This window comes from Dermacentor albipictus, chromosome 1, assembly GCF_038994185.2.
Source record: "Dermacentor albipictus isolate Rhodes 1998 colony chromosome 1, USDA_Dalb.pri_finalv2, whole genome shotgun sequence".
In the NCBI taxonomy this organism is placed as follows: domain Eukaryota; kingdom Metazoa; phylum Arthropoda; class Arachnida; order Ixodida; family Ixodidae; genus Dermacentor; species Dermacentor albipictus.
The window spans coordinates 492,696,959-492,927,257 of NC_091821.1; the positions used below are offsets into that span (position 1 = coordinate 492,696,959).

A 230,299-nucleotide genomic window follows, 5' to 3' on the forward strand; every position below is an offset into this window, starting at 1 on the left:
ATGCAAGCCCTACCGAAAATCTGTCCAATACTGCAGAACCTGCGGCGCCATCGGTCACCGACAGGATATCTGTCCTCAGCCGAGAGCCAACTTCTGCTACACATGCGGGCACGATGGAGTCACGGAACAACACGACTGCCACCCGAAGTGCAAGATTTGCGGCGGAGACTACGAAACGGCAGGCAAGGAATGTAAGAAGAAGCTCCGTAACAACCCGCCTCCCTACCAAGTAAGAAGACAGCAGCTTGACAACGCTCGCTCCCGAGAGAATCAATGGATTTCGAGCACCGAAGACTTCCCCGCGCTGGTTACCACCTCGGACAGCTCACGGGGGCCCTCGCATCGACAAAAACCTGGCCGGAGCCGCTCTCGCTCTATCCTAAGATCGGGCTCTACATCCCGCTCTCGGTCACGGTCTCGCTCCGTTATCACTTACGTCGCCGCGGCGAACGGAAGCAGCGCCTCGAATTCCTCACGCAACCCGAGCAGTTCGGGCGAGACAGCGACGATACGGACTCTCGAACATAAAGTACAGGATCTACAGAGGACGATACGACAACAACCGGTAGCCGAGTGCAACACGCCAGCACTCGAGGAAAAAGTAGCGAAGAGAGTAGAAGAAAGCGTACTAAAACAGGTAGAAGCTAGAATAATGAAGCGGGTAGACGAACGGCTGCAAGCACATGAAGCGAAGATTCTTGACCTTGTTGAACGACGCCTTCAAGTCTTCGAGGAAACCCTCACTACAAAACTTCTCGCATCAGCAGACAGAACCATACAGACAGTGGTAACTAAAATCATGGAAAAGCTAGGTAGAGCCACTAACCCGTACGGTCACCACATTCGACGCCAAACTGGATGGCTTCATGGCACAACAACACAACTTCATGACATATGCTTACAAGAATTTCGTGACTCATGAACATCTGGCGGAGAAGTTAGGAACCAAACGCAAAGGACGAAAGACAGCACGAGTGGAATCCGCGGAGGATTCTAGCTCGACAACACCAAACCACCTACTCCAGGTGGAGGACAACCACCAACATGGCGGCTCCGAAACGTAGACATACAGAGCAGCTTCCCATCCTGCGCATTTGGCACTGGAATTGCAGATCCTATAGACCCCGCTCAGCCAACCTGCAAGAATATCTCAAAGCAAACAATCCGGACATGATCGCGCTACAGGAAACCAACACCATGAAAATAAAGCTCCCCGGCTACAACACTATGGCACAGACTGCCTGCACCGCAATTCTTGTCAAGAAGACACTAACCGCACAGCCTCACGAAATTGAAGACACTGAAATCGAACACACCATAGTGGAGGTGTTGCCGACTCGCAAGAATCAACCGAGCCTATACCTGGCCAATCTCTACAGCCCGCCGCGGGAGCGGCTACTCCACTACGACCACTTCGTCCGGGATCTTCACAAGAACGTAAACGGCAACCGGCTGGTTGTAGTAGGGGACTCCAACGCCCCACACGTGGCCTGGGGCTACCCCAATACCACCAAGAAAGGGGCACGAGTTCACGACGCCGCACAGCAGCACGGTCTTACGTTATGGAATGACCTGCTCCAACCCACCCGAGTGGGCAACGGCGTGTCGAGGGACACCAATCCTGATCTCACGTTCACTCGAGACGTGCGAAAGGGCACGTGGACCCGACTCCCGGACACGCTAGGGGGTGATCACCACATAATTCAAATCGAGGTTGAACAATCTCACCGCGCGCTCAAGACAGGAAAGGCACGACTCACTGACTGGAACGCGTATAGGAATGAGCTTGACAACGATTCGGACATCAAAGACATTGAAGCATGGCTGAACGGTATCGTAGGGGAGGCTGACGGCCACACCAGGACGATTCAACTAGACGAGGACAATCCGGCGGTCGATAATCACTTACTGCACTTATGGGAGGCTCGGCGATCGCTCCTCAAACGATGGCGACGCCGAAACCTCAACCGCAAGCTCCAGCGCCGAATTGCCCTATTACGCATGAAGGCACAGGAGTACGCTGAACAGCTAGCGAGCCATAACTGGCGATCCTTCTGCGACCAACTTCAAGGGACCCTCAGCACAAAGAAGACTTGGCATATACTTCGAGCCCTGGTCGACGACACCCACACCAAAACCCAACAAAGACATACAATTCACCGACTAATCCACAACTATGGCGGCACAGAAGATCAGCTAACCCACAAACCACTGCCACCAACCTTTTCACCCCCAGGGAGTACCAAGGAGCGCCGAACGAAGAGCTAGATCGGCCTTTCACACAGGCAGAGTTACAGGCAGCCCTCTCTAGGCTAACACGCAATACGAGCCCGGGCAAAGACAGAGTCACCAACAAGCACCTTCGACAGCTACCCCCTCGGGCGCTGACGGCTCTCCTTCGGTACTATAACGACTGCTGAATAAAGGGCGAGCTACCAACAGCCTGGAAACACTCGGAGGTAACCATGGTACCCAAGCCAAACAAACCCATCTCCATCGCAAATCTCCGCCCCATCTCACTTACATCCTGCGCCGGGAAACTGCTTGAACACATGGTCAACGAGCGGCTCACCACACATCTCGAGGAAAACGATCGCTATCCGCACACCATGTGCGGCTTCCGCCAGATGCTCTCCACACAGGACGTCCTCTTCAAGCTAAAGGAAGATATTCTTGACCATTTGAGCAAACAAAGCAAGTCTTCCATTCTAGCTCTAGACGTAAAGGGCGCCTTTGATAACGTGAGCCATGAAGCCATTCTCCGTAACCTAGAAGATATCGGCTGCAGTGCTAAAACATACGCCTACATGCGCGCTTTCCTCACCAACCGTACGGCCACAGTGGGGATTGCCAACCTCCGGAGCAAGGCATTTCACCTACCTAACAGGGGTGCGCCACAAGGTTCGGTAGTTTCGCCACTCCTCTTCAACGTGGCCCTCCTCAACCTTCCCCGCCTCCTAGACACCGTCCCAGGGATATTCCATGCTCTATATGCAGATGACATCACACTGTGGACGAGAGGCGCGAGCACGGGCGAACAGGAGGCCCGTCTTCAGGAAGCGGTCAACATCATCGAACGGTACCTCAACACCTGCGGCCTCCACTGTGCCCCAGATAAATCCGAGCTGTTAGTACTCGGGGCACGCACCCGGGGCCGGCCCCCAAGCCACGACGCACCGGACCCACAAGTCCTTCTTCAGGGAGTCCCGATACCGAAGGTCGACTCACTTCGAATTCTCCGAGTCCATATACACAAGGACGGGTCCGGCTGCGCCACACTCCCTAGGCTACACAACACCGTGGCACAGCTTACTCATCTGATACGACGGGTGGCCAATCGCCGCAATGGCCTCAAAGAGCACGACACCTTGCAAATGGTACAAGCCCTCCTTTACAGCCGCATTACATCCGGAACTCCTTACCTCAACCTGAAGACAGCCGAGAAACAAAAGCTAAACCTCCTAATACGAAATGCCACGAAGCTCGCCCTAGGACTGCCGACAACCGCCTCCACTGACCGATTGCTTCGCATGGGAGTTCACAACTCCTGGGAAGAACTCGCGGAAGCGCACCTCATCAACCAGATCGAGAGACTCAAGCTAACAACCACAGGCCGAGCAGTCCTCCGACGCACAGGATACGTAACCAACCCAGAACACGATTGCGAATGTAAGGAAAAGGTCACGTCGAAGATCCGAGAATGTCTACAAGTTCTTCAGATACCTCGAAACATGCATCCAGAACACCATCAGAACGCCATCAGACGCAAGCATCATAACGACCCGCAGGTGCGCTACGTGGACGCAGCCAAGTATCCGGGCCGAAACGCCTTCGCCATCAGCGTCACAGACCACAAGGGTACGACACTGGCGTTGGCGACCATTCTCGCCAAACGAGCCGACACAGATGAGGAGGCCGCTATAGCACTAGCCACCCATACAAGCTAGCATGCCATAGTGGTCTTCACCGACTCTCAAACAGCGGCACGTAACTACATGAAGGGCAGGATCTCTACAAAAGCAATCAAGATACTGAAACGTTGCGACACTCCTCCCCCCTACACCTGCATCATGTGGGTTCCGGGACACGAGAGGAATGAAGCGGCACACGTCGCGGCCCGCGCAAGCGTCCACCGGGCCTCCCCGCACGAGATTCTAGGCTTGTCCCACCCACCCAAATCAGCGGAGGAAACGGAAACAAAACCGCTAACTTATCAAGCACTACTGCAGCACTATCGCCTTGGACGCAGTGTATACCCTCCACCACATCCAAAACTAACGAGAAACGAAGGCACTCACTACAGGCGACTCCCGAGCAATACCTTTACCCATGGAAGCTTACTGCATCATTTCCACCCGACGCTATGCAGCTACACCTGTCCACACTGCAACGTGCCAGACAGCCTGGCGCACCTCCTACTGCAATGCAAGAAAACCCGAGAAACCATCACAGCGGCACAACTAGTAGCCCCAGCAGACGCAGACCCAAACCTCCTCGCTGAAAGGTGGGAGGCTGCGATCTCCAAGCCTGACCAGCGCGAACTCGTCGCCCGGGCCCGGAGGGCGATCCAAGCCAGAGGGTTCCTGGAATAAGGGACCCTCCCACCTCGACTGACGAGTCACCGATTCAAATAAAGGTTTCGTTCTCTCTCTTCCTGCAATCTCGGAGGCCATGAGCAGACTACGGACAAGCCTTATAAGTCTTATAGTCGCTGAACTTTTCTTCCCATTTTGTATTTCTCGCATTCGTGATTGCTACAGATACAGGTGTACCAACACCCACTGTACAAAGCACGACCTACTGTATGAGTAGGTCGTGGTACAAAGGTACTGGGGCGATTCTACACTACAGGATTAGCCAGAAAAATTGGCCATTTACCGGATAGATCTGGCCACCATGGTAAATCTGTCAGTCACGTGCACGTTTCTTTATTGGCGGGTAGCTTTGTTTTCGCGGAACGACGCATTGTCGGTGTTCGTTGACAATAATACCATGTTCATCTATGTGGAGTACGAACATTCCCTCAAGGCCATCGTAGTCGAACACACGCGTGTTCGTTGCTCTCCTACGGAGTCTTTTAGTCCGGAGGACACGAATGACTTCAATCGGGCCAGGACCTACTACGTTCGATCGTGCCACAAGGACAGGATCTATGAAGCAGTCAAAATCATCCACATGACCGGTAAGCCGTCGGATGTACCTTCTGCCGTAGATGCCTCCCTTATAATCGGTTCAGCGAGCTAGAGCGGTAAGAGCTGGAGCGTTGGCGTCTCGACCGCAGCGGTACCAGTAGCAGTTGAAAAAGCAGACAGTTCGCAGAAGCACAACTTGACGGCTGGTGTCAGATTGCGGGTGTTTTGAATGAACGGTGTGATGGAGCCACCGTATGTTTTCCAAAGCTGAATGAGAAGGGCAGTCATAGTCGTCCGTGCCACGTTACGTGTGACAGAGAGGTCAACATTGTGTACAAAGAGATCTTTGTCCGAGCTGTCGGCGCTGGCAGCACGTTGTCATGTCGATGCAAAGAATGGAAATAAAAACAATATAGATTTACAAGAATGAAAAGAAAGAAATTAGGAGGGAAAATCTGTACGATAACACGAAGGGAAGTGCCTTGCTATTGAGGCTCGAGCTGGTTGCCTAAGGACAAAAACACACCGGAGCAAATATTCGCAACTAGATGAGGTATGTGTATGCTGCAGCAAAAGTCCGGAAACCATTCAGCACATCGTAATGTAATACGAAGGGATTCACCCAGTGAAACCCATGGGTAACGTACAACTTCCAGAGGAGCTTTGATTTAAAGTGGATGGAAGCATCCACCGGTCAGCAGTCGAGATAAGCAATATACGTTTAGAATTTTGCTGGAGGAAAAGTAGGGCAGGGATTTATTTTATTTTTTTTATTTATTTAGAACATACTGCAGGCCTACAGTAGGCCCAAGCAGGAGGGGCGAATACATAATATATGCAAAAAGAACAGGATTAGCAAAATTGAAAAATGTTAAATACAAGTTGTAACACAAAGTACAGCAACGATTGAAACGACCTGATCTTTTACAGGCATATGTAGCAGCACAAGGTAGACAGAGACAGGGAGAGGAAAACGATTGAAGAGATGTGTACAAAAATGCTAGAATGAAAAGCATGTATAGCGTACCTGAGTAGCTCAAGCAGACCAGGTGATTATTTTTCACAGTCCCGTTTCAAAGAAGATATCAGTTGTAAAGGTTTGGCCAGATGCTTTGCTTCCAAGTCAATGCTTTCACAGAGAAATTTGGGGCCTTAATGCCAATATTTTTTTAACACTGGAACTTTTTCATCCCCGGCAGTTGGGAAGTACTATTTCCTAGTTGTGCTGCATGAATTGTTGCCAGATCGTGGGGTTGAAGTGTTCTGGTGCAGTGGTTCATTTCACCCTTAAGTGGAGAAGGGATTAGCACGCAAAGGAGGGATGCCAAACAGTTCAGAGTGCTACTCTCTGGGTGGCGATTCAGCAGAATCAGCTTTGCCCTACAGTCAATTGATCAGCTGACTGGCAGCATCAAGTACATCTACTCATGGTTACCGGCAATGATTACTTTCTAGGGCTGTACCATATGTACATGAACATGCACAATATGTATGTGTGCTGTAAGAATCAGAATGAGTCTTGAGAAATGTAGCCAGAGCGCCCTCCGGTGGCAAACTGGTGGTACCAGTTCACAATGTTGCGAAAGCAAAACAATGACTGTTTTCTTTTCTTTCCCCCAATTAGAATTGCAATGATTCCTTGAATATACAGTTGCATCCTCTTCATTTTTCAAGCCCATTACCAATTGTGAGACGTGACATTTAGTTTGCCACAATTAAGCCAGCGGCAAAGCTCGGGAAATGCCATGCTGTGTGTTGCTGACTCCTGTTGAAGTAGTCGCATGTTAATGTAGCTTGTATGTAGCTACATGCATGTCATGGAGGTATCATTAATTTCGCATCATTTGCAGTGCAAGTTAATTACTGTGTTGTCCCACCCAGTTTACCAGGAGCACACCTAGTGTGGCAGTACTTTGTGGTGCACACAAACATGCATTTAGTATTTTTTCCATGTAATAATGTTGTCATGATTACAGCAGTTTCAACAGATCTGATATCTTCATTGAACTCAAACTTGCCGTTATCAAAGTCAAGGTATCTTGTTTCAGTTATGTGTTCATAATGTCTGGTGGGTACCGTCATTATAAGCATGAGAATTGTGCACAATGAAAGTGCGTAGCCATGAAAACATATGCCTGCACAGTAATATCATTGACATAAACACATTCCAGTTGAGGCAAAATTGAAACACAACTGTCTAGGTCTACATGTGCAAACTAGATCATCACTACAAAACATGTACAGAAAATTTAGTTAATGCACTTCAGAATGATAAATGCCTGATATGCATCATCAGTGTTGCAGACATTGTCTGAAAATGTGAAAATAAGTGCTCTAGTGGACCACTCATTATGAAAAGGACAGCAATGCATTAGATTCATCAACACTGGTGTGTACAAACTTTTTTTTTATTTAGCGGTAATAGGCACTCTGCATTTTGTGGGTCTGCTTTTTATGCACAGAATCAAAATTGCTTTTTTTTATATAGCTGACATGCACAGTGTGCACTCTGCTTATGCACACCTGTTAAAAAAAGAGGTTTATGTGAAAAGAGCCAGTGTAGTGCACAAAATCTAGCTTCGATGCTTATAATCTGTGTTATGTTTTCTTGTACACGCGATGCTGTATCAAGAGTTTTGTCTGCCATGTGAACTTAAACTTCCAGCGCAGTTGCAGGGCATTTTCACTGCCATTCACCTCAATGTACGTTCCGCCGCCACTAAGCTCAATGAGTTAAGCACATTCCTTAATGAATTCAACTTCCTCTTCGACGTCATAATGTTGACTGAAACGTGGTATCATGAAGGAAGCGTCATGTTAAATATGATTGACTACAATCACTATTTTATCAATCGAAGTGACCGCCGTGGTAGCGGAGTGGCAATGCACGTAAAAAAACACATGCTCTGCGACATAATCCCGAAATTTATGCGCATTACAGCTGACTAGGAAGTGCTTTGCATAAAGAGCAATATCAACATGTACGTGGCGTTTTACTGCCCACCGTCTGGTGATACGACTGTATTCCTGGAATTTATTGAAGAAACTTTAGAATACTCAACATTTCCTCAGTATAACACTCTAATAGGTGGCGACTTTAACATAAACCTTCTCAAGGATAATTTGACCTCCCGGGAATCCCTTAACAAACTTTATGCTTGTGGCTACAATAATGTAATTACTACGTCAACACGCGTAACGACAACTTGCCAGTGCATACTAGACTTGTTTATTGTCAGCACAGACATTGATGTAAGCGCAGCTGGCACGGTTTGCGTCGGCGTAAGTGACCACTGTCCTGTCTTTATTGCTTTTCCTAAAACTACTGAAAATGAAATAACTTGCCATGATATTGTTAAACATAGATATATGTCTAGCAAAAGTATGACCTCATTCCGCATGCGTATGCTGAGGGAAGATTGGTCTTCTGTTTACTATAAGCTAGACCCAAATGAGAGCTATCGTGAATTCTTATCTATATTCACTAGTCATTACAACACATCTTTTCCTTACGTAAGCACCAAAGCTAACAGAAAAAGAAGAAAACCTTGGGTAGGGCGCGAGCATATCAAAATGATCGAGGAAAAAAGTCGCCTTTTTAAGAAGTTTTTGGACACGCGATATTAAGGGATTTGAGGCCTTTAAAACTTACAGAAGCAAACTAACTGCCGCACTAAAAAAGGCCAAAGGCCTCCTACTATAACCACATGTTTTCTGACATCTGTCGACGGCGCCCAAACCAAGTTTGGAAAGCCATCGATCAGGCACTGAACCGCAAAGCGGGTCAGAATACTTTAGCAGAAATAACCATTAGCGGGAACAAACTTTCTGGTGTTCATTTAGCCGAGCACTTCAGTGAGCACTTTGCTAATGTGGTGCAACCACTGGTAAGCATTGCTCATACTCACATTACTTACCATAATACTAATACAATTTGTCTTGCACCTACAGGTGAAGCAGAAATAGTATGCACATTTCTTTCTCTAAAAAACAGTAAAGCTGCCGATGTCGAGGGATTTCAGGTAGAGGCAATTAAGCATGTAATTGCCCTCCTTGCTCCTTGTCCAGCCTAGGTGTTCAATCTACGCGTTCAGTCTGGCTGTTTCCAAAATATCGTGAAAATCTTAAAAGTATGTTATATTTAAAGTGGAGATAATAATAATGCTAATAATTACCGACCAATTTCTATAATTCGTGTATTCTCCAAGGGATTAGAGAAGATAATATTCTGCCGCGTAAATAGCTTCTTTAACAAACACAATATACTTTCGGAGTATCAGCACAGTTTTCAACGTGGTGAATTTACACAGACTGCACTGTTAGCTTAAAAAGAACTGATAATAATAACATCGAAGAAAAAAAGCTTACGCTGGGTGTTTTCATTTACTAGAGCAAAGCCTTCGATACCCTAAACCATTACATTTTACTCTGGAAATTAAGTGCTTATGGGGTACGTGGTGTAGCTAATTCATTGTTTAGTTCGTATCTGTCTGAGAGAAAACAATGCGTCTTAACTGCTAACTGTTTTTCGTCTTCTAAAACCATTTCTTGTGGCATGCCTCAAGGAAGCATTTTTGGACCAATGCTCTTCAATATCTACATAAATGATATTGTTAAGATACACAATGACGTCTCATTCCTGCTCTATGCGTATGACACTAGTATTTTTGTTGCTGGACAAAATCCAACTGAAATTGTTACCAGAACTGAAAGTGTACTTTCAGATGTGCTGCAATGGTCCACTGCTAATGGCCTACGAATAAATGTGAAAAAAACAAAAGCTGTCTTTTTCAGATCCCGAGGCACTGAAGTCAACGTGAACCAATCATTAACGCTTGAGGGAATACCCGTCGAAATAGTGGAGAAACATAAAGTTCTGGCCGTGACTATTTCTGCTCATATGACATGGACATGTCATATTGAATCACTGACTAAATCGTTATCGTGTGCTGCTGGTGTTCTGTCACGATGTGGGCACTTCCTTCCAGAAAAAGCTAAACTTCAGATTTATCACGCTCTGTTTTCTTCCCGTATAAATTACTGTCTGCTAGTCTGGGGCACCACAACCCTTCGTAACATAAATACAATTCACCCATTACAGAAAAGAGCACTTCGGTATATTTCAAACGTACCGCGCAATATTATAAGATATTCAGTGTGAAATGCATGCTTGATTTTCGCTTAATGTATGCATATTTCTTCCCAAAGGAACAATTCAAAATGTTTATTAAAGATTTGTCTAATATAAGCATGCATTACACTGATTCACGTACCCACAGCGTCGACAAGTGGCTTGTTCCTCGTTCTCACACGACCTATTTTTCGCAGTCTCTTAGATTCACACTGCCGTCCCTACTTCATAGATATGAAGAGAAAGACGCCAACTTTTCTACGTTTACAAAAAAAGAAATGCGTGAATTTTTTCTAACTCTTGTCTAATGTCTTTTATACAGCCCGAACATCATCAAGTATGTTTCATTACTCTTTGTAACACGTTTATTTTTGTCATCTTATGATGTGTGTTCACGTGAACATTGAATATTTTAACTGTAATGTACAACCGTTCTGGAGTGTACTTATATATCGACCTTATTTGTTCTATTTTTCTGTTGTTGTATTTGCACAACCTCATTTTAATTTTTTTTAAACTGCATTTTTTACTTGATTATTGTAAGTTTGTTTTTGAACGTATGAATCGTAATAGCGCTGTCATGTACGTGGGCCTTTAGGTATTCTCAAGTGGTGTTACTGCCGCTTTTTGCCTAAGAGACCCCCAACTGTCGTTGCAAATAAAGATTTGATTGATTGGTTGATTGATTGATTGATTGATTGATTGATTGATTGATTGATTGATTGATTGATTGATTGATTGATTGAAGATCATCAGAGGGTCACAGAATTGAGTTGCCCATGGCATGGATGAGATGTCAATCTGTGTGCTTGCATGTATAGTGACTCCTATATTTTCCAAAAGAACCCACCTATGCCTTGGTCGGAGCAAGATGGTTTTTCTTTTTCTTATCTCTCTCTCTCTCTTTTTTTGTGACGAACAAGAAAACAGCAATGAATGCTCACTTCTTGCAAACAGCACTTTTCTCGGCATCTCTTTCCTCCTGATTTTGATAAGTCTTTCCGAGATGGATGCACTTATGGCAGTTGCACAGGATGAACCCACCTCCCAGACTGCACAACTTTAAGTTCTGGGAAGCTAGCCGGGCTTCGAGTGAGACAAGCTTTGAGGTCTAGTAGCCTAGGAAGCTACTTCAACAAAGCACTGGGTTTGTGCATCCACCTTTACTTGCCCTGTGGTAATAAGTAGTCAGCTGCTTGCCTTAAACCGAATTTTCGTTTATTGCAGTTTTGCCATTATTTCTTGATTTAAAAAATACATATTACCTACTATTTGCTGCATGTGCTTTGCAATATTCGTATATTTTACCTTCAGTAGTCTCCTGGAGGTTTTAAAGGCGAAGCTTTTGTTTGCAAACTTCGCTCAGTTTCATGACTGTGGGCGCTACGGCCTGGCTGTTTCCTTGTTGAATGGGCCAACCAGTCGCAGTGGAGCACGTGCGCTGATGGGTTCCTTGCAGCACCATCAGATGGCGTTTGCCTCCACACCAGCTGTGGCCATGCGGGGCAAGGAAAAAGAAGGAACTAGAGAGCTCGCTGCATCCGCGACTGCACAGTAATCAGGAAGCAAACACTTCTTGAGGATAGAATGGATTCAAAATGCCCTACATACATATGCTGCCCCTGAAACCATGATGCGTTCAATGCGTCCATTGTACTTGCTAGTAGTCGGCAACTCTACTTAAAGGGCCCCTCACCAGGCCCCACAGCAAATTTCGGTTATACACTGGAAGTTGTTACGTGTCCTATAGGGAGCGTTCTGCTGCAAAAATTTTTCAAATCGGCTCATTAATCGCCGAAATAGAAATATTTCAGTGCCGTGAACTCATGGTTTCAGCAGGCAGGCTCCACTGCCAAACAACACGCTCTCTCCACTTGCCCCGTCTAGCCTCCGCAAGCAAAATTCCTTCCCTGGGTTCTTCCATACCAGACTTCGAGGATCGCGTGACGCATACGGCACAGTGAAGGCATACGCCTTAGTTTTTTTTTTTCTCCTCGCTTTCTTTTTTTTTTTCTTTTTTTGTCGGTGCTACGCACTTCCGCTGACGGCGTCGCGCGCAAGCTGTTGTCTCCTTTGTGCAGTGCACGATTTTGTGCGTTGTGCACAAGGAAACATGACTAGCTGCATAATTCAGTGCTACGCAAATACTGAGGCAGAACAAGCAGATCGCAGAGCATCTTCATGCGCTGGAACACGGTAGAAAATGGCAGAGTTTTGGCACCTGCGCACATGACTGCACGACCTGTGGAACAAGCAGACGTAGCGGAAGTACTTCTCTCGTGCTTTGGTGCGAAGTAAAACAAAAAACACGCAGACGTTCTGTTTGTGTGTTTTAATTCGTCAATTCAAGCAACAGATCACACAGATAACAGATGTTTTCTTGAATAATTCTCGCCACATGTCACATGTCACCACGAGCAATGTTTCACTGCGGGCACCAGTACATAGGTGCAGGCACATGAGTATGTCATTCTCCGACTTGGAGCGCAGCGGCCACGAGGAGAAGGGAAAACAGCGTTCGGTTTGAAATTTCCGCGGCACGTAGCGATGTAATACATTGCAGACATGATCGCTATCGCGCAATGTATGCTCTTCGCTTGTCAACTTAAAAAGGCCAGACCTGGTGAGGGGCCCTTTAACAAAAGCCTCGGTATAATTTGTGTGTACCCGTGGATGTGTGTGCATGTGTGCATTCGTGTTTTAACTCTTTATGCACTCTCACAAAGCTTTGCTGTACATAGGTTCCAACTCATTGGACCTGCTGCAATTTTTTTCTTACTTTAAAACTGTGAAATTACCTAATGACATGCATTGGGCGGGGCTACATTTATTGCAGTTCATCAAGATCAAACTACTATGCAGCATTTAATAAGTACGGAGCTGTATATAGAGCATGTTAATGCGAATACCCATTAAAATAGCAAGAACTGTCAGATCTTTCTGTTATTTGTGTGCCCTAACCTTAGTGTAATGTAACCCATATCTATTGTGATGCTCGGTTATTTAAGGGGCATGGCCTAGCCTTTCACTCAGAAAAACTTAACATATTGTCACGTGGTAGTGACTTTGATGAACACAGTGGCAAAACTGTAAATGGCAAAACTAAATCTTTATTGGGCGAACTTGTGCCCTCATAAGCAAGTTACACTTAAAGCACAGCGATAGTGGTGAAAGTTCAGCACAATGCGTTGGCGGGCTAGTTGGTGCGAATTCATAAATACTTTGTTTTGCGCTAAGCAAAGTATTCATGGATAGTGGTGAACGCAGTCGGCGAGTGGCAGAAATCTGATCAGTGGGTCAAGCGCGTCGGCTTTTACACATCACTCGTCGAATGTTCCAAAGTAATCGCTGGGACCCGCATGTCTTCCACAAAGCTGTACAATATTCGCGTTGCGCATACATGCACTCAGATTACACAAGCTTCAGTGACAACATACAGTGGATAGAACCATCGATAACTTTCCAGAAACTTCCAATACATGCAGGTGCGTCCTGCGCTGTGCGATAACATTTGTGATGCTGTGAAACGTGGTCATCCGATAAAAATAAACAGGTACATGTGCCAATATCTAGATGTTTGTAAATGTGACTTGATGATTTGTCATTTGTATGGTCACTGATGAGTATGCTGCACACAGCACCAGTAAGCAACAGTGCATGTTGGTGAGTTAGTTGGTACATAGACGGCCACTACGTGGGGGGGGGAGTCTCCGGGGCCCGAGCTTCCTCCGCCGTTTTCCAGGAAGGGCTGAGCCCCTTCCCGAGTGATGCCGAAGCAACCCCCCCCCCCCTACAGCTTTGTCATCCACATCATTCGAGGTTTCTTCTGATTTTCCTCGACCTTGTCACTTTAAATTTTACTGGAGCTAATATCTTACTGCATCATTGTTGCCGCCAATGTGCACGGCTTTTAATTCATGCTTTTGCTTTATTTCTGCAAATCCTGATCATAGGAGGACACACGCATTGAAGCACTAGTGGCAGTGGCCTCATCTGTATTTTCTCACTTCAAGATTGTTTTAAATTTCCACTGTAAACACCATGCACATACACAATATATTTAAATATACACACAGGACAAATTTTATTATATTTTGAAGGAGATGGAGGTAGCCAATTAAAAATTATTTCTAAATGTTTGGATAGCCTATGCCTAGGAATGAATATGTTGCTGTGTGTTCACCACGCTTCAAATTGCTTTGCATGCTTTTTTGACCATGAAAAAAACCTACAGACTTTACTGACCCCTACAGCAGAGTCTTTTATCAATGGCATGGGAAATGCACGTAAATGTTGTGTGTCTCAGTATTGCTTTACTTTTCAGTAAGCAGTGCCAACGACTCATGAGTAAAAAATAACACTTCTAATCATTTACAACATTTACTAAGGATGGAAACATCGTCACTAGCATGTAAAGGTCATAAATATATAAAGGGTGTTTCAATTAACTATCATGCACCAAAATTTATAAAAAAGAGCAAGGCATTACTTGAAGAAAACCTAGCGCATATTTTTTTACTGTACAGTAGAGTAGCTGGCAGTAATTATTTCGTAACTGATATTTAATGAGGTAATTGTAAATAATTATCTAACTTGAGACATACTATCCTAATTATGAAAGTGTCAATGAGGCATTTGAAGGCACAGCCAAGGGACATCTAACTGCGGTATTTTCAGTGACATACTAATTGCATACAATTTTTTTTCCGACTGATAAATAAACCCAGCGAAATATAGAGATACCATGTGACTGCGCTCCCACCGGGGTCATAAAGCAGCTCCCTTGAGCAGGCTCCCTCTGAGTTATCCAGAACGAAATAAAAGAAATAAGGAAAATTATTGTGATCAAGCTAGTACCTTATTCGCCACGCTCTGACTGAAGTAACTCATCGCGTTTGGTGTTAGTTGGAAACAAGCTGGGATAGCTGTTGTCTTAGCATAGATAAAGTGCATAGATGTTTTTTTTTTCCCCCAAAACCTATCACCACAAAAGCAAATTGACAACTTCAATGCAAAGGTTTAAACTTGCGTTTTGTTTCATCCCAATCACCATGTCTTTCTCTAATGAGCAGAAGGTAAACATGATCCTTGCCTTGGGATCTGCAATTGGCAACAAGAGGAAAGCCGCAAATACATATCAGTCATGGAAGTGTAGCAGTAGACGAAACGCATCGACTATCATCAGAAATTCTGAAAACTGAGACAAACTGGCAGCTTCAAGAAACAGGGGCAGAGGTCCCCATCTTTGAGTTCTAGCCTACGCACGCATGTTCTAGCATTTACAGCCTCAAACCCTCATGCTAGCGTGTGGGACATGGCCGCCCAGGCACCAGTTTCCAAGTCATCATTTTGGAGGATTTTAAATGATGGCCTTTCACTCGTACCACCTTAACCAGCACCAGTGCTTGGAAGATATTGATTTGTAGAATCGTCTAGATTTCTCTAATTGGGTCCTCACAAAAGCTGATGAGTCACTGACTTTTTGAGCAACCTCATGTGAACAGATGAAGCCAATTTTCACAGAAACGCCTAGGTAAATTTGTGTAATGCATACTATTGGACAGACTTCAATCCCCACTGGGTAAACGCAATCGGCACCAGTACTAGTGGTCGCTCAATGTGTGGTTCAGAATTTACACCGATGCTATAATGGGTCCCATTTTCTTCGATCATACACAGAATGGACAGCTTTGCGTGAACGAAATCCTTGAAAGAGGGGTGGATGAGTTTCTCAGCGAAGTCCTGCTGTCACGCCTTCCACTTCTGTGGCATCAGCAAGATGGGGCACCTGCACGCAGCAGCAGTCGAGCACGAAACGAGCTGGATGCGACTTTTCATGCACAGTAGATTGGAAGGCACAGGCCTGTAAATTGAAGTAAGGTAGTTGTTGGGCTAGTCGGTTTATGGATTCAGCAAAATTTTAAACTGCATGAAGAAGACGGGACATGAACAGAAACATAGACGCACACACTGAGCGCTTAGTGTGTGCATCTGTGTTTCTGTTCATGTCCCACCTTCTTTGCGCAGTTTGAGTTTGCTGAACCTCTCAATTGGCTGTCTTGGTCACCTGACCTCTCTCCACTTTATTTCTTTCGTTGGGGTTATGTGAAAGATCATGCTTACATGATCGAGATGGATGTCAGATTAGTTCAAGGCAAGGATAACGGATGTCAGCCGTAGAATTCCAGCGTCGGTCATCAAGAAAGCCACTGAATATGTGTTAAAGCAGATACAGTACTGCATAGATGCAAATAAAGACCTATTCGAACACATCCTTTAGGCAGCAGCTGGTGTTCAACGGAGCTTGTGAATTCATACATGATAAGGGCACACTGAAATCTAATGGTTCCTTTTTTTTTGTGCAGACATCTTGAAAGCCAATTTGGCACAATTAGAAGTGGGTTTCTTGAACGCATTGGCTTTGCCTTTTCTCTACACGTCGGTCGCTTTACGGTCTGTTTATTTCGCTTTTATCTTTTGACGGAAACCTGTTTTTGCAGCTCATATACACTTTCATGAAAAATAAAACGGTCACTTTAATTTGGCTTTGGTCTGAAGCAAGTTTCTGGTGCAAGATACAGCTTGGCACGTGCTGTTTCATTTCATTTCATCTCATTTATTTTCACCTTAAAGGCCCGGAGGCTTTAATTTTTGCAACAATGTTAGAACAAATGTAAGTCTGCTGGCACCGCTTTTGATGCGGTGCGAGCAGAGCCGGGGTTTTGAAACATTCTATGCCGATTACATCACTTTTCACATTTCGTGCGTAGTCAGAGTGGCACTTTGGCTGCATTATCAAAGCGCTTTTGTTATTACTGTAGTCAGTTGGCCTTCAGAGATGGATCATAAGTGTAATGTAGAAATGAGAGGAAGGAATAGCTGCGAAGCCGAGAGACCTGCTGTTGGCGCTCCTTTTGTACCTTATCAAGGTGATGCACTGTTACTTCGGGTTTGTGACAGGCAATGCAGTTGCTTTCAATCAGCTTATTTGAAGGCACTGCTTTATGATATGGGTGGGAGCGCACTCACATGTTATTTTTCATACTTCGTAAGGTTTCTATGCCAGTCGGAAAAAATTTTACGCAGTCATTTGATGTCATCAGATGTCATTTCGGGTGTCTACAAATGCCTGTTGGCACTTTGAAAATTAGGACAGTACCTCTCGAGTTAGATCATCATCAGCCTACTTTATGTCCACGGCAGGAATAAGGCCTCTCCCTGCTATCTCCAATTACCCTTATCCTGCGCCAGCCAATTCCAGCTGGCACCTGCGAATTTCTTAATTTCATCACACCACCTAGTCTTCTGCCGTCCTCGACTGCGCTTCCCCTCTCTTGGCACCCATTCTGTAACCCTAATGGCCCACTGTTTATCTAACCTACGCATTACATGACCTGCCCAGTTCCATTTCTTTCTCTTAATGTCAATTAGAATATCAGCTATCGCTGTTTGCTCTCTGATCCACACCGCTCTCTTCCTGTTTTGTAACGTTACGCCTAACATTCTTGGTTCCATTGCTCTTTGCGCGGTCCTTAACGTGTTTTTGAGCTTCTTTGTTGGTCTCCAAGTTTCTGCTCCATATGTTAGCACCGATACAATGCATTGATGGTACACTTTTCTCTTCAATGATAGTGTTATGCTTCCATTCAGCATTTAACAATATCTACCCTATGCACTCCAACACATTTTTATTCTTCTGTAAATTTCCTTCTCAGGATCAGGGCCCCCTGTGAGCAATTGATCGAGGTAAACACACTCCTTTACAGACTCTAGAGGCTGACTAGCAATCTTGAAATCTTGTTCCCTTGCCAGGCTATTGATCAATATATTCGTCTTCTGCATATTAATCTTCAACCCCACTCTTATACTCTCTCGATGAAGGTCCTCAACCATTTGTTGTAACTCATCTACAGTGTTGCTAAAGAGGACAATGCCATGATCTGTAAATCGAAGGTTGCTGAGATATTTGCCATTGATCCTTACTCCTAAGCTTTCCCAGTTTGATGGCTTGAATACTTCTTCCAAGCATGCAGTGAATAGTATTGGAGAGATTGTGTCTCCCTGTCTGACCCCTTTCTTTATAGGTATCTTCTGCTTTCCTTATGTAGGATTAAGGTAGCTGTAGAACCTCTGTAGATATTTTCCAAGGTAGTTATGTAAGCGTTCTGTACTCCTTGATTGTGCAATGCCTCTATGACTGCTGGTATCTCTACTGAGTCAAACGCCTTTTCGTTGTCTATGAAAGCCATATAGAAAGGCTTATTGTACTCTGCATAATTCTTGATAACCTAATTGATGACATGGATGTGATCCATCGTAGAGTATCCCTTCCTGAAGCCAGCCTGCTCCCTTGGTTGACTAAAGTCCAGTGTTGCCCTTATTTTATTGGAAATTACTTTGGTAAATATTTTATATAATATGTTTACTTAGTTCAATTTATAAATTTATGGAATCGATGAGATGGCAATGATAAAGTGGTGGATGACGTTGACAGCCCGCTAACAGCATTTAATACAATCTAGGGTTTGTGAATACTTTTTTAATGAGAAACAAAGGCCGTGAAATAAATAAAAAAATAAAAAAACAGCTGTGACCTTAACCATGCTTCTGCTCACCAAAAATTGCAGCAATAATTTGCATACCTCATCAAATAGAGGTACTGAGAATTAGCAGCCACACTTTTTTCTTGCGGTGTCAGCAGTTATTGGCACGCATCTTCAATCCTCATCAAACGCAAAGTAGCGCGATCTTGTAACCGTTACACAAGACCGTGACCCATGTTTGCATGTTCGTAATGTGCAAAATGCACTGACGATGATGTTTACGTCTGAGATTACTTATATTACTGGTGTAAGGACGCATGATCATGTTGATTATGACTGTTGATTATGAAATGAATATGCAGGCATTTTCTTGTTTTTCTTTGTTGGAATAAAAAACCACACGTGACCTAGGTCGCTAATATGCTGCTATCAGTCATTTATCTACGTGTTCCACAACCTCTGCATTAGCACGTTATTGAATAAGTTAATAGGAGTTAGTTCATTAAAATTAAATATTAGTTGCTTGTTCACAATGAAGAAAAAAAAACTTAACTAGCATTAACAAAAGCTTATCAACAGAAAGTGGGTGCTGTCCATGAAAAACCCTCGGCTATGTTTTTCTCGCCCAAATATTCTATATCTGGCACATCCGATATGTATTTTAATGGTGGTTTCTTGGGAACCTTTATCGTGGTAGCTCCATGTCACAGTCGGGTGGATGAGAATATTTCCCAGTCACGAATTATGCTCGCTTTGAGGGCTTCCGCAGAACTGATCTGCCGTAATCTAATAGTGTTCTGCGAAGTGAAATAAAGAACACCTTTACTTCATATGCCTCTATTTCACTTACTTTACTAAGCTGCTCAAAAACGTGTCTTTACTGATCCAAAACAAACAATTCCTGCTCCGAACCAGCTGCAAAGTGACAAATTTGCTGCTCCCAGAGCTTCTACGACACTTCCTTGGCCACTTCCGTCCCTGTGTTGACGAGAAATATCTCGAAAGTCGTCTGTCTTCACTTAAGGCGCTCCTAGTGAGCGCACAAGAACTCATAAGTAGTAGTGTGGCAGCTAAGGACATCAACAATGTCGAGATTGGAAATTAAGGATGTGAACTCAAATCTGCCAGTTGTATTTGAGCGCCTCTATGCAGTTGACTCTCAGCTTCAATCCACAAAGGCAAAGTGAGACCTTTTTTGCTGTTTCGTATCAGGAATGTTATGAGTGTAGTTAGTTACCTAAGTTCTTTTTGTACGACATGCTCAACCTAATGCTTAATTTGTCTTTTGCTTACTCTAGATAGAGAATATTTAATGAAAACCACTGAGTCCAATCTATAGCCATTCTTGAGCTGTACACTGGTATTTTAAGCATGGGAAAACCAAGAAGTCCATTCTACACATTCTTGAGTAGTGATATTTTAAGGAAAAGAGTTAACGTATGAAAATAGAAAAATCTTTAGCACTTACAAAGGTGACAAGTCTGGTTGTCATTAGCACACAGAATCTGTGCGAATTCGCTGGCTTCCTAAACAACTGCATAGTACATCCGAGTGTGTCTAGTAGTTATTAAAAGTGCTCTTGACTTGAATGATGCTTTGTTAACATCATGTTGTTTTAATTAAATGGTTCTATCCTATGCACTGATGTTTAAAATGCATCAGTCATGTTCTTTCCCTGCTTTGTTTAGGTGCCCCAGCATCAATGTAGGTTGAGCTTTCAGTTTAGACTAGTTCTAAAGACCTTTTGCTTTCTCAAAATTCAAGATGTTTGCTTCCAGGATAGGTTTATATTTATGTTTCGGTTACTTACTAAAGTTCTAGTGTTGAACAATGTAGGATTTTTCACCTCTATGTCTTGTCCTAATGTGTTTTGATTATGTTATGCTTTACCAAGCTGCTCCAAAATGCAATTCTTCTGCTCCAAAGTAGAAGATTCTTGCTTCAAAGCTGTTCCAAAGTTGCAATTTTGCTGCTCCCTGATGTGCTCCAAAGCACTCAAGGCCGCTTCCACCGCTGTTGAGTGCGTCAGCTGCTGCAATACATTTTCTAGACCACATGCAAGGAGCACACAGATGCAACCAGTGCGCAATGCATTGTAACTCGTGTCACTTTCTGAAGGCACCTTTTTGGTGAGTGTGATTGCTCGTATGGAAGGCACAGAATTTCAGACACGTTTATTGAGGTTATGCCGCTCTATGTGTCTTGCTATGGGTGCCATGAGGTCTAGTCTGCTTGACGAGAAGCCCGGGAGCGGGTCGTTGAGAAGGGATTGTGCCACGGTGTAATGGTGCCATCTGGAGAATGCTCATGTAACATCCTCCTGTAGTTGAAATTTGGCATTATAGACTATAGTCATTGAACCTCTTTGGCAGAGTGGCGATCCGCCTTGGACGCACTAAAGTTGATGCTGAGTCTGCCTGCCGCTGCAACTTGTGCGTTCCCATAAACGGTGTGGTCACCTTAGTAGCTTGCTCCGCGCAATCTCTGGCCTCGGGTGATTCAGGTGTCTTGGGCTGTTGACTGCGGTTGTCTAGACTAGCAGGTGCATTACCACCAAGGCACGGTTGAGGCACTTCCCTAATGAGCTTTCTGTTGCATCTTAGAGCACTGTCGCCTACTTACACCTTGTATGATCGCATACCACACTGTTCCATCATGGAACCCTCTGACCATGTTCTATTAGCATGGGCAGAGACTGTTACATTTTTTCCTTTTCTCAATGGGTGGAGATCTTTTGCATGCCTGTTATGGTGGAGCGTCATGGCATTTCTTGCTATCCAAGAGAGGCTTTGCATTTGTTACCATTGGCTCCAGCAGCACGGCTGTCGTGGGAAGGAGTGTCCGCGTTGTTCTACCCATGAGAAGTTGCTCTGTACTGGTATTGATATGTGGCAGGGGTGTGTTGTGGTGGTTGAGAACTGCAAGTTGCACATCACTGCCACTCTCCTTAGCATTCTTGAGAAGCATCTTGACAGTCTTCACTGCGGATTCAGCCATGCTGTTTGATCTTCAGTAGCCTGGACTTGAGGTCGAGTGTTCAACGTTCCACTCTATGGCAAAGTTATTCAAAGCTTCACAGAAGAACTGAGGGCCATTGTTCATGACAAGAACTGCTGGCACACCGTGTCTTGCAAAAAGTGCCTTCAACTTGCAGATAGCACAAGCAGCTGTCAACCTCCCAGAAGTTGCTATGATAGTCTACAGTCACCAGAAAGTTCCTCCTTGTCACGACCCGAGCACTCCAAAAGGAAATTTGGTCGTGGATGAGGCTTTAATGACTCTCTTTGTTGTACTAGTGCATGCTTTTGACACACTTCACATGACCCAATATGATCTTTGATTTCAGCATTCACAACGAGCCAGTATATGCACTCTTGTGCACGTTGCAGCGTGCTCTCAATGTCCATGTGTGTTGCATGTAGCTTCCCCTTCAAGTCATGTCGGAGAGCTTTGGGGATCACCAGACGCCCTTTGTATATGAGGTTGTCGTGCACTACAAGATCATCTCTGAAGGGAAAGTAGGCTTTGGCTTCCGGAGGCACTTGATGTTTGGTTTGTGCCCATCCTGACAGAATAACAGTCTTAACTATCTGCAGTCATCCATGAATGTTGTCATCATCTCTGTCATCCACCAGGGTTGCAGCATGTATCCTTTCAACTGTATCTTTACAAATTGGTAAGCTCTGCACAATATTTATGTCCTCTGCTTGTTCTTGGCATTGTTAATTCGGTAGGAACGCTCGAGACACGGGGTTGGTCAGAAGAAGCTCCTTGCCTGGTCAATACTGTACATCAATGTTGTAACATTGTGTTTGCAAAATCATCCCTTGTAACCTTTCCGGCACTTGATCAAACTGTTTCCTCGTGGATGTTTGCAGTGGTTTGTGGTCAGTAAGCACAGTTGTGTGTTTGCCATAAGTATACTGATGGAATTTGCATAGTGAGAGTACAATTACAAGCACCTGTTTTTCTATCTGTGCATATAATGAGTGCTCTGCTTGCAAATGCTACTGGCTGATCCTCTTGTAGGATTACAGCTCCTAAACTGCGTTCACTGGCATTGCACTGTACTACAAGTGGTTTCTGGGGATCATAGTATGCCAGTACTGGTGCTTTAGCAACAAGTTTCTTGGCCTCTTGAAATGCCTTGGCTTGTTCATCTTTCCAGTCCCACAGTTGACGTTTGACTGCTAGCTTCCCAAGCAGCTCGGTTAATTCTGAGATTCTTGGTAGGAAGTGTGCGGGGTAGTTGATTGATTGAAAGAGTGAATGCAATAGACATTGGGCAGCATTTCTCGTATGGTTTTGGCCTTTTTAGGGTCAACACTTAGTCCATCAATTGTGAGCAAGTGTCTAAGAAACGTCATACTTGTACGGTGAAGTTAAGTTTTTTCCTTGTTCAAACATCCACCAATCTCGTGACACCTGTCGAGCAAGGTGTCGAGCTTCAGGTCATGATCACGTCGCGCTTCCCTTTCAGTTTCACCGACACCAAAAACGAGTATGTCGTCCGATACGCACTGCACACTTTTGAAACCCTCGAGGGCTGTTTGAAGCTTTTTCTCAAAGATTTCACTACTCGCTGCCAAACCAAATTGAAGGCAGTCACTTGAAACATCCCATTGGTGTCTGGAATATAGTTAGGAGACAAGGTTCTTCATCCAGGACGCACTGCCAGCATTCGTCGCGTAGGTAAAACTGAGTTCTTAGCCTTTGCAACCTCTGGCAAAACATCATCCAGGACAGGTAGCAGGTGTTGTTTGTGTTACAGAGCATTGTTCAGGGCTTGTGGATCAATGCAGATCCTCATTTCACCGCTTTTCTTTGTGGCGACGACCGTTTGGCTGACCCACGGAGTAGGTTCATTGACGCTCTCAATTATTCCACACTGCTCTATGTGTCCGAGTATTTTTTTTAGTTATGGCTTGATGCTGACAGGGATGCGGAAGTTTGTGACTGCTTTTGGACAAACTGGCGGCTTGATTTACTTTCCCTGGCAGCAAGCCTAAGGATTGTTCAAAGATGGCTGGGTGCTTGTGGAAGATGTGATTCATCCATCCTTTTGTGTGTTCCTCAGACACTGGCAACAAGATTTTAATGAGTTCAGTAATGAGTCCCATGGCCTCAACTGTCTGCCATCCTATAAGTGGTCTGAGGTCATCTCGCACAATGGTGAACTCTACAGCATGCTCGTATCCATATGGAGCAATCACGCTCAAGTTTTTCCTGCCTATCGGTATCACCTTTGCACCTTTCCACATGCGCAGACTTGTTGATGTCGGCTTTATCTGATGTGATGTGACACTCTTCTGTATGATGATAACGGCAGCTGCACTGTCAACCTGAAACTTTACTTTCCTTCCATTGACATCTAACATCGTGAACAATGGGCTTGCTGTGCCATTTCGAACCATAAGTATATCATCAGAATAGTCATCCTGAGGTTTCAAGCTGGTGACAGTCTTACTGCTCCTGCACATACTTGCAAAGTGGTTGAGCTTTTTGCAGTTGTTGCATGTTTGCTTCCACGCAGGACATACGTTCCTTGAGCTTTCGTGACTTCCTCCACAATAATTGCATGTTTGCACAGTTCTCCTTGCTGCTGGGTGCTTCCCTTTGTTGACTTCTGCGTTTGTGATGCGGCATTTATTCTTTGTCACGGCATGCACATCTTCGGCCGGTGTGGCTGCCTCTTTGAAAACCTTCATCTGTTGCTTTGTTATTTCATGCGTGAGGCACACCTTGATAAATTTCTCCAGCGAGGGATCTTCCAGCTTCAAAATGTCAGCATGAGCTCTTCCGTCTTTTGTTCCGCAGACAATCTGGTCGTGTATTATCTTCTCCTTTTCTACCCCGAAGCTGCAGTCTCTAGTTTTCAGTTCCAGATCCGTCAGGAAACTGTCGAAGCTTTCATCGGAAAGTTGTACTCGGGTGCGGAAGATGTAACAGGAGTAGACTTCATTTTGCCTTGGCGAGAAATGCACTTCAAACAGTTCTACTACATGCTTGAAGTTGAATTCTGGGTGCGGTTGCACCAGAGTTGGTTCTCCGAAGCTGAGTGTGTTGTACACATCAAGGAGATTTGATCTTCCGACCGTGAGAACTGCAACTTGCCTTTCTGAGGATGCGTCAGCAGCATCGGTCGCTTTCAGGTAGAGCATGAAGACTTGTTTGAACGTACGCCATTGTTATGCAGTGTTGCTATCAGCTTCGAATTTCGGTTGTGGCGGTAGCATGTCCATGCTGCTTGGTTGCTTTGCTCACTTTTCACATCAGCGGTTTCAGTCCTCCACTTCTGACACCATGCTGTTTGTTTGTATGGAAGACGCAGGGTTTCAGAGAGACACATTTATTAAGGCTACACCGCCTTAAGTGTCATGCTTTGGGGGCCGTGAGGCCTAGTCTGCTTGACAAGAATTCCTGGGTGCGGGTTGTTAAGAAGGGATTGTGCCATGGTGTGGTGGCACCATCTGGAGGCTGCTCATGTAATAGTGAGTAAGCATTTTCTTTTATGACCTGATTTTAAAAGGCAGGCGTAAAACACAGACAAAATAAGGAACAAAAAAAAAGCAAAAATGCTGTGTTGTCCTTTTCATAGAAATAGTCCTTTTCATCTCTTGTCCATATTTTTCATGCCTATACTTTAATATTATGAGTCCTTTACCAACTCTGACACCCTTTTATCGTTATGTTCTTTGTTTATTTAAAAGAAATGAACCCCATGTTCATTTACCATCAGGAATTCTTTACAGGCTGTGATTAAAATGGCAACCGTGAACTGTTCACTGAAATGTGCATTGTGTCTAATATACTAATTCTGGCAAATGGCAGTATATAAGTGTGTGTGTTCTATATATATATAGAACACACACACTCAGGCAGGCCTCACACACATATATATATATATATATATATATATATGTATGTATAGAACACCTGTTCCAACAACCCCATCCATTCTCTGTTTACATGCAGCATGTTTACAACAAAGGGTGCGCACAGGTCCTTGAAGAAGGGTTGCAATCTGGGCCAGTTGGTACATACTTGAACAAAAAAACCAGGAGAGGTTCACACCACCCAGTCGTTGTGGTGTGAACCTCTCCTCTTGCCCTTTGTATTTTTGACTGTTTTTTTCTTTTCAAGGTCCTTGAAACCCTTGAAAACCCTTGAATTTGAAAATCGCACTTTCAAGGACCTTGAAAGTGCTGAACTGTTTTTTTAACCCTTGAAAGTCCTTGAAAAATCTTGTGCGAGATGGAAATCGTGATATACACAAAGAAAAATTAGTGTGAAACCTGTGCATAAAATGGAAAATTGTTTATTTTCTCAGCACATAGTTTTCTACAGACCGTTCAAAAGTTTCTTTAAAGTTTCACAAGTTTGGTGGAGCCCGTTAGATATGTGGCCACATTGAAGTGACGTGATCGCCCCTTCAAAAGTGTACGGCCGTATCGGCATCGACATCGCTGGCCGTTAGTTGGGCGTCTCGTGGTTTTGCGTTGCACGTGCGTACGTTGACGTTCCGTGGGTTCAGACAGTTCTCTGCGTGTGACTGCAGGAATCCCGCAATGCACTGAAATGCCTGGAAAGTGTACATTTCAAAGTGCGTGGCTCAGTAACAGCACCTACAAGGATTGAGTGGAACCGGATGCAACGAATCCACATCAAGCAAAATTTCTATCATCGCTGCAACGATATATAGAGCGGTGCGAAAACTATGTCGTACCATTTGATGAGTCTGCTCATGAGTGCCTACAAGAGAAGCAAATGGATGTGCACATAAGATTTTGGGACTCGTCCAAAAAGGTGATGACTAAGTACTACACATCTGTTTTCATGGCGCATGCAACGGCTGAGGACATTCAAGACCAACTTTTGAGTGCACTAGAATGGTTGCCACTGGCAAAGATTCTTCAAATCTCAATGGATGGACCCAATGTGAACCTCAAGTTCTTCAAGATGTTGCAATCTCACCTGCAGGAAAACTTTTAAGTCTACTGTCTTGATTTGGGTACTTGTAGCCTCCACACTGTGCACAATGCCTACAAGGGAGCCGTCATAGCGAGCAAGTGGGGACTCGACACCCTTTTCTCCAGTCTGAGTGCACTGTTTGAGGATGTCCCAGCAAGGAGGCATGATTTTTCAGCAGTCACTGGGAAGGCAGTATTTCCTCTGAAATATGTTGCTTATTGCTGGGTTGAGAGTGTGGCTGTCATCGAAAGAGCTCTGGAACTCTGGAGTGATGTGTAGAAGCTTGTAGGATCCACAAGGAAGGAGCAAGTAAGTCTGCCGAAGTGTGCGTCTTTGCAGAACATTGTTGAATGCATTCGGGACACATTAGTAGTGGCAAAGCTGAACTTTGCTCTTACTGTTGCTGCCACACTGAGGCCATTCCTAATGGAATACCAAACAGACAAACCGATGTTATTTCTTCTGGCGAGAGACTTGGAGATGATAGTCAGAAAGTTAAGGACAAAATTTATCAAGTGTTCAACATTGTCTTCAGCGACGGGGATCACTGGCCTGCTGCAAATTGATATAGAGTACCCAAAGAATCATACACCACTGGAAAAAGTGGACGTTGGTCGCACAGTCGAACAAATTGGGAAGAAGTGCAATGCAAGTGCAAAAGATATATTTCAGTTCAATATGGAGTGTAAGCAGTTCCTAGTCGCACTGACGAAGAAGGTCCTTGAGAAGAGCCCCTTGAGGTTCCCAGTGGTTAGAGGCCTTTCTTCACTTGACCCTCGGCAAATGTGCTGCAGGCCTAATGAGTGCCTGGCAGGCCTCAAGAAAGTGTTGGAAGCACTCATTGTGGCAGGGAGGCTGACAGATCAGCATCGAGACTCTACTTGCAGAGTAAACGGAGCTGTTACAAGAAAAACATAAACTGCGACTTTTCGAGAAAGCCACCAGTCTGGATGCCTTTTTTAGTGAACTTTTGCAGTTCAGTGCTTCTTATGCAGAGCTGTGGAAAGTTGTAAAAGCTTTGCTTGTGCTAAGCCATGGTCAGGCCACTATTGAGAGAGGCTTTAGTATAAACCGACAGATCTCTGTAGAAAACTTGAAAGGCCTCTCTTACATCTCACAATGAATTGTGTGCAATGCAGTGGAAGAAGCAGGTGGTATCTTTAACGTTGTCATCATAAAAGATTTGAGGACGGCCGTATCAGCTGCAAGGCATCGTTATAGTGCTTACTTGAAAGCCCAGAAAAGGCAGGAACAAGAACGTGTCAAGCAGTAGAAAAAGCACTGTGCTGAGGACCAGCTTGACAGTATCAACAAAGAAAGGAAGATACTGGAAGCAGCTGTTAGCGACCTGACTGCATCAGCAGATGACTACGCTGAAAAGGTGGAAGCAGCAATGACCTCACTTACATAAATCAAATTCCATGAGAAAAGTGGCAAAGGCTAAGGCTGAGCAATTGTTAAACCTTAACAAAAAGACTGAGGCAAAGTTTCAGGAGGACATTTGAACTTTCCTTGGTGCGTTTTGACAGATATGTTATTCCACATTGGGGGGGGGGGGGGGGGAGTGCAATAAAAATATTAATTTAAAAAAATATATTTTTGTGTTGTAAAACTACGAAATACAGCTTTGTAGTAGGTCCTTGAAAACCTCCTAGAAGGACCTGAAAAGTCCTTGAATATCCTTGAATTTTTTTTTTTTGTATAGCTAGTACGAACCCTGCCTGATGCACACCTCTTCATGAGAAGAATTCCTGGCCATGCCACTGTCTGTCGCCCATTATTGTGAATATGGTCAGGAATGAAAAAGATTTTCTGACCAACAGAGTACCTTTTATCAATTCCTTATTATATTTTGCTGGTACATGTGCAAAGTGCAAGTGTTTTAAATGTTAAATGAAACTGTTAAAGGATGTGCATCATGTTTTTTTGGCTAGCATGCCTTCAAACTAATGAGTGTTATACAAAGGCATTCACTTTCTCAGAAGAACTAAACACTAAGTTAACTTGTAAATAATCCAGGTGTAAGAGGTGCCTGAAGTAAGCACATAAGGAATAAAGAAAGATGTATGAAAGTGTATGACTGCAAAGGCATAGGAAAATACTACTGCTGCTCTTTGTTCTACACTTTCACTTTTCATTCGCGAGCTTTCCTAAACCTTCTTTCTTTCTTATGCGCTTTCCTTGGGCACTTCCTTTTCCAGCTGGATTATTTATCAGTTAACTTAGAGCTTAATTTTTCTGTAACAATGAATGTTCTATGTACCACTCAGTTGTTTAAAGGCATGCCAGGCAGTTGGCACGCACTTTTAAGTTAGCTATATTTCACAGTTTACTTAAGGTGCTTGCCTTTCGTATGTATATTAGAGTAAATGGTTAAACAGTTACCTAGTCGTCACTTCTCTTGTGGTGTCTCTGCAGTTGGCAAATAAATGTTTACGGACTATGGGATCTGTGAAAATATTGAGTTTCTGAGAAGTTTGTTACTGTAGTCAGTAAAAACATATGCTATATTGTTCACATATTCTAGGAGAGGCTGCAAATCTGAATACCAGGCTATGGGAAGATTCATGCTTTTCTCAGGTGCTGCAGTCCATAAACTTTTGATGTCGACTGTACGTTCGTCTCGTTTCCCTGAGGCTGTGCCACAGAACTAGGTTCCTGACACAGCTACTGTAGTTGCTTTGAGCCTGCAGGGAGATGTTTTTCTTTCTTCTTTAAAGGGACACCAAGGACAATAAGATCTCGCAATGACTGTCAACAGTAGTGCACTTAGCACTGAAACAATCTAGTGACACAATGTATTGCCCCTGTTAAAATCCCTTGTATATGAGGCTTGTACTGCAGTTGTACTCCTGACCCGCCATGGTAGCTTAGTGGCTATGGCATCGCGTTGCTAAGCTTGAAGTTGCAGGACCGAATCCCTACCGCTGCGGCCGCATTTTGATGGGGGCAGAACGCAAAGACACCCGTGTCCAGTGCATTGGGGGCGTGTAAAAGGTCGAAATTAATCCGGAGTGCCTTACTACGGCATGCCTCATAATCAAGTTATAATTTTGGCACGTAAAGTTCCAGAATTCAGCTATACTCCTCTCTCACACCTTCTTGTACACCATGTAGTGCTGTGTGCGTGAAGCCTGCACATTGCTTTTGAAGTGCATGGCGTGCCGGTAAATGCGCTGAGAAATGCATCACACTGCAGCCAGGCTCCTCTCTCACGCTTCTTTCTGGATATGCTGCACCATCTAGTAGCACTGCCAAGAAGCCTGCACATGGCCTCCTAGATGCGTAGCGCATTGTTGTGTGCATACGCTGGGATTGGTTCTCTCTATGGTCACATCCAAATGAACATACTCGGTGACCCAAGTTGCCGAGAGGTTCATTGAAGAGTGGCCCACACTCAGTGCATTTGTGGCACAGCTTGCCAAAGCATCACGCTGCTGTCGTTAAAGAACATGAAGTGGGTTATTCTGCCGAGCAGGAAAGAAATTTTAAAGGTTTTATAATGGTATATTTGTCTGGTTGAAATCTCTCATTGCAAAATTGGCTGATCAAAATGCACCCAGGTGCCTCACCCACTGCTACTGTGTGCTGCTTTCCACTGCAGATGTTGCGCTGTTGATCTACTGGCACTTACCCCGTGACCCAAGTTGGCATCAAAGAGATTTGTTTAACAGCAGTACATAGCCAGTCCCACAACCACAGTAGCCCATGTCAGCATCAAAGGCATGTGGCACATAAATACACAGTGCCACCTGATCATTGGCCCAAGTTTTAAACCCTGTTCCCTTGGCAGAGCAGCTCGATGCGCTACCCATTTGACCATGGACTACAGGGAGACCCACGTTTGCATTAGAGACATAGATAGGCACAGACAGGCAGACAGACATACCCGATCGACCGACTGACCCTGAAATGTGTGTGAAGTGCCCTAAGAATGCTAATTGTGTTAATAAGTTTAGACAGGTAAAACCTCAGTTTTAAACTCTATTTTAATAAATTTCATCGTAAGACGATTACTAGAAGAGAAAATGAAGGCTAAACTGCAATTTTTTTAGTTCATTCCAAAGCTCCAGTGACTGGAATATCAGAAATTCAAAGCCTTTTTTATTTCTTTTACTTATTTCAGCGGTAGTGGCTCTGTAAATTTTCTTAAAACTTGCTAAGTTGAGCTTCTGGCTCATTTCTACAAAAAGTTAACTAGGCCTGAGCAGACGCTGTCAAAACCAATGATGTCAGGGCAAGCTGGTGTGGGAACTTCAAGGCACCATTTCCGCCCATCTTTCCATTCTAGTATCTGTACTGGCTTGCAAACCTATTGTCGTGGTAAGGGTTTCTTTTTTTTTTTGTATTGTAGAAGCATAATTTACTAAAGCAGGCCTACTTATTGTTGTTGTTAGTGTTGCTTTACATGGCTAAACAAAAAGAAATGTGGTTGTTTAACTGCTAGTACAACTTACATGGGCTGGTCAAGAAATCCATAAGGGCAAAAATTTGCCAGTTTTTGTTCCTAATCAATATGTAGGTTGCACTGAAATACCTGGAAAACTGTCTCCATGTTCAATCTGGAGCAAAGGAAAGCATGTGCTCAATGTTCAGCTGTTTTCTTTGCTGGCTTTCTATCTACAGAATAAATTGCTTGTCTTTCTAAATATTTAGCCTATGTGAACACTTCACTGTGTGTGTGCCTGTGCAAAGTGCGCACTTTTCCTCCTCATCTGTCTCCTTCCCCAATGCAGTGTGGCCTGCTGGTCTCCTGCCTGGTTAACCTCACTGCCTTTCCCTTATCACTTCTGTCTCTCTCTAGTGTGTCAGTAAGTTTCCTTGGGCTATGCAGAAACACTGGAGGAAATGGCCACATTCAGGGGAACGAGGCCCCGAAGGCCAGTAGAGGCTGAACAAAATGACTGTGAAATGGTAAGTGCCCCATTTAACTGAATCACTAATATGGAGGTAATGCAAACCTGCAAAGCAAGGAAAGTGCAGACTGTCTCACACTGAGTGGATTGCTCATACCATCTTGTTTCAGATTTAACAAACAATGGCCCAGGAGCTTTTGTAAGTGGTGTGCTCATATTAGTGGGTCACTCCACCCACCACAGTAGCTTAGTTGCTTTGGCATCGCATTGCTGAGCACAAGGTCATGGGTTCGATGCCCTGCTGTGGTGACCGCATTTCAATGGAGACTAAATACAAAAGCACTTGTGTTCGTAATTTAGGTGGACTACTTACCGAATTCAAGGAGTCAAGATTAACCCATTAACCTCCAATACAGAGTCTCTCGTAACTTTATGCATATTTTCGGGACACTGAATCCCACAACCACAACACAACTTTTCTCGTAATTTTTATGGTTGTCTGTCACGACATATTCGGTCAGGATACTCAACCATTGTTGCAGACAGAACACCATTAGCAAGGTGCGCTATCAAAAATGTGTCATGTAATTTGTAACATAGAGTGTCATACTTCTAAGTACAAAAATATGATCTAATTATATTGTGTTGGAGCTGTCACAGATGTGAACCTAGTCTTCACCACAAACAAGTGGAATGACTGATGTATGCTGCCAGCAGTCACAGGGCAACACTTGCACTCATGACCAAAACTTACTGGAACTACTGAGGTGCGCAAATAAATGTGATTTGAAGTAACCTTATGTCTAGGAGTTGTAATAAGTTGTAATATATGGAGCACTTATTCAATGGAAAGCATCGCAGATCAAAAACATTTCACTTGATTCTTTTTTTACATTAAACCTGGGCCAAAATCTTCTCTTATGAATTTCAATCCAAGCAACTCGTACATGAAGCAAAGCTGTGAAATGGAGTTTTAAGACCATTCGGCAGGTCCTATGGGTTGATTCTGGCACAGCCCAAAATATACCCAAGGCCTTGAAAACTTGTTATATGTATTGTGAGATTCCTTCACTATATGCAAGCCTTTTCAAATGCTTCACTGTATCTAAGGTTAGTACTTCTATGCTTTCCATTATATCCAATGTGTGTTCATGTATGCTACACGGACCCTACCGGTGCCAGCATTCAGCTGCACAATCTCACCAATGCCCTGGTTGTCTGGCTGCTGCGGGGCTCTGATGCAGGCTGTGTTGCTGGCTGTTCTCTGGACTAGTGTTTGATACTGATGATTTGGACTTTGCCACTGCTGCACGAGAATTGTTGTGGAATTCTCCTTAATGGCTTTGCTGCAAAACCACAGCACTGTGAAATGCTTGGAGCAAGGGTTCTATGTATGCACCACTTGCATAGCTTCCACAGCATTACCTGCTAGGTATGAAACAGAGTTATGAGAAACAATTCATTCAGATCTGAGCAACTTTCTGTGTCTGATCGTCATAGTTTCATAGTCATAATCGCCAAGAAAGGAGGATGAGGTTCGAACAGGCCCTCAGTGTTCGAGTCAATCTCACATGTTTTTAATATAGACGGCGAGCAGTTGACACACACACTGAACTTCTTTAACCTCGCTGCTGGTTTATACTTTCTTGTGCAGTGGGACCGGTGCAAGTGCTAGTGTGGGAGGGGCTTCAAGGTGAAGCAGAGAGGTTTTGGCACCAAGTGTATCAAATAAATCTGTTCAAGAAAGGAGGAAGTCATTCACTGGCAGAGTACACCATGCATCTCTCCTCAACATTCAGTTCGAGGTTTCCTCAAGTCTGTACTCGGTCTCATGTTTAGCAGGCAATGCTGTGGTAGTTACTCAAGTACTGCAGTCATAGAAGTCTCACTCTGCATGTTTCACAGTACACTTGTTTGTGACATGCAACTTTTTCTGTGGAATAACTACTTCATGTATTACAACTATAACATGTGGATGTGTGGATGTGAACTTAGGTCAAATCACCTATCTTTTGTCCAACTTTGTGCTTCATTCAACATTCTGCATTTTGGTTGCAAACACGAGGTGTGCTGCAGCCACTGGTTGCAGTAATGTGTCAATCCGTGCTCATTTGGCAGCAAATAAATTCAGATCTGCAATGCCTTCAATGTAATGAATACATCATATTTTCAGACATAAAAGTGCAGGACTGCATCAAACTACATGATGCATGCTTGTAACTTTCTTTTATGTGTGACACTATTTTTTGTATGTTGATTCGAGCAGTAATGGAAGTCTCTTTAGCCTTCGTACCTTTGCCTGTTATGTACGAAACACAGTAGAACTGCAGCAGAAAAGTGGTGATAGCTACAGGCATCATGCTACTGACAGTACTGCACAGGCACTGCGAGCCTGGCTAATTGGGTCTATTGAAACTGGCATCGGCAGTGTTCCCTCCATCTTTGATGAGTTCTTGACTCGGTGCATGGGGTGCATTGAATAAGCCTGCAGAGCTTCATTTCTGTCCAAGAGGGTATGCTATAAAGAAGCACCATACATTTTTAAAATATGTTGGATGATTTAAAGGTGCGAGATTAGTACAGATGCGTTGCGAGTAACCGTTAGGCTTGTCTCACAAGCACTTTTGATAAGTCAGCCGGTGTGCTGAGCAGTCGTGTGCCGCAATTGTGAAAGGTTATGTTCCAGAGGTTTCTCATTTTAAATATTTTACGTCGAGTAGCCACAGTTCTTTCAACTAGCAAGGGTGTGCTTGCTCTGACAGTGTGACTTCATGTATGACACTGCTTGTTCACTGCTATTGGCTGGATGGTAAAATAATTGCATCAAGTTTGAAACAGACAGCAACTGTCTTCGAGGACTAGTTTTTGTTATTCCTATAGTTTATCAGTATGGCTAATTCGGAATGTGAACTACAGTGAAATCTAGTTAATGAGAACATGCTTAATTCGAACTTCCGGTTTATTCGACCTGCCACTGTGATACCCTCAAAGTTATGTGTATTCCAGTGGGTGAAAATGCCCAGTAATTCAAACGTGCAAGCATTAGTGATAGTTAATTAGAACATACCGCACTCCGAGAATGCCCTCAGCAGCGCGCCAAATCGCTTGGCAGCATCCCCGACCAGCATTGCTCTGACCCTGCCATGGAGGAAAGGCTTGGGAGAGACCCCTCAGCGCTTCATGCAAGGGTCTGTTTAAAGTCCAAGGGTGATAACACCGTCGCCGCACGCCCTACGCTGTATGTACAAGTGAAAGTGTGCGAGGGGAGCCATTGATCGCATCTCAATCTCGCTCATGTGAAAGAGATGGAGGAGGGAAAAAGTGCGCCATCTTTTGTCATGCGCAAGGCACCCAACTGTAATAAGCATGTGGTGCCCCTTCGGGCATAATCCTCATTGGCTCGCCAGGCTCGGTGGAAAACATTGGTCACCGCACTAAATAAACGCCAACGAGCACAGCTGCTTGGTGATCAGTCATCGTTCACCACCACGCTGCAGAGCGTCACTCTAACGGAGGGTGTCTCGAGCCCCCCTTCATTCACGAACCAGGGCGGATCGTGACACTGGCGACGAGTACCCACGTATCGACCTATGCTGCTGCGAGCAGTGGAACACCACCCCCTGTAGGTGCCACCATGCCTCTGTACAGAAGGCTCGAACCGTTCGACGGAGATGGGTCTGCCTGGCCAGTCTACGAGAAGCAAGTCCACGTGTTCTTCGGGCAAATGACACACCCGAGGCCAAACAGCAGGACATTTTCCTGGCCAGCTGCGGGACCCGCGTCTTCAGTCTCCTGCTCGACCTTCTCAAGCAGCCACGCTGCCTGTTAAAATGCTGAGTGAGCTGCTCACCTTTGTGCGCTCGCATTTCGATCCGGTACCATCCACACTAGTGGAGTGTTTTCACTTTAATAACCAGAGTCGCCGGGAAGGAGACCCTCGGGCAGTTCGTTGCTGCACTATAAGGGTTAGCGAGTGCCTGCGCCTTCGTTGCTCGTTTTGGCAATTCCGCTGTCATGAATGAGACACGGAATAAGATCACAAGAAATTTGGCTAGAATTTGAGCATATCGGTTGAGAAATACTTTAGGAATTTCGTCCAGACCACATGAGCTCTTGGTTTTCAAGTTTAGTAGCATATTAAATACACCAGCATAAGGTATGAAATTTACATCTGTTAAATGGACATCAGTGTGACAATTTACATCAGCATGCAGTGTGATATCGCATGCGTTCACCGTAGAACAAGAGAACACACTCTGAAAATAATTGTTGAAGTGCTGAGAAATGGCACTCCGATCTGTAATTGCCTTCCCGTCAACTGATATTTGCGAAACTGGCTTCTTTTCTTTTATGTACTGCCAGAACTTAGCAGGATCATTTTTTATGAAGTTAGGAAGTGATATCTCGAAATAATAATCTTTTGCGATGTGAACTGCACTTGCAAGATTGTCTTGCATTTCTCGTAATTTGTTGCACTGCCCCGCATGCTTCTTTTTAAACCTTTTTATTCTGCGTTTCAAATGGATGATTTTCCGATTCATCCAAGGCGTTTGTTTGCTAATTTTCTTCAGTTTGTTTGGGACGAAGTTAACCAGACAATAATGACACATTTCCTTGAACCTGTTCCAAAGTAACTGAATATTGCTGCTGTCGAAATCAACCAAACAGGTTTCCATGTATTCGACAACGCCTGCGTCATTGGCATTAGAAAAATCTTTAAACTAGCGCGCAGACACGTGTTTATGCTTATCTAGAGGTACTGGCAGTAGCGATATGTTTACGAGATGGTGATCGGAGAGCCCTTGCTCCACTTTCACATTATGATCAGAGAAATCTCGACTGAGAAATACCAAGTCTAACACCGAGCTGGATGCATTTTCTACACGAGTTGGTTCATGGACTACTTGCATCAAGTTGTATCGTAACATAATATCAAACATAATGTTCACATGTTTGTTATGTTGATTACTGGCAATAAGGCGTTCCCACTCTACTTCCGGCAGGTTAAATCACCAAGCAGAACAATTTTGTTTCTTTCATGCATGGACATTTCTATATTCAGTCTCTCTAATATATCTGCTGAGGAATCCGTAGGTCTATAGAAAGCGTATAACGTCAAACTGTGACCCCAGTAAGAGACTTTGACACGCAGGCATTCGAGGTCGATAATGTAGTCCAGCAAAACAGCCTGAACGCTATCTTTAATTAAAATTGCTACACCACCACCCCTAGAGTGCCGGTCCTTACGATAAACGTTATAAGAAGGAGGAAAATTGTTGTTATCGCATATCGCCTCGTTCAGCCAGGTTTCTGTTAAAACAGTTACATGAGGATCGTATTGTAGTAGCAAGATCTCTAAGGCCTCGGTTTTGTTTTTGACACTGCGAGCGTTTATATTCAACATTCGGAGACGTTTATGAGCTTTACAGGCATCGTCTCAATCTCGAGATAATACGGATGCATTACCTTCATCACCTTCCACAGGCGTGGACGATGTGTTTTTTATAGTTTTAACACGTTTGTTAAGCGATTCATCCCAAAAGAATTCCTTGTCAATTCTTAATCTGTCTTGAATAAGCGAGACCCTTTTTCCCAGCTGCTTCTCATTTTTTGCACTTTCCCACAGCAGTTTCCATTTTCTTAACGTTGATGCCGAATAGTCATTTTGGATAAACGTTGTGCTGCCTTTTAACTTTTTGACATTGGCGAAGATTGCCTTCATTTCATTGTAATCTTGGAGGTGAATGATTACTGGGCGTTTGCCTTTCCGCTGTCCAATCGATGGATGCGGCCAACAGATATACACTTCACGCCGAGCGTATCTTCGAAGATCTCTTTGACTACTTTGTGTTTAAGTGAAGTTTCTGTTTCATCGGATGACTCGGAAATTTCGTGAATTATCAGATTAGGCCGTCTACTTCGGTCTTCCAGATCTGTTATGTTTTTTTGCTTGAAAGTTTATGATATTCTCTAGCGATCGTAGCGCCGCCTGCACTTTATCAGCTTGTCCTGAAGGGAGGGAGGACTGAGAGCTGTTTTCGTACATTTTATCGTGCAGCTTCTCTACTGTTTTTTTCGTGCCTGTTATTTCTGCTTTTAATTCACTTATGTCACATCGCATGGCCTTCTGGCCCTCAAGTAGCTCTTCAAAAAGTTATTTTTGTGTAGGTCCGGGGTTTAGTTCCACATCGCCACTTAAAAATAATCTGATCATCAAAAAACAATTATAGGCAATGCTATAACACCGTTTGGGGCACGGCAGGACTACAATGCCAGGACAGTTACTTCGAAATGTACAGGAATGGCAACTAACCTGCAATACGAAAAACAGTTTCCTGTTTAGCGTCATGGCATTGCCAGGTCCGCCGTGCCCACTGAAGTTGTAGTCATGAGGTATCTCTTTTATATGCTCGGCTGTTGATGACGTTACGCTGCGTTGTTCGATAGGTGTCGCTAGTAGATCCGCACCATCATGAGATGACGCTTGTTGATTTGCTAATGGGACGAAATTTGAAAGCTGGTATGCATCGTTGATGTGGCGTGCCTCGTGGCGCACGTGACCAGTGGTTGATAAACCGGCAGCAATTCCCAGCAAACCCTGCAGTACGAAAAACAGTTTCCTGTTTAGCGTCATGGCATTGCCAGGTCCGCCGTGCCCATGCCGTGGAGGTTGTGCAGAGGAACTATGCATTCTCAGTGGCGCGTCACTTCTAGCTGGTAGTTATGGCGGCATTTGTGGTATTTTTTTTCTGTTTCGATATAAAAAATGTTTTTGTAGGAGTTTTTGGTGACGCATCCACTCATACTTCAAATGCAAACTTTTGCATGAAGGATGCTTTCATGTACACTATATGAAACTAGGTTTTACGTGCAGTCCAAAATTTTGTAATTTGCCATTAATGTTGCTTTGTTTGAATTTAATGACTCTGCTTGACAGACATTCTCGTTGAACTTCAGAACACTTGGGCAACAGCATGCAGAGATGGAGAGCACATTCAGGAACAGCAGAGGCAGCGGCAGATTGACGACGCCCTTCTAGAGTATGGACTCTCGCCACTGCCCACGAGTGATCCCACAGAGTTCCCGCGGAAACTGCAGGCTGTGATGGAAGAAGTGGACAGACTCAAACGACAAAGACGGTGCAGTTGTGCTTGTACAGCAGCCAGGAGTGATGACTTAATGTCCAAAAGTGCTTACACGCAACTGAAACGGAAGTATGAAGCACTGCTAGAAAAAGTCGGACAGCTAGAGAAGCGTAACATGGATCACCAGGAATGCCAGAGGCTCAAAATTTCACGCTCTGGTGAGTATGGTTTTGCATAACTGGCACCTGTTCTTCCTATTATAAAATTCCCAACCCTTAGAGCTTGTTTACGATGGTTGTACAGGCCTAAGCAATTTTAAGATTTTTCGCTTAGGGTTAAGGTAAAACTACCGTAGACTTGAAAGGATGAAAATAAGATCACTGTCTGATTTTGGCAGCCCTATTTTTTGGGCCCGATAGATCATTTAGTCGCATGCCCATAGCACTTTCCAGAACCCTCCCCAGTTCCCAACTACTTCTCGGAATCTGTGGGATAAGGCAGCTAAAATCTACATGGAAGATGCACATCCTTCTTTGTTAACGTCAGTTATCTGTCAAAAGCATAGTCTGTATGGTGCAGACTATGCTTTTCAGATGGAAACACCCTTATTGTCGGTTCTTTCTACAGACCACCAAATTTGAACACTGTTGAACCATTTATCAGCCTTTCAAGGTCACTCTCAGTCCTGTCATCTGAAACGATAATTCTTGGTGGTGATTTTAACATGCCAGATGTTGAATGGCGTTACCTATGTCCTGTACAGAGTAATAGGTCATTACTTCAGTCTGCATTTTGCGAGCTAATAATGACATATGGGCTCTTCCAGTTCGTTGATTTTCCTACTCGTTTTGGATGTACAGACGGAAATGTGTTGGACTTGGTCTTTAGTAACCATAAAGATATCATAGACTTCATTGCACCAGTACCAGGGATTAGTGATCATGAAGTAGTTGCAGGTGCTATTCGTTGCAGAAAAATAGAATTTACCAAAATGCGGCCGAAAAAGGTATTCTTTTATGAAAAGGGTAATTACGAGGCTATTTCTAATGAGTTAAATGATTTCCTGTCTACATTTGCGCATTACAGTTCATTTAGCAGCATCGACAGTCTGTGGGTCACATTTAGGGATAAACTGCTTTCATTGACCTCAGATTTCGTTCCGTCTAAGGTGGTTTCGACTAAGCGCCGCAAGGATAAACCCTGGATTAATAAGGATTTACGTTCATCAATTAAGAAAAAATCCCGAACTTACAAAATATATTGCAAAACTAAAAACCAAAGCATGTACAAAAAGCTAAGGGATATCAGCACAAAACTTAAAAGCGAATTGAAGGTTGCGAAGGATGCATATCTACAAGCCTTAGCAGATAAACTAAAAACAAATCCCAAAGAGGTCTGGCGGTATATCAAGAGCAACAAGAAGGATAACACTGGCATCCCGGCCATCACAAATGAGGGTAACCTAATTAAAGAGGACAAAGAAAAAGCAGAAGTATTCAATAAGTATTTTCATTCAGTTTTTACAAAGCCATGTAGCATTGCTATTTCTTACACACCCACACCATTACTGGAAATGGAAAACGTTTCAGTGAGCAAGGAAGGAGTGGAGGCTTTGTTGTTTAACCTAAACCTGCATTCAGCTCATGGACCCGATGGAATTTCTAATCATGTGTTGAAACAATGTTCGAGACAGATAGCGCCTTTCTTAGTATTATTATTCAACAAGTCACTAGATAATCAAAAACTGCCCGAAGATTGGAAGACAGCTAACGTGACTCCGATATTTAAAGAGGGCGATCGTACACACGTAGGCAATTACAGGCCGATATCTTTAACTTCCGTTTGCTGTAAGACTCTCGAACATGTCCTGTACTCTAATCTGATGAAACATTTGCAAACAAATAACTTTTTCACTTCGGCTCAGCATGGGTTCCGCTCTGGTTTTTCGTGCGTAACACAACTAGCCGAATTCACTCATGACATTGCACTCGGCCTGGACCATGGTGAACAGATAGATGCACTCTTTCTTGATCTGCGGAAAGCATTTGACGTCGTCCCCCACAATCTACTTTGCTTAAAATTATCATTCCTAGGCCTTCCTGAACGTATTTTTGGCTGGATAAAGGATTATTTACACCTGCGCAAACAGCAAGTTGTTCTTAATGGGGTAAACTCGGCTCCAATGCACGTGCTATCGGGAGTGCCTCAAGGCTCTGTGCTTGGGCCTCTTTTGTTCCTAATTTATATTAATGATTTAGTAGTAGGCCTTAAATCAACAGTTAGACTGTATGCCGACGACTGCGTCATGTATCGTGCAGTGAAATGTTATGCCGACATGTCTGTCTTACAGGACGACCTTGAAAAAGTATCTATTTGGTGCAAGCGGTGGCAGATGACTCTGAATACTGGTAAATGCTACCATGTGCAGTTCACAAAGAAAAAGAAAAAATTCCCCAGTTCCTATTGCGTAAATAATGTTGCACTCAGTACCGCTAATGATGTTCAGTACCTCGGAGTTACGTTTTCTGAAACGCTTGACTGGACTAATCATGTTAACTTAATTAGCGCGAAAGCTTACCGTCTTCTTCACTTTTTCCGACGAAATTTTAAGCATTCTCCTTCATCACTGAAAGCAACCTTGTATTTAACAAATATCAGGCCTATTCTAGAATATGCATGCGTTATCTGGGATCCATACACTAAAAACCTCACAGAGAAAATAGAACGCGTCCAAAAGCACGCAGCACGCTTCGTAACAGGAAATTATAATTTTACTACCAGAGGATCCAGAATACGGGAAGGGTTGGGTTGGAAAACTCTTTCTTCACGCAGGAAAATCCTAAGATTGAAATTCCTTTATAATATATATAAAAGTAAAACTGGTATCAACAAAACACTGTTCATCAAGGAGCCGCATTACGTTTCATCTAGGAGAGACCACGCTAACAAAATTAGAGCTTACCAGTGCTGTACCAATGTGTTTAAGTATTCATTTTTTCCTAACACGATTAGCGATTGGAATGAGCTCCCTAATGAAGTGATGGCAGCTTCTAGTTTTGAAAATGCTATTGAGAGCCATATTCTTTGATTGTTCTGTTATTCAATTCTGTACATACGCAACTTTTTTTTCTGTTTTGTTAGTTAGTTACTTTGTCACTCACTTTGTTTTGTACTTTCGTAGTTTCTATTCCGCTTTTGCGAATTTCAGTGCTTAAACTATGTTGTATTTACTGATGTATTCTTTTGATGTTGCTAAATATGTTTCCATTGTGACAACCTGTATTTTAACCCCCCTACGATAATGCCGTACAGGCGATGTAGGTATACCGAATAAATAAAAAATAAAAAATTCGTGTACCATAGGAGCATTTTGCCAGGTCCACTGGTTCATGTCTGCACATTGTCTCCAGGTTTCCTGGCTGGCTGCAGGTTTGGTGTGCAGTAAAGTATAAGGCCGTATTACAATGCAGGGAACTTTCCATCTGCTTCAAGGCACTCTGTGCAGTTTTTGTTTTATTGGCTGTGGCAGTGGATTAGCATCTTACCATTGTTGTTAATATCGCAGCAGTAATGCTCTCTAACACATGGAAGTTTCCAAGTTTCGAATACAGATTACACATCAACCATTCATATTCTAAAAGTAACCCTAATAGGTATTTTTTAAAGTAACCAAGTATTTCTCAACAACCGAACGTTAAAGTCTAGATACTATTCTCTGTCGGCTAAACAAAGCACCAAAAATGATCAGAAGTGTAACAACGACAAATGTTTTCGAAGCAATGCAGAAGCAAACTGGGTAGTGCAAGTTTTGTTTTCGGTTTTATGGTAGAAACCAACCTGACAACCTGTGATTTTTGCTTGTAGCCTGATTAAGGGCCAAACAATGAAATCTTCCTTACCTCAGTAAGAAAGCCTTCATTACGGTGAGGCTACCTTATGTCACTCTGAAAGCTTCCTTACTGAGGGGTCCTCGGTGAAGGATTCCTTGGTGCTTCCTCAGCATAAGGTAGCCCCAAAGCTACCTTCATGCGTCCTTATGCCACTCCTGGCCCTGAATGAGCGCTTCACCTCACTGCTTTACCACGTGACGTTTGCTTGCGCATGCGCGCTCTAGCCCACCTGCGGAGAAGCGCGAGCACGGTACGTCTTGCCAGGCACGTTCGTTTCAGTCACGTGTGCGGCACGAAAGCGTTGCTAGGCGTTGCACGTCGCCGTCGTGCCAACGTTGATGAATCACATCAAGTTTTGCACTGCAATGCTCTACTTTTTTTAACTTTAGTAAACAAAACTAGAAGAAAGCGTCCACGCTTCTCCATATTAGCTCTTCAATTTAAGGATTGTGCGACGATACATTTATTATAGAATAATGGTGTTCACATAAAGATTTCAAGAGATAATCTCGAACCCAGGCATGCGGCAACCGCTCCTTACGTGAGGACGGGTGAAGGGAGCTTTCAGAGTATGCTAGCTTCCTCCATCGGTCCTTCGCTGTAAGGAGGCCTCACGTAAGGTTAGGCAGCGCTCGAAGGAAAGGAACATTTCATTGTTTGGGCCTAAGTGTTTTTGGCAGTCTAGTCATGTACTATGATAATTCCATTTTTGCACTACAACCTGCAATATTTTTTTTGCAATGCGCCGTTGTACATGTGCCTATGACTACTGCCGCCGCCGCCGCCGCCGCTGCTGCTGCTGCTGCTGCTGCTGCTGCTTCGTCTTCTTCTTGGCAATAAAACCTTGTTTTCAGAATGTGCACAATGCCCTCTTTGACACGTTAAAGAATAACACGGTGTCAAAATTAATCCGGAGTCTGCCACTATGGCTTGCCTCATAATCTGAGTGTGTGTCATATGTAAAAGGCATGCGGCGCACAAAGAAAGGAAGAGGACGATGTGCGTGGATTGGTTCGAACGGCACAAGCCTTCGAGGCGTGTGACCCAAGCTGTGATTGGGAGAGAAGCGGCGCTGAGCTGGCATTATTGACGCAGCTCTGGGCCAAGAAAGTTGGAGCATCAGCATCGCACTGGCGGCAGGAGCCATAGAGTTTCGGTCAAGCCCATGACGCTGGCAATCCAGGGTGTGGCTGTCAATCACGGCGACATTCGAGCGAGGCTCCTTGGACCTGCTACAGCCTCTCACAGCAGTGCCGGGCACTCCAGAAAGGATCTCCCTTCAGAGGCAGACCAGCACGTACAATAGTCCCCGGGAGGTCACGTCAGCACTCGAAGAAGTAGTGGCAGAACCTGCCGTTAGGGAAATTCACGACAGTGTGGTTTTGGAACGTACAGCCCCATAATCCAATTCAAGTTTAATTCTTACGGCACAATGTAATGTGCTATATGAGGAAGCGACAATGCTCATCCCTCTCAGAAGTTATAAAATATGGAGCACAACAATGCCTCAAGCAAACACCTCTCCCTGTGTGCAAGTGAGGCCGGAGTGAAACGTCACCGACGGAGTTTGGGACACCGGCTTCAAAGATGGACGGGTCGACTGGCTGACATCAAGGCAGCAACGTCTGTGGCATCGGCGATGAAGAAGATCCAACAGGCATTGGACTCGGAGATACGTGAGATGACAGACGTTTGTAAGAACACTCCTTTCTGATGGCATCACAACCATAGGCTAGGGCTGCCTGACTCGCTTTGGAACCGTTGAGGACGAACGTAGACGGGGATAAGGACATATTTAGACTATGCAAGTGTTACTATTCCTTAATGGAGTTTTATATTTAGTCATTTGAGCTTTGAGTTTTTCATTTCGAGTTTGCGTTAATTAAAATCTGTTTGCTGTGCTGCCCTGCATCTCCCGGCTCCATCTCTCCTAACATCTGTATGCCCCCGAGATCAGTGACATGCGACAAATGCACGACAGTGTGGTTTTGGAACGTACAGCCCCATAATCCAATTCAAGTTTAATACTTATGGCACAATGTGATGTGCTGTATGAGGAAGTGACAATGCTGAACCCTCTCAGAAGTTATAAAATATGGAGCACAACAATGCCTCAAGCAAACACCTTTCCCTGTGTGTTCTGCGTACTACACAGACAAACAGCAGTGGTGCAGGCAAGGTAACATCAACTCATCACTCTCGTGTTAACTGAAACATTGGAAAAATTGAGCTTTAGCTGTAAACATCACTGCTAATTATCATCAGTCAAAGCATCCAGCACGGAAAGCTTCGCTTACATCGAATCCAACAGTGTGTGGGATCTGCATAATTTTTTAATGTGAAATCATTATAGTATGTCCTATGAGGCAGAAAATCTGACGTCATCAAGCGATGGTACCAAAAATGGCCAACGGTGCAAAGAGTAAGAACACATAAAAAATGCTTGCAGTTATGTCATATTTATTGGGGAGGTTCGTGTACACAGAATAAATTAGTGGCTTTGAAAATAAAATTTGGTACATCTGCGTTTGGGTGGGAATGCAACCTGGGCCTCCGAGGTGTGAGACGAGCACACTTCCCCAATACCACGGTGGTTCCACGATTCTGGCTGACTGAGGGTGTGCCTAGTGCGCAGGTCACGTATCTGGCTGTGACGTGACCTGTGCAATGTAAGGTGACTTAAGGTGGAGTAAGTGAATAAAGGGGAATTAAAATGTTTCAAGGTTGACTAAAATGAATGAATGTGGATTAAGGTTTGTATGAATTAGAGCAAAGTGGATTAAGGTATAGTTGTGAAGGACACTTGACAGTGTATTTATTTATTGATGTCACATATATACATAACCAACCAATTAGAGAACTCAAGATGCTTTTGCATTCTCATTGCGTAAGGATACTTAACTGTCAACTTGTGTTTTGGCGACCACTTATTTAGCGTTTTTGAGAAGTTGGTCGTACAGCAGCCATTCATTCTTGGAAAGCTTGTTTGCAACCAGGCTCTAAAGTTGTTGAAAGGCTGTTCGCACAGTTCTTTTTATTAGTGATCCGGTGTTCAAAACTGATCCTCTGTCTGTGAGAGTTCACTCTTTTTTTTTAACTAGTTAGTACAGGTGAGATACATAATCATACCAAAAGAACTATTCCTGGTGAAAGTATATGCATCTGCATTTTGACTATTTAATATTGAATTCAATATTTGACACTTACTATTTGTATACGTTTCGCATTAGAAAATGTTGATGTTTGCCCACCTCTTCTAATAAGCATAAAGAAGCTTTCAAAGTGTCCTCAGTTGCGATTTGCAAAACTTATCTTGCATAAGCGCATCATAATTCAGTGTTAATTAAGTGCCAGACAGTAAGGCTGCTGCTAGTCTCAGGATTGCTGCTTAGAGTGCTATGGGGCTTAGCTACCGTGCCTTGAACATTGACCTACTTAAGTACCGTATTGCAACATCTGTGCTGAGGTTGCTATTAATACATTATTTACTATATGAATTACCTTACTGGTGACTATCGCCTCCTACAAACCTTAGGCAGCAAAAACTGCTATTTTGTATGGTATCCCTCATTTTAATACATTTAGACTGGTGTAACTTAAACTCATTATATTGGTTTGAATCTAAGCACGCTTGGCCACTTTGCTGAGCTCAGGTGTGAGGAAAAGGGTTTAACTAGAGTAAATGAGGTAGAGAGTGAAATTGTCTTCCGAATAAGGTATTGTCAAGCAGTGCTTGTGTAGCATTGTGTTTCCGTGTCCTTCACCTGTGTTGACCTGTGTTCAGAGTGCAAAAATCTGCTAATTCTCAAGTTTGTCTTTTTCAGACTTTTGTGAAATTAGAAAGCTTTGGCTTGTTCGTATACATACCTTTATGTAATACTGTGCTACGGAAGCATGGACGATAGCAACGACACTGGTAGCGACAGATTGTGCTGCTTTCTCTAACCACAGTGCGTTAGACATGTTTTAGCGTTACATGGTATGAGTGTTATTCTAAGAAAAACTTTGAAAATGGTTGCATCTTAACAATTATGCTGCTGCCAATACTTAACCCAGTGGCTAAATAAAGTGTGGTTGGTCACTACAATAATAACTCTGTGTCCTTTACCCGTTTCAGTGCCAGTTTTTTTTTCTTGGATATTCTGAAACGAACACAATTTATTTTCGGTTACCCAGAAGAGAACAATGACACGGATAATGGCAAATGTACTCATCGTATGGTCCTCACATTCCTATCTTCATTTCCATCTCGTACGTAGTTTCGTTTTGACGCTCCGGCGACAGTGCCGCCATGGCCGTTGCAAAAAAAACAACAAAAAAACTGAGAACTGTCGTAGTCATACGACAGATGACAGAAACACACAAGAGTCATTCTTATGAAATCGTATAGACATTTGAATGGAGAACTGCTGCAGTACTAGCACACAAAGTCCAGTAGCCACCCCTCTGATTGGTGAATGCGCTCTTTGTATGGCTTAACAACACCCATGAAGGGGCGTGTTCTGCACTGTGCTTATAAAAATGCTGACTGAGTAAGCCTAGAGAGATGAGAAAATATGCTTTTAGAAATATAAAATATATGGCGGAACTATTTTGGAGTTCACAGCTTTGTGTTAAACCATTAAAAGCCCAAGAAAAATCTACCAGTTACATTTTGTTGATTTTTCGTGTTGGACGATATTTTCAGACTGTAAATACATTGTGAAAGTTTTGTGAGTGGCGCTTTATTCTTTGAAATGCTACGATAGTGTACTCTATATAATATGCTGGGTCTTTATAGGAGCAGAACCTGACATAGGTCATGAAATGTATATGCTATATCTTGGAGCTTCCAAAAACAAAAAGGCTTGCAGTGAAGAGTTAAACGAGATTTTGCACAGGCCCGCATAAGCTTCTGTAGCAAAATTAGCATTTTAGTGGGAAATATTGTTTGTTATGGAGGTGTTTTTACTTATCAAATGTGTAACATGACTTTATCAAGTGACAAGGAAGAGCTTTGCTGTTGCTTTCAGAAATGCACGCAACGTAAGTATGTTATTGATGGAAATCTAGATGCGATAATTGGCGATGAATACAGGCATTCAAAACTAAAACATTCGGTTCAGTGGTAATTGAAACATTCAAAACACTGGTGACACCTCCTCCAATGACACTTGGTTCTTGCATTACAATCCTGTTGTATGATTGCTAGGTGTCATTTTCGTTAGAATTTTCTGTCATTTCAAAAGTTGTGGTCTACGTTTGGTTCACCAATCTGGGTTGCCCTACTTTTATTACACAATCCTGTTGTATGATTGCTAGGTGTCATTTTCATTAGAATTTTCTGTCATTTCAAAAGTTGTGGTCTACGTTTGGTTCACCAATCTGGGTTGCCCTACTTTTATTACATAGCTCTTTTTGATTGACGTAGGAATATACATAGTCTTTGTTGTTTTCTGTTCCCTCCCACTTATTTTCTAATTTGTAATAAAGGATGCAGCATCATCTTTCTTTTTAAATATTATTCATATATCTAAATGGTTTCTATGTGCCTAATTTACTCTAACACTGCTTGCTATTTTATTTACTGAGAAGACAAGAGGATTGTCACCTTTGTCAGCAGCAAGAAAGGAATAGGGAGGAATAATAGCAAGGTTGATGTAATTCTAAATACATTTCTTTCCTGCAACAGTCTCTGAAGTTCTTGTAGCCAGCAAAAAATATTTTGATGAAATACAGGTAAAAAAAACATTGTGTGTGCTTCGAGGTCAAGCACACCCCTCTAGCATACACATAGGCCCAGCGTACATTACAAAGTACAACTGCAATCATTTTCTTGAGATGGTATAGATATGTATTGTATTGTATATTGCATATGTATTGTATATATAATATGCACTGTAGACCAAGAGGGCAGTCGAAGCCAGAGGGTTCCTCGACTAAGGAGCCTTCCCACCTTAGGATGATACCATGCCTCGCTCGGGACATTGTTTTGAATAATAAACGTTTCTTTCTTACTCTCTATATAGAATGTCATGCATTCAATGTTTACAGCATTCTTTTCTAAAATTTACCCAAAACCTTCAACTTCAAGAAGCGTATGCTATGTGTGACAAAAAATAAAGAAGCTGCATGCAGAGCAGCACCTGCTATGTTCAGCCACTTTTCCAAGTTTGGCGATGAATAGATCAAACACATCATACAGTTGACAAAAACTACAATGTGGTTGTCTTCACAGGACCCTTAGCAAAATGGCATACCAAGGAACACTGTGTGTTTTGTCTTTAATTATTTCCAAATTAAAATGGTACTGTGCTTTTAAAAGTATGCTGGGCACTAATGGGTTAATGCGCACATGCAACTAGAGAGTAGAGAATGTACTGGTACGTCAGTGGCACTGAAAATTTTAAACTCTTCGCCACCAGATGTCATTACCAGTGTTGCTACTGCTGTTCATGTCACTTGGACACTAGTACATATGCAGACACGCTAAGCTCCCCATAAGTGACAGACCCGGGGCCCAGTGTGAAATGAAATGCACTATTTCAGAGGGGAGCTTGGCCTCTGCCACCGCAAGAGATGTCCCAGCAGCTGCCATTCAAGCAGAGGCATGGGCTGCACAGCATGTGCCAAATGGCAAGTTGCCTTTGATTTCATGCCAAATTATAAATGGTAGCTGACTGATCTCCTTCGAAATAAACATATACAGTAGAACCTCCTTATGCATTTTGGAAAAAAACCGTGAGAAAAAACAAACATACTAACTGGGAAAATGTACGATCCAATACGAAAATGTACGACTCAGCTATTCTTGACACCTACGTAATGCGAAGCGTTGCACAGATCGTTGCGGCACGATACGGAGACATTGACGCGCATCAAGCTGGTGGTGCTCCTGCAGCCCAAGATGCGTTTTGTTGCTTTCCTATTACGCGTTGTTTTAAGAGGGCAATGGGAAACCAAAACGAAATTGAGCTGGTGAGCGACGCCAGATGACACCGAAGCGAAACGTGATGCCCACATCGCACTGCCTGCAGCAGAGAACGGCGGTGGGTTTGAATTCTCACCTGCTAAAAGCGTGCAGATGCACCATAGGCGCCGACTACGGAGGGGGTGTCTCAATGCTTATGCCTACCTCCCCCTTAAAGCATCATTACCAAAGTGTTCTGTTAACTGTATCATTTCAGGTTTCTTTCGAGTTGTCTCCGCTTTTTCACTTAAAATTTTATTGCAGCTGTAAGCTTACTGCATCATCGTGGGTGCAGACGTGCACGGCTGTTAATTCATGTTTTCACTTTATTTCTGCAAATCCTGGCATTAGGAGCAAGCGCATTAAAGCAACTGCGGTGGCTACCTCATCCGTATTTTTCACTTCAGCATTTTTCTTTAAATTTCAATTGTGAAAACCATGTACACGCACAATATATCTAAATATGCAGGGTGTCCCAGCTGTCCCGCACCAAGATTTAAAAATTGCACATTTCACATAGCTGGGCAGAACCAAGGTACTGTTGCTTGCCGTCGCCTGGAGGTACGCAGATTATATCTATTTTTTTTGCGTTTCACCTAATTTCATAATTAATCTTAATTATTCAACTTTTCAAATATTATAATTAGATGAGAAGTGTTAAGAGAAAATTGTAGAGCAACATGAAGAACTCCTGATACAACTTTCTGTTGCTCAATACACGCTATATAAACGTGTTTCTCAGAGCATGAAAGTAGCCCGCGAATACACGCAAAGTGCCTTGAGTGGCCAGTTGCATGGCAATCTTGCCTGTATGGGCTGACTTCTTTAACGTCAGAAAAACTCTTTTGTGTAGCACGTTCTGAGCAACAAGAAGCTGTATCGGGAGTTTTTCATGTTGCTTAATTTTCATGTTACTTAATTATTCAATTTTAGTTAGTTGGGCTGCTGACAGCGATAATTATCATCTCTCTTTGTGACACTTGGCCAGATAACTTATTTGCACAGGTAGTCTTTATGTGCCTCCCAGTCCCTAATTTTAAGAAAACCATAAAGCTTAATTTTGAACACCCTGTATAATTCATTCACTAATGGAAATGAGGCCAAGACAGACTCACTCAAAATCGGGATCAAGAGCAGTCATGCTCAGCAGCACTATACGCAGACTCAAAGTAAAAAAAAATAATAATAACAATAAAAAATGATTCGCCATCTTGGCCCAGACCTGCGAAAGTGGATGTCCAGCGAAGCTGTGGAAAATCACCACTACAGCTCCTGCGGGGGGTATGCTTTTTGCATTAGAGTAATCACAATAATGGTAATTTAGAGTGATAGGAGTAATGGTAATTTTGACAGCACGCTGCTGCTGGTCGCATTGCCGCTCCTCATATTCGCGCCGCTCCTCTGGAGCCCTAACTATGCGTTGCCTACCCATAGCGGTGCTGCAACAACAATGAAATCAGTTGCTATGCTGGTTCTTTTATATGCGAAAGGCCAGTGACATCACCACCACCCCATGTCGCGAGCAGCCATCACCGCGGCAGCTTGTGCAACAGTAATCTTTACTTAGAAACGTATGCGGGCAGCGCTACGTGCTTCACCTTGTTATGAGGAGCGCTTTATCATCAATTATGTGGTGCAAATGCTTGTTTTGTGCTTGTTTTTATTGAAACAAATGCTGTTCTTTATGTTGTATATGTGATTCCAAAGAATGTATGTACTTTTTGCTTTACTTTTCTGAGTTCTTGAAACCTGCCTCACTTCCGCAGCGGATCAGCCAGTATTGCACAACCTCCGAGATAGGCCCACTTTATTGCTAATGACGTGGACACGAAAAAGTCGCAGTTTCACCGTAAAGGCATAGCACCGATTGCGATAGCAAATTAGCAGACAACCATACGAAGTAAAAATTGCACTTTTATTGGCCGTATCAACTTATAAACATTCGCTTGCCAACATTGAAGAAGCATGGCATCAGCGTGCACAGAAAACATGAACATATACACGATGACCCCGGACTCTTGCTGCCAAAACGCTGATGTGGCAGCAGCATACCTGCCAACTCTTCCGAATTTTCCGTAAAATGTACGAATTTCGAGCTGTCTTACGATTTTACGCATCTTGCTTGAAATTTTACAGAAAACATTTTATTTTTGAAAAAAAAAAACAATGCAAAAATGTAAAACTATACCCTGGTACCTTGACCGCCATGAGAGGGCAATACATATGCATGATATCATCATCAGCAACTGCAAGGTTACAGTGACTTCTGTCGTCTACTAGGGGTCACGAATCCATATCCAAACTTGATAGCGTCTCTAGCGCCTCTGCAAATGTGTTGCCATGCTGTTGCCTTTGTTCACTAGGCACGTGGGTTTAGACTTCAGTCAGTTTTAGTCACTGCAGTGTTGGCCTCACCTTTTGTGTGACTAGCTGCTGCGTTGGACGCAGTGCAATGGCGGGCTCAAAGCCTCAACAGTACTTCCAAGTATTTTTGAAATCGAACATGGCAGAATTTCCGTGCTTCGTGTCGTCTAAGAAAGGGGAGAAGTTCAGATTCTGCACCACGTGTGCTTGTGATGTGAACATCTTGCGCGGTGACAAGTCTGACATCAAAGTCCACATCGCTTCGAAAAAGCATCAGGGATACGTGCGAGCCGTGGACAGCCAGCCAAGCCTAGCAAGTTTTGTACGCAGCGACAATGACCCCCGGTGTGATTCGTGCAGAATGCCTCTTCACGGTGTTTTTAGTTGAACACATCATCCCGCTGAGTGTCAGTGGTCATGCTGGACCACTTTTCTGGAAAATGTTCCCCAAGTGCAAAGAAGCGAAATGCTGCGCCTGTGGACGAACAAAGATGACATCAATTGTTCAGGAAATGGCCACCAACGCGGAGACTCCTTTGCTGGATGCCCTCAAACAGCAAATATTTTTGATAGCTGTGCATGGCAGTAACAATAGGGATACGCAGCTTTACCCTATTGTTGCAAAATATTTCGTTAAAGAAACAACTAGAGTCTAAAGCCGCCTTCCTCGCCTCTGGACAATCCAAGGGGAAGCGACAAGTCACAAGATTGCAAATCTGGTTCTGGACGAGATGAAGTCTCGGAATTTGCCTGTTGGAAACCTGTTGGCTATGTGTTCGGACAATGCCAATGTCATGATTGGCAAGAAAAACAGCGTTTCTACTGTATTGAGAGAGGCTCAACCAGGTTTGATAGGGGTTGGTTGTCCGTGCCATCTCATCAACTTGGCCGCCCAAAAAGGAGCTTTATGTCTTACTGTAAAGGTTATGAGGCTTTGGTCGACATTTTTTTTTTTTTACCTACAGGAAAGCTCGAAACAGAAAGATAGACTTAAAGATTTCCAAAAAATGCATGACACCAAGGTCAGAAAGATGATGAAGCATTCTCCAACACGTTGGCTGTTGTTGGGAAAGTGTTTGAAGAGGCTGCTCGACCGATGGAAACCACTACTCAGCTTTCTTTTTATCTGAAACAAAGCAATGCAACAAGCAGAGCTTGTTTTTCAAGTTATACCAAATTCCAAAGACTTCCTCACAAACCACCAAGAACCCTGCAATGACCCCAAGGTCTGCTGCAAATCTTCACAAGACTGCTGGAGGCCTCGGGAAAAAAAGCACCGCCGGCGATGAACTCTCGCTAAAGAAGAAAGGAGCTCATTCTGAACCTCAAGCAAAAAAATAAACTTCATACCAAGGATTCTGGGGAAGCTAGCCACGTGACCCGTGAGGAGCGCCTGTTTTATTTTTTGTCATCGGAGCTAAACAGGGCATGTTGTCTTCTCCAAAATGTTATAGCGCTTTTTGAGAAGGCAAACAGCCTCCTTCAGGCGCAGGCTCCTCAGATTCTTATACTGAGGAGCCTCTTGAACCGCCTTTTTGAGGGTCCCCTGACCAGATTTCTGCGCCCAGGCGTTGTCAAGGCATGTCTTTCCTTGCTGGAAGTCGTTGGCAGCACAAGCTACTCTGTGGTTGAGACACTGAACTGCATTGAGAGAGAGCAGTTCTTCTCTCTTGTACGTCTCTACTTAACGGCAGGACGTGATTACATTCGCCAAGAATTCCCGCAAGAAGACGTCAATCTCAATATGGCTGAATTTTCTCACGTACAAGCTCTGGAAACTGCTTCATTCAACAGCGAATGTCATTTTATTATGGCGTCCCCGGCTATCCTACCCCAGCAGAGTGGCGAATCAAAAGAAGAAGCAATCGATGCACTTTAAATTAAGCTTACCAACTTGCAAGCATATCAGGTTCCAGCCGACATATTGAATGAGCCGAGGTGTGGTGTGCAGTGGTTGCAATTAGGAAGCCTTCAAAGTGTAAACGGATCGCTCAGGTTCCGCAGAATTTCAATGGTTATACTCGGTATTGTTCCCATTCCCCACAGCAATGCTGAACGTGAGAGAATATTCAGCACTGTGAACAAAATTCGAACGGAGTTTCGCTCATCTGTGTGTGAGAAAACACTTGAAAGTCTGCTGATGGTCAAGGGGCACCACAGTAGTACTTGCTTTGAGCAAACATACACGGAGAAGTTTATGAAGCAGGCAAAATCGACAACAGCAAAATCATTGCAAAAATCAATTGCGCCCCTGTGGAGTTCTCGCTCTTTACTCTCCAAGACACGGATTTCACTTGTGGTTGTGAGAACGGGAGTAAGCTTGTTGCAAAAGGTAAATTCCTTTAGAAAAAATGCTGCTGCACATCCCCCCTCCCCCCGCCATGATAGTTTTACGAATTTCCAAATCTTCAGATTGGCAGTTATGGAGCAGCAGTGAGCGAAGTGATGTTCATGCTGCCTATCACTTCAACGCAAAGTGAGTGCCAAGAAGACACAGCATGCACAAAGCTACAAGCCACTGACGCGTGTTTCTATTTACACCCATGCCCAGTGCTTGACCGCTGCTTCGCCATGCGCCGCCCGCACGTGCTACGTTTCTAGGTACTGTATCACCGAAGCGCCACGGCACACGCCCTAGATCCTTCTAGGTATTTGGTTTTGCGTCCCTGCCTGTGCCTGGGCGTGCAGTCTGCTCAGCCCAGCTTGCATTCACAGAGTTTAGGCAGTGTAGGTGAGTTTGAATTGTAAATGCACGAGCATTTGTATGCTTACCCCATGCTTCCTTTACTAGATGCCCGTCGCGTTGCTCGCTTTCCCATTGTAGCGGAAGTTCCCTTAGTTCAGCATAAATTCCATGATGTGGCGCTCATTGCCTTTTCAACTTCCGGCAGATGTGGCAGCGGCGGCTGAATGCTTCTGCTGGAGGGTTATATGCACGGGCATCTGTTAGCGAGCATTATCACCGGCCTCCGAGATGGTGACAGATGCCATGGTAATCTCAGAGGCCGCAGCACGTGATCTAAATTGCAGATGTTTGCCATGAGAGGCACTCGTTGCCTTTTCGCGGAGACGAGAAAAGGGAGATGGCATGGAACCGAGTTTACCAGACAATGCAGCAGGCATCCAGTAAAGAAGGCATTGGCTTACCCAACGAGAAAACCGCTTTCGACATAGCGCCTGCAGCAGCGAGCAAATTTGCCTTTGTACTGCCTCTCGCTTCAACGCCAACGAAGTGGCGAGAACACAGTGCTAACGGTGCTCTCAGCAAAAGCCCCGCTGTGCCACTTTCGCAGATCGCTTTCAAGTTAAGGGTGCGCATGTCTCTTCAACACTAAGTAAGCGGCGAGAACACAGCGCGCAAAGCTATGAGCAGTGGGCACTCTGTGTAGGCATTGCAGATCACTTTCAAGGTGCGGCCCTCATGGCAGTGCCATACGAAGCCGCCGACTGTGTACGTTCACAGTTCATAATGGTTTGATGCGGATGGAAGCGCACCTGGTGCCTCCACCCTTTGGCCTCCACCTGCAGTACTTTGCTTGCATCGTCAGTGCCCCTTGCACCGCCGTCGGCAGCAATTCGTGTGGCCACTGCGCTATTGTTAGTGCTGGCCTAATCAACTTACATAACATTGCTAATGACACCTGGCTGCATGGAGATGGGCAAGTGGCACAGTGCTTCTGCTGCTTACGCATACCAAGTCTAACTCCCAGAGGAGTTCCTGCACGATTTTTTTGGTTCTTGTTGTTGCTGGATGTGTGTAGTGCGTGGTGCCTGTGCCTTGCTATTGTTTTGGCTGGAAGAGAGATAGTGATGTAAAGGACAGGACGCTTAATTGCAGCAATGATATGGCTCGTAGTGCGATGAACCCTCCATGCCCCACGATTATCCCAGCTTATGTACATCGAAGCGCTTCGCATACCACAACCAATTTCTTATCAGATCCCTTTATCCCCTTAGCCAGACTGAAAAATTTTGTCCAGTGTTACTTCAGCTTCAGCACGCAACTTTTATTTGGAAATAGCTTAGGCAGCGTGTTTAAAACCTATTTGCTCTTCGCTGGCTAAGCAGATTGTGTGCCCAGGCATAACATCTCCCTAGTCCCACCAAGTACCTAGAAGGATCTAAGGCGCTCGTCGTGGTGCTTCAGGGGAAAAAGTACCTAAAAATGGGGTACAGGTGAGCAGCGCATGGCGGCGCAGCGGTCGGGCACTGAGCTTGGACGTAAATAGAGACACATGCCGCTGATGCACCTAGACTGTGCCCCTAAAGCACAGTGCTCTTGAGATACGGCTGCGCGACCGTGTGCATCCGCCACATGTGCAGTTGCAACTGGAATAGAATGCCACCCCACAGTGCCTCGCGCACCACGAAAGATGGCACCACTTCCTCCCCGCTATTCCTCCTTTTCGCACGGATGAGATTGAGCTTCCATCGTCATCTCCCCTCGCACGCTTTCATTTGCACATACAGTGTAGGGTGCGCGGCGACAGTGTTCTCGACCTCCGACTTTATACGCAACCTCACGGCAATGGCAACACCGACGGCAGTAATAAGCTTGGAGTATCCATGTAATTGCTATCTCAATAGAATGCCAACCAACGAGCGGCTAACAGCTTCGCTGTAAAAAAATAGGCTGCTGTCTCACCGGAAAGGCGAAGCATTGTTAGTAACAGTTCCATTTGAAGAAATTTCGTGTGAGCATGAGGAATTGTTCTCTGAAATGACGGCCTTACATAAGTATATACAAGACTTCATAGTAGGAGCTCTTTCAATTTTACAGCCAGAGTCCCCTCGCACCACCAAAAGATTGGCATCTCCCGATGGTGTGATCTGTCTTCGTGTGGCTGTCTTATACCTTGCTATCATGAGAGAGTTTTAGAAGAGGGCCCCAAACATTTGGGGCCCCAAAGAAATAGCGTCGAAGCCATCGCGCATGCGTGAGACACACACTTAGGTTATTGCGTTGGGCACAGTATTTCACTGATTTAGCGGGAGCCCCAAAAGCTGCCCCAGAAGCTTCACATCAACAAACATGGCGGCACCCATCGATGTGATGGCTCTAACCTAACACCAAACTAGGTTCTATTCACGGTAATGCATGAAGTTCACAAGCTAGGAGAATATACCACGGTTATCGCTTTCTCTCAACCAAATTGGATTGTCGATTTCATGGCTCGTAGGCCTAGCGCAACTTAACTTGGCTGGTAAAGGCACATAAAGTTGGTTACTATGCGCAACTAATTGCTTGCTGCTAATAAAATAACCTCTAAATTGCAATAAAATGCAGAAATACGAATGTCAAAATTACTCTTATCATAAAATTGTATATTCTATTTTGTTGTTTATAATACCTTTTCTTTGACACCGCATTGGTGCTGCAAGTGCAAGACGGTATCTGCAAACGCAAAGCCCTATTCTAAAACTCCTCACTCCTGTGTGCCCCAACGCTAACACCTGCAAAGCTTTTTGGCACTCCGTACTTATAGGGCCTGTTTTCTAAAACTCATTATTATATCAGACCCAGATGCTAGCAAGTAAAGAATGTTATGCCTCCTTTAAGCTACAGCAAACGCGTCTGCGATCAGTCAGACATGGCTTGTACACTTCGTGTGGAAGAGCACTTGACACCCCTGTTTGCAAATACACGCTCGAGATCCACGGGAGCAAAAAGGAAACATGCAAAAGTGAATATATGTGAAAGTGCAGAAGAAATAAATGAACACAAGTTCGACCATTTTCATGGGATGAAAATCTGTATGTGAACTTTACAACTGCTGTCACTACATGATTTTTTCTCATTGTTTGTGTGAATACTGCAGAGTCTTGTCATCGCTTTTCGCTCTTCCTTTTGCGAAAAAAATTTGCATCATCTAAGCAAGCACGTATAGGCAGCGTGCTGTGGATAAATTCTTGTACATTTATTAGGTTATGAGGTGTACCTATATATAATCATATCATAAGAAGCCAACAAAGAAAGATGCCAAGGGCAGCATCGCACGCGTACGCGTGAGGACTTGGGCTCGTGCCCCAACTGTGAGTAATAAAAATTGGGGCCTCGGTTTCCTTTCTCCTCAAACACACACACTCGCACGCACACACACACGTTTAGAGAGAGAGAGAGAGATGAGTGGGATCAGGAAAGCAGGTCGGGCCCCAGCCCCCTCTTCCAGAAAAATGAAAACTTTCTGCCTATGCTACGCACCATGCACTGTAAAACAGATATGAGAAGATGCTTATCGCAATAGGCTTGGCGGTGATAGCTATGAATGCAGTGTGTGATGACCCTGGTAGAGATTTGCTGGTAGTGGAATAAGGAACTGCACACGCCGTTATTTTCACGTGAGATGGGCGGCTATACAAGGTTCTCCTTCATGCACGCCTCACACCTTTTCTTGCTCATATGGGATCTAGCGGTTGGAAAACAGATGCGATCGCAGTCTGCAGCAGGGAAATGCGGCACGTTTCGGTTATCACCTATAAAAAGGATTCGTTACGCTTCCAACGGCACTGTACGTTGTGAAACAGGCAGGCGAAGCTGCTTATTGCAATGTGATAGGCAGTGATTGCTGTCAATGCTGTGTGCGATGACCCTGGAGAGAATTCGGTGATACCGAAATGAGAAACTGGATATGTGCCGGCATTTTCACGCGAGACGGGTGGGCAAGTGTTGCAGTGAAGCTGCCGCGGCGGGCAGCTACATACTGTTCTCGATAGCATGCTTCGCGCATTTTTCTTGTTTACAGGGGATCTAGCGGCTGGAAAAAGTATGATATGGTTGTAGTTTGGTGATGTACTGAACGTTAGTGCCGAAAAATCGTGCTTTCTGGTAAAAAATGAGCGTAACTCTATTGGGTCATTTTTGTGTTCTCGAATGCAAACATTGGCGTCGGGAAAACGTATGTCGGGAAAACGTCGGGAAAACGTAGCCAAATATTGAGAAGGCTTCTCCGTGGTCGGCAAAATCGAGAGCTGTCGCGCGACCTCCTCACGCACAAATTCTTTTATTTGCGTCAGCAAAGTTGTGTGGTTGTCCCCAATAACCAATGCTGCTAACGAATCTTCCGTAGGCGGTGGGCGCCGAGCTAAGATGCGTTGTTTCCGTAGCTCGTCAAAACTTTGGCACAAGTTGATAACTTCGGCCACGGTACGCGGATCCTTCGCTAGCAACATTTGAAATGCGTCCTCATCAATGCCTTTCATAATGTGTTTTATCTTGTCCTGTTCCGCCATTGACGGATTCACGCGCTTACACAGGTCAATGACATCTTCGATGTAACTTGTGAACGTTTCACCGTGATGTTGCGCGTGCCCCCGTAAGCGTTGTTCTGCGCGAAGCTTGCGCACAGCGGGGCGCCCGAACACTTCTGTGAAACTTGTCTCGAATCTGCTCCACGTTGTGAAATCGTGTTCGTGGTTTCGGAACCAGAGGTTCGCGACGCCGGTTAAGTAAAACAGCACATTGTGCAACTTTGTGACGTCGTCCCACTTGTTATGCTGGCTCACCCTTTCGTAAGATGACAACCAATCCTCCACGTCATTATCATCGGCACCGCTAAAGATGGCAGGATCACGCTGGCGCAATGCACCGGAAACGATGACCGTCGGAGGCTGTGGTGCATCTTCCTGGGTGGTTTCGTCAGGCATGGTCACAGCAGTCGGTAGCGTCCGGCTTCGGAGTTCCAGCTTTCGAGGTTACCCCGCACCTCCACCAAATGAAATGGGGTTTATGTAGCTCGTTCGAGGGATCGCAGGTAGCTCTAGATCACGAGTCCTAGAGCTTTGCATCAACAACCCGCGTTCGTGTCTCGCGCCGCAGCGGTGGCAGTCAGCACAGTGCCACATGCATATTACCCACTACAACTACAGTGCCACATGCATATTACCCGCTACAACAGGAAGGTCAGATGTGGAAACAAACTATTTCATGCCTAGCTTGCTTGAAAAATACTTGAAAAATATGCCTGATGCAAAATAATTGCAAAAAACAATAAAAGCAGTGAACCTGCTACGTGATAACATGTGGACAACCAGAGCAAACACCCAGCCATCTGCCTTAAAACTCGCTTTACTAAATCACTTCACAGATACAGTATTTGTAGTACAGTTCTAGCCATAGTGTATGCAACATGTCTGCAACATGTTTGAAATGCCATTAGGTCCATCAATGCTATTGCTCTTGATGCACTATCTTGGCATTGCAAACAGTGCCTGAAGTGGCTAAATAAATTAATGCTATACAACTAGTGGCTGTGCAAACAATTGTGCTTACTTTCATCCTATGCTACATGTGATCTTATGCAATTGTTACGTTTATGCACCAGGTGTGCAATTGCGCCACCTGCGCACCCTATTCTTTCACGGTGTGTCTGCGTGTTGTTATCAGTGACGAGCGAGTGCGCAATCACAGTGGCGCTCATGGCCTCTCCTTCTTGCTGCATGCACATTCCCTCGGTGCTGCCCTCTCACCTTGTTCTTTTTGATTGGGGTGTTCATGCTGTGCAGCATGCCATTCGTGGTGATCGCCGGATCTATGGTCACCGTGATCGTGGGGCTGTGTGTCGCCATAAAGAGCAACTCTCATGGCGCCAGCGCAGGTAAAAAAAAAAGTATAACAAAAGGTGCAGCTGGCAGAGTGTGCAAACACAACCATGCGACTCCGCTCCACCAACTGAGAGACGAAGATAAGCCCTGGACCCCTTTACCAGCTCTCGCTTGGTCAGCCAGATAAAAGAGTGTCACTGCCTTTTGTTTTATTGAGGGGGCTTATTTGCACCGAGCGAGCAACCCTCTTCGTCAACATACCTTTTTTCTCCGTGTTGCACCTGCACGCTATTGGCAGCGAGCGGTGGCTGCGGCACTGTGGAAGTAGTGTGCAACAGAACAGACAAACGTTACTACTAATGGGTTATACCTACTATGGCTGAGTAAACTCTCAAATGCAACCACACCCGCTCGGATCAACAAACATACTGCCGAGCTGCACCTCTGGAAATGCCAAGTGAGGGGTTTGATTTAGCCCCGACTGCATCATGTGTGGTGCGATAACAGTGTCATCCGTGCTTACGACACACGCGTGATCGAGTAATGGGTTCTTCCTTCTACACAACGATACTAATGTCAAGTGCATGGGTATTATGGTTGCAAAGATATGAGTGACATTAGTGTTATATGGGTGAAATAAGGTAAAACTATTTCAATCTGTTTTTGTTTCAAATCTGCCATTAGCTCTCCGTGATGGGTCAAAATTGCTCGTGCCTCTGCCCATGTCCCAGCCCATGTTTTCATTACATTTTATGTGCAGTTTTTTGCAAGCGGCCCCTACGCTGACTGAAATGAGAGACATTTCACGCAAAGAGAAAACGGGGCTAAATTTGCAATAGCTTACCAAAGTATCAGCTTTGTTCTGGTTTTTGGTTATGTGGTTACCCAACCGTTTAGTTGTCACATAACAAGGATCTGTTGACAAGGGCAGACTGAAGCTGTGCATTACTGAAAGGACTGCTTACTGTCTTGAATAGCCAATAGTGAAATTGCTATTCAACTTTTCTTGTGATCCACCCAGAATTTAATAACAGGATGAGTTGGAACGACAGTGGCTGTAATTGTGGATGGCATTGTTCTAAAAACGTCATCCACCACTAAGAAGAGATAATTATCTTGAGATTGAGAAGAAATGGAGCAGTGCAGGCCATGTAATCTGTAGGGCAGATAACTAGTGGTCTATTAGAGTTGCACAGTGGATACCAAGACAAAAAGGTGCAGTCGAGGACGGCAAAGAATTTGGTGGTGTGATGAAATTTGGGAGTTTGCAGGCATAAGGTGGGGACGTTTGGCTCAAGACAAATGTAATTGAAGATCGCTGGGAGAGGCTGTTGTCGTGCAGTGTAGTGCATAAATAGGCTGGCTATGATAATTGAGAATGTGCGTAAAATTTATCTTTTCATTTTAATTGATGTTCACTTCTGAGGCATTTTCATGATGTCACTAGTATAAAAAATTACTGCAGCCCTGTGAAATTAGACTTACAGACTGTTCTGCATTCTTTCCTTTAATAATATTAATAATAACGTATTGCCAGTCAACATTAGCACTTTTGTCTTGTGAATGCTATTGTATCCCTTTCACACATGAACATGTATATCAAAAATTTTGTGCCGTTATAATTTCTTTTACTTTTATGTGCAGGCAGTACACCTACACAAGAAGATAATCCTGAACCAGATGCTTCTTCTGAAAGTGAGTACAGTGGCAATTAATTTTTCTTGTTGAAATAAAATGAAACAAGGATTTTCTTACAGTTTCAGTGGTGCTACTGCTGCGCCAATTGTGCCTAACAGCTCCATGAGGCAAACTCTGCTACATTCTACTACATTTCAGCAAAATATCAAACAAAATATGAAAAATCTTCCCCCCACCCCCTGCACCGAAAGGGCTGCTCGGGCTTTCGGAAACGGTACTTAGTCCTCAAGCACCCTTTCTCCACACCATCGAAAGTGGCATGGTGTGGACTACCAGCTGCGATAACTTTGAGGTGGACTGAGCCAAGTCTCCTTAATTAATCCTGGATCATACCACTCTTTTATCCTTGAGCAGTTGTCTATTTTAAATACCTTCCGCTCCCCTGCGTGCGGGTTGTTTAGGCAATGAGCCAGCATCGCTTTTCAGGCAGCAGCAAGCCATCGTGCTGGTGCTGAGCCAGAGCCTGCCTTTCTCTCTTCTATGACCAATGTAAAATGGTGATCAAAGTTTCGGATGCTGTATGCTGTCTCATGTGATTTCTTGAGCACAATGCGCTCATTGTCGCAGACATGGTGGCCGTGAACAGTTTTTCCATTATTAAATTTGTTGCCAATCCCTCCCTTTTGCTGGCGAGGCGATTTCACGGCTTTAAAAATGATGAACAGTAGCTACTAATATTGTGGTCGACTTTATACCAAACTGCAACTTTCGTCCCTGGATGCTGCAAAGTGCCACTGGTTAGGCTATAGCTGCTTCATACGGCCATAACAAAAATTCTCTGCCAATTGACATGGTAGCGACTGTGCAGTAGGTTGTCGCGGCTAGGTAGCCTGTGTATATATGTTCAGACCAATAAACCGCCTCTCTGATTGGGCATCAGGCAATTGGCTAGACTAGTGGCCGGTGGCCAATATTGGGTCTGCGGGCAACGTGTTGGCAACTACCGTGAATGCTTTCACCAAAATGAATTTGTGCATCACAGCCTAATTGGGCAGTCTTGCAGAGTCAAAGGTCGCATGCACTCCACGATGGCACTTCACGATGGCACGCAGTGTACACATTGAGCTGCGGGACGAACGAAAGTTAACCGTGCTGCAATGTCGACCATTGCGGCATTATGCTGTATATCAGTCATCCACGACACAGGATCCAAATTAGGTAAATTTTGCATACCACTGGCATTGTAAAAAGTGATTAAATTATTTTTCCTGCTAAAGTTGGCATTTCAGTGTTTGGATTGAGGTTATGAACCAGCGACCACTTACTGCTTTCACATAGCTTGTCCACTTAAAAGCTCCTTACAATATAGTTTGCAATCACTTTCTTAAACCTGCCCCAAAGGTCCATTCTACTGCTGCAAAATGCATTTTACCTGCTCTGAAATGGCGTACACCAGTAGGATCACTGCAGTTTCAAAATGCAGTTGAACTCTGGTATAGGAAACCTATAGCGACAGATAAAAAATTATCATATTGAGGGCTTTGCTGTAAACGAGTCACTTCGTATAGTTAGTTGTTCAAATTGACAAACTTAAATAAATGTATTGGCCTGTTAAGAAAGAAATGTTGCAGTTTCGCCTGAAAAGTGAAGCATTGACAGTGATAGCAATGTATTTGATAACTACACGAAGTAAAGTTCATCGTTTTATCAGCCACATAAATTGCAGTAAGCATTTGCTAACTAATCAAATTAACAAGCATGGTGTCACGTGTGCACAGGCAAACATGAACAGATCTCTCTATGACCACGTGATGAATGCCAGCAGCTTGGAGCAAATGCTTCTTGCTGCCTGTCATTTCACTGCATCTTGGAAACTTCTGATTACGTTAGCTCCGACACTAGCCGCACAGAAACGCAGTGCGCATTAAACCAGCAGCCATTTCAAGTCACCCTTATCTTTGCACCTGTCGCACATTACATCGAAGACATGGCCTGCAAGCCTTGTATGTGCTCAGTCGTGTCATGTAGTGCCACGGCCAGGCTAGAGGAGGGGATGTGTACTCGCCTGCCCACCCTAGTGCATACTTGATCATGTGGCCTTTGTTGCGGCTCGAGGTGGCGTTTGGGCCAGGAATCCACCAAGCGCATTGGAGCATATTCGAGCAGGAGCGTATTAATTGTCTGAGTTCACATCAGGACATGTCAGCCCTCACTGCACTAAAGGTCGTGGCTTTTAATACCGTCATCCGATGACTGTATCGTGGCCAATCACAATAGTCGGATCGGTTGCGAAATTCCGCCCATGATATCATACCATTTCGTCAAACTCTGCCTCTGATGTTGCACCTTCATCCCTGCATATTTAGCAATCTGGGAATCTGAGGTTGTAGCCGTTCCTACAGTAGCATTCAACATTGGCCCTTTTCATCATTAGTTCAGGTTGTCAGTTTTAGGTAATGGGGTCTTTTGTTGACCCATCAGCAGTTGGTGTCAATGCTGCGTTGACTTCTGCATAAGTGCTGATGAATGGGGAGGTTGCCTCATGGTAAACGTCTAAGGAATTTTCATCCCCGTATTGAGACGTAACAGACCCCTCCACTACCAGGAGATTCGACCTGAGGCTTGAACAGCTGTCGGGTTGCCCGGAGAGACGATGTTCGGTTGCAACCTCGGGGATTGTTCTAGAAGTGACGGCTGATGACTCACTGCAACTTGAGGTCTCAGCCTTCACTTTGTTTTGGCCTTCTACATGGGAATGCACTAGCACACATACACTCTGGTCGGCATGCTCGAGCAGCATGCCCACCGGATGCTATGATTCTCGCATCGCTTTACAATGTTCTACCCCTCTCTCTCCCTTTTTTTTTTGTGTGTGTGTGTGGTCAATTTTTGGCAAGACAGAATTAAGTTGCCTATCTCAATAACATTGCTAGCGATATGCACAAAGCATGTTCATAAAATAAGATACCCTGAGTTCGTTGCTTAAAATTCCCAGCTCAGACAATCTGTGTTCTTATTCTGGCTCCCTCTCCTATACTTCACCTCAAACCTGTGTTGCTGCAGTCACGAGTTTTTTTTTTTTTGTGACATTTGCTTCAGCCATGCAAGGCTGCAATAATTGCTCTCGACCGTGGATTTCCTGCCTTGAATATAGTGTCCTAGCTTTTGGATGGCCCTTTCTATGATCAAACACTCTCAGGTGCTGAATGCCTCTTCTCGTGGCGTCAGTTTTTGATTGAGGTACAGCACGAAATGCTCTTCACCACTTTTGTTAAGTTGAGCAGAGACGACACCTAGGCCACGGTAGCTGGCATCACACCAGAGAATGAATTCTCTGCAAGAGTATGGCAAGACAAGCACAAGTTGTGAAGACAAGGCTTTCCTCGTATAACAATACACATATTCTGAATAAGGCTCTGCAGATCTTCCACTTTCGTGCGACTCACGCACTAACATTTTCTTTCTCTTGTCCACACTAGACCCGCACTAAAGAAATAACCACACACAAAAAAATGTTGCATAATTTACGCACTTGAAGCTACACGAAGATTTGAGCTTATTTCTAAATACTTCCATGTACTCTGTAAGTGATATTCAAGATGTTGTCGTCCTACGAATACACGTGCAAGACACGCACCAGTGCTTTGCTTCTGTGGCTGAGCAAGACATGCCTTAAAGGAACGGTACACTTTCTAAAATTGTATGCTTAAACAATGGATACGCCAAATAACACATCTTACTTTCAAAGAAAATCTCGTGAACACTTCCGAAAAGTGAACTGATATTCAAGCACGGCACTACAGGCTTCTAGAAAACAAATAACCTGTACTTGACGTTGCTAGCATATCTTACTCAAAAAGAATCCTATCTGCTTATAAAAAAAGAATGAAATATCGAGATAACAAAGTTTCATTATGTATGCACAAGCAAACCATTTCTTTCAGCATATTGATGAGCTTCTAAAATAAACAATCTAACCAAAGCTCAAAGGTTGCTTGTCGAAACAATCTTTAGTCCCAGAGATCTCAAAACGTCTAACCAAACACTAGAAACAAGGAAACAAACTGTTTCTACCAAACTTGTATCGCCATTGTTCATTCCGAATAGCCGACCGTTTCGGCATCTCTTTAAACTGTAATCGAGGCGGATGTAGTCCGAAAGCTCGTGTCAACCTTGTTAACCAGGGATTGCAAAGGGCACATAGGCCATTCTTCTCGCTCTAGATCCCCAACACTTTAAATGCTGGCAACATGCCTTCTGGGCATTGCATTATGAATTCGCTGCCTGGTATGACAACTTTGCATTGTGTTACCGTCGTGCTGTTCTGTGTCATACGGGTTATCCATCGAAAAGAACTCAAGGAGGGGGAACATAATTGCCCCCTGTCTTTTGCCCTCCTTCGCACCGACCATATCTTTCTTTTCTTTTTCGTTTGGTGGCTCGGACGCGCTCTAAGTGGAAACATGTCGAACGACAAACGCACCTTTTTAATTCTTTCACTGTGCTCCTCACGGGATTTAGTGGCTTTTGCTTTATTCGGCCGTGTTGCCTTCTCTGCCACATTCCTGACTCTGCAAACTTTCTTTCTCTTAGCATGCATTCTGGTGCTCACTTTCGAGTGGCTTTTCTTCCCATTGACGGCTCCTCAGCCTGACCCTCTTTCTGAATTTCTGTCGGGGAAATTGAAAAGATTTCCTCCTCTGCCTTAGCCACATCTCAAGAGCTAGCTGCTTCATCCTTCTTTTTTTTTTTGCAATTTGTTCAGCATCGTAACTCAGCGCCTGACCTTCTTCCTGAATTTCGGTCAGGGAAATAAAGGTTTTCTCTTCCGGCATAACTGTCTCCAGAGCTAGCTGCTTCATCCTCTTTTATTGTGGTTTGCTGCCCCTGAGGGCAAGATTGTAGCCATGGGGAAGGCTTTTGATAGTGTAGCACAGTCCACTTATAACGATATCAAGAAGAACGAAAAATCTAATCGTTATAACCAATCATCGCTATATCTGGACTGTCGAAAAAAAAAGAACTATCGAACATACCTTCGTAGCTCTGAAACCAAATTTGCCACTTACGATAAAAAATTGGCAAGTAGGCTGTGAAAAATGAAACGTTTATCTATACCTCTAAACAGTGTGTCAAGCGTCAGGCACGCAGAAATAGTCAGAAATCTGCAGTTGCTTTCGCAGAAATTTCGAATTCACACCCGCAGGGTGCATCGCATCCAGCAGCTGTGCGAATACTGGTGGCTATAATTTAGCATGCATGAAATTAGTTAGCGACTCTATCGACGACAGTACACTTTGTACGAAAGTTGGGGTCGGCTTCAAAGATGGGCCACTGTGAATCTCGTCATCAGTGCTGTTACTGTCGTTGCCTTTTCGCAAATTTGACGATTATTCTGCATGGAAAATGCTGCCCAAGAGGCAGAATTTCGATCGTTATCCGATATGCGGTGAATAACATATCGTTATGTGTGGTTGTTGTTTTCTGGTAGCCCTAATGCATAAGTTGATACTCTGAAGTCGACTCATCATTGTAACTGATTTATCGTTACATGTGGTATCATTATAAGTGGACTGCACTGTACTGGGTGCTACTGCTCTGTGACTTGAAGTGACTGCTTGCCGCATACTCATCGGCCATCTGTGCTGCACTTTTTACAGACATCCCTCCCTGCCTGTCCTTAACCGTAAGGCGCATGTTATCTGCAAGGGTCTTGTGAAATTGTTCTATGCAGATTAAATCTGCCAGTTTGCTGACGTTCTCCGCCGCTGCTCCTTTCACCCACTCTGCAAAATTATACTTTAGGCGACGTGCAAACTCAACAAAGCTTTCATTAGGCTTGTTTCTTTCCTGTCTAAATCTCCTCCGAAATTTCTCTGTGAAAAGCTTGTATTCTGTTAGTAAACTTGACTTCACTGAACTGTACATACCTGTTTTGGCTGCGCTCAGTCGGCCTACGACCTGCGAGACTTCTCCCGGCAGCACTTCAAGCAACTGCTCTGGCTATATATCCTGCTGAAATGATTGCTTCTCACAAATCCGTTCAAAATTAATCAGATAGAGGCTGATGTCATTGCCTGTTTTGTAGGACTGAAGCAAAAATGTCATTTCCATGCTTTCCGTTTGTGGCGGTACCGCATCTGCCCTGCACGCTAATCTCACTTGCTCTAGTCTTATTTTTGCAAGCTCAAGTTCTGCCTTTGTTCCCTCTTTTCCTGCCACTCTCTCTCCCACCTTTACTTTTCTCTCACGCTCCTTCTCTTCCCTCTCGTGACATACTTTTTCTCAGGCATCCGTGAGCTCATCCTCATCGAAACCCACTTCGTCAATTGCCGTATGAATTTCAAGCTTCCTCAACTTATAGTTAAAGGGCCCCTGAAACGGTTCGAACAAATTTTGTAGACACGTAGGGTACAGCTTAAGTAGAACATTCGCACCACAATTTAAGTGAAGCATTACGTATCAATAGAGCTACAAGCGATTACAAGTTACCCTCCTCCCTAGCCATGCTTTTCCTCCTCAACTCGTTCGCCAAGTGATCGGAGCTAACCACCACCTTCACTAGTTTGCGTCGTGATGCGACAACACATCGTCCACTTCCGGTTGTGTTGGAGCTCGCCCCCGCCCACGAGAAACCTCTCCGCTAGCTTGGCCATCAACCCCAAGCGAGAGCTATCGAAGCAGCATGTCTTGCGAGCATTCTGTCATAGCGCCGAACGTGTCTGGTATTCTGATAATCACACACTACCTCAATAATTCGACGGAATGGTGGAGGCATAAGGTCAAGCTGATGAAGGAACTTTAGCGTAGATGTACGTGAGCTGCCTGATCGGTCTCCATGATCCAGCCACCCGTTGGTGCAGAGCTTAACCAGCCAAAGAAAGAGCTCATATTGCTCTAACCAAGTGTAAAACATTTTAAGCATTTACAAAAACAATGTGTTAACAATTACACTCTTGCAAAAAATGTACACCAGCAGCATAGAATACGTTTTGTTACTGCTACTGTGTGTGGTTGAGCTCTGTGCCACCAGGTGGCTGCACCGTGCAGACCATTCACATTTGCGCTTCTGTTCATCCCCTGAAACTACACGCAAGGGGACACGGCCAGGCCCTGTCCCCTTGCACTTGCATTTACCCTAAGACCGGACTCGCGAAACGCTATTGTGTTAGTAATCTTCCGGTGTAAAGTGACAGCTGCAATTGCACAAATCATGGCGCCAATCGGATAGCGGCAGTCCGATGCACTGTAGCCAGTCCGCTTGTCTACTGGCTTGCAGAGGGACACGATGTCGCAGCTTGACATATTGCCAGTTGCTACATTTGCAGTCCACAACGCAACAAAATCGAATCATAGCGCTCGCGAAAAGACAAACCTACACTGACGGCGGAGCTCTCATCAAAGACGGAGCACGTTGTAACACAAGCAGACGACACTTGCTGTGTGCCGGAAGTGCCTAAGTGTACTGAAAAATTGTTCTTCTGCATTCTCTTTATGTTACTTTCTTTTTATAAAAACAAATTAACTAACATTCAAACTATTACGAAATCGTTTGTTTACCATAAAGTTGGAAAAATTATCGATCACGCGCCCTGGTCAGCCAATCGGATAGCTCGCCCCACTGACGTCATATGGTTGATTTCGGTCATATGGGTAGGGGCGGCTTAAAATTCCGCCGAGCAGTGTGCTGCGATCGGCAGCGGTGTGCATTTTTAAAACCTTATAATAAATTACACACTTTACGCGGAGCACTTAGATGTGTCATTTAATGATTAGAAGGACCTACTCTAACGACTCAGTACGTTTGTAGAAAATCGTCAAAATCGTTTCAGGGTCCCTTTAATATCCATACCGAGCTCTGCTGCCAACAGCAGCAGCTCCTCTTTCTTTAGCGCTGTGATATCCATGCTTTTCCGAGAGCTGACTACAACTTCTCCTGTATTGACCGCACACTCAGTGGCGACGAATCATAGCTGATTGCCTGACAGTACCCTGTCCCTATTGTTTGGCGAAATGTAGTCTCTGTAGCATTCACCCAACCTCGAGCTTGCGAAGGTCGTGTCTTCCATAGCCAAGTTGCTAGGTCTGCTGATCCCAGATCTTAAGGACTGCCCTTTCTGCTGCTCTTCCTTTCAGTTTCACAGAGTGTCTAAGACTTCATGCCGTTACTGTGTGGGTTGTGCCTCCCTGAGCCACAAAGAGGAGGTCTGCTGATCTCAGATCCACAGTAGTTGCTCTTCCGTTCGCGGTTTACCTCGATCTTGCCAGTTCTACCAATCCCAGATCATGAGGACTGCCTTCTTTATCTCACTGTTGCAACGAGCTTGTTGTGACTGAAGGTGTCGTTTGGGCCAAGAATCCACTGGCTCGACGAGTATGTCCGGTAGTAGGATTCGAGCAACGTTCTTAGACATACTTCAGTTTCGCAGCTCCCTATGCGAGCCCATTGGCCGACGTGGCCGAAACGGGCGTCACTGAAACTACCGGCGCTGCAGTCGCGTCTTTCGTCATGCGCCGCGCGTCGTCTGCTCCTGCTGCGACGCGTCGTTTGCACCAACAGGCCTGTAAACGCTTATCCGTCGGTAAATGTAGTTTAGATACGCAGTCTGAGTTTTGTGACAAACCTGCCGCGCGTAAGTAACGGTGACTTCACGGTGTCTGTGCACTATCGGCGCTGCAGTGACACATCTCTCACGCAGCGCGCATCGTCTACTCCTGCGATGTCATCTCTGCGGTGGGTCGTTTTCCCCAACTGGCCTGTGCCGTTTGCTCTTTGACGACTGTGTTTTGGCTGCCCTAACAATATTTTATGCCAAGGACCTTTGAATGACATGTCTAGCTAGTCTTTAGAAGCTGCAACTACACCGCAAATGAGAGGTCGTGCACTGCGATTCCGCTTTTCAACCAACTTTTTCCCTATAAAAGCGCCACGGTGCTCCCTTCAGCGGGGACTTTGTTTTTTGCTGCTTATTCTTAAGATGTGTACTCATTAAAGACGGCGAGCGCCTGTGCAGACGTAGGGACATTAACGCATCACGCCCAGCAGTTGCTTGAGACAACGCTGTGGTGAATTGATCCACCCCCGTCAACGCTTCGCCTAATAAATTTAATTGACACATGTATTTTTTATAGTTGTCCGCGGATATTATGGGACGTGCAAATGAGTTGGAAGTGATCTGTGAGCAGTGACAAGGACGAAGTTAAATACTACGATTCTAACATATTTATGTCAAAGCTTAATTCATTTTCTTTTTGACGAACAAAACAAACAACAAAAACAGTTACACTTTTTATTTACTTTGTGCACAAAAAAGTAATTTTGAGCTACTTTTGCTCAAAGCAATCTTGCCCTCTTTCTGGCTGCTTGCACCTGCTCTGTCAGCGAGTTATCGACGCCAATCAGCACAGGTTATATATGAAATAAACTACGCTAGCTCACCTGTCCATATTTGTGCTTGAGCAAATGGTTGCGTACACACTTCAGTGCATGTGGCACATCACACAGGAAATAAAGGTACGCCCTCTCAGGCAGGCATGGATGTGGAATCTTATGAGAAGGTGAGGTTACGCTGCCGCTGATTCCCATCTGCTGCCACATCGAGCGATTGTTCCCAGTCCCGTCACTGACTATGGCGATCACCATAGCACCATGTTTATGCAATTGCATTACTGCTTGCAACACCAGCTCTGCTAAAATCTTGCCAGGCGCAGCACCTTTCGTGGCAAAGGTGGCAATCGGTTGCACCCAGCTCTCCAGAAGTGGTACGAACATCAGCACGAGCGCATGATCTGCAAGTTGGTCAGTTCCTTCATTTGAAATACCGCTGTAGTCCACAAAACCATCAAGTTTGAAGGTTGACTTGTTGAAATCGTACGCCTGGCGTAACTTAATTTCATCCAGAATCAGTGTGCCGAATTTCTTCCCATCTGCTCTGTTGCCCAGCTGTTTTCCAATAGCTTCCATACAGAGAGGATTGAAGCATGGTATTCCTTTCAGTATTTGTGTGAGACGGCTCAGGGAGGGCAAGGGCAGCATCTTCATGTCAGACAGAAGCTTATATGCTCGAGGGCTCGCTATCCTCAGCATTAAACAATTCAGAAGCCAGTCCGCATTGTACTGCGCGCCACACGGAGACTTTGCTTTCAACTGTTTAAACGATGTCATAAATGCAAGTCGCTGCAAAGGCGGAAGTTCGGCCAACGCTTCCTCGATTCTGTTATCGGGCATTTCAGAAAGCCTTTTCTTCAGAGCCAAAATTTCCTTCTTTTGCTTTTGATGCGCAGCAGCCGCCCTAAGCAGCCTCTTCTTCACATTGCGTAGTTTCTGATATCTCTTGAGCGTTGCGCTCGGAGCCTTAATGCTCAGTCGAAGTTTCCTCTGTAGACGAAGACAACGCGCGCAGACTAGTTGCTTTGTAAGTACATTGCACTGCTTGTGATGCATATTATCTGATGTCGCCGTGTCACGCTGGGCTGCTTTCACGCCCGCACACATGTTCAAGCTCTCTGCTTCTCTCAGGATTCTTTCCACACTTGCAATGCTAGTCGCAGCTCGAAATAGCCTCTTGTGAATTTTGCTGTAGCCGTTTAAGCACCATCCTCTTCAAGCACAACATTTTCATTACTTGCAGATGCGCGGCTACCAGTTGCCTCATATAAAATACTCCACATCGCTTCTGTGTTGCGTCGTCCTCAACAATTTCGAACTTCCAGAGCGCAGAAGGCAGTGTCACGTACGTGAGATCGTTGAGCGCAAAGTGTGTAGCGCATATTTCTGAAGTTCCTTCTTCCAAGCCCAATAGCAGGTTTGAAGTTGAAGCGCTGTCACTACAAGCTTCGCCCGATGTAGTTGCCGGCACTTGCGCTCGTTCTTTTGGTGGACGTCGCTTTCGCTTCACATTTTTTGGCTTTGAGATGTGCTCAGGCAGCCCAGGAAAGAGCCGAGGAAGTGCGCCGGGAGCAAGCATCCATTTCCCGCGAGGAATCATTATTTCTTTGTTACCCACAACATGCTTGTAGTATTTCAAAATGTCGTCGTCCTCAAAGTGGTGTTCACACACTTTTGATTTGTTTGTGAGGCGTTTGTCTTTTCGGTGTAGCATGCGCTCCCAACTTTTAAACTCTCCAGCGTCTTGCGGCGGTGCGAAAAAATGGTGACCAGCGGCATCGTGTCTAAGGCCGCTCGTGCAGCCGGGGGCAAAACAGCACGGCATAGGGAACTTCTTGCTGTCATGAGATGCGGAAACGCTTCTTCAAGAAGCTTTTCAAGAGAGCAAATCGCGACACATCACACAACACCTACAAAACGGAGAAGGATAGCGACTGACGATGCAGCACAACAAATATGAAACCAGAAGTGAAAGCAGAAGTCAAGTTTCAAGTTCCTTACCAGAAACGCACTTACAATACATAACTCAGATATCACAATATTTCACAAAGAGGTTCAAAACTAATAACTGTGAAATAACTACTTCTCAAAATATAAAACAGAAACTACCAGAAATGACGCAACTTCTATCAGAAACGAAACAAAAAGTGACGAAAGACGCGATCGCAGCGCCGCTAGTTCGCGTGACCACCACTTCGGCCATCTCCCGAGCGGAGCTGCGAAACTGAAGTATGTCTAAGAACGTTGGATTCGAGGACAAAGGGTTTATTTTAATGTACACTGGCTCTAGGTACGGAAGCCCACCCCATGCAGGAGCATATTAAACGTCTCAGTTCACATCAGGAAACATCGGCCCTCACTGCACCAAAGGTCTCCGCTTCTAATATATTAATATTTTTTTAATGTTGTTGTCTTCCCTAAGTGAATAGACTAGGGAATCTAATGACTGTGTCACAGCCAATCACCATCGTCAAATCAGTCGCAAGAGCTTGCCCATGTTATCGCACCATTCCGTCGAACTCTGCCTCCGATGTTGCATCTTCACCTCCACATATTTAACAATCTGGGAATCCAAGGTCACAGCCGTTCCCATGGTAGCATTTGATGTTGGCCCTTTCCATCATTAGTTCAGGTTGTCAGGTTCAGATAGAGGATCAATACTGCATTGACTTCTGAATAGGTGATGATGAATGGGGGAGTTGCCTCATGGTAAATGTCTAAAGAATGCTCATTCCTATGTTGAGATGTTGCACATCGAGCCACCATCTTCTTGGCTTACACGAGTGCTGAGTTGCTCACACAAACACAAGCACTGAGCTCAGCATTTGTCTGTGTGTGATGTAGTGTTTGTCTATGTCTCAATAAGTGCACTGCCTTCACTTCACCCACCACGACAGCTAATTGGCTATGATATTCTGCGCCTAAGCACAAGGTCATAGGTTCGATGCCCAGAGGTTGCATTCTTATGGGGACTCTAGGTATGGGCTCGTGGTCGGAATGTCGCTGTGGTCGTAGCATTGCCGTCATTCGAGCTTTGCCATCAAACACTCATTATGCTGTCATTGTCATGCCATCAATGTCATACCATCATCATGCATTCACACCATTATAGTGATGCTGTAATGGTCATTCAATGATTGTTGGTGTCGGTGGTGTCAATGGTCCAGCTTCGTGATCTGACTCGTCGTGCCTTCTACTCCGACCCAGTAGTCCAAGTCATCTAATAGCTTGGGCCACTAGGCATGTGTTTGGGGCCCTGACGCTGTCGTGGTCATTACACCGTCCTCATTCCAGCTTTGTCATGCAACTCTCGTCATGCTGCCGTCGTCACGCTGTCATTTTATCATTGTCATCACCTCAATAATTTCATCCCATTGTCATCATGCCGACGTCGATGGAGCAACGAAGGTACTACGACGGTGATGTCAATCTTTCTTCGTCATTGTATTGTAATCATACTGTACTCATTCAGTCGTGATTACGCCACCCTTATCATGCCGTCATTGTCAGACAGTCACTATCACGGCTCCATTGTCATAATGCCATAATGTTGTCATAATGCCATCATGGTCGCGGCATCATTGTGCCTCCAGCTTCGTCATGCTGTCATCGTCACCGCATCGTCGTCATACAGGTATTGTGATATAGTCATCATCACGAGATTGTGATTATACACTCACCGTCATCTCATTGTACTCACGCCATCGTCGTCATACAGCCATGCATTCGTTACCATACCGCTGTCTGGATGCCATCGTCATCATGTGGCTGTTTCATCATTGTCATTACTTAAGTATCGTCATCCCATTGCCATTTTCTCGTCGACATACCACCTTCGTTGATCCATCATCGTCATTCCTTGTCCATCATTTCTATCATAATCATGCTGTCGTAATTAAATCATGATTGTTGTCACGCTATCGTCATACAGATGCTATCATGCATCCATTGTCATACCATTGTCATCATGCCATCTTGGTTGTGCCATCTTAGTCATTCCCGCTTCTTCATCTGGTTGTCATCATACCATCACCGTCATGCAATCGTCATCATACTGTCGTCATCTCATTGTCCTCATGTCGTCGTCATTACATGCCTTTTTCGTTTGGTCCATATCACTCCTTCTTTATTTGATCATGACTGCTTTGGCGTCATATAGTCGTCTTACGTTATGCTACATGCTCCTCGCCGACCTTAGCAAGCGAGTGCCATAGCAAATGGGATGATATCAGAGTATTGGGAAACAAAGGGGAATGCGGTGCGGGAGATGGAAATTCAAGATAGTGAGCAACACAAGAACAAGGCCAGAGCGGGAACCAACGTTTCAACAAGTGGACTTGTCCTTTTCAAGGCAAGTCCACTTGTCGAAATGGTGGCTCCTACTCTCACCTTGTTCTCATGTTGGATATTGGAGTATGTGGCATATAGCCGAAGCTACGAAGGTCTCATAATTACCACTACATGTGTTAAATAAAGGTCACTTAAATAATATGGTCTGCGGATCACTGCTCCATTACTTTTCACATTACCATCGACAGTCGTTGTGAGATGAGTTCTGCCATAATTTAAGTAAGACATCAGAAGAGCAGAATTTTGGGTTAGTTGGTGATGAACATTTGACTACTGTGAAGGGCAATAGAATGGACCAAAGGAAGGTGAGATAGATGGGACAAACGCTACTAACAGCTGTAAATGTTTATTAGAATGTTTTTGCTGCAGCAGGAACTGTCAGTGCACACGTGCACCCAAGGTACAGCACCCAAGTTCCAACCCAAGGCGCACCCAAGATACAGCAACAAAAAGAGGAGGTACAAAAGTAGTTGGCTTATTATATGAAGATCCAAGAAAGCCATTTTGCCCTTTGATTCCTTACATTCAAGACTGATTACGTAAAAGGGCAGTCACTAAATCATGTTTCAGGTCGGCAATTATGAAGTCCTGCTCACACAGGATAACGGAAAGCTTTGGTCACCAAGTAGCAAAGTTGCAGCAGGAGGTTTCCTGCATCTGTTTCTTCAAGCTATCAGGGAAACACTGCTTGATCAGCTGTGCAAAGAATCCACAGAAGTTGTAGGTACTCCATGAAGAGCTGTTTGTTCAAGGCTGTGCCATAAGTGCATAAGTTTTCGTGCAGCTTACAGAAACTCTCAGGGAAGCATGAAGTGGATCTTGTTTTCTGCTCCATGCAAATTGGCACAGCTGTGCAAACACGTCATGGGATATCAAGTAAGGAAATACTGTACACACGAGTAATAGTGTGTTCCATGCGCTACTTATGTCATGTACAGAATTCTTTTAAGCGGTTGTTGGGTTTACTTGGGACAAACAGACCAGCGCCTGACCGACAGGCTGTGATAGCACTTTAGGTATTCGAAATTAGGAGAAGGCTTGAATTTTGCTTTGCATTGCAAAAGTTGTGGTCCGTCTGCGGTTAAAGAATACGGATGTTGTCAGCCATCGAAAAACTAAATTAGAATGTGAACTTTTGGAAGCAGTGTTTATAGGAAATTCTGTATTTGATATGTGTGTGACTTCTGTGGCACTTCTAAACAAGGAATCACAATTCATAGGTAGCCACAGCTAAGCAGGTTCGTTCATATCTGTTTTGTATTTAGTGCCTCCTGTGCTAGTTGTGTGCAGTTGAATTACTATATGTACACAGGCTTCCCAAATATCACGTGCCATGATGAGATTGTGCACGCATTGTATGCAATTTTTTGTCGTCTCGCCTTGTCTTTTTTGTCTGTGTGTGTGTGTCTGCTCTTGTGGTTGCTGGTTTCAGGGTGTCTTGGGTGCATGCTTTCCGATAAATATTCACAGTTAATAGCACTTGTTCCGTCTGTCTCTTCTTCCTTTAGTTCCATCGTGCGCTTCACTGTAGTCAAATAACACATTAGCGGGCTTTAATTTCAAATGCCATTTATTTCCGATAGTATGTTGCCGAACACTTAAAGATTAATAAATCTTATAGTTCAAACAAAAATTTATGATTTCGTTATATTAAATAGGGTAATTAGTGTTTCTTGAGCATCATGGCCTCTTTGCTTCCATCATTGTCCCTTCGAGACACCTCATAATAAATATCGAAATCCTCTGAATCATAGTCCACAAGAAATGCTTTAGTTTCTGTGTCATTAAAAAAAAATTTTTGCTTTTTGCGCCAGTCTACCATCTTGTAAAAAGAAAGGCATGAGCAACACCAGCACAGTAAGATTTGTCGCACCATCTGTCATGTAAAATTCTATACAGGCTTCGTTTTTACACGAAGCCTGTACATAGTTTACGCTTAGTTTTGTGATGTTTAGCTTTGTAATTCAAATTTGAACTTTTGGGACTACACTTCCATCAGACACCATGTGTCCATAAAAGGTAGTATTCATAGCTCTAAAGCAGGCTCTATAATAAGTGCATACAACGCTTTCACAAAACAGTGGCCAAGCATGTCAATCCGATTGCCAGTTAAATTCTCAGGTGCATTTTTTGTGGACTGCTTGCTCCTCTGAACCCTCACACCTTTGTTTTTTTAATCACTGTATGTAGCAGATGCTGCAGGAAATATGCATCTCAAAGTGGCTGTTGTATGACACCACCAATTTCAACTTCACCGATAGCTGCATTAATTGCGAGATGCAAACACTGTGAGATGCCTGTGTCTTAGACAGATTAACTGGCCTAAATTAGTTGTATGATATCTTATGGAGCATCGTCTCAGCCGCAGTGCAGAGCTGCTCTCAGAAGGGTTGAAAAGGATTTTCTTTATATGAGTAGTCATGAAAATTACTGTTAATCTATTCTTAAGCTTAGTGTTTTTCCTCTGTACCTCTGTTAGTAGTATAGTGAGCTGTCTTCTTCTGTTTCAACATCTGGCAACCTTTGCTGCTTGTTGACGTAACACACAACCATGGCAGACATTTTGCTGCTAAACCTCTAGCGATGCCTCTTAGGGCTTACCATATTTTCCAGCACATCACAGGTTGCATCGGAGGCTTTCCCACATATCGAAAGTTAGACGCCACCCCATGTAACCTGTACTCCCAGTTATACAGCCCATAAAGAAAAGAAAAGTCTGTGCATATAATCCATGGTAACGCCGTAAATGCATACCAGAGTGCTCAAATCTTTTCAAAATGTCTCCTTTCGTAAATGCATGACTGCCTCTACCATTTTGTATCTTCAGTGAGTGGAGCAGCTCTATTCCCTCCCCTGTCCAGCTATGCTGATGCAGCTGGATTCACACAATGGATGTGATGTCGGACAAATCAGTCACATTGCATGTGACATGAATTGGATCATTTTGCAGCTGGAATTCCTAAGTCTGTGGATGACAGCATGAATGGAGCAGTCCTTGCATGTGCGCTCTGTCAATTACCAGAAATACCAATGGTGATTTGACTCTGCCGTATGGCAATGCGCTTCGCGCAGACTGAGAGACCATCGTGGGAATGGGTGACGTATGAGTTTGCTGGGACCAGGTGCACTATTCGCTGACTACTAAAAGCGAAAATGGTGACCCGTAAAGAGGAGGAGAATGGCCGACCATGAAGATGGGGAGAAGGGTCCTCAAGATAGAGTGGTGAGGATAGGGTGGGGTTTTTTTATGAGATAACGAAACGTTTAATGGCAGAGAACCTTGCCCTTCACCACACCTCAAGGCAAGGTGCTCCTCCCACCCGCCGTGGTTGCTCAGTGGCTATAGTGTTGGGCTGCTGAGCACGAGGTCGCAGGATCGAATCCTGGCCGTGGCGGCCCCATATGAAGGGGATGAAATGCGAAACACCCATGTACTTAGATTTAGGTGCACGTTAAAGAACCCCAGGGGTTCGAAATTTCCGGAGTCCTCCACTACGGCGTGCCTCATAATGAGAAAGTGGTTTTGGCACGTAAGACCCCATAATTTAATTTTAAGATGCTCCTCCATTCGTAGGGGTGTGGTGAAGCTGCACCCCCATGTTGCCCTGAAACCACTTCTCATGGCATATAACCTGCACCCCGACCTTACTGCTAAATAAAAAAAAATTCTTGGTGTGGCTTATATACGCAGCAACACGGTATATGACTCATAGGAAGCAATTTTACAAGAGTAGCAGCAGCATGCTTTTGGGATAGGAGTGTTTTCCTTCATTCTTGACTTACCTTAATATCATCTCACGATTAAACATTCATTTTGGCTTTGTGTTTCCAGATGTGGCTGAATCAGCTGATGATGACAGTGTCCATCAGCAGAGAACGGACCACAGACCCCCAGAAAATGATTACATGGAAGATGGCATCAAAACTCTCAAGATAGGATCTGCCAGAGAGGATGGAAAGGTAACTAGTTGGGATCTTGTAGAGCTCATTCCAATCTGGGAGCCCATTAGAAACGAAACAGCAAAATATGTATGTAGTCGAGCCAGATGATGTAAGTTTGCCTGTAAAAAAGTGCAAAAGCAACTAGGAGAAAAAAAGAAACTTATGTTGGGACGTGCACTTTACAGTGTGCCAAGGAGCTTCAACAGGAAATAATGTACGTCTAATCAAATCGCTTTATTTGGCGATTATTCATGCAAGAAAATAAACTAATGCTGGGACAAGAGGTATACTACATTTCATACTTAGCCGGTGACGCTGTGGAAGTTACGTAAGTATTTCCTAGGTATACTTTGTGGCGCAAAATACATTTCTGGAAAAGGGACAGAAGAAAGGGAGACAGTGAAGCGCCAAACTACCAACTGTTTAATGACAGCCTGAACAAACGTAAAGAAGAAAATACAACTTCCGCTCATGCGCAGGGAGCCAAGGTGTGGCAGAACAACGTGGTCATGATAACATGCTTTGGATGAAGCACATTTCTGCTGAATATAATACGATAGATGTATCGCTGACACAATCAGACCCTTTCTTTTTAATATAAAACGCTTCCAACAACTCCCTTGCAGTTTGGTCCCTACTTCTGCCAAGAATCAATACTCTTTCAAAGCATGGCCTACAACGACAGGCTTTACAGTGCGCAGGAAGATGCGCATTCTCATTCTTGCCGATGCTATTAGCGTGCTCCCTCAGTCTGTCATTAATACAACGTCCCGTTTGCCCGACGTATGACTTGCCGCAATCTAGGGGTATTTCGTAGACCACCCCTTCAATGCAGTCCCTGAAATGTTTGGCGTGCTGCTTCTGGCAGCCCCGCGGCCCCTCGCGTGTGATCCGGGGGCACAATTGAGCTAACTTGTTGGGAGCTGAAAAGACAACCGGAATGCCATATCTGGTAGCAACCTTCTTGAGGTTATGGCTCACACGGTGCACATAAGGTACTACTTCTGGCTTTTACTCGCTCCATTTCCTTCGAGTGCGTTTTCCCATTCGCAGCGGTAGTTTTCAGCTTCTGTAGGAGGGACTCGACCACGGCATTTAAGACAGACTGAGGGTAGCCTGCTTTTTGAAGTCTTTCAAGTTGATGGAAAAAACTCGCCTGCATTACATGCACGCATGACTTGCGCAGAGCCAATTCGAGGCAAAGTAAGGCGATTCCACGCTTCACAGTCTTAGAGTGCGCTGAGTCATATTGTAGCAATTCTTTTTTACCTCGAGGGAGGTACGCACAGCAAACGTGATCACTCTTAAGTGTTAGGTTAAGGTCTAAAAACTGCAACGAACTGTCCTTCGGAAGCTCGTTAGTAAAAGTAAGTCCTTTTGCGTTTGCTCTAAAAAGATCTAAAAGCTGCTCAACCATCTCATGGCATGGCAAGGGGCATCTATTGTCGATAACAACTAAAAAATCGTCAACGTATCTAAAAACTTTAAGAACATTAGGATGAGATGAAGTAAAAACACATTGTAGTGCGTGGTCAAAGTAGGATAAAAAGATGTCACATAAAATGGGTGCTACACGTGAACCAATGCAGATGCCCTCTTTCTGCAAAAATATGCCATGTTCAAAGGTTACAAAGGTGCGGTTGAGATAAGCTTCCAAGAGGGAAACAAAATTCGAAGCCGACATCTCCATTTTAGATACAAAATTAGCTTCACCACTTTCGTTCGTTGCGGACAGTTCTTTCGGACAGTTCGTTGCAGTTTTTAGACCTTAACCTAACACTTAAGAGTGATCACGTTTGCTGTGCGTACCTCCCTCGAGGTAAAAAAGAATTACTACAATATGACTCAGCGCACTCTAAGACTGTGAAGCGTGGAATCGCCTTACTTTGCCTCGAATCGGCTCTGCGCAAGTCATGCGTGCATGTAATGCAGGCGAGTTTTTTCCATCAACTTGAAAGACTTCAAAAAGCAGGCTACCCTCAGTCTGTCTTAAATGCCGCGGTCGAGTCCCTCCTACAGAAGCTGAAAACTACCGCTGCGAATGGGAAAACGCACTCGAAGGAAATGGAGCGAGTAAAAGCCAGAAGTAGTACCTTATGTGCACCGTGTGAGCCATAACCTCAAGAAGGTTGCTACCAGATATGGCATTCCGGTTGTCTTTTCAGCTCCCAACAAGTTAGCTCAATTGTGCCCCCGGATCACACGTGAGGGGCCGCGGGGCTGCCAGAAGCAGCACGCCAAACATTTCAGGGACTGCGTTGAAGGGGTGGTCTACGAAATACACCTAGATTGCGGCAAGTCATACGTCGGGCAAACGGGACGTTGTATTAATGACAGACTGAGGGAGCACGCTAATAGCATCGGCAAGAATGAGAATGCGCATCTTCCTGCGCACTGTAAAGCCTGTCGTTGTAGGCCATGCTTTGAAAGAGTATTGATTCTTGGCAGAAGTAGGGACCAAACTGCAAGGGAGTTGTTGGAAGCGTTTTATATTAAAAAGAAAGGGTCTGATTGTGTCAGCGATACATCTATCGTATTATATTCAGCAGAAATGTGCTTCATCCAAAGCATGTTATCATGACCACGTTGTTCTGCCACACCTTGGCTCCCTGCGCATGAGCGGAAGTTGTATTTTCTTCTTTACGTTTGTTCAGGCTGTCATTAAACAGTTGGTAGTTTGGCGCTTCACTGTCTCCCTTTCTTCTGTCCCTTTTCCAGAAATGTATTTTGTGCCACAAAGTATACCTAGGAAATCTAAGCACCAACTTGCCCAAGAAGAAGTCCTTTTGTTACGTAAGTAGTCCAGCCATAAAAGTCACATTCTGCGCGTGTTGCAGTGCTGTTGTTTTGGAAATATGACACTTTCTATGGAATAACTATACGTAATATACTATTTGTACAAATTGTGGATGTAAGATTGCATCCACTGTCTCACTACTTGGGCACCTTTGTTCTTCCAGTACGCGACTAACAATGTTTTGGTTGCTTGTGTAAGTAGTACATTGCAGCCACTGGTCACAGAATTGTGTTGTTGTGCCCATTTGGGAGTAAATAGGTTCAAATCTCTAATACCTTTCATATAAAAACTGTGTCATATGTTGTGAGATATAAGTACAAGATTAGTGTTGCATCAGATTGCATGTTGCTTACCTATAGTATACCTGCCAACGTTTACAATTGGATAGTAAAATGCACGATTTTTAAAGCTAGATTACAACTCTGTGTATAGACATTAATAAATTTATTAATGTTTATTAGTTTAGGGCAAACATTTTTTTTAATTAAAACAAAATCCTAGGCCAATTTCTCAGCCTCATTTTTTGGACTTGCAGGATTAATCAGACCGTCCTTCATTAGCACTATCCACTTAGTGATATAATGGGAACCAAAATATCAGTTGGCTTTGTGCGAATACTTTATGAATAGACATCATGAACATTTTTCTTTATCAGTGGCACAGATCATTCTTGCTTTGATTACAGACCAGAATACTGTTCACAGAGTCTCTGCAAAATACACTTCCTGAATTTCTTAAGTGAACAGTTGACATCATGAGTAATGAAACAAATTTTAGTATTTTTGCCAAATACAGTTAAACCTTGATATAACGAAGCAGGTAAAGTCGGCAATTTGCTTGGTTATATTGAAATTTCATTGTATTGAAATTTGATCTTTTATGCAAATAAGTACAGTTGCAGTTTGTTTCGTACGTGGAAATGGTCCGCAGAATTTTTCGAATGATTGGGCAATTGAAAAAAAAATTTGAATGAGAAAACAATTCATTTTGATGAATTTGAGAGCTGGCAACGAATTATACGGTTTCATGCCATCTTGATGATATAGTTACGTAGGTAGTACGAATTAAGCGAAGCCACCTATGCTTTCATGTGCACTCTGCCCCCGCGATGCTATCACCCGCACTGGGACGACGCTATCATAAAAGCACCTGCAGCTAGTGCCTCTTGCTCCAACTGGTCACGAAAAGTAGAGATTATGCAACCTTTAATACAGTCGAACCTCGATATATCGAACAACGCGGTGATTGTGAAATAGTTCGATATAGCCGGAATTCTATACATAAAATCGCTTAAAAAATGCGTAAAAATACTTCTGCAAAGCAATCAATGAACCAAAGGTGCGATCAGGGATCGTTGTTCGGAGCACATGTTTGGTTGACCGTGCGCAATTGGCTTAGGCCGCACCAACTTCGTCAGCCGTGTGAAGTCGGTGCGGTCTAGGCCAATCGCGCACGGGGCAATTAAGGAAATTTTCGGATACGAAAACTTCCTTATTGTGGGGTTTCGTATCGCCGGTTTCAACTATGTGTCCGACTGGTTTACCAACTGCTGTGATCAGTGTGCTGAGCAATGCCATTGGTGCCGTAGAGGAAGCTAATATAGCATGGAGATTTCAGGTCTACTAGACTTGGAATGCGTGAACTTAGCTGGTGGCTGATGCAAATATTTTATAAGGAGTGGTGCTTAGATGTTTTGGGGTTGTGTTAGATAGGCTTGTGCATAAGCACTCTTATGTTTTCAGTTCTTATGATAAGCAACGAGATAGAAGATTTTCCAGTTCACGCTGCCAATTCAGAGATGCCACTGCTTCCGTTGAATAAAAACCAATGCAGGAAAAATCTTTCACAATGTGGCTAATGATGTGCATCTCATTTGCGCAGCCAAGAGAAATTTCTACATACTGTAGTTATTGCTGCACCGAAAGGTTGCACAATGGTTCTTCGATGACCTCATACAAAATGACGTCATGTAAATTTCACAGAGAACGGGCTAAAACATCTCCAAATCATTCCACAGCAAGCGACAGCAACACATTCAAGCAGTGTTTCACCGGTTTGCACAAGCCAGAGAGGAGGAAAGGATCACTGCCCACTCTTTCCTCCTCGCCTGATGAAAAGGTCTATACTAAGCTTTGGCCAACTTTACGTCAATACAAGTGCCGTAGAACCCCATTGCTACATCTTTCAAGGAACCAGAAAAAAATAATTTAATCTGGGAAAATGTTTCATTTGATGATGCTTGCAGTGGCAATACTAATGACGCAAAAAACTACTCTCGCAAAAAACTTTGTTTCCAGTTGAACAGCAAGCCAACAAACTATTAAAAACCGTTATGGAGTGGTTGTAGCTATGAATCACATTAAATGAGGCTTGTGATTTACATCTGGCTTTTGGGTAAAAAGATTAATCAAATTCTAGAGTTTCATGTGTGAAAACCACATGATTATGACCTATATCATCGTAAACGACTGCTGATCAAGTTTTACCATGCAGGTTTCTTCAATGTGCAATACATGGGCGTTTTTGCATTTCGATAAATGTGGCCATGGCAGCCGGGATGTTATACGACGAACTAGTGCTTAGCAGCGCAACGCCATAGCCACTAAGCCACCACGACGGGTCTGGCGCTTCGGTAAAAGCTTTCATAACAGCCTCTTTTCAAGCACACACAACCCTTTTTTCAGTTTCTTCAAAAACTTGTACAATTGAATCTCAATAATTCGAACTTGTAGGGGCTTTGATATTTATTCATATATATGTAGTTTGAATGAAAGGAATCTCATTCCATGGACTTACTTGCAGCGTATGTACACAGAGCTAACACATGAGTGGCAAGTTCTGGAAACGTCGCTTCATGGCAGCATGGCGGCGCGTGCTCCCATGAAGCCACACATTTAGGCTAGATCTTTGCTGCTGTGAAGCTGCAGCTCAAGGCAGAATTCGCATATAACACGTGCCCCAACTTAACTGTTAAATAGAAAAAAGTTGGAGTGGGTTATATGTGCCGAAATATGGTACTCGCAATGAAATATGGGAGCAGCAGCCGGCGTGCGGCCGCACGCCAGATCAGAAGCGCCGCCATCGCGTGAGTTGACACACTGCTGAGAGCATGGTGGTTGTTGCGGTATGTTTGAATTAGCGGGAGTTCTTGCATATTGATATATATTATTTTGAGAGGACCACAGCAGCAGTTCGAATAAACTAGGAGTTGGAATTAAACAGCTTCTAATTAAGGAGATTCCTCTGTATATGGAAACACAGTGAAACCGCCTTAATTCGGATTTCACAGGACTGAAACAAATGTCTGAAATGACCAAAGGTCAAATCATCGAGGGTATCAAAAAAACAATAATGAAATGTTTACTACAAAAATGAATCGGAAAATCCTGTTCACAAAACCAGTGCAGAAGCTGCAATTCTTGTCATCTCGTGACTAATTAGTGCTCTCAGCAACGAAGGCCTTGTGACTTCGCAGTGCGCGTCTTTCTCCAAGACACGGTTTTCACTACAGCTCGCACATCCCTATTATTTTTTCGTCAGTGAGCTGGTTGTCAATAGATTGTCCATGCATCACGATGTAGCCGCTGCTCTTCATCCTGAACTGCTTTTCACTGAGTCAAAACAAGACCACTTTTTGCTGCAACTGCCGTGGATGAAACTGCAGCCGCTATCAAAGCCATCATGGACGGCGACCTTGCAGTTTTTAAGGCACACGGCCGACGCATGCACCGAGTTAAAACTAAACTACCATTTGCTGCAACAAGTTGTGTGCAGTATCAATATGATGATGGATGGAGACTGTGTAGTCTTGAAGGCATGCAGCCGATGCACACTGCGTCAAAACGAAACTGCCGTTTGCCACAACCGTTGCAGGTAAAACCGCGGTCGCTATCGATGCGATCATGATTCGCGACTGTGCAGTTATGTAGCCGCGTGGCCAATATGCGCACCGAGTCAAAACGAATTTACTAGGCCTCTTAGATTTTCGGAGTTCTGGAGGCAGCCAGCTAGTTCCGGTCCTGAGAGGAAGTCACATGAGCTGGAACCACAAGATTACCCGAAGCTGGCCATGGGAGAAACGTAAAGATGTTACCCGAATGACAGCAGCCATCGAGGCCTGAGCGCAGTCGGCATAGTCAGAAGTACCCGTGGTTAAATAGGCCATAGTCGGCCCATTCGTGCGTTGCCAGCTTTAAAATATATGGTTGCATTACGGGCTACAATCACTTTAGTGAGATTTTGTGCAACTTGGCACAAGACGCGCAGTGGGCACCTCACTTTGCACAGCGCAACAAATGGCCTGCAACATGTCCAATGCCAAGACGCTTAAGTGCGTAAAGTGATCGATGTATCCTCGAAGGCAATCGCATGGGGATGCCTGGTTGCAGCAATAACGCCACCCACTGGTGACATTGATCAGCTGGCATTGTGTCATCATTTGACAAGACACGGAAAAGCAGGATATCGGGTACATCTTATATGCATAACATTTTGTGCCAGACTGCTTGGGCTTCGATTTCAGAAAGTTTTTTTGGCTGATGGTAATGGGAGGGGGGGAGGGGGGGGGGGGCTTTTCTTCTGCCACTGTGCTGAAGGAGCTGAAGATGTGGCTGGCACATGAAAATTCAGGGTCTGTGACCATCAAAAAGTTTCACACGGAAAACAATATTGGGCGTGGTCATGAGAGCCATAAGCTAATGTACGTGTGGCCGTTACTTAACCAGTGCATTCTTTTAATGTCAACGGCGTAGTTAGAACACATCAGTTTCGAGCTGCCATGCAAAGGTACGGTGCAGAGACTGAGTGAACACTGGACAGCTGCGATGCCTTCGTTAATTGCATAAAAAGGGGATGGTACAGTCGAATCTCGTTAACCCTTTGAGGGTCGATTTTTTTTGCCATATGCGACCGCCCAGGGTCGACTTTTTTTATTGCAGACTCCAATTGTTCTCAGGGGCTTACTTCAAAAAAATTTACCGCAATTTTTCTAGGGTGACTGTAAAGTGAGAAAAAAATATTTTGCATTGGTATATATGGACTCTTCATTCATGAATTACAACAATAAAAAAGGAAATAAATTATAAGAATTAAAAATTTGATGCATTTTATACACATATTTCACGGCCTTGAAAATGCGCACACGAGAATATTTCACAAGGTTCAAATGTTCCTGCTCTTGCACTAATATTGACACGTGTACTTATCTTTATCGGGCGACCACGTTTCGCCGCTTAACAACTGTAATCACACAGCGAGGGACGCATCCGACGTTTCTGGAAAGTTATCGATGCTTCTACCCGGCTGTCTGTTGTCGCCGAACCTTGTGTTATCTGATTTCATCGCGTAACGCAAATGGTGTAGAACTTTGTGGAAAGCACGCGGGTCCAAACGATTAGTCTGGAACATTCGACGACTGCTCTATAAAAGCCGACGCGCTTGACCCGCTGATCAGATTTTCGACGATTGCCGAGCGTGTTCGCCGCTATCGTTGTGCTATAAGTGTAGCCTGTTTTGTGGGCACAGGTTCACCCAATAAAAGTTAGTTTTCTTGTTCACAGTATTGCTACTGTGTTATTCAACGTCACCACCATGTGACATCTGGTGGAGGTGCTTTGCGTTCATGCACCGGACGCCCCCACAAAGCCGTGACCCAAGCCCTCACTCAGAAGACACCAACGTCGACAAGAACCAGCGAGGTAGCCGCAGGCTGCAAGGACTGCCCCCGGAGCACGGACTTTTGCCCGAGACGACTAGGAGGATGGCCACCAAGTCCACCCCAACGGCAGCACCAGCGTCACCCGTCGTGCTGCAGCAGCCCAGGGAGCCTCCGACGTTCCGCAGTTCAACTTTCGAGGACCCGGAAAGCTGGCTTGAGACGTACGAGAGAGTCGCTACCTTTAACAACTGGAACAGCGACGACAAACTGCGATATGTGTTCTTCGCTTTGGAAGACGCGGCCAGGACGTGGTTCGAGAACCGAGAAGCCACCTTAACGACCTGGGAACATGTCCGAAGCAGCTTCCTGCAGACATTCGCAAGCGTCGTACGCCGAGAACGAGCCCAAGCGCTACTAGAAACCCGGGTGCAGTTACCTAATGAGACGACCGCGATCTACACAGAAGAAATGAGCTGACTCTTCCGCCACGCCGACCCTGAAATGCCCGAGGAGAAGAAAGTCCGCCTGCTGATGCGTGGTGTGAAGGAAGAACTCTTTGCTGGAATGGTACGAAGCCCACCGCAGACCGTCGACGAGTTTCTTCGCGAGGCCACCAGCATCGAGAAGACACTCGAGATGCGAAACCGGCAATTCGACCGCCGCACGAACTCGACAAATTACGCCGGAGTTCAATCACTGGCCACCGACGACCTGCGCGAGACTATCCGAGCGGTCGTGCGGGAGGAGCTACAAAAGCTGTTCCCACCATCACAACCACAAGTGGCTTCGATTGCCGACGCCGTGCGTGAGGAGCTCCAACAACAACTTGGAGTAGCCCCTGTATTGCCCCAGCCTGAGCCGCAAGTGATGACCTGCGCCGCCGTCGCACGCCGTCAAGGTCCCCCTCCGCGACCGCGCCAGGGCCCTGTCACGCCGCAGTTCCGTCGTCCGCCGCTGCCACCGCCAACATGACCACCCGTCGCCCAGCGCACCTACGCGAGGAAGACAGACATTTGGCGCGCTCCTGACCACCGCCCGCTCTGCTACCACTGCGGAGAAGTGGGTCATGTCTACTGACGATGTCCATACCGGGAGATGGGACTGCGAGGTTTCGCCGTGAACGCTCCACGCCCGCAGCAAGGTGAACGCCTCCGCGATATCGCCGACTACCTCGCCACTACTCAGTGGAGCTCTCGACGACCATCGCGTTCGCCATCACGAGGCCGCTACCTGTCGCCGCAGCGCCGACCATACACTGGCCCAGCCCGGGGCCGGTCAGCGAGCCCATATCCGGAAAACTAAAAGCAGCAACCGATGGAGGTGCGGTTGCTGTTCTACCTCGACGAAACTACCTCGACGACATAACGACACGCTGCCGTCCCGACAAAATCAGGAAGCCAAGACTACACCGATGAAAGACGACTTGACGACGCGATGTTCCAACTTCAGTTCAACACGACGCAGCCGTGATCCGATGCCAAGACCTAACTGTAACGCAAGACAAAGAACCACTGACCTCGACGTGCTTTTCGACGGCCACGCAGTCACCGCCTTAGTAGACACAGGAGCCGATTACTCCGTCATGAGTGGACCCATTGCCGCCCAGTTGAGGAAAGTTAAGACTGCATGGGAAGGCCCTCAAATTCGGACCGCTGGAGGACACCTGATTACGCCGACTGGAATCTGCACGGCGAGGATAACCATTCATGACCGGACTTACCCTACCACCTTCGTTATCCTCCAACAGTGTTCACGAGACGTCATTCTCGGTATGGAATCCCTCGACCAACACGGCGCAATCATCAACCTGAAGTCGAAGTCAATAACGCTGTCGGAAAATAAAGCGATACCGCCGGAGAGCCCTCGTAGTCACCACGCCTTGAGTGTGCTCGAAGACCAAGTGAGCATCCCGCCCCGCTCCAGCATTGTTATTTCGGTCGGCACCGAAATACCCGCTGACGTAGAAGGCGTCATCGAAGGCGACCAATGTCTACTGCTAGACCGTGAAATTTGCGTCGCAAGAGGGATCGCTCGACTGCATGGAGGGAAAACTGAAGTGTTGCTGACAAACTTCAGACAGGAGTTCAAGCACATCAACAAGGGCACAACGATCGCGTACATCGAGGAAATTTTGGAAACCAGTAATGCATTTGTCCTCTCGGATTCCGCCGCATCTACCCCGACGACGACGGTTCCCGAACCAGACTACGACATTAATCCAAGTCTCCCCGTGATTAAGCAACAGCAGCTCAGAAGTCTGCTCCGACGATACAAAGGCAGCTTTTCGACGTCATCGAGGATTCGGCAAACACCAGTCGCCAAGCATCGCATAATCACCGAGGAGTGCGCTCGACCACTACGCCAGAGCCCTTACCGAGTTCCGCCGCGAGAACGTGCAGCTATAAGAGAACAAGTCGACGAAATGCTGCGCAACGACATCATCCAGCCGTCGAAAAGCCCGTGGGCATCCCCTGTTGTCCTGGTAAAGAAAAAGGGTGGAACCCTACGTTTCTGCGTCGATTATCGTCGTCTGAACAAGGTCACGAAGAAGAACGTATACCCCCTCCCACGGATAGACGAAGCATTGGATCGGCTCTGCAACGCAAAATACTTCTCGTCGATGGACCTCAAGTCTGGCTACTGGCAAATCGAAGTCGACGAGAGAGATCGCGAAAAGACTGCCTTCATCACACCAGACGGCCTCTACGAGTTCTAGGTCATGCCATTCGGACTGTGCTCGGCGCCTGCAACGTTTCAGCGCGTCATGGACACGGTGTTAGCCGGACTGAAGTGGCAGACGTGACCAGGATGACGTCGTAGTCTTCGCTGGAAATTTCGACGATCACCTTAGGCGGCTTGCGACAGTGTTAGAAGTCATCAAGTCATCAGGGCTCACTCTGAAGCCAGAAAAGTGCCGTTTCGCTTACGATGAGCTTTTGTTCCTAGGCCACGTGATCAGCAAATCAGGAGTACGCCCCGACCCACAGAAGACAGCTGCCATCGCAAAGTTCCCGCAGCCAACCGACAAGAAGGCAGTGCGTAGATTCCTTGGCATGTGTGCCTACTACAGGCGATTTGTCAAGGACTTCTCACGCATCGCAGAGCCGCTAACACATCTAACCAAATGTGATGTCGCGTTCAAGTGGGAAATGCCACAGGCCAAGGCATTTCAAGAACTCAAACGACGCATGCAGACGCCGCCGGTACTTGCACACTTTGACGAGGACGCCGTTACCGAAATCCACACTGACGCCAGTAGCCTAGGCCTCGGTGCCGTCCTAGTCCAGAGGAAAGAAGGACTTGAAAGGGTGATATCGTATGCTAGCCGGTCGCTGTCAAAAGCGGAAAGCAACTATTCTACGACTGAAAAGGAATGCCTCGCCATCATTTGGGCTACAGCTAAATTCCGCCCTTACCTCTATGGCAGGCCATACAAAGTCGTCAGTGACTATCACGCATTGTGTTGGCTAGCTAACTTAAAGGACCCTTCAGGGCAGCTGGCGTGGTGGAGCCTCAGACTGCAAGAATATGACGTCACGGTAATATACAAGTCCGGAAAAAAACACTCCGACGCCGACTGCTTATCGCGCGCCCCCATCGATCCCCCGCCGCAAGACGACGAGGACGACGATGCCTTCCTTGGGATAATAAGCGCGGAAGACTTCACTAAACAGCAATGCGCCGACCCGGAGCTAAAAGGCCTCGTCGAGTATTTGGAAGGGAACACCGACGTTGTCCCTAGGGTATTTAAGCGCGGGTTATCGTCGTTCACGCTACAAAACAACCTGCTCGTGAAGAACTTCTCACCAGTCCGCGCCAGCTACCTTCTTGTTGTACCGTCAGCGCTGCGTCCAGAAATACTGCACGCCCTACACGACAATCCAACCGCTGGGCACCTCGGATTCTCCGGGACGCTGTCGAGAATACAGGAAAGGTATTACTGGCCGCGTCTGACCACCGACGTCGCCCGTTACGTCAAGACATGCCGAGACTGTCAGCGACGCAAGACACCACCGACAAGGCCAGCAGGATTACTACAGCCGATCGAACCTCCTCGCCGACCATTCCAGCAGATTGGGATGGATTTGTTGGGGCCGTTTCCGATATCAACATCCGGGAATAAGTGGATCGTCGTGGCGACGGACTATCTCACCCGTTTTGCTGAAACTAAAGCTCTACCAAAAGGCAGCGCAGCCGAAGTGGCGAAATTTTTAGTCGAGAACATCCTGCTGCGACATGGCGCCCCAGAAGTCCTCATCACCGACAGAGGAACGGCTTTTACAGCAGAGCTCACCCAAGCCATTCTGCAGTACAGCCAGACAAGCCACAGGAGGACAACTGCCTACCATCCGCAGACGAATGGTCTCACGGAGCGCCTGAACAAGACGCTTGCCCACATGCTAGCAATGTACGTCGACGTCGAACACAAGACGTGGGACGCGGTCCTGCCGTACGTAACCTTTGCGTACAACACGGCGGTGCAAGAAACAACACAGATCACGCCGTTTAAGCTGGTTTGCGGCAGGAACCCGACGACAATGCTTGACGCCATGTTGCCGCACGTAACTGACGAAGAGAATGTTGACGTCGCTAGCTATCTCCAGCGCGCCGAAGAAGCCCGACAGCTTGCCCGCTTGCAAATCAAGAGCCAGCAGAGGACCGACAGCCGAGACTACAACCTCCGACGACGCTTCGTCGAGTACCAGCCTGGCGACCGTGTTTGGGTCTGGATCCCGATACGCCGACGAGGACTCAGTGAGAAACTACTCCGACGCTATTTCGGACCCTACAAGGTCATCTGACGTATTGGCGCTCTGGACTATGAGGTCGTGTCAGACGGCATTTCGCATTCACAGCGGCGCCGCGCACGATCTGAAGTAGTCCACGTGGTGCGCCTTAAACCCTTTTACGGACGCTGACAAACTTCGTCATTTTCGTTCTTTTCTTTGCTACGAGTGCTTTTGTTTATTACCTTCGTTTGTTTGCAGCATCGGGTCGATGCTTTTTAAGAGGGGGGTATTGACACGTGTACTTATCTTTATCGGGCGACCACGTTTCGCCGCTTAACAACTGTAATCACACAGCGAGGGACGCATCCGACGTTTCTGGAAAGTTATCGATGCTTCTACCCGGCTGTCTGTTGTCGCCGAACCTTGTGTTATCTGATTTCATCGCGTAACGTGAATGGTGTAGAACTTTGTGGAAAGCACGTGGGTCCAAACGATTAGTCTGGAACAACATTCGACGACTGCTCTATAAAAGCCGACACGCTTGACCCGCTGATCAGATTTTCGACGATCGCCGAGCGTGTTCGCCGCTATCGTTGTGCTATAAGTGTAGCCTGTTTTGTGGGCACAGGTTCGCCCAATAAAAGTTAGTTTTCTCGTTCACAGTATTGCGACTGTGTTATTCAATGTCACCACCACGTGACAATATTTATGTCCATAGCGTGATCGAACTGCGTAGGTGAGCGCACTCAAGAAAACTGTGTGGTTGTGTGCCTGTCAAAAAAGCAAAACATGTGACAAACTTCCATTAATTTTTATCTTATCGTAACCAGAGGCAATTAGATTTCGCAAGTCTCCCCCTCAAAAAAGATGAAATGAAAACGCATGCACGGTGGCATCCTTCGTATATGCACCCCTGTGAGCACTAAACGAGCGATAAAGAGGTGGTCACCTTTTGAGCAATTAGTAACAATATAGCCATTAATTTTGTGAGCACAAGAAGCTGAAACCACCTGCGGAACAAAACCCAAATCGCTGCTCACCCATGCGCATGCCAATGCGCGTGCGGTAGTATGTAAATGCGCTGGATCAAACTAGCTCTAAAACAAACCATGCAACAAAAACTGAGAAAGGAAGGCACAAGAAAAAATTCCCTGTTTTCCCACATAGTGGAAGCACATGCCAGAAAAGAAAAAATTAGGAAATTGGCACGCTTTTTAAACGTACAGATGGCGCTGTAAATATACGGCATCGACCATTTCGGACTTGTTTGCGGCGCCGTATATTTACATCATTGACCCTGAAAGGGTTAATTTATCATTTTTTTAGTTAAATTAGTAAGTACAAGTAATTGCCCGTATGTTTTCCTTGGTGTCTTTGTTGGTTGGCTTCTCAAGATATGATGAATACAAATTAAGTCCTTGGTCAACCCCCTTCTTTCTTATTCTCTCTCTCTCTCTCTCTCTCTCTCTCTATATATATATATATATGAGAGAGAGAAAATGAGAAAAACGGGGGTTAACCTCCTCCTGTGTTGAGCGCTTCGGGCGCTCCAAGCCCTGTCATTTGAGCAGTCATCAAGACTGTTTCGCGTCACGGGAGGCGCGAGCTCAAGATTGCCTGAGCTGCTCTGGTTGAGACTAAAGCCCCTCCATCCGCGCGCCACCGCCGCTCTCTTAAGTACCGCCAACCGCCTTTTCCCCTCACACCAAATCTGGTTCCGGCATTTCCGCTTCCGGCGTTTCCGGTTCCGGCATGTCCGGTTTTAAGATTTCCGGTTCCGGCGTTTACGCTTCCCGGAGTTGCGCTGCGAGAATTTCCACTGTGATTGCAGACGATGGTGAGACGCCCGTGCTTAGCAACCGGTGCTAATTTGAGTAGCTCGCTCTAGCCATTCCACCAAGCGTCATTCGTGTGCATCTACGTGCTTGTTTGCGTACGCTGCGCCCGCACGCTTTGCCTGTCGTCCCCTTTCTCTGACAAAGTGCGGAGAGCCATGGGCTGGGGCACAACACATGAACATAATTCGCCGTACACATCTGCTCGCGTCACAACACTAACACAATTCGCCGTACACCTTTTCACGCGTTACAACACGCGCGCACGCACCAATTCACTGCACACCTCCGCGCATATCGCACAAGAAAAGCACACTTGCTTTCACTATGTCACTGAATGCCTTCCACGCAAATTTGAACTTGTTATGTTTCATAGCTTCACGTCATTGCAGTTCTTCACGCAGTGCCGCACTTGGGATGTTCGTTACCTTCGATCTGCCGTACGAGACAAGTTCAACCTCAGAATCAACAGATAAACTCTATGCGTCTGCCGTACAAATTGGCGTCGCGAACTCCTTCACTAAAGTCCCTCCATACGTGCTGGCTGAAAGGGATGTATGCTTCAAAACAAGAAGAATTCAAAGGGGACAAGCTGTTGTATTCCGCTGAAGTAGTAGTGTGCGGTCGCTGTTTTCCAAATGCACGAAAAATGAGAGCGGTCTCCAAGCATCCAGGCACTGCATTCCACTGTACGTTGTCTCTCGAAGCACAACCCGTTGCAGGTTGACGCGAAGCAGCGAACACGACCAGATCGCCGATTACAATAGGCGGTGGTTCTTGGATGGAATCGCATTAACAGTTTCAACCGCAGCTGGTGCAATTAAAGCCTCTCCGTAGACTCGAAAGTAAACAACGCTAAAAACATAGCGTCACTTCCACTCGGAACAGGAAGCTGAAGCTACGTAAGTTCCGCTTGACGCCGGAAGCTGAGGGGGTGAGTGGGAGAGGAGCGTGGAGGAGGAGGGTAGGTTGGCGGTACTTAGCTTGGTCGGCGGTGGCGCGTGGATGTAGGGGCTTTAGTTGAGACATGCTACCTGCTGCTCTCTTGCACTGTATTGATATTAGATTTAGATATTGTTATTGTTGTTATTATTATTATATTAGATGATGCGAGAGGTACGGGGATCAATACCCCGCACCTCCACCAGAATCTAATATCAATACAGTGCAAGAGAGCAGCAGGAAGCGTGTCTCAACCAGAGCAGGTCAGGCAGTCTTGAGCTCACGTCTCCTGGACGACTGGCGATGTGTCTACAGTGCCGGGCATTCCTCTTCACTACAATTATATGTGTGTGTGAGAGAGAGAGAGAGAAAATGAGAGAAAAGGGGATTAACCGAGGGGCCCGACTTATATATATATAATATATATATAGAGAGAGAGAGAAGTCAGATCATTTGCGGTTTGCCTCTCCACTCGAGAAATAGTACGCCATTGTTAATTAACAAAAGTTTGATTGCTATAAATAATGCACATGCCTGCTGGGACCAAAGGACCTGTCCAAAATATGTAATTTTCCAAACTAACGAGGTTCTACTCTGACCGCGCAAGGCATCGAAGTTCACGAGACAGCATATATGAACATGGGTGTAGGGCAGCCTCTGATGCCTTCGTCCATCTCCCCTCGGCTTGCAACTTTGTGAGCTGTGTTGAGATCAGTGAACAGCTACGATCTGAAGACCAAGTGTTTCCCGTCACATCTTTTGCCCTCATCCACACTGCATCAGATCTGCTGCTCGTATTGAAGTATATTGAAGTACACAAGTATTCAAGAGCTTTGGTGTGGGTCATAGAGGTGTAACAACCATAATTATTCATCCAAAAAGCTCATAACGCCTACTTTGTTTGTGAATGTGCCTTGCCATTCAAGATACCCTTAACCACTATATCATCGTTTCATAGAGCAAAGCGTGTGCTTCTGGCAATTATAACTACATCTGCAGCCTGCATGCTTTTTATAGATATATGCAGGCAGACATTTCTGGATTGAGAAGCAAGATTGGGACACATTGTTCAGTGCTCCTACTGATGTGAGGTTTTGTTCGGTGGCTGCATCCCTGTTTTGGACGCCGGAAGAGCTCTCGGAGCGCAGCGTCACCGGCTTGCCTGCAAGGTATCCCTCCCCACATGACAAGGCGTTGCAACCAAGGCCACCGCTAACACCTGAGAAGCTTGACACCCTGAAAGGTATGGTCATGTACTTACTTTTGCACTTTACACAGTTTTATTTTTGCTGCTCTGGTTTTCCTCCGTCACTACTACGTGACAGTATTTACTTGAATCTAAGCAGCAGGTGGGCCGCGCCTCCTATTCTTGCCACAGGATAGCCCAAAAGAAAGTCGCATGCAACTGTGAGTGTGCTCTCCTAGTCTTCCATTTTTAGTGTGATTGTTTAACAAATTATTTCTGTCCAGGAAGCATACATCTGAACATTATAAAAAATTATAACACTGCATTTGAGTCAGAACCTAATTAGTAGTAAATTGCTTAGTGAAATTATTCGCAACTGAAAACTTGCTCTAGCATATCAAAAATGCTATTATAGACTATGCATTAAATTTCCCGTGCCTAAATCTGAATTTTGAAGTATGAAACTCAGCCTAGTATGTATATGTTGTGCATTACAGAGTTAAACCAGTGTCATGATGCCTTAAAAGGGCCCTTAAACTGCCTTTGATGTCTAGGACACAATTTACATAAGCATGTTCATTGTGTGCAGAATGCTATGACAATAATCTTTTGTTAATATACTGGGTACATTTTTTTGGACAATACAGATTTTTTATAAGGAGGCTATAAGAGCAGAGAACGTGGCATTTTTGTAGGCTAATTCCTAGGCGAGGAGGACGAGGCGGCGAAGCTGGTAATGACGTGAACCTTAGAAGACCAATTAACTAAAATATATTAATTACCTAGCTTTATTAGTGCCTTGGGGCAGTTGTTTAAATAGCAAATCTGAAGGCAGTCAAATTTTAGTGCTCCCTCACTTTTTATTTATATTGAAAATCTCACCTAATTCGAGATACTTATAATCGAATTTCAATGGTAAATCCAGGCATTATTGTAACCGAGTGCCATGGGACGGCGGAAAAGGCGGTCCCATTATTATGCTAGACTGAAACGCCCTGTGACGACAAGTTCGAAGAAGTTGGAAACAGAACATCTCGGCGAGTTGCAGCACCTACTGATACAGGGTGCTTTGCCTGGCCAGCATGTGCTGCTGTGCTGGGTGTGCATGTGCTGGGTGAGGATTTGCTGTGTCATGCTGTCATTCAAACTTTGCCCCACACTTATTTATGGGGCGTCGCCATCTGGCGTGCTGTAGGTCGTGCTCACTTTCAATATTGTCTGCATCAGGCCTTCAATTTCGACGATGAATATTTCAAATTGCGTGCAATTTTTGTGTTTCTAAAAAATGGGTATGCCATAAATTGTGACACCCTACAAGTTTTCCATATGAACAACTGCCCTTAAGTAAATAATCTAAATGCAATTAACACATTTGTGTTAATTAGTCTTTCCAGAGTAACTTACGCAGTGGCAAAGTATTTCTGCTTCACCGTAAAGCTTATACGTGAATATGACAGGTATGTCACAGTCATAGGTTTTTTATAAAGAATCTGCATTGTTTTTAAAAAAAATTCTCTGTAGCAGCAGTGCTATGTTCCATGGGTTAGACACAAAAAAAGGAAAACAATTGCATGCTCCTTTCCGAGGTGTTTTGGTCTTAACACGTCACTCCAGCAGGTTCATGTATGTGATGTTACCAGAAAAAAAAGCTGATTAGTTGATCTGTCAATAACATCAGTTCTGATCTGTAGACTAGCACGCCTTCGTCGTGCAGTTTCATGCCCACTCTTTTTTCTTTTGTTGTTTGTGTGTCGTGCGCAAGAGGATCGTTTTGTACTGATAGCAGCAGGTGCAGTAGCTTGAGGGAGCACAAAGAACCCGAAGACAAATGAAGCTGCAAATGAGCGTCCATAAAAGATTGATGTGATGGTGAGCAGGTAGTTTTTATTGAGAAGACAAGAACATTTTCTCATGTCTGGCATAATTTGCAGCAGTTAAATTTTGAGATCACTGAAAGAAATGAAGTAAAGGGTCTGAGTCTGTAATGCTGCTTTATCTGCTTTGAATCTGAGCAGATGACCTCACATAGGCGATTATGGGTGTGTGAAGAGCACGGCGCCTAGCCCTTTCAGTCACGCTGTCTCCAGATTTCGCCAAATGAATGTTCTGACAAGCGGCGTAAAAAAATTTTGATGTCAGCGTAACTCTCTACTACACAAAAACAATGTCTTAAGCGAGAGTAATCAAAATAAAGTAATTTAAGAGGTGTGCACTACCACGTTTGACAGAGAGTTCTTGCGAGTTACTCTGTATCAGTGCTGTTAATTCGTGTTCTTTCCTGCATCAGAAGACCTTCATCTTAACAATAAGTGGGGCGTACGTTTGCACTAAATATATCAGTTTATTTTTTCCTGTTATTGCACATTACTCCTAATAGACGTAAATGTCTGTAATCATTAATTTTTATCATTATCAAGACTTGCCTGAAGAAATGTCAACACTACACAGGTTCCAAATGTTTTCTGCTAAATTTACGTTGTATCTTCCCAAAATAAATAAATTTGGAGACCATAATTTGTGACTGGATGGGCTTAGAGATGTAAAAAAATTTGTATATTCGCAGTAGGCTCCAGCTGAAACAAGCGGTCTGTAGTGCACATTTAATGATGCTCACTTGTGAAACCAGCAGAACCCCTTGTGTTCGGAATTTACCAAAAAGGGGCACTGAGGAGCAGTACTGTGTATGCTGATGCAGCATTCTTTCAAGGTTCTCCGAGGTGATTAAGTTGCCTGCCAGTGGAGTCTGAATCACTGCGAAAACCTGCGCATAAGTGTATGCTTCGTGTGCATCCAGACGGCTAGAGGTGAATGGCAATGCTTCACGAGGTTTATAAAAAAATTAGCCAAACTGACACTGCATCAGTCTGCTCCGGGGACTATAAATGAATGCTGAGCAACTGTCGGGCAAATAACCTGCCAATACCGCGTTCCAACGCTGAACATTGCCAGCTGCCATGGAAGCCAGCTGTCAACGTTGAGGTGCCAACTTTGAGGGTCACTTAACCACATTGTTGTGGACAGACTGTTGACATGCCCAGTTAACTGTATGTCACTTTTGATTCTGTGGGCTGCGAACTCTAAATACAGCTAAATGTAGATAATTCGAACTCGAAGGGACCGGACAATTTATTTGAGTTAAAAGAAGTTCAAACTAAAAGCAGGATTTGTTCTTGAAGTACTCGTGCACCATAGCACGATGCACGAACAGTGCTAGTCATGAAATATCACGACACGCAAGCACACAGCGAGTGAGGACCACAAAACTGCCCGAGCCAGCCAACACTCGCTTCCTGATAATGGCAGAAATGAAAGGCGGGCAAGCACAGATATTATCGAAGGTGAGGGATTTACGAGAGAATTGAGAGGGAGGACGAGTAAGTTGCAAGGAGAGTGGGGGGGAAGTGGATTTGCTTTCCTGCCATATTGATGGATGGCGCTAATTACCTCTGCCACCTAAGACTGCCATGACGGAGTTGCCAAGGCCAAACTGGGCCTTTGCCACTGCTTGTCTCTTCATGCTTGCGTGCTTTTTCATTCGTCTGATGACAAATTGGCGCTGTGTTTACATTCTTTGTCCTGCATTCTTAACATGCAATGTCTTATAAAGATGACGTTGTTGCCACTGATCATAACCATGTTAGTGTGCTGCCTTCTGCTGCGTTGTCGCCGTGCGCAAAAGATAAGGAGAATGAGGTACAGGGCGTCGTCTTTGCGTCCTTGTATTCAGCATCTGTCTTGTTGTACAGAATCGGATGTGGCACACTGTCTCCAATGACCTTTCCATCGGGACATCTTGGCTTAGACTCGTCATCGTAAAAGAAAAGTTGCAGTTTTTCTTGAAAGGCAAAGCATTGATTGCGATAGCAAATTACTGGACGAATACGAAGCAAGGATAGTAGTTTTAGGGGCCGTATAAGCTTGTAAACATAGCCATACTAACTAAATTAACAAGCATCGTGTCATGCGCACAAGCAAACATGAACACATCTCCCTCGATGACCGCGGAAATTCGCTATCAGAACGCTGGTGTGAGAAAATACGGCCGCAGCATTGAGCAAAGTGACATTTGTGCTGTCTATCGCTTCAATGAAAACTGAGCGCCGAGAACACACTATACGTACAAAGCTGCGATCTGTTGATGCAGCTAGACTCTGCCCCCAATGCAGATTGCTCTCAAGGTACGGCTGCACGACTGCGCACAGCCACCACATGCGCAGTTGCAGCCCCCACATATGCCCCCCCTCGCCCTCCTGCTGTGCCTCGCAATTTTGTGTGCCTCGCGCATGATGGAAGATGGCGCGCTACCTCCCCGCTCCATCTCTTTCGCGCAGGCGAGTTTGAGCCGCGATCATTGGCTTCCCTCGCACGCTTTCAGTCGCACATACAGCTTAAGGCGCATGGTGACTGTGTTATCACCCTATGACTATATACGGAACCTCGTGCACACGTTGAGGAGTCTCTCCAAAACTTTTCCTCTATAGCAAGGTCAGAGAAATCCTAGTTGGGGGCGGCGCCTTGGGATTTGGCGCACTGCTGAGAGCATTGTTGGAGTGCAGTATGTTTGAATTAACCATCGCAAATGCCTCCGCGTTTGAATTACCGGGTGTTTTCGCCCATTGGAATGCACATAATATTGACGGGACCACAACGTCAGTTTGCATAAACCGCAAGCTCGAATTAAGTGTGTTCCCAATAGAAGGGAACTGCAGTCGAGGATGGCAGAAGACTAGGTGGAGCAATGAAATTCGGAAACTTGGAAATTCGCGGGCGCTAGTTGGAATCGGTTGGCGCTGGACAGGGGTAATTAGAGATTGCAGGGAGAGGCCTTCATCCTGCAGTGAACATAAATTAGGCTAATGTTGACGATGATGATAATATTAACGAGATTCAACTGTATTTTCTTTCCAATATGCTGTTAAGAAATTTGGCTTGTACCAAATTTGACTTTGCCCTGCCCGCTGCTAGCCGCCTGGTTAGCTCAAATGGTAGAGCGGCTGCCCTGGAACCCACTAAACTATACTATAACAAATACAAAATATTAACAGCATCAAAACTTCACACTTACAAATTATTCCTCGAAATTTCACGGCAATTCTGGGAAGACAAATGTTCCTTCCAAAGTAAATACCATGGCAGAACGACAAATCATAACCTCAGAAAAACTCTGATAGGAAAACCACGTTGCAGAACGAAATACGGAGATCAAAAACTAGCAGTTCAACTTCCTAACCTTCTAAACGACTACCCCTTGGTATTGGACCTGCTAAATTCTGGAATATCAAAGCAAAGCTTTAAGAAAACGGTAAAAGAATTGTTACTATCCGAAGACTAATAGAAATGTTGAACTACAGGTATAGAAAATTTTGTTCATGTTTCTTGTTGTTGTTTTTAGAAAACTGTGTAAACTTTAACCTTTCAGCTACAGGTGTGGAAAATTTCGTACAGACTTTTTTTGTCGTTGTTGTGCTTCAATTGATTAGAAAACTGTATAAACTTTAACCTTTTTTTTCTTTCTTCTTACGCGAATTGTGTACTCAAGTGTTGAAAATGTGTACTACTTTAATTTCATGTGTGACCTCCTGAAAGCCTGCCACTGCCATGTTGCTGCCAATGTACGGGTGGCACGGCCTAGTCAGGCAAATGTTTTGCCTTTAGCCGTGTCCCCTAAGACAATCTGTTCATTGTCTTAAATAAATCAATAAAGAAAGAAAGAAAGAAAGAAAGGTAGTGGTCCCGGGTTTGAGTCCCGGACCAGGACGAACTTTTCGGGCTATTATTAAATGTGGGGGTGGATTAAAGAGAAATTTTGCAGCTATATTATTTGAATGTGTAACTATCAATGGATATGCGTTCTGTTTTACTAATGAACAACTTTTGCGGTATCATGAGTCTTCTAAAATAATATCCTAGATGTGGGGGTTTTGTCATGAAAGTCGCATTATTTCATTGTCTCCACCTCCTAAGTGTACACACCTATTAAGCATCGCTCCCCTAAGAATGGGTTACGAGCCTTTATGCATTGCCTTTTCACGTAAACGGTAAGGAACGTGATCTTTGGTGCATCAAGAGGACCTTGAGCTATGTGCATTCGTGGCTGTTTTGTGTGGAACCAAATTGTTTGCCAGAGAGAGTAACCGCTGGCAGTCTGAGCTACATTGGGAGCATGTCCGGACTATGTAAAGAAGTCTTCGTTCGTAGCTATTGTTTTCTGTTTGATTAATTTGCCTGCTAGCGAAGGTGACTGCCAGTGTAGTCTGAACCACAGTGAAAATGAGTGCATGCGTGTATGCTTCACCTGTGCATCTAGATGGCTATAGGTGAATGGCAACACCTGAAGACGTTTATAAAAATGATCTGATCGGACATTTCACCACTAGGCTCTGCCGCCGATGTTGAGGCACTGAGATTCAAGGTCACTTACGAACTGCGTTTTTGTGGATGGACGGTTGACATGCCCGGTTTACTGTATGTCGCTATTGATTCTGTGGACTGTGTGCTAGAAATATTTTCTTTCCCAAATACTGTTAAGAAATTTGGCTTGTATCGATATGCATATACTGTATATAGTTAATTGCTGATCATACGATAGCACACCCTAATTGTTCTACATTGTTACACCTGTTCTTTGCAATTTTTGACTTTCATAGGTTTTCTGTAAAAAAAATTCACAGCCATCTCTTAATAATGAAGTTTGCATTGTTGAGAGATATGTTGAATCACTGTCCTTTGTTTTGACCGGGCCTTTGTTTCTTTCACAAAGGCAAATGGCGAAAGCCGCTTATGCCAGTGCTCAGGAGGAGCTAATGCATCAATTCTGAGCCATGACAAGGCTATTTTTTTTTCACAAAGTGTTATAAACACTTGATTTATTGGGTCTCATTTCTTTAGAATGCTTTGCAGTTTTTCATTCTGAATAGGCAATGAGTTGGACCTGTACAGACAGCATCAAAATTCTTGACATCACAGGAAGTGGTGTGGGAACTTCTAGGCAGCAGCTTGCTGAAGCTGTGTTTGTGCTAAAAAATAGATTAAGCTTTGTCACATATATTTTATTGGTTAGCCTCATGATTAACGAAAAGAGATAACTCAGAAGCATCTCTTCTAAGGTGGCAATTTTCATTATTGGTGGTCCAAAAGTGTAATTTACCGATCCAACTTAAACATTGCATTCGGGCCTAATTAAAATGTCACTTCTGGCACAAAATACCTTCATTACATTCAATATTTACTGTGAGCATGTAGTTACATGTTGGTATCAGCAAGAGCTATATTTGCTTTGTTCTGATAAGTCATTATATCTGTGTTCATTTTTTGTTTGATATCCCTCTTTAGTGTCCCCATTTTGATCATCTCACAAGTCATTTCTTTTTGGTTGTGTGGCATTAAAATTGTCAGTTCCTCCTAATCAGCGAGAGCACTGTGTTGCAGTAAACGTGTATTTTTTTTTTCCTCTGTGCAGATCTATTTCGTATCTACGCTGGCAAGGACGCATTTACAGCGCGAAGGCTGAACGCTGTTCGCAGGCACCTGTCAAACAAGATCTGTGACATCCGCCGTGAGTGATCTCGCTTCATTGTGGAATACCTTGGTTTTACATTGAAATTTGTAAGGCATCCTCTAGGGAGCATTTTACCCACAAATTTGTCACATTGCTTCTTTATATAGGAGCCAAGAGAACTTGAAATGTCGCATTCTCATGCTGCCAAAAAGCGAGCTTCCCTGCCTACGTAAACCTCTCTTCCCTTCCCTGACTGGCTTTCGAAATACAGAATGTTCATTCTGATCAGAACTGTGCATACTTTTTATGCGATTAGCATTCTTTGCCTACTTCAGTCATTTTGAGCATTATCTATCTATATATCTATCTATATACCCTCTTAGCTGACCCAGTGACCCGAGTTGTTTACCTGCCTAGGCCCTATGTATGCGCTCATGGTTGTGATGCCGTTGTGGTCATTTGATTGTTGCCATGCCAGCTTTGTCATCGGATTTTCGTCATGCCGCCATCGTGACACCTTTCACTCCAACTCGATGGACCAAGTTGTCTTTAGCGTGGGCCACCAGGTGTGTGTTCATGGTTGTGATGCCGTCGTGGTCATTTCATTGTCGTCGTTGCAGCTTCATTATTCGATTCTTTAACGTTGTTGTGAAGCCTTCATCATCATACAATCATTGTGCGTTTGTTGTCATACTGTCATGATTCTGTTGTGGTCATTCAATTGTCGCCGTTCCAACTTTTTCATGCGACTTTCATCATGCAGTCATCGTTACACCATTCACACCGACCCTGTGAACCAAGTTGTCTTATAATGTGGGCCACTAGGCACATGCTCATGGTCGTGACGCCGTCTTGGCACAGTCGAATCTCATTAATTCAAACTGACGCTGTGGTCCCGTCAAAGTTATGTGTATTCCAATGGGCGAAAACGCCCGGTAATTCGAACGCGCAAGCACTTACGAAGGTTAATTCGAAGATACTACACTCCGACAATGCTCTGAGCTGCTCAGCAGTGTGCCAAATCACATGGCGGCGCCTCTGACCAGCATTGCTCTTACGCCGCCATAGAGGAAGAGCTTAGGAGAGACGCCTTAACGCCCTACTCCATGGAAAAAAAAAAGAAATTTCGCAGTGGGAATTTGTGCGCAGATGGGCATCACTGATTACTTCTATTAGTGACGGGTGTCCTGTACAGTCAACAACTGATTTTCCGGACCTTCATTTTTCGCACGTGCCCCCCGATAATTCGGACGCCTTCACAGCACCGCCATGTACCCCGTAGAGTCAATGTCCAAGAATGTCTGAAATTTCGGATGCAAAAAACCTTCGCTATCTGATTTTCCGGACCTGTTGGCATGACCGCAGGGACCAAAATGGCATTAATCGAAGCCACCACCACCGCCATTTTGATTATCTCACTGCCGCGAGCCGGCACTCTCGCACGCAGATCTGTTGGCAGCCATAGCCACACCGCCAACGCTAGGCCTAGCTACTTCGACGTTCGCTATCAAGCTTCATGCTTTGCGGTGCCGTGTTTTTCATCGAAACAATTCGCTACTGTTAGCAGTGGCGCCGACTCCGCCTTTGTAATCTTCGCCAGTGGCTTTGGAGCGCGGAAAGCGTGGCGTGTTGAATAATGCCAGTTCCTGAAAGTCAGCTTTGCCCTAATACAGCAGTGTTGCGGGGAATCGTACCAAATGCTAGAAGGGGCAACTGTCATGGGACATGGTATGTTTTCTTTAATTATTCACGCGTGCACCTGCTGTCTCCTGTCACAGTACAAGCACCGATATGTCTAACAACTGCACTGACAGACTTTTATGGCTATTTCGGACGTGGCTGTGGCGATTTGGCCGCTTGGGGGCAGTAAAAGGTATGCTTTTATATGTTTTCGGACTGCTTGATCTTTCTGACATTCTCGCGGCCCCTAGGGAGTCTGAAAAATCAGACGTTGACTGTAACTTATAAATACGTGTGAATAAATATTCTGGAACTTTCCACTCATGTGTTAGCTCAGTGCACATGCGCCACTGCAGGTAAGTCCTCTAGTCAGTTAGCTTCCCTTAATTTGAACTTCTTTTAATTTGAACAAATTTCAAGCCCCTTTGAGTTCGAATTATTGAGATTCGACTGTACCTAGTTGCATCGTCATCATTCCAGCTTCGACATCCAACTCTTTTACGCTATTGTTGTCACACAGTCGTCATCGCACAGTAGTCGTGCATTCATTTTCATGTCCTCATCATGAACCTGTCATGGTTGTTCGATAGTCATCACTTCCGCTTCCTCATACGTTTTTTCTCATGCTGTCATCGGCATGCCATTGTTGCCATACAGTTATAACACTATTATCATATTCTCATCGTCATCCCATTGTCCTCATATCGTTGTCATGCCATCATCATATTTGTGTCGTCACGCATTCATTGTCACACCGTCATCCTGATATCGTTATCGGCCCGATCTTTGTCATTATAACTTTGTCACACGACTCTCATCATGCCACCATTATCACAGTCACATCATTGTCAGCATGCCTTATGCTCAAAGTTCACCTTGGCAAGCGAGTGCCATAGCAACATATGCTGTTACCTGAATACAGTGTATGCGCATCTACCCGAAGCAACAGAATTCTCAGAATGACCACTATAGGTTATAAATAAATGCATCTTCATTCAGCAGTACATTGTGCTGCTATACATTGCATTAATGGTAATCACTTTATGGTTGAAAGTCATTAGGAGATGGGTTCTGCCGGAATATTTTAGTAGCGTCTCAGTTGTTTAGGGTTTTCTGACTGTTTGATATATTGATCAAAGATGACAGTATTGTACTGTGGCACTGAAATTAGTACTAATTCAGAGTGAAATTGTAGTTTCATGCAGTTACTGTGTGTTCCTGCTCATTATTATGACTGCACAGTGCTTATGGTACAGATGTAAGTATTGAGCATGTAGTAATGTAAAACTGCGACTGTGGTGCCATTGGTTGAAGCGACAATGATAAATCTCCCAACTAAATGGTGCCAGGAATGGGAAAAATAACTGAGGGCATTAGGTGAATGGTGCCCAGTGTATGTTGATGGGCATTGTTCATACAGTTAAACCTCAATATAAAGAATTTCAATATAAAGAAATTCTCTATATAATGAAGTATTTAAAATTTTATTTATTTTATTTTATGTCCTTAGAACACAATGTATTTTGAACCTCAATATAGCGATATGTTTACACAGGGTGTCTACCAACCGGGAAAAGAGGGAAAACCGGGAATTCTCAGGGAATTTGAATAGTCTGGAAAAGCTCAGGGAAAACTCAGGGAATTTGTGCTTTTATCAGGGAAAATTAGCTGTAACTTTATTGGAAGGGAACGAAAGTCGTGTTAATGCTGGCTCCAGTAACAGAGGAATTGCGGCGTATCGTCATTGACACCGTGTTATCGGCAAGAGGTATTGCCAGAGTAGTTAACGACCGATTTTCCAGACGCCCGATTTTTCGAACATGCCCTATAATTCGCACGGCTTTGCGGCACCACCACGTACTCCATATAGTCAATGTCTATTGCCCTGGCTGCATGTCTCAAATGACATTAATCAAAGCCACCACCGCCGCCATTTTGATTATCTCGACGCCTCGAACCGGCACTCTCGCACGCAGATCCGCTGGCGGCCGTAGCCAACACCGCAGTAACTTTAGGCCTAGCTGCTTCTACGTTCGCTATTAAGCTTCTTGCCGTGCGGTGCTGTGTTTTTCATTGAAAGAATTCGCCGTTCTCAACAATGGCACTGACTCCGCCTTTGTAATCCTCGCGATTGGCTTCGAAGCCCGCAGAGTACAACGCGTTGCTTAATGCGGCTCCGAAAGTTAGCTTTGCCTTATTACAGCAGTGTTACGCGGTGAAGGATAACAAGCGTGGGAAGGGGCAATTGTCAAGGGACACAGTATGTATTCCTTAATTATACACGCGTGCACCCTATCTCCTGTCACAGTACGAGCACCGATATGCCTAATGAGTGTACTGGCAGGCCTTAGGAGCTTTTTCGGGCACCCCTGTGGCAATTTTAGCCCTTAAGGGCAGTTAAAGACATGCATTGATTTTTTTCGGACTGCCCGATTTTTCGGATGTTTTTGCGGCCCCTAGGGAGTCCGAAAAATCGGACGTGGACTGTACAACTGACCAAGACCATGCTTCAACTGATCCATGGGGTGAACGCGTGGCAGGAGGAGGATGAGAACAGAAAGGCCCGATGCACCGAGGAAAGCAAGCGTACCGCCGCCTCTTTGAAAGAGCTTGAGCTCAAAAAACAAAGTGTTGGCTGACACCGAGATGTTGGTGTCCCTCATAGAAACCAAAATAAACTCTTTAAAGCAGTGAAACCCAACACTGAGATGTTGTGTACGGGCTGAGAGTATGTCAGGACAGTTGAGGTTGAATTTCCAGCTGCAGAGAGATAATCTTAGTCGTGTCAAAGTTCAGGCCTCATACCGATAAGCTTGCTATCAGTTGATAGAAATAGCTCATATTCATAAATATTTACTTACGTATGCATCTCTTTTTCATTCGTATTTGAAAATGTTCGACTCAATTTGGAATGGGATTTACCATTTCTTTCGCTGTGCATTTTACTAACACCTTCCTTCTGTTCTTTTTAAATAAAATAGATATTGCTCTTTACTATTCAAACTCAATTAAGTCACTTTTTTTTGTTTCAACATGCTTACTTGAGAGTGACAGCATCAAGCAACATGGTGTGAGCCTGTCTTGACATAAAACAAAGTTCCGGCTCATTCAAGGAATTTTGCAAAGGTGCTCAGGGAAAACCTGAAAAACTCGGGGAATTTGCAAATGTCAACTTGGTAGACACCCTGTTACACTCAAACCTTGTTATTACGAAACAGGATATAACAAAATAAGGGATAAAATGAAGTAAATTAACTTCCCCTTGATTCCCCTTAGAGATTTATGTATTTGAAACCTCATTCTAAAAAACTGAAATGGTCCTGTCAGTGGATATAACGAACTAGATATGTCTCCGAAGTAAAAAAATGCCCGGCCGTTGCGCACTGAATACATCGCATTCCGTTGGATTCAGCAGCTGTTCGCCATGGCAGTTTAAAACTCCTGTGTCACTACATCAATTATGCCGTCGAACCAGACTGGTCTTTTTCATCACCACGTGTAGCTGCGCTCAAGTGGCATAAGCAGTGGCTAGCTATCACACTTTTCCGCTTATCTCTCTCTCACAGGCATGCCTGGCTGTGCAAGTTGCATCCGCTGTGCTGCTATGCATGGTGGTGCAAAAGATTAGTACATTCACCTTTACTGCATGCCTAGCTGCATGCTGCGCGGCTGGGCTTGGCTTTCGAGATCTCACTGGGTCAATCTGGGGGGTCACGTGCAAGCCTGCATGAATTGCATCCTACTGGCAGCGCATGGTGGTGCGAAAGATTAATACCTTCACCTCTCTCTTTCTCTGCTGCGTGTTGCGCAGGCACCCACATCTGGGCCTGGCCTTCGAGATCTCCACAGTTGAATCTCGGGGGTCACACTCAGGCATGCCTGCACCTGCTCACGTCGCTATGAGCAGCGGTGCCAAAGATTAATGCATTCACTTCTACTTCTCCCTGTGGCGAGCCATGCGGGCTGGCGTCTGGATGAGGTCTCCGAAATGGCATTGCCACTGTTGCAATTTCGTAGGCCTTAGGCCGGTCGAGCCAATCCAGTGTAGCAAAGTTCGCTTGCCTCTTTGATCACACTGTGAAGTGCTGTGTTGTGTGCCACATGCTGCTCAACCGTGACGAGCCAAGTGGAAAGCAGAAGTGAAAGACGATTACAATGAAACAGAAGGCAGCTATCTAAAGGCTGTCATGTCAGGTGCTAAGAAGGTGTGTGGTTGCACACACCGAAGATTCGTTTCTTGTTTTATTCAAATTGTAGCAGTTTTGCAGGGTGCAAAACTGCTTTCTTATTTTCGTGTTTGCAATTGTGCGCCCTATTGGGCATATATTGCAGTAATTCTCAGTAATTGATATAACAAGATAATTTCGCCCCCGCCCCTTCAACTTCGTTATAATGAGGCTCAAGTGTTGTGAAGGGACCATATCGAATAGGACAATATTCAACTCGTTATTTCAATGTTCCGAATATTTGAAATGTGGTGATAACCTAAGAATTACAAGGCGATATGTACGCTGTTCAGCTCAAACACAACTGGCATGGATGTGCCAGCCAATTAGGTTCGCTTATTTGCCTGGTGTCAAGCGGTTTCCCGTGTTTCAAAGAACTGTTCTTGTAGTGCAGATCGGTATTTCTGTTGCTGGCTACCGGATGAAACCTGAACGTCTAGGAGAAATTTATGGGTGATCTTAGTATCACTTCTCAGCGACCAATATCACTGTTCAACTAAGACTTTAGCTTGAAATGATTAGCCTAGCTACATTAGCAGAGCAAACTTATTAAGCTGTGAGCGGGCTCCAGCTGGCTTGGCTCTTCTTCACTGGTGAAGGGCAGGTGCATTGCGTTTTTATGGGAGCAGCTTGTTTGCAATTCGTAGGTTGTCACTGACTATAGAATCCTGATATGAAGATTGAAGAGCCCAGTTAATGGTATTTGTGTACTTGCTTTTCAGGAGCCAAGTACAGGCGCAGAAGGAAAAAGAATGCTAACAAAGCGTAGAGGTATGCAAATGCCAAGATTGCTAGTGACCAAGAAGCCTCTTCACGCGATTGTGTTCAGTAGCTGCCTCTGTAGCTTTTAGTGTTCAGAAATCATGACAGCCTCACTGACTAGCATTCATATAGTGCTTATATAAGCTCTGCAGTAGCGACTGCAATGAAGCAGTATCGACAGCAACATTTGTTGAGACGTGAGAAATCACCCTGTAACCTGGGTTGTCACTTGGTCATTTGCTGTCAGAATTGCCATTTTTAATAAAAACTCCATTAACATCATGTGTCATTTGTATTATGATAGAGTCAATTGAAATGTGCACACTGTTTGAGGAGGCTACACTTCATGCTCTCTGATCCTAAAAGAATCATAATGCTTCACTAGGTATATCCGACATAGAGAAAAAGAAACAAAACCATTCTCAGATATGCAAGCGTCAGCGATACTAATTACATAATTTGTAGACTCAGCGCAACAGATAAATAGGGCTCTGATATTTCACAAATATCTATGTGTTGCATCACGCTGGGTCTAGGCCTCTGTGTCATAATTTTGGAGCCTGCTGCCTAATGCATATACCGTATTTACAAGATTGTAAGTCGACTCGAATGTAAGTCGACCCCCCCCTCCCCCCCCCGATATCGCTTGCCAGGGAAAAAAAAAGAGAGCATACCTGAGGGCGCATTCGATAAAGAAAATTTATTAGTAGCTGACATGGTCACTTGACTACTCGTCTTCACTAGTGCTGCCATCGTCATTGTTGCTACGGTCGCACAGCACACCGTCGTCCAGCGAAATTTCACATTTGGCAAACGACCGCACCACGACATCTTGTGGAACAGCAGCCCACGCCGTATGCACCCAACCACACGCAGCCGTCAGCAGTGGCGTAGCAACGGGGGGAGCGTGGGCCCCAGGTGCACGGGGCCAGCCGGGGGGTCATATACATTTGAAGACACCCGGAAATTGTCAATATCCTTGACTACACCCGGAGGGGGGGGTGACAGGAGACCTATGGGCTCCGGGTGCTAGACGACCTAGCTAACGCCACTGGCCGTCAGGGAGGTTCTTTTGACAGGTCCGGTTGGCGTAATTTCGCGGTTTTCTGCCGCCAGCCACTCGTACTCACGGCGGAGCAGGTCCTTAAAAAACGAAGATCAGAGCTTGTTTCATGACCATGTCCCACTTCATTTGCAGGGACCGATCACGCATTTCAGCGACGTACGCTGCAAGCTTAGCCTACAGCTCCGGAAGGCGTCCAGACTGCGGCACGTGGAAAATTCCTCACGTGCCGTCACGGGTGAAAATTTCGCTTCGCTGCAGTTGCCACTCTCGCACCAACCGTTCAGAAACATCGAACTTGCGGCCCGCTGCGCAGCGATTTGTTTCTTCGGCGTAAAGGATGGCAGCCCTCTTGAACGCTGCTGTGAACGAGTGCTGAATGATTAGTGGGCCTGGACTGGAGCATTCATGACGACTGAGGAAGCATAGAAGTAGCACGTAGCTGGCATTCAAGTGGAACATGTCAAACCAATGCCTTTCATCAAACTATAGAGAAAGCCAAGCTCAACAGGCAAAGAGAAACCTGCGAGCGGTATCTGCTCTTCCATGAACTACTGATACTATCGGTAGTTCATGGAAGAGCATGGAATTACCAGAACTCGGTAATTATTGGTAATTCATGGAACTACCGATACTATCAACTATCGACACCTCCCCCCCCATGATTGTTGCGTGCGCTGTAAAACTCTCAAAAATGTTGAAAAACCCTTCCGGAAAGCGAACAAACACACGGGATAGTGAAATGCTACGGGTAGGGCCATATAGCAAACAAAATTGTAACTACATTGTGGCTCCCTTGGTCTTGCTTTTTTTGGCGGTGCCGTGTTTTAGTTTTGATTGTAAGTCGACCCCGCAACTTCAGATTTTCAAATTTTGAAAAAGTGGTCGACTTACAATCGTGTTAATACGGTACGTATTTACTCGAATTTAGGCCGACCCCGATTCTAAACCGACCTCCTAAACTCCGAAGCCAATATATATATATATATATATATATATATATATATATATATATATATATATATATATATATATATATATCTTACCTCGAATGTAGGCCGAACAAAAAAAGCGAGCACAGCGTTCACACAATGCAAACAGCATTGATTGAATCTGAACGTGCGGAGCTCATTCAACGTCGTCATCGCTGTCTTCTTTATCAATGTCACCTTCAAACAGTGCACTATCTTCGGTACCGCCAAGCGCATTAGATATGCTGCACTTTTTAAAGGCGTGCACGATCAAAGTACCTGGGATGTTGTCCCACGCTGCAGCTCCCCAGCCCGCCAGCTACAATAGCTATGCACGTTTGATGCGGCCCGTTGCCATTAGCATGTGGTCTTCGTCAGTCAACCAGTCCGTGTAATATTTTCGCGGACGATCTTTGAAAGGTTTGTTGATGCAGACATCAAGTGGCTGGAACTGGCCCGTCATGCCGCCCGGTATGACAGCGAGGTCCATGTTTGCTTGGGCGAGCGCAGCCTTCACATTGTCGGTCAAGTGCCCACGGTAAGAGTCGACGACAAGGAGCGAGTTCTTTGTCAAAAGGGCTCCTGGACCCCGTCGCCACACAATCTTAACCCACTCTTCCACCATCGCACCCGCCATCCACTGGTTCTCATTGCCTGCACAATGACATTTCTTGGGAAAGTTTCTCGAGCAGGCAGTGTCTTCCTTTTAAATATCATATAATGAGGGAGTTTATGTCCATCAGCTGTGCAGCACAGCATCACAGTTGCGCACTGCTTCTCATAGCCCACAGAGCGCACCTTCACCTCCTTGGCACCCTTTTCATTCATGGTGTACGCCACTGGCATATCAAAATACACAGCCGTCTAGTTGGCGTTCCCGATTTGCCCAAGGTTGTAGCCTGCCACTTCTCTCTTTCGCAGCACATAGCGTTGAAAAGCTATCAGCTTTTCTTCGAAATTGCTTGGCAGCTTCTGGGTGCTTGAAGTGCGACGTCGGAGGCTGAAGCCGAAGCACAGGGGTGAATCTCCACATGGCTGCCATAGGCCGTTTTCGAGCAGACGCTCTTTCGACGCTACCGCCAAGGTCCCTTTCAGTTACGGCCCTAACCGCAGGGCGATGCAGACACAAAATGGCAGCACACACAATTGTTTATGTTGTCGTGGCAACACGAACAGCAGCAGTGCCTTTTCTCCCAAACGTTTTCGTTTTGGTTTTATTATGCCAAGCTGCTCCGCACCCTTACCCCCATGCTGCGCGCATCGCTTACCTTTTTTTTTACCTGCATGCGGCGCGTTTCTTCTTTTTTTTTATATATCGCGCGCACCATGCACCAGCTCGCAAGCAATGCCAACGCGCGGTGTAGTGCACGCATTGGCATTGCTTGTGAGCTGGCGCGTGGTGCGCCGTGGGCTATGCGTTGGCACACACGCAATCTTGCCAATACTTATATTATACCAGCATGTGCCAGAACATAAAAAGATTCCACTTCCAACACAACAGATCTTTGGCCTTGCTTTATCAACTTCGTTTCCGAAAACATTTTTCTTATAACGTGGTGCGATACACACTCAAAAAATGTGCAAAAGTGAAAAGTGCATGACATATACAAGAGCACTAAACACAAAAGTTCACAGACGGTGAAATAAAAAAAAAAAACGCTAGGAGACGCGAAGGCCGTTTCATGTACACACACATACACATATAAAAAAAACAAGAGTTTCATAAAACGCCCTCAAGACCAAAATGTAGACCTTGTGTACTACGATCGGCGGTGATATGTAGGCGCGCCAATCGAGTGGCCTTTGTCGCACTATGCGTTAAAGGCTTTGCTGAGTTCGATTCTATTGCTGGTATTTCTGAAATGCAGCCTGTCGAATGACTGTGGTCGCATGGGGAGCAGAAACCGTTCACGCCGATGGTGACAAAGAAGTCAGCAGTAACAACGAGCAATTCTGCAGGCACCCGCGCTTTCACTGTATCTCGCGATGGCAGTTCGCAGTAACGAGGAATAAATTGCACCTTGCGAGCACATGCTTTTATGCGGCGTTTTCTGTTTCCTTGTGGCATCACTTTGTGTAATATATATATATATATATATATATATATATATATATATATATATATATATATATATATATATATATATATATATATATATATATATATATATATATATACACACACGCACACATGTTTTTTTTTTTTTTTTTTTGCTGACAGTCCCCTCTCACGTCGTATTCATGGCACAGCCATATACGGTGAGTGTTAATTGGTTCTGAGGGACTTGTTAAACAGGACCATGCACTCAGTCCAACAGCCGCTGAGACAATTCCTATATTTAAGAAGCTGCGTAGATGTCGCTTTGTCTTGCAGAGGCCGCCAAATTTAATGTATTGTCATCGGTCACAAGGAAAGCGAGCATAATAAAGTAACGTAGCGCGAAAACTTCACCAATGTTTCAGGCAGGAATTGAACAACACGTTGAAATTGAGCCTGTAGGCCATACCTTCACATGCGCCAGTGCGTTCCGACATGCTGTGCAGTGCTTTGAACAAGTGAAGCAGAAATTTTTGTTGTTGTTCTTGCGTAACAAATGTTGACGGGCGAATATATGATGCCAATGTATACATCAATTACACAAAAGCGATGACGGCGGTTCGTCACACGGGGAAAAACAGCTACCATCACATACAGATGATAGTGACAGTTCATCTGGCAGTTACCGTATTTACACGATTGTAAGTCGACTCGAATGTAAGTCGACCCCCCCATATCGCTTGACCGAAAAAAAAAAATATAAGAGAGCATACCCGAGGGCGCATTCGATAACGAAAATTTATTAGTAGCTGACATGGTCACTCGACTACTCGTCTTCGCTAATGCTGCCACCGTCATCGTTGCTGCGGTCCCACAGCGCGTCGTGGTCCAGCGAAATTTCAAATTTGGCAAACGACCGCACCAGGACATCTTGCAGAACAGCAGCCCAAGCCAAATGCACCCAACCACACACAGCCATCACGGAGGCTCTTTTGACAGGTCCGGTTGGCGTAATTTCGCAGTCTTCTGCCGCCAGCTACTCGTTGTAATCGTGGCGGAGCAGAACCTTAAAATTAAGGCGAAGGTCCGGGCTTGTTTCATGATCACGTCGCACTTCAATGGCAGGGACCGATCACGCATTTCAGCGACGTACGCCGCAAGCTTGGCGTACAGCTCCGGAAAGCATCCAGACTTCGGCACGTGGGAAATTTGTCACTTGCCGTCACAGGGTGAAAATTTCGCTTCACTGCAGTCGCCACTCTCGCACCACCCGTTTAGAAACATCGAAATTGCGGCCCGCTGCGCAGTGATTTGTTTCTTCGGCGTAAAGGATGGCAGCCCCCTTGAACGCTGCTGTGAACGAGTGCCGAACGATTAGTGGGCCTGCAGCACTCATGACGACTGGGGAAGCATAGATGTAGCACGTAGCCGGCAGTCAAGTGGAACGCGTCTAGCCTTTAAACAGAGAAAGAGAAACCCACGAGCGGTGTCTGCTCTTCTATGAACTACCGATACTCCCCGCAAGCGCTGCCGTTGTGAGGGTGCCGCCGCAAATGGGAACAGTGGCGCTAGATACGGGTAGGGCCATAGAGCAAACATAAAATTGTAACCACGTTGTAGCTCTTGCTTGTATCGCTTCTTTTGGCGGGGCCGTGTTTTGGTTTCGATTGTAAGTCGACCCCCCAACTTCAGACTTTCAAATATTAAAAAAGGGGTCGACTTACAATCGTGTAAATACGGTAGATCAACTTCTGGCTAAAGGATGGTTCTGTGTTTCGTTCTGGACTGATCGAACTCTAGTAATTAGAGCGAATTATGAAATCAGAATCAAAGTTATTTTCGCCATATATGTGGGTGTGCATGCGACGACCACTATTATGAGAGCTGGACTAGGTGGAGACCAGTGTGCAAGTCGCAAGACAATATATCGCGGTATTATCACATTTCCTTTACCAAAAATCGCAAAATTTCAATACTTTAAAAACGGATATGTTTGTAACAATATTATATCGTTCATTATTGCTTTCTTTTTTCGTACGTAAACTATCGAAAAATAAACTATTTAACGGGGTTTAACAGGGATAGGCGGGCTAGTTGGTGGTGGTTATTGGAATGCATCATGTATCAAAGTAGGAAACACACAGGACAGGATGGGGAACAAAATTTAATCGAGTGGATATTGCGCTAGGTAGTTCTCGTTATAGTCATTACACAGCGGAAAGAGTCAAGCAAAATTGTTCGCGAATGGCGTGTTTGTGGTAAACGGCCCTGTCGCATCCCAGTAAAAATCATCAGGCCCTATAAGCGCAGGCGACTCGCGGACTGTACAGTTCTAGGAAAATATTTCGGTTGGATGTTTTCACTGGGCAGTGTGAAATAGGTGTTTATACGAAGCCGAATGGTCAAGAGATGTCAAAAACTGCAATTTTTGTAACTATTGTGAATTCGTCTAAGAATAATTAAAGCTTCATGCCAATCAATGTCAGTCATACAAATGGAGCATTTCTGCTGTTGACGTCTATTTGATTGGGAAGAACTAGAGTTAGATCAAATCATTCCAACATTTCCTCAATGAACTAATGACATTCAACAATCAAGCAGTTGAGAATTAATAAATTGATGGTACATCAAGAGTGTTTATTCAAGCTCCGTCTCCTGTGAGGCATACCTACCATTTTCGTGTAAAGCACCCTGGAAGGTGTATTGACTGTGCATGCATGCACACATGTGTCGAACTCCGTGCACAATAGACGGGATGCATTGAAGATGAATATTTATTAAAATTCAAATTAGTTATTTGTGCCTTGTAAAGGTACAGACAACGGAGTCGCAGAAAGAGCTGTCAGATACAGCTTGACAAAGCCGCAGCCCCCTTTCGCTTGGCACCGGCTTCACAGCAAGACTTTTAAAACAAAGGTAATTGCACAGTGTAACAACAGTTGTGCAATAATAAGCAAGAACAAGAAAAAACAAAACACGATTAGACAATATTTAGACAATCTTCACAAAAAGGAAAACAGAACCTACGTGGTAACACACGTAGCACCCAAAATACTGTTTGACGCATTGAAGACCTCAAAATTATTATATATATATTAGGTATATCAATCCCTGCAAAATCTAAATCACAGGTTTTCATTACACATGCATGCACGCGCTCAACCAAGAAGGAAACAGTGAAGAAAGGGAAAGTATGGGGAACCGCGGTCATCTTGTGCTATCGCATCTCCCTCTCCCAGAAAGAATGAAAAGGTTCTTGGAAAGCAGGGACGGGCGATTCTCTCCGTTGGCATCAGTTCCCACCAACGAGAAGGAGGCGAGAAAGCGAAGCAGGGCTTTCCTTGCTATCTATTTTTTCTTCGTCAGGCGCAATACCGCCTGCTCGTGGGGACGCAGGCAGGGCGGCAGGGGCGCTAGTTCCCGCCAAATGCTAGCTCTGGATGTCAACTCCTTTCGCGACTCGACAGCTTGGTAGACTAGTTGGTGCATTTCTGTTATCATGGACTGCGCATATAAACATAAACTACACAAAGTAACATGGACAAGAAGAGCGCAAGCCCTTTCCATGGAGTGGAGCCGCCGTGTCTTGCCGTGCAAGATATGCGTACTCGTAAGTGGCATTTTAATTTGTGGAGTGCATGACTGCCTTTGTCAAGTAAACAAAACTAGCTTTGTATTGCGCGAATATGTCTTGCAACATATGAACTCCTTGTTTTTTGTGTTCTTTTTTCTGACAGGAAGAAAAAAAAGAAGAGATTTATATGAGAACGGGTCAAGCGTTAATGTGAGACGTACTTTCATGTATAAATATTTAACGTTATTTTTTCGTCTTGTAAGCGTGGCGTATTTTCCTTAATTTTTTTTTAGGAAACACTGGAACGACACTGCTTATATTGAAGCACGGTGTGCGAATGACCTGCTATGCTCGGAACTGTTATCACCATTCAGGAAGAAATCAGGTGAGACGCTTGTCTGGTTGTCATTGCAGAAAAGTCATAATTAATTCGAAGTAGCTTTTGTTCCTTCCCAGAGATGAAAAAACAAAACTGTAAATACCCAGTACTGTACGATATACGTCTGCTGCATTGCAGGTAAGAATAGATTGTGTGTGGCACATCTCCGCATGTGGACTACAGTAGATCTAGGAACATCGGACAAAAAGACATGTACGTAAAACACTGGGACAACAGATATGCAAGTTGTTCCTCAATTGTTGTGTTGTAGCATTTTCATAGTATATGTGTAAAACTTTGTCACCGCAGTCACGACGTGATGTAAACCTTTATACTTATCTTGTGACAGTCTGCATGCTATTTTGTTTGTGCATGCCATATGTTGTCAATAATTCATTTATCGCGTTCCCAGGATGTATATTTTTTTGCAACAATATTCTGAGCCGAGTCAGTAAATCGATCTTTCCTGTCCTCATATTTCCCTGAGCGGTTCTAAAGCGTGAATGACGTCGCAGAAGTTGAACGCATTAATTTTCACTGAAAGTGCACGCATGTGTCTATATTATATGCATGTGCAACGACGAAATAATAATTTTGTCTGTGGCTGTGCCAGGATCAGTATTTCTTGCACAGAAATGTGAAAAAGTCCATTAAATCACCTGCATGGTTCACTGAGTTATTCATTATTACATTATTTGTTTGTTCGTTTTTCAGCTTGTATGAGCTTGTAACTATCCAAGCTTCACTCTCAACGGGGACAGAGAAATGCCGGATACTGTACCATTCAGAGCCAAGAACATGGGAACGGCTGAAAAAGAGCCTCACAGGCAGTATGCAAAACTCTCACAGCAGACCAGCACTGTCCTTTAGCTGTGTGATACTATTTCATTGAACAAATCTAACTACTTGCAAATTGTTAACACTGCTGCACGAAAAAATTTATGTATTTTATAGTTGCAAAATAAACACCTAAAAGGAGAAAACATTGCATTCACGTGTTTCTTTTGTTGCATGTTATGTATTTATGCTAACCAGTACAGATAATAATTAGTGGCAGTTAATTATATTTCACATGTGAATTACGCACATATTGCGTATATTAATTGTCAGCACAAGTTAAATGCCTCTAGTAAACTGTATATCGTTGACCTAAAAACGCAGCACACTGCAATAAAAGAAAAACCTTATGTGTTTTTTTATTATAATAAAAAAACTTTTAAAAGAATGTCCGCACCCAGCTGATGGCCAACGGCGAACCGGTGCTTACGAAATGTTGGGTCATAGTTGGCCCGCGTGCAGTGTGCACTTGGCCACATCGGCTACAGCAGTCAGGCCTATGTCACTTGCCGATAATCGCTAGACATGAAGCCAGTGTCAATCCCCGATGCCGGCCCCCCATCAGGCGCCGAGGTCGGGCCAACCGTTTTGCAGTTGGCCAGAGACGTCGGACCGATCTTGTAAGGGGATCTTTCTGTTGCTTAGGTAAGCAGTCTGTACTCCTTGATTACGTAATGCTTCTATGACTGCTGGTATCTACTGAATCAAATGCCTTTTCGTAATCTATGAAAGCCATATAGACAGGCTTATTGTACTCTGCAGATTTCTCGATAACCTGATTAGTGACATGGATGGGATCCATTGTAAAGTATCCCTTCCTGAAACCAAGCTATTCCCTTGGTTGACTAAAGTCCATTGTTGCCCTTATTCTATTGGAGAATATTTTGGTAAATATTTTATATAATAGTGGGATTAAGCTAATGGGCGTATAATTTTTCAGTTCTTTAACGTCTCCCTTTTTGTGGATTAGTATAATGTTTGCATTCTTCCAGTTTTCTGGGACCCTTGCAGTTGATAGACACTTCGTATAAAGAGCCACGAGTTTTCCAAGCATCATGTCTCCTCCATCTTTGATTAAATCAACTGTTATTCCATCTTCTCCTGCTGCTCTTCCTCGTTTAATGTCTTCCAAGGCCCTTCTGATCTCATCGGTAGCTATAGGAGGAATTTCTGTACCCTGTTCATTACTGTTTCTAATTCAGGTATCCTGACTCCTCTGGGTACTGTACAGATCAGCATAGAATTCTTCCGCTAGTTTTACTATATCTTTGAGATTGCTGATCATATTACCCTGCTTGTCTTTCAGTGCATACATCTTGGTTTGTCCTATGCCATGTTCCTTTCTCATTGATTTCAGGCTGCGTCCATTTTTATGGCTTCTTGTCTTTCTCACGTTATAGTTTCGAATATCACCTATTTTGGCCTTTTTGATCAGTTTTGACAATTCCGCGAATTCTATCTTATCTCTTGAGTTGGACACTTTCATTTTTTGTCGTTTATTAGGTCCTTTGTTACTTCGGAAAGCTTGCCTTCTGGTTGCCTTGGTGCCTTGCCTCCCACTTCAATTGCTGCCTCTGTAGCCAGCCTAGCTACGGTTTCATTCGTTGCCTCTATGTCATCTTCATCTCTCTGTTCTAAGGCTGCATATTTTGCATGTTCCAGCCTGAATTTGTCTGTTTTTACCCTTACTATCTCTAGGTTGACCTATTTCTTCTTTACCAATTTTACTCTTTCTCTCTTCAAATTGAAGTGAATCCTAGCCCTCACTAGCCTATGATCACTGCACTTTACCCTACCTATCACTTCTACATCCTGCACTATGCTGGGATCGGCAGTGAGTATGAAATCAATTTCATTTCTTCTTTCTCCATTAGGGCTTTTCCAGTTCCACTTTCTGTTGCTACGCTTTCTGAAAAAGGTGTTCATTATTTCAAGCTTATTTCTTTCTGCGAATTCTACCAGCATCTCTCCTCTAGCACTCCTAGAATCAAAGCCGTAGTTGCCAATTGCTTGCTCACCAGCCTTCTTTTCCCCCACTTTTGCATTGAAGACGCTCATTACTACAGTATACCGAGTTTGCACTTTTCTCATCGCTAATTCAATATCTTCATAAAACTGAACTACTTCATCATCATCGTGACTGGATGTTGGAGCATAGGCTTGTACTACCTTAATATATACCTCTTATTAAGTTTGATTATGCCTACAACTACTCTCTGTAGAATTCGTCAATGTTGCCCGCTGTGTCCTTATGGATTAGGAATCCTACCCCATATTGCTTCTCATCTGGGAGACCTGTATAGCAGAGGACATGTCCGTTATGTATAAGCCTCACCAGTTCTTCTAATTTCACTAAGCCCAATGATATCCCAAACAATGTCTGATAGTTCCTCAAAGAGTCCTGCTAAGCTATCCTCACTTCACGGAGTTCGGCAATTAAAGATTGACAGGGTCAGTTTCCATTGGCGGCCTGTCCGGACCCAGAGATTCTTAGCACCCTCTGCTGTATTACAGGCAACGTTGATTGCAGGTCTGACTGCCACCTTGGTCAGGTGCTTCGCAGCTCTTGGGGCCTGAGGGTCAATTCGGGAGATAGTGGCCGAATACTGCACCAGGAAGACCAATTCATATTTTAGCGAGGGAGCGTCTTTGTTGAAGCTTAGTCGGCATTCCTAATTTGGTTGTACCTGGATTAGCATAGCCCCACTCACTCTCGGCAACTTTTGCCGGTGTCAGGCGTCACTCCAAGCCTGCAGATGTGCCGTACGTAGCAGATAGAGTGTACTAGTAGTAGACGCATGCCGAACGTAGCAGACGACCGCTATTTCCCGCGTGCTAACCGAGCTTTTCTTGGGCGTGTGATGCGGGCCCCACGCGTACTACTACTACAATACTGTGAAAATGAACAACAAACAAAGAAAAAAAATTTTAATTGTAAACCAGGGATTATAGAGATATCTGGTCGTTATAGGTTAGCAACACTGGCTGTCATAACATGTCTGCTGTTGTTTCTGTCAAAAGTCCACGTGTGTAATGTTTTCCTCAAGGCAAACGCCACATAAGCGAGCCAGACATGAAGATAGCGTGGAAAAAAGACATACTTATCCTATCTTCTCGTCTACCAGTTCCTCGAAGGTGAGCGCGCGTAAACTATGCTTTCGTGATCGACTTTTTCAAACGCATGCTACAGCGCAACTTTGGCGGTCCCTTCAAAAGTCAGCCGCTCGGTTCCGAATGCTGTTGCGGTCTCAAAGATGTGTCATTGCAAAACTTACGTCCCTGATTAAAGCGATTAACATTGCGCTTTCTTTGTGTGCATTGTCGGCATTGGCAAATTACAGAAAAGAAAGCAAGACTTTCTTTGAAAACGGCAACTTCTGAAAGCATTAGATATGCTGGCCTGACCTTCCTCTGCCGTTATTCCCAACGTCTTGCTGCGCGGTATCATTGGCTACAAAATAACAAAGATAACCTGCTTTGGCAAGGAGGATTAGGAAATCAAAACCAGGTCACTGATCTTGTACTTCGAAATCCGCGAACTTCATTTAGGTTGTTCCCCATTGCCTGCAAAGTGTTTTGCCGCATTCCTGTGACTTCTTGTTCTATATCGACATGTTGGCACAGCGCAAAAGACGAGGTCTGAAGGAAGAACACAACGCAGGCGCTGACTTCAACTGATCTTTCTTTGCAATATCGTCAGAACTGTATACATGAGCAAAAGTAATGGAAAAAAAAAACTTTTGCATTAAGTCACACGTGAACCCCTATTGCATTACAGCCAGATACTTGATCTCGTTTTTTGTGAGGGCAATAGACGGCATGCTGATGCAAAGGTCGCCCAGCCGCTGTATCTTGTCAGCCTCTATGATTTCACGTGTAAGCTGTTCTCGGTGTTTGGAAATTATGACGCAGTTTTCAAAGTCAGGGTCACAGTGGCAATCTCTGCAGTGAATGCCAAGATGACCTTGCACGGCGGTATAAACGCTGTACAAATGCTCTTTCAATCGCTCATTTAAACACCTGCCTGTTCGGCCAACGTATTTCTTTCCGCAAGTCAAGGGAATCATGTAAACCACACCCACGGCGCATGCTCCAAACCGCGTCCTATGGTTAGTATTGCAAATATCTCGTTGTGTGGCATGAGCATTCACACGCCTACAAAGCATTGATAATTTTTCCGGTGCACAAAATCAACTTTAACATCTACTTTACTGCCTATCTTCTTCAAGCAGTGCGAAATCTTGTGCAAGTAAGGGAGCACCGCGACTGGCTTATTCTCTCTGGCAGCGCTGTGAGCTGGTGCTTTGTCTGCCAGCTTGATATTCTTTAATATCTTTTCTGCGACAGAAACTAACAAAAGGTCGGGGTACCCAGCATATGTTAGGCGGGAGACTGCGTGTTAAAGAGTGGAAGCAAGACATGTTTAGGGCATTTGTGAAGCAAAGATTTACAATGCCCCATTTAACCAGCTTAGAATGGGCCAACATATAAGACAAGAGTGGCTTGATCCCTCTGGGCTCGTACATCCAGCACAAGTGATCTCTATAGAGATACTAGTCGCAAATCTAAAATTTAGATTTGTTACTTAATCTACAATTTAGATTAAGTCTAAATTTTAATTTAGTCTCCAAGTGCAGGCCTCCCGTCTATGCATGCCCCCCCCCCCTCCATTTCTCTTTCTCCTGGTTGTGTCGGTGTGATTTACGAATTTTGAGATTCACAGGATGGCAGGTATTCATTTGTGCTTTTGACTCATGCATACGCCTAATACCGATGGGCCACACTTGTGTTCAGCAAACCACCATTGCACCCGCCACGCCTGCCGAGCCTCCAGTTGAGCCCAAAGTGACACCCGAGTTCAAGCCCCTAGCAGAGCTGATGCGGCCATCTTGCCTGGACGAGTTTGTGGGCCAGAGCAGTGTGCTGGGTGACCGCAGCCTTCTGCGGCAGCTCATCTGCAGTAACCGCATCCCCTCCATGATTCTCTGGGGACCACCAGGCTGTGGAAAGGTTGGCACCATGCGCAGTGCTAGTAATAGCAGTGGCAGTAATTTGTGCCTTCATGCAAAAATCAACTAGCATCACAATGTTGGCTTGTTGGTACATTGTCTTGGAATGCTGGTGGAGTGAGGAGGATTGTGGACACACAAGAGAATGTGAACACGTAGGCACGGTGCTGTGTCTGTCTGTGCATGTTCTCTTCTGTGTCCGTGCATGTTGCTTGCACTACACTGGTATTAAAACATGGACTAGTGAAGAGGGGAAAGGCAATGGGCATCATAACTGTCATTTATTCAATGTTACCGGAACTATCTTGTGGCTCGGAAAAAAAAAAAGGATAGAGGGTGAAGCAGCAGAGAAAGAGGAACATTGCAACAAAAGAGGCATTGCCAAGAAAATAGGAGGACGTAAGTCAGAGCAATGCTACATAGCTATACATACAGAAAAAGTTCAAGAAGAGATAAAATGAGGAAACAAACAGCCATGTTGACAACTCTCCCCCTGCCATGAATTACGTGCATGCAGATACACAGAGATAGATACATATGCGATAACACTATTTATTTATTTAGTTTCTTACCCACAGCTCCATTGCTGGGGGGGCATTACAGACAGCAAAGTTAAATGATAGCAGTGCATACAAAACAATCAATACATGTAAACAATAAAAAAGACAATGATAATTGATTAGAATAGTGACACACATTCCCAAAGTAATAGAAAAAATTAAGGAAGCACTAGGAACATTAGTAAAAACAAAAATGGCAACAATAACAAGGACACTATTCAAATATAGACAGCTGTCTCTACACATATCGGACGAAAAGCCTCAGCTGCTGTGCTCTGTGTTCACCCCTTAGCATTGTTATGCACAACGTACAACACGAGGCCCATCTCCTCCAGGAAGTTTACCGGGCTGGTGGGGGCTCTTTCACACAACTGTGCAGCGTTCTCAGGGAAAAGTGGTGTGAGCTCAGCGAGGCCTATGTTCCTGCTGGCAGAAAATAGCTTGTGGCGCATAGGATTGTACATGCAAAGTAGTTATAGAAGAGAGCATAGCATTGTAGTCATCAGCCATGGTGCAGTGTGTTGTAGTCAAAGTCATAAGTGTCAGATATGCGGAGGGGGGAGTGCTCTCGCCCACCCCTCCCCTCCCCCCAACTTGTCAACAGACCCCCCCCCCCTGAGTTCTGGACCCGAGACAGCCCCAATTACGAGCTGCGCAACTTATCACATGTGGAATTCACGACAGTCGCTGGGTATGTCATTGTTAACTAACCTACTTTTCTCAGCCATCAACAAGTTTTACCCCGAATGCAGAGATCTAACTTGGATCGTGCTTGGACTTGATGAAGTCGGCCATAAGCAAGAAGCGGACTTCAAAACGCTCAAGTTGGCTTTCGCGTTTCATAGACGCTCAAGCTGGCTCGCTTTGTCAAGTCAAGACTGCTTTGATGCAAAAGCAGGTTGCTCATCTGTGTTCGAGGTTAATAATAAATTTATTAGCGTAAGGCACATTGTACGGCAAGAAAGTATGTCTTTCCGAATTTCTATCAGGGCATAAGTGCTGAAGTATAGTTTGGGTAAAGTTATTCCATCTGGCGACGTCCGCCACTGCTATGCATGGTGTTGCATGTGGAAAGCGCCCGTTACCTGTGGGTTTAAGTGCTCTTCAAGTTTCCGTGTTTTGTCACACTTTTTAAGTTAGGGGGTTTCACCATTTTTTCAAGTCGGTGCTCCACTTTTACGTGACAATGTACCTGAGTGCAAATTAAGAACTTTTTTAGTCACATTTATTTCATTTTTAGCTTCTCTTTAACTTGAAAGTCTTGTTGTGCATTGGTAGGATTGGACATAGAGAAGCGAATGAAATGGTTGGTTCGTATGGTGGCCTTTCAGTGGCTTTAGTTCTCGATTGCCGCAAGGCATTGATGCACCATGTGGGCCGGCAACCAGATGCAAGAGGCCGAGACGGGGCATGCGATCGGTTTCTGAGGGAGTTTGCACGTTCTTTTTCGCCTACAGTGAAATCTCGTTAAACCGTAGTTGGCCGGAGCTCGGAAAAAGTATGTACTAAATGGTAGTACTGCTTAACCGAAATAGCATGAGATCGTCCACTTACCTGTCAAAAACGGAACTCGGAGAGAGTGCGAGGAAAGGGGAAAAAAACATGCAGTATTTATTTACTTTGCGTGACAAACGTATTATTTTCGTTTGATGCCGCGGCGGCCTAGCAGCAACGACATCGGCCTCAAACTTGCTGAAGCTGTGAGCCAGCTTTTCAACCAGCCCCCTCTTCTCGGCAAGCACTCGCATGGCAGATTCCTCGTTGGCGATGCATATTCTTCGTGCACAGGCGCAGTAGCGTTGCACAAGTCACGGGGCACTTTTTCATTGCGGGGTGCTGTTCTCATCACGACGATTGCATTCATGAGGCTAATGTAACGCGGAGATTCTGCCACTGTCTGGCCTGAATCGCCCATGCTGTCGCTTTCCATGTCGTCCTTATCATTGTCGCTAGGCAACACCTTGGCAACGATGGTGAAAAGTCGGACCTCGTAGCCAACATCTCTTCGCGGTCACAGCAGCGCTGCCGAGCAACTTCTTCGCATTCCAAATGCTACACACCATAGTCAACAGTAAACCCATGTCGCGTGCCAGTGTCGACTTTTCGTGTCACGTTCGTTAGCACGGCATGATAGTTTTGGCATGACGCGAGCCCCCGCTTGCACGACGCCACCTATGCTCTTTGGCATGGCGCCAAAATGATGTTGATATTGATGTGGCTTCACGCGCAAATGCACAGGGAGCTTGGAGGCCATTGTGCCGATCTCTGACGCTTCTTGTTTTGCCAGGCTGCTTGATGGAGACGACGCACCGCCATGTTTGCACGAATAAAAGTGGAAACACTACGTGTTAACCGATACATACGCAATAAGCTGGTACGGTTTATGCAGATACAAAACACATTATGTTCAATGGCCGCTGAATCGGGGATTTAACTTTACTACTTTTGAAACTAAACTACTCTTTAAGCGGGTACGGTTTAACGAGGTTTACTGTATAGGCATTCCAGCAGAAAGGCGGCAACCCTTGTTCTGGTCAGGCTACGTGACCCTTTGAAGAAAAGACCAAACTATTCGAACGTGCTAGGCTGGAGTCATAAACAACAAAAATACAGCAACATGTGCTGGGAATAAGGAGTACCGAGCGCCGTAGAGTCCCTCTGTCCAGACCGATATGGGTTACAACACCTGATAAAAAAAGATGAAATAATAAAATGGCACGTGCAAATGATATGTCTACTTTGCACGGAAGCTTTGTCGAGAACAATGAAAGGAAAAGTGTGGCACAGTGATAGACATTGCAAATTGGCAGCGCGTGCCGTCTGCTAAGAAAAGGGGTCTGCTGGGAAAACAAGTTGTGGGGCTTGTGCGACAACCGTGTGCCCCATTTCGTACGAAATTGCTGTCCTGTCAACAGGTTTTGATGCTGAAATGTCACACTCGCTACACCCTCCTTCCAAGAAAATGCACCGCAAGGCAAGACAGCACCCCGTCAACACCACAGAAGACAACACCACAAAAAGCGAAAGGAGCCTGTGGCTGCACTCGTGAACGTCTACAAGCATATTGTGGAATGCAAGAAAACTGATGTCGTGTTGTTGACCAAGGAGAATGAGACATCGAAAGAGATAGGAAAACAATATAATGCCAACCACGGGATTACGCGGCATGATCACCTTGAAGTGAAAAAATGTTGGAACAACCTGTAACAAAAGTGGAAAGAGAAAACTGCGAAAGAAAAGGGAGAGCGCCACAAAACTGGTAAGCTCGCATGTTCTGCATGACTGGCTCATTTGGGCTGCTTTTTTATTATGCTCGTATGCATGTTTTGTATTCGGTGGATGAGTCCGTGATAGGTCGACATTCTGAGCATAAATACGGTTGTGAGCGCTAATAATTAGTGATGGCATGTGTAGTCATTGGAGACAAGAAAATGCGCTCGTAATCACGCTTTCCGCAAGGTGTGTTGTCGGATCGCGAAGATTGTACGTACGTGCAACCTGCGTTAAACATGAAAACAGTTGTCAAGCAGCCTCTTGTGCCAGAGGAACGCTAGGGATACTTGAACAGTACTTTCACTGAAGTAGCACACATGAGAGCGGGCAGGTGTGTTCTCGATGTTCCTTTGTTATTGTTTTTTTTTTGCGTGTGTTGAGACAGTTCCGGTAAACCAGTTTATCCTCAAACGATAAATAGTGGGGGAGCACAATTATTTGTTGAAGCAGCTTTTGAAAAGTGCCTCCATTTTGTGCTGAAACTACTTTATTTCTTGTTAGGAGGTGACTGGCACCTTGGGCCATGGCCCCCCATTCGCCATTTGGTGGGATCGATCGCTGGCCGCATATCAACGAGGGTAGAGAACTCTTTCGATTCAGATGGGATAGAATACCAGCCCCCCCGTCAAAAGTCTGCCTGTGATGAGGCTACTGCAGCCAGTGGTCGATGGGAAAAATGAGCTGGACTTTGACTTTCCAGGTAGAGTGCTTTGCATGTGAAATGTACTAGGCTTACAAGAAAGGGATTTTCTTTGCTGTGCAATGTGGTTTCTGCATAGGCATGGAGCACTGTATGCTGCATTTACAATGGGCACTAAAACCCCAAGGTTACAGGAAACACTACTATACAGGGAGGGCCCCTGTATATACAGTTGTGTGACTGTGAAACTATTGAATGAGTGCATCAATGGGATGTGCAAAACGGTGACCTACCTCAAGCTGTTTCTGTACTGGGCAGCACATTGGGCATGTTTGTTTTTTCAACCGACATGCATGTCATTGGTGTGAAGTTGTTTTGTATCAGAAGGTAGGGGGTTAAGCTCTGGTGAGGTGGTAGTGAGTGGTAAAGAATGATGCATAGCTCAAGAGCTCAAGATTGTCAGAAGGATATAAGGAAAGACAGAGCGCTAACTTCCAACAACCTTTATAAAAAAAAACGGTTAATATACATTTAGGCCACATCACGTGATAGCACAAATCACCTTTCCAGGAAGTCAGTCTCTTTATTAGTCAGAAGCAGTGATGGAGTTTACACAGTCTTGGCCAAGACCTAAAATCACATTGGCTTCCATATTTTAACGTCTCAGCCAGTTACAATCCTTACAGACAACAGTACATGTGTCAAATGAAGGCTTGCATCCACAGCTTGTTCAGTTAATCACCAGCCAACCATAATGAGCATTTTTCACATTATTTGCTTATGGCTACACCACCTTTCGTTTTTTACAGATGATCAGCAGGATGCTGCCAGCCTTGCTGAGCAATCACAGCCACCAGCAGGTACTGGAACAAATGAGGACACCTCCCCCTCTTCAGTCATGCAGCCCAATGCCGGCCAAAACGTTACTGCAGCAGGCCACACCAACAACTTTAATGCTTCTGGAGCTGCTGTCAGCTGCACTTTTGTTGCAGCAACTGCCACTGGTGATGCCTGCAGGACTCTAAGGGGGCAAATGGCCCTCTTGGAAAAGATTAATGCTGAAGTCCGTTCAGGGCTGCTGAGGGAGGAGCACGCTATCTGTGTGTGAGTGCTTCACAAGAACCATGCTGCCATGCTGCAGGAATGAGCAGAAAAGAGGGCCTTTCAAAAGCAAGTGGAAGAGCTTGAGCTTATGAAATGAAAAAATGAGCTCAAGAAACAACAGCTGGACATCGAGATCCTTCAAATAGAAAAATAAATTAAGAAAGAACAGCTCCGCAGGTTGCAGTGTACTGTGACACCTGAAAAATAAAAGAATCGGTCAGCAAAAATGTGATGTGTTGAAAACACTCAACTGTACGTTTACATGTGTGCATTGTTCAAAAGTGCATGGCCTGTTGCAGCAGTCCTCAGAAGGTTTTGGTGCCTGTCAAGCAATCAATCGGATCACTGATAGGCACGGTCATCAGGCAGCACGTTTTGGAACAATCAAGATCAGGAAAAATGTGGTGCAGCTTCGAAAGCCACAGCAGCAGCAGGGAATGGTGCTTAGAACGACAGAAAGCTGAGCTAGTTGGTAAGGATTCATTATGCAGAAAGGTGAGGCATGCAGACAGGACACAAGAGAAGAGAAGGGGACAATACGAACGCTGCCGTGTTTGTTTTGTCCACTTCTCTTGTGTCCTGTCTGCACGCCTCACCTTTTTGCATAGGGAATGGTGGCAGCAAATAGTTCCTCAATCGCATTCACTTTCCGAAAGGTGAATACAGCATTCTCGAAGAACTTAATTAGAGCGAACATACTGACAAGTGCAGCAGCTTGAACTTGACGATTTAAAGGAAAAACAGCTCTGTAATGTGCAACTTGTTTGTGACTCAACAGCCTCGCAAGCTAAGAAGAAAATTAAACACGTTCCAATTCTTGCAAAAAGAAAGATAGGATGTTGGTAGTAGTGCACATAGCTGCACTTCGCAATCATGCTTGAGTTCAGATGCATGGCACACTGCGGAGCAATCTACAGTTTTTACCTAGGTGAAGCTCTTCTAGACGAGCAGCTGCCGTGCTTGCATTCCTGAAAAGCTGTCATATGATCAACAGGTGGCAAGTGCAGTGTTCGCTTTGCCGCTGTCATGCTAGAGGGGCTTGGGGGAACTCTATGGACAGGAGGCTCCGGCTCCTTCAGCAAACAGCCCAGTTGTGCAGTGCTGCACAGGCTGTTATAATGAGGACGACGTTTTGTGTCTTATACTGCAGCCCCATACCCAGGCAAGGAAAACGGCGCTTCCAGATGCCGAACAACTTCTCAACATTGTTGTGTGTCCTGATGTGGGCTTTCTGGTACATGTGTGCATAAAGGAATATTACTTGTTACCCCACAAGCATTACAATTCGATGCCACACCCCAACAAAGTGGTCCATGTTTCTGTCATGCAATGTCACCAACATGTTACCGTATCTACTCGCATAATGATCGCACTTTTTTCTCAAAAAGATTGCTGCGAATTCAGGGGCACGATCATTACGCGAGTTAAATTTCCCCCGAAACAAAATTTTTTCATCACACATTTGCTGTGGGATGACAACAGGTCAACAAACAGGCAGCTGCCGCTGTAACAGTGCGGGACACCAAAACAAAAGTGGCAGCCGGCAGAGCAAGCTGAACGTGCCGAACGTGTTTTTTTTTTCTTTTTGTGAGTACATTACGCACATTGAAACAGTTTCTTCCGTATCAGTAAGGAATAATATTGTTAATATCGGCGAGTCTGCGGCAATAACATAGCCATGTCCACTTTGAGAGGGCAGAAACAGAGATGGACATGCTTAGCTGCCAGTCACATAGAAACACATGGCAGGTATACTGCAGAAACTGCGGCATTTGTCTTCACTATTATCCTAACACTGCATGTTTCCGCTAAGGGTGGGCGAATATCTTAGCTGTGTGACAAGTGTGGCATATGAATAGGGTACACTTCTAACGTATCAGTGTAAACGTAGCTACTATCGTTGCCGCTCGCAATTTTTTTCGTGCCTACGAGCGCAAACGACAAGAATCGAAAGGCGCCTTTTTTGTTGTGTTGTTGACCACAACCATTATAAAGCCTACAAACAATAAAGCCAAGGCAAGTTCGGTTGTAGCTTGTTTTTTTTTTTCATGGAAGTGTGGAAAGTGATGAAAGGAATAAAATAGGGCATCTGCGTAAGAATTTTTGGTGTGTGCAGACCACCTGGTATGTTTTGAAGAACCGATTGCGTAGAATTCAACAGCATTTGAGAGATTGTAAGCACAATCATCATTATCTAGATTTGGCACACAACACATCGCTGCGGCAACTTCAGGGTGCGATCATTATACAGGAAAGAAAAATAATAGAATTTTGACGACAAAATTCAGGGGTGCAATCATTACAGGAGTGCGATCATTATGCAAGTAAATATGCTAATTTACCTTCCTTGTGGTGTGTGTGCTGGGTCAGGGTCTGAGAGCGGTGTCAGCAAGAATAGCTGACATGCATCTCCCAGCAACACGTCAGGCACCCTGCTCTCCTCTAGAGCACCTGCAAGCGCGAATTTAAAAAAATTTGGCTATCGTGCATCGAGCCTGGCCAGCTGGCAACAATGTCAAACAATTTCAATTGTGGTCCGGCGGCAGCCTACATCAAACCAGCAACATACCAGTCAGTAGAATAAAGGGGCATTTACTTCATAGGTTCGGGATAAACTACCCATGAAATAGGCATGCATGTTGTTGCACCCAGTCACTGTCAATAAGAAAGTCTTTCGATCACAAAATGCAGATACATGTAGTAGTATTTCTTCGAGAACCCCCGAGAAACCCGCATGAATGGACAAGTGTTGAAGCAGAAAAAGAAAGTGTCACAACATCCTAGTGGTGCACCTTATAAGAAATGAAGGTACATTCTAATACAATCGCTGAGTTTAAAATAAAATGGCCGACCTTAAGTGCAGCAAAACATGTGAAAAAGGTACAGGCACTGGACCCTTACATAGCTGCATTAATATTTAGTCTTACTTACTCTGCCAGCCCTCGATACAAGCAAGCTAATGAATGTACGTCCTGCAAGAATAATAAAAAGAAGAAAAAAAAACGCACGACACATGCAGTGCATGATATACAGGCAAGCTAAACTGTTCAGAGTATTTAAATTTTCATTGCTTACTTGCACGTTGACGAAGAAAAAGCCTTTGCGGTTACGGAAGACCTCCGCGTCTTTATCACCAGGGCTTTTAATGCACACGTGTGTGCAGCCAACACATCCGGTTACGCCAGGAAATTCATCCACTTCATAAATGTCCCGCATTGCTTTGGGAAATCTTGCCGACTGCGGGAAGTGCAGTAGCATTGGGCGCAGGTGCTTCGCAATGAGCAGAGTCATCTTTCCAACTGCATGGCACACTGTTGACTGAGGAATGCGGACTAGATCCCCTGTGACTGTTTGAAACATGCCAGTGCTGTAATACCTCAGAACCATCAGCAACTGCAGCATGAGAGCCACAGGCTATCCTCTGTTGCCCCGCTTTCCTGGATAAGCAACATAGCAAGAAGCTTTCGCATAGCATTCCTCGTGAATCTGTAGTGACCGAGGAATCGTTCATCATCGTACAGCTCCATCAGATTCTCTCAGTCACATAGGGCGGGTCGCAGAATTTTATGCTAGGGATGCGCTTCTGAAAATGCTGTGTCCATGGCATGGCAAGCAAACTCAAAAGCAGCTAACCTCCGCGCGATGTTCGTTCAGGAGGCTGCCATGTTGGAATAACGCACGAATCAGTTTCAAGCTGGCCTAGGAACAGACTTGAAACTTGAGCGCACTTAGATCCACCCAAGTCGTTCACAAGTTGTTTGCAAAGTTGAGTACGATTTGAGATGAGGGGCGAAGCTGTTTTGAGACTGGCAGAAGTCAAATTCAAGCCAAGTTAGATCTCTGCATTTGGGGGTTAGCTTCAGCAACTTTTCGTGAGAACTTGCTTAAAAAACTTCAGAGCCCTCTTACATTCTTTATCTGTTTCTGTTACCTCTTTGGTGGTTATGTGAAGGTATCAAATGGCCCATTGAGTAAAAAGCTGGCAGTGTCTGTAGCAGCGAAATGGCACTTAGTGTCGCATTGCAATGCCACATCACGAGTGCACCTCGACGGAGCTCTTATTGGCTGTGACCTCACAGCATGGCCCCAATGGAGCAGAGCGGGCAAAAGGGAGCACCTGCTTCTCCAATAGTGCGCCAGGTGTTGTGTGAGGGGAGAATTGCCGCAATGTGTCGCCTGATGGCCATTGCCGGGGAGGTGGCATGTGGTGTTGGCACTGCAGGCCGCTGCTGCTTGCTGGCTCAAGCAGCATGTATCACTATGGTACATTACTTGCAGTGCAAAACTCGGACTGCTCAGCGGTATGCAATTGGACTTTACGCTTTCTCATTCGTGACTCATAAAAAGTGCTTAGGTGTCTGGATTTTTGAATCTTAAAAGGAGATTCTTTTTGTACAAAGAAATGAACCATGCGTAAATAAATTTCCAATTTTTGAGCATTAGAATGAGTGATTTATTTTTTGTGCATTCCTCAATGGCGCAGTTATGTTGGCTTCCACACTAACAGGGCAGCACTGCCTGGGTCGCTTCCCCCAGGAAAATGGGAATGCCACGCCTTTGGTTAAAGCTGTCATCCATATCTGTTACCTGTATTTCCAGTTCTAAATCAGTTCCAGAAAAGTGTGAAAGTGTGATTCTCACCTGAATAATTGTTTGGCAAATGTGAACATTAAAATAATGTTATACCCCCGTATTCTCAAACAATTCTCAACTCCAAACTTTGCTTCCACTCCACCGAGTTGAGTACAGTGGCGCCCCTCAACTGCAAAAGTTGCCACATTTCTCAAGAATGGCCATAGTTTATCATGAACTGGAGTGCCGATTCTGTTGAGGGGTGTCTACCAACCAGGAAAACCGGGAATTCTCAGGGATTTTGAGTAGTCTGAAAATACTCAGGGAAAACTCACGGAATTTGTGCCTCTACCAGGGAAAATTAGCTGTAATATTGTCACGTGGTGGTGACGTTGAGGAACACAGTAGCAAATACTGTGAAAGACAAAACTAACTTTTATTGGGCGAGCCTGTGCCCACAAAAAGAAGCTACACTTATAGCACAACGATAGCGGCGAACACGGTTGGCGATCGTAGAAAATCTGATCAGCGGGTCAAGCCAACACCACCTAGATAGCACAAGGCCTGTTTACTCCGATCCATGACGTCACGCTACCTGGCCCCAAATTTCCATATACAAGGCTGGCGTGATGAAAGCGGTGACGTCGAAATCACTGTTGCCTGGTCCGCAGCGTCTCCATTAGATTCTAGGGCAGTCGGGCCAGGTAACATGACGTCATGGATCGGAGTGAAAAGGCCTTGTGCTATCTAGGTGGTGTTGGTCAAGCGCGTCGGCTTGACCAACACCACCTAGATCATCCAGACTAATCGTTCGGGCCCGCGTGCCTTCCACAAAGTTCTACACCATTCGCGTCACGCGATGAAATCAGATAACACAAGGTTCGGCGACAACAGACAGCCGGATAGAAGCATCGATAACTTTCCAGAAACTTTGGATACATGCAGGCGCGTCCCGCGCTGTGCAATATTGTTAAGCGGCGAAACGTGGTCGCCCGATAAAGATAAGTACACATGTCAATATTATTGAAGAATCGAAAGTCGCAGTAATGCTGGCTCGAGTAACAGACAGGAATCGTAATGAATCGTCTTTGACGTCCTGTTGTCGGCTGGAGGAGTTGCGAGTGTACTGTCAACGACTGACTTTCCGGAGTCCCAATAATTTGGACGGCTTTGCAGCACCACCACGTACCCCATAGAGTCAATGTATCAGAATGTTTGAAATTTCGAACGCAAGAACTCTGTCATTCGATTTTCCGGATGTTTTGCCGTGACCGCAGATGTGAAACGGCAATAATCAAAGCCACCACCGCTGCCATTTTTATTACCTCGTCGCCTCGAACTGGTGGTCGCACGCAGATCCGCTAGCAGCCGTAGCCACCACTGCGGCAATGCTAGGCCTAGCTACTTCGACGTTCGCTATGAAGCTTCTTGCCATTGGGTGCCATGTTTCTTACTGAGGGAGGGAGGGAGGGAAAACTTTTGAGTCTTTCGAGAGTTTCGCGGTTACGAGGTCTCCGTCGTCTTCATCTTCTTGGCGCTGGCGACTGGAGACTTCTCTTCAGCAAGGGTGGGCCCCTATTCCAAGGTTCCACTGAGTCGTGCTGCATCACTCGCGTGCTGCACTAGGGCCCTTTGGGCCGTGAGCTCGCTGCTGGTAAGCCGACTCTCCCATTGCTCCGCACTCGGGTGTTCGTGTTTGTGGAATGCTTTGTTGCGTTCGCACTCCCAGGTGATGTGGTAGAGTGTAGGTTTGGCACCGCACCAAGGGCAGGTGGCCCTGTATTGTGTCGAGGGATACAATACAGGGACACAACATCCCGGTGAAGAACATGATTAGGATCCTGGGCATGTGGCTACAAGGCAGCCAGAAGTGCAGCCACACCATTAGCCTGCTGAGCAAGGCGGCGGAACAGGTGGGCCGCATGATCAATAGGGTGTCCCAAAAGAGATACGGAATGAAAGAAGAAGACACTCTGAAGCTAGTCAACAGCCTAATTGTCAGCCGAGTCACGTACTCCCTGCCGTACCACGTGACGACCAAGGCAGAAAGAGAGCAAGCAGACACCATCCTCAGGAAGGCGTACAAGACGGCTCTGTGTCTACCGAGAAACACGTCGAACGAGTAGTTGCTCTAGCTGGGCATCAGCAACACCTTCAGCGAGCTCGCCGAGGCTCTGCTGGGTACGCAAACCGCGAGACTCACAGGCAACCCTACGGGACGAGCGCTCCTGAGAAGGTTGGGTCGGGATACGAGCGGACTGGCAGACAGATACGCGGACGTACCGGACTACCTCAGAAAAACCATTAATGTGGGATCACTGCCAAAAAATATGGATCCCAACTTACACGAAAACAGGCGAAAAGCTAGGGCCGAATATGTTGAGAGAACGCTAGCCCAGCTAGACAATACAGTATACACGGACGCCGCCGTATATCCACACGGAAAAGAACGCGTGGCTGCGACGGTAGTGGTTAATAGGGAAGGAAACCCGATCACGTATGCCACAGCAAAGGTTGCTGGCACAGCGGAGGCTGAGGAGATTGCTGTAGCGCTGGCGGCAGCGGAAGGTTATAGAACAGGCCGATCTCTCAACATACTGACGGACTCAAAAGAGGTGTGCAGAAACTACACGAGAGGCAGAATCAGCAAAACTGCCCTCAGAATACTCAGCGGAGCCACCTCCGCCGAGAAGGAAAAGCCCCGACAGAAACTAATCTGGATCCCGGGTCACGTAGGCATAGTGGGGAACGAAAGGGCAGACAGCCTAGCTTGAGGTGAAGCGTTCCGAGCTGGGTGGTCGAATGCCCCGGAGACCCACCTACAGGCTTGCGAGGGGGGATACGCAGAGACCCTGAACTTACATAGAGGAACTAGAATTAGATATCCGCCACCACACAAAGACCTCTCAAAGGAGGAAGCGACCAGCTGGCGCAGACTACAAACTCCTTCCCCAACTTACACGTGCTCAATAAGATGTTTCTTACTGAAAGATTTCGCTGCTGTCAGCAATGGCATGGACTCCGCCGTTGTGGTCCTCGTGATTGGCTTAGAAGCTTAGAAAGAGTGGTACGTTGCATAATGCCGGTTCCTGAAAGTCAGCTTCGCCTCTGTACAGAAATTTTACTTGGTGAAGCATATGCGAAAGTATTGCAGTGAAGCATAACAAGCGTGGAAAGGGGCTATTGCCACGGGACACAATATGTATTCCTTAATTATACACGCATGCACGCGGTATTTCCTATCACAGTTCGAGCACTGATATGCCTAATACATGTACCGACAGGCCTTCAGAGCGTTTTCGAATGTGCCTGTAGCGGTTTGAGCCCTTAAGGGCAGTAAATGACAGGCATTTATTTTTTTCCAACTGGACGATTTTCTGGATGTCTTCACAGCCCCTAGGGAGTTCGAAAAATTGGACATGAACTGTGCAACTGACCAACAAGATGCTTCAAATGGTTCATGGGGCGAACGAGTGGCGGAAGGAAGACAAGAACAGAAAGGACCTATGCATTGAGGAATGAACGGGAAAGGGAGAGTGCTGCTGCCGTTTTGAAGGAGCTTGAGCTCAAAAACCAAAATGTTGGCTGATGCCGAGATGCAGGTGTCCCTCATCCAAACCAATATAAACTCTTTAAAACAGGGAAACACAACACTGAGGTGTCGTGCATGGGCTGAGAGTAAGTCAGAACAGTTGAGGTTGACCTACAAGCTGTTGAGAAAGAATCCCAAATGTGACAAAGTTCGGGCCTCATACCACTGAGCTTGCCATCAGTTGATAGAAATAGTTCATATTCGAAAATATTTGCTTCTGATGTATATCCTTTTTATTCGTACTTGAGAATGTCCGACTCGATTTGCATTATCTTGGAAGACATTTTATTTGCTGTGAATTTTACTAACCCCTCCCTTCTATTCTTTCTTTGAGTAACATAAACACTAACTACTCCTTAGTATTCATATTGGATTAAGTCATTCTTTTTTAAAAATGTTTTCATATTGTTACGTGAAGGACGAGTCAGTAAAACGAGCAACTATTTACAGGTTATATTTACAACAGCGGTGGCAGAGCTGACCGATTATATTCACAGCGCGAGATTAGTTCGTTCTTCTTCCTCTTTTCTCGAGTGATGGCATGCACGCGCCTCGTTCAGGCAATAAAATACCACACGCGTGTAGCATAATCTCCCGGCGGCAGAACCGACGTCCCGGAGAGTCTAAATGTCATCACTGGGAGGGTGACACTGCTTCAATCGTGTAACGTGCATGATATCGCTGGACTGGGAAGCAGATGGGACGTCAGGGGCGATCTCGTAGGTGACGGAAGTTATGGCACGAAGCACTCAGTATGGGCCTATGTAACGAGACAGCAGTTTTTCTAACAGGTTGATCTGATGCGACGGAAACTATAGAAGCTTCAAAGAACCAGGCGGGAAGTGCACACCTTGGTGTCACCGGTAGTAAAACACTTTTGGCTCTTTTGGGATTTCAGAAGGCGGTCACGGGCTATTTCCCGTGCATCGGCACAGCGGGCAATGGCGTCAAGTGCATATTCACTGGTCGGTGCCGCATGAACAGGGAGAGTTGTGTCGAGGGGCAGTGCTGGTTCTCGGCCGAACAGAAGGAAAAGTGGGGAATAACCGGCTATGTTGTGACACAAAGAATTATAAGCAAATGTGACAAACAGTAGAGCGAGGTCCCAGTCAGTGTGGTCTGAAGAGACATATTTCGCGAGCATGTCTGTGAAAGTGCGATTCAGATGCTCCGTGAGGCCATTTGTTTGCAGATATTATGATGGAGATAGCTTGTGCCTCGTCGAACAGGACTGCAGGATGTCCTCGATAACTTTTGATAGGGATGTTTGGCCACGGTCAGTGAGAAGTTGTTGCGGATCTCCGCGTAATAAAATCACGTTGCGTAGAAGAACATCAGCGACATCTGTGGCGCCGCTTGTAGGAAGTGCTCAGGTGATGGCATAGCGTGTGGCGTAATCCATGGCCACAGCAGTCCACCTTTTCCCAGAGGTAGAAAGAGGAAAAGGGCCAAGTAAGTCCAAAACCAACCCCAAAAAATGGTTCTGCGGGAATGTCGAGTGGTTGAAGGTACCCAGCAGGTAGCGTCGATGGTGTCTTGCGTCTGCTGGTATTTCTCACACACAGCTATGTATCTTCGAACAGAGCGAGCAAGCCCTGGCCAAAAGAAGCTTCGGCGGATCCGGTCGTAGGTATGTGACACACCCAGGTGACCAGCAGTGGGGAGGTCGTGAAGTTTGTGGAGAACAGCCAAGCAAAGGTGTTTAGGGATCACAAGAGTAATGCAGGGCCATCGGGGTGAACGTTGTGGCGGTAGAGTACACCATCTTGAAGTGTGAATAAGCGAAGGGAACTCTCAGCAAGTGACGATTCCAGGCGGTCAATGATGATACACAAGGATGGGTCACGGCGCTGCTCGTTAGCGACATGGAGCAGTGGAAAAATGGAAACACAGGCATCGGTGTCAGCATCAGACATAGAGGTCGTGTCTTCGACTGGGTAGCGAGAGAGGCAATCTGCATTCTGGTGTTGGTGTCCCGACTTGTAAGTCGCTGTGTAGGGATATTCTTGTAGTAGGAGGGCCCAATGACCGAGCCGGTCAGTAGGTTCCTTGAGCGATGAAAGCCAACAGAGCGCATGATAGTCTGTGATTACTGAGAAGGGCTTGCCATATAGATATGGGCGGAACTTTGAAACAGCCCAGATGAGAGCAAGACATTTGCACTCAATAGTCGAATAGTTGCGCTCTGCAGTTATCAGGAGCCAGCTAGCGTAGGCTATAATGCGGTCCTGTTCGTGTTGGCGTTGCGATAAGACGACGCTGATCCCATAACCACTGTCATTGATTCGGACCTCTGTAGGTGCGGACGGTTTAAAGTGGGCCAAGACCGGTGCATTGGTGAGAAATGTGATAAGGCGTGAAAATGCGACAGCCTGAGGGGAACCCCACGTTCAGTGAGTGGTCGAGCGATTGCTGCGAAATCTTTCACGAACCATCGGAATTAAGAAGAGAACCCCACAAAACTCCGGACGTCTTTGACAGACTGAGGTACAGGAAAAGCTGTTACTGCTCGAACCTTCTCCGGGTTGGATTGTACGCCAGAAGCATCGACGAGATGGCCTAGCACTGTAATCTGTCATCACCCAAAGTGGCACAAAGTGGCAAAGTGGTAACATCTACTGTCTGTCTGGCTCCATCTACCATGCTCAATCAGCTGCTGTACGACTCATCTGTGCAAGAAGAGCGATTCACACTGTTCTACAGCTGCTTGTTCTTTGAATTCTTTCTATAGGTAAAGCTGGTATGGGCTCTTCCGTAGTAACAGGTAGAACAATTGTTTCTGTCAAAATAAGCTGTAGGCTGGTAGTAAAAAATCCCGTTCTACCTCTAAATTTGATTTCAGGTGCACAGCTTGCCAGCCCCATTCAATACTGCAAAGCTATGCTATCTGCTCCATGTATACTTCCTGGCTAACCACTCGGCATTAAGGTCTTACTCTTGGATGAGCCGCGTAAAACTGTATTTTATATCTGTGTTCCAGAGTTTTTCATCACACCCTTTTGAAAGTTTAATAGCCAGTCCTATTTCACTTAAAAACACCCTCTCCCACTCCCCCTTTTCCCACCAGAAGTTTCCCAGGTCTTGCATCGTCACTGCTAGGTAGCCACATATCTGTCCTATCAAACCAGCTGAGTCTTGCTCCAACACCGTTGAAGAGAAACTTCAATGGTACAAAATGGCACCGAAACGCTTCCTGCCGGAAAGCGTTCATCGTGGATGGAGCCCCGAGTCCAGGACCTCCCAAGAGAGTGCCAGGCGCACTCTCTTGACCAGATCAAGCTAGTCAAGATCAAGCTGGTCAAGTTGACGCTGGACAGCAAAGCTTCCCAGTGTTGTTCGTTTAGATGCGAGCTATATGGTACTGATTTTGTTAACTGGCATGCCCATGCGGCATGGTAAAGCATGGCCGGTGTGTCTTTGAACTTTGAAGTGTTGGAGGATAGTGTAAAACTGTTTGGGTATGGGTTCTAGTCTCCCATTCATGATCGTCTCGCTGAGAGGCTTGGTGGATGCGAACTCAAGTCGAGGTGTGAACCTTCAGATTCCCAGCGAGATTTGGGACTTGGGGTCCAGATGATCATGGCTACTTGTAGCAGGGTAGACTTTCATCAGATAGAAAACTCTACCTTTGAGATGTTATCTCTAATGTAACTTCTCCAAGCTGCTTGTGAGTTGCAGAGCACAAACTCCGTTGAAGAGCATTGTGTTTATGAAAGAAAGTCTGCCACTTTTTCGAATGATCCTCACTGATGTGCATTATAAAAGCTTATTTGAAACAAAGGTGTGCAAGCATTCAATTAAGTTAAGACGTTATCTTCATTGGACCAGAGCCTGTTTGAATGTAGTGCCTGAAGACCTTGTTTCTGGAAAATTAGAATTCTTCACATTGAGCATGAATGGCTGAAGCAATGCAACTGCTGTCATTTTGCTCCATAACTGAGAGGGAACCAAAAATTATGTGTGGCTCTGCTGTCGCAAACACCAAGACAAGTGGAGTTGAGGGAAGGCCAGTAAAGTAGTGCCAAACCGTACACAAGACACGAGCGCCGGCAACTCGCCCCTATGACATCTGCCAAAGGCATCTACTGCATTTTCCGCCATTCGCGGGGCCAACACCATAGCAGATGCTGCAGTTGTCTCCACTCTGTACGAAGCGGCGGGTGAGGAGGGCATCGAGGCACCCTAGCAGCCGCCGGAGAAGAATGCCCCTCCTCCCTCGCCTGAGCCCCTTGCCTCGCCCGCCACAGGAGAGGGCACGCATCTGGGCCGCATTCCTTGCTCGCGTGCGCGCCGCTCCTTCTCCCCTGCTAGGCTGCACCCACCCTCACCGCACCGCTATGCTGCACGATGATATTTATTACTCTGCTTTCACTCTCTCTCAGCTCTTTCTCCCCCAGCTTGACAAAGCTGTGGACGCAGAGAGAAACCCAGCAAAGTTCTAACAGCCCCACTATAGAAGACTGAGCAAGGCATTCCTGTCTTTCACAATATTTGCCACATGAACAGGTTCAGAAACGGTAGTCACAAAAGCTTTGCATCTGCCTGTCTTAAAATGACAGCAAAGATTAATTAAAGCTGGGTTGGTAAATTACACTTCTGGAATACAAGAAACGTCAAGCTTACAATGAGCAGGGTCTCAATAAGTATTTTTTCCCTTTTTTTTTACATGTATATACCTTTGAAGATGATAATGCAAGTCACTGTGTATTATAGTGCCCCTCTAAGCGCCTTGAGGGACAACCCGAGCAAATGGTAGGTTGCCCCCACTTGCTCTTTTCCTGATCTCAGAGTCTGGCAAAAATGCCTTTTACATGAGGAGTGTCAAAAATGACGAAGAGACATAAAAATTAACATGTTGACATGTACAATATGATTACTTCATGCATATATTTTGTTTGGCATCCAGCAGCCAGGTTTAATTGTTATCACCAATAATGTGGCATGTTAACGTTGTAGTAAGCTTTTCATTTTACTATAGAACAAAAAAATGTTCACTGTGCCCAAGGGCATCTGCAGAACTTTTTGCAGGGGGGGAAGGAGGCAGGTTAGCATCAAAAAGGCACTATTTGCAGCCTAAACTGCACACATGAAAAAAATAAATAGAAATGGCAAATTATTGCCATGCTTGGAGAAGGTACATTGAATTTTATTAATGATCAATGAATCAAACTTAAGCAAAATGCTTAAAGTTACTACCACTTCGAGAAAAGAGTGATCAGTCTCACTCCGTGCGGTTCTTGACTGATGCAAACTGATCACCAGCACACAGCACAAAATGTTCACCAGCATGTATAACTGCAGTCAGTCTTCCTTGAATAGCAGCTGCAGGTGCCTTGGGTTTTTCTGAGCAAATTGTGGGATGACACGAGGGATAAAGGCATTCTCGTTGTTTCATTACGTGCTCTCGGTGCACGTTCATCGCACAGAGGCTGTCCAGCCTGTCATCTGTCATTGTTGAGTGTAGGCAGGTTTTCCCTCTCCCCATTGCACTGAAGGAGCGTTCGACAGGGCAGGTGGTAACTGGCAAAGCCAGAGCTACCTCAGTGGTTTCTGCGACAGTGGGGAAGAATGTCTTGGGCTGGAGCAGACGTTAAGAGCAAGTTATTTCATAAGAGTCCCCAGTTTTGTTGCACCACATCTCGTACCAAGTGATGCCGTCTTCCTTGACACTTTTGATGCAGTAAAGCCTTAAAGTTCTTCAGCAAGGACAGCAAACTCAACATGGCTCAAATACTTCGTTTTTTCTGGATGCAGCTGAAGTATGAAGCTCTTTACATTGCTTCTGGAAAAGTGGCGAACCAAAGAAGCAGGGAAAGAGTCCAAGTAGGGCACACATATTGCCATGCGATAGTATTCCTCTGGCCACTGAATCTCGTAGATTTTATGGTGGGCCTTACGAGAGACTTGTCTTGGTACAGATATCAACACGTTTAAGCGATAGGCTGCCCCACTTGCTCTTTTCCTGATCTCAGAGAACTGCTCTCTTGAGTGTTAATCCAGTGGCAGACCATCTTGTCTCAGACAGCATCGGAATGTTGGGCGCCAATTTCTTCCAGAGCATGCTCTCACAGAAGTTTATGGTTTGTTTGATGATCCCTATTGCGTTTTGAATTTCAGAGACCTTGTTCAAGTTGTTGATCACGATATTCAGTTTGTGATTTGCACAGTGGAAAAATAGTTCCTTTGGAAGCTATTTCTGTATTATTCATTTCACTCCAGCTTCTTTTTAGCCATTGTAGAGCATCCGTCATACCTCTGTCCAACGAACTTCGAAAGAATGAACCCGGCGATGTAAGCGAAGTTCAGCTGCCGCAGCTCAACAAATCCCATAAACTGTTCTCAAACGCAAACATTGGTTCCCACCTTGTCAATGAAGCGAATGCCTATAGACATTTGCTCTGTTCCTGTAATATCTGCAGTTTCGTTGCTAGAACGGAAAAAGCAAACACTGTGTTAGCTTCAGCTACTATTTGCTCTCTCAGGATGTCGCCACAGATTGTCATGATCTCGTTCTGGACTCGGACAGAAGTGCATTTCGCATTGCCAGCAGAAGAAGTGAAATGTTCCTGAAGTCAAGTATCTACAGCTTCTACCCTGAAGTCATGGTGATCATTGGAGATTCCACTGTCAGACTGCTTCCCGCAAATTGGCAAGGCATGCATTGCATGAAAGATAATGGTGGAAAGTATCGAAAGTAGTTTCTCGCGGGAAGCAACTTGTTCGTGCAGTGCTCTGTTCAGCTGCTGTACAAGGGGAAGCTGCCTCCTGTCACCACATCCATAAAGTTCTGTGAGGCTGCCACTGCCTCCTGATGCCATTGGGATTTTGCATGATCCCTTCACGCCTCATGCATTTTATTTTTTTTTGTATATACAAGCGTGCGCAATAATACTACCTTGAGTATCTCGGTGAACATTCATAGGAAAAGTGACGCAGAAATGACAAAGGCTGCCTTTTGCTGTCGCACAGTGCACATGCCTAAGGGCATATTGCCAGCCATTGGTAGCAAAAAGATCTCTTGTCACGTGCTGCATCTTTACTAAAATCGTATGTAACATTTAGCAACCATGGATTTGTAAGAAGGTGTAACTTCAAGCAGTATGGGATGCCTGTGTGTTTAGCTTTGCCTAGAAACTTTCCACAGTCGTATTCTTCAGACAAGTTATTTGCTTTCTTGCTATTGTCACCGCAATTTAATCCCAAGCAAGGAGAAAGGGAATCATAATGGCTCACTACGTCAAGGGAGCTCACTGTTGGAGGAGTCTCTTTCATGGAGTCCACAACTTGAGTTACTGTCCGTTGATGAAAGTTTGCGTCACTCTGGTCAAATGCTGCAATGTTGTCACATGGCATACTAGAAGATTCGGCTGGGCAGCTGGATAACACTCTGTCAGACACCCGCTTGAAAAAGTGTTGGATCTCCATGATTTGGGACTGCACAAGGCAAAGCTGGTTGGGGAGTTCCTCGTGGTTGATAGCGTTGGAAAATACACGCACATTGATTGGAAAGACAATTAAACGCACACATTGAAAACACAAAAAGGCTATATTTACAGGGAAAATTTATTTACAAGCTAAAATACACGCTCACAACTTCATACGCCTCACTCGATCTCGCTCGCACACCTGCACTGCCGAGTAACCGCACACTGCTTGCCGCTCATCGCTCTATCATCCGCTGTCCTGGTTGTTCTCAGCTCTGTTGACAGCTTGGCACTTAAAAGTACCGAATCATGCAAACACACCCGGAGATGCGCACACGTGCAGGGGCTTACTTTCCAAGAAACCCGTGTTATGATTCTACTTTGCGTGGTCGTTCGAAAAGACAGGTGGGTGTACATGAGAGGGATGTGCAGACCGGCCATATCTACGGGGTTGATGGATGAAGCTTCCGACAGCTCGCACCTGCATGTAAAGGGTGCACAAATTGGGTTCTCTGAATCAAGGGGCTTCCGAGTTGCAGAACTTCGTCACGGACTTCAATGCGTGGTGTTGACGTGTTGATCTGGTCGATCATCCTTTCCCCATGTGAGGTGTCCCGTGACTCACCTGACCAGTTCCAGATGACAGTGCAGCTTTCTGGTTGTTTATATTGTTTCCATTCATCTGAAGCACTTGACTCATTCTCATAGACAGAACACAAAGCAAGGCATGCAGTGTTGTGTATCAAACTCTTACAGTAATAAAAAAAAAAGCTCATTTAATTAACTATCCTTTTTAGACAGATAACCATGTACCAAACTTGCTTCCAGTTTCAGTTACTGGGGACCAAAATAACTATGTGGTGCTATCTTAATCCCATTGAAATGGCTTGCATAATATGGGTACTACTGGCCTCTCTGACCTTCAACGCAGTACAAGTTTTTGAGGAGCAGATTTATTTATTTATTTATTTATTTGATACCTGCTTCGCCTTTGCAGGCATTGCAGCAGAGGATACATAAAATAAGCATCATATTTGAGACCAATAAAGAAACTAATTACACAAGGCGTGGTAAAAATCATCATTCGACACAATGGATACAATCATAGGTGGAAGAACATTCCACTGTCTTATACATCTAACAAAAAATGAATAGCACAAGACGTCACCTTTAAAGGAAAATTAATTTACTTTGAGACTGTCGTCCCTTCTTTGGGATATATAGGACAGCTCTTGGATGTACTTCTCCTTATCGATTCCAGTTTTAGAATGGTAGATATTATGTAAAAATTTCAACCTGAGGTTTCGTCTACAGTCTTTCAAGTCTTCCCATTTAAGTTTACTTGTGCTTTCTCTCATACTAAGTTGCCGATCCCAATTACCTGGAATGAATCGCACTGCCCTATTCTGTATTGGAAAATATACGCACATTGATTGGAAAGACAATTAAACGCACACATTGAAAACACAAAAAGGCTATATTTACAGGGAAAAGTTATTTACAAGCTAAAATACACGCTTGGGTACAAGCTAAATACACATCATGAGTTTGGTTTGGGGGCTTGGGTGGTGGAGTGGACTGCATTTTGGCGAGGAGGGTCTACAAGGAGATGTGACGCTAAGGAAAGGTGTTACACTCTTCGTACTAAGTTAGCGGTCAAGATTTTTTCCTAGATTTAGCCAGAAGTTTATGCGAAAACTGAAGTTCTCGCGATAAGGTTGCTTGAATATATTTGAGTTCAGAAAAATATACGGATCTCACGCACTGCGGGAATCAATGTAAGTGAAGCTTTCTATGCTGTTTGCTTTCATTGACAATAATTAGCAGTGAATTTGATGGTGAACGTGTAATTTCTTCGAGAAGGTTGAGTTGATGTTAAATGTTACCTCACGTGCACCAGTGCTGTTTGTCTGCATAGTGCACAGAACACACAGGGAGACATGTTTGCTTGAGGCATTGTTGTGCACCATTGTTCATAATCTCTGAGAGGGTTGAGCATTATTACTGCCCCACATGGCACGTTGCATCGTGGCAGGAGTTTCAAACTTTAATTATGGGGCTGCATGTGCCAAAGCCACAATTGCATTATGAGGCAGGCTGTAGTGGCGGACTCTGGATTAATTTTGATACCCTGGTGTTCTTTTACGTGCACCTAAATCTAAGTGATCAACTATTTTCATATTTCGCTTCCGTCGAAGTTCGGCTGCTGCGGTGGGGATTGAACCCGCATCATCAACCAGTGCCATAGCTGCATAGCTACCGCGGTGGGCATACAAGTGTTCATTTGACGTGTGTCTGCTTCCATAGTGTCTCCTACACCCTACGATGCTTTAATGCGGCTTTGCATCTGCACCCCCTGTGTCAGTTGTCCACTTTGCAAATTTGCATGGTGCTTATTTTTCAGAAATAGCAGAAGGGTACCATACGATGACTTCAGTTTGCTCGCAACTGCTGTTTCCTTGCTTTCTCACATCATCTTTTCCCTCTCCCCCTTTCCTTGTATGGGAACTGCAAGCGAAGAGTGGCAAGGCTGTTATTCACTCGTTTCGCTGCTGCATTCGTTATACCTATTAACTGCCTCCTATCCCCCTTCCTCTCTACCATTCTATCTACCTTTTATAGGTCTGGCACATTAGTAGAAAGGTAATCGCTGCAGTTTCTGCAATGCTTTTGAGGGGGCTCACGGATAATTACAGCTGTCAATAGGATAATGTAGCGACATCCAGGGAGCTCCAGAGGGCATTATGCACATGCCACGCGATGGAAAGGTCTAAATGAGTTTCTTACACTGCCTATCCTCTCTTCCACGCTCCTGCCATGTATATGCTCTGAAACACCACCCTGACGTGGCTTGCAAAAAAAAAAAAAAAACAGCAGCGCAAAAGCCAAAGGAAAAGCCAGAGAAAGCTTCGCTTTGAAAGAAAATGTCAACCTTTTCTCTCAAAATTGTTCACTATCTTCAAAAGCCACTACAGAGAGTCTTTCTTTCACTACCGTGGCATGACCGGCAAGATTAGTCATAGAGTGTAACATGCAAAGCTGACTCGCAATCCTGAAAAATGTTTCATACGGATATGCAGGACATGAGTGTGCTAATCAAGCTGTGCAGCTTTTTGCTAGTGCAAAAAAAAAAGTTCAGAAATTCCAGGGGGAGGGCTGCTGTTTCCCCCCCCCTGCCCCCCCTTTCCAGATGCCCATGACTCTGGCACAGCTGCTCATTGATATTCTATATATATTGTCAAAACCACTGTTGCTATAATAGGGTTCGAGTGTATACGGTATATAATATATGAATAAACTAATGAAATGCAAACTTTAAAAAAAAGAGAGAAATCTGTCATCCTGCTGTGTCATTTTTACATATTTTCATATAAGTACATCAGCTCTTTGCTGGAAAATGACAGTGACATTATAACAACACATAACGTGCAGAAGTGGTATAATCTTGCTTTATGAATTACCGGAGTGTCATGCATTATTGTGACATCACGGCACTTCTCAGCCAAAGAGCTGATCTTTGTATTCATTTCAAAATAAAATAGCTGTTAAAATGCTGTGCATTCTTTTGTGTTCTTGTTTTTTTGGCACTGTTCAAACCAGAATAATCTATACAACCAACAGCAACATAAATTCTATCATTAATGACTGCATTATTTATAGCAAAATCACTAATTATGGCAACCACATTGCACTTAATGCATCCCTCAACACTCTAGCTATTTGATGCTCTAAATGGCACATGTGAATTAACGTAAAATAGTCTGTGGCCATGACCGTAACAAGGAAAACGAGACCATCTAACTTTACATATGAGATTAACGGCATACCACTAACTAAAGTTGAACAACATAAATACCTGGGAGTTACATTAACCTCACACCTCAGGTAGGATAAACATATTTCGAATATCACTGCAGGAGCATTACGCAAATTATGCTTCCGTAAAATAAACCTTGCGCTCTCTATGACATCAACAAAGCTACTGGCCTACACAACATTTGTTAGGCCAGTTCTCGGATAAGCAAACACAGTCTGGGTTCCTCATACAATGACTAACATATCAAAATTAGAGGCAGTACAAAGAAAGGTCTATAAGGTTCATTCACAACAAATATAAATGCGCTGACTCACCGACTAATCTTCTAACGCAGTCTGGATTGCAAACGCTATCTACCAGAGCAAAACACAGTCGCCTGAAGTCCTTGTTTCAGCTTCTAAAAAATGACTAAGATAGATGTGTTCAGGTATATTTCATTTTCTGAGACTTGAAAAACACGTAACAAACATGCGTACACTTTAACAGAATACACATGCAACAACAACACGTTTAAGTATTTATTCTTCTCCCTTACAGTAGCTGAATTCAACTGACTTGATCCGACTATAACCGCCATCGAATCTTCCGAATTCACCTCACAAGTAGAAGCTGCAGTGTGTAAACAAAATCATTTATCATTGCATGAATAATCGTCACAAATTTTGCATTGTGTTACTTTCGACGTCCCATTTTTCCTTTTCAATTTGTTTCTTCTCGCTCTCAAAGTGTATATGTTTTAACATATACTCTTCTCGCAACTTTAAAATTTCTTGACGCATTAAGTGTCATCCTTCAGTTTGCTTCTATTTTCATGTATAATTGGTTGCTTACATGTTTTTCACTGCTAGTATCATGTTAATTAACTGTCATGTGAAAACATGCATTTTTGTTCCTAAACTCAGCTTCCTTCTTATATTGCCATCCTTGGGCAATTGTTTTCTTTTTATTTTATTTTTTCCAGTTAACTGTTCTGCCTAGATGCGTACTGATATGCATGTATACTGTATCGCCCAACTGCCACATTCTCAAATGAGAGTAGCAGTATTGTAAATAAATAACATAAAAATAGGTTGTTGCGCTTTGTCATGTGTTGATTTCCATGCTTTAAATTACTTGTAACCTGCATTGTCTTGCCTTGCAGACCACCTTGGCTCATATAATTGCGAACCAGTGCAAGCAGTCATCGGATGCGAGATTTGCAACTCTGTCTGCCACTACCGCTGGTGTGAAGGACGTCAAGGATGTCTTGGAGAGAGCCAGAAATGACCAGAAGATGTTCAAGAAGAAGACTGTGCTATTCATTGATGAGATCCACCGTTTCAACAAGCTTCAGCAGGTTTGTCTCGAGAATGTTCAAATTGTTTGGAAATGTTTCAACTTTTTGCTAGTAGGGAAATTGTTAGACCTGTGCTAGCAGGCCACCAGTCAGGCAAACATCTCCAGCTTTTTTATTAAAGTTAGCATTTATAGGAAGTGTGAACATTACTGTTTCCACCTACCTTGAAATCATGAGGCAGGCTTCCGAGAAATCCAGAAGCTAATGCAGGTACAGTCACACGCAAAAAACTAAAGACAAAATATTTCTTTCAGCCTTGGTAGCAGATTTTTTTTTGTACATTTTAGGCATGCAGTTTGAAACCAAGTCTGAAGAGGCATGTATGTACTTCAACCAAAGCCAGGAAACAGCTCAGCACATTGTACTGAAATGCCAAGATAATCATCCAGTGAGACCCGTAGTTAGTGTCCACCTTCCTGAAGCATTGGGATTCAAAGATGAAAGAGTTAAAAGGAGTAAGAGACATTAGAGTATTGGTGGAAAAAAGGCAGGGAAGAGATTGGTACAGCCGAATCTCGTTAATTCGAACACGCTGAATTCGAACTTCCGGTATATTCAAACTGACGCAGTGGTCCCATCAAAGTTATGTCTATTCCCATGGGCGAAAATGCCCGATAAGTCGAACATGCAAGTATTTGTGACAGTTGATTTCAATATACCACACTACGACAATGCTCTCAGCAGCCTGCGAAATCACGCGGTGGCACCTCCAATCACCATTGCTCTGACCCTGCCATAGAGGAAAAGCTTAGGAGAGACCCCTCAACACCGTGCACGAAGAAAAAAAAAAAAAAAACGTAACGAAAATTTCATCCTCTCAAATGGCAAGGTTGCCGCTTCTGCGTGACGTCATAATGTCCCAGCCACTCTAGCAGCAAAATGCATGCCGTGGGAGGGATTGGTCCTGAGCAACTTTTTCGGAGCGGTGACAGAGAAGAATCAGAGCGGCCCTACAGGGACGTATGCACGGGAAATTGGTGTCATGAGGACCCGCTGGACTGCTCAGTTCGTACTCACGTCTGGTTTAGCCGGACTGCTTGTTTCACACTATCGTCTGCTCGTGTCGGCTCTCGCTCTCACTTGTTTTGGTTCGCTTGGTTTGGTCTCATTTGTGCTTGCTTTTTGCTATGACCAATCTAAATCGAGACGTGCCAATGGCAAGGTTGTTGGAGACAGCGCATCATGTCCGATACTGTACGACAAGACAGACGCTGAATTCAAGGACATGAAGGCGACACCTTGTACCTCATTATTCTTGTCTTTTGAACGTGGTGGTGCTGCAACAGAAGGGAGCACACTAACATGATTATGATCAGTGGCAGCGAATTCGTCATCTTGATAAGACATGACTTTCGTTAGGAACGCAAGACAAAGAATACAAACACAGCACTGATCTGTCAGCAGACAAAGGAAAAAGCATGCGAGCATGCAGAGGGAAGCAGTGGTGGAGGCCCAGTCTGGTTTCAGCAACTCCACTGCTTCGACGGCAGTCTTAGGTGGCAACGGAGGGGCAGAGGTAATTAGCGCCATCCATCAAGCTGGCGGGAGAGCAAATACACTTCCGTCCCATGCTTTCTCGCAACTACACTTCCCTTGCCCTCCCTCTCAAGTCCCTTGTAACTCCTTCACCTTCGACGGCCCCCACACCGGAACAGCCAGCCCCGCCACCCCGGCACCAGCTTAGCCCACTCCCTGAAGTTTCGTTTTCTGCCATTATTGGGAAGCGAGCGTTGGCCGACATGGGCAGTTTCCTGGTTTTTGCTCACTGTGTGCTTGCGTGCCGCGACTGCATGACTCGCACCATTCGTGCATCGTGCTATAGTGCACAAATACTTTAAGAACAAGTCCTTCTTTTAATTGGAACAAATTTCTGGGCCTCTTCGAGTTCCGGTTATGGAAATTTGACTGTATAACCAGAGTCATTCCAAATGTAGGAAAAATAAAATATAAATATACAGGTTTCAGTGACAAAAGTAATGATCGAAATCATATAGGCAAAATCCTAGGTGGCCATTCATGTAGTAAACCCTGAATAGACCTATTTGTCTAGGCTATTTGTCACCACCCTGTATCTAAAGGGGATGCAAAAAACATCACAGGCCAAATGGGATCTGATTCGGAGAAGTGCGTCTGAGTGCTGATGCGTACTGTCGTCCTTGAGCATGCACAAACATGGAAGTAGTGTGCCGAATTGGCATGGCGTGCCGACCTTGATGCAGCCCTTCTGTGGCATGGTGACTCAGATTGTGTGAGGGGTTTGTAATGGCAACATGCCACGGTGTCAGAAAACAGTTGTTGACGCTGAAGAAAGTAAATGCAAGTGTGCTTAGACTGTGCATGCTCGATGGGCCAGTGAGAGTGTTGACCGCGTGAAGTTCATCTCACCAAAGCACAGGCCAGCCATGCCAAGAAGAAGGCCGAAGCTCGCGAGGCCCATCTCACCTGTATGCGTGATTTGGATCTTGCCTGCCAGTAGTGACAAGACGTTGAACAGCATTTGGAGGCCCTGGAGTGGAACAGAGTCACCCAACACAGATGCATGGCTGCTCAGACTTCTGAAAAATTAGGGGTGTGCGAATATTCGAGAACTTCAAATATGATTGAATATTTGTAATATTGTATTCAATGCAAAAACTAGGTACGACGAAATTTTTGAATATTTGGTTGGGATACAAATCTTCTAAGCGAATTGAATATATTACTGACTGTGCAGAGGAAAACACGGTTCTTAGCGTTTGGTTCTATCTAATCTGAGAGTATGTGTCTGATTTTGTGCAGACCTCGGCTATAAATTTCTGCTGCTGATGAAATCTCTCCTGTAAAGAGCGCTCAGCCACAGTACGGCTAAGCTCAGCAACAATGCCAGCCTTTCAGTAGCAAGAGGCATGGGTTTTCGGACGAGAGTGCACTCTTTTGCAGTACCACCCCCAATCCTGAGCCACGGCCGCTGGATTAAAAAGAAAGTTTCGGCCTGTCAGGTGAAAACGCTGTCCTCGCCAAGGTGCCACCAGCCGGGACTGTTTGTCTGGGATTGGCGTAGAAAATGCGTCGGGAAACGCTGTCACCCGACACATCCTGTCCCCCGCAACTAGAGCCGTTTGGCCCAAACAAGCGGCCGAGAATGCAACTATGACTGTCACGTTCAGTCCCATTGCAGCCCGCCTGACGCAGCTGGTTGCACCCTTTCTTTTATCCAGCGTCCGTGCCAGAGCTTGTTGCCTGACAGCAAAGGCTTTGAGTGATGGCTGGCACTGGATAAAATCCCTGAATTTATGGGTATTTGATGTATAATAAGCCACAGGTTGGGGAGAACAAACAACGAGCAGGAATTACTCAGTTTTCCAAGTTAACATGAGCCAAATACACACTCTTTTAGTATAATAGGCCAACTCGTCTAATTCTTTACCAGTGAAAATGTTATTCCAATGCTCCAGCATGTTAAAATACTAATCAAACTTGCCAATAAATGCATGTGCATATCATTATTTAATATTCAATAATTTTGATATTTGCACACCTCTATGAAGAATAGAATGAGCGTCTCTTACATTGCAGGGGGGGCTGACGAGATTCAATGGGAGTCTATGTAATGGCATGTGAAACATGATACGATTAATACCGGTGTCGCATGGTCATTTTCAATTGATCTGGATCAAAATTCTCAATTGTGATAGGCTCCCTCCCATAGCTTCCACAAAGGAGCCAACTGCAACTGAGAAATTTGATTGCAATTGAAAGTGTGCCACATGGCCCACCCATATAAGATATGAAATAAATAATAATAAAGAGTTGAAAGCAACAGGGTAAGGATCTGTAATCAATATTCAATCGTTGAATCATTTGAACAACCATGTACGTCGATCTTGTCTTCTATAGCATCAACACTTGGTTTACCCTTTTGTTTTATGTCTAAACACCAAGCTATTCTCTCAACAAGCCCTTGATCTTCTCTAAAAAGCTGTCTTAGGCTGATGTTACAATATAAGTGCACTGTATGGGACCCACCTATCGGAGCAATGACTGGGATGAAATTGAGAGGGTCGAGAACTTAGCATCATGGTATGTAGTCGGCAACTATACTGAAAATCTTTGTATTACCACTACAAAACAAACAATAGGATGGGAGCTTCTGGAAAAGCTTCATGCCATGCTGACGATATCTTCACATCAGTGGTACGAAGCGAAGCCATCCACGCTTGTGCCTCCACTCTGCCGCTGCAGCTGATCAGTCGACGACCGATAATTCGGACTCCATGGGGAACGGCTGAACTATCGAATGTCCAAAAAACTGAATGCGTCCAAAAAAGATCACTTTATTTACGTTTTAAGGGCCCTGTGCACAGAATAGGTGGTCGATGCTTTGCTGCACACACTTCACCTTACATGAAACCAAGTCCACCTGCATTTCTGCCAGTTTTGAGTTTTGCTGTTGCAAAGACTGCAAAGGCTGCAAAGGCTTGGGTCAGATCCGCACGTGGAAGGCTCCGGAGCACATGGCACATCATCATGCGAATCAGAGTCGCTGTTTGATGGTGGGAGAACTTGCTCAATTATTTCGTCATCATTCAGTTTGCCACACAACGAAACCGTGCTGTTGACGTCTGCAAGGTCTTCAATCCAACGGCGGCAGGAATTGCCATACTTGATGTCTCATCGAGGTTGCCAGAGGAGATAATGGTGGCAGTGTTGGTGTATGCTACAGCCACGAATGGAGTCCGGATAATCAAATGTAGAACTGGCAGCTGTCTGAAATATTGGTCGTCTTTACCCATTAAGTCTATGGGGCCATTGGCGGTGCCGCGGAGCTGTCCGAATTACCGAGCATGTCCAGATTATCAATGTCCTATTTATTGGTCGGCAACTGTAGTGTCGCCCACAGTGGGTCGACACTATGAAAGGCACCGGCAGGTGGGCACCGGCAGCTTCTTGCTTCAACGCATCTCCGAAACTCAAGAATGTGCAACCTCCGGTACTTAAGGCACTGGAAGATGACGCACATGGTGCCACGGCCACTCTTTGCACACATGACAGGTTACGTCTAAAACAAAGCGTGAGGGCTGCATATGCACTCAGTCGTGCTGACCAGCATGCTCAGCTGCGGTGGCACTAGAAAAAAAGGCCCGCCAACCTGCTCCCGATTCGCTCCCTCCCTTCTTGCGCATGCTTGACTGTATTACTGCGAGCTTGCCCCACTCCCCCCCCCCCCCCCCTTTGCCCTCGCTCTTGCGGGAAGACAGGTGTATGAAACCACCATGCCTCTCGGCTCACCCTCGCACACTTTCACTTGCACCTAAAGCATACAGTATGCGGGCACAGTAGAAACTTTCGTCTTGGAATTTATGCAGTAAAATCTCGTTATAATGAACTTCAGGGGACCACGGCAATTTGTTCATTAATCGGAAAGGTCGTTTTAGTGAAAACCCCAAAATTAACTGTTTCGTCTATCAACCCATCAGTTGTCACCGTATGAGCTATCCATGAAAATGTCTCAGTTGGCTCTTGGTCCGCACTGCTGCTATTTTCCATAGATTCTGCCGCCATGCACCACCAAAGCACCGTATACAGAGCAGCACGTGCAAAAGAGATACTGACACTGAGAGAACCATCAACAAAGAAGATGCTCCAGGCCCCCTGTATAGCGTAATGTTTCTTTTTGTTTGCTTGTTTCTCGCATTCCTTGTGGTGGACGCTGCAACTGTCTCGCTCAAGGCGCACACCTGAACTATTCCAAAATGCAAGTGCATGTAAACGACATCGTCCGGAGAGTGCGACTGTGTGGCATCCTTACAGGCACGGAGGTTACATTTCTCCACACAGCTGCAGAAAAAAGTGCCAGAGAAAGAAAAGGCATGCGCGGAAAGAAGGCCAAAATAAGGAATAAGCCTCCGTTGCTAGTCAACACTTGTCTGGGCTGAGCATGCGCTTGCGAAACCTGATGCGTCGTCTCCTCATCAGTAAGAAAAAAGAAAAAGACCTCTCACGGCATCTATTTCCTCCAGTGCCATCTTGGGTTCTTGTAACCCTTTAGCCGCAGTGTCCTCTTTCTGAACCTTGTCGTCTGCTAACCTACTGTTCCAGTTGCCATAAAGTATACACGGAAAGCTAAGAATCACCAAATTGCGGAATATTAATTTAGTAAAGCAATGAAGGGTGCTAGTTGGTGAACATTCATGGTTATATTGCGCTCAGTTTTACACAGACGATATTAAGTGAAGGACGGGACGTGGAAGGACGTAGTGCAACTATGTCCGTCCACGTCCCGTCCTTCACTTAATATCGTCTGTGTAAAACTGAGCGCAATATAACCATGAGCAGAGTATTAGTTCGTAGTACTGACATGTTGTTAGCATGACATGAAAACTGAATAACGATCATTATTCTGAAATTTTCAGCTTTCTGAAGTTCTTAGTAATGAAATATTTTTACATTGTAACTGTAATGCAGCCAGCAGGGGATTTCTGAAAAGTTTGTTAATGTGGTTTTCGTAGTAACAAGGTTTCGCTGTACTGAATACAATGCTGCTCTGCTTTGGTTTTTGCTATGATTTGAGAGAGGTGCATTTGCAAGCAGCTGCATGTAATTCAACCACGTGATTATCTGTGGCCCCAGCAGGTTCCATTTATTGTCTTGGTATTCCTTTGTGGCGGAATTGAAATGCAGTTATATATCATGTATGAACACACTTCGTTATAGTGAGGTTATAAATACATTGTTTGTGGAAAAGAAGTTATAAAAGTTACCTAATACTTTGTTATAGCCGAAGTTGTGTTATATTGAAGTTTGTTACTTTAGAGTTTAACTGTATTTGAATAGTGTCCATGTATTGTTGTCATTCTTGTTTAATTAAAGTTGGTAGTGCTTTTTCAATTAGTATTTTTTTACTTTGAAATTATGTATTACTTTCACCATTATCAGCCTATATTTATGTCCATTGAAAGATGAAGGCCTCCCAGTGATCTCCAATTACCCCGTTGTAGTGCCAGCGGATTCCAACTTTAAGCAGTGAATTACTATTACAGTCAATGACCGACTCCACGGGGAATGTAAATAAGTCCTAGCTATCGAATGTCCGAAAAGACGAATGTAAAATAAAAAAAAAATTATTTACGTTTTAAGGCCCCTGTGCAAGGAATAAGTGGTCGATTCATTGCTGCACGCACTTCCGCTTACATGCAACCAAGTACGCCCGTATTTCTGCCAGTTTTGTGCTGTTGCTGTACACCGATGTAAGGACTGCAAAGGCCAGCTTCAGCTCCGCATGTGAATGCTCCGGGTGCACACGGCGCATGATCATCAAAGTCACTGTTTGATGGTGGGAGAACTTGCTCAATTATTTCGTCATCGTTCAGTTCGCCACACGACAACACCACGCTGTCGATGTCTGCAAAGTCTTCAAATGTAATGGTGGCAGAAATCAGCACACCGCAGCCTAGCAGGTTATCAAAGATGTCCGTATTCGAGCTCGTTGTAGTAGGACGTAGTTCAGGCTCTTCAGTTGCGGAGTCGGGCTCATTCGGATTGCGAGGGCACTGTTGGTGCCATTTGACACGGCCTGCCAATAAGTTCACAAGAAACACTTCTTGGAGTCAACAGGGCGCTGTCTAGAATGCAAACTAAACAAACAAGCGCAGCATGAGCTGTCTGCAAGGCAAACTCGAACAGAACGGTGATAGCGGGCCATGCATGGGAGTGCCGGAAAAGGATGTGATGATCGCAATGTTAATGCAACCTATGATTCAGCCAAAGCCTCCAAGATTGGCATTTGCATTTACATTTCTAAGGCGTAGTGCTGCGACCAAGCCAAAGCCTCAGGGATTATCATCTAATGTGTCTCGTGTCTCTTAGGCAATACTTTGTCTTGTCGAGGTTGCCAGAGCAGGTAATGGTGGCAGAGTCGGCATACGCTACAGCCTCTACAGATTATTCGGACAGAGTCCGAATAACCGAATGTTGAGCTGGCAGCTGTCCGAAATATCAATCGTCATTACACATTAAGTCTATGGGGCCACTGACTGTGACTGTGCTGGGAAGCTGTCCGAATTACCGAGCACGTCCATATTATCGGTGTTCGAATTATCAGTCGGCAACTGTATGTATTAACTTCTTTCCTATTTTTACTGTTTTGCTGCGCAGAATGTTTTGTATGTACAGTCGCCAACTGTTTATTCGGACCTCACAGGGACTGCGGAAATGTTCGAATAAACAGCTGTCCGAAAAAGCAGGTTAAGAAAAAAAGAGGAAATCCTTTATTTCCACGGATTTATTCAGGCTCGGCAGTAGGCTTGAAAAAATTGTGAATGCGCCGTTGCGCGCTGTTCCGTTTATGCACAATCATATAAGCCTGAATCTCGGAGAGGGTCGTACGGTCACCATAGGCGGCTGAAAGCACAGTCACTGCTTGTACATGCTCTGCATGCAACAGCAGCGTAGCACATGGTGCGTCACTTTCCGACTCGGAGTCATCGGTCGGCGGTGCAGCAGAGGAACCTGATGAATTATCTCGCCGTCGTCAAGTTCTGTGCATGTCAATACAGCAGTGTCAGCACCTGTGAAACTCAAATGAGGCGGTGTCCAGAATCGCAATGCAACCACTGCACAGGTCTCGGCAGAACATTTTCGGCGTCAGTGGGGAGCACATCGGTAACCGGCAAATCCTAGGCCTCCTGGTACCCGCTTACCGGCATTCCCCAGTGCTGTCTGTGCGGGCACTGTCGGAGCCATTAGACACTTGACACGATGTTTCGTATGCCGCGTTGGATCACCGCAACCTCAACACAGCACACAAAGCAAAGCATCACGCCGATACCAGTTGCACAAACGAAAAACATGGCCTACTCGCAGCGTCGTGCACAAAGAAACAAATCAGCTGCTGGATTGTCTTGACATATGGCTTACTAAGCTGAGCCCGGAACTGCTGTAGCCATGAACCAGGCAGAAACGATGATGATGAGCGTGGATTTGCAGTAGCGCCACTTTGTGGGGTAGCAAGGAGGCTCCATTCAGTACAAAAATGACGTTCAGCAAGTCGAATCACGCGGCGGTCAGAGTCGGTGCATGGTGCTCTCAATCGAGTTGGCTCAAGGAGTGTCCGAAAAATCAGAGAGGTTGCAAGGTGTCCGAACTTTCGGCAGTTGTTATACATTATGGTCTATGGGGAAAGTGGCAGTGCCGCGAAGCAGACCGAATAATCGAGCATGTCCGAATTTTCGGAGTCCGAAAAATTAGTCGGCGACTGTACTACTATCGTTGGGTCACTTTGCTCTGTGAGCCCCCCCACTGTAGTGCCTGAATGGTGCTGTGGGTAAGAGAGCAAATAAGTAACTATCTTTATTCTACAAGTGGCCAAAAAGGTTTTGAATGCGTTGCTGTGAACGCACATCAAAGAATATGTCTTTATTCCACATGTGACTATAAACGAACTTGTTAACTCATTGCGGCATGCATGTACGTTTGCATGCAGCCTGTTCAGTCTGTGTTTAGACCAATTTCATGCTGCTGCTACAGATAGACAGAAGTATAGTCGATAGTGCATGCATCAAATCTATATCCCTTGGTAATGTAAATGTTGACAGTGCTAGGACAACCGAAGGATAGTGGGTTTCTTTGCAACAGCCATTCTTGGGTACTTTCGTCACCTAGCCGCCACCCTCGTCGGCACTGACGACCGAGGGTGTAGTTGGCACCGTAGGAAGCTGTTTGATGAATCTGACTAACAAGAATTCAATCAAACAAGTAGCCCGAGACCATGTCACTATTTAACAATTAAGGAAACAACTCCTAGGTGTGTGAACTACATGCAACAGGCGCATAAATGCAGCCTTGGTAGCTTAGTTGGCTGGCTTGTTTTTTCCCTGTTGTTTAGGTGTGGCTAGTAGCATGCTTCGCTGCTTTTGATTTTGAAGTATTGGCATTGTATCAAAACCTAATCATGGCGTTTTCTGCCTGTCTCAGTGACTGAATTAGCATGTGTATGTGCAAATAAAATCTGAAATATTGAACGCCATGATCTAAAGCATTTCGGTGCTCATACTGTGACAGGAGATGGCGAGTGCACGCGTGTATAATCAAGGAAAACATACTACAGTCAAACCCACTTATGGTGGTCCCAGGTATAGGGATATATCGGTTGTAACTATCATATTTCATTGCATTTAAGATTTTCTGATCCAGCCTAATTAAGAGGAAGCTTTCGCTCGGGTGCTCCTATCTAAATACATGTAAAAGGAGAATTTGTTTTTCTCGGCAACCACTGCAGCAAATTTGATGAGGTTTGTTGCATTTAAAAGAAAAACTTAAAATCTAGTGACTGTTAGTTTTGAATTATAGATTTAGGTCGTAAAGTTGTTATTGAAAATCATTAAGTTTACAACTCTGTAACTCAGCATCAAAAAATGATAATGCAATTCTGTGAATTGCATCTAATAAAATATCTAAAGCGGACAAAATTGATATGTTACACATGAATCTCAAAATATTTTGTAATATGGAAATACAGCTTTTGCAGAACCCTCGTAAACAATGTAACAAATTCACGTAAGATGTAAAATGACATATGGAATTTGTCCGTTTTCAATTATCTAATGGATGCCGTTCACAAAACCACGATATCTGTTCTTGATGCAGAGCTAGGCGTTTGTAAACTTCATGCTTCTATTTTTTTTAAACTTTCATATTTTTGAAAATCCTTTTCATAGAATTGAGGTTCTAAATCGAAATTCAGCTTCCAACAGTCACTAGAATTTTTCTTTCTCTCTCAAATGCAACAAATTTCACTAAAATCGGTCCAAGGGTTATCTAAGAAAAACGTTTTTGCGTTTTACATGTATTTGAATAGGCTGCGTCAGAGTTGGGCTTGAGCTAAAGCTACCTCTTAAAACTGCTTCCAGGTATTTTCAAATGTTCTTTTTAAACTGACGTGCTGTTACAACAAATGATTTAAACCCAGTCACAGTAAGAAGAGGGGACACACGAAGTACCAGAGCACGGAAGTGCGACCAAACTGGGCACACTGCAGCATGCACCCCACTCCAGTCAAACTGGGATGATGATATGGCCTTCGAGAAATGCGAGCAATTACTGTCCGCGGATTTCATAAGACGTGAAGGTCACATGCTTTCATGGCATGCCAAGTACAGCACCTAGAGCACAAACAGCATGGCGCAGAACATGCACTAGCATGTGCACCTGTGCGATATCGGATGCCATGATGGTGTCACTCTTGTTTTTGTGCAATTGTCAGTGCGGCACCATGTGCGTTACGCCTGTTTCAACGATTTTGAACGAGCATCGATGTCCTTCTATCATGAGAATGACGGCTGCTCAAACGTTTCTGTAGCAAGGCCCCACTTGGTGAAAACGGTGGACCATGACACTGCCGCTAGCAATGTCATAAAGGTTTGGCGGTTACTACACTGTTTTTGGGAGATCACGGTTCGGTGGCGCTTCATTTATGCATTGCGGATTGCTGATAATGGTTCACGGTAACCTTTTGACTTTTGAACATCACATTTTTTTTGCCCAAAGCGACATAGATAACTTGATTTTGTGGCTCTTTTATGGCTGATGCGCAGTCATAATGCCAAGACCATGATGTCCGAGACCGTCACATAACAGCAGAATGCCACAGTAACTTTTGAAGTTTATGCTCCCGGCTGACTAAAAGGCTTTGCTCTCTTTTGTAGAATACAGTCATGACCTGCTGGTAGTAAAATACATCACAAACTCCCGAATAAAAAATGGCAGCTGTGCTTGCAGTCCCGAAACGCACGACACTGTATTTCATTCTTTAGATGAACATTTCTAACACAAGTTTGCAGCTAGGCACTGGAACGTACTGAGGACAAAAATCACACTAAAAATCTAGTTTTTGTACCAAAGTGCTGCTGAATTGTAACTGCCAATGCCAGCTTCAATGCAGGTAATTTTTGAGCATATTTATAAGCGAATTCATATATAACAAACTACACACGCAACGACCACTTTTTGCAGAACTATTGAGTTTATTATAAATGGCTTTGACTATGTCCTGTGACACTGGCTCCTATCTACTTTTGGTATGCTTCACCACGGTGCATTGAGTATGCTTGACCATGTAAAAGTGCTGTATTGTGGCAAAGCTGGCTTGTGGGAACAGGTATTATGCAATGCTTTAGGCCCCTGCTGTGCATGCCACACTTCGAAGCCATCGGCGAGAATGACTGAGGCAGAGTTGCCACCGTGGCTGACAATGGCGAATCCTTTACAAGAAAACACAGCACCAAACAGCGGGAAACTCGTGAACGTCGAAGTAAGTAGGCCTAATGACAGCACAATACGACTACTACGGCTGCCATTGGATCGGTGCACGAGAACACAGCCTTCACAGCCTTGAACGCTGGTTCAAGGCTGTGAGATAATCAAAATGGTGGCAGTAGTAGCTTCAATCAAAGCCTTTTGGGACCTGTGGTCAACACAAAAAGTAAGAAAAATCTGAAGGTTTCAAAAATGTTTCAGTGTCCGAAATTTTAGATAACCTTATACATTGGCTTTGTGGGGTATGTGGCAGTGCCGCGTAAGCATCCGAAAAGTCTTTCGTTGACTGTAGTGAAATTTTTTTTGCAGATGTGAGCGACAGTTCCTGGAGCTATCCAAATAATTGACCATGTCGGAATTATTAGTGTCTAAATTACTGGTCGGTGACTATTCCTGAAGTTCGATGTCTTTGTATCTTGTTCCCTCTATATTTCTGTTCCCTTTGCATGATCTCAGATAGGGCATGGAAAAGTTTTGCCTTGATCTGAGCAGAGAGCCAAAACCCTTCACAGGATGTCTTCCTGCCAGCCGTAGAGTCCGGTGCGGTGGTCCTGGTGGGAGCGACCACAGAGAACCCATCCTTTTCACTCAACTCAGCCCTGCTCTCACGATGCCGTGTCTTTGTGCTCGAGAAGCTCCCCACTGCAGAGGTGGCACTGATCCTACACCGTGCTCTGGCCCGTCTGGACGTCGAGCTCGTCTTCAAAAACAACAGTTCACAAAAGGACTCACCTAGTGGGTAAGTTACAAAGCGTGGCTATGTCATTCGCATTAATATCCACATGACGTGGAATAACCTGCTGATGCTTTGCTGTCAGATTACCATTGTTTTCTGCATTCGATCGTATTGTTTCCAGATCGTACTCATAAAAGAGGCCGTAGCATCCTTCTAGGAATAAAGAGGGCAGTAACGTCTTACTCAGTTAACACTGATTCAAATCTCGAAATTGTCTGGGCAGCCTGTTTAATATCATTCCTTAAGTTATTCACAGGTGCTTGTTACCATCCGCCAGATTCTTGACATTCGTTCGTTAATGAGTTGTGCATCAGTATTACTAAGGCAACTGAGCTATGTCCTACTGATAGCATCTACCTCATTGGAGATTTTAATTACCCCTTGATCAACTGGGCTCAACTATCATCATCGTGTCATATTTCAACAGAATTCTGTAACTTGACGTTTATTGCAACCTGACTCAACTATCATTATCGTGTCATATTTCAACAGAATTCTGTAACTTGACGTTTATTACAACCTGACTCAACTCATTAACCAACCCACCCGTGAGACCAATATATTAGACCTAATACTTACAACAGCACCAAAAACGATAAAAAAGATAACGCACTTGGATGGATTCAGTGATCATCATTTACTTCAGCTAAATTTATAGACATTCCGGTTCCGTTTATAGGCTATGTGATGAAGACAATTTACGATTACAATAAAGCTAATTTCACAGATATCAACACAGAACTTGAAAACCTCTTTTACCATGAATTTCTACCTTCATTTAACAGCCGAGACATTGATGAAAACTGGATACTCTTTAGAGACAGGGTTTCAGCTTTGGTCAGCCAGTACCTCCATCTAATCACAATGACTAAAGATAAATCTAACCCTTGGTTCACTAGGAAGCTTAAGCAACTAAGGAACAAAATAAAGCGGTTATACCAGATTGCCAAGCGTGCGGGTACCCGTTCAGCTTGGGATAGATACAATGCCTGTCTAAAATCCTATTGCTCTGCCTTATCCGCTGTGAAAGATAAATACTTTGCACATGATCTTCCATCACTTATGAAAACTAAGCCTAAAAAGTTTTGGAAGCAAATATACCCTGATCGTGACACTAGTTTCATTTCCCTCCAAAGTAACAACACTCCCATCGCAGACAATGAGTGCCCTGCAATATTCAACACCTTCTTCTCATCTGTGTTCACTTCAGAAGTTCACTCTAATCTTCCTGAAGTTCCCGATCTTAATTACCACTACAGTCGCCAACCGTTTATTCGGACCTCAAGGGAACTGAGGAAATGTCCGAATAAACAGGTGTCCGAAAAAGCAGTTAATTAAGAAAAAAAAAGTCCTTTATTTCCACGCACTTATTCGGGCTCGGCAGTAGGCTTGAAGAAATCGTGAGTGCGCCATTGCACGCTGTTCCATTTACACGCTATCAGATAAGCCTGAATCTCGGAGAGGGTCGTACTGTCACTATAGGCGGCTGAAAGCACAGTCACTGCTTGTACTAGGAGTCGTCGGCCGGTGGTATAGTAGAAACCTGACAAATGATCTCGCCGTCATCGAGTTCTGCACATGTCAGTACAGCAGTGTCAACACCTGTGAAACTGTCAAATGAGACGGTGTCCGGAATCGCAATGCAACCGTTGCGCAGGTCTTGGCAGTACATTTTGGGTGTCAGTAGGGAGCACATCGGAAGGCGACAAGTCCTAGGCCTCCCGGCACCCACTTGCTGGCATTCCCCAGCGCAGTCTGCGCGGGCACTGTCAGTGTCATTAGACACTTGACGCAATGTTTCTGTGTACCGTGTTGGATCACCGCAACTTCGACGCAGCATACAAAGCAAACAGTACCACGCCGACACCAGTCGCACAAACGAAAAACGTGGCCTATTCACAGCGTCGTGTACAAAGAAGAAACAAATCAGCTGCTGGATTATCTTGACGTGGCTTACTAATCTGAGACCGGAACTGCTGTAGCCACTCTGTTGAACCAGGCAGAAACGATGATGATGAGTGGGGCTTTGCAGTAGCACCACTTCGTGGGGCAGCAAGGAAGCTCCGTAAAACAAAAATGGTGTTCAGCAAGTCGAACCATGCACCGGTCAGAATTTGTGCATGGTGCTCTCGATCGAGTTGGCTCAAGGAATTTCAGAAACACTTCATTCGGGCCTAGCTGGTACATAATTCTGAACTAAACGTAACAGCGGAAACACCTAAGACAAGTCACAAAAAGAAAGACACGACACACACTGGCACTGTGTGTGTCGTGTCTTTCTTTTTGTGGCTTGTCTTAGGTGTTTGCGCTGTTACGTTTGGCTCAAGGAGTGTCCGAAAAATCAGACGAGAGGTTGCAAGGTGTCTGAACTTTCGGCAGTTGTTATACATTATGGTCTATGGGGAGGAATGGTGGTGCCGCGAAGCAGACCGAATAATCCGGCATGTCCGAATTTTAGAAGTCCGAGAAATTAGTCAGTGACTGTACATGACACCCATTGAAATAACTGAAGAAGGCATCATGTGCCTCATAAATAACCTTAAAGTATCTACGTCAGCCGGTATTGATGACATTAATTCTAAAATATTAAAATATACTATTTCAGTGTCTAGTAAACTTTTATTTAACATTTTTCAGCAATCCTTAACTATTGGAATACTACCCTCTGACAGGAAGGTAGCTAAAGTAATACCCATATTTAAAACTGGAAACAGAACCTCAGCTGAAAATTACCGTCCTATTCTCTTACGTGCATTTGCTGCAAAATGCTAGAACACATAATCGCATTTAATGTTTTCAATCATCTTGAGCACAGTAATTTTTTTTACGGAAATCAACATGTGTTTAGAAAAAAATAATTTCTGCGAAATACAGTTATTCGAACTAACAACTGACTTGCATTTTGATATGAATGATAACCTACAAACTGATTGTATATTTCTTGACTTCACCAAAGCCTTTGACCACGTTGCTCATTGCCGCATGATTTCAAAATTATCATCACTCCGGCTATACTCGTTAACTTTATCATGGCTTCGTAACTTCCTTTCGTATCGCCAACAGTTCATATTTGTTAATAATCTGTCCTCTAACCTTTCCCCAGTTACCTCCGGTCTGCCACAGGGCAGTGTAGTCTGTCAATTATTATTTCTTATTTATGTAAATAATTTACCTAATAAAATTTCTTCCTGTATGCGAAGTTTTGCGGATGATTGTATCACCTACCGCCCCATTAAATCTGCTAATGACCACATGGCATTCCAATCCGATCTTCATCGTATAAAAGGGGGGGTGCAAAACTTGGTTAATGACCCTTAACGTATCAAAATGCAAAGTCATCTCATTCAGCCGCAAACATAAAATTTTTGGTTGTACATACCATATTCAAGATGACTTACTGTCTCATGTCTCCCATTACAAATATCTCGGTGTAAACCTTTCATCAGGTCTTTCATGGTCATTTCATATTACATCCATATGCGCCGTCGCCGCCAAGTCTTTAGGGTACCTAAGTAATAAACTCAGAAGTTCCCCTGCTAATATTCGCAAACTAGCCTACCTTACTTTTGTTCGCCCACAACTTGAGTTTGCTTCCTCCATTTGGTCTCTTTATCATAACATCATGGTCACCACTTTAGAACCAAAATAGGGCCGCACAGTATTTCAAGAAACTATAACTACGATTCAAGCGTCACTCAGATGAAAACTGATCTTTTTCTCCAATCTTTAGCCACACGCCGGGACATCGCTCTACTAACAGTATTTCACAAGTTCATATGTGCACTCCAATAGATCATGTTCCTTTCACCTCGATGTCCCATCCCACGCGTCCAAAAGACTGCACAATCATTTGAGTCATGCACGGATCTATGGTGACACTTTAGCTTTGCATTCATCAGCACTTCCACGAGCCATCAGATTATAGAACAATCTACCAGACAGTATTGCATCTATGTCTAATCCTGATACATTCCATCACCAACTTATTACACATTTCACTGAAGCCATTGTTTAGCATGTTTCATATTCATGTTTCAATTCATATTTTGAAGTTAAGCATTTCGTTCGCCCCCCCCCCCCCTTTATTTTTGTATATTTTCTGAAAACACGTTTGATGAATTCTGGACTTATTCATACGCAATGTGCTTTTTATGCTATCGTGTGCTTTAAACTATGTATCATACTTCTCGTTATTTCTGCATTGCTTAGTCTCCTCTTCTTTATTGCTATTATGTGCACAAATTTTATTTACCATGTATTGTGCTCTTTTCTTTTTTATCTGATTGTGTATGCACTGTTGGGATTTTTCGCCCCCCCTTACACAATGCCCTATGGGCCTGAAAGGTACTTCACATAAATAAATAAATAAGTTCATAATCTGTTTTTTCAGCTTCCGCTTGAAACAACTTGAAGAACCTTATCTGTACTGCCAGTATGTCACAGTGCCTTTTTTAACTATTGTTGCAGCACCTGATGTTTGCTAGATGGACAGGAATGAAGAGGAATGCTGCGTGTTGCAGTGACATTCTTAAACTAGCTCTTTCTTTGTATCGATATTCACACTCTATAGTACTGCCACAAACTTTTCCCCTTTTGTTGTGACTAACCAACATGTAACATTCATATTATTTGGTGGCGTGTAGTGTACTGTCATTGAATCTCGGTCAATGCTACAATCAGGTCATGTATTGATTGATTGGTTTTGACATCCCAAAGCAATACAGGGGCTCAGATAAATTCGGTATTGGAGGATTGAGGATTAATTTTGATCACCCGGAGACCTTTAACTTGCACTCAGAGGATCGTATATGAGCATTCTTCCTTTGGAATTAAGCAGCTAGAAATTGAACCCACAGCCTACTTCTTGGAAGCAAAAATTCCATAGCCGCCAAACCACTTTAGAAGGTGGGGTCACTTATACTGTATCGTCAGCGTATAACTCACACCTTTGTTATGAGCACTGTTGTGCATTGGTACAATCTCAGAGACCACAGCTCAACTGATCATGGACACTGTGCAAGATAAGGTGCATGGCTGTAAGGCAGAAGCATGTGTGAGCAACTGACTGGGCAAGCAGAAGGTGTTTGGTGGCAAGCTCCATGCATATTCTTGCCTGCTGCTTGCACTGCACCTTGTGGACATACCAAAGTCTCTTCTGTGCCATGTGCTGTAGGGAACTGCACCCTTTGTCATGCAGGCCTTTACACTGTCAATCACCTCGCGGGTTCATGCAGGAAGATTCCAGTCTTAAAAATATATTGCACAGTGTGCTCTGCTTAATCCCCTTGGGTTTTGACAAGCTTAATATAGTTAAACCTCAATATAACGAAGTTGATAAAATTGGCAATTTGCTTCGTTATATTGAAGTTTCGTTGTATTGAAATTCGACCTTTTATGCAAGTAACTACAGTCGCCGATCAATTTTTCTTACACGGAAACGGGCCGCAGAAATCTATGAGTTATTGGGCAATCGATAAAAACAAATTTGAATGAGATGTTAAGGTGCGTTATAGTTCGATTGATTAGACGCTCAGATAGCAGAGCACGTAGCGAGAGGATACAGAGCTTTGGCAACACAGACACAAGGCTTCCAACCACACGTTGTCTTCGTCTTTCTCGAAGCAGTGCCTGTTGCGCGTTCTTCTCCAGTACAATTGCCTCCCTGGAGAAGAGGAGCCGTCTCGGCGACCTACGGGCAAGATAGCACAGGTGGATCAAAGTACGGCTTGAGCCGCTGAATGTGCACGATTTCGCGCCCTCGGTGGCGCTTATCGGAAGGCGGCTCAAGGGGTTCTACCAAGTAGTTCACAGAAGGCGTTTGACTGACGACACGGTAGGGACCCTGGTACTTGGAAACAAGCTTTGGTGAAAGTCCAGGGCTGGTAGCAGGAACCCAAAGCCAGACTAGTGAGTCAGGGGCATAGGGTGCCAGAGAGGAAGGCATATCCCGAAGGTGCTTCTGTCGCTGCTGATCTGCCGAAGTAAATGTGTGGGCTCCATGTGTGGGCTTTGGGGGCTCCATGGCAAAGTATGATGTTATGCAGAAGGAATCTGGCAACATCCCACGCAGATGCGTTGGGCAGAGGCGAAGTATCCGTGTAACGCGTGAGATGGTCTATCGCCACTATCACCCAGCGGTTGCCATCTGTAGTACTCTGAAGGGGCCCATAAAGATCAGCTCCGACCCGGTCAAAGGCCCGTCCTGGGCAAGGCAAGGGTTGCAGTGGAGCAGCTAAGGCATGAGGGGTATTCTTGCGGTGTTTTCATGCGAAGCAGGAGCGGACATATTGGCGGACGAATCGGTACATCCCGCACCAGTAATAACAAATTCGCAGGCGCGTGTACATTTTTAGTACTCCTGCATGTGCGCATGGCGGGTCATTGTGAAACGCTGCACATATGTCCGAACATATATGCTGAGGAACCACGAGTAACCATTTACGCCCGTCCGAGAGGTAGTTACGGCGGTATAGGAGTCCGTCACGAACAGCGAGGTGGTGTGCTTGGCGACGGAATGCACGGCCAGTAGAAGGCGCTGATGGGTCTGACAGAAAAGCCAGCATAGCAACAATCCATGGATCCTTCTGCTGCTCCGAAAGCATATCCGTGGCGGTGAGGGAGGACTCGCATATTCATACTTTCTGATAATTGGGCTGGCCTGACACTGGGGAGCGAGACAAGGCATCCGCGTCCAAATGTTTACGGCCTGAGCGGTACAGCACTCGAATATCATACTCTTGGAGGCGAAGCGCCCATCAAGCGAGCCGACCTGAAGGATCTTTCAGGGACGACAGCCAGCAGAGTGCATGGTGGTCCGTGATGACGTCGAACGGGCGACCGTAGAGGTAAGGACGGAACTTATTTATGGCCCAAATGATAGCCAGGCATTCTTTTTCTGCAACGGAATAGTTTGCTTCCGCTTTCGTGTGTGTGCGGCTAGTGAAGGCAACAACGTATTCATCGAAGCCAGTCTTTCGTTGTGCAAGAACAGCGCCAATGCTGACGCCACTGGCATCCGTGTGTATTTCTATCGGTGCGCTTGGGTCAAAATGTAGAAGTAGGGGGGTGAGGTTAGAATACGCCGCAGCGTCGTGAATGCAGCATCGCAAGCTGGTGGCCAAGCCAAGAGGTCGTGGTCACCCGCAAGAAGCTGCGTCAAAGGCGCTATTATGGTGGTGAAGTTGCAGATGAAACAACGAAAATAGGGGCATAATCCAATGAAGCTGCAGAGTTCTTTTGTGGTCTTTGGTCTTGGAAATTCGGCAACGGCTTGGAGTTTGGTTGGATCTGGAAGCACACCATCTTTCGAAACAACGTGGCCAAGGATGACTAGCTGCCGTGCGGCGAAGCAACACTTCTTCAAGTTGAGCTGGAGTCCAGCATCGGCAAGGCAAGTGAGCATGCGTTTGAGTCGGAACAGGTGAAAAGAAAAGTCCGGGGAAAAGATGACAATGTCATCGAGATAACAAAGGCATGTCTGCCTTGCCTACGTCTATTTGAGGCCCCGGAGTATGTTATCCATCATCCTTTCAAAAGTTGCAGGCGCATTACAGAGGCCAAAGGGCATCACGGTAAATTCATATAAGCCCTCAGGCGTAACAAATGCTGTTTTCGGACGGTGTGCATCAGCCACCGGGACCTGCCAATAACTGGATCGTAAGTCTAAGGACGAAAAGAATTCAGCGCCTTGGAGGCAGTACAGTGCGTCGTCGAGACGGGGAAGAGGGTATACATCTTTCCGGGTTATCTTGTTGAGTCAACGATAGTCCACACAAAAACGAATTGTCCCATCTTTCTTTTTGACCAGCACTACCGGAGTAGCCCAAGGACTGTGTGATGGCTGTATCACGTCGCGTCGCAGCATGACTCCTACGTGCTCATCGATGACACGACGCTCCGTCGCGGACACACCGTGTGGACGTTGGCGCAGCGGCGCATGGCTGCCGGTGTTGATGTGATGAATGACTGTGGAGGTACCGCCTAAACATTGTTTCTGGAGGTCGAAAAAGATCGAAATCGGTCAAGAAGGTCGACGATCTGCGTGCGCTGACTCGGAGTGAGGTTGGGGTCAATGGACAGAGCAAACTCTCGGTCACATGCAGGCGGAAGTGCAGAGACAGGGAGAGTCATGGCGTCAACGTGAAGAGGAGTAGAGTCATCAGGCACATTGTAGACAGAGCTCATGTCGAATTCATCAGCAAAACTGAGGCACTCGCCATGATGTAAGCTTGATGGACACGAAAACGGATTTGAAACGTAAAGTGCGCTAGAGCCCTGGCGAAAGGGAAGGAGGGCAAAGGGAAGCAAGAAGGGATGATGGCGTGCAGCAAGTTGAGATGGTGTGAAAAGAACTGTAGAATCGTAGAAAGCAGCACAGGAAATGGGTACAAGGGCAGAAGAGAAAGGAGGGATATCAGTGGCGGTGGCAACGAACACTCAAGCAGAACGTGGAGGCAAATCTTCAGCAAGACTGCCGCAGAATGGAGTCAGCGCAAGTTATGCACGGGCACAATCAATAATAGCGTGATGAGATGAGAGGAAGTCCCATCCTAGAATGGTGGCGTGAGAGCAGCGGGGAAAAACAAATTCAATGTGGTATAAACTGTCTTGTATGGCGACACGGATGGTACATGTTCCTAAGGGCTCAATAGGATCAGCGCTTGCTGTGCGTAGCGAAATGGCAGAAAATGGCATGGCAGTTTTTCGGAGGGTACGGCGAAGCTGGTCGGCAATCACGGACACTGTGGCACCCGTGTCGACAAGCGTGTGAATGGCGATACCTTCGGCAAAACCTTCAATGACGTTCGTTGGGAATAAATGAGGGCTTGAGCAGTTCGAAGAGGTCACAGTTCTTGCCTCCGGAACTGCGCCTTTTAGTTTTCCTCCACAGCCGAAGGGCAGTGGACGATGGGGGACAAGGAACGTCGACGGGGAGATGGAGACCGATGAGTGTTGAAGCTTTGGGGAACAGGAGATGAAGGAGTGAAGTGCAGAACTGGTGGTGAATAGCGGGACTGTGAGTCAGGAGCATGTGATGTTATTGGGCCGGATCACTCCAGAAAAGGGAGAAGCAGCACGCCAAAGCAAAAACACACATCAGACATGTATTGACGTACACAATACGGATAACGGCACACACGCGTCACAATGTTCCAAAATGCCTCATAGGCGACATGCACTATGTGTATCGGTGGATTACGATCGGCCTACAGTTCCGGCGGCAGCTTGTGTCGCCGTGTCTTAGACCTCGTTGAACCGATGCCGGCCAGCGGGGTCGGACAACAGTGTCGGCCGGCGGGTCGGACAGCCGTGACCAGCGGGGACGGACAACAGTGCCGGCCGGCGGGTCGGACAGCCGTGTAGGACGGTCGGGTCGGACAGCTGGGTCGGACGGCCGGGACGGTCGGCCGGGTCGGACGGCCGGGTTGGACGGCCGGGACGGTCGGCCGGGTCGGACGGCCGGGACGGTCGGCCGGGTCGGACGGCCGGGTTGGACGGCCGGGTCGGACCGCCTCGCGGCGCTCAGGTAGCCGGCCACAGTCACCGGGTCGCGTCCACAGCTGGCGGGGTAGCCCTGTGGCCGCTCACCCGAACGCTCGAGTGCCCTGGTTCCGGACCGCCAGCCCTCCTGGACCAGTGCCCAGCGGAAGAGCGGGGCGAGGTAACCTCCCAGCGGGCGACAGTGTTGCTTCAGGTGTGGCGTATTGGCGCGGCCGGCGATAGCTCCTATGGGCCAGACGCCCAGCGAGGAAGCTGCTTTTCGGCGACCGCCGAACCTCGCGCACTGTTCACGCCACAGGCCACGGGCCACACTCTCGCGCCACGCTTTTTGAGGCGCCACTGCCGGCGCTCCCAAATCGGTGTCGATGATGATGATGGTCCTCTTCGCCACCGCACGGCGCACCGTCTTCATATGTTTAGGCTTCGCACTCCCGCGTACCATATATTATGACAATACCCCCCTTTTCGAGAAAGTTGTTCGCAACTATTCTAACACAAGGACGCGGGATGAGAAACAGAAAAAAAGGAAAATTGTCATGTACGTCTGTCCGATTGTTCATATGAGTACACGACACATCTTGCTCACAGGGCATTGCACCCAGTCAAAGAACGAACGCACAAGTCTGTTCGCTTTCAACTAAATACTAAGCACTTGAGATGTCGCAATGTCTAATCACATTTTGATATATAAACAGGTGATTACGCGCGACTCGACTCAAGTAGTCGGCTCCCACATTGTCACAATCTTTTATGTAGTTAACAGTAAAAGAATACTCCTGGAAAAGGAGACTCCAAGGCAACACTCTGTTGACGTGCCTGGCGCGCTCCTCTGTGGGCTTGTTTCCGCTGGCCTGGTCCTCGGCGCTTTCTCGACTTCGGAGGGTCTTGTGTCGGCGCTTCTAAGACTTCAGGACCGAACGAGCTTGTATTCTTGCACGCACACACAAGCACACACTGATGAGGAAGTGGAGCGGCCTGTACTTTCCCTTTAGCGGTTGTCTTTTGGCACTGGTCGCACGACTTCACGAAGCGTTTTACGTCTCTGTGCACATCTGGCCAATAAAATTCTTGTAGGATACGATTGGTTGTTCTCCTGACACCTTTATGCCCTTCTATGATGTTTTCATGTGCCCCTTCTAATATGCCAGATCTAAATGCTGTTGGTATTACCACCTGCTTAAAGGTTCTGCCAGTGGCCCGGTGGTAAAGGCGATACAACAATCCTTTTTCTTCCACGAATTCGTAGCTGTGGCCCTTTCCCGAGTTAAACGACTTGCTTATTTTCGCAAAAATATGTTTCAGCGTCGGGTCTTTCCGCTGTTCTTCAATGAGTTGTCCTTTTGTCACGTCACGTAAGGCGATTGTCGGAACGCACAAGGGACGAATCTTGCCTTGGTCTTCAGTTCTGGCTTCAGCCACGCTCGATACATGGTGAGGCTTCCTAGGCGCATTATTACGCTTCATCCCTATCGACGACGACTCAGCGTTGGGAGCAGCGGGGTGCTTCCAGTCATAGTCCGGATCGTATGGTCCTCTGACGCCTGGAAGATTTCCCAGAATTACGTCGTAGAGGGGCTCGTCCATACATGCCATGGTTAATTCTCCTGTAAAGTACGGCGTGTTCAGTTGTACGACAGCTTCAGGTAGGTGGCTTGTTGAGCCATCCAGAAGAACAACGTTGCTCGTTCTTCCCGTCATATACACCTCTGGAACGAGTTCCCGTCTGACAATTGCAGTATTACAACCGGTGTCTCGTAATACACGAACACTTCTTCCCAGCAGCCGGCCTTCAACCACTGGCATCCCGTCGATGAGGAAAGTTACAGCAGTCCCAGGGTTCTTGTCCTCGCTGTCACTTGATTGGCGAGTCTTCTTTCCTGGATGCTTTGATTCTTTCACTGGACGAGTCCGGACTGGCCGAGATTCGGTGAATGCACACGAAGAACTTGGTTTGTTGTCCCCGTACCGAGTTCGGCAATTTTCAGCTGTGTGTCCCGTTCTGTCGCACAACTCACACTTCAGCATACGCTTAGGTGGGGCACGGCAGTCAGGAGCCAAATGTCCAAACCGATGACAAAGGGTGCACATAAGTTGTGGTTTCCTCGGAGCTTCAATGTTCTTTCCACCAGAATCCTTTGCGTTATCGGGGCCCTTTCCTAGGTTTGTCCAGTTCTGCGCTTCAAGAAAGCGATCCGTCAAGCTAGCAAGTTCGTCAAGGGATTTGCACTCTCGCTCCTTCAAGAAAATGACTAGCTTTGGCTCACAACAACGCAGAAACTGTTCAGAGATCATGTGATTTCGTAGATCTTCATATGTTTTAGGCACATTAGCCATCTCAATCCAATGGTCAAAATAGGCTGAAATTCTTGCTGCTAACTGTCTTCCAGTTTCGCCCTCTACTGCTCGTGCTTTACGAAACTTCTCTTGGTAGCCTTGAGCCGTGAATTGAAACCTTTGTAGCAAAGCTTTCTTTACCTTTGGGTAATCTAATGAATCGGTGGCAGTCATCCGACCGATCACAGTTAGCGCTTCCCCAGACAGACACATGCTCAAAGCAAGAGCCCATTTTTCTTGTGGCCAGTCCTGCCCTGTCGCTACGCGCTCAAATCGCTGTATATACGCGTGTAAGTCATCGCGTTTCTCGTCGAACAAAGGAAGTAACTTCTGTGGATTGAGGGATGACGAGGAGGTGCTGGGCGCAGTCAAAATTTCAGAAGCAGCTGCCGGCACATTGCGAGCTCCTTCCTGAAGCTGCAGCTTTAGCTGGAGGATCTCACGCTGCCTCTCGTCAGCTAAGCGCGCTAACTCAGCAGCTTCCTTGATTGCCTCTCGCTCCGCAGCTCTCTCGTCCCTTTGTTTTGCCTGTTCGGCCTCAATCCATCTTCGAAGTCCTGCGCCTGACAATCCTATTTGGAGTCCTATAGCCGTTATTTTCTCTAAATCCATGGTGCCGTCTACTAATGTGTGTCTGCGCTCAAGCGAAACTGCCCCCTTTCACTGTATTCACGAGTGAATCCTGGCAGGCTCGCCAGTTTGTGATGTTATTGGGCCGGATCACTCCAGAAAAGGGAGAAGCAGCACGCCAAAGCAAAAACACACATCAGACATGTATTGACGTACACAATACGGATAACGGCACACACGCGTCACAGTGTTCCAAAATGCCTCATAGGCGACATGCACTATATGTATCGGTGGATTACGATCGGCCTACAGTTCCGGCGGCAGCTTGTGTCGCCGTGTCTTAGACCTCGTTGAACCGATGCCGGCCAGCGGGGTCGGACAACAGTGTCGGCCGGCGGGTCGGACAGCCGTGACCAGCGGGGACGGACAACAGTGCCGGCCGGCGGGTCGGACAGCCGTGTAGGACGGTCGGGTCGGACAGCTGGGTCGGACGGCCGGGACGGTCGGCCGGGTCGGACGGCCGGGTTGGACGGCCGGGACGGTCGGCCGGGTCGGACGGCCGGGTTGGACGGCCGGGTCGGACGGCCGGGTCGGACCGCCTCGCGGCACTCAGGTAGCCGGCCGCAGTCACCGGGTCGCGTCCACAGCTGGCGGGGTAGCCCTGTGGCCGCTCACCCGAACGCTCGAGTGCCCTGGTTCCGGACCGCCAGCCCTCCTGGACCAGTGCCCAGCGGAAGAGCGGGGCGAGGTAACCTCCCAGCGGGCGACAGTGTTGCTTCAGGTGTGGCGTATTGGCGCGGCCGGCGATAGCTCCTATGGGCCAGACGCCCAGCGAGGAAGCTGCTTTTCGGCGACCGCCGAACCTCGCGCACTGTTCACGCCACAGGCCACGGGCCACACTCTCGCGCCACGCTTTTTGAGGCGCCACTGCCGGCGCTCCCAAATCGGTGTCGATGATGATGATGGTCCTCTTCGCCACCGCACGGCGCACCGTCTTCATATGTTTAGGCTTCGCACTCCCGCGTACCATATATTATGACAGAGCATTCCCTTGAAGTCTCGCAGTATCGGGAGGATACCAACCTCGCTGGCGGCAGAACCGTGCCATGTGTCCAGCAAAGCCACACGCGAAGCAGATCAGCCGAGTGTCTTGGGTACCCCACGGATTATCAACAGGGGGTATAGGTAGCGAAGCACAGTTTGGAGCTGGGTGTAGGGGCTGCGGAGGCGCGCAGAAGCTGCTTCTGGGCACGTAGTTCGTAGCTACAGAAGGCGAGGTTTAGAAGCCGCTTGTGGGCGTATAATGCGCAACTTCAGGCGGAGGTCTTGCCCTGGCAACGACGGCAGCGTAAGTGAGCGGGACTGTGGCTGAAGGTGGCTGATTGGCGAGAGGTAGTGCGTCGCAGACTTGTTCATGGATTACGCGTCACAGTTCCGGGGACAGAGAGGACTCAGACGACTGGGTAGCAGGCAGCAGTGACAGTTGGCGCGCGACTTCTTCGCGAATGAATTGCTTGATTTGTTCGAGGAACGAAGAGTGGGCGGAAGCAGCACTAGAACTGTCAGTTAAAGCCGAAACCGTGTCATCCGGCGCGACAGCTCGGCGCGTGGTAAGGCGTTGTTTGTGGAGCTCATTGTAGCTCTGGCGCAGTGTAATGACCTCGTCGATCGTTTGAGGATTTTTCGCCAAGAGCATTTGAAAGGCGTCATCCTCTATGCCCTTCATGAGTTCTTGATCTTTTCAGAGTCGGGCATGGCGGGATTAATGCGCCTGCAAAGGTCAACTACGTCTTCAATGTAGCTGGTGAAGTTTTCACCCTTTTGCTGAGTGCGACCACGCAAGCGTTGTTCTGCGCGAAGCTTGCGCACAGCAGGGCGACCGAAGACTTCTTTGAAACAATAGGTAAAAGCTGTCCGGGTGGAAAGGTTAGATTCATGATTTCGGAACCAGAGATTCGCGACTCCAGGAAGATAGAAGATCACGTTAGTCAGTTTAGCTTTGTCATCCCACTTGTTATGCGCACTCTTGCGATCGTATGACGGGAGCCAATCCTCCACGTCATGGTCGTCGTTGCCGCTGAAGACCGGAGGATCTCGTTGGCGTAGAGCACTGGGACAGACGACAGGCGATACCATGGGAGTATTGGGCTGCGCAGCATCCTGAGGCATAGCAGAAACGGTAGGGAGCGTCCGGCTGCGGAGTTCCAGGTTTGGGAAGGACCCCACACCTCCACCAAATGTTGAGATGCATTATAGTTCGATTGATTAGACGCTCAGATAGCAGAGCACATAGCAAGCGGACACAGAGCTTCAGCAACACAGACACAAGGCTTCCAACCACACATTGTCATCGTCTTTCTCGAAGCAGTGCCAGCTGCACGTTCTTCTCCAGTACAGAGAAAACAATTCATTTTGATTAATTTGGGAGTCGGCGACAAATGATACGGTTTCATGCCACGCGCGTCGATATGTTCTCAGTGGTACGAATTAAGCGAAGCCAGCCATGCTTTTACGTGCACTCCGCTTCCACAGCTGATAGCGTCGCACGCACTGGGATCATGCTATCAGAAACAGTGCCAGCAGCGGGGAGCAAATGCTTTGTCTACGTCTCACTCCAATGGGTTACCGAGACTCGAGATTACGCAACCTCGAACAAGGTGCCATGCCGTCTTGGCAGGCCCACTCTTTGCACAGGCAAGAGATTACCTTTAAAGCAGCTTGCGTGGTTACTTATGCACTCAGTCATGCTTACAGCCATGTGCAGGCACAGCCGAGACGCACGAGATGCACAACAACTTACCCCCCACTTCGCCCACTCACACATGCTTGATCGGGTTACAGAGCTCGTTCCCGTCCCCTTCTTTCCCTTTGCTTGCGTGAGAAGGTGGCACTCGTGAAGTCACCATCTTTATTGTCTCACCCTTGCACACTTTCACTCACCTAAAGCATACAGTGTGCGAGATGCGATGGGATCTTATTGCACTTGGACTTTATGCAGAACATCATGCAGCTCCACTTTGGCGGTCACTCTTGTGGCGCCGCACGTGATTTGAGAGGATGCGTTTGCAAGAAGCTGCTTGTAATTTAACGCTTTTACCGCCTGTGTCCACAGATGTTTTCGTTTAATGTCTTGCCATTCCTTTGTGGCGGCAGGGAAATTTGGTTATATTGAAATCTAATATAAACATACTTCGTTATGTTGAGGTTCTAAATATGTGGTGTTCTATGGACAAGAAGTTATGAAAAGGTAAATACTTTGTTATATTGAGAATTTTGTTATACTGGAGTTCGTTATATCAAATTTAACTGTATATTCCCTTGACACTCTTGCGCACCACTTGCTCATTTAGAAAGACATAAAATAAAGCACTCTTCCCATCATCTTCCAGTGTGCCACTGGAACATTCAGTCACTTCAAGTGGTAGTATTGTGCATAAGTTCTTTCATTCAAAGCAGCCTGAAAATACTTCCACTTAAGAACCAAGAAGCTTAAACTGTTGAAGGCAGCTTAAAAATTGACATATACTCTTGGTGCATCTTTGCAGGATGCATGTTGCAGCATGCCACATGTATAGCATATGCCAGACCATTGTGCACCATCTGAGTAAAGATGCACATAATAATTGGAAGCACCATCACAGTTGGTACGGTTCCGACAAGACGAGCACCATGGACATTGTGTTCTTTTACTGTGCTAATTAGTTATGAGCTAGGTATTGGGGAATGCCTTTAACATCATGCTTTCTGGTAGCATTGCGGCTGCTTGCAACACCGTGCTCGAAGCCTTGGAAATGAAAATGATGTAAGCAAGAAGTTAACAAATGTACGTGGGGTTTGAACCAAGAACCCTGCGGCTCTGAGGTGGGTGCTAAACCGCTGCCCAATTGCAGCACTGCATGTGCTTGGCAGAAAAGTTAGGTTATCTAAGTCCACAAAATAGTTTTACTGGGTCACAATTATACTAAGACATCAGCTGAAAATACAAAAGTTCTTCTTTCATTGATAAATTTAGCCTTTATCTCCTTAACTGCCAGTGACAAGGTAGCTCATCATCACAACGGCATGGTGGCACCGCAGAAGCCATGTCACCTGTAACTCGTCTTCTGTTCCTTGAACAGGTGCTGTTGATCTGCGCATCTTGCCATGAGAACGCGTACAACACATGTATCGCTGGACCCGTTCCTGATATGGCCGTCCTCGACTGGGAAGTGCCTGTCAGTGACACCCTCGGCACCAGATACTACGGGAGCATCACGGGAACTTCGTCCTGTCTTATAAAGGCAGTGGATTCAGCAGCCTGCATCAGTGGGCACGGTGGCACCGCAGAAGCCATGTCACCTGTAACTCGTCTTCTGTTCCTCGAACAGGTGCTGTTGATCTGCGCATCTTGCCATGAGAACGCATACAACACGTGTATCGCTGGACCCGTTCCTGATATGGTCGTCCTCGACTGGGAAGTGCCTGTCAGCGACACCCTCGGCACCAGATACTACAGGAGCATCACGGGAAGTTCGTCCTGTCTTATAAAGGCAGTGGATTCAGCAGCCTGCATCAGTGGGCACGGTGGCACAGCAGAAGCCATGTCACCTGTAACTCGTACTCTGTTCCTTGAACAGGTTGGTTTCTATTCGTATTATGGTTACAAGAATGATAATTGCTTCATTGTAGTGCTGCCGTGCCCAAAAGTGTTTTATTTGTCATTCACTTCTCTGTGTCTGTTGTTATCTGGTGATGTTGAGACGAATCCAGGTCCTAACACAGCAGCGCTGTTGGAAGAGCTGCTTGACGGACAACAAGCCATCAAGACGGATTTAGCTGCCTTGAGCAAGAAAATAAAACAAGTTGAGAAGAAGGTGCAGGTTGTCAGGGACCAAGCCGAGTTGAATAAGACAAACAGAACCCTGAACGCGTCTGTAAAAACACTGCATGATAGGCTTGTGTAATTGGAATACAGAAGCAGACGAAATAACCTCGTGGTTTTCGGAATTCTGGAAGGCGAAAAAGAAACAACAGAAGAACTACCTACGAAAGTGCTTACCGATTTATTTGACAAACATCTGAATGTAACTCTGCACACAGTTGAATGAATACTTAGGATCGGGAAATGGCAGAGCAAACAGGCGCGACCTGTTATTCTAACGCTTTACGATTCCAGAGAAAAGTCATAAGTATACAAATACTGTAAAAAACTAAAGGGAACTGACATATCTATTACTGATAACTGCAGCCAGGAAACAGTTACCAAATACAAGCTTCTTTGGAAGTCTGCGCAGGATGAATGAAAACAAGGACAGTGCGTGCGCCTTGACTATGATAGACTGTTCATCGATATTGATGTGTACAGTCGGGACGATGGAAAGAACCGTTGAGTCAAGGTCAGGCATACTAAGAGTACTATCTCAGCAGTAGGTGAGGACTGACCGATTTGCTCCATGGCATTTTTGCACGGCGAGGTTTGGAAGCATCTGAAATACTTCTTGTAGCCTTGTATCCTAGGTGTCATCCGGGAATTCAAAAAAACACACTTTGTGGATTACATATGCTTTTGGCAGGCAGCTATTGATGGAGGAAGAAGCGGTGGACTTTTTGGCAGCCATGTGTGATGGAGATGCCCGCACAGCCCTCAACTCGCTCCAGACAGCTGTCGAGGCTCACCGCAGCACGGGAGGAGGCCAGCGAATCACAGCCGAGGGCATCAAGGAAGGCTTGAAGAGGACTCATTTCCATTACGACAGAGCAGGTATGTAGGCATGATGGCTGCCAAGGACCTACTGTGGAAAATCATACCAAAAATAGTGCTGGATCAAAATGTGACGCTAGTGCCTGCACGTTTGCCACCAACATAGCTATTCATTTGTCATGAAAAGGATCAGTAGTATGTTCTTTTTATTGATTAACTTGAAAATACTATCAGTTCAATATTTGACCTAGATAGGAGTGGTGAATACAGCAACAAAAGTTAAAAAAAATATGCTTGTATGCAATAACACTTCCCCCCGTATGCAGAAATGCAACTTAAGTCGAAGCACATGCTTGACTTGATTTAGATGACGCCTGGCGTTAACGTGCCCAAAGACGCTCACTGCGTTTCCTTCGGCGCGTTCCCGACAGGCGTCCCTCTGATCAAGTCAAGCATGTGCTTCGACTTAGTTGCATCTCTGCATACGGGGGTTTGGCACATCAATGAAATAAAAAAAAGTGCATTAGTGCTTCAATACATTAGTACAACACAGATGTTATCGGTAGTGCAATCGGTAGATTGATCAGTAGCACATGCATTTTTCTAAACTTCTTCCTTTTAGATCTGAACAACCTTCTGGATTCAAATTTTAACCGTATCTCTCATTACTACTTCACTGTGTGCCGATAATTTATAGTATGTGCCAACACATACTATTTTTAAAACATAGAAACAGAAAAGACTGCGTAGAATGCCAAAAACAATCATCCAGAGTGAGTGTTGGTGACCAAATTTTATCTGGATCGAGCAACATGCGTGCTTAGAAGTGTTGGTGACTGTTTGTGCTCTGGAGATTACATGATACAATAAATTTCTTGTGAGCTTAAAACACTGAACTGCTCAAATAAAGCATTGTGTGGCTAGCATGCAATATAAGCCAAACAGTGGCTTTATACAGGTGGTACTGCTGTGCCTTCAAATTAAAATTTTTTTATGTACTTTATGATTGGAAACTGAACATCGATCCCACGCTTAATTTGCCAACATATTGATGAGCTTCGGCTCATAAAATGCCTTCAGCTCATCAAATGCAAATGCCTTCTCCAAAACATTGAGACTTCTATGTAAGTCAGCACTTCTGATGCTGATAATTGTTGACAGGAATGATCATGATTATCTCATATTGGCCGAGTGTAGTTTGGTTTACACATTCCAAGAAAGACTAAAAAAGCCTTTTTTTAACCTTATCTTATTTTTCCCACCCTTTAGCAACCTGAAAATGCTAGCAGTATTGAAAATAAGTAAACAAATTTGAGTTCCATAACAGGGAGTGCAAGACGGAGGGAAATGTGTGTGCTGACCGGTGTAACAGTTTGTATCCCGCCCACAAACGTTTTTGACTTGGTCAAACTATTGTGTACCTCAATGCAAAAAGCCTGTTTGAACAGCAAAGCATTAATAAACCTCAAAAATATGTTTTGCTTGACCATATTTGTCAGACTTGAATGCAAATTTGAATTTATTCTCCCTGAACAAATGTACAAGTATCCTTGTTCCCTACGTTTGACAAAGTTGAACATTTTATGCATGCACTCACTACAAGACTTGCCTAACAATTACTGTGCAGGCGACCAGCACTATGACATCATCTCTGCCTTCATCAAGTCTATGCGAGGTAGTGATGCGAATGCAGCACTCTACTACCTGGCACGCATGTTGGCCGGAGGGGAGGACCCACTCTTCATCGCACGCAGGCTTGTCGTCTTTGCTAGCGAGGACATTGGTGAGTAGAGACACTTGTTGGGGGAGGCTTGTTTGAGAACGGTTTTTATTATCTCGCAGCCTCGAACCAGCGCTCTCGCATGCTGGTCCGCTGGCAACTGTAGCCACCACCATGGCAATGGCCACGGTGGTGCTAGCTAGGTGTTTCGACGTTCACTACCAAGCTTCCTGCTGTTCAGTGCCATGTATTTCATTGAGAGAATTCGCCGCTGACTACACCGTTGTCATCCTCGTTTGGTGGCCTTGAAATGCAGAAAGCACGGCAAGGGTCAAGCGTTGCATCATGCCAGTTCTCGAAAGTCAGCTTCGCCACAATACAGTGGTGGTACGCGGTAATGCATTTGTGAAGTATAGACCATTTTATCGGCAAGGAGGAACGTAGCTTCGAACCAGTGCACTGCACCTCTCTACTCCTCGCACTGGGGTGTGTGGATTCGATTTCTCCCAGTGGCAACTTGAAAAGGTAGCAGTATAAGTGCGAATCAGTGCAATTCTAACATGTTCTGTCTGGGATTTCTGTGATGTCAGATGACTCAAGGTCGACGAGCTGCCACTCTGCTGTATTCGGCTGCAAAAATAACCTTACGAAGCAAGCGTGAAGTGCATCTTCAGCTGTGCCGACTTCGTGTACACCACCGCTGCAATAGCAGAGAAGCGTCCATTTTGTATTGCCAGCCAGCAGAAACAGAAAGGACTTGATGCTATCGTATGTATGTTCGGAAAGTTTTGTTCCCAGCGAGCACTCGGCGGCGAACTCAGAACTCGGCAGCCATGATCAAACTGAGACACGAAAGAAAGGTGCTTATTTGAGTCAGTCAGCTATTTGAATAGATGAAGCTGACTATTTCTTTGTGCACGCACATTAACTCTTTCGTTACCGCGAGAAAATTGTCATTTTTGATAGGTCTCATTGAAAAATTATTTACCACTACAAAAAATATTCCAACACACATTGCAGCACAGCATATTGTGCATGATGAAATGCTCTTTCCAAAAACAGATGTTACGAAACAAAAAGATAATTAGATAAAACATAAGAATTCTAGAAAGTGCCATTTTTGCTGCCAGTTGATAAAAACAATAAAAAGAACATGATCTCAACAAAAACGATAATATTGTTACGTAGGAAGACACCGACGAAAAGCTATTTACAAGTATATTTACAAGGCAATACGCCGCAGTTGACCAAGAGGCAACAGCCCGCGCTAGCTTCCAATCGTCGTCTTCGTCTTCTTCCTGCACGGCTCTTCGTCAGTGGGAATACGACCCCGTAGCATTACCCCCGGCGGCAAAAGCGCCGTCCCGGAGCGACTAAAGGCTGGACTCTGAAGCAGTGTAGTAGCTCTTGAGCCTACTGACGTGCACGACATCACTGGACGCCAGAGTAGATGACGAGGTTGAGCTCACAGGAGCAATTTCATAAGTCACAGGCGTCACCTGGCGAAGCACGCGGTAGGGCCCTGTGTATCGCGAAAGGAGCTTTTCGGAAAGTCCAACGTGACGACAGGGCGACCACAGGAGCACGAGTGCACCAGGCGAAAACTGTACGTCACGGTGGTGGGCGTTGTACTGACGCTGCTGCGTGGTTTGCGAGTCCGTCAGTCGAGCACGGGCAAGCTGGCGTGCATGATCGGCGAGGGCAATGGCGTCGCGCGCATACTCGGTTGTTGAGGTCGCAGCAGGAGGAAGTACTGTGTCAAGGGGCAAGGTCGGTTCGCGACCGTAGAGTAGATAAAATGGAGAAAATCCGGCGGTGTCGTGCCGGGAAGAATTGTAAGCAAAGGTGACGTAAGGAAGGGCAACGTCCCAGTCGTGGTGGTCCTTCGAAACGTACTTGGACAGCATGTCGGTAAGGGTACGGTTTAAGCGCTCAGTCAGGCCATTGGTTTGAGGATGGTATGAGGTAGCCAGCTTGTGTTGAATAGAGCAGGAACGCACAATGTCGGCGATAACTTTCGAGAGGAAGTTACGACCACGATCAGTAAGCAGCTGTCGCGGGGCGCCATGCACTAAGATAATGTCACGCAAGAGAAAGTCCGCGACGTCAGTGGCGCAACTGGTAGGGAGAGCCCGCGTGATAGCGTATCGGGTGGCGTAATCAGTTGCGACGGCTACCCATTTGTTCCCAGAGGATGACGTGGGAAAGGGACCGAGGAGGTCTAATCCAACACGAAAAAACGGTTCCACAGGGACGGCGATCGGTTGGAGATGACCGGAAGGTAGCACCTGAGGCGTTTTCCGACGCTGGCAGGGATCACAGGCAGCAACATAGCGTCGGACGGAGCGAGCAAGACCAGGCCAATAGAAGCGGCGGCGGACGCGGTCGTACGTGCGAGTTACGCCAAGATGTCCTGCAGTGGGTGCGTCATGCATCTGAAAGAGCACAGTCTGTCGTAGATGTTTTGGCACGACAAGAAGAAGATCAGATCCGTCAGGGAGGAAGTTCCTTCGGTACAGAATGCCGCCCTGGAGGACATATCGGCGAACGGATGCGTCGGTAGGTGCAGAGCGCAGACGCTCGATGAGTACTCGCAGCGATAGGTCTCGGTACTGCTCATCGGCGATGTTAGCGAAGGCAGACACAGAGAAAATGCCGTCGGCGGTACTACTGTCGGCGTCGTCAGGCTCGTCTACCGGATAGCGAGACAGGCAGTCAGCGTCCTTGTGTAGTCGGCCAGATTTGTAGGTGACAGAGAACGAATATTCTTGGAGGCGTAAGGCCCAGCGACCAAGTCTTCCTGAAGGGTCTTTCAATGAGCATAACCAACAAAGCGCGTGATGGTCTGTGATAACGGAAAAGGGTCGGCCATATAAGTATGGGCGGAACTTCGCAACCGCCCAAACTAGGGCCAGACACTCACGCTCAGTGATGGAATAGTTGCGCTCCGCGGGCGAGAGGAGCCTGCTGGCGTAAGCGATAACACGGTCGTGGCCACGCTGGCGTTGTGCCAGTACTGCGCCAATTCCGTGACCGCTGGCATCAGTACGGACTTCGGTAGGCGCAGAAGGATCGAAGTGGGCCAGAACGGGGGGCGTTGTGAGAAGATCGATGAGAAGCGAGAACGCAGAGGCCTCGTTATCGCCCCACTGGAAAGGGGCGTCTTTTTTCAAAAGCTCGGTTAGTGGTCGTGCTATGGCCGCGAAATTTTGGACGAAACGGCGGAAGTACGAGCAAAGGCCGATGAAGCTGCGCACATCCTTGACACACTTCGGAACAGGGAAGTGCGTAACAGCATGGATCTTGCCTGGGTCCGGTTGCACTCCGTTCGCGTCAACGAGATGTCCAAGGACGGTAATCTGGCGACGGCCGAATTGGCACTTCGATGCGTTGAGTTGCAGACCGGCTCGCCGAAAAACGTCCAGGACTGCTGAGAGGCGCTCGAGGTGCGTAGCGAATGTTGGGGAGAATACTATAACGTCGTCTAAGTAGCACAGGCACGTGGACCATTTGAAACCGTGAAGAAGGGAGTCCATCATGCGTTCAAAAGTGGCAGGAGCGTTACATAGGCCGAACGGCATCACCTTGAATTGATAAAGACCGTCGGGTGTTACAAAGGCAGTCTTCTCGCGGTCGAGATCGTCCACGGCAATCTGCCAATAGCCGGAGCGAAGGTCAATAGAGGAGAAATAGCGAGCACCGTGGAGGCAGTCAAGGGCGTCATCAATCCGAGGTAGGGGATACACGTCCTTTTTGGTAACCCTGTTAAGGTGCCGATAATCCACGCAAAAGCGCCATGAGCCATCCTTCTTTTTTACGAGCACAACCGGTGACGCCCATGGACTACATGACGGTTCAATAATGTTCTTGGCAAGCATTTTGCGAACTTCGGTGTGAATCACTTGACGCTCAGCCGGTGATACTCGATACGGGCGGCGATGAATAGGAGGGGCATCTCCGGTATTAATGCGATGTTTAACAGCTGTTGTTTGGGCCAAAGGACGATCGTTAAAGTCAAAAATATCTTGGTAGGAAATCAGAACGCGGTAGAGCGCACGAGCGTGCTCGGACGGCATGTCGGGTGCAATCATTTTCTGTAAGTTGGCGATGGTACAAGTCGCCGAGTGCGATGGTAGAGGAGGATCGGTTGAATTGTCGTCTATTGAAATCGATGCTACAGAGTGATCCTCGAATGAGCAAAGTTGGGCCAGAGACATCCCGCGTGGGAGCACTTGTGTCGTCAAGGCAAAATTGACCACTGGCAGGCAGACGCAATTCGCCGTAATAGATAAAATAGTATGAGATAGTGTGATCCCGTGTGCAAGGAGGACGTCTTGCATAGGAGCCGCGATGTAGTGACCGTCGGGCACTGGTGGGGATGACACGAAGTCAACGTAAGTCAGTGCCGAAGGTGGCAAGCGAACGAAGTCGACGGAACTGAGGCGAGGAAGGTGTTCTTCAGCGGGATCCAGAACAGGCAGGTCGAGGCGGAGAGTACTGGCGGAGCAATCGATGAGAGCAGAATGTGCGGAGAGGAAGTCGAGGCCGAGGATGATGTCGTGGGGACAGTGAGCGATGACTGTGAATAGCACGGTAGTAGAGCGATCGGCGAAGGAGACGCGGGCGGCACACATACCAATAACGGGGGCTGTTCCGCCATCGGCGACACGGACAACAGGCGTCGTGGCGGGCGTGATTATTTTCCTCAGCCGGTTACGAAGATCCGCGCTCATTACCGACAAATGCGCCCCAGTGTCTATGAGAGCTGATACAGGAACACCGTCGACTTGCACGTCAAGAAGGTTCAGATGGGTGGGCAACGTCAGGAGAGGATTTGGCGGCGTAGGGAGCAATGCAGCGTCACCTCGAGGCGCTGCATCGTCTAGTTTTCCGGCTGGGAGCGGCGTCCGAAGGGTGTCGGCGAATAGGAACGACGTGGCTGGGGAGAGCGAGATTGTCGTCGTTGGGGCGAAGGCGAACGAGAATAGGGGCGGTTCGGCGCAGGAGAATCGGTGGCGGCATTATCTGGGCGGGCAGCATAGGGACGAGAAAGGCCACCTGGGGGGCGAGAGTAGGCAGTATATGTAGACTGGTTCAGGGAACTCCAGCGACTGCGGCAGTGCCGAGAAATGTGCCCAATTCGGTGGCAGTGAAAACAAATTGGCTTGTCGTCTGCAGTGCGCCATTCAGAGGGGTTGCGGAAACGTGGTGGGTAAGAAGGTGCGGGACGGGGTGGAATCGAAGATGCCGGGTGGGGATCAGGGCGATGGGCCGAGCAGATGGTGTGAATACCCATGTTGGCGAACTCCTGGCGGACAACTGCCTGGATCAGGGAAACAGTGACTGCAGGTGCATTGGAGGGGCTGGAGTCGAACGCAGCCGGATAGGCGGCCTCGATCTCACGCCGGACAATCCTGGTAACATTGCCAGTGTTGTTGGGACGAGGAGCGTCGGCACAGGAAGATGTCGCTGGGGTGTTGGGCAGACGGGCAAACTGTTGGTCGATACGTCGGCTTTTAGCGAATTCCAGGCGGCGGCACTCTTTTATAACTGCATCCACCGTCGCGACGTTGTTAAACACGAGCAAGTTGAAGGCGTCATCGGCAATGCCTTTGAGGATGTGGGAGACCTTGTCGGACTCAGTCATGTGTGCGTCAACTTTGCGGCATAGAGCCAAGACGTCCTGAATGTACGTGACGTAGGGCTCCGTTGACGTCTGCACACGACTGGAAAGCGCCTTCTGCGCGGCAAGTTGGTGACCGTAGGGGTTGCCGAACAAGTCTCGAAGCTTTTGCTTAAGCGAATCCCAACTGGTCAGCTCATCTTCGTGCGTCCGATACCAAACTCGAGGGGTGCCACCGAGGTAAAAGACGACGTTGGCGAGCATGATAGTTGGGTCCCACCGGTTATTGCGGCTGACGTGTTCGTAAAGACTGATCCAGTCCTCGACGTCTTCCCCATCTTTTGCCGAGAATATGCCAGGATCACGGGGAGCGGAGAGGGTGATGTAGGTCGTCGAAGTGGCAGCAGGTGTCGGAGCCGGAGGAGTCGGGTTTGCGTCGCCGGGAGCCATGAAGGTAGGCTCGACGGACCGTCCACTGCGAAGCTCCGTGACGAGGTACAGGGAACGTCCACCTCCACCAAATATGTTACGTAGGAAGACACCGACGAAAAGCTATTTACAAGTATATTTACAAGGCAATACGCCGCAGTTGACCAAGAGGCAACAGCCCGCGCTAGCTTCCAATCGTCGTCTTCGTCTTCTTCCTGCATGGCTCTTCGTCAGTGGGAATACGACCCCGTAGCAATATCAAAGGAAATTCAGAATATACATTTTAAAGATAAACCCAGGAATAGTGTCTGAAAAAATAAATGCTCAGTACACCGCCATTCTTCAGATGCCAAAAAAGAAACAGACCAGTTTATCGCTCAGCAGTTTCTGGATTTTGTGAAGCATAGATGCACTTCGCACTTTTCCCACAAAACGTCTGGTTTTTGCTCAACTTTGCAGTCCTCATAACACATTTTGCAGTTCTGCCTTTTTGGCATCTTCTGAGGATGGTCCAATGAGAAGACCAAGGAACGTACTTCACCTGTTTGTCTAGTCATGCACCTCTTCCAGGACTGATCGCTCTTAGCGTAGCTAGACAACTACAAGATTATGCATCCAAGCATATCTGTTTGCATTTTTGTGGATTGTCTTTATCACCTCTGCAGAGAAAAAGAGTAGAAAGAAATCCCACGCCATTGTAAACTGTCTTGCGCTGATCCGTATTGCTGGGCTGAGATGTGCTATAGGCGGCCTTCTTGGCGTGAACGGAAGTTTCTTTGCTGCCAATGGCAGCACGTCATAACCAAGCATAGTATGCACCCTGACGATAATCAGTAGAGCTCTCAGGTGGTGCAAAAAGATTGGAAGATGAATGCGCATAATGAAGGAGACCACTCAAGGCCGTAAGGGAAACTTGCCGACGAACAGCTGCTGGTGTCCCATGCTGACTCAAAACATTGGTACTGTCAGAGCTTGAATCTGCTTTACTGTCATCTTCGGAACCATAACTCGAGTCCTCATCACTAAATTGAAGTGCAGGTGCAGCATAGTTTCGAGCACAACGCTTTTCTCACGACGCAGTCACATGGGACAACACCGTGGGAGTGACTTTCGATAACCGCACAGTGATACCAGCAGTGCCTGTCTGGATTTTACATGAGAAGTGAGACTGAAACTCTTAAAAACTAGTTGAAAATTCCAGTTCCACATGTTGGACATGTGGCAGACCTTCAGAAATACACTTTGGCAGAATAAAACGACTCCGAATGCAAACCAAAGTTCCCTTGTGAATTGCTGGCATCATTTTCGGTTATCGCCACATCACTGTCGGGACGGCCAAGCCGGTGATATAATTTAATTCTTGATTTGCTGGGAGTCATTACAAAATTTTGATGCTAATGCAGCATAATTGTGGGCGGCATGCTTATTTGTCGAACGCGACAGAAGGTGACAGCCATTCATAAAGGGAAAATTGGACATCCACCCATTCGTAGCAATTGCTACAAAGGAAACCCATACGGGGTAATCGAAAGAAAAGCCTCAGAGGTGAAGAAAAATTCGTCCTGGTCTGGGACTCGAACCCGGGACCACTGCCTTTCTGGGGCAGCCGCTTTACCATCTGAGCTAACCAGGCGGCTAGCAGATGGCAGGGCGAAGTCGAATTTGTCGACAACACGAAGCAAAGGCTCCATGCATCTGGTTGATCGGGACAGATTTGTGGCCACTATCGTAAGCTCATTTTATCCATGTCAACAGCCCTTTCGATCGAGTTATTTTACAATTACTTATTTTGTAAAGCTTGATGCCTGGGTGCCAGATAAACAATGTTTAGAAAATCATTCCGTGAAAATTTTATAACCATGAAAGCTAGCGAAACGTGCTTTCTCGGAGCTTCGCAGTAACCTGGATTGGGATGTACGCTGGTGCGGCATACTGCTTAGCACATAGAGACACCTCTGATTGTTGTCACCTGAGTGATACCGTAATAGAGTTCAAGGCTAGACATACAATAATAACATGTATTGACAATGTTCAGACTTGACTCTCCTCCTATTTCGTTCGTGCGGGAGGGCCTCTAGGCCCGTCGCCGTTCGATATTGCGGCTGTATCGAAGCTAAAAGCTTAAATGACGGCACACTAAGAAGCTTTTCAGTCCAAACAATTTGTTCACACCTTTCGGGAAAGCGTGACAACTTGTGACTCGTCATCAACAGCATGTTCGCCATGCGCCTTCCAGCACGATTCCACGTACCAGCATGGCGCCGCACAATAGATGGCGCTGCGATCACAAAATGGTGCCACCCTCAATAAGATGGTCTATATCGTTAGAGCATACCGAGAGTGAAAAGGGGCTATTGTCACGGGACACAGTATTTAGTCCTTAATTACACAGGTATGTACCCATCATCTTCAGTCACATTACGAGCCCTTATATGCTTAGTAATTGCACTGACAGGCCTTCATAGCTGTTTCGGGCGTAGCTGGGGCGATGTTAGCCCTTGGAGGTAGTAAAAGGCATGCATTAATTTTCTTTTTAAACGAGCCATTTTCATGGCCCCTAGTTTGTCCGAAAAATCGGATTTTGATTGTATTTTCACAAATGTGATCATACTTTTAATTGATTTTATACTTTTGAAGCTAAGCAACCCATTTGAAAAGCGCAGGGTGTTAATAGAGTGCTTTTGTGTATTGATCCCTGCAGCAATGGCTCCATCATATTAAGTCTGCCTAAAGGAAGCAATATAAGTGCAGAGGCACGACTGTCACTTCCAAAGCTGGCAAAGAAGATGGCTCACGTGCAGATAGCGGGAGGAAAGAACACACTAGCACGCAGGACCTGAGCGGCCACGGTGTCTGCCGCTCACGAGATCTCGCTGCACAATGGCTGGCCGGCCTAAATAAACTGTGGCTATAGCGGCTACCTCTTCGTGCCACCTTTTGCAAATTGGTGACTCGGATAACCGAGCCCAGCCATGTCGGCATCAACCCACAAATTGGTGACCCGGACGACCGAATTTAGCCTTCCCACAAATTGGTGACCCAGACCGAGTCCAGCCATGCCTGCGTCAGTGCACCAACTCTACCAAGGCGAGTGACATGGCCTCACGTGGTCCGGCAGATGTCCCGTGGTTGTAAGGTGTCTGGAAATCTACATTGACACACTGGACATCTGGTTCATCCAGCTGGATAGCCATTTCCTTCTCAGCAGGGTTCCAGGCTCTAGCTGCATTTCAAACTCCAGTTGCCACTCTTCGCCCTGACTACTACAAGGACTTGCAGGCAGCCATCCTTGCTCACTACGTCCCCTAGAGCGCTCAGTCTCCTCCAGCTGGCGCTCCGTCGCAACAGCTCTTGCCATTTGAGCCGATGCTTCATTCTGCGTTTTGTTGTCCCACATCGCCTACGTCCAGCCGTGCCGATCGTCAGCACGCGCCGACCCCAGCATCAGATCTTTACTTGGTTCATGAGCCTCCTCCCCAACTCAAAGGCAACTGCACGACTCTTTCCAAGAAATTCGCTGGGCCAGACGTAAGTGCTTTCGGCTATTTTATGGCCCACCGCTCTCCTTCCTTGGACGTTCCTGCAAACTGTCCACTTTCCATTCAGGGGCACCTCACTCATCACCATAGGCTCCACTAGGCTCATATTTCACTCTCACCAACACAGAGACACCCTGAGCACAACCTTCGTGATGCATTCAGCGGCCACTGTAATCCTGATGCTATTGGCATTCGAGATTTCACCACAAACAGCTGCAGGAGAGCCTTCCGATGTTCTGTACCCACACCTTCCACAGATGCATGGCCTACTGATGTTTTACAGGAGCAGCTCTGCCTTCTTTTTTCTTCAGATTGAGCATCACTTCTACATCGTGAGTGACCAACACTTGCGCTATATCCACGCGAGTCCCAAGCTGCCAGACGGTCTACTTTTGGAGCTCCAACTTCTGCAGGCCCGGTTGTCTACGAGAACCAGCAGCAGGTCACAGTTTTGCATTGTGCTATCACTGTGGCTGCGCGTTGCTCTCAACCTATGCAGTCGGTGCTGCCTGGTACATCTCTTCGGATTGCCAACACTACCAACGACACTACCACACATCATTGACACTACCAACGACATCATCAACGCACAAGACAGTGCAGTGCGCCCTGTGTCCAGAGTTGCACTATAAAAAAAGTTCACACCCTTTTGGGCCTTATCTTGTCCCACAACAATAATCGTCATCTGTCTTGCTTGCGTTTCTTCTCTTGAAAACTCGGCGCTCACTACTTTCCTGTCGAGAATGCTGTGTCAAGCTGATAACGCACATGCTGTTCATGACTAGGAAGTACCGGGCTCGCAGCATTAAAGGAAATGGGGGCAAGACAGGTGACGATTATTGTTTGGGGACAAAATACAACCCGAAGGGTGTAAACTTTCTTTATAGTGTGGTGTTCCTATGGCACCGTCTCCACATTTTACCTGGACTCCTTTACCTGGGCTTTACCATTGTACTTTATTTCAATTGCACTTTGCATTAGGAGGGGGGTCCTGTAGCGGCGTGACTGTAGTGCCGTCCTGTAGGGCCACGGTGTCTGCCGCTCACGAGATCCCAGTGTACAATGGCTGGTTGGCCTAAATAAACCAAGGCTACGGCGGCTACCTCTTTGCGCCGCCTCCCACAGAAGTACAGTGTGTTCGTTCGCTTAGGATGGCAATGATATTGCATCTCTGGATGAATTTAGGCTCTGACAAAGTGGAAAGCAAGAGCAACTAGCCTGCACACTAGCACAAGTGTTCCTGTTCAGTTTACTACTGCACATGCTATTACATAATCATCATAATCTATATCATAAGACAGACTTGAAAGCTCCCTGGAAACACGAAGTGGGCGACCCCCCCCACTGAAACAAAGTTCTGACTATGTGCTTGCATTGGTGCCAGGGTTAGTTGGTGGTGCTGCAGTAATCATGCAGCTCTGAAAAATTCATTGGTGACTGTACTTCACACTTTTGCTACCAAAATATCTACGAATGATTTTCCGGAGGCCAGATTTTTCAGACCTGCCCGATAAATCATACGCCTTTGGAACACCGCCACATACCTCCATAGAGCCAATATATGAGAACGTTTGAAATTTCAGATGCAAAAAGCCTTCGCCGTCTGATTTTCTGGACTTTTTGCCATCACCACAGGTCTGAAACGGCGTTATCGAAGCCACCATGATTCTGATTATCTCCCCGCCTTGAACAGGTGCTCGCGCACGCAGATCTGCTTGCAGTCGTAGCCACGTACTCACACCTTTGCTACTTCGATGTTCACTACCAAGCTTCTTTTTGTTGGTGCTGTGTTCTTTATTGAAAAAATTTGCCGTTGTCAGCAATGGTGCTGACTCCACATTTGTAATCATTGTCAGAAGCTTCGAAGCTCCATAAGCATGACACATTGCACACTGCCGGTTCCCGAAAGTCAACTTTGCATCAATACAGCAGCCTTACGTGGTGAGAAGTATTGCGACGAAGCATACCAAGAGTGGGAAGGGCCAATTGTCATGGGACACAGTACGTATTCCTTAATGTATGCGTGTGCACTTTTCATCTTCTGTCACAGTATGAACACAGATAAGCCTAATAAGTGGCAGTCCTTCAGAGCTATTTCGGACATGCCTGTAGTGATTTGAGCCCTTAGGGCCAATAAAAGGTGTGCATCATTTTTCGGACATTATCGTGGCCCCTAGCTAGGGAGCACAAAAAATTGCATGTTGACTATATTTTCAAGCACGTACGTGAAAACAAAGATTTGATTCCCTATAACCGATACTTATTGTATCCTGCATTTATCATTTCATTATAGCAATAGAATACTCCATTGAAATTATTCATCACCAACCAAATTTTATATTTACTTCAACTGTGCTTATACTAATATTCTCTACATTGCTCCCACTGTGTGAGATAATCAGCTTGAACACCTCTAGTATTGTTCCGACAGGGATGAGAATCGGAACGCAGCTGCCTGTTCTGACAATCCCTGTGAAGGGCAGGTTCTGAGGCTACATAAATTAGTGAAATTGGGGAGCATTGCTAATTGAACACTCTACTTAATTTTGGAGCACTATTCTTTGTCGTTACTGAGTTATAAAAACAGTGGTGAATCCTTTTAATTTATGGCAGAGCTAGAGTGTCATTGACAGCATCCACACTTTAACGACAGAATTGGACTCTTTTATGACTGCTTATGCACGTAGGCTGTTGATCTAACAGTACTTGGGCCAATGTGAAAACTGTTGGCTACTGAAATTGGCAACAACATCCCATCCACATCTGTTCCTTCGAAATTTGTGAAATCAGTCTGATAATTTGTAATGGCACTTCTATGATTGGTTTGCAGTTAGTGCAATTATGTGCAAATTAGTGTGTTTTGCTATGTGCTAGCATTCTTCGAAGTCAGTACAGTGCGGTTCCTGCCATAATCATAGCAGATAATCAGCATTATATATATATATATATGGCAGTCTAAACAACTGCACCATTTGATTGCTGGGTTTGTCATTGCACTTTTCTAGGTAAGCCTTAAATCAGTGCTCTTGAAACGCAGGTTGCCTTCTAACATTTCATGCAGTGTAAACATAAAATGTTTTGGTTACAATTAAGTCCAGTGCACAGTGATGTGTAGTAAAAATGCAGCCTCAAGGTGTTCAACCTTCATGTCCAGGATGGAGGAAAAAGAAGAAATGCGGGGGGGTTTTCTTGTTTGTTAGGTAGCATTCTAGCACATCACAAAGTCACTGCTGAAACATCATGATCTGCGTACACACATGGCCCTCTGTATCATAGTCATGATGCATCGATATCCTGCTTACCATAACGAAAACTATTTCCTAGAAATAAAGACTGTATTTGCACAACACCTTGTTTTCACCGTCTAACGACCACAAAAGTCACCTTCAGTTCCTTCTAATGCATTAGAAATGCCACACTTACAGCAAACTCAGTAATGGCGACCACTAACCAAGGCATAAAATAACAACGTCCATTCGATGGCAGTGTGGTTAGCTGCCTTGCATTGAACTTTTTTTTTCTGTAGTTGGAGGCAGTATCGTCTTTGATTTTGAGTGGAATTAGTTATGATTGCAACACGCATGCAAATTTGAGCACACTTCCTTATTAAAAAAAGGTGCATGCTAGACTCATGCAAATACGGTATATGCTAACCTCCACAATCTAGAGCATGCCTCCTCTTTGCGCTCCATCTTGATCTATGAAAGTGGACAGCAGAGCTTACCCCTCAACTTAAGTGGTCAGTGTGAATCATTTCATGGCGATTCACAAGTGGGAATTGTGAACAAGTTTGCTCAACATCTGGTCTATACTAACATATAGGCAGCGTTGGAGGTTAAGAAAGAAACTTAAGAAGCCAAGGATTGTACCACGAGTGATGAAATGAAAGAAAGTCGTGATTTTGCCCAAAAGGTGAAGCATTAATTGCAATAGCAAAGTGTTAGGCAGCTATACGTAGATGACTTTTCCTCCTATCAACAGCGTAAGGTGCACAAACACAATATTATCACACTTCAGCTTTATGCGGAACCTCACAACGATGTGTACGCCATTACCGATGGCGGAAATTCACTTGGAGTGTCTATATAATTCCTATTGCAATAAATTTTTAGGCGTTGCAATAAGAGACAGGAAAACAGCAGTGTGAATTAGAGAACAATCGGGGGTGGCCGATAACTAGTTGATATTAGGAGGAAAAAATGGAGCTAGGGAGGTCATCTATTGCATGGAGTGGATAACTAGGGGTTTATTATATTTACAGAATGGGTGCCAAGGGAATTGAAGTGCAGTCGAGGACGGTAGAGGACTAGGTGGTGTGATGAGATTAGGAAGATTGTTGGCATAAGGTGGAATGAGCTGGCCCAAGTGAGGAGTAATTGAACATCACTGGTAGAGGCATTTGTCCTGCAGCGGACACAAATAGGTTGATGGTGCTGGTGCTCGACATCTACTCACATGCGCTGTAGTGAAGGCACATTTGTTAAGGGAGGCCTCATCGTGAGAACCATCGAGAAGCGCTATTGAACTGCGCTGTTTGATTAAGTCAGGAGCCAGCACTGTGTTCGATGTGGCGGAGTGAGAGAAGGGCTTCCAGTTGAGCAACATTTCTAAATATTAGGTCGAATAGTTTAGAGCGGTTTGAGACCCAGTACTTTTTATGGGGTTTTGATGTCAATAATTGTATGCCAGTCTTCCTTTAAATTAGGGTTAAGGTAGGTTCTCATGGCAAATCAAATCGCCGATTCATTCTGGGGATAAAGCGGGACCTAGCTGTCTGGTACCAAAGTGCACCTTGGAGATGACGTTGCAATCACATGCGCAAATCACTGTGCAGCACAATTGTATGCTGCTGGACATTATTACACCTTATCTGGGTGCTTTCTCAGTGATTAGGCCTGCAATATGGTGGTACATTTATCAAAAAGACTCCTAAATACTGCTGTTCTTTTACTCACCAGGTGTTGCAGACTCCCATGCACTCGTCCTTGCTGTAGCAACACACGACAGCGTCATGAAAGTAGGGCTACCTGAATGTAGGGTGAGTTTCAATCGTTGCTTTATTTTATGCCCTTGTGTTTAAAGGTTATGTAAGCAATCACTTGATATATTTGCAACATTTTGCATCGAGCTTGTTTGGACCCTGATGCAGGCGACTATGCTTTGGCCAGGTTTTAAGTTTTCTGTTCTCATGCAATATACTTTACCTTAGGGTGGTTATGAGAACAAAAAAAAAGAAAAAAACTGCGCAAAAAAGAACAAGACAGAAAAAGAACCACACGACACAGGCGCAGACTAACAACTGGTTTAATGCTCCAACGCCTCTTTCCCGCCAACAACAGAACGCATGCGCACAAACCATAAAGACCAATGCTGCTATCATGTAGTCAAGCCTAGAAACGCCAACTCCTTACGGTACAAATGTATGGAAGCCTTGCTAACACATCTGTTGTTGGCGGGAAAGAGGCGTTGGAGCATTAAACCAGTTGTTAGTCTGCACCTGTGTCGTGTGGTTCTTTCTCTGTCTTGTTCTTTTTTGCGCAGTTTTTCTCTTTTCTTTGTTCTCATAATGTTATACCAACTAGCCCCTCACCGTACGCTTCTAGACTTAGGGTGGTACTGGTTTACGTGAGTTTGAATAGTAGTGAACTCATGGCAGGCAACCAGCACAGAAACAGCACAGGCCACATGAGCAGAGAAAGTAACATTGACAAACATAAATGCTTCTAAACCTAAAGTTGTCCTCCATGCCCCAAAAGGTAAAAAATGAAGGAATGTACATGTTAACTTAGGCACAGAATTATTAGGAAGTGTTGACTCTGTGAAGACTTTAGCAGCGATTTTCGTTAAAGATTTAACTTGGGATGAACATGCAGACTGTGTTTAATTGAAAATGTCTTTCTCAATGGGCATTCTCATGTATATCAAGCATACTGCATGTTCCTTCTCTAAATTTCAACTGCTGTTACATAACTCATTAGTTTTCTACAAAATGCAATATTATGGCATTATCTGGTGCACAGCAGGCATGTTCAACCTAATGAAACTGCACTTTCTAAAAGAAGAGCTGTTCATTGCATTGCGAATGCGCCATTTTTGTTTTTTCCGCATTAATGATATTGTCTGGAAATATGATGTCCTGCCTGTGTTCACATTATATAATTATCGCTTACTCTTAAGTTATCACTCTTATCGAAAGCAAAACGACAGCGTAATATTTTCATTATCTGACCTTCATAAAAACACCAACATCCAAGAAACAAGACACAAAGAAAAGTGCTTTATGCAACACCTGGAACAAACTATGACAAACAGTCCTTGCTTTGCACAGTGCTGTCCCTCCCAAATAAACTCATATCTGAAAATTGGGAAGTCTCCTGGAACTCAAGCTCTCAAATTAGGCTGTATTGCCAACAAGAATTGATCTACGTGTGGGTATGAATATCATCATCATCATCAGCCTAGTTACGGCCACTGCAGGGCAAAGGCCTCTCCCATACTTCTCCAACTACCCCGGTCATATAAATAATAAATAATATTGCTACGGAACAGTATTTCCAATGACAGAGGCGAGCAGTCAGACTGATGACGATGACGATTGGAGGCTAGCGCGGGCTGTTGCCTCTCGGCCAAGTGCGGCATATTTTCTTGTAAATATACTTGTACATATCTTTTCGTCCGCGTTTTCCTACGTAACATATCCGGTGGAGGTGGGTGTTCCCTGTACCTCGTCACAGAGCTTCGCAGTGGATGTCGAGCCTTCCTTCATGGCTCCCGGCAACGACAACTCGATTCTGCCGGCTCCGACACCTGCTGCCACTTCGACGACCTACATCACTCTCCCCGCTCCCCATGATCCTGGCGTATTCTCGGGCAAAGCTGGGGAAGACGTCGATGACTGGATCAACCTGTAGGAATACGTCAGCCGCAATAACCGGTGGTACCCTACTACCATGCTCGCCAACGTAGTCTTTTACCTCGGTGGCACACCTCGAGTTTGGTTTCAGACGCACAAAGATGAGCTGACCAGTTGTGATTCACTTAAGCAAAAGCTCCGAGACTTGTTCGGCAACCCCTACGGTCACCAACTTGCCACGCAGAAGGCGCTTTCCGGCCGTGTGGAGACATGCAGGCTCTGTGCCGCAAAGTTGGCGCACACATGACCGAGTCAGACAAGGTCTCCCACATCCTCAAAGGCATTGCCGATGACGCCTTCAACTTGCTCGTTTGCAACAACGTGGCGACGGTGGATGCAGTTATAAAGGAGTGCCGTTGCCTGGAACTCGCTAAAAGCCGACGTATTGACCAGCAGTTTGCCCGTCTGCCCAACACCGCAGCGACATCTTCCTGTGCCAACACTCCTCGTCCCAACAACACTGGCGATGTTACCAGGATTGTCCGGCGTGAGATTGAGGCCGCCTATCCGGCTGCGTTCGACTCCAACCCCACCAACGTACCTGCAGTCACGGTTTCCCTGATCCAGGCAGTTGTCCGCAGGAGTTCGCAAACATGGGTCTTCACACCACCTGCTCAGCCCATCGCCCTGATACCTGCCCGGCTTCTTCCATTCCGCCCCGTCCCGCATCTTCTTACCCACCATATTTCTGCAAGCCATCTGAATGGCGCACTGCTCACGACAAGCCCATTTGTTTTCACTGCCGTCGAATCGGGCACATTTCTCGGCACTGTCGCAGTCACTGAAGTTCCCCAGTGCTGACCTTCCTAACCGGCTCAAGAAAATAATCACGCCCGCCACGACGCCTGTTGTCCGTGTCGCCCATGGCGGAACAGCCCCCGTAATTGGTACGTGTGCCGCCCGCGTCTCCTTCGCCGGTCGCTCCACTATCGTGCTATTCACAGTCATCGCCCACTGTCCCCACGACATCATCCTCGGCTTAGACTTCTTCTCCGCACATTCTGCTCTCGTCGATTGTTCCGCCAGTACTCTCCGCCTTGACCTGCCTGTTCTGCATCCCTTTGAACCACACCCCAGTCGCCTCAGTTTCGTCGACTTCGTTCGCTTGCCACCTTCAGCACTGACTTACGTTGACTTAGTGTCATCCTCACCAGTCCCCGACGGTCACTACACCGCGGCTCCTATGCAAGACGTCCTCCTCCGTCCTCCTTCCACACGGGTTCACAGTACCTCATACAGTTTTATCTATTACGGCGAATTCCGTCTGCCTGCCAGTGGTCAATTTTGGCTTGACGACACAAGTGCTGCCACATGGGATGTCTCTGGCCCAGCTTTGCTCATTTGAGGATCACTCAGTAACATCTATTGCAGTAGACGACAATTCAGCCAATCCTCCTCTACCATCGCAGTCGGCAACTTGTACCATCACCAACACACAGAAAATGATTGCACCCAACTTGTCGTCTGAGCACGCTCATGAGCTCTACCGCATTCTGTTTTCCTACCACAATATTTTTTACTTTAACGATCGTCCTTTGACCCAACCTACAGCTGTTAAACATCGCATTAATACCGGCGATGCCCCTCTTGTTCATCGCCGCCTGTATCGAGTGTCACGGGCTGAGCGTCAAGTTACTCACATCGAAGTTTGCAGAATGCTTGCCGAGAACATTAGTGAACCGTCATGTAGTCCATGGGCGTCACCTGTTGTATTGGTCAAAAAGAAGGATGACTCATGGCACTTCTGCATGGTTTATCGGCACCTTAACAGGGTTACCAAAAAGAACGTGTATCCCCTACTTCAGATTGATGACGCCCTTGACTGCCTCCACGGTGCTCGATATTTCTCCTCTATTGACCTTCGCTCCGGCTACTGGCAGATTGCCGTGGACGATCTCGACCGCGAGATGACTGCTTTTGTAACACCCGACAGTCTTTATCAATTCAAAGTGATGCCGTTCGGTCTATGTAACGCCCCTGCCACTTTTGAACGCATGATGGACTCCCTTCCTCACGGTTTCAAATGGTCCACATGCCTGTGTTACTTGGACAACGTTGTAGTATTCTCCTCAACGTTCGCTACGCACCTCGAGCGCTTCTCAGCAGTCCTGGACATTTTTCGTCGAGCCGGTCTGCAACCCAACACATCAAAATGTCAATCCGGTCATCGCCAGATTACCGCCAGATTATCGCCAGATTATGCGAACGGAGTGCAACCGGACCCAGGCAAGATCTATGCTGTTTCGCACTTCCCTGTTCCAAAGTGTGTGAAGGATGTGCGCAGCTTCATTCGCCTTTGTTCGTACTTCTGCCATTTCGTGAAAAATTTCGCCGCCATAGTAGCACGACCACTAACCGAGCTTCTGAAAAAAGATGCCCCTTTCCAGTGGGGTGAAAACGAGGCCTTCGTATTCTCGTATCTAATCGATCTTCTCACAACGCCTCCCGTTCTGGCCCATTTTGATCCTTCTGCACCTACTGAAGTCTGTACTGATGCCAGCGGTCACGGAATTGGCGCAGTACTGGCACAATGCCAGCACGGCCACGACCGTGTTGTCGCTTACGCCAGCAGGCTCCTTTCACCCGTGGAGCGCCACTATTACATTACTGTGCGTGAGTGTCTGGCCCTAGTTTGGGCGGTTGCGAAATTCCACCCATACTTATATGGCCGACCCTTTTCCTTTGTCACAGACCATCAAGCGCTTTGCTGGTTATGCTCATTGAAAGATCCTACACGAAGACTTGGTTGCTGGGCCCTATGCCTCCAAGAATATTCGTATAAATCTAGCCGACTACACAAGGACGCTGACTGCCTGCCTCGCTACCCGGTAGACGAGCCTGACATTGCCGACAGTAGTACCGCCAACGGCATTTTCTCTGTATCTGCCTTTGCTGACATCGTCGATGAGCAGTACCGAGACCTATCGCTGCAGGCACTCATCGAGCGTCTGCGCTCTACACCTACTGATGCATCCGTTGGCCGATATGTCCTCGAGGGCGGCATTCTGTATTGAAGGAACTTCCTCCCTGACGGCTCTGATCTTTTTCTTGTCATGCCAAAACATCTACGCCAGACTGTGCTCTTTGAGATGCATGATGCACCCACTGCAAGACATCTTGGGGTAACCTGCACGTACGACCGCATCCGCCGCCACTTCTATTGGCCTGGTCTCGCTCGCTCCGTCCGACGCTATGTTGCTGCCTGTGATCCCTGCCAGCATCGGAAAACACCTCAGGTGCTACCTGCCGGTCATCTCCAGCTGATCACCGTCCCTGTGGAACCGTTCTATCGTGTTAGATTAGACCTCCTCGGTCCCTTTCCCACGTCATCCTCCGGGAACAAATGAGTAGCCGTCGCAACTGATTGCGCAACCCAATACGCTATAATGCGGGCTCTCCCTACCAGTTGCGCCACTGATGTCGCGGACTTTCTCTTGCGTTACATTATCTTACTTCATGGTGCCCTGCGACAGCTGGTTACTGACCGTGGTCGTAACTTCCTCTTGAAAGTTATTGCCGACATTGTGTGTTCCTGCTCTATTCAACACAAGCTGACTACCTCATGCGATCCTCAAACCAATGGCCTGACAGGGTGGTTAAACGGTACACTTACTGATAGTTTGTCCAAGTACGTTTCCAAGGACCACCACAACTGGGACATTGCCCTTCCTTACGTCACATTTGCATACAATTCTTCTCGGCACGACACCACCGGATTTTCTCCATTTTATCTACTGTATGGTCGCGAACCTACCTTGCCCCTAGACACGGCACTTCCTCCTGCTGCGATCTCAATAAGCGAGTATGCGTGCGATGCCATCGCCCTTGCCGATCATGCACGCCAGCTTGTCTGTCCTTGAATGACGGCCTCACAAACCACTCAGCAGCGTCAGTACAACGCCCGCCATCATGACTTACAGTTTTCGCCTGGTGCGCTCATGCTCCTGTGGTTGCCCTCTCGTCACGTTGGACTTTCTGAGTAGCTCCTTTTGCGATACACAGGGCCCTACCGCGTGCTGCGCCAGGTGATGCCTTTGACGTACGAAATTGCTCCTGTGGGTTCAACCTTGTCCTCTCCTCTATCATCTAGTGATGTCGTGCATGTCAGTAGGCTCAAGGCCTTCTACACCGCTTCCGAGTCTGACCTTTAGTCGCCCCAAGACGCTGCTTTTGCCGCCGGGGGTAGTGCTACGGAACAGTATTTCCAATGACGAAGAGGCGAGCAGTGAGAAGACGACGACGACGATTAGAGGCTAGTGCGGGCTGTTGCCTCTTGGCCAAATGCGGCATATCTTCTTGTTTATATACTTGTATATAGCTTTTCGTCTGCGTCTTCCTACGTAACAATATAGTAATGAATATAAATTAGGACATATACAGGGTGTCCCAGCTAACTTTAGCCAGATTTTAAAAATGTGCAAATGCTACGTAGCTGGACATAATCAAGGTAATGTTGTTTGCCTTTGCTTGGAGATACTCGCATTGTTTTGTTTTTTCATTCCATGTAGTTAGATAATTAGTCCTAATTAATTATTATACTTCTCAAATATTATAATTAGATTAAATGTGGCGATGAGAAAATTGTAGAACAACATTACAAACGCCAGATACAGCTTTCCATTGCTCAATATGTGCTACATAAATGTGTTTTCAGAGCGTTAAATTAACCCTCGAATACACGCAAAGTGCCTCGAGCAGCCAGTCATGTGGCAATTTTGCGTGCATTTGCGGGCTTCTTTCATGTTTGGAAAAACACTCTTATGTAGCATGTATTCAGCAACAGAAAGCTGTATCTGGAGTTTTTCATGTCGCTCTACAATTTTCTCATTGACACTTTTCATTTAATTCTAATATCTAAGAAGTTGATTAATTAATCAAGAATAATTATCTAATCAGGCAGGATGAAAAATAAATTTGAGTATCTCCAAGTGACAGCAAACAATATTACCTTGGTTCCATCCAGCTACATGGCATTTGCATATATTTAAACTCTGACTAAAGTTAGCTGTGACACCCTGCATATGTTAGTATGTATTTGTGTAGAAATGGGCTGAACTGACCTGGTTTCCTCCTAATGTATGTGTATTTATGTGTGTGTATACAGGTAGATATGTCTCTTTGTTTAGAATGACGTACATTTGTATTTTTTGTATGTGTGCTGCACTGCTGTCATACCATAGGGGCCGGGTCCCCTGTCAAGCAAATGGGAACTTTTTGTCATGGCTCCTTCTCTCAAGGAAATAAATTTAAATTTGAACAATGCTGCATAATGCTTATTTCAAAGCATGCAGATGTAAAAACAGTAATGTACAGCAGAACCTCGTTGATAGATTTCTGTTTTTTACCAGGGTGTCTACCGACCGGGAAAACCGGGAATTCTCAGAGATATTGAGTAGTCGAGAAAAACTCAGGGGAAATTAAACTCAGGGAATTAGTACCTCTATCAGGGAAAATTAGCGGTGATCTTGTTGAAAGGGTCGAAAGTCGCGGTAATGCTGGCTCGAGTAATAGATAGGAATCGTAATAAGTCGTCTTTGATGCCCTGTCGTCGGCTGGAGGAGTTTCCAATGTACAGTCAACGACTGACTTTCCAGATGCCCGATAATTTGGACGGCTTCGTGGCACCACCACGTACCCCATATAGTCAATGTATCGGAACGTCTGAGATTTCGGACGCAAGAACCCTTCGCCGTTTGATTTTCCAGACTTTTTGCCATGACCGCCAGTCCGAAATGGCATTAATCAAAGCCACCACCGCTGCCGTTTTGATTACCTCGCCGCCTCGATCCGGCGCTCTCGCGCGTAGTTCCGCAAACAGCCGTAGCCAGCACTGCCGCAACGCTAGCTAGACCTAGCTGCTTCGACGTTAGCTATTAAGCTTCTTGCCATTGGGTGCCGTGTTTTTCATTGAAAGAATTCGCTGCTGTCAGCAATGGCACCGACTGCGCCTTTGTGGTCCTCGCAATTGGCTTCGAAGCTCGGAAAGCCCGGTGCGTGGGATAACGCCGGTTCCTGAAAGTCAGCTTTGCCTCAGTAAAGGAATGTTACGCGGTGAAGTACACGCTAAAGTATTGCGATGAAGCATTACAAGCGTCGGAAGGAGTGCGTCACAATATGTATTCCTTAATTATACACGCATGCATCCGGGAGCTCCTGTTACAGAACGAGCATCGATATGCCTAATACGTGTACCGACAGGCCTTCAGAGCGTTTTCGAATGTGCCTGTGGCGGTTTCAGCCCTTAAAGGGACTCTGAAACGATCTTGACAATTTTCTACAAACATACTGAGTCGTTAGAGTAGGTCCTTCTCATCATTAATTGACACATCTAAGTGCTCTGCGTAAAGCGTGTAATTTATTATAAAATTTAAAAAAAATGCACATCGCTGCCGATCGCAGTGCACTGCTCGGCGGAATTTTAAGCCGCCCCTGCCCATATGATGGAAATCGCCCATATGACGTCAATGGGGCGAGCTATCCAATTAGCTGACCAGTGCACATGATCGATAATTTTTGCAACTTTATGGTAAACAAATGATATTTGTAATAGTTGGAGTGTTAGTTAATTTGTTTTTATAAAAAGAAAGTAACATAAAGAGAATGCACAAGAACAATCTTTTAGTACACTTAAGCACTTCCAGCACACAACAAGTGTCGTCTGCTTGTGTTACACATGCTACATCTTTGACGAGAGCTCGGCAGTCAGTGTCGGTCTGTCTTTTCGCGAACGCTATGATTTGACTTTGTTGCGTTGTGGACTGCAAACGTAGCAACTGGCAATATGTCAAGCTGCGACATCATGTCCTTCGGCAAGCCAGTAGACGAGTGGACTGGCTGCAGCGCATTGGACAGCCGCTATCCGATGGGCGCCAGGATTTGCGCAATTGCGGCCGTCACTTTACACCGGAAGATTACTAACAGAATAGCGTTTCGCGAGTCCATTATTAGGGTAAATGCAAGCGCAAGGGGACAGGGCCTGGCCTTGTCCCCTTGCGTGTCGTTTCAGAGGATGATCAGAAGCGCAAATGTGAATGGTCTGCACGGTGCAGCCATCTGGTGGCACAGAGCTCAACCACACACAGTAGCAGTAACAAAATGTGTTCTTCTTTGCTGCTGGTGTAAATTTTTCGCAGGAGTGTAATCATTAACACATTATTTTTGTAAATGTTTAAAATGTTTTACACTTGGTTAGAGCAATATTCACTCTTTCTTTGGCTGGTTAATAACTGCGCCAATGGGTGGCTGGACCATGGAGACCGATCAGGCGGCTCACGTACGTCTATGCTAAAGTTCGTTCATCAGCTTGAGTTTATGCCTTCACCGTTCCGTCGAAAGGTTCTGCTAGTGTGTGATTACCGGAATACCAGACATGTTCGGTGCTACGACAGAATGCTCGCAATGCACGCTGCTTCGATAGCTCTTGCTTGGGGTTGACTGCCAAGCGGCTAGCGGAGACGTTCTGCGCAGGCGGGGGCGGGCTCCAAAACAACCGGAAGTGGACGATGTGACGTCGCATCGTGACGCAGAACCAATGAAGGCGGAGCTTAGCCGCGATCGCTCGGCAAACAAGTTGAGGAGGTAAAGCATGGCTAGGGAGGAGGGTAACTTGTAATCGCGTGTAGCTATATTAATACGTAATGCTTCACTTATATTGTGGTGCGAATGTTCTGCTTAAGCTGTGCCCTACGCGTTTACAAAATTTGTCCGAACCGTTTCAGGGGCCCTTTAAGGGTAGTAAATGACATGCATTTATTTTTTACCAACTGGCTGATATTTCGGATGCTTTAGCGGCCCCTAATTAGTACGAAAAATCGGATGTGGACTGTGCAACTGACCAAAAAGATGCTTCAAATGGTTCGTGGGGTGAACGTGTGGTGGAAGGAGGACAAGAAAAGAAAGAACCTATGCATTGAGGAATGAACGGGAAAGGAAGCATGCTGCCGACGTTTTGAAGGAGCTTGAGCTCAAAAAAAGAAGTGTTGGCTGATGCCGGGATGCAGGTGTCCATCATCCAAACCAAAATGAACTCTTTAAAGCAGTGAAATAACACTGAGGTGTCGTGCGTGGGCTGAGAGTATGCTAGGACATTTGTAGTTGACTTATGAGCTCTTCAGAGAGAATCTCAACTGTGACAAAGTTCGGGCCTCACACCACTGAGCTTGCTATCAGTTGATAGAAATAGCTCATATTAGAAAATATTTGCTTCTGTATGAATCTCCTTTTTATTCGTATTTAGGATGTCTGACTCGATTTGCAATTTTGTTGAAGACATTTTATTTGTTGTGCATATTATTAACCCCTCCTTTCTATTCTCTTTTTGAATAACATAAACACTACTCCTTAGTATTCAAACTGGATTAAGTCTTTTTTTTTTGTTTCATATGCTTACTAGAGAGTGACAGCATCGGGCGATGTGGTTTCAGCCTGTCTTGATATAAAGCATAGTTCTGCATCACTCAGGGAATTTCGCAAAGGCACTCAGGGAAAACCTGGAAAACTCAGAGAATTTGGAAATGTCAACTTGGTAGACACCCTGGTTACATTTTCCTGGCTCTTACAATCTAAAGCGCTGGTGCTGTTTAGTTTCCCCAGCGTCATGAGTAGTAGTTTCCAATTTGTTATGTTTGCTTCCCCATTGTTACTTCCAAACATCGACACAGTTCGCCACCCATGTGGCGCCGTCCATTGGCAGTGCCTAGGTTGACCACTGCATCTTGCCGCTGTAAAGAGTCACTGTGGCCGTGTTCGGGTTGCCACTGATCGTTGATCTCAACACGGCTCACATAGTAGATAGCCAAGAGGAGGTAAATGAAAAAGCACAAGGCCTCACACCCATGTTCACTGACATGTGACCGTTGCGGCCTTGTGCAATTACTTTGATGTGAAAAGCTGTGCAGAAATGCAGAAAAATGTGTGTGAGTGTTCGAAAAGGGGCTGTTGTCATCGATTTTACCTAAGCACCAAATAAAATTTAAATGCTTCATTTAGTGGGATTCACGGCTATGACTGCTATAAAAAGATTTTGCCATTCACTGTAAGCACCAGGCACTGATAATGAGCTTTAGTGAGTGGGTTTTCTGTAGTTTGCTGGCTTTCTATTCTACTTAAAAAAAAAAATGTTTTGTGAAAGAGTAGTTTTTTGTCTTATCAGTAGTGCTGCTGCAAGTGTCATCGGATGTTGTGTTTTTCCAGATCTTACGTTTTTTTTTTACCATATTCCCCGAAAAACAGTTTAACCGGGTTCTACTGCATTTATTGATGATTTCTTGCTGCTTGCAACCCTTGAGGTAATTCCCACCATGTTGTCTGCGATTCAAGGTGGTCTCTATGCCTTGTCATCCACACTCTTCTACACCACATTCACACTCATACATTCTTATCACTGTTTTGTGTTCTACCCGTAACAGTGCAGTAGACTTACATTAACTTGGCTCTGGTTAACTCGATTTTTTATATATTCGATCCTAACCAAAGGTCCTGGACAGTGCCCATACATTTCTGTGGGCCTGGACATTCGTTGTTTTAATTCTGAAATGGGCCTTCAGTAGATAATTGGAAGTTGACCAGTCAGCATGCATGCCCCTCACACCAATGGTGGTCCCAATGGCTGCAGTGTGGGTCATTGCAGTGCTAGGGAACTTTGAATGTGTCAAAGGCAGACTATCTCCCTCACAAAATGATAACTTTTAGCACACCCTGGGAAGGCTTTCGATCGAAAACGGCAGCTAACAATAAATGATATTACCATATTTACCCAATTGTAATCCACCTCCCCCCCCCATTAAAATTTTTAAGAAAATGGCTACAAAATCACCTGTGTCTTTTAATCAGGTCCAAAACGGCAACCATGATTGCGGCATTCACAATAGCCTGATAGAGGTAGCATCATCATTCCTATCATCACAAGATGCGCAAGCCAGCAGTGACGATGTGCAGATTTTTTTTTTCGAAAGCTAATTCAAAAGAGAAGTTATATGTTGAACAGCGCTGCATCACAGCGTTCCATGTAGGAGTCTGGTGTGGCATGACAAAGTTGTAATATCAAACACAGTGAACTGCATGGAGGATAGTGTGTTGGGCCCATAGCGATGAAGAGCAGTCCAAGAGGGATCTCAAACTACATTAGGTTTAAATAAATTTTTATTTTGTGATGAGGAACTTGACAGTCTTCATCTATTTCATATCACCACAATCAGAGGCATGCTATTCTTCTTGTTATAAAATTGGGTACGTGGTATCTTTGAGTCCATGTTGTTCTTACTTTGAAACCCATAAAAAGATGTGTGCGTGTTAGATATGGGAGCATCTTAGGATTGGGCAAATACTGCCAAGGCAGCTCTGTGCTGTGACTTTTTTTCTGGCTCTTTTAATTCAACCCACCGGATAACTCGATTTCTTCTCTTGTTCTTATCAAGGTCAAATGAATGGAAATCTGCTGTATGTGTGGTTTTGTGTGTAGTCATCGTTCCAAATAAGGATTACTTGGCCAACAACACTGTATTTTTGCTTCTTTCTTGATTACCGCAGCTTATCGTTTCTGTGTTTATGGCCTGATATAAATACTTTATTCTCTTGTTTTGAAGCTTATGCACATGGAACAATCCTATGTGGCTGCTTCAAGGGTGTAAAGTTCATGAAGTCAGGAAAAGTATCACTGTTTTGAGTAATCCATTTTCTATAGTAAACAGGATGTTAGTGAATTCATTAGTGAGGGTGCTTCAGTTGGAATTTATGTGCATAGAAATACTGTTGGATCCTGCTGCTGTCATTTCCCCATGGTAGGTCATATTGGTTCCATTTGGCTAGGGCTAAAACCTTGCAGGGGCAGTTGAGCACAAGGTATTGGATATAAAAAAAAAAGACAAGCGAGTGTAGAGGCGCTGGAAATATTGTGAATGACAGAGTCAGGTGATTAGTAACTTTATTGTTGCAGCAGTACTATGCACATTGAAAAGGAGTATTTATTCAAATTTATGGATGCCGTACTTAAGTATGGAAACTTAAGTATGGCTCATCGGCTACACTCATTAAGAATGGCGGCTGCACAATGAACACCTGCCCTGCACGCTATGACAGCGCCACTCTGTTATTTTCAGAGACAGAAGCACTGTGCGACGTGCTTGCTCATGCATGTGCTTGAGCTTATTATCCTTTTTTTATTGTTATTCCTTAATATTTCTATCCTGTGACGTGTCCCGTCAAGTCAGAAAGAGGCTCCAGGTTTCTGCTCATTTGCAAGATTGCTGCAAACATTTAATATTGGTTTTCTTTCTTCCTAGAAGTCAGAGTTATTCATTCGTGACACAGCACAATTTTCTTCTTGTTTCATTTCACCCAGCAGAAATTCCTCATTTAACTGCGACCCCATAGCAATTGCAGGGCTATAAGTGTTAAATGACTACCTGTTGGCTACCTTGTGCAGATCATGTTGTCCCACTGTGCCACCTACTGTGCGAGGGCACCCAAGTCACGTGAGACATACAATGCATATGCACTTGTGGAAGAAGTTGTGCGGAAACATGAGGGACCCCTGCCAGCAGTGCCTATGCACCTGCGGAACCATGCCAGTCCTGAACAGCGTGCGGAGGGACGTGGCAAGCCATTTCTGCCACAGCAGCTTGCCCACCTAAACTTCTTCAAGTAGAACTCATCCAGAGGCATGCTGTAGGGAAATGGAGAAAGACAGTGGACCTGTTGTTGAGCATGGCTATAGTTTGTCATCAATCTCTCAAGCAAGACAGTGTCACTTGCACTCTTTACCTCTGTGCGTTGGGAAACTTTGGGCATGTTAATGTTCATATGTATGTAGGTATATAAACATGATATGGACAGGAAACTTGTGTGTTGTCCTTTATAAATATCAGGAGGCATTTCATACTTATGTTTAAATGTGGCAGGCTCACTCATAGACATCTTTTTTTGTAACCAGTTTCTAGAGGTACAAAAACAAATATTGGTGCCAGTCTGGATGTCAGAGCTGGGCGCACAAATGTCAGTCATCTAGGGTGACCAGATATATCAACGCATGAAGCCAACAGACATATTTGGTTGGTTGTGGGAATGCTGTGCCGATTGCGCCAATCTCTGCTGAGTAGAATTTGTTCTTGCATACTGTTCCACAAAGGCAGTGGTGGGAATGCCACTATAAATGCTCCAGTCTGCTGCATTCCGTTAAAGCTGCCCCATCCATGCTACAAGTGAGAGAAACTGCTCCAAAGCTGCTCAAAGTTGAGCCGGGCTGTGAAATCTCGGTGGCCACTGTGAAGAGGAGTTCTGGTCAACGCCAGGTGCTGGTCACCACAACTTTATCCAAAGAATCACCACGTCTCCTGCCATTCATAAAGCTAAATGAGCTTTGTCATCTTTACTTCGTCCTGTCTGAAGCAATGTTCGATTACTTTCTAATAAATCAGCCCTACAGTAGAATCTCATTACAACGAACTTCATGGGACTGCCAGATTTAATTTGTTATTTTGAAATAATATAGTACAGAAAAACCATTATTTTCATGTCAGTAATGTAACACAACAACAAAAATTACATACCTTTTCAGCAAACACGCGTGTTGGCATGTAAGTAATAAACGAAAACACTGGGCACAGTTTGACTGCAATTTATTGCTTGAAAAAGTTTGTTATGTTCTTCTGGCAAGTAGACAACAAGGGCTGTAGGATGAATGCCTTCACATCCTCGACCTTCCTGTGAACATCATTGGGGACATCTCTGCCCGAGGAATAATCGAGTTTTTTCGAACTTGCCACGCAGTGCCATTCTTTTGATGGAAGCAATAAAGCCCTTTGGCACTTGCTTCGAACCTGTAGATGTTCAAGGCGACCATGAACTATGGAACGCCTTCTCTTGAATAATACGGCCTGACAAGGACACATTGTGTTGTCTGGAGTCCTTAAACCACATGAGGATGGCGTCGTACACATTCTGGTACTTGCCAAGCGCAAGTACTTTCTTGAGGGGGCCAGCTGTGACTCCGGTGTAATTCTACGATCTTATCCCGATCCTTGAGTATCGTTGTCATTGTTGATATGTGATATCACGCTCCCTACAACAGGTGGACTCTCTTTTCCTCAGCATTCAGCTCTGTTATAATGTCCACTTTTTCTTTGAGTCAAAACTGGTTTTGTTTCTTTTTAACGGGGGGGAGAGGGAGGAGAGCAGAACTCATTGTCAGGAAAGCGAATGCACAACACAATCACAATGCTAACTTTGCAGCTCCTGCCGATCGCTATCAACGTGGCAATTCTAGGCCTACGGCATAGTACACAGTGCTCATGTTGACACTGATGCTGCCAAGCCTGTACCCGTTGAAACAGGTTCCACAGTGCATGGCTCCTGCTGCGAATGATGGTTGCAGGTGTAAGTTTTAGGGACTTGGTTCCTAATCTTCAACGGCACTTTGTAATTACGACGCGACTTGGTGATTGTGGGATTAAACTACGTACATTATTTTGAAACATTCGGTATTCTGAAATTCTTAGTATTGTGAGTATTTTGCATTGAAAATACTTAGCAGGGATTTCAAAAAAGTTCGTAAGTCTGAAAATTTCATTCATCTGATGTTTGTAGTAACGAGTTTTGCAGTATAGGATACTTAGCTTATTCAGTCCAGTCTAGTGCACGCTTGTGCATATTCACAGAAGGCCATAGTCACAGGTTGGGCATAGTTTAGGAGAAAGTTCTCTCGTGCCTAGTTGAGCACACTCAGCCCATTCCATGTTGTCTGGTGGCATAGCATTAGTGGGAGAGGTGTTCCTGAACCAACACATACTTTATGTTGTTGCAATATTTATGCTAGTCATTTTGTATTTTATTCTTGCAGCAATGGTACTCCAGGAGTAGTTGTACATGCAAGTCAGTTGTGTTTTATTGCGATAGTATATATATGGACACACCAGGGGAATTTTTTGCCATCAGCATGAGCTTTCATGCAAAGTCAAAGTGCGGTAAGGTTTTATTGTACCCTGTGTGCCATATGATGTGGGCGCAAGTGAAAACGTGTGAGAGTGAGCTGAGGAGGAGGGTGGCTTGATGCATACCCAATATCAGAAGTCACGTGATAGACATGTGCAAGACATTGGGGGAGGGGGGGGAGGGAGGATCAGGTGAGCACGCGTCTCCTCCGTTAGCCCGGCTGTGGCTGTGCAGGGCTGTCCACACGGCTAAGCAAATACACCACCTGTGCTTTATCTTAGAAGTAATCTCCAGAGGATACAAAGACTGGGTAGTCCAAAATGCACAGTGGTTGCACGTGCCGTGTCTATCCAGGCACTAGTGTTAGAGGCCGCACAATACAGTGGAACCCCATTAATGAATGAACCTAGTTGAACGATTTCACACAGATTCTAATTCGTTGATTAAGTATATCTGGTGCGGACTCCAGATGGGCGAAGCATACTCTAGTTTAGATCTGATTAGAGATTTATACGCGAGAAGCCTTATGTCCTGTGGGGCATGACGCTAATGATGCTTTAAAAAACTGACAGATCTGTTCACTGATGATATGACCTTGGTGACATGTGCGTGCCAGGAAAGATCACAGGATAAGGTGACGCCAAGGCATTTATGGGATTGGACTTGTTCAACAGTGGAGCTGGAGATTACGTAAGAAAAAAGAAAAGGATTACGCTGGCGTTGAAATGAAACTAGTTTGAATTTAGTGGGATTAAGCTTAATTAGCCAAAGATCGCACCACTCCTTGAAATGTTTAAGGTCATTTTCGAGCGCATATTGATCAGAAAGATTAGTTAGCCGAACCTTGCTCCTATTCACACTTCTGTTCACCCTTAGTTTATGGAACAACTGCGCCGTGGACGCCAACCTACACGGATTTGCTGACTCCCGACCGTTCGTGGCAGCTACCTGCCACCACGTGTTCACTAGGATAACTGCCGGTCTATCAGTTCGCTGCCCATTCATGAACTCATCGCATGTGCTAAACAGTCTACAGCGCAAGCACCATCGCTGCCAGTGGCGGCACCCCCTTTCCGTAATCGCTATGAAAAGACTAAAGATCAGCTGCAGAGTGGGATTTGCGACCGAAACTTGCTCCTATTCACACTTCTGTTCTTCACCCTTAGGTGAGTGTGACGCAAATACATCTGTAGAAAACAACGTTTTGGCTGCAAATCCCTAGTGCAGTTTTCTGAGCTGTCAATACTGTTGTGATGGGTGTTGATATTTGCACATACCACATTCGAGTAGGTTGTTTTGTGCCATTTGGGAGGGATACTGTGTCATTTTCCCCAATGTGGTTTCGTCCAGGCTGTGCTGCCACTAGGATATGCGTAGGCGCTCGGCTGACTTTTGCTGTGTCGTGTATATGGCTCCTGCTAATCTGTGCTGGTGACATTGAGACAAATCCCGGCCCAGACAAATTTGAACAAGTTCTCACTGCAATTAAATAAATGGCATTAGCCAGTGAAAGTTTTCATAAAGAAGTCCTTGGAAAAGTCAAAGATGTACAGTAGCATCAGAAATCAAACGGCGCTTCTCTAAGCTAGAAGAAAGCTTGGCTGCCGTCACTGACATCTCTAAGGAAGTCAACACCTTGGGCTCAATGCTGAAAGAATCGCAAGACAGGCTTCAAAGCATAGAAGCAGCTGAAATGCGACAGTCCAGCAAAGTTGTTGATGACCTCAATAATAGAATGCATAGAAATAACATGATCTTCAATGCCGCTGCTCAGCAGACAACGGAAACATAGAAAGATACCGAAGATGTGACAAAGTTTGTAACTAAAAACTTACGAATCTCAATTGGCGAAATCGAGTGAGCCCATAGAATAGGAAAACGAAGGGAGGACAACACCCAGCCGATAATTGTGAAATTCTTAAATTTCAAAGATAAGACCTGCATTCCAAAAAATGACCACAAACTGAAAGACCTTAAATTTGCTTCCATTTGTATAGAGGAGGACTTTTTACCTAGGATACAATTTATTAGGACGCAGCTTAGAGACTTCGCTCGAAAGACCCCACATCCTGGTGAGAAATATATTCTTCTTTGATAAGCTCCTTCTGTATTGTTATTATAACCGTGTATTCATTCAACTGTACCACTAGAGAAGTGACTGCTCTTCCCAAGCGCGACTCTACAGATGGGGCAGGTTTTCCAAAAACGGTATAAAAGAAATGACTACTCGCCCTAAAGGCCACTCAGAATGACTGACTACAAAATAAGGGATAAATTCAGCGCTGTCGATTTTGGTGACAAACTTCCGACACCTCCTTCCAGAGCAAGATCATTTCTGTTCATATGTCGAAGCATGCTCAGCTGGCCTGGTGTTAGGATCAGAGACTTGGTTATCTCCCGAAGTTAATAATTCTGAATTATACTTGTCCAGCCAGTTTTCATTATATATTTAGGAAAGACCGCATTACTTTACGCGGTGGTAGGGTAATAATCACCGTAAGGAAAAGCTTGCAAGCGTATGTTGTTGGGGATTGCGCCTAGAAATCTTGCGGATTGCGTTGCATCTGTCACCGTCTGTAACTTGTGCCATTGGGGTGTGTTATCGCCTGCCTGATTCACACGAGGAATTCCCTGAACACCTGAATGAATCTTTAACTTACAGTCAAAACAAATTTCCATGCGCACCAGTATTTCTGGCCGGGGACTTCAATTATCTGAATATTGATTGGAAGACATGCAGGCCCCTCCACGTCACAAGAAAGCATGAATTCCAGAATTTTCTGAATGAGCTAACACTTTTCGTTCTGCACCAAATGGTTCCCACACCTACGCGTGGTCATTCACTCTTAGATCTTGCCCTGACAATGCAACCGGAGAAGGCATCTGTACACGTATTAAATGGTATCAGTGACCACTTCATGCCACAGTGCATTTTACAGTAGTCAGGAAAAAACCAGAAAAACAGGAAAAAGTTATATTTGACTATACCAGAGCGAATGTTGACGCTCTGCTCAATGAACTGTCGTTATTCTCTGCAGATATTCTTCAATCCTTCAGTATGTGGGATGCAAATGAGAACTGGTTCCTAATTCGTGATAAACTAACTCTGCTGAAAGAAAAACACGTGCCTAAAGTCACCATCACCACATCTACAGAAAGCACATGGTTCACAAGGCACGTGAGACGATGCATAAACAAAAAGAAACAGTTGCATGCAAAAGCTAAACTGTCAGCATCTGAACACAATTGAAACTACCGCGCACATGTGCAACTGTGCAAAAGTGAAATTGAATCAGCGAAGGACAAATTTTATAACAGGGACCTTTCACACATGTTGAAAAACAATCCTCAAAAATTTTGGCAGGTTGGTAATCCAAGTTACAGTTCAAACTCCTCAGTATCCATAAATAAAGAAGGCAATCTTCTTACCTTCCTTGAGGTAGCCGAGGAATTTAACCAATTTTGCTACTCAGTATTCACTTAAGAGAGCCCCTTACCTACTGACCTACAATTCCTACAATGCACTCAACTATGCCTGGCATAACTCACGCCAGAAGGCGTATATTCTGCCGTAGACCGTCTCCTTAGTAATTCGGCACCTGGCCCCGATGGAATATGTCCTAAATTACTCAAAATAGCAAAGCCTGTAATATGGCCCATTTTTCAGCCGCCGTTTTTCAGAAATCAATAGATACGGGCTGTGTCCCAAACGATTCGAAAATTGCACGTGTCATACCCATTTTCAAATCTGGTGATGCTTCTAACCCGTCAAATTACAGACCAATTTCGTTAACCAACGTCAGCTGCAAATTACTAGAACACAGAATCTCATCGGCCATCATGTGCTATCTGGTGAAGCACAACTTTTTTGCGAATCATCACAGCTTTCACCACAGTCGACCTTGCGAAACACAACTGTTAGAATTTATTTATTTATTTATTTATTTATTTATTTATTTATTTATTTATTTATTATTACCTCAAAGGCCCCAACGTGGGGTATTACATGAGGGATGGGTGACCACTTCAGTGGAATATGGACTTAATGGCAGCCTTGAAATGATGGGTATTGGAGTGGTGCACGGCGTCGGCGGGAAGGTCATTCCAGTCCCGGGCAGTCTTCACAAAGAAAGAATGTAGGTGCGCAGTGGCCCGGGCAGGCGGAGGATACACAGATTTTTCATGACGTAATCGGCAAGATTGACGGTGTGCTGGAATGATGGCTGAAGCACTAGGAGCAGAATGATAAAATTTGTGATAAAGACACAGTCTGAAGACATGACGCCTTATATCTAGATTGGAAATTCCTGCTTTTAATTTTAACTGAGAGACACTAGTGTGGTAAGAATAATCAGAATAAATAAAGCGAGCTGCACGATTCTGGACTGCTTCTAGAGTGTTAGAAAGGGTGGTTTGGTGTGGGTCCCAAACAGAGCATGCATATTCTAGCTTAGGTCTGACAAAAGTTAGATAAGTTAGTATCTTTAAGGATGGTGGTACGAAGCGCAAGTTGCGGCGGAAGTAACCAAGTGTGCGATTGGCTCCGTTGGTGATGTTCGTAATATGAGAGGACCAAGAAAGGTTATTTGAGAGAGTAAGGCCAAGGTACTTGCATGACTCCACTGATGATATTTCCGAGTTGCAAAGAACGTACTTAGGAGTATGGTGAAGCTTCTGTCGATGAAAAGGTAGTAGTAAAGTCTTTGTAGTGTTCAGTGACATTAGCCATGTGCTGCACCAAAAGGTAACTTTGTCTAGATCATCTTGCAATGCGTGGTTGTTGGTATCAGCTAGGATTGGGCAATAAATGACACAATCGTCAGCAAAAAGGCGAATGTTAGATGAAAGATTAGCCGGCAAATCATTAATATATATAAGGAATAGGAGGGGCCCGAGAACTGTGCCTTGGGGTACACCGGAGAGAACAGGGCTCTTAGAGGAGGAGTGGTTGTTAGCATACACAAACTGTTGTCTGTTAGTTAAGAAATTTCGGATCCAGTTCAATACAAGGGGATTAAGGTGCAAGCGAGAAAGTTTTAGGAGAAGTCGTTGATGCGGAACTTTGTCAAAGGCCTTTTCGAAATCTAAAAAGAGGGCATCAACTGGGATATTTTGATCAAGGTTAGAGCTTATGTCATTTATAAAGAGTGCTAATTACTGACCTTCATTGTGCGGTTCATTCTCACTCTAAAATAGACGCCGTATTTGTACATTTCACCAAAGCGTTCGATGAAGTTCCACACAAACGTCTAATAAAAAAACTTGACAATGTGAACATTAATTCAACATTCAGTTTTCTTTTATGTCTTGATTTTTACGTAAAACAATGTGTCACTTAAAAAAAGAAAAAGTACTGTGATATTGTGATGTCCTTTAGCTGCTGCCATTGTTCACAAAGGGAGCGGAGGATCCCTCAAGCCGTCGTTTGAACGGCTTTTCCCTCCACCTCCTGTTACACTGTACTGTGACGAAGCAAATAAATAAATCAAACCAAATTCGAACGTTATTTTTTGGACAAAAATTTTTTTGGCCAATCGCTACCAATCAGTCTTTGTTTGTAACCATTCATCAACCCTCTCTCACGTTAGAGAGAGAGAAAGCAAGGACAGGAAAGGCAGGGAGGTCAACCAGAAGAGCATCTGTTTTGCTACCCCACACTGGGGGTGGGGGAAAGGGCAATAGAAAGAGGAAAGAAAGGGAGGGAGCGAGTACTGAGTGCGTGTGGGAGGGACACTATAAACGGTCTCCTAAGCCGGTGAACTTGAAGTATTGCACTAAGGCACGATTCACCTTTCGTGCCAGCGACGGGTGTGGCCACGGTCCGAGTATCTTCGACTCAGTGAACGTTCTTAAGTCCAGTCGGTGTAAAGTTTCCCGCAGAGAGAGGCGTTGTACATCGTAGTGGGGGCAGGTACACAATAGGTGCTCGATGGTCTCCTCACACCCACAGGAATCGCACATCGGCTTTCACGTTAGATCTGGAGTACCACAAGGGTCTGTACTCGGACCAGTCTTATTAGTTTATATTAATGACATAAGCAATAACCTGAGTTCTATGGTCAAATTGTTTGCAGATGAGTGCGTGATATACAGACAAATTAATGAGCCTTCTGATTCACTTCAGTTACAATTGGACTTAGACAAGATTAACAATTGGTGCACACAATGGCAAATGAAAATTAACACCTCAAAAACAAAAGTCGTGAAATTTACTGCAATATCTGACCCCTAACCTTTCCATTACACTCTAAACAGCATGACCATAGAGTCAGTACCTGTCCTAAAATATTTGGGGATCCATTTAGCATCCTCACCTTTCATGGAACATTCACATAGATACGGTTATTAACAAGGCTTGTAAAACACTCAGATTTCTTACATGCAATCTGCATTTAGCTAATGCAGAGACTAAGATTTTAGCATACACCACATTAGTGCGCTCGCAGTTGGATTACGCCTCTTTGATTTGGAACCCGTACCAAGCATACTTAATAACAAAATTGGATTCTCTTCAAAATAAAGCCGCTGGATTCATATATCGAAGGACTACTCGCATACGGCAAGGAATAAAGCAAGCTCTCGAGTTACCTCTTCTTGAAAGACAGAATGCTATCTATTATGTCCTTCTTCCACAACTTATATCAGAGCCACTCTTCCTTTGCTATGTCCAACCTCACGCCAGCGCATTGCATATTCCCACGCATTGACCACCAATTCAATGTCGAACCCACCTTTGCTCGCACTAATCTCTTCCTTCATTCGCCTCTTGTCAATCTGTCAATGGAATCACCTGCCTGGCACCATTGCATCTGTCATTGATTACGAAGTGTTTCTAACCAGCCTGAAACGTCACCTTGAGCGGTAACCTCGATCCTTCCCCTCCTCCCATTATATATATATATATATATATATATATATATATATATATATATATATATATATATATATATATATATATATATATGTATGTATATAACGCTACTCTCTGTAACAATTGAGTGTTTGTTGACGCTTGTTGCTATCTGTCCTTATATTTTGAGTTTTTGTTTTCAACATACTAATAACGGCCAACGACTTCTGTACACATCGTAGTGCTGCATTGCTGTGTGCTTACTGTTGCGTAGGTTGGCGTCCACGGCACAGTCGTTCCATAAACTAAGGGTGAAGAACAGAAGTGTGAATAGGAGCAAGGTTTGGTCACAAATGCCATTCGGCAGCTGATCTTCATTCTTTTTATAGCGATTACGGAAAAGGTGTGCTGCCACTGGCAGCGATGGCGCTTGCGCTGTAGACTGTTTAGTACATACGATGAGTTGATGAACGGGCGGTGAACTGATAATCCGGCAGTTATCCTAGTAAACGCGTGGCAGCAGGTAGCTGCCACGAACGGTCGGCAGTCAGCAAATCCGTGTAGGTTGGGGTCCACGGCACAGTCGTTCTATCTACTAAGGGTGAACACCAGAAGTGTGAACAGGAGCAAGGTTCGGCTGACTAATCTTTCTGGTCAAAATGCGCTCGAAAATGACCTTAAACAGGTACAGGAGTGGTGCGATCTTTAGCTAATGAAGCTTAATCCCACTAAATGCTAACTCATTTCATTTCAATGCCAGCGTAATCCTTTGCTTTTTTTCTTACGTAATCTCTAGCTCCACTGTTGAACAAGTCCAATCCCATAAATACCTTGGCGTCACCTTATCCTGCGATCTGTCCTGGTGCGCACATGTCACCAAGGTCATATTATCAGCGAACAGATCTCTCGGTTTTTTAAAGCGTCATTTGCGTCATGCCCCGCAGGACATAAGGCTTCTCGCGTATAAATCTCCAATCAGATCTAAACTAGAGCATGCGGCGCCCATCTGGAGTCCGCACCAGATATACTTAATCAATGGATTAGAATCCGTGCGAAATCGTTCAACTAGGTTCATTCATTCTTCATACACATATGGCATATCATCCCTCAAACGCGAAACTGGTCTTCCAAATCTTTCTGTGCATCGCCGCATTGCCTGCCTCTGTTTTCTTCACAAGTTTTTTCACAGCTTCCTCAGTCCCGCGCTCTACATCATCCCACCTACGTGCATATCCCACTGCACTACCCATTTGTATCAAATTGCACGCTCACGTGCTCGCGCTACCACCTTCGCTGCCTCATTTATTCTTCGTGCAGCAGTGGACTCGAATGGCCTTCGCTGAGACATTGCAGCAATCACGTGTCCATCAAGTTTTGCAGAAAATGTCACAGCACACTGTTCCGCATAAAGACTTATTTGTAACCTTCATTTGTTAGCACACCCCTTATGTAATACCCCCTGAGCGGGGGGCTTTGAAGGTAATAAGGTGATGTGATCATTCTGAACCACAACTGCGCAGGCCCTCCGCGTGGCGCACACCTTGTCTTACATTCTTTACAAAGCTATTCCTCGCAGTTTTAATGAGAGCTCATAAACAAATGTCATGAAACTAAACACCGACAGCGCATGTATATTGTGTTTTTGTGACGTGGCCACGTCTCAATCACGTCCCTACGCGGCCGGCGTTAGTGACGTGCGTCCCAACTACGTGCCGATGTGGCCGGCGTTAGCAGCATGCAAGACCACAGCAGCAACAGCATTGGGAAAGTCAAAGAGCCAAAGAAAGCTTCGCTTTAAAAATCCGGGCTTGGGAGACGGCCGCTGCACGCTCGCGCGTGTCCCGCAGGACTTTTATTAACGTTTATCCTATCTAACCTAAGCCAACGCCTCCTCTACTTTAACGCGACAGCGTTAAGGAGCTCGTGTCGCAGAAAAGTCGGCGTTGGCCGTGAGCGAAAAATTTCGGAAGGCAATTTATAAATAAAAACAACTTGTAAGAGGGGCTGGATGGGTATCGAAGCAGGGTCTCCGGAGTGTGAGACGGAGACGCTGCCACTCAGCCATGAGATCGATGGTTCAACCGGGACAAAAGCGCCTCTAATGAATGAGGCGTTGCCTTAGAAACGTGTCGTAGAAAGTTATACTGCGGTGTGTATCGGTAATTATGAGCATGTAAATTTAGAAGTCGCAGTTAGACGAAGTACGTTTCCGCTACATTTCTTCTGCGCTTGGCGGCAAACAGAAGACCCCTTCCTCGCAATGTATGGCGATGCCCCGACAGGTGGCGCGCCACTAGCCCGTTTCTCCCCTTCGTGTCGTAAAGGGCGTGCCGAGCGAATGAGTGGGCGGTGCGAACGGGGTGCGATAACGTTATCGCGTTCCACTTTTAAAGGCGAAGCTTAAGCGCTCGCTGCCCGCGGGAGCCTTTGGTGCGCCTTAGTCCAGTGAGTTGCCGCGATGTGACGCTACCCAGATGGTGCGACTAAAACCCGTAAATTTTCCAAAAGTAGCGCCATTAGATCATTGCGCCATCCCGCTCTCCCCGGCGTTTCCTCCTCCACGCATCCTGTCACCCCAGCCTCCTCCGCTCCCCCATTCGCCAATCTGCGTCACGTGGAAGCTCGCGTCGCGCTTTTGTGTATTACTTTCTTTCCAGCGCGCTCCGAGCGATGTAAGCACGCGCAGACGGATTGATCGCGGCAGGTCGCGGGATCAAATCGCGGCTGCGTCGACCGCATTTCGATGGGGGCGTTATGCAGTATGCGATGGGGGCGTTTAACGTGCCCCCGTGCATTGGGGGCACGTTAAAGAACCCCAGCAGGTCAAAATAAATCCGAAGTCCCCCATTACTACGTGCCTTATAATCAGATTGTGGTGTTGGCACGTAAAACTCAAGAATCACTTTTTTTCTCTGTCTTATGTGCCTTGAGTGTTCCAGTTAAAGCAACACTGCTTCCCTGCAAAAACTTACAACGCCGAAGAATACAGACGTACATAGTATACGGATATAGAATGAGCATTTCAACAAAAGTGTAACTGGTGCTAATGAGAGGGGGGCGATAATTATATTCGGAAGGTCTTTCCAGTTGCCCCATGAATTTCATTCTTGCTATCAAATTTCAACCACTTGCACTATAATAAATAAATAAATATTTGATTTGCTGGTACGTTCAAATTATCGACACTGTCTATGTGGGAAAATGTTGCTCATGGCTGCCATAACCAGTGCATGAGTCACACGCATCTGTAAAAGGCGCGGAGCAGTAACGGCCTAGATGCTAGGCATTGCTGGCCCCAGACAGCTGGAATCTCCCACGCGCCGGCCGAACAAAAGTATACTGCAGGTACGTAAACGAACCTACAATGCTACGTACACATACTTTCACGCAGTCAAAACTTGAAACTGAGGTAACTGCGCAAATGTTTTGGGCAGACCGTGTGCATGCGTCGTCTTTCAGCAACACGAACTCTCAACGTGCGGGCGCTTTACGCCTTAAATAATGGTCATTGTTTCTATTTTTTGCGCAATTCCAACACAACATTATTAAAGGGACCCTGAAACGCTTTTGACGATTTTCTACAAACGTACTGAGTTGTTAGAGTAGATCCTTCTGATCACTAATTGACACATCTAAGTGCTCCGCGCAAAGCGTGTAATTTATTATAAGGTTTTAAAAATGCACATCGCTGCCGATCGCAGCGCACTGCTCGGCGGAATTTTAAAGGGACCCTGAAACGATTTTGGCGATTTTCTACAAACGTACTGAGTCGTTAGAGTAGGTCCTTCTGATCATTAATTGACACATCTAAGTGCTCTGCGTAAAGCGTGTAATTTATTATAAGGTTTTAAAAATGCACATCGCTGTCGATCGCAGCGCACTGCTCGGCGGAATTTTAAGCTGCCCCTACCCATATGATGCAAATAACCCATATGACGTCAGATGGGCGAGCTATCTGATTGGCTGACCAGGGCGCGTGGTCGATAATTTTTCCAACTTTATGGTGAACAAATAATGCTCGTAATAGTTGGAATGTTAGTTACATTGTTTTTGTAAAAAGAAAATAACTTAAAGAGAATACACAAGAATAGTTTTTTAGTACACTTGAGCACTTCCGGCACACAGCACGTGTCGTCTGCTTGTGTTACAACGTGCGCAGTCTTTGACGAGAGCTCCGCCGTCAGTGTCGATCAGTCTTTTCGTGAGCACGATGAATCACCCTTGTTGCGTTGTGGGCTGCAGACGTAGCGACTGGAAAGATGTGAAGTTGCGAAATCGTGTCCCTCTGCAAGGCAGCATACGAGCGAACTGGCTGCTGCGCATCGGACTGCGGCTATCCGATAGGCGCCAGGATTTGCGCGTTTGTGGCCGTCACTTTACAGCGGAAGATTACTAACGCAATAGCGTTTCGCAAGTCCGGTATTAGGGCAAACACAAGCGCAAGGGGACAGGGTCTGGCCGCTTGACTGTGCCGGGATGAGCCATGAGATGAGCAGAAAGGTAAATGTGAATGGTCTGCACGGTGCAGCCACCTGGTGGCACAGAGCTCAACCATACACAGTAGCAGAAACGAAGTGCATTCTTCTTTGCTGCTGGTGTGTATTTTTCGCAGGAGTGTAATCATCAACACGGTGTTCTTATAAATGTTTAAAATGTTTTACACTTGGTTAGAGCAATATTAGCGCTTCGTTTGACTGGTTAAGCGCTGCGCCAACAAGTGTCTGGACCGTGCAGACCGATCAGGCTGCTCACGTACGTCTACTCTGAAGTTCCTTCATCAGCTTGAGTTTATGCCTCCAGTCATTTGCCGAAATGACCAGCTTGCCTGTGGTTACCGGAATACCGGCCACCTTCGGCGCTACGACAGAATGCTCGCAACGCACGCTGCTTCGATGGCTCTCGGTCGACGGCCAAGCGGCCAGCGGAGAGGTCTCGCGCGGGAGGAGGCGTGCTCCAACAACCGGAAGTGGATGATGTGACGTCGCATCGTGACGCAGGATCAGTGAAGGCGGAGCTTAGCGCCGCTCGCTCGGCGAGCGAGTTGAGGAGGAAAGGCATGGCTAGGGAGGAGGGTAACTTCTAATCGCTTGTAACTACATTAATACGTAACGCTTCACTTAAATTGTGGTGCTAATGTTCTACTTAAGCTGTACCCTATGCGCCTACAAAATTTGTCCGAACCGTTTCAGGGGCCCTTTAAGCCGCCCCTACCCATATGACCGAAATCACCCATATGACGTCAGTGGGGCGAGCTATCCGATTGGCTGACCAGGGCGCGTGATCGATAATTTTTCCAACTTTATGGTAAACAAATGATCTTCGGAATAGTTGGAATGTTGGTTAATTTGTTTTTATAAAAAAAGTAACATAAAGAGCGTGCACAAGAACAATTTTTCAGTACACTTAAAGGGCCCCTGAAACGGTTCGGACAAATTTTGTAGGGGCGTAGGGTACAGCTTAAGTAGAACATTCGCACCACAATTTAAGTGAAGCGTTACGTATTAATGGAGCTGCCAGCGATTAGAAGTTACCCTCCTCCCTAGCTATGCTTTTCCTCCTCAACTCGCTCGCCGAAGGAGCGGCGCTAAGCTCCGCCTTCACTGGTTTAGCGTCACGATACGACGTCACATCGTTCACTTCCGGTTGTTTTGGAGCACGCCCCCTCGCACGCGAGACCTCCAAGGTCGATTCAAATAGGTCGCGAAGCTTCGGGCGAATAGCGGTTCAGTACAGATTGTCACCGACATCAGCATGGGGGATTATGGGAGCAGCGATTGAAGCGCGACTATGTTTGGAGGGAACAAACATTGGGAATGAAAAACGCGTTTTTTAATTCAAACGAGACTCAGTTAGATTCATTCAACGAAAATAAAATTCCTAGTGAAATTTATATATTCGTGATGAGTTAAGAAAATACGTTTAATTTTATTATTATTAATAAATGCATTTTTTTTCGGCGCCCATCGCTACAGGGGGCGTTGACGCCACTATCACTCGCAGTGCAATGCACGTCTTGAAATGGGCAGAAAGGCGCACTCGTATCACCTGTTGAAATACGCCCCCCTCACAATTTATGCTTTCTTGCTTGTCGAAGTTTGTCTGAATTTGGTGACGCGGGTAGCTTCATTGCTTCTTAATCTGTTCAGTCAAAAGTAGTGAGTTACGACCGCCAGATAATTGTGTAGTTGTTTTCGTGCGACTGCGCTGGCCGATGGGCTTGGCATCCGACAATAGGATCAGCACTCTGCACCTAAAGCTTTCGTCGGCCTCCAAAGAAAGTATGTTCTGTGCAGGGATGCGATTTGGACAACCGTATGACTGGCCTTTTCCTGCGTCGCTTTCCACGCTGAAATCTCGAAACGCCCATCAAGTCGAATGGCGGGGCATTTGAATATATAGCTCCAAAGGAAGAACAACAAAAATTTCGCGCCTTCGAAAATAATATGACGTCACTTCTGCTTTTAACGGACATGGCGTCACGTTATTTTTTCTTCCGCCGAAAGTGCTCCCACCACATACAGATGGCGCTAAGCCCCATGAACCGGTGATGGACCGCCATGTTTTGAACGTATGGGCTCCTATGGAAGCTTCGCTACCAGGTATATTTACCTTGAGACCTCTCCGCTAGCCGCTTGGCCGTCGACCGAGAGCTATCGAAGCAGCGTGCGTTGCGAGCATTCTGTCGTAGCGCCGAACGTGTCCGGTATTCCGGTAACCACAGGCAAGCTGGTCATTTCGGCAAATGACTGGAGGCATAAACTCAAGCTGATGAACGAACTTTAGCGTAGACGTACGTGAGCAGCCTGATCGGTCTGCACGGTCCACACACTTGCTGGCGCAGCGCTTAACCAGTCAAACAGAGCGCTAATATTGCTCTAACCAAGTGTAAAACATTTTAAACATTTATAAAAACAACGTGTTGATGATTACACTCCTGCGAAAAATACACACCAGCAGCAAAGAAGAATACACCTCGTTGCTGCTACTGTGTATGGTTGAGCTCTGTGCCACCAGGTGGCTGCACCGTGCAGACCATTCACATTTGCCCTTCTGCTCATATCGTGGCTCATCCCAGCACAGTCAATAACCGGCCAGACCCTGTCCCCTTGCGCTTGCGTTTTCGCGAAACGCTATTGCGTTAGTAATCTTCCGGTGTAAAGTGACGGCCACAAACGCGCAAATCCTGGCACCGATCGGATACCGGCAGTCCGATGCGCAGCAGCCAGTTCGCTTGTATACTGCCTTGCAGAGGGACACGATGTCGCAGGTTGACATATTGTCAGTCGCTAGGTCTGCAGTCCACAAGGCAACAAAGTCGAAACATAGTGCTCGCGAAAAGACTGAGACTCTGACCGCGGAGCTCTCGTCAAAATGGAGTACGTTGTAACACAAGCAGACGACACTTGCTGTGGGCCGGAAGTGCTGCAGTGTACTGAAAAATGGTTCTTGTGCATTCTCTTTATGTTACTTTCTTTTTATGAAAACAAATGAACTAACATTGCAACTATTACAAAGATTATTTGTTCACCATAAAGTTGGAAAAATTATCAATCACGCGGCCTGGTCAGCCAATCGGATAGCTCACCCCACTGACGTCATATGGGTGATTTCCGTCATATGGGTAGGGCCGGCTTAAAATTCCGCCGAGCAGCGTGCTGCGATCGGCAGCGATGTGCATTTTTAAAACCTTATAATAAATTACACGCTTTACGCATAGCACTTAGATGTGTCAATTAATGGTCAGAAGGACCTACTCTAACGACTCAGTACGTTTGTAGAAAATCGTCAAAATCATTTCAGGGTCCCTTTAAGCACTTCCGGCAAACAGCAATGGTCGTCTGCTTGTGTACAACGTACTCCATTTTGACGAGAGCTCCGCGGTCAGAGTCGGTCTCAGTCTTTTCGGGAGCACTATGATTCGACTTTGTTGCCTTGTGGACTGCAAACGTAGCGACTGGCAATATGTCAAGCTGTGACATCGTGTCCCTCTGCAAGGCAGCGTACGAGCGAACTGGCTGCTGCGCATCGGACTGCCGCTATCCGATCGGCGCCAGGATTTGCGCGTTTGTGGCCGTCACTTTACACCGGAACATTACTAACGCAATAGCGTTTCGCGAGTCCGGTATTAGGGCAAACGCAAGCGCAAGGGGACAGGGCCTGGCCGCTTGACTGTGCCGTAACGGGATGAGTCATGAGATGAGCAGAAGGGCAAATGTGAATGGTCTGCACGGTGCAGCCACCTGGTGGCACAGAGCTCAACCATACACAGTAGCAGCAACGAAGTGTATTCTTTTTTGCTGCTGGTGTGTATTTTTCGCAGGCGTGTAATCATCAACACGTTGTTTTTATAAATGCTTAAAATGTTTTACACTTGGTTAGAGCAATATTAGCGCTTTGTTTGGCTGGTTAAGCGCTGCGCCAACAATGGACCGTGCAGACCGATCAGGCCGCTCACGTACGTCTACGCTAAAGTTCGCTCATCAGCTTGGAGTTTATGCCACAGTCATTTGCCGAAATGATCAGCTTGCCTGTGGTTAACGGAATACCAGACATGTTCGGGGCTACGACAGATTGCTCGCAACGCACGCTGCTTCGATAGCTCCGCTTGGGGTCGACGGCCTAGCGGCTAGCGGAGAGGTCTCGCGCGGGCGGGGGCGGGCTCCAAAACAACCGGAAGTGGACGATGTGACGTCGCATCGTGACGTCAAACCAGTGAAGGCGGAGCTTAACCCCGATCGCTCGTCGAACGAGTTGAGGAGGAAAAGCATGGCTAGGGAGGAGGGTGACTTCTAATCGCTTGTAGCTCCATTAATACGTAACGCTTCACCTTAATTGTGGTGCGAATGTCCTACTTAAGCTGTACCCTACGCGTCTACAAAATTTGTCCGAACCGTTTCAGGGGCCCT

General features: G+C 45.5%; 2 protein-coding genes and 1 long non-coding RNA gene across 7 annotated transcripts; all 3 read left to right on the forward strand.

Annotated features, from left to right (window-relative positions):
• Positions 1-4,911: 4,911 nt before the first annotated feature.
• LOC135912508 (BEN domain-containing protein 5-like) lies at positions 4,912-111,376 on the forward strand. Of its 3 annotated transcripts, none has more exons than XM_065444978.1 (9): positions 4,913-5,182; positions 31,582-31,691; positions 38,591-38,936; positions 49,137-49,227; positions 62,111-62,157; positions 79,671-79,798; positions 96,758-96,983; positions 104,386-104,481; positions 111,053-111,376. In XM_065444978.1, the coding sequence occupies exons 2-9, from the start codon at positions 31,626-31,628 to the stop codon at positions 111,097-111,099; spliced, it is 1,047 nt and encodes a 348-aa protein (XP_065301050.1). In that variant the 5' UTR covers positions 4,913-5,182; positions 31,582-31,625; the 3' UTR covers positions 111,100-111,376. The 3 variants fall into 3 exon arrangements, with proteins under 3 accessions (XP_065301042.1, XP_065301050.1, XP_065301037.1); XM_065444965.1 differs by having other exon boundaries at positions 31,612-31,691; XM_065444970.1 differs by lacking the exon at positions 49,137-49,227 and having other exon boundaries at positions 4,912-5,182; positions 31,612-31,691; positions 62,107-62,157.
• An 11,184-nt stretch (positions 111,377-122,560) lies between these two features.
• LOC135913015 (ATPase WRNIP1-like) lies at positions 122,561-212,453 on the forward strand. Of its 3 annotated transcripts, none has more exons than XM_065445667.1 (8): positions 122,561-122,717; positions 124,749-124,964; positions 151,087-151,281; positions 164,085-164,311; positions 182,266-182,453; positions 184,021-184,176; positions 198,663-198,742; positions 212,040-212,453. In XM_065445667.1, exons 2-8 carry the CDS (start codon positions 124,833-124,835, stop codon positions 212,259-212,261), a joined length of 1,200 nt encoding a protein of 399 aa, XP_065301739.1. In that variant the 5' UTR covers positions 122,561-122,717; positions 124,749-124,832; the 3' UTR covers positions 212,262-212,453. The 3 variants fall into 3 exon arrangements, with proteins under 3 accessions (XP_065301739.1, XP_065301728.1, XP_065301732.1); XM_065445656.1 differs by lacking the exon at positions 122,561-122,717 and adding an exon at positions 122,924-123,089; XM_065445660.1 differs by lacking the exon at positions 122,561-122,717 and adding an exon at positions 123,919-124,063.
• On the forward strand, positions 128,460-130,698 carry LOC135912530 (uncharacterized). Its single transcript, XR_010567712.1, has 3 exons — positions 128,460-128,782; positions 129,298-129,496; positions 130,246-130,698. It is a non-coding gene; the product is annotated as an uncharacterized lncRNA (long non-coding RNA).
• Positions 212,454-230,299: the final 17,846 nt, after the last annotated feature.

What these genes read in the sequence shown, in the direction of transcription:
- LOC135912508 (XM_065444965.1), top strand. Translation starts at nt 4,993, where the DNA reads ATGTTCATCTATGTGGAGTACGAACATTCCCTCAAGGCCATCGTAGTC. An exon ending in CAAAATCATCCACATGACCG is followed by an intron (nt 5,183 to 31,611) that starts GTAAGCCGTCGG and finishes TGGGCTATGCAG; the next exon opens with AAACACTGGAGGAAATGGCC. An exon ending in CAGCATGTGCCAAATGGCAA is followed by an intron (nt 49,228 to 62,110) that starts GTTGCCTTTGAT and finishes ATGTGCAGGCAG; the next exon opens with TACACCTACACAAGAAGATA.
- LOC135913015 (XM_065445656.1), top strand. Translation starts at nt 122,988, where the DNA reads ATGTTTTCCTCAAGGCAAACGCCACATAAGCGAGCCAGACATGAAGAT. An exon ending in CAAAAGGACTCACCTAGTGG is followed by an intron (nt 164,312 to 182,265) that starts GTAAGTTACAAA and finishes TGCTTTTGGCAG; the next exon opens with GCAGCTATTGATGGAGGAAG. An exon ending in TAGGGCTACCTGAATGTAGG is followed by an intron (nt 198,743 to 212,039) that starts GTGAGTTTCAAT and finishes TACCTTGTGCAG; the next exon opens with ATCATGTTGTCCCACTGTGC.